A 288358-nucleotide genomic window follows, 5' to 3' on the forward strand; every position below is an offset into this window, starting at 1 on the left:
CGCGAAAGGGGCATGGCCAGCGGCCACGACAAATTTGTCTTCATTTACGCCCGTAGCTGTGAGCTGTCGTAGATTTCTGATTAGGCGCATGGACTGCAGAAAGATGCGCCTAATTTATGAAGAAGCCTTTACTTTGTCACAAATTAGATGCATCCTCTGGCAGCACAGGGAATAACTGGCTCAGAAAGCGCCATTCTTCATAAATCTTCCCTATACTGCTTACAGTAGGTGGAGACAATGAGCACAAACTGAATCAACTCCCACAATTTAAAGAGTGCTAAACCTAACCTCTATCCTAAGCCACGATGGGAATGATATGAAAAAAGTGATATGAAACCTATTTTCTAAACATTGGGGGTCTAAGACACTGATCTTACATAACTTCCGTGCATCCAGCACCAGTTCTAAATGTTAGACCAAAAACAGGCATAGAACATGATGAATGAGACAGAACCTCTGGCTTATCCCCTTCCCCTCCCACTTTTTTAGACCGGGGCGTAAGCGGGGAGTCGCAGTCTAGGCGTATTTCTGGATAGTAAATGACCCCCATTGTATCTATCCTGAATGTTCACTGTATCAGCTTTTTCTGCCATTGTGCTTTCACAGATCAGCTTTTCCGTGAGGCTCACTGGGGCTTTCATTGAGGATGTTGTAGGAGCCACACAGTCCCAGTAGAAATTTTTATAGAGATCCAGATGGAGTCACAGTTTAGATAATGAGAAGCGGCAAGTCAGATTTCCTAATTCCAGGATGACTTATACAATATTTTGGAGTGTAAATTACATCACCTCAAGGAAGAAGCAGCAGCCTTCCCAGCCCTCAGCAGCTGTGCTGTGAATCCGATGAGTCCTGTTGGCCCGGTACGACATCTAATTTATGGGCACTTACATAAGTCAGCTGATTTGGACATATAAAAAGTAAACTCTCGAGGATCTGGAGCCTTTACTTTCTACATAAACAGCCGCCCCTGGTTTCATCCTGGGACATATGAGCAGAATCGTGAAAATATTCTGTATAAACATGGTCGACGGAAAATAAAATGTATTTCAACTAAACAGTTTTAAAATGCACAGAACTTCTAAAGAGGTTGTAATCTGTGCATTAACCTGGCAGTAAGTGATCAAATCCTATGCATTGCCATCACAGGAAAAATTAAGTATGACACAGCTACTATTAAAGTGTACCTCCGTTTTCAAAAAAGTTTGCATAATGGCTGTGCTTTTTATACAATCATAACTGTGAAGGAACAGATGTTTTTGGGATTCCCTAATGTTTTTTTCAGTCATATTATTCCCTGTTTCAGCTGCACAGCACAGCTAGATGCATTTCTCTCACAAGCAGGCAGCTTATCCCTTCTGTGTAATCTTCCAGCACTGTAACTGCTGTGATGTCCTTTCCCTTACTTCTCAGTATATTTGTTTTTAGCTATGGAGCTCAAATAACAGATAAGGAGGGGGAATCACACTTAAAGACACAAAGGAGGCTCCTGTGATGTCCATAAGCTGTGTAGAAGCAGTTCTTTTATCAGGTTCAGGATCTCAGCTAGCTCTGACACGCCCCCACTTCCTGTAAGCCATCTTCAGTGTCTCTGTTACAAGGGACATATCTGGCCTGACAACAGGCAGCGGACTGCAAATTAGGTGGAAGTGAGACCCCTTAGTGGCCGTGACTTTACAACTTTTTTCAGGTGGAGGCAGGCAGATTTTTTTAATGAAGTTATTTAGAAATTTGCTAATTACACCATACTTTATTAGACTAGTTTCACACTACTACTTTTAGATCCGGTAGGAACAGCCGGAAGCTACCGCATCACCATCTAGCCCCATGCACTATAATGGGGACTGACGGAGTTTTGGCTGAAACCCAGCAAATATGCTGCGAAACAGCCTGCCAGAGATGTCTAATGCTAGCGTTAAATAAGCCTAAAATGAAATTATGTGAAACTACGGTGACTCTTTAACATTGAAAATTTTGCAATCATTGCACTTGTCTACTGTATCACAGGTGGAGACTGGTTGCATGTTCTGCTCCCCATTACATATGAGTAGGGATGAGCGAACTCGAACTGTATAGTTCGGGTTCGTACCGAATTTTGGGGTGTCCGTGACACGGACCCGAACCCGGACATTTTCGTAAAAGTCCGGGTTCGGGTTCGGTGTTCGTCGCTTTCTTGGCGCTTTTGTGACGCTTTCTTGGCGCTTTTTGAAAGGCTGCAAAGCAGCCAATCAACAAGCGTCATACTACTTGCCCCAAGAGGCCATCACAGCCATGCCTACTATTGGCATGGCTGTGATTGGCCAGAGCACCATGTGACCCAGCCTCTATTTAAGCTGGAGTCACATAGCGCCGCCCGTCACTCTGCTCTGATTAGCGTAGGGAGAGGTTGCGGCTGCGACAGTAGGGCGAGATTAGGCAGATTAACTCCTCCAAAGGACTTGATTAACTGATCGATCTGCAGCTGTGGATCATTGAGCTGCTGATCCTCAATTGCTCACTGTTTTTAGGCTGCCCAGACCGTTTGTCAGTCACATTTTTCTGGGGTGATCGGCGGCCATTTTGTGTCTTGTGGTGCGCCAGCACAAGCTGCGACCAAGTGCATTTAACCCTCAATGGTGTGGTTGTTTTTTGGCTAAAGCCTACATCAGGGTGAAGCTGTCACACCAAGTGCATTTAACCAGCAATAGTCTGTTCATTTTTTGGCCATATACAAAATCAGGGGCAAGCTGCGCCTGTCACCAAGTGCATTTAACCCTCAATGGTGTGGTTGTTTTTTGGCTAAAGCCTACATCAGGGTGAAGCTGTCACACCAAGTGCATTTAACCAGCAATAGTCTGTTCATTTTTTGGCCATATACAAAATCAGGGGCAAGCTGCGCCTGTCACCAAGTGCATTTAACCCTCAATGGTGTGGTTGTTTTTTGGCTAAAGCCTACATCAGGGTGAAGCTGTCACACCAAGTGCATTTAACCAGCAATAGTCTGTTCATTTTTTGGCCATATACAAAATCAGGGGCAAGCTGCGCCTGTCACCAAGTGCATTTAACCCTCAATGGTGTGGTTGTTTTTTGGCTAAAGCCTACATCAGGGTGAAGCTGTCACACCAAGTGCATTTAACCAGCAATAGTCTGTTCATTTTTTGGCCATATACAAAATCAGGGGCAAGCTGCGCCTGTCACCAAGTGCATTTAACCCTCAATGGTGTGGTTGTTTTCTGGCTAAAGCCTACATCAGGGTGAAGCTGTCACACCAAGTGCATTTAACCAGCAATAGTCTGTTTATTTTTTGGCCATATACTACATCAGGGGCAAGCTGCGCCCGTCACCAAGTGCATTTAACCCTCAGTAGTGTGGTTGGTCAAGCTGTGACACCAAGTGCATTTAACCAGCAATAGTCTGTTCATTTTTTGGCCATATACTACATCAGGGGCAAGCTGCGCCCGTCACCAAGTGCATTTAACCAGCAATAGTGTGGTTATTTTTTGGCCATATCCCAGTCTAATTCTGTCACTAAATCCATACCGGTCACCCAGCGCCTAAATACTAGGCCTCAAATTTATATCCCGCTAAATCTCTCGTTACCGCTGTCCTGTTGTAGCTGGGAAAGTTATTTAGTGTCCGTCAAAGCACATTTTTTGTTCTGGGTTGAAGTACAATTCCCAATTTAGCAATTTCATAATTTAGTGGTTTCTGCTATATCAGAGCTATTTGAAATCTATCCCTAAAAGGGTATATAATATTCAAGGTGCACATTGGGTCATTCAGAATAACTTCACACACACCCGCTACTGTGTATTTTCAAGTCTAATTCTGTCACTAAACCCATACCTGTCACCCAGCGCCTAAATACTAGGCCTCAAATTTATATCCTGCTAAATCTCTCGTTACCGCTGTCCTGTTGTAGCTGGGAAAGTTATTTAGTGTCCGTCAAAGCACATTTTTTGTTCTGGGTTGAAATACAATTCCCAATTTAGCAATTTCATAATTTAGTGGTTTCTGCTATATCAGAGCTATTTGAAATCTATCCCTAAAAGGGTATATAATATTCAAGGTGCACATTGGGTCATTCAGAATAACTTCACACACACCCGCTACTGTGTATTTCCAAGTCTAATTCTGTCACTAAACCCATACCTGTCACCCAGCGCCTAAATACTAGGCCTCAAATTTATATCCTGCTAAATCTCTCGTTACCGCTGTCCTGTTGTAGCTGGGAAAGTTATTTAGTGTCCGTCAAAGCACATTTTTTGTTCTGGGTTGAAATACAATTCCCAATTTAGCAATTTCATAATTTAGTGGTTTCTGCTATATCAGAGCTATTTGAAATCTATCCCTAAAAGGGTAGATCATATTGAAGGTGCACATAGGGTCATTCAGAATAACTTCACACACACCCGCTACTGTGTATTTCCAAGTCTAATTCTGTCACTAAACCCATACCTGTCACCCAGCGCCTAAATACTAGGCCTCAAATTTATATCCCGCTAAATCTCTCGTTACCGCTGTCCTGTTGTAGCTGGGAAAGTTATTTAGTGTCCGTCAAAGCACATTTTTTGTTCTGGGTTGAAGTACAATTCCCAATTTAGCAATTTCATAATTTAGTGGTTTCTGCTATATCAGAGCTATTTGAAATCTATCCCTAAAAGGGTATATAATATTCAAGGTGCACATTGGGTCATTCAGAATAACTTCACACACACCCGCTACTGTGTATTTCCAAGTCTAATTCTGTCACTAAACCCATACCTGTCACCCAGCGCCTAAATACTAGGCCTCAAATTTATATCCTGCTAAATCTCTCGTTACCGCTGTCCTGTTGTAGCTGGGAAAGTTATTTAGTGTCCGTCAAAGCACATTTTTTGTTCTGGGTTGAAGTACAATTCCCAATTTAGCAATTTCATAATTTAGTGGTTTCTGCTATATCAGAGCTATTTGAAATCTATCCCTAAAAGGGTATATAATATTCAAGGTGCACATTGGGTCATTCAGAATAACTTCACACACACCCGCTACTGTGTATTTCCAAGTCTAATTCTGTCACTAAACCCATACCTGTCACCCAGCGCCTAAATACTAGGCCTCAAATTTATATCCTGCTAAATCTCTCGTTACCGCTGTCCTGTTGTAGCTGGGAAAGTTATTTAGTGTCCGTCAAAGCACATTTTTTGTTCTGGGTTGAAATACAATTCCCAATTTAGCAATTTCATAATTTAGTGGTTTCTGCTATATCAGAGCTATTTGAAATCTATCCCTAAAAGGGTATATAATATTCAAGGTGCACATTGGGTCATTCAGAATAACTTCACACACACCCGCTACTGTGTATTTCCAAGTCTAATTCTGTCACTAAACCCATACCTGTCACCCAGCGCCTAAATACTAGGCCTCAAATTTATATCCTGCTAAATCTCTCGTTACCGCTGTACTGTTGTTGCTTGGAAAGATATTTAGTGTCCGTCAAAGCACATTTTTTGTTCTGGGTTGAAGTACAATTCCCAATTTAGCAATTTCATAATTTAGTGGTTCCTGCTATATCAGAGCTATTTGAAATCTATCCCAAAAAGGGTATATAATATTCAAGGTGCACATAGGGTCATTCAGAATAACTTCACACACACCCTCTACTGTGTATTTCCAAGTCTAATTCTGTCACTAAACCCATACCTGTCACCCAGCGCCTAAATACTAGGCCTCAAATTTATATCCTGCTAAATCTCTCGTTACCGCTGTACTGTTGTTGCTGGGCAAGATATTTAGTGTCCGTCAAAGCACATTTTTTGTTCTGGGTTGAAATACAATTCCCAATTTAGCAATTTCATAATTTAGTGGTTCCTGCTATATCAGAGCTATTTGAAATCTATCCCAAAAAGGGTATATAATATTCAAGGTGCACATAGGGTCATTCAGAATAACTTCACACACACGCTTCTGTGCATTTCCAAGTCTAATTCTGTCACTAAATCCATACCGGTCACCCAGCGCCTAAATACTAGGCCTCAAATTTATATCCCGCTGAATTTGAATACAATACATTGGGCCAAATAATATATTTGTTGTTGTGGTGAACCATAACAATGAGAAAAACATCTAGTAAGGGACGCGGACGTGGACATGGTCGTGGTGGTGTTAGTGGACCCTCTGGTGCTGGGAGAGGACGTGGCCGTTCTGCCACATCCACACGTCCTAGTGTACCAACTACCTCAGGTCCCAGTAGCCGCCAGAATTTACAGCGATATATGGTGGGGCCCAATGCCGTTCTAAGGATGGTAAGGCCTGAGCAGGTACAGGCATTAGTCAATTGGGTGGCCGACAGTGGATCCAGCACGTTCACATTATCTCCCACCCAGTCTTCTGCAGAAAGCGCACAGATGGCGCCTGAAAACCAACCCCATCAGTCTGTCACATCACCCCCATGCATACCAGGGAAACTGTCTCAGCCTCAAGTTATGCAGCAGTCTCTTATGCTGTTTGAAGACTCCGCTGGCAGGGTTTCCCAAGGGCATCCACCTAGCCCTTCCCCAGCGGTGAAAGACATAGAATGCACTGACGCACAACCACTTATGTTTCCTGATGATGAGGACATGGGAATACCACCTCAGCATGTCTCTGATGATGACGAAACACAGGTGCCAACTGCTGCGTCTTTCTGCAGTGTGCAGACTGAACAGGAGGTCAGGGATCAAGACTGGGTGGAAGACGATGCAGGGGACGATGAGGTCCTAGACCCCACATGGAATGAAGGTCGTGCCACTGACTTTCACAGTTCGGAGGAAGAGGCAGTGGTGAGACCGAGCCAACAGCGTAGCAAAAGAGGGAGCAGTGGGCAAAAGCAGAACACCCGCCGCCAAGAGACTCCGCCTGCTACTGACCGCCGCCATCTGGGACCGAGCACCCCAAAGGCAGCTTCAAGGAGTTCCCTGGCATGGCACTTCTTCAAACAATGTGCTGACGACAAGACCCGAGTGGTTTGCACGCTGTGCCATCAGAGCCTGAAGCGAGGCATTAACGTTCTGAACCTGAGCACAACCTGCATGACCAGGCACCTGCATGCAAAGCATGAACTGCAGTGGAGTAAACACCTTAAAACCAAGGAAGTCACTCAGGCTCCCCCTGCTACCTCTTCTGCTGCTGCCGCCTCGGCCTATTCTGCTGCTGCCGCCTCGGCCTCTTCCTCCGCCTCTGGAGGAACGTTGGCACCTGCCGCCCAGCAAACAGGGGATGTACCACCAACACCACCACCACCACCTCCGTCACCAAGCGTCTCAACCATGTCACACGCCAGCGTTCAGCTCTCCATCTCACAAACATTTGATAGAAAGCGTAAATTCCCACCTAGCCACCCTCGATCCCTGGCCCTGAATGCCAGCATTTCTAAACTACTGGCCTATGAAATGCTGTCATTTAGGCTGGTGGACACAGACAGCTTCAAACAGCTCATGTCGCTTGCTGTCCCACAGTATGTTGTTCCCAGCCGGCACTACTTCTCCAAGAGAGCCGTGCCTTCCCTGCACAACCAAGTATCCGATAAAATCAAGTGTGCACTGCGCAACGCCATCTGTAGCAAGGTCCACCTAACCACAGATACGTGGACCAGTAAGCACGGCCAGGGACGCTATATCTCCCTAACTGCACACTGGGTAAATGTAGTGGCAGCTGGGCCCCAGGCGGAGAGCTGTTTGGCGCACGTCCTTCCGCCGCCAAGGATCGCAGGGCAACATTCTTTGCCTCCTGTTGCCACCTCCTCCTTCTCGGCTTCCTCCTCCTCTTCTTCCACCTGCTCATCCAGTCAGCCACACACCTTCACCACCAACTTCAGCACAGCCCGGGGTAAACGTCAGCAGGCCATTCTGAAACTCATATGTTTGGGGGACAGGCCCCACACCGCACAGGAGTTGTGGCGGGGTATTGAACAACAGACCGACGAGTGGTTGCTGCCGGTGAGCCTCAAGCCCGGCCTGGTGGTGTGTGATAATGGGCGAAATCTCGTTGCAGCTCTGGGACTAGCCAATTTGACGCACATCCCTTGCTTGGCGCATGTGCTGAATTTGGTGGTGCAGAAGTTCATTCACAACTACCCCGACATGTCAGAGCTGCTGCATAAAGTGCGGGCCGTCTGTTCGCGCTTCCGGCGTTCACATCCTGCCGCTGCTCGCCTGTCTGCGCTACAGCGTAACTTCGGCCTTCCCGCTCACCGCCTCATATGCGACGTGCCCACCAGGTGGAACTCCACCTTGCACATGCTGGACAGACTGTGCGAGCAGCAGCAGGCCATAGTGGAGTTTCAGCTGCAGCACGCACGGGTCAGTCGCACTACAGAACAGCACCACTTCACCACCAATGACTGGGCCTCCATGCGAGACCTGTGTGCCCTGTTGCGCTGTTTCGAGTACTCCACCAACATGGCCAGTGGCGATGACACCGTTATCAGCGTTACAATACCACTTCTATGTCTCCTTGAGAAAACACTTAGGGCGATGATGGAAGAGGAGGTGGCCCAGGAGGAGGAGGAGGAGGAAGAGGGGTCATTTTTAGCACTTTCAGGCCAGTCTCTTCGAAGTGACTCAGAGGGAGGTTTTTGGCAACAGCAGAGGCCAGGTACAAATGTGGCCAGCCAGGGCCCACTACTGGAGGACGAGGAGGACGAGGATGAGGAGGAGGTGGAGGAGGATGAGGATGAAGCATGGTCACAGCGGGGTGGCACCCAACGCAGCTCGGGTCCATCACTGGTGCGTGGCTGGGGGGAAAGGCAGGACGATGACGATACGCCTCCCACAGAGGACAGCTTGTCCTTACCCCTGGGCAGCCTGGCACACATGAGCGACTACATGCTGCAGTGCCTGCGCAACGACAGCAGAGTTGCCCACATTTTAACCTGTGCGGACTACTGGGTTGCCACCCTGCTGGATCCACGCTACAAAGACAATGTGCCCACCTTACTTCCTGCACTGGAGCGTGATAGGAAGATGCGCGAGTACAAGCGCACGTTGGTAGACGCGCTACTGAGAGCATTCCCAAATGTCACAGGGGAACAAGTGGAAGCCCAAGGCCAAGGCAGAGGAGGAGCAAGAGGTCGCCAAGGCAGCTGTGTCACGGCCAGCTCCTCTGAGGGCAGGGTTAGCATGGCAGAGATGTGGAAAACTTTTGTCAACACGCCACAGCTAACTGCACCACCACCTGATACGCAACGTGTTAGCAGGAGGCAACATTTCACTAACATGGTGGAACAGTACGTGTGCACACCCCTCCACGTACTGACTGATGGTTCGGCCCCATTCAACTTCTGGGTCTCTAAATTGTCCACGTGGCCAGAGCTAGCCTTTTATGCCTTGGAGGTGCTGGCCTGCCCGGCAGCCAGCGTTTTGTCTGAACGTGTATTCAGCACGGCAGGGGGCGTCATTACAGACAAACGCAGCCGCCTGTCTACAGCCAATGTGGACAAGCTGACGTTCATAAAAATGAACCAGGCATGGATCCCACAGGACCTGTCCGTCCCTTGTCCAGATTAGACATTAACTACCTCCCCATAACCATATATTATTGGACTCCAGGGCACTTCCTCATTCAATCCTATTTTTATTTTCATTTTACCATTATATTGCAAGGCTACCCAAAGTTGAATGAACCTCTCCTCTGCCTGTGTGCTAGGCCTAAATATATGCCAATGGATTGTTGCAGTGGTGGCTGACGTGAAGCCTCATTCTCTGCTATGACATGCAGACTGATTCTCTGGTGACATGAAGCCAGATTGTCTGTTACGGGACCTCTCTCCTCTGCCTGGGTGCTGGGCCTGAATTTATGACAATGGACTGTTGCAGTGGTGGCTGACGTGAAGCCTGATTCTCTGCTATGACATGCAGACTGATTCTCTGCTGACATGAAGCCAGATCCTCTGTTACGGGACCTCTCTCCTCTGCCTGGGTGCTGGGCCTAAATTTATGAAAATGGACTGTTGCAGTGGTGGGTGACGTGAAGCCTCATTCTCTGCTATGACATGCAGACTGATTCTCTGCTGACATGAAGCCAGATTGTCTGTTACGGGACCTCTCTCCTCTGCCTGGGTGCTGGGCCTAAATATCTGACAATGGACTGTTGCATTGGTGGCTGACGTGAAGCCTGATTCTCTGCTATGATATGAAGACTGATTCTCTGCTGACATGAAGCCAGATTGTCTGTTACGGGACCTCTCTCCTCTGCCTGTGTGCTAGGCCTAAATATATGCCAATGGATTGTTGCAGTGGTGGCTGACGTGAAGCCTGATTCTCTGCTATGACATGCAGACTGATTCTCTGGTGACATGAAGCCAGATCCTCTGTTACGGGACCTCTCTCCTCTGCCTGGGTGCTGGGCCTAAATTTATGAAAATGGACTGTTGCAGTGGTGGGTGACGTGAAGCCTGATTCTCTGCTATGACATGCAGACTGATTCTCTGGTGACATGAAGCCAGATCCTCTGTTACGGGACCTCTCTCCTCTGCCTGGGTGCTGGGCCTAAATTTATGAAAATGGACTGTTGCAGTGGTGGGTGACGTGAAGCCTCATTCTCTGCTATGACATGCAGACTGATTCTCTGCTGACATGAAGCCAGATCGTCTGTTACGGGACCTCTCTCCTCTGCCTGGGTGCTGGGCCTAAATTTATGAAAATGGACTCTTACAGTGGTGGGTGACGTGAAGCCTGATTCTCTGCTATGACATGAAGACTGATTCTCTGCTGACATGAAGCCAGATCCTCTGTTACGGGACCTCTCTCCTCTGCCTGGGTGCTGGGCCTAAATATCTGACAATGGACTGTTGCATTGGTGGCTGACGTGAAGCCTGATTCTCTGCTATGATATGAAGACTGATTCTCTGCTGACATGAAGCCAGATTGTCTGTTACGGGACCTCTCTCCTCTGCCTGTGTGCTAGGCCTAAATATATGCCAATGGATTGTTGCAGTGGTGGGTGACGTGAAGCCTGATTCTCTGCTATGACATGCAGACTGATTCTCTGGTGACATGAAGCCAGATCCTCTGTTACGGGACCTCTCTCCTCTGCCTGGGTGCTGGGCCTAAATTTATGAAAATGGACTGTTGCAGTGGTGGGTGACGTGAAGCCTGATTCTCTGCTATGACATGCAGACTGATTCTCTGGTGACATGAAGCCAGATCCTCTGTTACGGGACCTCTCTCCTCTGCCTGGGTGCTGGGCCTAAATTTATGAAAATGGACTGTTGCAGTGGTGGGTGACGTGAAGCCTCATTCTCTGCTATGACATGCAGACTGATTCTCTGCTGACATGAAGCCAGATTGTCTGTTACGGGACCTCTCTCCTCTGCCTGGGTGCTGGGCCTGAATTTATGACAATGGACTGTTGCAGTGGTGGCTGACGTGAAGCCTGATTCTCTGCTATGATATGAAGACTGATTCTCTGCTGACATGAAGCCAGATTGTCTGTTACGGGACCTCTCTCCTCTGCCTGGGTGCCGGGGCCTAAATATCTGAGAATGGACTGTTCCAGTGGTGGGTAACGGGAAGCCAGATTCTCTGCTATGATATGAAGACTGATTCTCTGCTGACATGAAGCCAGATTGTCTGTTACGGGACCTCTCTCCTCTGCCTGGGTGCTGGGCCTAAATTTATGAAAATGGACTCTTACAGTGGTGGGTGACGTGAAGCCTGATTCTCTGCTATGACATGAAGACTGATTCTCTGCTGACATGAAGCCAGATTGTCTGTTACGGGACCTCTCTCCTCTGCCTGGGTGCCGGGGCCTAAATATCTGAGAATGGACTGTTCCAGTGGTGGGTGACGGGAAGCCAGATTCTCTGCTATGGAACCTCTCTCCAATTGATTTTGGTTAATTTTTATTTATTTAATTTTTATTTTAATTAATTTCCCTATCCACATTTGTTTGCAGGGGATTTACCTACATGTTGCTGCCTTTTGCAGCCCTCTAGCCCTTTCCTGGGCTGTTTTACAGCCGTTTTAGTGCCGAAAAGTTCGGGTCCCCATTGACTTCAATGGGGTTCGGGTTCGGGACGAAGTTCGGATCGGGTTCGGATCCCGAACCCGAACATTTCCGGGATGTTCGGCCGAACTTCTCGAACCCGAACATCCAGGTGTTCGCTCAACTCTACATATGAGGCAAAAAATGGCAAAGAGGGAGAAAAGGTGCCCATAGGGTGAGTATATCAGTGCTCTCATATAGGGGAATTGTGTTGCACCAACTTGGGCACAACCACAATGAAAGCCAAATGGAGATAGTTACTGGTTGGTGCAGCCAAGCTTGTCCGATAACCTTGTGCGGGAGCCAAGCCGCCAGTCAGGTGAATATGAATATTAACAAAATGCTAGACCATAGGAGTCAAATCAGTTTGAGGACAACACAGGGTGCAGAACCACAACCACGAGTCAAGTAAGTTCTGATTTATTCAAGGACAACGCATTTCGGAGTAGACAAACACTTCTTTTTCAAGTCTCAGGCTGTATGTCAATGTGCATATAGCGCGTTTTTCTCTGTGGAAAAAACGTGCTATATGCACATGGACATACAGCCTCAGAGTAGAAAAAAGAGTGTTTGTCTACTCCGAAGAGCGTTGTCCTTGAATAAATCAGAACTTACTTGACTCGTGGTTGTGGTTCTGCACCCTATGTTGTCCTCAAACTGATTTGACTCCTATGGTCTAGCATTTTGTTAATATTCCATTACATATGAGAACATGAACAGCGCTCCAGACTTTCTTTTGTTTCAAGAATAACTATTGTTTTATTTCATAGTGAGATCAGAAGATTTGGATCTTTGGGAGTCTAAGTGCTGAGACCTCCACCGATTGCTAAAATCAAGAAGAAGCACCCACCTAAACAATGTGCCACCTCAGCTTTAATCAGCCTTGCCCACCACTCTTCGGAGAGATAAGTATGTGGTGTGCAGACTTATACTTTCTATGGATCCATATGCCACAAGTTCCACCAAGGAGAGCCAATGAAACCCAAAGGGCACAGCGCACAACTGTTTTTCATCAACTGGGCTACAAGAATAGAGACCCCCATTGATTGCTAAATAGAAGGTGCAGAAACTCTCAGCTGTGTACTTCACACCTTTAGCTTTGATCATCTCTGCTCGGCTATCCTTGGACTTCCGAGTACATGGTGTACAGACTCATATACTTCTTTCTATGGATCAGTATGGAGCAATATGCTAGTCTGCTTGAGGACAATGAATCAACGTTGATGGAACACACTAGGTTTCTACTCCTTGTAGCAACTGTGGGGGTCTTATCACCCAGACCCCACTAATCAAAACTTGTGACATGTTAAAACTTTTATAAAGCGATAGTTTAAGGATTATTTACTAACATCTATCCACCATTAGTAATAATGTTTCAGACCTGGGAGCCCTTCTCTAAGCTTATAGCAGTCCACGTCCAATCCTTTGGGAGGTTTCTCCTTGCACATGGGTCTTCTATTGTCTGTACCAGCCCTTATAACTATAATTCAAACCTAGATTACAAGCTCTGTGGGATGCTTGGGCGGCAAGCTTGGCAGATGCCATAGCAAAGACAGATTTTCCTAAGTTTTGGCGAGGGGAGGTCAACGTTCCCTCTCTCTCTCTCTCTCTCTCTTCAGAAGCCTTCTGGCTATGGGGAATAGGATGGGGCCTCATCTCCTTTTGAATAGACTGCATTCTAGTGCACATCATTTTGACTCGTCACTTTTTTGCACTTTGGGGAGAGAAAACACCTACACCTGATTCATCCCGATCAGTATAGCAGCATGCTTTTGTCAAGTTAATAGCGTATATGTCCTATTTAATTAACGAAAGAGACTCTAGCATGCAGATAAGGAAACTGGAGGGAGCTAGAGGAAAGGAATAGGGTCAGATGTTGGGAGCACTCTAGTACCCTCTACAGGCTGACATTCAATGACAGTGAGTCACCCTTATGATATAATGTAGGCAAAATAACTTTGTTCCATTATGTAGCACAGGGTTAAATCATTGAGCTGCATTTATCAAATGAGACTGTCTTACTGAAACTCATTGACTCTGAATCCTTACATTCCATTCAAAGCCCCTTAGCAACTGCAGTGGATGCAAAACAAAGGCTGACCTCCACATCCCTGGGTCACTTACATCTCATCTTATTTGCTATGGATTTCATTAGGGATTTTTTATTTTTTTCCTGAGGATATGTAATGCTGACAGATTTCGTTCCCAGTGAACATTGCAGACTGGTTTCTATCTCCGGCTGAATTCTGACCATTTTTTTTCTGTAACAGAGCAAGAAAACAAAAAAAATATATATATATAGAAAGAGAGAGAGACGCTTATTAAAATGTGCCTCTCGCCGGTGTAATCCTCGTGGTATGGATTTGCTTGGAATGTGAACTCTTTTACAAAACGCATTTATTCTTTATTGCAGCTAGAAATTATATCACATGGGCCTCGGCCGCGCTCTAATGGCCCCGAAAACCTCCTGTTTAATAAACAAAGTTAAATACTGTATGAGTAGCGCAGTAACGCGTCGTCCCCACTGACACCAAAACCCAATCTTCTCAGATTTCTATTGTGTCGAATATGGTATTGTTCAGAAGCAGAAGACAAAGCAATGAAATCCAAGACTGCGCATGGTCATATAGTCAGTCAGGCAGACACATGGTATTGGATTGATCCCTTCTTAATTGTCTTGACAGGGTTAAAGTAGGTTTCACGACCAAGGTCAAAGTCAGCAAAATGTCAAATATAAAGTCTCATATCACGGATTTGTGTTTTTGTCCCCATAGTCTGAGCTTTAAAGATATGCATTAGAATAGAGCAGGGATGCTCAACTTGCGGCCCTCCAGCTGTTGTAAAACTATAACTCCCATCATTCCCTCCTGTAGGCTGATAGCTATAGCCTCCGCGGACATAATAGGAGTTGTAGTTTTGCAACAGCTGAAGGGCTAAAGGTTGGGCATCCCTGGAATATAGAATCTCTCCAGGTTTTATAAAATGGCATCCAAACAGGTAAACAAATCTGTGCCGATTCTTTTTTATGTATCTTTATAGAAGTTGAAGTTGCATTAGTGTTTTTTTTTTTAACATAGATTTATATAATTCAATTTCTGGCTACCTGCAGCCACCACTAGAGGGAGCTCAGAAGCTTACTGCCTATTGTTTATCAATTAAACTCAATAAGAAGACATTTTGCAGTTAGCTCCTAATCTCCCCCTAGTGGTGGTTGCAGGCAGCTACAATTTTAATCTATGATTCTATGAGGAACTATGTATTATAGTCACTATTGGAGTACCTCAGGTGTCAGTACTGGGCTCTATCCTTTTCAATATATTTATTAATGATCTTGTAGAAGGCTTGCACAGTAAAATATGAATTTTTGAAGATGACAATAAACTGTATAAAGTAATTGACACGGAACAGGAAAGTATACTGCTACAGATGGATCTGGATAGATTGGAGGCTTGGGGAGAGAGGTGGCAGATGAGGTTTAACACTGACAAATGTAAGGTTATGCACATGGGAAGGAATAATGCAAGTCACCCGCACATACTAAATGGTAAAACACTCAGTAACACTGACATGGAAAAGGATCTAGGAATTTTAGTGAACAGCAAATTAAGCTGTAGAAACCAGGGTCAGGCAGCTGCTGCCAAGGCCAATAAGATAATGGGTTGCATGAAAAGGGGCATAGATGCCCGTGATGAGAACATAGTCCTACCACGTTACAAATCACTAGTCAGACCACACATGGAGTACTGTGTACAGTTCTGGGCTTCTGTGAACAAGGCAGACATAGCAGAGCTGGAGAAGGTCCAGAGTAGGGTAACTAAAGTAATAACTGGAATGGGGCAACTACAGTACCCTGAAAGATTATCAGAATTAGGGTTATTCATTTTAGAAAAAAGACGACTGAGCGGAGATCTAATAACTATGTATAAATATATGAGGGGTCAGTACAGAGATCTCTCCCATCATCTATTTATCCCCAGGACTGTGACTGTGACGAGGGGACATCCTCTGCGTCTGGAGGAAAGAAGGTTTGTACACAAACATAGAAGAGGATTCTTTATGGTAAGAGCAGTGAGACTATGGAACTCTCTGTCTGAGGAGGTGGTGATGGTGAGTTCACTAAAAGAGTCCAAGAAGGGCCTGGATGTAGTTCTATAGCTACTGGAGAGGGGTCGTTGATCCAGGGAGGTATTCTGATTGCCTGATTGGAGTCAGGAAGGAATTTATTTCTTGGCTTCTACCTCACAGTTTCTTTTTGCCTTCCTCTGGATCAACTTGCAGGATAACAGGCCGAACTGGATGGACAGATGTCTTTTTTCGGCCTTATGTACTATGTTACTATAGTCACATCATGTTGTAGGGAAAAAAATCATTCTGCACCAGTTTCATGAATATAAAAACCCTGCAGATATTACTGCAGTCTGCAGAGAACCCTGACAAGGACAAATTATTCTATATCATTTCAGAATCAAATGGTAGAGGACAGAGCACCAAGTGGGTGCCGACCCACAGCACAATCTGGCACAATGGTGAACTGGCCTACGAGAGGCTGTGCATCAATAATGGGCCTCAAAAGAGAAACCCATTTAAAGGCGTCTTTGAAGCCGAAAACTTGCCTCTAGGGTTTGTATGTTTCTTATGGGTTGAAATGGATTGACATGTCAGGAGAGGTGACATGTTCTCTTTAAGGTGGTTGTCCACAGTTAGAAAATCTATCCTCTTGTAACAATGCATGCTGTGCACAAGACCGTGCAACAGAACTTCAATACAATCCAGCAAGTCAGCCAGGACAACAAGACAGCGCATACATATCCAAAACACAGCAAGAAAGAACATGGAACTACAAGTGTTAGAATACACAGAAAACACACTAGACTAGAATAAGATACAATTGTGGAACAACAGATCCCAGAATACAGAACAAGATGCAAAATATCTTTAAGGGAATGCACCTAGCAAATACTATACTAAGCAACCAGAATGGAGTAAGACCTTGATGTATAAAGGCTCAAGAATCAGCAACTCCACCTCAATTAACCAGGTAAAGCTGGGCAATAACCAAACCCAGATTTTGATGCAAGGCAGTTGCATAGTAACTGCCCCAAATTAGTAACTAGGCGAACATAAAGTAAGAGGCTTCTAAAAAGAGTACCACAACTGTCCGCAGGTTGTATGTGGTATTGCAACTCCGCTCCATCCACTGCAATAAAACCAAGCTGCGATACCAGACACAAGCCATGACTAGGTAAAGGTAATAATAATAATACTTTATTTTTATACGGCACCAGTGCTTTGAGGTGCCATGCTGTTTCTTCAAGAAAGTAGCCATGTTTTCTAATTCCTGAAAAGGCCCTTTAAATCACCTCAAATGCTCCATAGTTAATGTTTTTTAATACATTTTTTTTTCTCTGAAGCTTCTAGCCTAGAACTTTCCAGATAAACTATCTACTTCTGCAAATCAATGACAACGGGAGCCTAGCAGTACAAATTTACGATCACATATATATCCGTTTGGAACAAGGCCCAAGATCTCTTGCCCTTTGCATGCCAGATGAGGTGCGAGGTGCTAATCAAAATGGTTGAAGGTTCCCTTTTTTTTGTTGAATTTTTCATAAGAACATGATATGCAATGTATATAAATTATCTTTAATATACAGTCATTGCAGGCCTTGAATCTGTAGAATATCTATTTCATGAAACGGCCCATTTAAAGACTCCCTCAGCATGATGTGGAAGCGCTAGAAGTCACATATTGAGCCTCCAAACTGCACAACAGCAGGTACGTTGCCGGAACATTGTGCAAAATAATCCTAATTAATTAAGACATGACAGACAGATGACACAAGCGCTGGCAGGCGCTCCCAGTCTGACAATTAGATGCAGTAACGCAGCGATCGCATTATACTACCAGCCCCAGCAGATTGTGTTGCTGGTGACAAATCTGTTTCAGCAATAGCCTACTTGTTATCTGAAAGAATGAAAATAGTCAGGTTTAAGGTGAAGCTTCAGGATCTATTTCCGCAAGTGTTTTCCTCTTCGTCGTCTCCTTTTTCTTATTATATAGCGTTTCGTTGGCTAATGTTTCGTTCCTTCGGCTCAATTTCAAGCTAAATAATTCTGTTTATGGATTTTTCAGAGGGTGAAAACAGATGGTTCTCAACCAACGCGGATCAAAATTCCTATTCTTAATCATCTCACACTTTTCTCACCATTCAATTAAACATAATGCTCTTCTCCATTGAGTCATACGGCTCTTTTTAGGCATTCCCGAAGCTATAGTAAGGCTGGGTGTGATAGTCATAGAGCAAAAATAACCTCTCAGAAGTTCAATGACATGTTTTGGGGCCATACCCGTTTCATAGAGGCTGATATATGGTGACGATGGGTCCCAGCCTTAGTTGGTCACATACCCTTTGCTAACAACCTATGAAGGAGTCCCCTCCCCTGAGGAACTACATTCTTAGCAAATGAGGGTAGAGAGCTGGCTTAAAGGTCATGGGAATTGTCTGACGGGGTAAACAATGTAAAGCCCTACTGAAATGAAAAGACATGGCACCCTAATGGGAGCACCCTTTTGATCATCGAGAAGGGAGTGGGGACCACTCTCTTCTAGTATAGTTGGGTGGTAGCCTAAAGGTTTGGGTGAACCAAATGGCAGCATATGGCACCCCAACTTTATAACATAGGTTGTGTTAAAATATAACCCCCCATGTGCAGATCTTGGTGACTTTGGTGGCAGTGGACTGTGGTGGACTGCTAGTTGACATACCCACTTTTCTACACAATACTAATAGTAAAAGATCATAAATCGTGACCTAAATAAATGTCCGCCCATGAAAACATTAGTATTTTTATGAGTTTTGCGCAGTTAAAAAAAACAAAACACTTTCATGCTCCCTTTTGGGAAATTCTCAATTAATCGAGGAGAAGGGGAGGGGAATCTGTCTCTTAGGTAGACCTGTCCTGTCCTGCATTACAGACACAACTCATTAGTTTGAATGGGGTCTGTGTAATGCTGAGTATGTCCTGTGGTGGTGCTGCAGGGAAACTCAATACTAGCTTCCAGTTATCTGTATTCCGTCATGGTACACTTCTAACAAGATGGATTGCCTAAAGTGGAAAACTTCTTTAAATACTATAATTTAAACATTTTTGCGCTGATTTATCAAGACATGCGTGTGCACGTAGGACCTGTGCTGCTGGAGGAGGCATGTAATTTATCACGAGGCGCAGCCCTTATCATAAATTACATGCTTTCTCCGGCAGGTTATGCTCCAGAATGAATTCTACAGCAGCTCCATTGATTTCAGTCCTTATTTATAGTTTGAGCGAATCAAAGTTAACGAAGTGGACTTCGATCTGAATTTCAGGAAAAATTAGATTTGTCACCAAGGCGAATTTCACTCTGGCCAAGGTTTGGTAAGTTTTCTTCAATCAAGGTGGCCGTGACGGCCTCTCCATGATCAAAAAGATAAGGTATGTACTTTCTTTTTTTTATCCCTGATACAATACCCGCAAAAAAAACAATGAAATGTGATTTGTGACAATGTACTTGATAACGAATCAAATTTCTTGTCGAAGTTCGGCAAAGCAGCCAAATCGAATTTTTAAAAACTTTGCTTATCGCTAATTATTTACGTCAGTTTCTGGTATAAATAATGATGAATGTTCCGGAGCCTATGGGCCAGCACACAATTCGCCCTCACCATGCGCCCCTTTTGGAAACTGGAGAGTGTGAATAAAAAAAATGCTTTCTACTTAAAAAGTTTCTACTTAAAAAGTCAGGGTTTGCAACCTTTTAACACCAAAAAGAGGTTAGGGGGAATTATACATTTCCCTTTGTATTTATTTATTTATTTATTTTCCCTTTCATAGACATAGATAGAAAATCTGGCTGCCTGTAGTTACCACTAGGGGGTGCCGAGGATGCAGTAATCTCTGAGCCCCACCTTGTGGCAGCTGCAAACAGTCAGCATGTTATCTTTTACACCTATGACTATGAGCAGTATTTTGAGATCTGAAACAGAAAAATGGAGGTCCAGCTGATGTAAAAATATAGTAAGATAGTAATCAACACATTTTGGACCTAAAACCATCATGTAATGCTTCCCTTAGACTAATCTGGTCCAGGAATTGTTATTGAAAAAAAGGGTCACTGAAAATAGTGCGTAGGGCATGATCCCACCCAAGTCACGCCAATTCTGAATTTAAGGGAACAATCCAACAAACTGCACCATCAAGGGACAAGATTTATGAAAATGTACCCCAAAAGTAGGCATATTAAAGTGTGTCACCAATTATTCCTAGAGGTGGAGCTTAAATGTTTTGAATTAAAATGACCTATCAATAATTTTTAAGGGATATCTGAATAACCAATGCCTCCCCTTTAGCTCTATGAGATCTTCAAGTTCTTGCCTCTTCTGATTGTAGACATTTACTGAAAGGCCTTTGTTTTCACTTTTCATCTGACCTGAACATGGAGATATCTCGTACTTTACCTTAATTTACCTTAATCAGCCTCAGATCAATGTAAATATCACGAATGTTCGTAAACATCTGCTCAGTGGGATTGTGAGTTTGTTTAATCTATCACAGATAACGTCTTAGTGTCAAACTCAATCAAACCAGTACATGGACACTCTCTCCTCAGAGCTATTATTCTAGGTGTATCCCGTATCCAAATGCTCAAAAATAATGACTCAAATCAAGGCGACCCTTGTGAAAAGTGAAACCTATGGAAGGAAACTTTCTCCAAGAATATTTCTATAACATAACTGAGACTACAGAAAAAAATGTTAACGATTGCCAGCCACAGCCCAAGGCTGCAAAGACTGTCCAAGTTCAACATGTGTAGGAGAAGCAAAGGCCATCGACCTATGACCAGCATACCATGCACAAATTCTGGAACCTGACCTGACGCCTACGTTAACAAAAGCCAAATTCATGTAGTTTTCAGGCTTTCGGATATGTCTACCAAATTATGAAGCCTTCCAGGAGCAAAAAAGAGATATAAAAAATGTGTATCACTAGAAATATGACAACCCAAATCCTCACTTTTCTTATTGTCCTTGATGTCGGTGGCTGTCCTCTTCGCTTCTCCAATGGTCATGGGTCAGTCCTCTCATATAGCTAATCTGAGTGAAAATGGGTTGTATTTGTCTGGAGTTACAGATTGTATTACACCCCAGAGCTATATTTTCTATTTCTGCAGGTTTCAGAGCAGAAATGATTCCTTGGTGAGTCAATGTCCATAACAGACATGCAGCCAAATTAATTCTATGACTTATATCAGATGCTGTACAGATAACAAGCTTAAAAAACATTAAAGGGGGCCATGGAACATAGACTAACTATATGTGGCCCCCTCAAACACATGCATACTAGGCTCAGCAGATCACGCATGTGTTCCCGATAGGACGATAAATTCTGCAAAACACTGGAAGGTGACTTAGCTCACTTGGGAATAAAGATTTAGGCATGACGAAATCCAACAAGTCCGACCCCCCATCCTTTCCTGTAATGGCAGATGTTGGCATGTAGGCCTGAAGGTTTTGGCCAAACTTCAGCTAATAGCACACCTTAAAATTGTAAAATAAGTATTTGGTAGCAGCGCTGGAGTGAAGAAAGAAGATGATTATATATGCTTCCGTTATATTAATAGACAGTACCTGTTCCAGTGAAACAATGGTTTGGTGTTAGATGATTTGTATGGCAGATATCCAGTCCGGCGATGTTACGGAATAACTCGCAGTGCTTCTTGCTCAACCTCAAAGCGGGTTCGCCGCCCCGGACGGTGGCTGGCGTGCGCGCAAAGGAGCCGTGTTGGTGTAGGGTTCCAGAGCGTGTAGTGTGACATCACAACGGTCCTACGGAAAGATCCAGAGACCAAAAAGTGATCCTACGCGTTTCGAAGTCTACAGGTTTCTTCGTCAGGGATAATTGTTATGTTTGTTCCCTGGATTAAATAGGTGCCCAATTCCCATGGCAACTGCTATAGTTTACATTGTCAGTATTCCCGCATATGATCCTAAATAGGTTGGTGATACGATGTGATTATTTATAAGTTGAGCAAAGAGTTGTTTGAGTTCGGTAAATTTTCAAGTGTTCGATCTTTAGAATGCGAATAATTCCATTTCTCGATTTAGGCCATTTGGTGCTAGGCTATTCAGTCTAAATATCCATTTGCTTTCGCACCGTGACATCTGTTTGATGAGGTCTCCACCTCTCGCATTTAATTTGACTTTTTCAATACCCCCAAAAATAAAAATGAGTTTTACTTACAGTTCACACCCAATTGCAGTAAACAGCAGGTGAATTTCCTGGATCTTACAATATTCATTGAGAAAGGGCAGATTCATACAAAGACATACTGTAAGCCCACTGACGGTAATAGCTTTATCCCCCTTGGAAGTTGCCATCTACCCACATGGCTTATAAATATCCCTCGCAGCCAATATATCAGGGTACGCAGGAACTGCACAGATATTACTCACTTCGAGGAAGAAATTATAGATCTAAACAATAAATTCATTGAAAAGGGGTATAAAATGGAGAACTTAGAAGCAACTATTAAACATATTAGAGAGGTAGATCGTAATTTATTACTTCAGGACCAACTGCAGGACCCCTTAAGAACTCATGAAAGCGACTGTATTAGTGCCCCTATTAAAATTCCGATAATCACTACATACAGTGAAGCGGTACCAACCTTTAAAAGAATTGTCAAAAAACACTGGGAAATGCTACGACAAGATAAAATGATAGGAGATAGGATTTCCATGAATCCTACCTTCATATTTAGGAAGGCTTCAAACTTGGCCACAATGATAGCACCCACCCTGAAACCAGTTCAAAGAAATACCTCTACCCACATAGTACAAAAAGGCTTTTTTCCATGCAAATTGTGCATAAATTGCAAGAAAATTAAATATGGCACAATAAAACTCCCTATCACAGAAATAGGAGATAACCATCACCTATATAAAATTAATGATTACATCTCATGTAATACTCGTGGAGTAATATACTTTATTAAATGTCCCTGTCTTAAAATATATGTGGGCCGAACCAAACAGGAATTGAGGATTAGGATGGGGGAACATTTAAACAACATAAAGGTCATCCCCTGTCCCGCCATTATGCCCAACACCATGCAGGCAATTTCTCTGGTTCTTTTTTGGGGGGTATTGAAAAAGTCAAATTAAATGTGAGCGGTGGAGACCTCATCAAACAGATGTCACGGTGCGAAAGCAAATGGATATTTAGACTGAATAGCCTAGCACCAAATGGCCTAAATCGAGAAATGGAATTATTCGCATTCTAAAGATCGAACACTTGAAAATTTACCGAACTCAAACAACTCTTTGCTCAACTTATAAATAATCACATCGTATCACCAACCTATTTAGGATCATATGCGGGAATGCTAACAATGTAAACTATAGCAGTTGCCATGGGAACCAGGCACCTATTTAATCCAGGGAACAAACATAGCAATTATCCTTGACGAAGAAGCCCGTATGCTTCGAAACGCGTAGGATCACTTTTTGGTCTCTGGATCTTTCCGTAGGACCGTTGTGACATCACACTACACGCTCCGGAACCCTACACCAACACGGCTCCTTCACGTGCGCGCCAGCCATCGGCCGGGGCGGCGCACGCGCTTTGAGGCTGAGCAAGAAGCACTGCGAGTTATTCCGTAACATCGCCGGACTGGATATCTGCCGTACAAATCACCTAACACCAAACCATTGTTTCACTGGAACAGGTACTGTCTATTAATATAACGGAAGCATATATAATCATCTTCTTTCTTCACTCCAGCGCTGGTACCAAATACTTATTTTACAATTTTATGCTTGTCTTATTGGATTGGGGCAGGCGATATCCATCCAGGTACCTAGCAGTGGCTCTATTTGCCCAGTGCTTATAGAGTTAATCATTGAGCGACAGCGCAGGCACAACCACATTTTTTTACAATAGCACACCTTAATTCTCCTCCTACATTACAGAAGGTAAGCTGTCAGGGATGTTGCCTTTTTCATTAAAAGCCCAAAAAATTGTGAATGCAGCTCAGGAGATGACACATAGTGTAAAGACCAGCACGTGGCGCTTGCATAGAGAACGGTCTCCTCGTCAAACCGCTGATATTGATGACCTATCCTGAGAATAGGTCATCAATATATATGGCCGGACAACCCCTTTAAGTCCAATCTTGGTTTGACATCTGGAGTCCCCAAGATCAGCTGCATCAGGCAGATGCTGGTACCAGAAACTATATTGTGAATAGAAGGCTCCATCCACTGTGTAGATTCCAGCACCGGCATATTGCAGCTCAGCTGCCAGAAAAGGAGCTAAGCTACAGTTCCCCAGCATGGTCACCACACAGTGGACTTAGCCTTCTGCTGCCTGAGGCGAAAACTAAAATGCCCCTTCCCGCAAAATGCCAATTTCTTAACCTAACCCCTTTGCCACAATGAAATTGCCCATGGCCCTTCCACTGCCCCTCTCTTGCCCTTACCTAGTGGTGTCTAAAGCGATTGCCTCACCTTGCCTCATTGGTGGTGCATGCCTCGCTCTATCTACTGTATAACTTTTGTGGTCAGCACCTCCCAAAAACTGTTGATTGGTGAAAGTGCAGGATGTTGGTCCCCCACCGATGTGATACTGACGACTTATCTTGAGGATAGGTCATCAATATCTTAGTCTTGGAAAAACCCTTAAACAATAACAATAAATTAAGAATGTGTCTTTACCTATCTCTGCTTCTACAGGTGAAAAATGTTATATCGTTAAGGGATCAACCAGTCTCTTCTCTTTCACCACCAACTCATTCATAGTAAGAGAAAGTCTATGGAGCCATGGGTGAACTTGTGTAAATGGGGTTCCATATAGGAGACACTGCCACAATTTTTTTTAGAGGCCATCCTATCCTTGATTTAAACCTAAAATTTTTAACCCTAATTTAGGCTGATCTAATTCCAGTAGGCCCATAATCCAGCACATTGCTACACCCCTAGGGTCAGAGGAGTAACCCACAGCTCTTTGGCCCCAATGCAAACTTGTTACAGGCTCCTGGATCCACAAGCATTCACAACCTCTGTACCTTCTATAACTATGCCCCTGCTCGACACAAAACCAGACACAGCACCATAGCCACACACCTACAGTCCCTCAATACTGACAAGTTCCATCCTTTACTAATCAACAGAGCAGTGTTCAATGAGCTTTCAACCACTCTATTAAAAATACCAATAAAATATATCAATACAGTAAACACCACAAAACTATAGAACGACCGCATCGAGCAGAAATGCTAACTTTGCCCTCGCCCCCGATATTAATGCACATCAATGACGAGCTGCAGCTTTTGAGATTTTATCACCCCTCCCCCACGCCTTAAGCATCAACATCCTCCATTTGTTCTGCAGTTTTTTTTGCTTCTTTTGTGCAGGCGACGATCATCACATGAGCTGTAATTAGTGCGAGGAAAAATTTGGGAAGCAAAGCTTTGCAACTATTAAACAGAAAGACAACATTAGAAACAAAGACCGATGCTGATCGCTCTTCCTTCCATTCTAATTAAGACTCCAGTTTACAGGGAGTGAGCATGGTGCAATACTAAAGTTAAACTGCATGAAATTAAGAAACCATTTGTGCTGCAAATGTACCCATTTGACCATGTCATTACATTTGAGAGCTTCCATTTTTTCTTTTAAATCCCATTGCCCTAAAATTCTAATTCATAATATTTGATCAAGCATGATCCTTCCAATTATATACAGTCACACGTTTCTTCCTCGCTCCAAAACGCAAACATCGAGCAAAATAAAACAACAAACACGTTCAGAGCTTCTTCTTTTTTTCTCTTAAAAGAGAGAGATGATTGTTGCTGGAGTCACACAAAAGGCATTGTGTATTATTAACATCACTTAATCTCTTGTCTATTGATTTAATATTTCAATTGCTCTGCAAATCCCTCCCGGGAAACGGCATTCTTAAATTTATGAAATGTTTGCTTTTGACTTGAATAAGATGGGTTTTGATCTTAATTCCCTTTGGGTAAAAGATTATTGAAAGGAGTTTTGTGAGTGACCCTCTTGTCTTGTGCTCGCTTTATTGTTTTATTTAAAGAGGTATGTCATGGTAGAGAGCGAAGCGCAGAAGTCATATAAATAACATGGAAATATAAGGAATGGTTGAGATTTATACTAGGGAAGAGCACATGGAGAACATAAAGACTGAAAGAACAAGACCCATACATACAAGACACCAACATAGACCCATGTTGACGAGGAACCTTGCTCAGGTTATCCATGTCCACCAAAAGTTGGGTTAAACTAGGGCTACTTTCACACTCGCGTTTGGTGCGGATCCGTCATGGATCTGCAAAGATGGATCTGTTCAGATAATACAAACGTCTGCATCCATTCAGAACAGATCAGTTTGTATTATATTTAACATAGCCAAGACGGATCCGTTTTGAACACTACTGAAAATCAATGGAGGACGGATCTGTCCCCATTGACTTACATTGTGTGTTTGGCACAGTTTCATCGGACGGACAGCGAAACGCTGCAAGCAGCATTTTGGTGTCTGCCTCCAAAGCGGATTGGAGACGGAAAGGAGTCAAACTGATGCATTCTGAGCGGATCCATTTCCATTCACAATGCAATAAGGACAAAACTGATCCGTTTTGGACCGCTTGTGAGAGCCCTGAACGGATCTCCCAATCGGAAAGCCAAAACGTCAGTGTGAAAGTAGCCTTAAGGGGTTTTTATGCTTTGGATAATTAAATAAGTTAATCTCAAAATGTGTGATTGCTAGAACCTCCAAACATCAGCTGTAGTTTGTAGAGGAACCTAGCAACACCAGGCAGGTTGGTTATCTAGACCCATGGAGACAAGGACCCTTGATCATGTTGGTCCTGTGTCTACCTATCCACATAATTAGGGTAAATTTAACAGGGTTGGCCACATTTTGGGGGGGGGGGTCATGTCAAATGGTCATGTGACACAAAGGGGGCAGGTCACCACTGTGGCTAGCGATTGACTGCAGCGACATCAAAGTGGATGTTGACGGTGTGGGACCCGAGCAAGGCAGCCAAGGCTAAGGAGCAAAAGAGCTGGCACCCAGAAGTGAGGAGAAGGTAAGAATGTCTGCCCTGGAGAGGGGTTTGCCCAAAAAAAAAAAAAGTGGCCAAGGCGTTGTCTACTTTGGACAATAAAATAAACTAATCTCAAGATTTAATTGCTGGGACCTCCGACCATCGGATGCAGCTTGTAGACGAACCTGGTGACACCTGTTCAATTCTGCTACAATGCCATCACTGGAAACTGAAGCAATACATCATGTCTATTGATGTCAATAGGCTCTCCATGTAATGCCCAGGTACTCCACAGGGAGGGACACTCTTTATAGCCACAATCCACATTTGGAAATTGATTAAAGTCCTGAAGCAGGAGTCCCTTATATTTACTCAGAATGCGTAAGTCTCTGATCACATGAGCATCAGAGATTCTGTTTGGAGCCTCTATTGCAGAATCGCTGTTGTTTTCCAGAATATCAAAAATAGCAAAGCCTACAGCACAAACTTTTCCAGTAAAATGACAAACAATACCCAATGGACCCCAAAATAAATAAATGGGATCCATTGGAGTCCATTGATGTCTCTATGATTCCTATGAAAACAAAAACAGAAAGACTGAATTCCTAACATAGAGCCTTAAAATAGAATTAAATATTTGAGCACCAACATATTCCACGGTGCTGTATTCACTCACTACTAAGACTCACAGTCTATGTTACTAGTATAGACATTGAATGTTTTGATAATGATGATGCCATAAGCCTACCAGTAATTGACTTTTGAGAGGATAATGGAATATCTGGAGAAAGTGAGAACAAACTAAGGGCTAATTCATACCTATTGGGGTTGCAGAAGTAATAATCATACCCAACTGATCACTTGGTGGACGCTTGGGGTCCAAACCTGAGTTGAGATTAGATGCACTTACTCAAGAGTGTTAAATCCAACTATCTCCACTCCTATACCCACTTCTCTATGACGGACCTTAGTCTACTAGTTGTTCAGATTTCCTAAACAGTAAGTCTTTCCCAGTGAATTTCTATACCTCAAACCACAATTATTCACACAAATGGTGGTCACACAAATTAGAAGACACGTTAGGCACCTATACTCGTCCCTGAGAATACAAAAGAAGGAGCTAGTGAGATTTACCATTCAGAGCTCTACACGTAGGTGACAACCAGAATTGATATTGTAAGGTAGGATTATTAGTTGTCACCAGCACAATGACTGATATATGACCAAATACAATTTTCTATCCTTTCATACAAGAATTAAAACTGGCCACTGACCTAAGGCTATTGACACTTTTAACATGGAAAAAAAAAATATTTCTACATATGTTTGTGGTTCTCTGTCCGTGAACTACTGTATGTTACACTAAGTTTCAGCCTGCAATCTTCATTCCTTCATTCATTTTCGGACCCCCTGATATTCAGTTTGTAATCGGATCCTAGTTTCAAACTTTTCCCATGTGGACATGTCTACTGGACGAGTTTCTAGTATGCTGTTATTTTTTCACTACAAAGTGTCTATTCTACTGTACAACCTGTGTGAGCAGCCCTCCATGGATACTCTCACCTCTCTACATCCCCTGTTATCTCTAACACTGAGCGAGTGGAGGGAGAGAGCATCAGAAACAGGAGCGGAGCTCTGACAGATTTATATCAGATTCAGCAGCACCAGCAGCTAGGTGAAGGACTTACACATTCTCTGCAGAAGAAAAACAATAGGACATTTGGAATAATGACCATTTAGAAAGTTGAATAAGTTTGCATATAGGAAACAGCTAAAAAAGAAAAATATATAGGGAAAGTGTAAAAAAAAAATATTTGTCAGATTTTACTATCAGTGTCAGAGGTGATCAAGAAATCCCCATTTTACAATCCAGGAGGAAACATGATTCCTGACTTGATTCATGAAGTTAAACCATTTGTAAATGAAATGTTATACTGTTCAAATACGAACTTTTCTGCTAAGCTCCAAATCAAGCTAATTATGAGCAGTCAAGAGTTTTTGTGCAGTTTAGTAATGAGCGGCTGCTTTTGTGTATACATTTCTTTTTATAGTCATAATTAAATATGTTTAAGAGCTAATTCCACCAAGAAACCTGAAAAATCTGGGATGAATTCTATGATTTATAACATTATTTATTTTGAATATTCAGATCTTTCTGGACTTCTGCAGACCTCATGTTTAGTGGCAGAATTGTCGAGGTACATGTGTGATGGTGACAACTATCCTCATTTTGTCGCCATGGCTAAAGCATTTCCATCCAATGTGCATTAGGGTGAGGTTCTAGCCTGGTTGATTGGTTGAGTAGTCTGACAGGGCTCAGAGTACTTGGTCCAACAATCTGCTACATGGGGAACAGAAACCAGCAGTCAATGGTTTTCACTTTTCCAGGCCTTAAGCCTCACATTAAACAAGTGGGAGCCCAAGTGGACTTTATAAAAGTACAGTTCATTTTATTCAAACCTTCACAATATCATGCTGGCATTTTCCACCCAAGACAGAAGGACCTGGGAATTGTTTAAACCACTGTGCTCATTACATGGCCCAACCTTGTGTTGGCAATAATGCATTTCCTCTCATGCATAGGTTCTTGCCACCCAATAGCAAAGAGCATGGGATCAACTAGGTCTGTAACTCTTATACCCAAGTGCCCCATAGCAGCATGTTATGCCTCTATTAAAAGTGCGTCTGTGAACTAAGTTCTTAAAGAAAAGTACATTTTCAGTGCTTTTTCAAGATTGTTATTAAAAATGTATTTTGTTTTGGGCTGTCTGCTCATAGCTCCGTGGCCACACACACACACATTGGGGCTCAAGTCATGTGTTATCCAACTTGAGGTCAAGTCCAGCAGCCAGGTGATGTAGCCATAGGACCATGTTATTGCATGACATGATATCACATTGGACAGATAGGCCTACATCAGTATTATTGACATTGTGACCATTGGCAAGACGAACAGGAAATGTGAATTACTACTACTGTCCCAATTGAAAGCTGTGGTGCCATAAGTGGCCATGTGATTGGAGTCAATAAGATTTTCTGGGTCTACCATACTTTTAAAAATGTTAACTATTGGAGGGATGAACAGATTGACATCAATGTACTTCACCTTCACACCTTCTTGCTTTAATTAGAACTTAAAAAGTGAACCAAGTGCAGAAGGAAATAAACATGTGCCAGAGTTCCCCAAACCTAGCACCATATGGGCTGCTAAATGTTGGTTATAGCACTGTATCTCAAATTGCTCAAGTTATCTGTCCCCGACATCTCTTGTCCTGGATTTGTTTTAGACTGACATCTAAGTACTCTACCTTCACAATTGGATGAGAACTTCACAAAAGTGAACCAAGCAAGGAAAGAGGTAAACATGTGCTAGAGTTCCCCCATCCTAGCAGCATATGGGTTTGCTAGTGTTGTCTATGGCACTGTACTACAGAATGCTCAACCCATCAATCCCCAATATTTCTTGTCCTGGTGATTTGTTCCATCTCACTTTCAAGCTCTTGCTCAGTTTTCCTTACTGCATATCTGCTGCTTGGTTGCTCATAAAAGATTCTCATTACATCTCCAAGATTGCATATTTTGTAGAATCTATTCATTTAGTGCTTCTTAAAATAAATGGTTGAGACTTGAGACATATGTTCTATGCTCCTCCGTTATTATAGCACAAGGCCAATTGTTAGAGGTGCATGCAACGACTGCCATCATGTCTCATTTGTACGTCCTGAATATAATACGAACAAAGCCGACAACACATTAAGTTTATGCCAACTGGCCTATTAACTTTAAGAAGATTACACATCTCAATAAGAGCAACAATCCATGCCCGGTAAGAACTTCCTTGAAAATTGAATGCTTTAAATATTAATACACTGAGATACTGTCCTTCATTGCAATTTGTGCGCTATGCTCCTCAACTCTTTATTAAATTAAATGTTTAATAGAAAAGGCTTATTGCTGTGAATAAGTAGTTAGCAGCCATTTGTCATTTAATTACCCATGAAAACCTTAGACAAGTTACATGGGGAAAGTTATTGTACCCCTGGTGTGAGACATATGCCGCATAAAAGATGCAGTCACCTTGAAACTTTATGGGCAAATGTGGAATACTAATAATCCCTGGATTTTTCACCAGTTCTAGTAAAAATTTGAGAATTAAGTAGTTGTCACCTATTATCTGTCCATCATAGGAAGCCAGAATATTCTTATGTGTTGTCCACACAATGTATTTGGTCCCTCCATGGCAGGGCATTTGGACTAAGCCCTCACTCTAATGATAAAATCTGAGACTGAGCCAATACATTTTCATCAAAACACATCTGTGCCCACCTACCCAGCGCCAAGGCGGTCTCAGTTCAGGCAGGTCCTATGCTAAACCTACCTATGCCGTTATGCATTTATGTTCAGGAGTGAAGACCCTGCACATATAGTGTGTTGCTCCTAGTTACCTCTATGTGCAGCAGCAACTGGTGGGAGGAGGAGCACACACACCTATATGTAACGGCATAGGTAGGTTTAGCGCTGGTAGGCGGGCACAGATGTGTTTTGATCAAAATGTATTGGCTAAGAGTCTCAGATTTTATCATTAGAGTTAGGGCTTAGTCCAAATGTTATACTTGCATCTATTACTATAGTGCATTATTTCTGTGACTTTATAGATGTAGCCATGCACATCCGCATATTAACTATCATATCCTGCAGGATGTTTTGCATTTATTTTCTGTTATTCACTTGGCGGCGGGGATCATAATCTAATTTGGGAACTAAATGAATTGTATATTATGCAAATGTAAGAATACGGGAAAAAATATAGGGCTAAACAGAGAAAAAAATATCTTAATCACAAAACCAAGATTTGATTAATTCAAAGCAGTAAGAAGAGCACAAGGAGGACCCATAGCGGCTGATACCAGTTATAGTCCAAGGAGTTGAATCTCAATTCTCTTTTATGGACTTCACACAACTTACTGACATATGTCAAAGATAAGTCTTATGCTCTTGTTTACAACCTTGCATTTCCAAAGGCAAAAACCCCAAATTTACCCCAATCTAACAAGGTAGGTGTGGCTAAGGATGGAATGAGGAGGAGCTGTAGCAGCCTTGAATAATAGAGTGTATTAACTTTGAAACAGCTGTACAATCTGTACCAATTGCATTAGAGGGAATGGCCCATTTAATCATGCTGTGGGTACGCTAGGTGTCTCCTGCATTTTGATCAACTCCTCTACAGACATATGTTACCAGTTAGCTTTGCTTTTGCTTATCACACCAAATAGCCATTTCCCCAGAGACTGCTCTGGCTCTACTCTGACTGATTTGGGGTGATGCAACCCATATGCGGGCTCCAATGCTTTGGAGTGCTCTTTGCACAATACAAAAGGCTTCTGTTGTTCTCTCACCATCTTACACTATGTCTGCTATCTCTAGCAATGAGTCAAAGGGGGTTAATAGCTAGTGCATACCAGAAAAGCCTGGGCAGATGAAAGACCAAATGTTGTTTGGTGAAGTCCAATGGAGATTTGGGTGACCATCATCTCTACTAGTACCACTTAATGTGGGCTAGGCATGAGGTCCACTGTGATTGTCGTTCAAGGATTTACATATACCTGGAGATGGCAGAGAACAAAATTTTTAAAATTCATCCCTTTCATATTCTCTGGATGGTCACTGAATGATGCTTGTCACTCTAAAGGAGAAGTATGGCAACAGTACACAGCAACCAGTAACCTTGTTTGTACTCTAGTAATTGAGATCATGGATATACAGTACAGACCAAAAGTTTGGACACACCTTCTCATTCAAAGAGTTTTCTTTATTTTCATCACTATGAAAATTGTAGATTCACACTGAAGGCATCAAAACTATGAATTAACACATGTGGAATTATATACTGTATGTTCCTAGATGTAGGCCAGAGACAATGGGGCTCTTGGAGAGAGGTGATCCCTTACACATTTTCTCATCTTTATTTGAATGGGTGGTAAGAACCTGCCCATATATCTGATCTCCTCAGTTGCCATAATGCTAGCAAACAGAAAAATGTTCTTGAGTCATGAAAATGGGTTGGGGAACCAGGACCTCCTCCCCCCGAGAGTTTAGAAGTGTGGTGGTCTCAAGCAGGACTCTGATCCTAGCTTTTATCCTTTCTGTGGTGACCCTCATCCTTGTGTACACTATTGGTTGAGAAGAAATGAAATCCACAATAACATGTTGGGGGACTGGGGACCTACACAATGACGATGAGTTATTGTTTTAAAATTCAAGAGCTCTACAAATATATTTTTTTCCAAAAACTGGTGGAAAAAATAAAAAAAGAAGAATCCCATCGACCGAAGTCTAGAAATTAGCCCAGCAAGATCCCATGTGATGTCCCAGCAGTCTACAAGTGAAGGTTTATTTTAAAAAAAATAATAATAATTTGCCAGATTCCAGTAAATGAATATTTTCCAACATATCTCAAAGTTCATGTTTTTCTACTTGAAAGTTCTTCAAGCGAAATTGAGGAGTAAATACCTGGCCTCCCTATCACTGGAGACCTGCTTAGTTTATTTGTGCCCCCACTGTAGTGATTATTACTAATCATATTGCACGTGTTGTTGTCAGGGTAGAGACTTCAAGCTGAGTTCTGCCATGCAGCGCTTTTCTGATAAGGTTTGCAAGCACAGAGTTGTGTGCCTGGAAGCAGCAGGGAGCGAGTAACGTTCCTTGAACTCACTTCAGTGTTTGACAGCTGTCTACCTCAATGAACTGGCTAAAGAGAGATGATATATGTGTAATCTCATTTACTATAGAGGCTTCACCCTCCCTCTAGTTCCTGCTCTCCCAGTAAATCACTCGTAGTCAATATCCTCGCATTGTATACGCTTCTAAACTGTCCGCATTCCTAAGACATAAAAAATTCATTCGCAACCGGGATTCTGTATTTGTCATACGAGACAATGATGAAATAAATTGCAGTTTCTTACATATACAACGACTCAATATTTTATGGGCCCGGCGTTTATTTAAAGGGGAAAATGTAACATATCTCAATAAGCGATTCCCATGGGTAAGACTTTCTCAGTATCCATAAAATTAGGGGATTCTCTTACATGTCTGAGGCAATACAAAGAGGATAGATAAATTCCCAAGGATTTATTTTTTCTAAGTGGCTTTAGATGACACATTGCTTTAGGGAAAAAAAAGTAAATCTGATAATTAAAGGGTTTACCCGACGTGTTATATTATAGATCTAACCTGCTGGGATGCAGTTAAACGAAAAAAAAAAACTTACTTTATCTTCCAGACAGTGGCTGAACTAGAAATGACGGGGCCTTACAACAAATATTTGAACCCCCCTCCCCACCACCACCAGCAACTTCTTTGCAACCCCCTACTGCCGTGCAACTCCCACTCCTTTGGCTGGTCAAGACCAGGCAGCAGCTCTATCCGTTTCCTACAAGTACTTACTATAAGACATGTCACAGTATATACTGCCCTGACAAAGAAATGTTTTGTCTTCCTCCTTGGCGGGCCCCATAGCAGCCGCTTCGCCTGCTTTCACTATAGCTATGCCCCTGTTTCCAGAGCTTCCTCCGATCCAGCACCATTCCTCTGAGTTGGGCTGAAGCCTCAATATCTTGTTCTGGCTGCAGCAGCGAAGTCCCCTATATTGCTGCAGCCAATCATTGGTCTCATTAGTATACAGTACAAGACCACTGAGGATGGTGGCCCATCCTGTTTTTTTTCCCCTTATTTTTAGTGATTCCGTCGATTTAGCCTTTCATATTACTAGTAGTTTGCTTTTGTTGTGGGAGTTTATTGTAGCCTAAGTTACCGTGAAAAGCTCCCTTGTAGACGCAATTACATGTAAGTTTGAAAATGGTGGGTGAGGAAGCGATGGGGCTGCTGTTCATTGGAACCTAGATATCATGAGACCTCCATGTTATCTTCCATTATTCATTGACCCCATTAAAGGGAATCTGTTGCCCCGATTTTGGACAGTAGTACTGCAGATAAGGAGTCCAGATCACTGTTTTTTGTTTTCCTCCTGTTCCCTTCCTCCCCTCTGCCAGTGCCAGGACTGCTGCTCATGCGTACCTGAGTCAGCTCGGCAGTCCTGGCTCTATTTCAGTGCAGCTTTGAGTGCTGACAGTGGGGGAAATGAGGGCAGGAGGGAAATAAAAAAAAGTGATCTGGACTCCTTATCTGAAGTACTGCTTATGTATTACTGTAGATAATAGTCCAAACTTGGGTGAGAGATTCCCTTTAAAGCCAATCTCTACCTTTCAATATCATTTTACAATTACATATAGATTAATCTATATAAAAAGTGGAGACATGTGGAGATACATGATATTCATTATCTCATACTGATCCTATATTCCAGAGCTGCACTCACTATTCTGCTAGTGGAGTCATTGTACATATATTACATTACTTATCCTGTACTGACCCTGAGTTACATCCTGTATTATACTTCAGAGCTGCACTCACTATTCTGCTGGTGGAGTCAGTGTTTACATACATTACTTATCCTGTATTGATCCTAAGTTACATCCTGTATTATACTCCAGAGCTGCACTCACTATTCTGCTGGTGGAGTCATTGTGTACATACATTACATTACTTATCCTGTACTGATCCTGAGTTACATCCTGCATTATACTCCAGAGCTGCACTCACTATTCTGCTGGTGCAGTCACTGTGTACACACGTTACTTATCCTGTACTGATCCTGAGTTACATCCTGTATTATACTCCAGAGCTGCACTCACTATTCTGCTGGTGCAGTCATTGTGTACACACTTTACTTATCCTGTACTGATCCTGAGTTACATCCTGTGTTATACTCCAGAGCTGTACTCACTATTCTGCTGGTGCAGTCATTGTGTACACACTTTACTTATCCTGTACTGATCCAGAGTTACATCCTGTATTATACTCCAGAGCTGTACTCACCATTCTGCTGGTGGAGTCATTGTGTACATACATTACATTACTTATCCTGTACTGATCCTAAGTTACATCCTGTATTATACTCCAGAGCTGCACTCACTATTCTGCTGGTGGAGTCACTGTGTACATACATTACATTACTTATCCTGTACTGATCCTGAGTTACATCCTGTATTATACTCCAGAGCTGCACTCACTAGTCTGCTGGTGCAGTCATTGTGTACACACGTTACTTATCCTGTACCTGATCCTGAGTTACATCCTGTATTATACTCCAGAGCTGCACTCACTATTCTGCTGGTGCAGTCACTGTGCACATATATTACATTACTTATCCTGTACTGATCCTGAGTTGCATCCTGTATTATACTCCAGAGCTGCACTCGCTATTCTGCTGGTGCAGTCACTGTGTACATACATTACTTATCCTGTACTGATCCTGAGTTACATCCTGTATTATACTCCAGAGCTGCACTCACTATTCTGCTGGTGCAGTCACTGTGTACATACATTACTTATCCTGTACTGATCCTGAGTTGCATCCTGTATTATACTCCAGAGCTGCACTCACTATTCTGCTGGTGGAGTCATTGTACATACATTACTTATCCTGCACTGATCCTGAGTTACATCCTGTATTATACTCCAGAGCTGCACTCACTATTCTGCTGGTGCAGTCACTGTGTACATACATTACATTACTTATCCTGTACTGATCCTGAGTTACATCCTGTATTATACTCCAGAGCTGCACTCACTATTCTGCTGGTGGAGTCATTGTACATACATTACTTATCCTGCACTGATCCTGAGTTGCATCCTGTATAATACTCCAGAGCCGCATGTTACTGGCTTGGATGTTCTGTTTTATGTTGTTACTGTGTTGAGTGTTACTGAGTGTGGACGATTCATACCAACTGTTTGAGAACATATAAAAAGCTGTGAGAAGCTTCAGGCCAATGCATTCAAATTGTATCCATGGTCAAATGATGGGTGAGGGAGAAGTGGCGCTATCCCCATCATCTATTTTGAAACCTAAATCCTGTCATCTGTCCCCACTCCCCACTTTTATAACAGAGCTGTTACATTTGATTGCAGTCCTGACTGTGATGATAATGAGCTGACTGCTGACTCTGGGCGCAGTGTACACAGCACAAGCTTAAAAATGGCAGGAAGTATCAGCTTATTGTGAGGACTCAGTAGCCAGTGAGAAACTTACAATAATTCAGTATTTTATGTAGATATCAACATGGAAAATTAAAAGGGTAAAAAACAACAAAAAAGATAAATAATAAAACACTTGAATTAAACACTAGGACATTTCCTTATACTAGATTCCCTATAATAGGCCATCTCCAAAGGACAAAGTATTATGTGTTCCATTGAATGATCAGGCCTGAATAGCCCATAAAAAATGGACCCAAACACCGGGCGCCAGCCAGTGCTAATGGGAATTTTAATACACTCTGGACTTTGCATTATTGGTGAGCGCAGGAAGAAAATTTACTGTATCCCACAGCAAACAGTCTGACATTCATTTGTTTTCTTCAGCTGCGTGCACATTTAGTCCTAACCAGCAGTGCATGTTTTATGGATTTCCTCAGAGGAGCGCAGATATATAAATCAGATTGTTGAGATGGTCATTAATCCACTGGTGCTCCGGAGAAGAGATCCACAAAACATGCACCACTGGAACGGCCCGAGGGCAGGTGTGGGAATTAGTGCTCGAGCGCGCAGAAGACTGGTCCTGATTGGCCACTGTTATATTACATTTGCATTCTATTGGGAGATATGTGCAAGAAACTACTTATTAAAGGGGTCTCTCATGATTGGAAGTGATGACATGATTGCTGGGATATGTCGTTACTTGCTGATCGGTGGAGGTACCACTGCCTGGAGTAAAGAGGCTTAAAGGGCATCTGTCAGCAGTTTTGCATCTATGCAACTGGCTGACCTGTTGGATGTGCGCTTGACAGATGAAGGCATCTGTGTTGGTCCCATGTTCATATGTGGCCGCATTGCTGAGAAAAATTACGTTTTAATATATGCAAATGGAGCAACAGGGGCGTTGCCATTACTCCTAGAGGTTTAGGTCTCTCTCTGTAACTGCCATGCCCTCTGCACTTTATTAACAACACCCTTGTTGGTCCTAGCAGCTCATTTGTATATAATAAAACATAATTTTTTTCAGCAATGTGCCGGGCACATATGAACATGGGACCAACACAGATGCCCTCAACTGCCAAGGGCATATGTAACAGGTCAGCCGGTGTCATAGGAACAAAACTGCTGACAGATGCCCTTTAAAGGGGTTATAAAAACATGGGTGCTTTCTTTCAGAATCCCTTACCTGTTTGTCCACAGGTTGTTTGTGGTATTGTTGGTCATCCTCATTCACTATAACACCAAACACAACTAAATGGGACGGTGTTTTCTAATCTAGTACAATCCCTTTAAAGAGACCTGTCACGTCTTCTGCCATGTCTGTTTTAGTAACTGTTTGCATTCCCCCTGAATTAACAAGTCTGGAGCAGCTATGACTCTCGGTTGTATGATTTCTCGGTATTTCCTACTAGAAGCTTATGAATGAATAAAAAAAGTCTGATTCAAATGGGTGTTACCAATTGGGGAGTGTCACTTCACACAGTCAGACACTATCCAATCAGTGCTGCCAGTGTCAGACTGTGCGAGGACCTAACCCCAACTACTCGGGTGGATCAGAGGCCACCGGTAAAGTATATACAACCATTGCAGCCAGACCATTCTTATTTGACCAGGGCAAGTCCTACATTTTTGAAGTGCGATCATTCATACAGTAGTAATACTGAACTATTTATAGAGGATGGGTAGTGACAACATTTTAAGCTCCTCGGCCCCAATGCATAGTATGTGCTATATATACACTGGTGTTTTCTTTTGAGGTAAAGGGGCGTTTGGGCCACCTAAGATATCAGGGACATATTTTCTGCTTACAGCCATTTTCTTAAGCCAAGAAAATCTAGTTTGCCGTAGCTCCACCGATGTTACTAGGGTCACTGACTGGTAAAACGGTGTCAAGATCATTATAGGGATCTGGTTACTAAGTTTGAGGCCAATAAACCACCAGCATCTTGTTATATAGCTCAGGTTTGGCTTTCTAAACATGACCCTGTCAAGAAGGTCCGTTTGAGAAGAAGAGTCCAGAGAGATCCCTGCTCATGCACAGAGGAAACCAAGGGCAGTACACTAACAGGCATATTTAGCTTATGGGGTAATAGCTCTCCTTAATGAGACCCCCTGTGTATGGAGGCTTAGGCTAGTTTCACACCTGTAGAGTTCTCCAGATCTCGCATTGTTGGATACTGCCACCTGCCCACCGGAGCCCATTGACTATAATGGGATTCGGCAGAGATCCAGCCACTATCCGGCAAATATGCCATAAAAACGGCCAGGCAGAAACTGTTGCAGCAGTATTTTTTGTCCTGCCGATTCCCGTTATTTTCTGCAGGAACAGACAGATGTGGGCGTAAAACTAGCCCTATTGGCAATCCTCCATTGGAAAATAACATGCAAAGAGTTACCTCTCAGGAAAAGAGAACCATCTTGTTATCGCCGCCTTTTTGGAAGTGGCTCCCTTAGAGTCAAAGTCCAACCAGGGATATATTTAGAAAAAGCTAAACTCCAGCTATATAATAGTGGATTAGTGGCCCCAAACCTAATGACAGGTTTCCTTTAAATATAATATGGCTTAAAACATTATTCTCTCTGTTGTTTGGTTCTCAAGGTCCACTGTCAATGGATCTGTCCGAGCAGAAGAAAGAAGAGTAAATAATATATTGTTATTCTATTATACGTTGTGAATTTCATTCATGATCAGAGTCATCCGGAGTGGGTATAGCACTCATCTCTGTATGTGTATTATAAGGTATTGTACCTGATTTGCCGGTTTGCCGAATTTTTTTCTAACAATTTGGTTCCATCCGAATAAATTTGCGGCAAATTACATTAAAAACAGCTATTTCCTGGCTGCAGAGAGGCTTTATAGTGGTGTAGAACACTGTGCCTTGCAGTAACACGCATAGGGAGTCTGCTTTGGTAGTGAAATAATACTGTGAGTCCGTATGACATGCAGATGACAGGCGTTGCTCTTAGAATCACTGCACACTTCACTTATTTGGGCAGTTACGGGGCCAAAACTGACCAAATAACTCAAGTGTGAACTCAGCCTTACAGGACAATGTTACAGAACCTGTTATATTAAACGCTTATTCAAGTGAAGCCCCCCTTACAGAGTAGAGAGGGTGTCATCAGTAAGTTTGTGTTGACGTCACTGATGTCACTGATTAATTTGCCCTTCCTCTCATCCGTCAGAACAATAACCCACATAAAACGAATCCTGTTTGTGGAGCATACACCTTCACTTGGTCAGCATTTGCTCAATAATCCATCAGTATTGCTGATGCCAAAAAAAACAGGAGTGGATCTAAAACAAAGATGATATGTGAATGGAATATTTGCATGTCTTCTGTGTTTTGTACCTACTCTTGCTTTTGGCTACCAAATCATAAGCCAAATCTGATTTGACCATACAGGCCTTACAGCTGTTACACGGACAGGATCCGTTGTACGTCTAATTTTTCCTTCCTTCTGACAGATCAGAAGAAAGGTCAAATAAATGATGTCAGCCAGGCCGAAAGCAAAAATAGTGGACCAGTCATGAAGTGGGGAGGGTGGGAACAGCATGAGAAGTCCACAGAGTGGACCTATGACATAGTGGTGAGGTGGAAGCAGCATGAGGAGACCACAGAGTGGCCAAATGATAGGGTCTGGAGGGGTCAGCAATATGAGGAGGTCACCGAGTGGCACAATGACAGAGTCTGGAGTTGGCAAGAGTATGAGGAGGCCACCGAGTGGAACAATGACAGAATCTGGAGGTGGCAGCATCATGAGAAGGCCACAGAGTGGCCCAATGACAGATTCTGGAAATGGTGGCAGCAGCATCAGGAGGATACCACAAAGTGGAAAGGTGACATAATGTGGATATGGCAGCAGCAGCAGGATACCACAGAGTGTGAAGGTGACATAGTGTGAAGATGGCAGCGGCAGCATCAGGAGACCACAAAGTGACCCGGTGACAGAGTGGGGCGGTGGGTGGAAATACCAATACCCGCTGATGAAGGTGGGTGAAAGGAGGAACACTTGGCATCAGATGTGTGGCATTAGACGGGTGGCAGCATCAGAATAGTAGCTGAGGCAGGTAGCCAGAAAAGTGCCAAAGTGTTGGTGTGGCACCATGGATGATCTTGTCCGATGCATCAGGAATTGGGTGGAAATCCTGGCTGATCCACACCTGATTCATCTTGACAAAGGTCAGTCTCTCCACATTTTGGGTGGACAGTTCTCCTTAGGGTAACTATGACTCCCATTGCACTAAATACCTGCTCTGATGCCACACTACTGGCTGGGCAGGACAGCTTTTCCAGGGCAAACTCTGCTAGTTGCGGCCACAAATCCAATTTGGCTGCCCAGTAGTCCATCAGATCTTCAATGTGGGTTGGCAGGGTGCTATCCAAGTATGCCACCACCTGCTGGTTCAAGTCCTGCTCCAGGTCTACCTGCTGCTGCTGGTGAGTAGTTTCTTCACTATGTGGGTGAAGAAAGCTAATCATCAGCGACTGTAGACTCAGGCTGCTCCTGTTTGAGCTGGTACTGCTCCTGCCACCCCACCCCTCCCCAGCAGCCATTGCAGTGGAACATGATCACAGAGGGCCCCCCGGTCAAACCTGCTAGAGGATAGACGATGGCGCAGATAGGCAGCCGCCAACTGACTACAAAGGATGTCTCTGTAGTAGTTCAGTTTGTCCTTCCTCTCAGTGGGTGTAAAAAAGTCCCCAATTCTGGACCGGTAGTGAGGGTCCAACAAGGTGGAGAGCCAGAAGTCATCCCTCTGCCGAATGGTAACAATTCGGTTGTCACTATGCAAGCAAGGGAGCATTCATCAAGCCATTTCTGCAAGTGACTCGGAGGGACTCCATCTCCACTCCCTCTGTCTCATCTTCCTCATCGCCCTGTTGCTCCTCTGGCTGCTCCTGCTCCTCCTCTCCTGTCACCTGAGTAGAAAAAACATTTTGCTACACATTGCTCGTGCTCCAATGTCCTCCTCCCCCTCTTCCAGTTCAGCCCCCACAGGGATCATGTGGCCGTGAGATCTAGGCGTCACATCTCCAGTCCCCTGACCAGCCATTGCTACCACCATCTGTTTCAGGAAATTAAGCAGTGGAATGACGTTGTTCATTCCCACAGTCCTGGCGACTGACAAATAACGTGGCGTCCTCAAAGGGCCTGAGCAAACGGCAGGTGTCACGCATGAGCTGCCACTGGCTGACATCAAATTTACACAGGGGAGTTCTCCTATCCGCTTGCATCACAAGAAATCGTTGAAGGCTTTTCTCTGTTCGTATAGTCGGTCCAACATATGGAGGGTGGAATTTCAATGGGTGGAAACATTGCATCTCAGCCTATGTTGGGGGATGCCGTTCTGCCGCTGCAGCTCAAGGGGGGTGTGCTTTGCAGTGTACGAGTGGCTGGAGTGCATGCAAAGTTTCCTGGCCATTTTTAGGATGTCTTGCAGATGGGTGGAAGACTTCAGGAACCGCTTGACAACCAGATTGAACACGTGTGCCATGCAGGGCGCGTGGCTCAGCGCCGACACAATGTTCTTCCCATTGTCGGTTACCATGGTTCAGCCACTCTCCTCATCACTACTTGCCTGCCTAGCGTAGGAAGTGGCGGATGTCTCCTCCAGAAGTTGGCAGTAGCTGCTGCCTGTCCTCGAGTAGCTCTTCCTTGCTGAAAAGTGAAGCTGAGCCAAAAGCACATAATACTTCTCGCGGTTAGGGAACAGAAAAGGACAGAGGCAGGTTGAGGACAGGTGAGGGCACAGGGTCTGCTCCTGGGCCTTGCCAACTAAGGCTGGGGGTGTCTGATGTCACTTGAGATGAAGTGGATGACCGAGTTAACCAATCAAGAACCGCTGGGTTACTGGTGAAGACACGACCGCTAGATGACACCGGGAGCTCAGGCCTCTGTCTGCAACTCCTGCTGCCATGCCCCCTTACTCTGCTGCAACCTCTGCCTGCGCCAGAAACATTTATGCCTCTGCAACTCCTCTGTGCATGGCCTGGCACTTCTCTGTCTGACATATTTTTAGCTGAACTAAATAAATTAAAAGCAAATAAAAACACCCATAAGGGTCCATTCACACGTCCGTAGTGTATTGCGGATCCGCAATACACCCGGCCGGCACCCCCCATACAACTGCCTATTCTTGTCCGCAATTGCGGACAAGAATAGGACATGTTCTATTTTTTTGCGGAGCCGCGGCCCTGAAGTTCGGGGCCGTGCTCCGGGAATGCGGATGAGGAGAGTACATAGTGTGCTCTCCACATCTCTTCTGGCCCTATAGAGAATGAATGGGTCTGCCCCCATTCCCGATATTGCAGAACGGATGCGGACCCATTTGCAGACATGTGAATGGACCCTAAAAGCGACAAAAATATTTTTATTTTTGTACTGAAATAGGCCACTAAACGCTTTGACCATAAATAACTGCAACAGTGAAGTGTGTATATATTTTATTTCTGTACTACTCTTGCCCATCTTCTTTGCAAAAACACTCCAAATCTGTCAGATTGCAAAGGCATCTCCTGTGCACAGCCCTCTTCAGATCAATCGGATTCAGGTCTGGGCTCTGGCTGGGCCATTCCAAAACTTTAATCTTCTTTTGGTGAAGCCATTCCTTTGTTGATTTGGATGTATGCTTTGGGTCGTTGTCATGCTAAAAGATGAAGTTCCTCTTCATGTTCAGCTTTCTAGCAATAGCCTGAAGGTTTTGTGCCAATATTGACAGGTATTTGGAACTGTTCATAATTCCCTCTAGCTTAACTAAGGCCCCAGTTCCAGCTGAAAAAAGACAGCCCCAAAGCATGATGCTGCCACCACCATGCTTCACTGTGGGTATGGTGTTTTTTTAGTGATGTGCAGTGTTGTTTTTGCGCCAAACATATCTTTTGGAATTATAGCCAAAAAGTTCAACCTTGGTTTCATCAGACCATAACACCTTTTCCCACATGCTTTTGGGAGACTTCAGATGTGTTTTTGCAAAATGTAGCCTGGCTTGGATGTTTTTCTTCATAAGAAAAGGCTATCGTCTTGCCAATGTACCCCATAGCCCAGACATATGAAGAATACGGGAGATTGTTGCCACATGTACCACACAGCCAGTACTTGCCAGATATTCCTGCAGCTCCTTTAATGTTGCTGTAGGTCTCTTGGTAGCCTCCCAGACCAATTTTCTTCGTCTTTTGATCAATTTTGGAGGGACATCCAGTTTTTGGTAATGTCACTGTTGTGCCATATCTTCTCCACTTGATGAGGACTGTCTTCACTGTGTTCCGTGGTATATCTAATGCCTTGGAAATTCTTTTGTACCCTTCTCCTGACTGATACCTTTTAACAATGAGATCCCTCTGATGCTTTGGAAGTGCTCTGTGAACCATGGCTTTTGCTGTGGGATGTGACTAAGACAATTTCAGGAAAGACCAACTAGAGCAGCTGAACTTTATTTGGGGTTAATCAGAGGCACTTTAAATGATGGCAGGTGTATGCTGACTCCTATTTAACAGGATTCTGAATGTGATTGCTTAATTCTGAACACAGCTACATCCCCAGTTATAAGAGGGTGTGCACATTTATGCAACCACATTATTTTATTTATTTATTTTCTTCCCTCCACCTAAATTGTTTTTCAATTGAGTGGAACAGTTTATAGGTTAAATTAAAGGTGCTAAAAGTTCTGAAATTATTTATTTTTGTCTAAATTTTTTTTACAGCACAAAAACCTGACATTTTAACAGGGGTGTGTAGACTTTTTATTTCCACTGTATATATTTTTCTTTCTGTACTGAAATAGGCCGCTAAACGCTTTTAACACATAACTGCAGAAGTGAACTGAGAATATATTTTTATTTTTGTACTGAAATAGGCCACTAAACGCTTTGACCACAAATAACTGCAACAGTGAAGTCCGTATATATTTTTCTTTCTGTGCTGAAATAGGCTGCTAAACGCTTTCAACATATATAACTGCACCAGTGAAGTGTGCATATATTTTTCTTTCTGTACTGAAATAGGCCACTAAATTCTTTTACCACAAATCACTGCAGAAGTCAACTGAGAATTTATTTTTCATTCTGTACTGAAATAGGCCACTAAATGTTTCTACCAAAAATAAATGCAGTGAACTGCGTATATATTTTTCTTATTGTACTGAAATACGCCACTAGACACTTTTACTACACATAACTGCAGAAGTGAACTGCGTATAAATTTTATTTTTCCACAGATATAAGCCACTAAAGGCTATTCAACGTCGTATTTGCACCCCGAGAACAAATTGCTGGAATGACAGAGCTGTATAATGGCTATTTGGATCCCCAAATAATCGTTCCCTGCACTTGTAAATCACTTTCCTATCAATGTCCCTAGCGCCTTCTGACGTCTCTTCCTGCACTAAGATGCTGTGAAATTATTCCTTCCTATCCTTTCCCTGCACTTATAAATAGTTTTTGCAGTTTCTTTGTTCACAATGAGGTTTTTCCTATTGCTGTCCCTAGCGCCTTCTCACATCTGTCCCTGCACTCAGAACGCTGTAAAATGGCAGAATCTAAAATGGCTGCCGTATTTATAGGGCTGTGAAATCACCGGGCTGGCTGGCTGCATGCATGCATGCATGCCTGTCAATCTGGGTGATCCCGCCGTCCCAGAGTTCCTTGCCCTATGTCCTCAGTCCTCATGTAGCCTCCATTTTAGGAAAAATTGCTATTCGTTACCAAGAAGTGCGAGGAAATTTGCATTAGTTGAGAATCAAATTTTTCCTGAAATTCGGATCAAATTACACTTCGTCTGATTTGATTCGCTCATCTCTACTCCCAATGAACTGAATAAATTCTGAACGACAGTTCAAGAAAAAAAATTAAGGACATTTTTTGTGGTGCTTTTCCATTCCAGAAGTAGCCAACAAGTAATGAGAAGAAATAAAGACACAGTAGGAGGACAGGAGAGAGAATCCTGCCTACAAGAGCTTACAATCTAAATGGAAAGGGAGGAATGACACAATATGTTGTTTGGTCCAGGGGACCGGATGCTCGTATTGGCAAGGTGACTATAAATAAAGCTGCATGAACCCATCACCTGTGAAGATCTGGCGATATCCGAGACCAGTACAGGTTGAGTATGGACTGTCGCTGTAGCTGATATAAAGACCAAGAGGTGACTGCCACAGAAAAGGATCGGAATGAGAGGATGTATCATAGGAGATGGATAAGACATCTGAATTTGTTACCATGCAGCATTGGGGTAAAAAAAAAAAAAAAAGAGGAGGCGGAATGGCAGGGCATGACTACAGGTAATCCATTTTTACTATTGTTTGCGGTCATATCCAGCTTTCATTTACTGAAGAAGCTAATTGAGACAGTCTATTTGCTAATGGCTACATCCTTTTACATAAGGTTGTCAGACACAATGCTACCAACCAGTCTGTCTCAGGTTTTGTAGGTCTTTATCCTGTTTTCAATAGAAAATGTCACACATGTTAGTAACCAATCCCATTGCCCACATTTGCTCATGTGAGTGCACCTAGAACTTGTTGTAAATCATGCCATAATTTGACACGTTTTTGTTGCTATTTGGTTCCACTACTTACAAAAATGCATGGTGCCCAGCTCACCAGGTGGGTAGGGTCCAACAGAAAAGGGGATGTGACCTAAAATGCAATATTTTGTGCCAAATTTGTGCCATAATTCTAACCAATAGTTTGCCTAGATTGGCATAGACATGCTTTTCTGGCCCCACACAACATTTATCATCCATCGCGAGACCCTGTGATAATCTGGCACAGGTCCAGAAAGCCTAAGTTTACTCCACCTATAGGATTAGTAAATCTGTCCCACTAACCAAAGTTAATGGGAGGCTACATGACTGGCCGATCAGCCGTCAGTTTGTGAAGGAAGCTGCTACATTTTGTATCCTAGAAGGACAGTCCCCACAGAACAGAATATCAAAAAGAGACTCCCCATAGGGTGTCAGGACAGGACAGAAGAGCTTGGTGCCATTTACCTAGCCTCGTGTTTGCTAACAGGGGGTGAGACCAACCTGGGTCATGCCACCTATAATCAAGAGTCCTATAGCCTTTATAGTATTTAGTATGCCTCTAGGGTATGTAGGTTCTTGGACCCCTAAGAAATAGCAAAAGCAACTATTTAAAGAGGACCTCTCACCGATTATTACACTGTGAACTAAGAATACAGACATGGAGAGCGGCGCCCGGGGATCTCACTCCACTTACTATTATCCCTGGGCGCCTCTCCGTTCTCCTGCTATGCCCTCCGGTATCTCCGCTCACTAAGTTATAGTAGGCGGAGTCTGCCATTGTTCTTCTGTAGCGCTGGCCAATCGGATTGCAGAGCTCACAGCCTGGGAGAAAATAACCTCCCAGGAGGTGAGCTCTGCGATTGGCCAGCGCTAGAGCAGAACAAGGGCAGACTCCGCCTACCATAACTTAGTGACTGAAATCTCCGCCTACTATAACTACTATAGCAGGATAACGGAGCGGCGCCCAGGGATAATAGTAAGTGCAGTAAGATCCCCGGGCGCCGCTCTACATGTCTGTATACTTAGTTCACATTGCAATAATCGGTGAAAAGTCCTCTTTAATTAGTTTCATCTTAATGTAATTTTTGCAATAGCCACCATCTTGGAACAGATTTTTTACTGGGATCGGGTACTAACTAACAGCGGTTGCTGTATGCCGCTGTTCCCCCGCTTATCGCCGTGGTCCAGAGCGCCATGGTCAGCGGTGACCTGTGGCCGGTGCTTCCCATTTCACTGCTGCGGTCCTGGGCTCTGCTTCTGTAGGTGTTATTGCTTCTGAGGAATCCGCTCCACAGCTTTCACTCAGCCCTGGACACAGCATGAGTTTGGCTGGGTTTGTGTTACACTGCTCTATGGGCGAAGCGCATCAGTCCCTGGGCTGTGTGGGTTAGGTCAGATGACCTCGCTGACCAACTCTGGCTCTCCTGCATGTATTTAAGTGGCTCAGCCCCCTTCCCAGATGCCTCAGTTTCAAGGTCCTTGAGTTTGCTGGTTCCTGATACTCTTGTGTGCTCCTGATCTATACTTCGTTCCTGGACTCTGCTTATCGTCTGATCCCTGCCTGTTTGCTTAGTCTCTCCTGTTGCTGATCCGGATTGCCTGTGCCACCTGCCCTGACCTATTGCCTGTCTGACCACATCTCTGCATTATCCTTCAGTCCTGCACCGTTACTCCTGGCAACATCTCTGCCTGCCTGACTACACTTGTACTTCTAGTACCTACTCAGGCACCTCCTGGTCCACCCGGACCTGCTGCCACTGACTCGGGTATTGCTCTGGAGTAGACCCTGCCAACTACCCTAACGGCTCAAGTCTATCCTCACCATCTGAGGTCTAGTAAAAAAAAAAAAAAAAAAAAAAAGGTAGTTGCTTAGACACACCCCTCCAGAGTATAGCCAATCAGTGGCACAGTGGGTTCACACCCGCTGATCCGTGACACTAACAAGGGATTTTAAAGTCCAACATTACATTGCTCTAGTGTTATAAGTGTTATCCTTAATAACCAGCTGTCCTGACATTCGCACATTCCTAAACAGAAGGGGTCATCCTCTTCACTGCATATTAAGCACCATTTTTTACTAGACACATACGTTTTTATTATTATTTAACATTTATTCTCTCTCTTTATGTACAAGGAAGACATGAAAACAACCCCTGTGCTTCAGTAAAATCTCAGAGCATGCTCACCACTGAGCAGGATTTGGCTCAAAACACAAAACAAGATTCCAATTCCTCATAAAAATAAATAAAGAAACAGAATAGTAAAATAATTACCCAGAAAATAATCAGCAGCGAGCGTATGAAGGGGAGGCCCCACACGGCACCAACAAGCAGCATTTGTACTAATGTGAACAAGTTGCAAGTGCTAATTAAAACTAGAGGCTACCGGGAACATATATTAAAATGGGGAATTACACGCTGTGAGCAAATTCATAGCCAATACACGCTTTTAAAGCAAAGTCCCAAAATGAAGATTTTACTTGGTTAAATGGTTTATTTCAAACACCTGATGGAACGGGCGCTTAATGCAGCAGAAGCAATGAAAACAAAAGTGTTAAAGCCACAAGGACATAAAAAAAAAGCTCTTTTCTCTAGTCACCACGCCTGACATGCCTGTTTTACTAGCTTCATGCAGCCCCCATGTAATAACAATTCCGGAGCATCTATTCTTATGGCTCTATGTTGTGCCATTTCTTTATTATTTCTACTAGAAGTTATGAATAATTGCTAGCAGTCTGCAGTAAGGGTACAGAGGGGTGTTAACAAGTTGGGGGTGTGTACCTGCACAATCTGAAAATGGCAGCACTGATTGGATAGTCAGTCTGTGCAGGTACACGCCCCCAACTTGTTACCTCCCCTCTGTACCCTCACTGAAAGCTAATAGCAATTCATTCATAAATTCTAGTAGAAATAATAAAGTAATGACACAACATAGAGACATAAGAATAGATGCTCCAGAATTGTTATTACATGGGAAATGCATGTAGTTACTAAAACAGACATTTCAGGAGCAGTGAAGGTCCTCTTTAAGGTCACATCTCAATCATGCGTTTGCAATTTTTGTATCTTCACACGGTTGGAATTTTATTATTTTTGGGACTTTTTCAATTTAATTAGACCAGCATATAGGTTATTAGTACAACAAAATACTGGGTAGTGCAACAAATTACCTGTGAGTGATAATGTGATATTAAGCGTCATGCCTCAATCATCCATTTCCGTTTACTGTATCCCCACATGGTCGTAATTTATATTTTTGGGGGACTTGTTCAATTAAATTAAACCACTAAATAGGTGATCAGTACACCAATACACACGGTAGTGCACCACATTATCTGTGAGTGATAACGTGATATTAAAGGGTCCATTAAAGGGTCCATATAATCGGCAAGGGTTCCACACCCGGGACCCCCACCGATCAGCTGTTTGAGAAGGCAGCGGCGCTCCAGTAGCACAGTGGCCTTCCCAATGTTTACCGCAGGCCCAGTGACGTCTAGTATCAACTGGCCTGGGCAGGGCTAAACTCTGTTCACTTGAATGGAGCCTAGCCCCGCCCAAGCCAGTTGATACTAGTCGTGATGTCACTGGGCCTGCGGTAAACAGTGAGAAGGCTGCGGCTCTCCTGGAGCACCACTGTCTTCTCAAACAGCGGATAGATGATCAGTTTAAACAAACTGCAGAACCTCCTTTAAGTATCAGGCCTCAATTATCTGTTTCAGCTTATTGCATCTCTACACGGCGGGTGGAATATATATATTTTTTGGGGGGGGGGGGGGGGGGGAGATGTTCAATTGAATTAAACCAACATATAGGTGATGCCTACAGCAATACACAGGGTAATGCACCAAATGATCTTTGAGTGATAATAAATTTAGGCCAGTGTCAATTTTTTTTTTTTGGGGTGTGTGTGGTCCGCCTGAGTCAGTGTGATAAATCTGATGCATTCAGAGACTGTCTAGTCTAAGTTCACATGTATAAATATTATGATTGTATACACTGGGGAAAATGTATCAATTATTAAATGGGCTGTAGTCTTTGGACAATCTTTTTTCGTTAGATGGACCCCACAACAATAAGCTAACAAAATATTTTCCCAACAATTAAATGGGGAGACAACCCAATAGGAAGAGATCAATGTCCTTACAGCATCAACCCAGGAAAAATGAAACATTATACTGTTCCCATTTAAAGTAGCAGCATATCTGCCAAATGTATAGAGCTACTGGGCCCTCCAGAGTTGGAAGTACTCCTGTTAATGGATGGGGGAAACTCAGTTAAAGGGAATCTGTCACCGTAAATATCATTTTTAAGGTAAGCATACCACCATGTAGGGTAGGTGCCTGGAAACATAGCTGTAACTTTCTGGTGAAAATTCTGTTCTTTGACCCTGGAAAATGCTACGTGCACCATGGGTGAGGCATATCCATTTGGTGCACCATTGCTCCACCAGTAATTCCTCGCAGTGACTCTACTCTTGTATAATTGACAGATAGTGAGGACATAGGGAATGACATAAATGCCAAATGGAGTGGCCCATCCAGGGTGCATAAAAATTAAAAGAAGAATTTATCAGGAGTAGAGGACCAAATTTTCACAAGAAAGGTATGGTTATGTTCCCAGACTATGCTTGCTTTGAAACTGATGTTCAAGGTGACAGACCACCTTTAACTCAAAATTCCATAATAAGGAGGAAAGGCCCCCATTCTCGTGATCCGCAGAAGCCCCAGATCCCTGCTGAACAGTGGACAAGTGATAAGTTATCTTTATTGGACAACCATGATCTGTATATCATGAGGAATAATTCACGGTATATAGAGTATATTTAAATGTAGAATTGAGTATGGGTATAGTGTCATGGTCTGGGCAATTGGGGCTCAGTGATGGGCCTCCCAGAAACCCAAGTGGACCATTAAATTGTGACCCGCTGATTTGAGTATGAAGCAGACATACAGTGCAGGTACCCAAGTAACAGAGCATCGGTGTGCCTATTGGGAGGTCAACACCCCTTGTTCTATTTAATACAGAATTAGCATTTTTCAATTTTCTCTGGCTTATTACTGTGCATTCAGATGAATATGACTACTGGACTCTCGCCATCTTCCCTGTGATAAAACAGCCGCACAGGTCATAGGAAAGTCAACAGTGTACATTACGGCAGATAAATGGCATGGAGACAGGAAATGTTAGGTAGCAAGCGAAAAATCATCATTCCTCACCGCAATATAGTTCCAGATGCCTCGGTAAACAGCACTAAGATTTATGCTTCAAGCCCACAACGAGAAGGTCACCCCCTGTCATTTTCTGGGGTCCACCATTACAAGTGAGTCAACAAATAAAACGCATTGAAAACAATCTCTACCAGAGACATTCGACATGTTATCTTCTCACATAATCGAGTGATACACAAGCAAGTTTGTGGGAATGCAAAGTAAAAAAAAAAGATATGACGGGAGCAAACGGAGTTGATTTGTTGGCAGGCTGTGAAAAGAAATTCCTTCCAGCTGATCGGAGGTGAACCTTCATGGAGGTGACCGGCTATGGGATGCGCTGATGTCTGACTGTACTTTTATACACGTCGGGAAGGAATCGACGAGCCGCGTAAATTTCACCTCCTTTTAAGGAAAATCTTTACAACAACCAAGAAAGCCATTCTATAAACACAAGGCCATGCTCGGCTCAAGATGGAAACATGTCGGGATTGAAACACTCACACAGAATAATCGCTGGCACTTTTAATAGATGCTTTCATATTTTAAGAGGTTTTAAATTGCTTTGAAAAGTCTGAAGATTAAATATTTGGATTGGAGAATGTTCAAGAAATGTATCCATCTTTCAGCACGAAGATTGGAAGGAGAATTTACATCCAGAATGCTGCCTTCTAAAGCTTTGGTGGGAGGGAAAGTCATGGTTCGCCTGTGCCACAAAGGGAGCCTTAAAAGAGTTGAAGATCTGTTCCACTCACATGGTCTTTATGTGTGTAGGCCAGAGCCCTGTATTAGGGGTAAGTAGAAAAATTACCTTGAAAAGCTTTACAATTCATGATGCTTTTGCAGCATGGTACAAGGTTTGGACATCTTCTAAACCAGGCAGGGTCTCTACTTAGTTTAGCTACATTGCTATCATTTCTAGAGGAAGCACCAATAGTACAAAGTTGGCGTTATAACTTTTTTCATTTTTGCAGATTTTTTTTTTTTTTCATTGGTTGAGCAATTTTGAGCCCCTCCGAGATACATTGATGATATTACACAAGCAAGGGGCATTGGGGAAATATGAGTGGTATTATACCCTCTCCTTTTTATATCACAGGGTGCTACACACTACAAAATGTGTCAGCCACAGGGACAAGGGAATGGGGGTGTAACGTGATCTCTAGAACCCGCTATGTTATTTCCATTTTCCAAAACCTTCCTGCAGAGTATGACGTGCGAAACGTAACTATGAGGCCTGTTCATTTTGGGGCCCAAATATTTCAACTGGTGTCGCTGTTGACAAGTGCTCGCCCCAAGTGGGGTGCCACTCAAACATCTACCCTAGAAGGTTCTGGTTTACTAAATTTCCCATCTTTGGATTAAGATGGTGATAGGGGTGAGATACTCCATCAGTTTTTGCTATAGCATTACCCAAGGGAATGAAATGCTGCTGCTATCTGCACTAAAATGCTTGGATGACGTGACCCTTAGTATTTTTGGATTTTTTTTTTCCAGTATGCCAACTTATGTTGAGGATTCCTATCAAGGATTTAAAGGGGTTGTCCAAGTTAAACTAATACGTGCCCCATGATATATATATATATATATATATATATATATACACACACACACAAACCGGATTCCAAAAAAGTTGGGACACTAAACAAATTGTGAATAAAAACTGAATGCAATGATGTGGAGATGGCAAATGTCAATATTTTATTTGTAACAGAACGTAGATGACAGATCAAATGTTTAATCCGAGTAAATGTATCATTTTAAAGGAAAAATACGTTGATTCAAATTTTCACGGTGTCAACAAATCCCAAAAAAGTTGGGACAAGTAGCAATAAGAGGCTGGAAAAAGTAAATTTGAGCATAACGAAGAGCTGGAAGACCAATTAACACTAATCAGGTCAATTGGCAACATGATTGGGTATAAAAAGAGCTTCTCAGAGCGGCAGTGTCTCTCAGAAGCCAAGATGGGTGGAGGATCACCAATTCCCACAATGTTGCGCAGAAAGATAGTGGAACAATATCAGAAAGGTGTTACCCAGCGGAAAATTGCAAAGACTTTGCATCTATCATCATCAACTGTGCATAACATCATCCGAAGATTCAGAGAATCTGGAACAATCTCTGTGCGTAAGGGTCAAGGCCGTAAAACCATACTGGATGCCCGTGATCTCCGGGCCCTTAAACGACACTGCACCACAAACAGGAATGCTACTGTAAAGGAAATCACAGAATGGGTTCAGGAATACTTCCAGAAACCATTGTCAGTGAACACAATCCACCGTGCCATCCGCCGCTGCCAGCTGAAACTCTACAGTGCAAAGAAGAAGCCATTTCTAAGCAAGATCCACAAGCTCAGGCGTTTTCACTGGGCCAGGGATCATTTACAATGGAGTGTGGCAAAATGGAAGACTGTTCTGTGGTCAGACGAGTCACGATTCAAAGTTCTTTTTGGAAATCTGTGACGCCATGTCATCCGGACCAAAGAGGACAAGGACAACCCAAGTTGTTATCAACGCTCAGTTCAGAAGCCTGCATCTCTGATGGTATGGGGTTGCATGAGTGCGTGTGGCATGGGCAGCTTGCATGTCTGGAAAGGCACCATCAATGCAGAAAAATATATTCAGGTTCTAGAACAACATCTGCTCCCATCCAGACTTCATCTCTTTCAGGGAAGACCCTGCATTTTTCAACAAGATAATGCCAGACCACATTCTGCATCAATCACAACATCATGGCTGCGTAGGAGAACGATCCGGGTACTGGAATGGCCAGTCTGCAGTCCAGATCTTTCACCTATAGAGAACATTTGGCGCATCATAAAGAGGAAGGTGCAACAAAGAAGGCCCAAGACGATTGAACAGTTAGAGGCCTGTATTAGATAAGAATGGGAGAGCATTCCTATTTCTAAACTTGAGAAACTGGTCTCCTCGGTCCCCAGACGTCTTTTGAGTGTTGTAAGAAGAGGGGGAGATGCCACACAGTGGTGAAAATGGGCAGCACTCCATAAAATAAAAAATAGAAAAATCTTTATTCACCCAGACAGGACATGCATGTCTGGGGCATTTTGGACAAAGCTTAGGACAACCACCCGACACTTACATACAAGGCTACAACAGTGACATGCAGGTATATGGCATGTAACCATTGTAGTCAATCACTGTTCTCAGCAGTCTTGTGCTGGATACCACTGATTAGAGAGGTTAGTTGTGGCACAGAGATGGACAGGCAGAAACAGATGAATATATAATGCCTTTTTTTTAAAGGCATTTAGTAGCATGGGGCACATTTTAGGTTAACCCAAACAACCTTCAACATTTTGCAAAGCATAGGGTGAAATCTCCAGGAATTCCTCAACAAAATAATATTCTTGCTGGTATTTCTATAGAATCATGGAAATATCCATGTTTGTAAAATCCCACCCGCCATGTGGCTGTAGCCTAAAGGCTGGAATAATACAAGCAGTTTTCGGTACATTTTTAATTTTTTTTTATCTAAAGCCAGAGGTGGCTTCAAAAACCAAAAAGTATAGAGAAAAGAGTGAGACATCTCCTCTCTTTTATATCCACTTGGCTAAAAAAAAAAAAAAAAAAACAGCATCTGTAACTCTAGCCTAAGGCAAGTATATTACAAATAAGCATTCCAGGAATCAAAAAGAAAAAGGTTATTACTATTCACATGGTGTGTCCCATCACCACAGACCCTGTTTACTCATTCTCTTTATGACTTGGTCTCAAGGTGGTAGGTGGAGGAGACCTGTAGGTGATTGCTGCTGCGTAGGGCAGCTCCACTGTTGTTTCTTAAGAGTTCTGTACTTTCAGCCTTCAGCAATTCTTCAGTGGAAGTAGGTTATTCACTGGAAAACGCTCTGTTTCATAAGGAAACATCAACTGTCTGCTTTTGTCATCTCCATCACTGAACTGAACGTCAGGACCACAGATACAGCCAAGAGATCAATGTCAAGTAAAAAAAAAGATCTTCTTACAGTTTCCAACTACCTTCCTATTAATAAGGCGCTCATAGAAGTCTACTGGCCCAAACTGTACCTACGCAGGACTTCGAAAGAAGAAAATCATGGCATGTTCTATCATATGCCATACAGCAGTTTGTCTATAGGGAAAATAGAATATTATGGAGGGACCATGCCGCAAGCAAGGATGCCTTGTGGATCCATAATGTGCACTATTCAGACAACTTTACCATACACTTGAGACCCAACTATGGAAACAGTAATTTTCCTTCTCATACTGAGTATAGAAGTTGTCACTTCCCTTTTCCTTCTTGACAGATCATATAAAGTGCATTTCTCAGCGGGCGATGGAAGGATGGACAACAGACAATTCCTTCCAGGTTAAGATAAATATTTTATCTGTTGAAACTTTACCGCATCATATCATCATCCAAAGTGAAATGAGTTTGTCCATCTCATCATCCGCATTTAAATTGATATTCCCATCTGGAACATTGATGACACATCTCTAGGATATGACAATGTCAGATAAGTGTGGGTCTCACCTCTGGGACCTGCAACTAGCTGACATTAATACCATTATTCAGTTTTCACTCTGGTCACTAAGCCTCATAATAGGCCGGCATGTCCTGACCTGTAGAAATTACTTTTAAGCAGTTATCTCATTATCACAGGCAAGTTTGCAATGAAAGGTAACATTCTATCTATACATAACTTAAGATCTACCATTCACAATAGGGGAGAATCACAGCTCACATCCTCTCCTTCCCTGAACAATGAACCTCGCACAGGTCATGGAGCATGCTTGCAAGTCACCTCCAGAGTACAATTCCCTAAGATCCATGCGGCTGCTCGTAAAGCATATCTTTAAATGCTGTTGATGTCTGCTCAAGAAAAGACGGTCACCCTCATAATTCATGTATGGCGAATATGAAAAACTGCAATCAGAAAATAAACAGGGAGTATCTGGTTTTAATCAGTAAAATTCCAAGCGTTGGAGCTTTTTGACAGTAAGTTTGCTCCCGGTCCTTAGTGTTGAGGAGCAGAATTCTGGGTGCAGCTCTGGAGCAACTCAGGATCAATACAACATACCGTAAGTAATGTAATTGACAAAGTGGCCATTTCTAAAATTTAAATACTCTCTCTGAAGAAACTGTAATCAATGGTAAAGATGTCCTGCTAAAGCCGTTTTTGGAACTCCCATAGAAATTAATGGAAATGTCCACTTCTCCATTCACAGTGCGGCCAGAAGTGGAACCAGCATCTATCAGACATTTATGGTAAATCCCGTGCATAAACCCATATAACAATGCAGCCACCTCTTTGATTACAAGCTATCGGCGGAGGAAAGGTTGCTGGAATAAGAACATCCATCATAATTCTTTTTTCTTACATGCATTTTTGAAGGCCAAAGGATGACTGGATGTTTTGTAAGGGAACTTGAAGTTTCCCTGAGGTCGGCTTTTTTTTTTTTATTCTTTTTTTTTCTCCATTTCTTCATATCATGCAGGAAGTATAACTATTTTTGTTATTACAAGAGTTTTCTATTGTACCCCAGGACAGGAAATATCACAGCTGATGCAGATCTTCAAGAGAAAGAAGCCAAAATTATACAAGTCTTGTACAATATCTTAAGGAAACCTGAGAACACACACAAGTCTATAGCCCCAATAAGGTGAAAATACTTTTCAGTAAATGTCCATAGCAAAAATATAGTGCAATTACGCCAACTTGAAAGTTTAATGAGCTGAGGGGCACTCGTGTACTCTGAATGTTTGTCGAGCTTCAGAGTAGGGTAACCACTCCGGGTGACATTTTGTAAGGTTTAGGACGAGTACCGTTCAAAGAAGACTGAACTGGTAAAGAGGTCTTCTAGCTTGATTGAAAGGTCTGTATAGGTTTGAAGGGGTTGAAGTTGGGCGTTTTGACATAAAGGAGGGAATTCATCATGAAGGTAATATTCAAAGTCAGTTTTGCTTGAGTCTATGCTTCGCACCAAATTTATCAAATGTTACATGTTGTTTATTAAATTTGGTGCATCACTGTTTTACTACCCCCTTACTAGAGTGACTTTTTGAATTTTTTGTGCCATGTTTCAAGAAAAAAAAGGTTCAGTAACACATTTAGAGTGAAACTCATTAACAGATAACCACTCCCACTTTTCAAAACTGGAGTCCGTTACATTTTTGCACAAATTGCAAAGACCTATTATTTGCAACTTTTTGAAAACAGAATTTCTGGAGTGCAGGGCTGGATACATTATCCCCAAAGTATTTTGCAATGTTGATTTCGTATAATGAAGAAAGTGTGCAGGAACATTTAACTGAAATAAAGGAATCTGCAGCACTCTTCCATTTTGCAAAAAAATCCAAGCTTGATAAAATTGTCGCAATTGTATGCTGCTTAGCTAAATAAATACATCAGATTTTTTTGCAAAATGGAAGAGTGCTGCAGATTCCCTTAATTTGTGCTATACCAACGGACTCTTAATCTGGATCTCGACCTGGGAGCACCACGTCTGGACTACAATTATCGGTACCGGATGCGATTGGACTTTCCCTATGGTGGGGTATGCAGTGCTGCTTACTATGATGTTTAAGGAACATTTAACTGAGCAATGAGGGCACTGGTGGTCAAACAAAAGAGCAGAGGGTAAGGGGAGTCTCTTTGACTGCTAATAAAATTAAAGGGGGTTTGCAGGGAAATATATATTTATTTTTTTAAAGTGCCACATAGGGTAAAAAACAAAACAAAAAAACATCCAACTTAACACTGGTTAACGACCCATGCAAACAATAATATAACAGCATCATAAAAGCTCCAGATTATATTGACCCTTAAAGGGGTTTTCCAAGAACTTATTATTGATGGCCTGTGCTTAAAATAGGTCATGAATATCTGATCGATGGGACTGACTCCTGGCACCCCTGCCGATCAGCTATCTGAAGAGGCCGTGGCACTTCGGCCTCTTCCTAGGCCAGCGAGATCACATTCATTGTTCACATGGTCTAGGCGCAGCTCAGTCACATTCAAGTAAACGGGCCAGGACTACTGTCCACTATACAATGTGGCTCTGCTTGATATGCCATGAGGAAGTGCATTGCAGTTGATCAGCAGGGTGAAGAGAATAAGACACTCATCAATCAGGTATTGATCACTTATCCTGAGGATAGCCCATCAAAATGAAACTCCTGGAAAAGTCCTTTAAAGGGAACCTGTCACCGGGATTTTGTGTATAGAGCTGAGGACATGGGTTGCTAGATGGCCGCTAGCACAACCGCAATACCCAGTCGCCATAGCGCTGTGTGCTTTTATTGGGTAAAAAAAACTATTTGATACATATGCAAATTACCCTGAGATGTGTCCTGTACATGAGATGAGTCAGGGACAGGACTCATCTCAGGTTAATTTGCATATGTATCAAATAGTTTTTTTTACACAATAAAAGCACACAGAGCTATGGGGACTGGGTATCGTGGATGTGCTAGCGGCCATCTAGCAACCCATGTCCTCAGCTCTATACACAAAATCCCGGTGACAGGTCCCCTTTAAACAATCCTTTTATTCATAAATACATGAATGCATGAATACTCTTGATGGAATTGTTCTTGATGGAAATTAGATCTGCTGACGATAGCAAATAACAGAACACAGAGGCAGGCGTTCATACGGTAAGTATGTTCAGGTAAGGTATTATTGGAAGGATAAAAAGATTCTCACTTCAGTTGTTGTGTAAAGATAGGCACAACACTACTGTAGGTCACTAAAGCCCGATGATGCCGATGTCATCAGACTCGTCACAGAAATGGAGGCCAACCCTCAGGAGGTTGAAGTAGAGTGGGGTTCAGCAGTTGAAGACTTTCAATCTACTGTAAAATGGAGATTTTCCGGCGCAAACATGAATGAGATGCTTGTGTCAGGATAATTTCTTTATTATTAAGATGTCCTATGACAACGCATTTTGGAGTGTAAATACTCCTTTTTCAAGTCTGTGTGTATTAGCTTAAAAATGCGTCCAGATGCTCCAGCTTCCCAGCTACCGGAGATGGTCAGTGACAGCTGGGAAGCCATAGCTTTGGAGCATCTGGACGCATTCTCAAGCTGATACCAATAGACTTGAAAAAGGAGTATTTACAGTCTGAAACATGTTGTCATAGGACATTTTTAATAATAAAGAAGTTACCCTGAAACAAAGGTCTCTTGTCCATTTAACAGTGGATTGTAAGTCCTTTCAACTGTGGAACCCCACTTAAAATAAGATATGATCTTGGTTTCAATATTTAAAAAAAAAATGATGAATGTTGACAGAACCCCAAACCTTTCCAGCAAAATTAAGACAAGTAATGGATAGAAGACTTTTATTACAAAAGTAAAGAGGTTTTATTGTCAAATTTGCTAATTTCTCACTATCCCTACAGTGAGTCAACATAGGACTCTCGGAATAGCCTGTTTCAACCCTACAAACCATAAAAACAGCAGTAGCATTTTTGAAAAAAAAATTCACATTTATTTACTGTCAAACAGGTGTTAATCTTTACATTGGATATTAGTGATGGGCTCTTATTAACAGCTGAAGTTTAAAAGAAAACAAATAAAAGATAAGAAATTTTCACTGAAAATGTACACATTTCTTTAATTATAAAATAAATTAATGGCTAAACATAAGCAGAAAAATCATAGAGTAATATTCCAGACTGTTATTTAAAAAATATATATATATTTATGTAGGTCAGGCACGGCTTATTTCAGAATTTATAGAAGTAACTTGTGCCAGGAATCCCTGTTCAATGATTTGCCAGATTTACCAAATTTGTGCAATTAACGGCAACGTTGGCTCATGAATATAATAAAGGCTCTTTAAAAAAAAAAAAAATGCATTTGGCATCAAATTAAAAACAGAAAAAAAATTCAAATATTGACGTGGACCAAAACCGTCATGAAAAGGAATCTTAATAATGAATTGCCTCATTTAATACCACATTAAACAAGCATGTATAAAAAGAAGAAAAAAAAGCTTTGTGCAATCGAGATTTTTCACAATATTTTGTCAATTTCAAAATTATTTAATTGACATTTTATATTTCAAGTTGGACACAAATGTATTTCACCCTAGCAATAGAACAAAATATAATTTATTTGCCATTTGTTTTTCCATGGTAACAGTTCATTGTACAGTTGAGAAAACATATGAAATAAGGCCAGTGGCTTGATTGCTAGTGGTTAGACATGTTTTTAATCTTTTGCCTCAATGGGAAGGATCTGCAGTGACCTGCAAAGCAGGAGGAAAAAAATAAAATAAAACAAAAACATCCTGCAGACTACTCAGAAACAGTATGGTACAGTAAATCGATCCCACAGGATTTCGGAGCCCACATCTTGTATATAATACAACGCAGGCCTCACAAAATGGCAACCATATTTACAAATTCGGTTCTGGAGCTGCTGCAGCAAAAGGCGGATTTGCCGATGTATTTATTTTCCTCCAAAAAGTCTTTTTTTTCAGCAGCAGATAGTTTAAATACCGTGTTGGTACCTCTTTGCTTTGTAACAAATAATCTTAGTATACTCTGTGTATATACAAAGTTTTTTTTTGTTTTTTATTTTTAATTTATTTAAAAAAAATTCACAGAACTGAAAATGTCCATCACTTTCCTACACAATGGAGAGCTGCGAGTCCTTACTAGGCTGCCAATCACAAATAAGGTGGCCTCAGTCGAAGAAATTTGAGTCTTTTAATACCTGCAAGAGCCATTTGCACCCCTATAATCTCTTTTTATTAAAGACTTGTGACTAACTGCATTTGTCCTTCTCTGACATCTCCTTCAGGGACACAGCCTTCTTTGTTTATGGGGATAATATAACCATCGCTGTTGCCCCTGCTTATCTGGTAGTACATCTGAAGATGGTGCCCAGATCCAAGATTTGGCATGCTTTTATAATAAACGTCCTCATTTTCACTCTTCCTAGAGGGCGATAAATCCTCTTCAACGTCAGGGCTACTCTCTGGGTATGGAGAGTCCCGTAGGTTGGGCATACTAGTGTAAAGGGAGTCTCTATTTGGGGATTGAAGATTGTCGTCGGCTTCGGCGGTTAACTGTGACACATAGCTGTCCGTTCCTTCGGTCTTCACTTTTTTCTGTGGGTGATACAGAAGAGAGTGAGTCCGTTGGGGAATAAGTGGTGCTTCTAGCTCTTTGTGGTGAAGTTCCAGCCCTGGGGTATCACCGTGCATTAAAGAGGAAGCATCAGCTACTATGGCGTCGTCTTCGCTGCTGCTTCCCCCTATAACAGTTTTGACAGGCAAGGTTCTCTCCAAATTGTGGTTCTTGCTGCTACATCGCAGGTTATTGTGCACTAGTTCTGAAATGATCATTTTTTCAAATGCTGTATCATTCAGACTTAGTCCACAGTCCACAACTTGTACTCCGTCACCGTAGTTCCCGTTCCGCAGAGAGTAGCTGTTGTTAAAGTTACCATTTAGCGGTAGAGTATCCATGGCACTTGAATCCCTGACATGGTTCAGTGAATGTCCTGAAAGAACAAAACAAAAAAATATATACACAGTTTAGGGGACCTTTTGTTAAGATGGGCAAGCATTTTAGATACAAAAAGAAAATAAATTTAATGTCATCTAGGACAAAGTTTTGGGATACAGCAATTTCTCTACTCATTTTGTTCTCTATTGATAGAAAATTGAGCGCCACATTCGGTAAATGTAGCACTTATATAGTGAAGATTAGATTACTTGAATCCTTTGGAACGGATCATTCCATAATCTTGCACACGGAATGTAAAAAAAAATTATCAAAAAATAAAAACTAACTATAGATTCCATTTCTCGGAAAATACAACAATATAATTTGTCCTAAACAACACTAAATGAATATATATATAAACTAAAGAGATACAGAAAATCAAAGGCAAATGTACAACATAAACCAACAAACCGGCAAGCAACTAATTTAACAATGTCTCTAATGTTTCCCTTTTTCTGGGGTGCAAAAAAAAAAAAAAGAAAAAGAAAAGAACAAAAACAAAAGAAAAAAGTAAAGAAAAAGAATGAAAAAATGGACAAATACACGGACGTTATGAGAAACAAGGACAGCCACCTTTCACACAAGAGACAACAAGGTCCCACAAGCATCATCCACGACATGATGGAGAAGGTGGAAATGACTCACTGTGCACACTCACATTATGTCTGTCTGCTCAGGCTATCTGGGCTAAGTGTAGCTGATGTATAAAAGAAAGTAAAACGATTTATTGCAACAAGATGGATTACTAGGTTTCTCAGCAACTTATTCAGAGCAAGGGTTCAGCAAATAAGTTTACTAGCAATAAACAGCTTTTTTTTTTGTTTGTTTCTGGTTAACGTTCTAGAATTTGCTAATATTCTATCCGCCAGCAAAGGCCCCGGGCTTTTAGAAGTCAAGAGTTTGCCAGCAGCTCTGTTCTGTCTGCATCGGTCACAGTGATACTGCGGAATGAACCCACACAGGCTAATTAAAGTGTTAAAAGCCCAGGGTGAGCATTGGGCAACAAGGTCAAAATGCAGAAATGCCAGGAATTTCTGTAAGCATGGGTCACAGAAATTAACCAAACAAATACCGAATGTAGTAATGAGAAGACATCTCTGCCATGCTCTCATGGATGAAACTGGCAAAAAGTCTACTGGGCATGTGGACGGAATGGTTTCCTTATGGAAAGAAACATGCTCTGGGTTGTAGACAAAAAATGATTTATGGTACACATTAATTTTGTGAATACAACAAAGGAAAAACAAAATGAAGAAATGGAAAAAAAAAGTGACCATTTTATTTTTATTTATTTTTTTATGTTGCAAGCAGCCTGCCCACTTTGAAGCTACTGTGTCTTATGCAAGGCTAAAAGGAGAATGGAACAATGAGAGACGCGGCTGCCACAATGATCATGCTTAAGGCTGCAGCCCGTTGACAAGGCCCTGAATCTAAAATGCAAATTGGTTGGAGTGAGAAAGGCTTGTAGCATTCCGAAATACAAAAACAAAGACAACAAATCTGTTATAATGTACATATATTTTTTTATTACGTGTTACTTTTTGGGTCCTACAAATTGTTTAGGTACTTTCAAGACAACACAAGAGCAGAAGCTCTTATGACAATAGATGTGTAAGGCATAGAACAACCTGGACACTACTTCTAACGCTGTACGATCTAATGAAATTTAAAATAAAAAAATAAAAATATTTTAAGCTTTTTAATGAAATACTACCAAACGCTGTCTCTATGAACTAATGTACAATTTCTTAAGTTTACTGATGTATTGGACTCATTCCACTAAGCTAAAACTTTTTACCAAAATTTTTGCCTAGCTACATTTTTTCATAGACATTTAAGAATGCTACAGACGTCTTTTCACACTTTGGACCGACTTGCATTATTTTATTTTTTTGGCCTATTGATGCATGTCTATATATTTTTGCTCAAATGCCTTTAACTGTGATATGAGAAACTTGATCATTCAGCATATAATTGATCACAACCAAAGTAAATCAGTAACAAAAAAATAATAATATTCTGCACCGTGCAGATTTCTAGGTGTGCAAAATCAATGGCTGAAATTAATGACTGTTGCTAAACAGGCTTTGAATTACAAAAAAATATATAAATTAAATACCTATGCTAGAATTTTTGTAAATTTAACAATTGGTAATTTCTCCTAAAAAGACCAAAAGCTGTACAAGATAGTTTTTTTTTTTTACATTTAGAAAATTAAATTTGTACCCCAATACCTCCTAAGGTACTGGGGGTTCAATGACACTGATGTGCTGCAACAAGCACATAATAAAAGTTTCTCTCATTGGAAGAGTTTTTTAATTTTTTTTGTTCTGCTTGTCACCATGTAATTCACTTGAAGTCTTTCCTTAGCCTGTAGCAAGATTACTGTGGGAATGTAGTAATGATAAGCAAATAAAACATTTCTGCTTGACAGCAATCCTTCAAAAACAGCAAATTATTTCAGCATTGCAAATATATTACCAACTGAGATTGCAGTATATCCATTGCTGTTATCCAAATGTAGACAAAAAAAGTCCAGATTCAATTTGAAATTAATAGTACTTTGACTTTGACTACAGATTGTGAACCACTTGCCCGCTGAGTCTATGTCATGATTGAGAATTATGTTTTAAATGTGCCTGTTTAAAAACCATGCTGAAAAAATTTACATTTGATAGGCAAAGTTAAGTTTTACTCCCATACTTGTCTCTCTGTAGTTCGCTAGAGGAAAGCATAAAGTAAGGAAAAAAGGAAAAAAAAAAAAAAAGAAAAAACGAGAGAACAGAAAGGACAGACTAACGTTAAAAAATTGAATTAAGTGTTACACACTTTACAATCAGCAGAACAACGGATGAAAAAAAAATTCCATCTAGATATAAAATATATAACACACACTTAACACTAACACAACTACAAAGGTGCACTAGCACTACTGAAAAACAAAAATGATACAAGATATTGGTGTAGACATTATGGTTTATAGACCGGCATGAAGCTGCACTATACTATAGTCTGCGCCGGTTAACACGTCAATTTGGCACAATACGTTACGCCCTTGTGCAATGAGAAATCTATTCCAGATGCTAAAATTCCTCAAAGCTAATACTGCGCCTAGTATGATAGAGAGCTGTACCTCTACGGGAAAAATATCTTGATGGTGGGCTCTTGGACCTTCAGTGTCAGTCCTGAAATAGTATATTAAGATTTATGCCACCTGTGTCAAAAACATGGATAATTACAGGTAAATACCGGTAACAACACTATAATATAGTGCAGTTTTAAAAAAGGCCGGCATAGACAGTGCTGCACGTCTGTTAATACTTAGGATAGAGAGAGATCTGCAGGTCTATAAGTTTATCTTAAGGAATGTGCTGAGCGACAGAATGAATAAATTAAGTAGAAGCACACCTGGTGGGTTAAACACAGGAGCAGTAGGGGTATTACATACAACAGTTTCGGCGAGCAGTGTGTTATAGGGGTTGTTAGTGCCGTGGGGTCGAAGAAGAGGGTTTGTTAGTAGATAATTGCCAGTCATTCCTAAGGTAAAGAAAAAATATATAAGACATCAGTTTTAATGTGACGTCGAGAAGCACAAACAGCCCTCTTTCCCAATTAAAAAAAAAAGAAAGAAAATGAAAACGAAAATGAAAATAAAATTGGAAAAAAAAAATAGCTTTGGGTGTTGATGAGCAGCTCTGCAGTTGTCAACTATAACTCAGCTCAAAAGACGGGATTATATTTGAACAGCTAATTTGTATGAGAAAATGGAGCATTGTGGCAAAGTTTGACTAATTCACAGGTGCTTTCAAAAATCCCTAAAGTAAACACCATCCAAGAGTGACATTTAATAATTTACACAGAATTACTGTCAGACAAGAAGGGTAATTAAAGGCATGGAAATTGACGTAATGTTTCAAGATGCAGCAGCTAGAAAAAAATCCTTAAACCTTTTTTTTTTTTGCGAGTGATGAGGGAATTCTATGTTTAATGAATATTTTAGCATTGGGGCAATCCCTAATGAAAACATCTGTGTTAATAAAAAAGGATGGCAAAAGAAAAAAAAAAAAAAAAAAAAAAAAAAATGAAAAGAAAAGAAAAACAAATATGAGAGAAAGCAAGATAAAATTTGCAAAAAAGGGCAATGTTTATGCAAAAGAGACATGCTGCGAAAGGAGGACATTTTCAAAGCACGTTTAAACACAAAAAAAACCCCAAAAACATACAGACAAAACAAATTCCAACACATCCCTTGCAATTACAAATACTCGGTTACAGGGCATAAAGAACAATTTTTAGCACTTTAGTAGTGAAAAGAAATTGACATGTGGCAAATACTTACATAAAAAAGTACAACAAGGCAGGACAATAAAATAACAGAAAAAAAAATGTAAATAAATAAATAAATAAAATAAAAAAGTGTGGGCAGGATATTTCATTTGCTTGAGTTGTACTTTTTGGGAACTGTGTTCTCATAAGTAAACTCAAATTATATAAACATAGATACTAAAAATAAATAAATAAATATATATATATATATATATATATATATATACATACATACACACACACACACACACACACATACACATATATACACACACACACACACACACACACACATACACAGGCTGATTTATTAAAGACCCCCATTTTAGACGCCAGTCTTAACCCCAATACCTGGCGGTGGATCCGCCAGAATTATGTAGGAGCGACGGCCTCTACATAACTTCGGCGGACCCACCACCACTTCTAAATGTAGGACAGCTTCACGCCCACTTTTTTAAACCTGCTGCGAGCAGGGAAAAGTCTCAGATTGCAGTGCAAAGGACCTTTGCGCCAACATCTGCGCCAGAAATACACCTAATATAGTTGTATGTCTGGTGAGTATATGACCCTCATAGTTTTAAAAGATATGGGTCAAATTTGATTAGCAAAGTATATAAATGGTTTAAAGGGGTTGTCTGACATTTTAATACTGATGGTCTATTCTCAGGATAGGTTATCAATATCAGATTGGAGGGAATCCGAGACCTGCCACCCTTGCAGATAAGCTGTTTGAGGAAACCGAGGTGCTCCAGTGAGCGCTGCAGCCTCTTAGGCCTGTGACGTCATGTTTATTGGTCACTTGGCCTAGGAGCAGCCCAACTCTTATTCACATGAATGGGTCTGAGCTGAAATATGAAGCACAGTCGCTGTACAATGTACGGCGCTGTGCTTGGCAAGCTGTGGGGAGGCAACAACGCTCCGCCTCCTCAAACAGCTGATCAGTGGGTGTGCCTGGTGTCGGACAACTGCCGTTGAGGATAGGTTACCGATATTAAACACTCGGAAAACCCCTTCAAAACATATTTTAAATGCAATCAATAAATTAGTAAATTGAGTGAATTAAAGGGGTATTTCATCAAAATCAAATTATTGTGCTGTCCCATGGCTTGCAAATGGCTAAAAAACAACAAAATTATACAACCTGTGCGCTAATTCTTACTACTGTTAATGACACGGCAGGAAATGGCTGGGCATGCTGGCTAAGACGAATCATCGATGCAACCAGTGATTGGCAGCCATTTCCTGCCTTGCTGAGAACAGGAGCAGGAAGTGGAGCACAGCGGGGGCAGAGGCTACATCAGAACAGCGGTATTGGGGGATCAGCAATGTGCATATAAGATTTTTTATTAGTTTAATCCATTTGCAGGCCGTGGTTGTTTTGATTGTGCTTGAATACCTCTTTAAGGGCCGATGAAAGATGAGAAAAAATAAATAAATAAAACGAAATCTTTCCCAAAACAATAGCACTTAATTGTTCGTCATGCACAGATCAAAACTATCCTGGCAGTCAACTAGTTTTACGTGTTAGGGCTGGGGGTGCATAATAGCATTTTCAGCCCCCTCGTATTTTACTGAGCATACTTATAGCTACATATAAATGGTGCCAATGCTGCAGATGAGCCCAGACTCTGGAACCCAAGGAGGCCTAAAGGTCAATACCACATTCTAGTAGAAAATTATTCATTCATTTCTTTTTGCAAACCCTATTGGTCACAATTTTGGCCCAGGAGCGGGGGTAATTTACCTTGGTTAAGCGTTGATGTGCTGTTTATGTCACCTGAGATGAAGGAAGATTCGGATTGTTTTCTCACTGTGTCATTCCACATTCTTCTGATCCGACTCTGCGGGCAAAAACAAAATAATTAATTTTTGAAGTTTTCATTTTTGCTAAGTGCATAGGGCACACTTAGGCAGCTGAAAATATCCATGGAATGGCAGTGACATTTGCTGCAGTTAAAGTCCTGCCGTATGCCAATTGATTATTATGGGACAGAGTTACGAAGGTGGGTGTGCGGAATATTACATAAATCGAAAAAACACCCACAGCAAGTATTTAAAAGACGGGGAAAAAAAGGGGGGGGGGGGCTGTATTTGCCGTCTAGATCACTGTAATGAGGAGACAATTAGTATATCTGAACTGTGAGTCTCTAAAGGGTTGCTATAAATAAGGTTAATTAAAAACGCTGTCAACTTCTTTGTTACCTGGGTGCCAGAGGAATATCGAGCGCTGGTTCTTGCAGTTGAAGCTTTCACCACGCTGTGAGGGCTTTCGGTTGGAAGACCACCACAGCAGTAAGTGTGCCTGAAACACTTGCTGTACTCCTTGCGTACCTGTGAAAGGAATACAATTTTAAGCAAGGGAGAAATAGAAAAGCTTGAACGTAGGCCCTTTCATCTGGCGATTTTAATGGGTTTGTTTATTCGCCCATTGATTTACTGCAGCGGAGTCAACAAAAGTAGCAGCTGACATTCTTAGAGAACTTAATTAGCATCTGTCTTGTGTAGCGGCTCTCTAGGGTCATAACGAAATACAAAAGTTTCTTTCATTAGCTAAACTTTTGACTGAATTGGAATTCAAAGGACCACAGCAAAGCTACTTTAGACTGGAATTGGCAAAGGTCTGAAATTATTATGGTTATCTCCACCATCAAAAAGACACCCGGATCATAAAATCATGACATGTAAATGAATACAGATCATCAAACTTTAGATAAAGGGCAACTAACATGAAGGAAGACCTAGGAAATAGGTAATAGTATTCAATAAACATTCAAAAACACATGACTGCAAACATACCCATTCCCCGTAGTCATGGGTAAGTTGTTCAGAGGGTCCTTGGTTTAACATTATAGGACATTACATGCAAGTCCTTTAAAGGAGTTGTCCAGGCATACTCTCCCATATGATCTGACTAGGCATGAAGAGATGCAATTACATACTGGGATCATAGTTGCAGAGGTAAGTGTTGGATGGCTATCAAGTACTGTACATCGGTGGTATTTGAATCAACAGGACACTTACACCTTACCTGATGGATGTGGACAGTTGCATCTCTCCATGCCGGACGTCAAATCTTGTGGGACTGTAGGCCTGGACAAGACTTTTAAAAGACTTTGTCCCAAAATGTAAACTTATCTCCTATTTTGTGTCTGATCATTGCAGGTTCTACACCTGGGACCCCCCCAAGGACCATGAGAACAGGGGTTCTGTGTTCCCCACATATTACTGGAGCTGCAGTTGACATTCCACTCTTCTCTATAGGACTGCTGGAGATTGCAGAGTCCTGTGCTCTGTTTCTCTTCGGCAGTCCAATAAAGCGGAATGAAGCAGGAATATGAACGTTCCGTCTCTACTAAGTTTAGTTCTTGGGACAAATATTTTAACAGAAAGTGACATTCATACAAGTTTATTTTTCAGAGGAGCAACTTTTTTAGACTAAGGAACCCAACAGGTGTCCCCCGAATCACAGCTAGAAGGTGGTAGGAAGGAATAGCTACCAATGAACTATGCCTCGCATAGACTTGGAGGAGATACATAAAAGGTCAAACTCAGGTCCTCACCATTCTTTGGAATACCCATACTACTACCCCTACAAATCTACTAAAGAACATTGCCCTCATTGCTGAGTCCAATAACGTCCAACAGCAGCTGCATCCAAAGGTATAACTAAATACAGAGAGCAGCAGCAGTCTGTCTCTTGCCCTGAAATATTAGCTTGTAGGGACAATATGGGTCAAACAGATTAGAACAATTCAATCAGTCTGTAGTGTCTAAGATGAAGGTTTGTGCGGTTCAGCACTATAGTAAAACAACTATTGTCATGACTTTTACTCAGTTGAACCCTTTCAGCTCCAGAGAATTTTCCATTTTTGCCTTCATACTTTTTACTCCCTGCCTTTCCCAGATCCATAACTTTTTTTTATAACTTTTTCCATACACATAGCTGCTCTCCCTCTTATTCTCCAAGTCAGTAGGATTACAACAATACCACATTTATATATATATATTTTTTTAAGTATTTTTTCTATTCATTGCCATATTCTGAGCCCTATAACTTTTTTTTTTCATAGTTAGGTCAAAGGAGCTGTATGAGGGCTCACTTTTTGAGGGGAGATCTGTAGATTTTATTGATACCATTTAAGAGTGTACACAACTTTTTGATCACTTTTTAATACATTTTTTGGTGGAGGTGAAGCAGAAAAAATGGCCAATAGGCAGTTTTTATTTGTTCGTGGCATTCACTGTGCTGGATAAATAGGTTTATATATCAATAGTATGGTCATTATAGGACATGGCGATGCCTATGATCTTTATTTAAATTCAAATTATCAGGATGAGGGGGAGGCGATCTGAATTTATATATATTTTTTATAAACTTTTTTTTTTTTAAGTCACCTTAGGTGACTATAAGAAGCAGTCATTAGATAGTTTCTACAACACATTGCGCATTGAATTGCTAATGTAATTAATTGTAGATTTGCTATATTCTTATAGAGTCCTGCCACCTGCAGGGCTCAATAGGAACTACAGCTCTAAGAGCCCTGGTTTCTTCATAGAGACAAAGGTTTTCCGAGACAACCAATGGTTCCACCAATCAACACATGTGGGAGCTGTTAAGGACCCAGGAGCGCACCACTTCTGGGTTTTCCACTCTCAGTTGCTGTAGTCACATTTGACCATGCCATCTGAGGGGTTATATGTCTGTAATTGGCATTATTGCCGATCCCAGACATCAGCCCCGGGTGACTGCTGTGTTAAACATTAGGCAACCGGCGGCTATAGCACTCGCTCCGGAACAGGCATCATCTTTAAAGGGAACCTGTCAACGGGATTTTGTGTATAGAGCTGAGGACATGGGTTGCTAGATGGTCGCTATCACATCTGCAATACCCAGTCCCCTTAGCTCTGTGTGCTTTTATTGTGTAAAAAAACAATTTAATACATATGCAAATTAACCTGAGATTAGTCCTGTCCCTGAGATGTGTCCAGCGTGAAGGAGCCCAGCACCGCCCGCATCCTCCGAATCTCCTCCTTGCTCCCTGACGTCAGAAAACTAGAGCGCTGTAATCTCGCAATGCGGGAGCTAGCACATGTGCAGTGTCGTCATAGTGTTCCTTCCCTGTGCTGGCATCAGCCTCAGGGAACGAACTGCGCATGCGCTAGCTCACGCATCGCGAGATTACGGCGCTCTAGCTTTCTGAAGTCGGGGAGCAAGGAGGAGATTCTGAGGATGCGGGGCGGTGCTAGGCTCCTTCACACTGGACTCATCTCGGGGACAGGACTCATTTCAGGTTAATTTGCATATGTATCAAATAGTTTTTTTTACACAATAAAAGCACACAGAGCTATGGGGACTGGGTATTGCGGATGTGCTAGCGGCCATCTAGCAACCCATGTCCTCAGCTCTATACACAAAATCCCGGTGACAGGTTCCCTTTAAAAAGACTAGTTTGGCATACTTGTATGACAGTGGTTATCAAGGGGTTAAGATAAATGTAAGACTCTAGTTTTATACTTAGTTTTCGCTCTGTCTTGGTGCAAATTATTTCCTTGCACAATCCGAAAAGAATCCAACAAGAGCCTTGCACAGAGAAAGGCTGTTATGCACAAGAAAATGTCTATCCTCCAAGTCCATGACCTTATCTTACTGTCAGTGTTCAAAAGAATTGTGAAAGCGCTATATGTTTGTGAATGCCGGCAGTGTCTGTTCAAGCCTGGAGTATTTTTATACTGCCATATCCTTAAGCAATTTAAAAGTTGGGAAAAGAAAGCTTTCTTTACGGAATAAAATTATCACATATCCGCAGCTACAGACAGCACCTATGACTCACTGTACAGTATACCTTTCTTTAAAAATAGCTTAAGAAATTGCAATACGTTGACCCAGGATAGGAATCAAGACTACCTTATTTTCTGAATTATGATGCACAGCTAGACCCTTCTTACAGAAAAGCATGATGGAACTTGTAGTTTAAAATTACCTTGAGAGACACGGTCTCAGAATTTGAGAAGGAACAGTAATGGATATTAACTGCCTTAAAACATCTCAGAGCTAGGACAATACCAATCAAAATTGCATTTTGCCCAAATAACCCCAGTCGCCAGGACCAGCTCTCTTCATACCTATATTGCTAGAAATGCACATTATCTGTCTGTATTGCACATCCCCCTGTCATTACTGGCAAAATTACAGCTTGCTCAGAGCAGATAGGAACGCAACGTTATCATCTTGTCAAGTCAGAAACATAATAGTTTTCATTTTCACAATTCTCTCTCAATTCGGTGACCAACTAGTAATAATGGAATACAAAAAAAAAAAAAAGGGGGAGGACAGCATAATATGTAGAAACGTTGCACCTTAGAACACCATCTATAAGATTTGAGAAAAGGCATACAGTATAAAAAAACAAGCGCAAGAACAAAAACACTACACTTTTCTTTGTGCCAAACCCTAAAATGTCAACGTTATCCACATTCTACTGTAAGTACTGTAGGTTATAGGTGCTGTCTCATGAAAAACACAATATTATACAGTGGCTATTTAAAAGAATGGCCAACCATATCATCCATGGACATAGATCTCATATACAGTAGTTAATCTCCTTTCTGGCTCGAAGAGGGGTGACCAAAGCATGGCAACCCTCCTAAAAACTTGCTTCCTCTAAAAATTCTGGACAGTTGTGAAGTTGAAGTTGATATTATTCATTTCAAAAGAACCTTTGGTCCATCAGCTGTGGGACTAACCAAAATTTACAGGTAAAGGGAACATCATTCTCTGACAATGTATGTATCCATCAAGAGAATACTGTGCTCAATAAAGTATACTTGTTACACATACACACACTTCGATATGTTTAATGTCATTCTTCACACACTTACTTTCTTCTGAAGGGCACAGTGGAATATAAAAATAAACATTCCTTGGAAGGCGTTGAACACTGTGAAGAGGTATGTCATTACAACAGTCTCCTCATTGATGAGGAACAGACCAAAAGACCACGTAACTCCAAGCAGACACATGAGGGCGAAAGCACCAAGAACCCAGGACCTGAGAAGAGACAATAGTGAAGATGAAGATTAACATCTGGGCTAGTTGGATGAATGCTCTTGCAAAAAGAAAACTTTGGGGAATTTACAAAGTTATACATCCTTCATTGAAGTATCTAGAAATGTACCAAGCTAGAAAAAATTGCCCTGTTACAGCTTATTAATATGAAACTATCAGGAATGAGAGTGACCAACTTCTGTAGCTAGAAAGATGAAGCTTTGCTCTGCATTGGGACAAGGCGTCTTTACTTAAAATTTAGAGACTGATTTACATACAAAGTGCTATTAGTAACACTCAAAAATACAATTCTTGATTTATTTCCCCCTGTTCTTCACAAGTAAGCCGGCTTAATTAATTGTCATACCCAAGTTGGTCATCTAAATGGGGATGTGGTTCTGATAAGCTTTTCACTAATTGATAAAAACCTAAAAGGAGGTTGCCAACCTGTCTGCAGTTCAACTGCTCCCATGTGACTGCCCCGTTCCTAGGCGTTTCCAGTTTGGCTTGGTCCCTGGACCACTAAAGCCAATAACTGGAATCAGCAGTCACATATGCTAGAACACCACATCACCAGCATGTCACTTCAAGTGGGAACTGGAAGCGTCTGGGAATGGGAAGGCAGCATGGTAACGGATGGACTGTGGTCAGATGAATGCATTTTTTATATTTTTTTGTTTATTGGGAACAGGTTCTGACCACTAAAGTTGTCGGCTTTTAGACACACAATGCTAAATATTTTGCATCCTTATGTTTTTACAAAATGCAAGATGAGATTTTAGCAAAGCAAGAAATAACCCTGTGGACTTGTTTCTTCATAACAATAATGGTCAAAAATAACCTTGGAAGAGGTTTTAAAAAGTTTGTGCAGCAAAGATGATAAAATGCTCACTAGTTCAATGCTCCACATATTCAGTGGTTTTGGTTGGTCTCCATTTACTTGTCCTGCAGTGATGACATCACATACATACATTTTTTCGAAATCCCAGACACCTTTAATATTTCTTAGAGAGTCCAATACATTTGTTGAGGAACAGTACGAAATAAAATCAAAGCAAAAACCATGTTACACATATCAATCAGCCACTAATACTTTAGATATATATTCCTGAAGGTTATTGATAGCACTTATGTAAATCAACAGCGTTTGAATGTGATCCGCGTATATTTTGCAGTCCTTCACAAAGAAGCTTTCAACTTCTTTTCAACTTTAATGGAAAACCTATTGATCCCAATTACAATTTTACTATTCACAAACCCAATTTGCTTTTATGCTTATGATGTCTCATCACAAAAAGCTGAAATGAATATTAAAAAATACACTGCAAAAAATAATGAAGCACAATCTGACAACCACAATGAGAGGAACACAAAATATAGGACCATGGAAGGTAGAGACGAGGAGACAAGAGAGGGACGTTTCCATGAATAACCCGACAAAAAAAAAAAAAAAAAAAAAGACTGAAATTTTTTTAAATGGAATGGAGGACAAGGAAGGTTTCAGTTAGGGCATTCCACATCTAGCTAATGGTCTCTTACTTGATAAAAGGCTTATTATCTTCATATCTAGAGAGCATTACAAGCAGAGGAGAGAAATCAAATTGTTAGAGACAGAAGTGGAGCAGAGAAAAAGGCGCATTTTTATTTTTATTTAAGGCAAAAAAAAAAAGGGGGAGTTAAAACTTTTCAAATTACGAAGAAAAAAATATATAGGGGGTTTGATATAGGGATTAAAATGGTTCTACTAATATCATGCTAGAATTGTTAATGTAAGGATTCACCTTACCCAGGTAAGTCCGTATTATAGTAGCCATCACATACACGATAATTACTGGAGTGGATGAGACAAAGGGAGGAAAAGGAAAGAAAGAGAGAGATGCTAAAACAGAAACCTCTCTACCATCATGCAACATGCAATGTGGAGTAATATTAATATAACACTTTTACAGAAAGACAAGCCTGTGCCCTGGAAAAAACACCTTTATATCATGGTGGGATTATGCTGTAATGTCCACATGAACAAATATACTAGCCACTTGAACAGAAATAATAAAGTCTGACCTTGACATACCGGGCCAACCCAGTAAATACACACGTTTAACCTTTCTCCATTTTTCACTATGTCTACTTCCTACTGTCACAGCCAACTGCTAGAGTCCTTTGGTTCCCGACCAATAATCTAGCAAGGATACCAAATCCTGGGATATGGTGGGCACAATCTAAACCTGGGGTAAGATAGGTACATTTTTACCATTAGAGTGTGGCTGGCAACGGCCAAATGTTCGGGATGGGAAACAAAGTCTAAGGGCTTTTTACATGAGCCAAGGATCGGGAATGAACAACGCTTGTTCTTAATCGCCCCATGCTGCGGACGACCCGACAAACAAGCAAACACTCATTTGTCAGGTGATTACAACTATTATGCCACATGACAAATGATTGGTTGTCAGCAAAACATCCTTTTGTATACACAGGGATGTGCTGCCAATAATAAGTGTATCTGCAGAATGATCACGACAATGATCGGTCAGGCACATACAGACCCAACAATTGCTCCATGTAAATGGAGCCAAATGAGTATCCATCGATGCTTGTTTTGACTAAGGTTTGGCCCATGTTAAAGAACCTTAACTGTAATGTAAGGTCAGAAAAGCCTCGTCCCTCAAACATGGACACAATAGTCAACCACTTGAACATTAATGAAAACTCTCAACCTCCAAAGAAAAAAAACCTAACAACTTTCCAAACCTCACAAAGTTAAAGATCATTGAGACTGTCCAACTGTTAAGTTGGCAATGAACGTCTCGACAAACGTTTCTAGCCAATAATCTGCATGTGTAAAAGTGCGGCAGATTACTCAATGAACGACCAAAACACTAATTCATTGGGTGAATCAATTCTTCATGCAGAGGAGGTGATCACTGCATGTAAATGCAGCTCTTCACCTCTTTTAACTAGTAGGCAACTGTTGGGAAGGAATGCTACCTTCAGAATAAATTGTCTGCTCATTGGTGCAGTGTAAATGCATCTTTAGGCTACCGATTTGGTCAGTGACTGCTAACCTTACCCTTTTGACTCATAGGTTACAAACCATAACCCAGTAACTAAGCTTTAACATTCTCAGTTTAAGCTGCTTTCAAACATTTATAGAAGGTTTTTAACCAGAAATATTTATTCATAGACTATTAACCCTTCCTCTGCTCTTTACACATAAAGGATGGAAAGATTATACAAAGCGTCATATTATAATATCTCGTGCTGACTAACACATCCAACACCTACCAAGCTTTAGCAACGCAATAACCATAACTTTTAAAGGTCACACAAGAACTATGAGGATGTCAACTGAAAGACTTCTGAACTCACTATTCCTTCAGAAGAATTCAAGTGCCATCGGTCTTAAAACAAACATTTGCTTAATTAGTTGAATATATCAGATAATCTGCAAGTTAACATTAGTATTAAAGAGTCAATTCTCAGAGGAGAGCTGGATTACGAGTGGAAAGCACTTACAATCCCTACATCACAAAGCCATTTAGCAAAACAAACCTCACATAATCATATCAGCCTTGTGGACGAGAACATCATTTTAAACTGCATTTTAAATGCAAATGAAATTACCCTATTGCTATGGAGTACTTTAATTCATTTATGCAATTTTGTAGCATCATTTCAGGGAACAAATTATCTATCTTTGACCAGTGCATACAACAACTGTGGAAGGCGCGTGACGGTAGCCGACTTAATGGACTACTGACATCTCCATTGCTGACTGATAAACTGCCGAATAGTGAATGCAGAATTCCCGTTCAGAAAAGAGCACGCAGGTCACTTACTTAATGTTTTCCAGGCGGCTGGAGTCTGGTTTTAAAGTGTTGGAGTGTTTCACCATTTTGCACAGCGTGATCACCAGGAAAACAAGATTGAGCTATGAAGGAAAAACAATTGAACATGTTAAAATATGCAAACATAGGTTCACAGCGTAAATGAGCACCTTAGAAAGAGCAGATTAACTCCAGTATTAATCTCATAAGTAACACATCAAAACAAATTACAGACTTGGAGAATTCATGAAGAGTCAAAAAAGATGGTTGTCGATGTATTTGGCTTCCATAATTTTGTAGTACATTTTGAGTCAATTACTTGAACCCTACTATTCTAAAATTAAAAGGACAATGTGTGGTTGTGTCGTCAATATATATTCAGAGAACTCTGGATACCCTTAACTGCTGCCCATCCCCAACCTGAATCAGATACCTCCAGGCTCCTCCAAAGTGTCTCTTAATGCCTTTGCTAGTTTATCAATACCGGCCAGCACACCATAATAGGAGCATCATTGCCAGACCTCAACCAGAGAAGGCATACACTGCTAACCAAAAAACTGAACAAAAATATTTGGTAAACTGATTAGAAGACAGAGTGGCCCAAATCCCACTATTTGTGAAGCTACAAGAATATATTAGAATATAGTAAATCACAATAGAAACAGGCGTGAAGGAGGCCATCTACGTAAAAATGGAGAAGCCAAGATTGAATAGAGGTGGGGGGGGGGGGGGGGTTTAGACATCTATTGTCTGCCACATACAATGCTGTCTTGACACCTTTTTCTGGGAAGTCTTTATCACCTACTGACTAGGGCTGCAGCTAACGATTATTTGAATAATCGATTAGTTGCCGATTAATTACTACGATTAATCGATTAATCGGAAAAAACGACAAAATTACAAAAAAGAGGTTTATATGATCTTACTTGAAAAATTATGTTCAAAGGCCATATTAAAACAAATTGTGGACGACACTATTATGGGGGATCTGTGGACGACACTATTATGGGGGATCTGTGGACGACACTTATGGGGGATCTGTGGACGACACTTATGGGGGATCTGTGGACGACACTTATGGGGGATCTGTGGACGACACTTATGGGGGATCTGTGGACGACACTTATGGGGGATCTGTGGACGACACTTATGGGGGATCTGTGGACGACACTTATGGGGGATCTGTGGACGACACTTATGGGGGATCTGTGGACGACACTTATGGGGGATCTGTGGACGACACTTATGGGGGATCTGTGGACGACACTTATGGGGGATCTGTGGACGACACTTATGGGGGATCTGTGGACGACACTTATGGGGGATCTGTGGACGACACTTATGGGGGATCTGTGGACGACACTTATGGGGGATCTGTGGACGACACTTATGGGGGATCTGTGGACGACACTTATGGGGGATCTGTGGACGACACTTATGGGGGATCTGTGGACGACACTTATGGGGGATCTGTGGACGACACTTATGGGGGATCTGTGGACGACACTTATGGGGGATCTGTGGACGGCGTAGTTATGGAGAGGGGGGTCTGTGGACGGCGTAGTTATGGAGAGGGGGGTCTGTGTGTACGGCGTAGTTATGGAGAGGGGGGTCTGTGGACGGCGTAGTTATGGAGAGGGGGGTCTGTGGACGGTGTAGTTATGGAGAGGGGGATATGTGCACTGTTATGGGCATAACAGTGCACAGATCCCTTTCCTCATAACAGTGCACAGACCCCCCTCCCCATAGCAGTGCCATAGACAGATCCTCCCCCCTCCCCATAGCAGTGCTATACACAGACCCCCCCTTCCCATAGCAGTGCCATAGACAGATCCCCCCTCCCCCTTCCCCCTAACAGCCCCGGCCCCGATGCTTGCATCTTTATTTTACCTTTTTACAATGACGCTCCCGCTCCTGTAACAGCCAGGCAGAGCGGACGGCGGCGTAACGTCACTCAATCACGTGACGCGCCTGCTCCGCCCACTTCATGAATGAAGGAGGCGGAGCAGGCGTGTCACGTGAGTGAGTGACGTTACGCCGCCGTCCGCTCTGCCTGGCTGTTACAGGAGCGGGAGCGTCATTGTAAAAAGGTAAAATAAAGATGCAGCGACCGCCCGCCCGCCCGAATAGCAACGAATCGGCGATTATTCGATAACTGGATTCGTCGACAACGAATCCAGTTATCGAATATAATCGATTACATCGATTAATCGTTGCAGCCCTACTACTGACTCCAATTAGAACAATGGAATCAACACCTTTGACCCAATGCTGGGTATAATTACCAGATGTGGAGTGAGTTACATATTTATTCCGAATTTTTTTTTACAGTCACTCAGAATTGAGAAAGCTCATTGGAAGAACGAGGGAAAGTTTTCAAGAAATCTACAGTACGTCCAGTTGCCTTGATTTATTCTTTACAGATACAATAGAAACAGGGTAGTTTCACATTATCTGTAAATGTTATCTGAACCCAAATCTGTTGGTGGACTTCAGACCACAGATTTCTTGGGCAGCTGTTTACTGTAAGCATGTATTGAATGTGCCTTATCAAGAACACTTGAGACTATGATAAAAAAACTAAAACAAACAACAAAAAACACTACATTAGAGAATTGATATTGAAGTCATTACTTCATATAGTCTTGCAGGGCCATCAAAGGTTAAGAACACATTTTTTCTTAACTACAATATACTATATCCCAAAGGCTAATCTACAAGAACCATAAGTCAATGCGACTCCCTGGTAACACAGACTATTAAACGGACGTTCTTCTTTAAGGCTCGAGGAAAAGAGGGTTATTATGATCTATAACAAAACATGTCTAAAGAGGCCCAGTGACCGCTGTTCAAACTACTGGATAATATGAGAGACGGTTTGAGAAAAGAAGGGCAGTCGACCAAACACTATAAAATGCAGCATACAAAAAATTCATTTGGGAAATCTAACAATGCACATTAGACTGACATCAGGACCATCACTTTGAATTATGTCTCTCACCAGTTACGTTCATTATTAATAAGGTTCAAACATAGTTTGCCAACAGAATGGAAAGAATGAGCAAAATAAGAGTGAACATTTAGCCATCTTACAAAGGATTTTTTAAGTGGGGACTTAGGGACACAGGAGAAATGAACCTAAATGGAACACTGAGGACTTGTAAGGGAGAAAGTAAACATGGTAACCGAATGCTGTAGTCACCTACGCCTGCTAGGTAGATCTCCACCGACAACAGCTCCACTTGTAGGATAGATTTTATCTTTTATACAATTTGTCGAATTATTATGCACAAAATGTAAAACTAAGATAAAAATCTAAAATAAGAATAAATAATTTTATTGAAGTAAAAGCAAACATTTATATTGTGTTAGGCACATTCTTTTCACACTTTTTTGTTTGTTTGGATGTAGTTGCATTTTTTATTTGCTTTTACTAGAGTCTATCACAAATATATAACCAACTGTACATAATTGTGAGCTGAAATGATTTTGGACAGCTATTTCTATCTTTTTGATTATGTGTTGACTGTTAAAAATGGAAGAAAAAAAATCTACCTATTTTTCTTCTTCCGCATTGCTGATGGATCTCTTATTAAGGGACAGCAATGGTTTAAGGTAGGAAATACACAAGCAATTTTTGATGCAGTTTAAAGGGATTTGCCCAACTCAGACTTTAAAGTCATATCACTTGGATCAAAGTCAAATAGGTGAGGGTCCCACCTCTACGGCCCGCACCTATCTCTAGAACGGGGCCCCCTGAAATGAAGGAGAACACACGTACATGTGTGGGTGCTCTTCACTGACTGGTATGGAAGGTCAAAAAATAACAAAGTACACTAGGCTAGATTTGTAAGGTGCTAATGCACGGCCACCATCTTTTCACCTCTATGAAATTGGCAGAAATAGCAGGGCCAGTGCTGAGCTATTTTAGTACTCCCATAGCAGTGAATGGGGGGTGGCCACAATAGCGCTGTGTGCTCGACAATCACTTCGGGGGAAGGGGCGTTCTGAAGATAGGTACGAGTCCCATAGTTAGGAACCACCTATCCGACACAGATTGCAAATCCTAGCGATATGACATTAATGTCTGAGATGAGACAACCCCTTTAAGGGTACAGTTTTTAACGCAGTTTTTCAAGCCAAGCAGAAGTGGATCCAGCAAAAGGTGACGTAGAAGTCCTTATATACCCAAATATGTTTATAGCACCAAGTTTTCTCCATCATTTCAGTATTATATTCTTGTGTCGATCAGGTTTAAGAAAAGTCCTGAAATTTAGGACAGAGACATCTCAAGTATTTAGGGTTGCCTTCACAATAAAAATGTTTAAGCATAAAGACATTTGCGATCATGAGCTCCTTTTCATGCATCTATGGGCTAGTTTCTTACTCCAGCACCAAGAAGGAATAGAGGGCCACCCATATCAAATCCCCCCCCCCCCCCCCCCGGAGCTCTGCAATAGGCATAATGGTAACAGTTTTGGATGCAGTGTAAGTCCACTACAGTTCTTATTGTATAAATATTGCTGTTTCGTCATATATTCTTGTAGTACGCCCGATGAAGGGACTGGTGATGTCTCGAAAGCTCGCTATGTAACATAATTACTTCTATTTTTGTTAGCCATTAAAAGGTATCAAACCTGCAATACTCTTAATACTCAATACTCTTGTTTCTCTTAATGAGAGCACTAAACTAGTCAACTACAGGACACCGAATGATAAAATCCTCAAATGCATCACTGTTATATAGCAATCACGTGATTGTGTAGGGGTATGAGTAAAAACACAGTAGAATGGGTAAGATTTGGCATGCATTACTTGAGTAAATCAAACCCTAGTCCTATTCTCAGGGCAAATTACATATGCTTTAAAGAAATTACAAAGTCTTTTAAGAGCAGTCGGAAAAAAGATTGATGTCCATGTGTTCAATAGGTGATCAGTCTTTTACTCACTAAAATAACTATCAGCACAAAACCTGAAGAGGCTTCTTAATTCATAGTAAAACCCCTGGGAGATCCTCAGCATTATAAATTGGCATTTAAACTTTCACCAGTTTTCCGACCTACCAGGCAGAACCTCCAGATGTGAAGCATTTATGAGAAACGTTAAAAGTCAGACTAAAGGAAGCCTCAAATTCGGCTCACCACACCCTGCATAATTAGAACAATGTGTGTGCTTGTTGGAATTGCTATGAGGGTGTATGCTCCGGCTTGGCAATCCGCCATCTCTGTCATGTAAGGTCTCAGAAGAAAATAACAAGAGACAAAGAGCTTGCGTATGTTTGTGCTATTCTTTTGAAAGTACATCACTATTGTCCCCCATAGACAATGGCTAACATTTTTCCAAGCTCGTACAGGTCATATCCCCATACACAATGGGCAGAAGTTGCTCATGAAGGGGGAATTTTGTAAAAGACACAACTGAAGGAAGTCACCTCGTGCAATGCCGTTTCTGCTTTGTGAACCTTGTGAAGATGAGTTCAGTAGCCACCAAGGTTAAAGAAATGGACTTGTTCAAAATTACTATGTCAGTCTAAATGGTTCCAAACAAATTTCACTCATGCTGTGATGTCCATAGAGAGCCCATGGTATGAAATGGTAATCAAAAGGTAACCACAGGGTCCAACTGTTTAGGATCACGTGTTTGTAACATAAAAGTCTACTGAGCATGCCATTTTATTGTACCTCGCTATGACTGTCTGAAATGCGTCAGCAGTTTCTAGGGGTGGTGTTTCCTCAATCTTCTATTGCTATTTTTTTTAATTTTCAGCCTCAATAAAGTGCAAATTGGATTTTTTTTTTCAGTGCTGCACTCGTTCTGTTGAATTTCTTTGTTTACTTGGACCTGGCTCACTGGAGGGGGTCTGCAGGTGAGCTGGAGTTTATTCATTTTATGCTAACCCTTATCACTGATTGTCATTCAACGCATGCTCATATTATATTTATATTTAACTATTGAACCCTGAATCTGATGACGACAGGGGCCTTCTGAAAAATCACGAGGGTGAATTCACAGATGAACTCAGGCCACGGAGCTGTCCTCAGCATGGTACTTCTATACTAGGCAAGACATTACAGCTTCTGCCCAAACACAGTACAAGTTTTGCTGTGTGTTTTATAACCTGCTCAATTGAATCATGTCTGCCTGCGCCTTGCATTTAAAAATTCATTCCACACAGCCTGCAGTGCTGACATGGATATGATAAGACAGTGGAAAAAAAAACACCATTCTAAAGTAACCCAGCTGAACTGCACATGTTCTGACCCAAATTGTCCTCCCTGGAGCTTTTGTTACTGGGTGAGTGTATGGTCCTAAAACTGCACTTGTGTCTCGATATCTTTACAGCTAGCCATGCAGAAGACAATTTCTCCCTGGGACTGGCAGGCAAAGAGGTGTTTCTCTAAAGAAGGTTTCTAAATGAGTGCGCGAGACTGAACTCTTTGTGAACTGGATTAATTATTAAAGACGCAGATGGAGCTGTCCGAATGATAAGAACAGATCCTGACGTGTCATGATCTAAGATTTCATTAAACCATTTCAGGCATACTAATGGTATCCCAACGCTCATTACTTACATGCTCCCTCTTCATAGATATAATAACCCTACCACCATAGGAATGGCAGTCAGCACTATGACAGCAAGGCGAAGAGTGCTTTACATCCTATACGTGCAAACTCTTGCAGCAGAAAAATAAAAAAATCAACTTGTGTGCACAGCAAATCTCTAAACTGTCGAAATGTGCAAAATTCCTGCAATCGAAGCAGTGGTGACTAAGTCATGGCTGCAACTGATGCAAGATCAGGTTTGAGGCTTAGGACAACTAGAGGGCAAAGCAATTGCAGAAGAAGAATTACTCTCCGGCATGCCGATGTGATTGCTACCTGCTGTTTCATTTTTGAGGTTGGTAATACAGCATTTCTTTTCTTGGGGAGAATAATGGAAAATATTCAAAGGAAATCTTCAATAGGTTGCTCCCATCTTTTACAGATCAGTTGATAATCATTGGGCAACTTTAAGTAACCTCCAGAAGGAGACTATAGATGCATTCTGGATCAGAAGCCTGATCAGGGCTTATCCTGCAATGACTGAAATCATTTGCTATGAGATAAATGATTTTCTAGTAGAAATGTCCAACTTTTGTGACAATGAAAATAAAATTTACGCAGATTCGATACATTTTCATTTAGCCACAGGCAAGCTGAATATCATCAGTTCCACTGGCCTAATCATCATTATATACTATACTCATTATAAGAGTGTGTCCAAATTCTTCCCTAATGCAATGAAAGCAAAAGGAGAGAACAGTCCCAATTACTAGAGCGCTAATGCATGATCATCTATCTATAATTCCAAGTCTACCCAAAATGTTTCTATTAGATTTTGCTAACACCATGCAGTTCTGGCGCATTTTTTTTTGTAGGCATCCCAGAGTTGCATTATTGTATGAATAAAGTCTACACCTCTAAGGCTTTGTTCACATCAGCGCTTATTTCAGTTGTTTTGCCCCACGATGAGAGAAGAACAATGGAAACATCAGAAGCACCAGATATGATGCATGAGGGACATGAATGGCATCTGACAGACCAATCTGACTACAACTGCGATCTATCAGATTTCCATCATGGGAATCAGTATTTTACCTGACTAAATAGCATAGCATATTGTTCTACTCAATCTCGCATTTTTAACTATCTTACAGAGACTCCAAACAGAGCCTTTAACTCGGATGTGAACGAAGCCCAATCCTCAATGCAACTGATAGTATCTCGAATCTGCATCAAACTAATCCATAATATCAAGCCAATAAACTGCATACTAGACCTTCATGGCCAAAATATGGCAGCAGCCAGAGTGCCCGTCTGTCTGTAATATGGCACGATATTTGCCACCATGCGTGGTCTGTACACAAGTCTTAACACTAACCGCGGAGAATGAATTTTAGGAGCAGATCACCATTGTAGTAGACATGACTAATTTTGCATTACACTACTTATTTCAGGTGGAGTTGACTTGAACTACACGTTTCCCGTCTAGGACAGCTGGATTAAGTGATTTGGGAACCAAAGTCCTAATACAGTATAACAATGATATTAATATGACACGGCATATATACATACACATACAGTATGTATCAAGTGTATAGGTTAATCCCAAAAACAATACAATTAAACCTGAAAAATGTTAGCCCAAATTGCAAAAATTCAGATAATGTTACATAAGAAGAATTATTCTTAAATGACTGCGATGAGCAATGGATAATATTTGTTCCTCCCTTTAGTAACTGAGACCTCTTGAAAAGCTAGTAAGACAGGCAGTTAATAGTTCAGGAAAGTGTCTCCACCCAAACGCTGTCATTTTTCTAAACAGTTACAAAGATGGAGTGAGCATTTGTTATCAGCTTTATAATAGGTTCCAGGTGGTGAGCAACCTGTACCAGGAAGACCGATAAATCTCCCTGCAACCTCCATAAAGCCGAAAGGAAGACTATTCACAGATGTTTCCTTCTGATACACGAGGCCGTGTACATTTTATTATGACATCAACAGATCGTAAGAAATGGGTTAGACACATTTTTACTAGTCAACGGGGAAACCTAATAGGGCTTGGTCTCACTTGAGATTTCCTTAAAAGGAGCAATTACAACCACTGACATCAGTTTGTCATGTTTGACACCATTTTGGCCCTTCAAATAGAGAGGGTGAAACTCACATTACGATGACCAATAATCAATATAAGCAAATGCTTTTGAAGAGGAGATCCAACAGAAGAGTTGTCCTTCTGTGGTCTCAGCTTCCTTTCTATGATTAAACTGCTGATGAGTGGTCAAAAGGGTAGAAGATGGGGCTTTACATCCTATTAAAAAACTAAAGGCTTAGATTTTATCATATATAATATGTACGGTAGAGACCTATGCGAATGAGAGGAGAGAAGTCACTCAATAGTCCCAATATCTTGCGTATTGGATGTCCATTGGTCATAATAAACCATGAATAAAAGTTGCATGGAAAACAGCGATTGTGGTTGTTGCATGCAGCATCCAAAGAAAAACAATGAAGGCAGCAAATTTATGCATTTTTTTTTTCCTTTTGGGTTTTTAGATCTAAAGCTGGTGTCTCTATGGCCAAATGGGAGCTTAAAGGGGTTGTCCTACCAAACACACAGTGTCTCATCAGCTACTGCTGGACTCCAAAGATCACAAAAAAACGGGGTTCCATTCCCCAATATGAATGGAGTGCCAGGTAAAGCTTGTGTGCATCTGCTGCTCTACACAGTGTGCTGTCCACATTTTTTTGCAGAACAATTGAAATGAATGGGTCCGCATCGTATCCGCAAATAAAACGGATCGAACACGGAAACTAAATACGTTCGTGTGCATGAGGCCTTAGCATGATTGTTGGGGGTCCCCAGCTGTTTCAAATCACTTATTACCTGCTTTCCCCATGTGATAACAATTCTGGACAATCTAAATGCCCAATAATTATTACTCCAAGGGGGATGCAAGCAGACATGTCAGGAGAGGTGACAGGTCCTCCTTAAATTCTGTCTGGAGGAAAGATCGTTCAACCAACAAATGGTCTAGGACAGGCATGTCCAAACTGCGGCCCTCCAGCTGTTGCAAAACTACAACTCCCAGCATGCCATAATAGCTGTAAGCTATCCAGGCATGCTGGGAGTTGTAGTTTTGCAACAGCTGGAGGGCAGCAGTTTGGACATGCCTGGTCTAGGGCCTGCTTTAGAATTTAGTTAAGCAATTAACAAAATGAATCCATATTTAAAGGTGTAAGTAACTCCTCTCGGGACAGGCTCATGGGAAAAGCAGGACTTTTTGAACAGGCTAGCATCTACTACAGCAGTGGTCAGCAACCTTAGGCACTTCAGCTGCTGGGAAACTATAACTCCCAGCATGCACACTTGCTTGGCTGTTTTTTTAACTCCCATAGAAGTGAAAGGAGGATTCTGTGAGTAGTAGTTTTCAGAACAGCTGGCGTGCCGGAGGTAGCCGATCCCCGTACTAAATAAATAGGCTCATCTCAAATAATCCATATACAAAGATAGAGCACACACTTGACATCTAATTTGGTCCATTAATAAAATGCACACATAGAAAAAGCAAGTTAAATTATTGCAACAATTTATAAATGGGTAAGGAGAACAACATCTTACCAGAATAATGAAAGCCACTGGACCAATAAAACTCCAGATGAAATTGTTGTCTACTTTCAGCCAGCACCTTTCAAATGGAAAAGCATAAAATTAATACAAATGAGTTTGGAAATCACACTTCATAACAAAAAGTTCCGCGCACCAATCATCTCAGCACTGCAAAGTGCCAACATGATGTGGGTATTGGGGAATCTTTGCAGAACAGACAGAGGGGCCGTCAGTGAACCACAGCGCAGCCATCTGACTATATTACAAGGGTATAATTTATTTACTTTACACATTATTTGATTTATAGATTAGGATTTCAGCAGGAGATCTGTAATTTACTAAAAAGAAAAAAAAAAAAAAGAAAACCCTTTATTTCATTTTTGCCACGATCATTCTTTTGAGATCCTCAAGTTTGGCCTTTTATCTTTATGGCATATGCAAAGTAGGCGTCTCGCTGGAATGTAACAGACATAAAATGTTCAGCTGTCATGTTCTGCTGAAAACCAGTAGGACATTAAAAAATAACCCAAGTGGGACTTAAGCATAAAAAAAAGAAAAAAAATATGAAACATTTGATATCAGGCTAAATGATGCATAAACTTATCAGTCCAGGCGTCACGCCGTGGATCACCATTTCCATGCTTGGACGTAACGGACTGAATAATATTATCTGTTAATATGAGTACATTTTAGCTGTCACTATGTTGTCTGATAAGTAATCTCATAAGGTCACATTATTCTCTTTGAAATATAAAGGTGTTTAAAATGAAGCCATTTTAAGGTCATAGTAGCATTAAATATCTTTGGTTAAAATAATGATTGTTTTTACTGCTCTAAAATAAAATAAATAAATAAGGATTCTTTACAGCAATGAATGGACATTATGGAAATCTCAACACGAAGACCCCAACTGATACATCAGAAATCATTTATGGGATAAAACCTAAAAGACTATTTTGAAGGGGTTTTCCATTAGAAAAAAGTATATGTTTGATGTGTGGTCCCATAAAAAAACGGTGCTGGTCACAGACCGTCGATGCCTGGTCCCTCGTTGCTCTCTGCCTCCTTTTGACACGAGGACATGTGATTGCTGCAGCCAATCAACGGTTGCCAGGGTCATCTACGACATCCAATAATTGGCTGCAGCAGTGACATGTCCTTGTCTCAGAACATTATCACTGGACCCAGAAGAGAGTGGCGGGAAACCGGGCAAAGTTAGGGGATAAGTGAGGTAAGTATGTTTACAGAGCATCCTCTGCACTATAACAGAAAACCCCTTTAAAAAGATTCTCACTTTAGACCTGATGTATCCATGCCAGTTCTCTGTGATGAGCCAACTCCTTTAAAGGGATTTCCGGGTTGACTATGGTTTTTAACAGATATGCTCAAGTACATACCTCAAGTGCTTACCTCAAGTACATTTTCCCCATAATCTCTCTTTTTCGATTTGGACTCTCCTGACCTGTTTTTACCGTGTAACCCAATGCCTCTGTCCAACCAAACCCATGATGCACTTCTCTTTTCTCTGCCACAGCTAGAGCACAACCCTAAAAAAGCCTAGCCAGAGGATAGCCTCTCCAACCCAGCTACTTACACAGACACTGCCCTATCACTGCCCTATCACTGCCCTTGCTGCTGATTTGAAATGCCCATAACATCACAGGAAATAGGAAAGAGCTGCATGGACATGGTCATGTGACCACAGCTCAAAACGGAAGGTAGGAGCAATAAATGCGTGTTAGTGAAAACCGGAAAACCCCTTTAATGCATAAAGCTGGAGGGCCGCAGGTTGAGCATGCCTGCTCTAAAGCATCAAAGGCTTGCACAATTATGGATTTCTTTAAGAGTTATTGTTTTCTTCTACCTCAGGTAGGTACAATGTCATAGAATACTAGAAATGGAGACACTGGGAAAACCCGTTTACAAGGTGAAGAAGACACAGAAAAACAAACCTCGATTTACATCATCAACTAGTCAACTGGTTCTAGTTGTTATTGACTTACGCTTTCTCTGTTCCATAACCTTTATGGTCAATAGCTGCCGAGACACCAACCACCACAGCAGGGAAGAGGTAACCGACAACGTAGTAATACTTTTTCCTTGAATATTCGCTTTCAAATACTTCCACAAGCATGAGGTAAAGTTGGACACCTTCCAGGCACATCCAGGCGAAGGCCGCCAGGAAGAAGTAGTGAAGGAGCCCAGCGAGGATAGCACAGGCAATCTAAGGAGAAAATAACAGATCCAAGCACGTTGAGACAATTTTACTTGTGATCATCTAGCCAAAGTATTACTGCAAAGCAGGAGCATATGTGTGCGTGCTGGGGATTCCATGCATGAACTGGACTTAATTGTAAGCATTACATGGGGATATGGTAAATTATTTCATTTCTGCTGGACAAAATGTACTAACAAACAAAAAAAAAAACAGGTGCTTTAAACTGAAATTTTAATTTAGAGAAATAAAATACATTATTTAATCAGTAAGTTTCTTATAAGGAAATCACTACATTCAATGACGTAGAAGTCTAAAGTGAGCATAGAATTCAGCCAGTATACCTCGTTAACCACTTAAAGGTAAAAAGTCCCTGTCCACATGGTCTTTTAGGGTATATGGGCCTGATTGGGAGGTCCCAGTTAGGGACTGTTCTCCATCAGCCAGAGCACAGAGCCGCTGTAAAAAAAAGAATAGTGACTCCGGAAGACTAAGCGCACATATTACATGTATGTGACACTATATTTCAATTTCTGGACCTTCTGGCACCGATCAATGATAATTGCCATGGATTCTGGCATTTGTAGACCAAGCAGTCAACTCATTGTTAGGGAAGCGGCTCTACATAAAGGGGCTGTTCACTGAAAATGTAGGCAGTAAGGGAAATGTTATTTTAGGCTAAACAAAGGATCCTCACCATATTGCTTGTTTTATCAATGCTGATCAAGAACAAAGACTCTGCAATGAACAGGTTGATGCAAAGATTCTTGTGTATTGTATTTCGATCACTCTGAAGACCACGGAAGAAGCAGAAGGTAAAAATACAAATGGCAAGACAGACCAGGGAGATGACTATTCCCATCCGTGTTATGACATCCAGGAACTGTCCGTGTCTACTGTCTTTGTACTGGAAAATATAAAAATTCAACCATTTAGTATGGAACTTTTCTGGGCAAGAGAAAAAAAACGAAATAATAAGTTGAACGCTTACAAAAAGAGAAAGTACACTTTGAAAGATATCTGTTGATGATCTCTATCATGCAAGAAATTTCCTAGATGCCTTAAATTAAATCTATTGTTCTTGCAATCACCATACTTCCTTTTTCCAACCTGCTCCTCTCCCTTTTCCCAAACGTAAAAATGAAGCTCACTCATCCAAAAACAATTCAGATGGTATTCTTATATAAACACTATATAGACACAGACCATCCCGGTGCAAAACAGTACAAGATAAAAATGTTCATAAAATAAATCTATATATAAAGCAATTTTTTTAGTTGCTAGATGCAATAGGAATTATTTTTCAGATGCCAAGAAGATACGTACCACGATCTCTCGATGGGCCATGAGTATAGCAAAATTGGTTAAGTGACTACAAGCGCAGGTTGTGTGAGTGAGATTGGTTTCTATCAAACGGCAACCCTGTGTGGACCAATATCCCATCATCGTTCTCTCAGAGTAGTTCCAGAAAGAGCAATTGGCATTAAAATAATTGTGAGGCTGAGAAAAAAAATTGAAAAATAAATGATACATTAAAAACCAAGAAAGCATCAAGTAGTAGGATCAAAAATTCTATGATCTAAAACCCCACGGTGGACAATATATCATGAAGTGTGGAGACTACAAGAAGCGTTATACAACACATTTAAAATTTTTACGATGTGGCCCAAACCTCGGCTACTACTCAGGGCTTACGCACACGAACATATTTTTTGTCTGTGTCCGTTCTGTTTGTGTTATTTTTTGCGGCACGTATGCGGAACCATTCACTTCAATGGGGCCGAAAAAAAAACCAGAAATGGCTCAGTGTGCATTCCGTGTCCGTATGTCCGTTCTGCAAAAAAAAATACATGTTCTATTATTGTCCATATTACGGACAAGTATAGGACTGTTCTATTATGAGCCGATATCTGTGTTTTGTGGATTCACAGTTTGCGGACTGAAAAACAACCACGGTCGTGTGCATGAGCCCTTAGGTACAGGTCCAGGGTTTGGGCTTGGTTTATGCAGTTCATTAAGATATGCAGGTGGTACTTAATGAATTGGTCAATGAGAAATGACAATTAAGAGTCACATTTTTGAAGACCATTGCAAGAAGAACAAGTTACGGCAAATTACAGTAGTAAAATAAGGACCACTAGCTTCAAATGGCTAAAGGCTATCATCTGGACGGTTGGAAAAGGGCTCAATGCACAGAAACCCTGATCGATTTATCGGTATAGAACCCATGTAACGGAGGCAACCATTGTGTGGGCTGTACTAATTCCAGAGAGCGGCCCATCAATTCGCTGGCAACCAGACACAATGAACAAGCCTTGTCTAAACTTTCGAACAGAACATGCTTTAGATCTTATTCCCTGTTATCAGGATCATTCCAAGTCTCCAAGGTTCTTTTTTTAACAGCTCTTAGCTGCAGCACTTTTCTTTCAAGGACAGAAAATCCATTATTTAGCGCTGAATGAGATAAAGCACTACAGAAATCTACTCAGTGTTACACAGTAAGGGAGCTGACTAAGGAGAGCAACAAACTCTACAATAATCACTGCATCTACTTCCAGCTCAGGAAAGAAAAAAAATATATATATACAAAAAAATTATAATCAAAAAGCAACATTTTTGCTACAGTGAGATTTATATGAAATGGTGAACAGATATATTTATTTTAATCATAAATATATTCTAATGTAGATTTTTAAGGTTCTAATATAGACCGGTTTTCATAATAATAAAATCGTAATATAATATATCAATTTTTTAGCTTCCAAAAATGTTTTGCATGTAAGCATATAATAAGATTAAAAAGGTTGACCCTCACGATCAGCTCTTGGTATGGCACCGGTGCTGTACATTGCATAGCAGCTGTTCTTGGTATCACAGCTCAGCCCCATTCACTTCAATGGGGCTGAGCTGTGCCTAGGCCATGAGACTGATGAATGTGTCGTCACATGGCCTAGGAAAAGCTGGAAAAGGCTGTGGCACTACTGAAAAGGCTGCTGTCTTCTCAAAACGGCTGATCAGTGAAGGTCCCGGTTGTCGGACCCCCACCGATCTGATACTGATTACCTAAACAGAGAATAGGTCATCAGTATTATAGACTCGGAAAACCCCTATAGGAGGTTAAATTTCCTGCGAGAATGGGAAATTGTATTTAGAAAAGAGTGTTATGTAAACGGTATTTTTGAACATTTTTTGCATTTTACACGTAATGAATACATATAGAACATTAAAATGGTAATGGTTCATCTCGTTAAAAATAATTTGCACATGCTAATCCGTGTCTTCACAAGGAACGAACTCCATCGCTCATGTTTAACAGCTAAAAAGATAAAATGGGACGTGGTAGTCATTTAATCCGGCCAAGTGCAAATCCAGCAAAACAGAAATAGTAACGCAGGATGTCATGAAATACAGCCCCTTTTAAAGCACAGTCATTAATGTGAAATGGAAGCAACCTTTTGGCATGAAGACCAGAACATTCTATCAATTTACGTGCACACTGAAGGCATCTAAGGCCAATCACCTTGCCAAACACTGTTGGACATTTTGGGCCTCGTTTTGGTTGATATGATTTCATCTCATTATGTTAATAAAGAACACCAAAGAAACTGGACGATAGTTCGCTGGACCATGGGTATAAGCTACTATAGAGTTTTGGGATTGTAAGCCTGATGCTTAGGAACAGTAGTGCACACTTCTTTGGATTAATTACAGGCCCAAAATTTCTATAAATGAGTAACTTAATGGAAGATTAATTTGATTTCTGGTGGACTACTACAGTCTGAATGTTTAGTATCTCCACAAGAACGTGATGGACATCAGAACAAACCATAGGAAAAAGTACATACAGAGATAGGCTATTTAACTGGTTCTAGATCAAGAAATTTGACCAGGCTGATGCACTGTTATTTTAGACTTAAGTGTTGTTCATACAATGCATTTTGAGTATTTATAGCCAAGAGGAGGAGAAAAAAAGAGCCAAATGTTCTTCCTTTAGCGTTAGACTATTATTTTGGATCTATTCTTGCTTTTGGTCAACCTAGCCTCATTGGTAATTTCCTTGCAAACCGCTCCCATAAAACAGAAACACTAACTCTCCCAATTAGGCTAGGTGCCATCAGGAGCCTCCATTGCAGAATCGGGCAAAAAAGCAGGACCAAATACTGCTGCATGTGGTAGTTTTTGTCCAGTAGAATTGAAGAACCCATAATTAAAACCTAACAGATCTCATTATAGTCAAAGAGATCTATTGGGTGCCATTGATGTCCAACATATGGCAGAATTCGTTTTTTTCCCTGTTCCTATAATGGAACAGAAAAATGGAAAATCAATGGTGATGAGAACACAGTCTATGGAAGAAATACCTATTCAAGTAAGACATGAAGAGATGTCTGGGTAATGGATGATTAAGAGAGGGAGTTTCCGACATTTCTTTGTTTTGTTGGATTTGTTCTCCAATCATGCGCCGGTTGCTACTGGTCAGCCAAAATCTTGCATGCATTTTCATTAGGAAGAAGGTCTGGAAGCACCTCATCTCCCATGAGAACAAAGGATCCCAAATAAATAAGATTTTCGGCTAGAACTCTAAAAATCAGCAGGCTCGCCAAGCGTTAATCTAATGTATATGGTCAACTTGACACTCAAAGAACTAAAAAGTACCTAAAAGAATTTTTGCAACTGCTGTTATTTACATAGCTTTTCCTAACATTGGCATCCAAAACTGATTTTACACTTGGAGGCATCTAAACCTGCTAATTTAGACAGAGTAATCAGAGTTTAGATTAAGCTGCCCTGCTGCTAAGGTAAGAGTTAATTTTTACTCACAAATGAATTAGACTCATTTACATTTTCATGTTGCTACTGAATTAGCTTTCATTAAGAATACACTTAAGTTCTAATAATCACTGATCCGAGTTTCATTTAATTTTATGTTCGATGGCTGAAAGAAATTCTCCTTGTGACCTGGAGGCATGTTTCAACTCCTGATGGAAACTTTTTTTTACTAGTCAGATAACCCAACAGACCATATCCTATCCTATATCGACTCCTGATTTTATAACAACTCAATATGGCAACTCACGTCAATGTGCTTCAGTGTGAAGTACACGGGATCCGTTAAGAAAACGCGACTAGATTCCTTGTTAATGGAGGCTGCGATCACGTCAGAGTTCACGGCAATCCGTGTGCTGTTCCGACCGGCTAGATCACTGCCGAGTTTTATGGTGGCATTTTCGGTGCTGAGGAACTGGCCCAGGCTTTTATACTTGATGAAGACCAGCTTGGCTAAGCCTGGCAGACAACGGAAAAATAAATTAGTGAATAGCGTTCGGCCATAAGTACTGTTGTTACTCTAACAAGGCAAACCCGCAGACCCTCATTAAAGTAAAGCAGAAAGGAGAGCTGCTCTACAGATGTTTTTGCAGCTCTTAAAAGGAATTACCATTTGCTAATAAACAATTCCAATGCTAAAGTTACAGATCTGAGAGTTGGAACAATAGCAGTCGGAACATGTGCCCAGCGACTTACCATTCCTGCTGTTCTGTTTGACGGTGTTTGCAGAGAGCTGGATCAGGTTCTCTTCGTTGTTGCCCTGAGGAAATCTCAACTCTTGCACCTGGCCCTCTGTATTGAGCACAGCCACTTCGAGAACTGGTTACGGTGAACAAGAGTCGAGAAAGACGACAGCAGTGTTACAATGCGCCTATTATGAGTTCCCTCAACATGTGTGCAGGGGAAACAGTGGAACAGCTCTGTTAGTCTCTTGTTAATAGAAAACTGTGCTTAACTTATATAAAAGGCACATTGAAATTTAAATCTGCAGCCCCACAGCAGAACACTGTTTAATAGCGTTATAATGTTACGTTACAAGATACTCTGTTTTTTTTTTTTAGCTCCTTTGGCATTAGATAGGCTTAGAACAACTCAATATACCTGCAAACCTAGGAATTTTTTTAAGCCTCCATTTCACGCTCCCCAAGCAAAAATTTACTTCGCTTAGGGAACCTATTTACATAGATTGCCCTCCCTGTACAATCAACTCTAAAACAAAATTCAATTAATATCACAAGAATCACAGTGAACCTCCCTCGTTAATTAGCAATTAAAGAACTTAATAACTGCGAAGATGAAGTGCAACACCCTGCTATGAAACGCCATTCCACTATAACAGAGGGATATATACACTGTGTGCCTAGCCTTCAAATTTCCTTACCTATATTATTTGTGGGCATAGTGACTCTTGTCGGGTCGGCCAGGTTGTCCGCCAATACAAATGCACCTTCCTCAAGGGTATCCAGTAACATTGTGGCAGCGTGTGCTTGCTCCGAGGAATTCATGTCTCTCCAAGACTCCAAAGCATCAAACCTCAGCAGATTGTCCACGGTGTCTACAATAGCCTGAGAGAATCGAGATGTCACCATTAGGTCTTACCATGCCATTTAAGGACAACAAGCATAAAAGATTTAAAAGTCAACAAATGTTGGATCGGCTTGCAACAAAACAATAATCTATTTAGAAGGAAGTGACCATAAAATGCATGTATACCTGGAATGAATGAAACACGTATACAAAAAGTCACGAGCAGGAACTTAAGTAAATGAATTGTAAGCTTGTCAATAACTATAAAGCAGACATCAAGGCGAATAAAGGAACATTAAAAGAAAACATAGCCAAAAGATAAATACTTTGGTAATTAATGGTCATGCTATATTTAAGGCATATATTAACTTGCCAGGGAATGTCTAAACAAGCATTTCATGTGTGTTTTAACTGTATTTAAACTAGGCAACTTGCCATCATGAAAAATACATAGGGCTGAACCTTCTCTTAAATAATGCCATCCACACACATTATTTCACTTAGAGATCATGCCCAAAGATCCTAGCCAAAGGGAGGCAACAAAGAAAAGTAGCCAAAAAAATCCTGGCAAGAAAAAATATAGAGGCAAGGTACTGTCTGTGATATCAAGGGCAAAAGCCTACACTACAGGTCCCATGAAGAAGAGAATGATCTATGTATCTATAATTAGTTGCATGTAGTCATCATCAGATTCCTTCCTAAAGATATCCTTAAAAAAAAAAAAAAAAATTCAGCATCTTCTAAGTGCTTCAATTCATAAATCAGTTCAGACGTATGAGAAGTATATTTGGATATCCATTTGGGACAAATCCAAGGATTCCAAACTAATCACTCCCTGAAGTGTAGCTTCATACTTATGAGACACTGAGATGATGATTGCATCCACTGGACTCTTATAGGACAATTAAACAGCAATTTTGCGTACCATCAAAGAACAAATCGCTGGTTTGAGAAAAGAACAGGAATAGTTCGGCTTGAGCATCGCGATGTAATGCTGTAGCCAACTTGGCTGCTGGCATTACAGTGATTGGCTGGCCAGAACGCGTCACTAGGTGCTATATAGCACCTGATGACACGTGTTCGGATCAATATTAGTCAGGGAGAGCTGGAGAGCAGAAGGGAGAGATAGTGTAGGGATTAAAATAGCAATATTTTAGTTTTTATACTTGTTATAGACCCAAAAGTCCTTTTAAGGACTATTGCGTGTGGCAGCAATATATAATTTTAGCGCAACCTGCGCTAAATAGCTTGCAATTGTTTGGCTGCTGGTGACCGCAACATTATCTGTGCTACATCTCCTGTGCAACGTGTGAGCAGCCTAAATATATCTGTGACATCCAGTGTTCTTTTTATGTAGACTGTGTCCGCTGCAGACAGTTACATTACCTGCGCTACATCTCCTGTATAACGTTTGCCCATCCTAAATATCAGTGACATTAATTCAGTGTAATTTTTTATTAGCCGCTGGTGACATCGACATTACTTGCTCATGTTTAACGTGTGTGCATCCTAAAAATATCTGACTCTGTGTACTTTATTTACGCATACACTTACAAAACCTGCGCTACTGTACGTGTGACATACTTGCACGCATACATACCATTTAATATGCACAAGGCGAGCAGTAAGGGACGGGGAAGTGGCCGTGCTGCTGATTGTGCACGCAGAGGCTGTGGCCCTGGGCGCGGTGAAACTGTGCCTGCTGCCAGAGCACAAAAAAACAAACAAACACACTTATCCACGATAAGGACACCACTCTTCAAGTCAGACCAGTGCAACCAGGTGGTCGGTTGGATTGCAGCAGATAATGCTTCCAGTCGGTGAAGCACCACCCTGTCTTCCACCAAGTCCAGTCTCAGTAGCCAAGAGTCTGGTCAACACAATCCCTCACCCTGATTCTCCTTCCACCCACCATGGAGAGTCTTGGCCATCTCTAATCCTTAATTTGGGCATCTCGCCAAGCCCGCTTGAAGAGGGACATGAGGAGATCTTGTGCCTTGATTCCCAAACTCTGGAGCATCCACAGTCAGAAGATGATGATGGGGGGAACGGCAATTAGTGTTTCACAAGGTGGATAATGATGAGACACAGTTGCCAATAAGTCAACCGCAATTAGTGTCTCAAGAGGTTCATGATGAGGATGAGACAGTTGTCAATAACTGAGGTTGTTGTTAGGTCAACAAGTCAGGAGGATGGCCAGAGTGAGGAAGTAGAAGAGGAGGTGCTGAGTGATGAAGTTACTGACCCAACCTGGTAAGGTGGCAAGCTGAGCAAGGACAGCAGTACAGAGCGAGAGGGATCTGCAGCACCGCAACAGGCTGGAAGAGGCAGTGGGGTGGCAAAAGGGAGAAGGTGGGCCACACCAAACAGGCCCACAACTGTTCCCCAGAGCACCCCCTTGTGGCAATCTCCCTTGCCAAGGGCTAGGTGTTCCACAGTCTGGCGCTTTTTGAGGAAAGTGCGGCCGATAAAAGAATTGTCATCTGCCACCATCAGCTAGCACATCCACTTCTGTGTCCCAGCACAGCGTACAGATGTCTATACCCCAGGCCTTTGAACTAAAGCGCAAATACCCAGCCACCCACCCACAGACCATAGCACTAAATGCGCACCTTTCCAAATTGCTGGCCCTGGTGGCGGTGGCTGTCTCACAGTACTCTGTCCCCAGCCGCCAATATTTTTCACGGTGTGCAGTCCCAGCCTTACACCAGCATGTGCCCTGACCAACACAGTTATAGGGAAGGTCCACTTAACCACTGACACATGGAAAAGTGCTTTTGGCCAGGGACGCTACATTTCCCTGACAGCACACTTGGTGAACGTTGTGGAGGCTGGGAGCGAGTCATACCCTGGGATGGCACAGGTGCTACCGACACTAAGGATTGTGGGCCCTATTTCCATCAGGGTTTCCGACGCCACCTACGTTAGTGGCTGCAACCTACCCTTTTCCTCCTCCACTTCCACCTGTGAATTACCATATTGCAGAACCAGTCAGCCATCAATCAGTAGCTGGAAGCAGTGTAGAACTGCAGTGGGGAAGCGGCAACAGGCCGTGCTGAAGCGGATATGCTTAGGGGACAAACAGCACACTGCCGCAGAGCTGTGGCAGGGCAGAAGGGACCAGACTGAGCTGTGGCTCTCGCCACTTAACCTACAACCAGACATGGTTGTGTCTGATAATGGCCGTAACTTGGCAAGCTCACACACATACCATGCCTAGCCCTCGAGTTCAACCTAGTGGTTCAGCGGTTTCTCAGAACCTACCCCAAATTGCCTGAGCTACTGGTGAAGGTGAGCCGCGTGTGTACCCATTTCCGCAAGTCATTGACAGCTTCCGCCGGTCTGGCAAAGCTGCAGCAGCGCTTGCAATTGCCAGCTCACCGACTGTTGTGCGACGTGAGCCCGCGCTGGAACTCCACGTTCCACATGTTGGCCAGGCTTTGTGAGCAGCAGAGGCATCAGAGTAGTGGAATACCAGCTGCAACATGGTCGTCACCTTTCCAGTAAGCTTCCGGTCTTCACAAGCAACGAGTGGGCATTGATGTGAGGTTTTACGCAAATTTAAGGAATCAACACAGATGGTGAGCGTCGATAACGCTATTATAAGCGTATCCATCCCACTTCTGTGTCTACTTAAATGCTTGCTGCTCACAATTAAGGTGGACGCTTTGCATGTGGAAGAGGTGGAAATGGGGGAAGAAAGTAGCAAGACCACCCTCAATTCCTCTTCTCAGCGCAAATCGGATGATGATGAGGAACAGGAGACGGTTGTCTCCGCTACAGAGAGTAGTACCCATGGAAGTTTTATTCCATTTGTCCAGCATGGATGGGTAGAAGAGGAGGGAGAGGATGAAGAGATTGAGAGTCATCCTCCTGATGAGGACAGCGAAGTCTTGTCTGTTGGAACTCTGGCACACATGGCTGACTTTATGGTAGGCTGCCTTTCCCGTGACCCTCGCGTTGTTTGCATTTTGGCCACCACCGATTAGTGGTTGTTCACCCTTCTCGACCCCCGCTACAAAGAGAACTTCTCATCTCTCATTCCTGTTGTGGAGAAGACGAGCAAAATGGTGCAATACCAGAAGGTCCTTGTGGAAAAATTGCTCCAAAAATTTCCAGCTGACAACGCTGGCTGCAGAGTACATAGTTCCCTGGCCAACAGAGGAGGGGAGATTAGGGGAACACACAGCAGTTCCAACAGTGGCAGAACAACACTCTCCAAGGCCTGGGACAGTTTTATGACACCCCGGCAGCACACTTAACCTGATGCGCGGCCTAGTGTCACAAGGAAGGAAAAATTTGAGAAGATGGTGAAGGAATACGTAGCAGACCGTGTCAGCCTCCTTAGTGATCCCTGTGTGCCTTACAACTATTGGGTGTCTAAGCTGGACATGTGACACGAACTGGCGCTCTACGCCTTGAAGGTGCTGGCCTGCCCCGCCACAAGGGTTTTGTCAGAGCGTGTATTTAGTGCTGCTGGGAGCATAACAACTGATAAGCACATCGGCCTGTCAACTGAAAATGCTGACAAGGCCTGGATTGCCCTGACTTCTCTACTCCACCAGAGAAAAGCAGCTGAACCTAAAGGCACTCTAAATGTGGCTTTTATGGTGTATTGAATACACTGTATTGCCATGCACCCCTTCCACCACTAAAAAGGGCAAATGGTTCAATCTCCCTTTTCTCATCCTCCACCTCCATCATGTACACATGCTTATTGTTCCTTATGTTTTAGAGGGTCAGCTTAGCAGCGGGCCCTCACCTATAATATTTTATAGGGTCACCAGCAGGCCCTCACCCATAATGTTTTTGAGGGTCACCAGCAGGCCCTCAACCAACATTTTTTAGATAGTCAGCTCGGCAGCAGGCCCTCGCCCCTAATGTTTTAGAGGGTCACCAGCAGGCCATCAATCATAATTTTTCAAGGGTGTGTATGATGCCCTCCTTTTTGTGTAATAAAGGGTGTATTGGAGTGCCGGTTCCTTGAAATTTTTGGCAGCCCTTTCCCATAGTGCATAGGCTTTATGAGCATCGGAGTCCCACTACCTAAACAATTGTACCACAATGTGAATGAGGCCTTTCTTTATGTGATATACAGGTTGTATCGGAGTGCCTCTTCCTTGTAATTTTTGGCAGCACTTGCACTTTATATACAAGTAAATATACAGTAAATATACAGCTAAAGTCCAAAAAGGGGGTACTGAGCTGTTTAAGACCAAAACGACTTGTAAAAACCACCAATGGGCTATTAGCTATCTACCAAATAAATATTTCATCCATTGCCTATCAACTATTCAATATACTATCCACTAACTATAAAATGGAAATATCAAAGGCTGGCAACAGCCAGTGGTTAATAGCCTCTCATGGTCAAATATTATAATGTCACTGTAGCTGTAAATGAGAGGAAGAAGCATATAAGATTGATAAGTACAGGTCAAATTAAAGCCTTGAATCCACGAAAACTCCACCTGAGAAATCGGTGAAACAAAATTGAATTTTAATTCCCGGTGCATTATCCTATTGAATACACTTTGAACAGTTGGGAGTCTGAACAGTATTCTACTATTCAGACTCTACTTTCTACAGTTTAGAGAGATGAGTGAGAAAGTTAAAGGTGGTCCCAAAGCATCTGTGAGAGGAAGATTAATTATTCTAATCCATCTTAATATCCTTTATTCCTGCATAGCCAGTCAAAGCAATGTGCCTAGCAGGTACTGCCGTAGACGCATCCAAAAGCCACTGACTGATTTCTCCTGCTCCAACAGAATTCCAGAAAAGCTCCGGTTGATACGGCTTTAGCCATTAACTGAAGTGGGACAGAAATTGCTCTGTCGAGGCCAGCTTCATTAGTCACAAAGAAACACAGATTGAGGCTTCTAATCTCAAGTTCAAATGAGTCCTCTGTCACCAGGAAGGGAATTGTTTCATTTGCATAGTGGAAGACAGCGTTTGATTCGTAATTTAAAAAGAGGTTTATTTTTCTTATCTGGACCAAGGAACTCATCTGAGAGCAGCACAAATGACACCGGTCAGAAATTAAGGTCAGGACACAGTATAATACACAGCAGCTGGTTACAGGGGTGATACATAATAAGGAAAATTAGAAATGCCAGTGCAGTAAAAACAGTTTTTTTCCCTTAAATGACAAATAATGATTCTATTCAAAGCGTAGAAGTAAAAGAGAGAAAGCGAGACGTGGTCTGTCCCTGTTAAAACGTAGGCCAATAAGACAGTGATTACTTTTATTGACGCTGTTTATCACGGTGCTTCATCGCATGCATATATACCACGGCTAACGGATTTTGATGCATGCAGCGCTGTCGTTCAGGTAACTGCAAAGTATTCATGAAGTTCCTCCAGCTCTGGGCTGAGGATACGCAGGCTGGCTGCTAAGCATCAAAGACAGACGCGCAGTGTGAAGGAAGGGAGCCACAAGACGTAGGGAGTTAATTGAAAATAATACCTTTAAGTAGACTCTGCAAGTCTTCTCTCGCTTTTGCAGCTTTTTGCAGAAAGAGAACCAGAATATTAGATTGAATAGACACTTTTCAGTAGCGTAAAACCATCAATTAAACAGATATGGTACTTGTAGAAGACAGCCATATTGAGCATATATACTCAAATCAAAATGTCTTCAGTAGTAGTCCATGACAATATGGAACCAAACTTTCTCAGTAATTGCACAGACCCAGCATGTTGCATTGAAATGAATACCGAACTGGGAACAACCTACAGGCCAAGATCTGGGTTTGACTCCGACAAGCAATGTGTACAGAGCACGTACTATAAGTTACACAAGTACTCAGAAAGAAAAGGTCCTTGAAGCTCAACAGGAACCATTTAAGTTGACATTGAGAACCAAGATCCAAAATTACCACAATAAGACCTTTCACTGATAGAAAAAGGAGATCACAAAAGTGCTGCCTTACCTTGTTATAACTTCGCCCAACGGAGTCCTTCTCACTAGGTTTCAGCTCCTGTAATTGAGCATCCAAGATGTCCACCAGCTGTTCCATGAGTCTAATCGTTGAGCTGATGTCACCGGCAAACACTGGTTCTTTGGTGTACTTTGCCAGATCGTTAGCAAGGTTAGCAGCGTTCTCTCCACTCCTAATCTGTAACATGAAACCACCAAAAATATGTAAATACATAAAAGAAGTCAAATACGTAAGGAGCACTTATACAGTCCAAACGAGGTTAAGTAATATGTTGGAAGCTTATTTAACCAACCTTTTGAGCCAGCTGGTTGACCCAATGTGAGGTGCAATTGCTAAGATCTGGTCCCCTGTCGTTCCAGGTTCCAGTTGTGATCAAACAGAGGTACGAAGCCGTTCCTTTAGAAGGAAAATTTAAACTCATGATTAAGGTACAAATGATCAGTCACAACAGTTCTTTTGCAATGAATGTTAGGAAGTTATAATAGCATGCTACATTTTATAGACAGCTTCCAGCAATAATGAGATCCTGTGACGGTGGACTATTAGAACTTCAGGATGTCTAGTATTGACACTCATTTAAGTAAAGGGATACCAGACAGCCTATGAACAAAAGTGGTGCTGTTTTTGAATAAAGGAGCCTTTTTTTTTTTTATAAAAAAAAAATCCAACACTTTGAGTACCTTCAAGACACTAATAGGACATTCTAACACTCTTCACCCTCTTATACGAGTTCTGTATGAAACATGATATGTAATTGAATAGTATATTTTTTTTTAGATCCCAATTGTATACTGCACTGCAAAAGTGAGAATATTAAATACAACAAAAATATTAATGTACCTCGGGTTCCTTTGGGGCAGGGTCGTTCCACAAGCATCCCTCTTTGTGTCTGTGGCCAACTGATCCCCTTCAATTCCTTGGCTAGACAGAACTTCTCCGGCAGAGGGAAGGCGCTGGTTGGCGGAGGATTCTTTGTGGTAGAAAGGACCGCTGGAGGCTTGAGTCCTTTACTTCCTTCCTTTGTACCTGCAGCTGATGTAGTGCTAATTAGAGCTTTCTGTGAAGTCGTGGTAGTGGTTGATACGGTTGTCTCGAGTAGCTGAACTGGTGGTGTTTCTGCCACTATGGTTGTAGGCACTGTTAAGAGAAAATTGGAAAATGCAATTAAAGATAGACACAAAATCTTGTTTAAAAATAGCCTTGAGCTTTATGGGGATTTTTTTTTTTATATTGTATGTAGCTTGGAAAATATGTCAGACAAAGCACGATGAGTTGTAGAGAGCACAAAAAAGGCACCCGAGAAATCAAACAGTGTGATCGGAAGAGATTTACACAAACACAATAGACAGACCACTACATGTTCTTCATACATTCAATGTGCCAAAACATTCCTATACAAATATAAAGTGGGAACAGGGGGCAATATCCATATACTCCGCTTTAAAAAAAAATAAAAATAAAAATATGATTCCTATTCATATATGGATCATGTTCAACACTTTCGAACATATAATTCAGTACCAGCATTTACTGCCCTAAGAGAGGCATAATGAATGTTCTCAACATTGCCCTCTGCTGGTGAGAAACTGTAATGCAGCTGCAACAGAAATCTCAGGTCGCCTAATTCTCCAAAGCAAAGAGACAGCACAGTTTGCGTGAATCAAAACAGTTATTGGTAAGCAACCATATGAAGCTAACTGTAGATTTCTGGATAGATGTTGACAGGGAGTACATAAGAACTTGTAGAACATCCCATCAGCCTATATTTTCTTCTACGATATATAAAAAATGTGATCAAAACCATCTTTTTTGATGTACTGATAATCCAGAAGAGTACATCAAGTACCATTAAAAAAGGAAAAATAACGAACATGAAACACATATAATGAGGGAAAAAACATTGGTAATGTGAATAGTTCCCATGTTAGAACAGGAGCTATGTGAAAGTTCTATCTTATTTAATAGCTCTGACTGTTACAAATTACAATTGGGGTGCTGCTGCCCCCGAGTCCTTGTTACAGATTTTGCCGAGCCAGAGCTTTACGTTATACCTAGGATTGGGGTTTCTTCGATCGTGATGTCAGCTGCCATGTAATTGCTTCTTGGAATATTTTTTTATGAAGGAACATGTCATTCTTCTCAACCCCTTTGATTACCTCTCAAAGGCTTTTTTGTAGAGCGTTTCACATTCCGATCTGATGAAAACCCTACCGCGCTCTGATGAGCTCTCATAAAGGTTGAACAACCCTGTCTGTAGGTTCTGTCTCGAGAGTGATTGTCTATCTCACAGAGGGCATTGTTTAGGACAGGCGTCACTCTGCAAGTTAAGATTGCCACAATTTAGCAACTTGCAAGAATTTTTTTTCCCTATTTTGGACCATATCTAAAAATTGGCATTTTACATGGACAGTATAGCTACATCTGACCAACCTTATTTCCATCAGCTGTGTAGTGGAATACAATGTATTTTCCCAGTGAACCGTCATTTCAGACTGATGAGCGGCAATAGGATTATGGACATGAAGTCAAGAAAAATCCCCACTCTGTGATCACTAGGTTATCGCACATATCTCCGGTTCTCATATATGTGTGAATGATATTAGCAGGTCCTTTCATAAGCCGCATTTTTATAAGCTTTCTACTTTAGGATTAGTGCTCCTTTAAGCTTCTTTACCAGGAACCAGGCCGGGACTATAGGTCAGCATTAAGAGAACTATGATTTAGGCAACAGTTGATGACAAGACTATATATACCTGATTATAGGGTCCGCTAAGTACAAGTGACAGTTAAAACAGCTTGACATCTGCATTGTGCGCACAATAAGACACATGCACATATCCTGAAAGGCGATTTACAAAAATGAGATGTTTGAGACAATGCCGTGCATGAAAAATAATTCCTGGCCCATCTTCCCACCCAGCACTGATTTTTGCTTGAGAGATTTTGGCATGCCTGATTAGAGCTGAACAGAGGCGAGCGTTACATGCATGTCTTCCTTTAGAGATAGAACGTTTCATGAAACTGACATGGTTGCTTTAGATAAAACCAATAGAAAAGAGTGAAGTCGAAGGACAGTACACGCCACAGAATGAGAAGTGACAATATTGAAGGATGAAAATTCTAGAACGCTGCAATTCCGAGTTCTCTGTGCGGCTCCGCCGCGATGAGGTCAGGACGCAGAAAGAAAATTAATTGATAGAAGCTCTGTGTATAGGACTTTCTCCTTGATTTAGCTTGTGGAATTTCAAAGCTCGCCTTCTACCATTCCCAAGGCTTTTTTTCCCCCCCGCTTTGAGGGGCAGCCTACAATGTGAAGCTTGGTTCACACTGATGGCTATGACAGGAGAATGATTAAATGGGGTCACGTTGTCATTGCATCACTTAGGCCTACTGTCTTTTTCCTGTTGCTTTGAGAAGCACCGACATATTAATGACTTTTTTTTTCTAATCTATATTATTTTCACCAAGTATATAAATGAGTGATTTATTTTAAATTTTTTTAAAGCAGCATAAAAATAGTTCATAAAGGTGTTTTTAACATAAAAGTAAAAAAAAATATAGTTTTTTGCATATGGGACCTTTTAAAATAAAAGCTCAAAAACTTACAATCTTGATTTGAATTAAAAAAAATATATATATTCTAACAACCTAACTAAAAAAAGAAAAAAAAGAAAAACACAACCACCATCATTTCCAGATTGTTATTCAAGCATAAAACCACTGTGGTATATTTTAGACCAATATAGTAATTAAGTTACACCAAACACATAGATTATACCCAAGCTCTGACCTAACAGATAAATCACTTTTAGAAGGAAAAAAAAAAAGACTATTTTTCAAGGCCTCAGTAAGTGACTCGTAAAATCTTTAAAAAAGATACAGTTCAAAAACTTCTGTAACCTTTAGGGCAGAGAACGATTATTTTCACCCTCCACGTTTATCGCGGTTCATCAAAATTTGTCAAATTATCAGTAATCATGATTTCATTTCGCTGTAATTTTTTTTTATTATTCGCTTTTTTATTCAAAGCATGGGAGAGTAACGATCAAATATGGCAAACTGCTATTAGTGCCATCATTAGGTATATATCCCTCAGCACGCTGAACTGATTAGCGCATATTTAATCACTCAGATGAGTATTAAAATTAGCACCGTTACATTAGCCTGGATTCCAGGTAATTCTTTGAAACATGTAGGTTATTTTTATCCCTCGAGATCGGCATTGATAACAGGACTTTTGACAGCTTCCTCTGGTCGTATAATTAGGTAGCAAACTAGCAATCAAACTAATATGGCACGTTCTGGCCTGCACCTTTCTACGTGATTGAAGAAAAAATAAAAAATAAAAAAAGATATTTATCAGATTATAGTGCATCATGATATTGGCTAGTCTGTGAGAGATGTCAACAAATTATTGCACACCGGGAGACATTCATATACGCTAATAAGTAATTATCACAATGGGGGAGATTAATACCGGTGCACCGTACGAGCGGTACATCTACCACTGCTGATGTCATTGGCTAAAAATGCCAGGATGAGGTTGGTACTATTTTTTTTAAGTTGAGGAAAATGTTGATAAATGAGTAATGATCGAGGCAGCGATTGAGGCAACTCTGAAGCCCAGCCCACTTTTCCCATCATATTTGCTTGCCAGAAAAAAAGCGGCAGAGAAGTTTTAGGAGTGCATTAATTAAACTGTCAAATTTTTTAATATATTTACGCCAAACTGTCATTAATATGAGTAAAAAAAATGTACTGTACGGCCATATTTGTAGCACAGCATTAAAAGGGTTTTCAAGGACTTTCATACTGATGACTTTACCTCTGCATAGCTCTTCAGTATCTGATAGGTGGGGGTCCGACACCTGGGACCCCCTGCTGATCAGCTATTTGAGAAGGTTCCTGTGAGCAGAGTGGCCTTCTCTGTGCTCACCAAGCACAGCGCCGTACATAGCAGGTGTGCATGGGGCCGAGCTGTGCCTGGGCCGCGTGACCGATGAACTTGATGTCACTAGTCTAGGTAAAGCGGAGAGAAGGCTGAGGCGCTAGTGCAAGCGCCGCTGCTTTCTCAAACAGATCGGCGGGGGTCCTGGGTGGTGGACCCCACTGATCAGATACTGATAACCTATCCTTAGTCTTTCAGCACTGGAATCCTGGTTTAGAAGGTGACGAAGGGAAAAATATACATAGAGTTTGTATATTCTTCCTGAGTTTGTCTGGGCTGCCTCTGGAAATTCTGCCCTCTTACCACACTCTAAAAACCTACCGATACGCAAACTGGTACTCAAATTTGAGTGCATGTGAGGGTACGTTCACACTTGCGGCAGAGGATTCCAGCAATCTGGACGCAAACTGATGGCATTTATCAGACGGATCTGGATGCGGATCTGTCTGAAAAATGCATTGAAATACCGGATCCATCTCTTCTGTGTAATCCGGAAAAAAGGATCCGGTATTAATTTCTTTTGCACTTTTAAAGGTGTGCGCATGCACAGATCGGAAAGTCGGATCCGGCACGTGTTTAGGATTTTTGGCTGGAGAGAAAACTGCAGCATGCTGCAGTATTTTCTCCGGCCAAAAAACATAAGAGGGACTGAACTGATGCATAATCAACGGATTGTTCTCCATTCAGAATGCATTAGGAAAAAACTGATCAGTTTTTTTCCGGTATTGAGCTCCTGTGATGAAACTCAACACCGGAAAACAAAAACGCTGGTGTGAAAGTAGCCTGAGACAGGCAAATTGGATTATAGCCCTCATTCAGGATATGGAAGTAATTTACAATCTCTGTACAGTGCTGAGGAATATGTTGATGCCATAAAAGCAAAGGAATACATTTGCGCATAAAACTAACTTTTTGTAGCAGGAACCAATCATTTACATAGGATTACAAATAAAAAAAACTCAAATGGATGTGAAGATGAGAAAATACTTGGAGGAAAAAGTAGGTAATGAATCTGAGAAGTGTAACAAATGAAAATGTTCAGGGAAAAAAAGCCATGTTTTTTTAAAGAGCTTGTTAATATTGGTACATAAAAGACATTTAAATGGCGCCAGCTCTTGTTAATGCATGCTTGGGAATTCACAGACCACTAAACTTCCAAAAGTAACAAAAAAATAAAAATAAGTAGATGGAATACAAGGGAATTTGAGGACAAAGCCGAGGTACAGAAAAAAAAACAATGTTCCTAAGGACAGAACTGAAGAACACACAGAAGGAAGCTCATATCACTCATGCAGCCCACATCCGCTCTATCGTAGCCACCAGAACTGGCAAAACTCGCATCCTGATCTATCTTCCATATGTTGCTTGGATGATTCCCGAGCACTTTGGCTCAAGTTTGTGATGTCATTTTCTAGAACTGAACATCCAAATTTCTTCTCCGGCTGAAAACATCATCACTTGTGTGTGACCCCGGCTTTCGAAAGGTGCAATGGGAAAACTCAACTCAAAATTGCTTTAAAATAAATATTAAATGTGCACAAATGACTAGACTTAAGTGACACCCTTTAGAACATTGGAGTGGATGGTGGAGTGGACATCCCTGTGAGGTTACACATAACTACATTATTCAGATGGGCCACACTAAGGAAGGATAGTGATTTTTGTTAAAGTGAATCAATTTCCTTCAAAGAAAAAAGCTAAGTGAAATAATAAAACAGTAAAGACCTCAACAAATCAAGGGATGCTGAGAAAATTCAGGTGAGGGCAGAGTTTACAAAGTCATGGTCAACAAAAAGTAGAAGGTTCAGAAGGATGATACTTAGAGATGAAAAGAATCTGCAGCAGAAGGGAGCCCCGCCAAGTCAAAGGGCAAAAGAATAAATGCCATAATAACTAGAACTCTCTAGCTGGAATGGATCATTGTCGAATGAGGGTTTATTCCAAGTTCTATAACACCACCCACAGTTGTATGTTATGTCTATGACCAGTGTTGACGTGTCAAAGCTTTAGAACCACCATCCCAGAGAGTAGGCACAATCTTACCACTGACCATCACCAGTTAGAATTTAGCATCCTAATGTTCTGGAGACCAACATGTTGAACGCTCTCCCTGAGGCACCTATCTTTTCTCATCCTGAAGAACCAGAGAGGGCCAACTAATCAACAGAGAATGGGGAAACTACAGGACCAAAGCGTTCAAATCCATTATTATCAAACCAAACCTAGCTATCGAGATTAACAAAATATTTAAAAAATAAAGTCAATTACTAAGCATACCAATAAAGCTAAAAGGTTCTATAAATGCACCACAGAATATTACTTCAATGGAAGAGACCTCTTACAGACATTGCAAATTTTGGGCTTTCTTTTGGTAAAACAGCGTCTCACCTGTAAGGCTCGACTCTTAAAGACCATTTCCAATTATAGGAATTCATTTTTCTTGATGCCAAACGTCACGACAAATCGGACCAAGTCCACAATGAAATTTACAAGGGCAGATAAGAAAATTGGATTTTCTACCCTGAACAACGTACACACTAATCTATGACTTTTTCCACACGCAAAAAAGAGACATGACAAGACATCATGGCAACAAAAAAATTCCACCATGGATATGCTGTACAAACCCAATCAATGAATGAAAACGGGTATTACTAAATAATTAACAATGCAACATTTTCCAAAACAGAAAAGCCTAGCAGCAGAATTCAGCTACCTGGATTAAAAAAAATAAAAAAAATAATTAAAAATATATAAAAAAAACTTTTAATTAAGCTGCAGAATTTTCTTGGTTACACAGTATACAGACTGCGTTGTGAATACAGAGACTGAGCAAAGGAACGTAAATTATAGTGAGATTACAGCTCAGTGCATCCACTGTATAATTGGTGAGTGGGGAGTGAGACTCTACATAGATAGCAGAATAGGGCAGAGGTGATGGCAAATCATTGACACTTCAACAGCTTTTGGTTGAAACATTTTCAGACTGGAAATCTATGAGTAAAAACATCTGGTTCTACTGTAAAAAAAGCAAAAAAAAAATAGGAGAAATATAATTAGGCAGTATGGTGCTCATTTTAGACATGCGATGAATGCCCTATATCTTCTATACACCTCATTAAAGGGACAAATAATACAACGTGTAAATTATTCCAATAACAGATAGGATGTAACCACTGTACCATGTGGTATAAAGAATATACACCTTGGAGAAGACAATATACGGTTCTAACAATAGTCACAGGCTGTCAAATAAAATCATTACAGTTATTACACGTCGTCTGTCAGAAGGTGTAACCTAAGATCAAGGGCATATTTCTTTTCTTCAGATACAAGGAGTGACTTGCACACATTGTCAAGTCTTCACATCTTTTACACAGCATCAAGCCAAGCATCTCTTGTGTTGAGCTCACACGTGAAAGTGTCATGAGTCACGCATGATTTCATGATCCTGAAAGCCTCATCGGTTCACTTGCAAAACAAAAATGTAACACATGAAAATGCTTAAGTCTGTAACCCTATAATACCTTATGGAATTTTTTGTCCATATTTTTTTAAACCCTGTCTAAACGAATTCACGCCTTTTATTTTCAGGTTCCGAAAAAAAAAATCAAAAAAAAAAAATCACAGCAATAAAAGAAGGTCAATACTAGAAAGGAACTAGTTTTGAAGTAAATTCTAAAGACTGAATAAAATGAAAATAAGGATCACCTAATTTATTAATTTTCATATTTTTTTTTACTTTATCCTATATACCTTTTAAAGCATAGATTAGTTAAATGATTCCCTTCTTAAAGGTTAACTGAGCATGAACATTTTTTCCTCGATTAACACATTTACCTAGCTCTACATCAGTAGCTAGAAAGTAAAATTAAAATAAAACTAAAATAAATATTGAATTTAGGTTATTGTTAATGTGTACCTTTAAAATGAGTTGGACCAGGCATCCTCAAACTCCAGCGCTCCAGCTGTTGCAAAATTACAACTCCCAGCATGCCCGAACAGCCTACAGGTATCAGCCTACAGCAGGGCATTGTGGGAGTTGTAGTTTTACGACAGCTCGAGGGCCGCAGTTTGAGGATGCCCGAGTTGGACGATCTGTAAAAATCTTTTGCAATAGTCCCTAATCTATTGCTAATATGATATACATCTCTATGGTACATCATAACTTACCTCTATTGCACAGCAGAAGGTCTCCATCTCTTCACTTACAATCCTCTAGCGCTGTGTCCATCGGAAAATAGCAGCAGTGGCGTGAGTCACCAAAGTCACCACAAAGAGGTGACCAACTGTAGGTGCATCACATTGTTACCATCACCTATGGACACAGCGCCGGAGGATCATAGCCGTTTATACAGGCCACAAATAGGCCACAAATAGGGACCACTATGTGGCAGGAGTAAGTTGTGATGTGAAAGATGCATGCATCATCAACAATAGATAATGGGTTAATGCAGCATTTTAGTGATATTTTTCTGAACCTTTGCAATTTTTGCAGCGTTTTTCTGTTAAAAAATAGTGTTGGGCGCCAATTTTAATCGCAAGTATCACCACTTCGAAAATGTAGAATATAGTGCTATATATTCGTATTCGTGAATATTCAAGATTTTTTTTTTCAGCAGTAACCTCCCTTCTTGCTTTTGGGCCAATGAGAAGGCTGCAATATCTTTGGCTGAGCTTAGCAACATCCCTAGCAACCAATAAGAAAGCTGCCTACCCCTTACTATATAGGAACCTCCCCAGCAGCCATTTTCTGCTGTTTTATGAAGTTCTGAGAGAGCAGTGACATTGCTGTGCTCTGTGCTTTACTGTTTAATTACATTAGTTAGTTAGATTATATAATACAGATAGTTAGTGGGAGATAGTCAGTGTAGGTTATATCCTGATATAGTGTAGCTGATAGGTTCTGCTGTCCATACATACATGCTACAGACACAGTGCTGTGATGTCACAACAATACTTAGTGCACCAATCAGTAATATGTAGTCAGACTGCTAAAATGTTGCACGTATTGCGCAAAAATATGCGCATCATTAATTGCCGATTTGCGCAATTGCAAATATATTGGAGCACGCTATCTGCATATAAAGCTATTGTGATGTCCTGCCGTGCCAACCATTTTATCCAGTCTCGCTTCTAGCAGCTTGAAAAATGTAGCAACAGTGACCCACACCTGTACTGCGAGCGCAATATGCGCATATTACATTGCTGATTTTCGCAATCAAGAAAATATTTGTGAATTCTCCAATATATGATGAATATTCGCGAAATATTGTGAATTCAAATATTGCCCCTGCCGCTCATCACTATTAAAAACATCTCCTCTAGATATTAGCAGGAGGCCGATGGGAAAACAAAATGCGGGACACAAGTTTTTGCCACTGGTGGTTTTGTTTATTAGGTGGTGTTTTTTTAATCTTTCTTGCTTCTTTTCAAAAATATAGCATGCTAGAGCTTTTGACTTTTTTAGACATTTTGACAACACCTTCTCTATAGGGGAAAAAAATGCACGAAAAATACACTAGTGTTAAGACAAAGACTCAAAAGAATTAAGGAAAAACAAAGCAAAACAAAATAAAAAGACTTGCACTTATTCTGGTGTTTTTGTTTTTTACTGGTAATTCATGGTGTTTAGGGCCTCAAGTACTTGAATATTTTCCATGATTATACATACCTTCACTGTAATTAAAACAGACCATGGCTAAAGAGGAGTGGCTTAGCATTTCAATTATAAAAACTTTCATAGAGCTGTCTATATACATATATTCAGTATATACACGCAAACTACAAAATGAAGCTGTGAACAAACTGAAGACACAGATCTTACCTTGGGCTAAGTCCTGAAGGATAAACTCTAGAGAGTATCGTAGAATAAAGTTGTTATTCCACACGTACAGCTGGTTATCCCTAGGGTTGTAATCCACAGCGGCAATGTATTGATACTGATTGGGGAATGGAATATCAACAGACTCTCCTCGGTTCAGCTTGGTGTTGAAGATGTAGTCAATTGCATTCTTCCCAGTTTCACTCTCGTTGTCTTGGTAGACTGACCTCACCACATACAGGACGCCACATATCATAAATGCATTTGAGGCAGCCCGTTTATCGTAAGAGGTTTCAAACGTTGCCTCAAACCGAAGGGTGTAAGGATTTAATTGGCTGATCACGATCATCCCATTGTTTTGCTCTGTCGCATAGATTACCCATAAGCCATTTTCATCGACCGCCAAATCGATATCAGTTTTTCCGCCCCATCTATATGGAGATGTGTCGTGGTAATTGGCATAATTTATAATTGCCTCCCCGCTCTTGATTCTAGTCCTCAAGTCAAACTTAACAATATTTCTCGTTCGTTCCTTGTTGAAAAACACAGCCCCATCATAAACCACAAATCCAGTGCCGTCCACTCGGTTCGGAAGTTTATATGTTGTAGTCTGTCTCCCATTTTGAAAATCTTGCAATGAAGCATATTCTATTAATGTATCCGTACGATACGGTGTCCAGGGCATAAAATAAATTTTATCTGCAGCTTGAAGGGGGTCTTTGCACCAGGCACCTGCCTTCTGTTCAGCTTCAAAAATATATGGTGAGTCCACAACTCCTTTCAACACCCCAGGGCAAACAAAAACTAGTAAAAAGTAGAAAGAGGATTATTTCACAAAAGAGATATCAAACATTGTTTTTATTAAGTGGCAATATGTTCATTTAAAGAAAATAATAAAAAAGAGACAAAAACAAAAGGTGATTTTTTTTCTACAAAATTTAGATGAAGAATGTGACATTCATAGTGCCAAAATAAGAAACTACTAATTTTAATACATTACATTATAGTAAAGTAAATCAGATTACCTTAAAAGTATGAATTTTCTAAGCTGAAACCGGTCAGACAATAAAAAACCACACACACTTTTTTGTTAAAAAAAAAAGATAAAAAGAGAAAAGCACGTGAATGGTTTTCCATTGGTGCTTTAAAGACATATGAACTGAGGGAAGAAACCAAAGCTAAAACACCTCAAAATAACACAACATTGATATATCAATCTGGAGAATAAAAAATATACAAAAAAAAAAAAAGTTAAAACTAAAAGACAAATTGGAGCAATGGATGAAACAAAGCCTGTAAATGTGGCATGCTTGGGGAAGGAGTATAGGAAGCCAGGCAAAAAGTACATGAGTAACTAACATAATGTAAAAAAAAATATGAAATCACTTAGGGTTCAAGAAGGAGAGCAAGAAAACATTTCCCACAAGAAATGCAGAGACTGTGTCCCACCTATGTGACATATCCAGAACACTGTTTTATTAGCAGTCAACTTGTGTATGAAGTGTAGAAATGCAATCCTGCTGAATACAGAACGTCAGTGTTTAGGGATAAGGGGGATCGAGAAGGTTAACATCCATATGGCACATAACAGGGAGCTGGGGGGGGGGGGGTTCGGGCTGTATTATTTTATTTACCTTTTTGCTCCACTTCTATTTTAAGCATTGGAAGAGAAAGTGAAAAAGGGGTGCAAGGAGAAAAAAGAGAGATTAACATGAATGGACCATGTACTCGGCAGCTCAATCAGTACACACACTAAAGTAGGGACACAGCAAGAAATCCGCTAATTTGGATAAATGAAGAGACTGGAACACCTAGTGAAAGAAAGAGCTGTTATACGATCAGTGGTGATGGGGTTGGATGTAAATTCTGACCATCTTTCAAAGAGGTGGGGGGTATGTAGAAGGAAACACATGCATCTCTAAACCACCGGGCCTTGCATGGGCAGAGGACAAAATGGCTTACTCAATGAACTTGTGAAAATAGTTTAGGTGACCTACAACCCACATCATGTAGACATATATAGTATATTACACCTTTGACTATGCCAACGAGACCAGTTGTCGATTGGTGACCATACTGGGGCAGGAAGTGCCTCAGTAATGTCACTGGTTCACAAGCCCACTGGCACCGGATACACAAAAAGGAGGAGGCAGGTTCTGTACCATAAAAGAAAATGAGTTTTTACAATAACCAAATTTTTTCTTTTGAGAATATATATATATATTATACAGTTATGGCTTACCAAAATGTAATAATTCCCAACCAGATAACAGAAATATCATGAGTGTATTTGCTCCCTTTTTTTAATCTTATTTTAATCTCAGGATGATTGGCAACCAATAAGCCAAAAACTTGACTAAATATTTGAAACCCGACTGTAAAATGTCATAAATTTATTTTCTATGAGTCCCACTTCAGAATATCATTATGTGAGTTCTCAAATTGGCATTTCCCTTATTTTCTAACAAAATTACTGTGACTCACGGATGAGTATTTACATCTCATACTGGTTAGGAACTACTACTAGAGAAAATGATAATGTTTTGAATGTACCGTATAATGCACCATAAAAATAAATATTTTATTAATTTTCACTAAAGGAAACCATTTCATTGTTTGGTCCATTTCTAATGGACATCCAGTAAATTGATTTGTAGTTCACTTGCACACTACTGGTCTTCTTAAATTCTAAGCTCTACTTTGTTCCTCGGGTTCTATCACATAACTTACACTTGGACTCTCGGAACCTTATATGCACTCTGACTTTCCTATTTATGTGTGTCCTTGGTGCGGACCAGATTCATAGGCTTCCCTAGAGAGCCCGACGTCCACTCCACACTGAAGACCATGCATGATTCATAGATTCAGGGTGCAAGTTATGTATCATAACCCAAGTAAGGGAGCCTGATAATTCAAGGAGATAATCACAGGTAATAAAGCCATTTTTATATCTATTTTCCGGATGTACATTACAAATGGACCAAATGCAAAAAAATATTGCTCCTTTATTACCTGCGTGTATTTTCTGCAAACACCACCAATTTCCATTTGAAATTGCAAAAATCAGATGTTTACATGAAACATATTTCTATCTTGTGTGTATGACACACGACTATTGTAAGGGTGAATAAGATGTAAAATAAGTTATACTACGTGAACACCATTTTTCTTTTCAGTTACAGTTTTGTCCATGTGTAAAAAAATAAAATTAAAAAAATGAAAAAAGGTTAAAAAATGATTTGTTAAAATCTGCAAGCTGCAGATTGCCGAGAATGTGCCATCTGCATTAAACTACCATGCTGGTTTGTGAACAAAAATAAGCTGTGCTGTTAATTAGCAATACTACTAGATTCCGACTAAGAAAAGAAAAACAACGCATAACTTAACGTTTCAATTGTTTTAAGTGTACTTTGTACCTATACATGCCTTTCCATTTTTCAAAATTATATTTTAAAAAATGAATAAAAATAAAATCAATAAATGGCTTCTGGCGGCTAAGACGGCCTCTTTCATATGTCCATGATGACATTTGTGACAAGATGGTCAGTGGTTTGTCTGTGAAGAATCCATGTTTGGCCTATGTGTCACCCGTATTCCATGGACACTGCTAGGCTGAAAACTAATTTGCCGAGCATCTCCTAGCAAAGAGCCAAGAAAACTACGGAACACAGATGGCATCTGTCTTGTGTCTGTGGCTTTCACAGACCCATAGACTACAGTATAATGTGCATGAGGGATCTGTAATCATGAATAAAAATGGGGGATGATTCTGTGGTGCCTCCAAGGACCCATGGAAAACTACTGCTGTGTGGATACATATATTAAAGTCAATGGGTACATCTGCTGTCTATGGAGACCATAGACCGCACACGTCCACAATTCACTGATGTGTGAAAGAGGCCTAAATCTGTACTTAAGGTGCTGCACATACATATGTCCCCTTACCTTTCCTAGGATAAGTGTCATTAGTGACAAACTTAAAAAAATACAACTAAACTTGTGTGTCCCTTTGTCATGTTTCTTTTTTCCCAAAGCTGGTCATCTCATGCCTCTCAACTAAGGATATCTCAAGTCAATAGGAAAGATAAAGAAGGGAACATCAGTATGTACAGAGTTGTTAGCAACTTTTCTTTTAAATATCGTAATTATTAAAATTTTGCCAACTAGTTTTAGGAAAAATGGAAACTATTGCTGGTCTTCCTAAAGAAATTTAAAAAATGTGCCTCATAACCCTGAACTGCTCACACAGTTGATGGAGGCTATAGTATTATACGAAGGACTTCCCTCGCTATAATTATATGCACGTGCAAAGCACCTGCACACAGTTTATGATGAGATACATGGGAAAGCGTGTTAACAGGCCATAGCATTATTTTTAATATGGTTGGAACATTTTAGCCAAAATGCACAGGGGGCAATAAAAATAAAAGGAAATGCAAAAAATGCACGTACAACTATGTAATGTGCATATGAAATGCTCTGAAAACATAAAAATAAAAAAGCTCAATGCGAAAAAGGTGAATATATTTTCCTGCCACAGTGATGTCACCATTTCCTTAATTAATAACCTACATTGTCACGAACAATAGTTCAGACTACAGCAGCGCTGTCCCCTCCACAGGTGGGCATCAAGCACGGTAGAAGCTCCAGAGATGATGCATTGCTACCATTACCTAGCATTCCAATGAACTTTTCAAAATACAGCAAAAATATTAGTCTAATATTCAACTCTGAGTAATTCAGGCTGATCAAATCTCACTTAAAAAAAAAATCTATTCTGGGTTATCTCCCACTGATTTGACTTGAGATGGGAAAAAGGAAGGAAAAGCTCGCTACCTGTCACAATATTATTTCCATGCAATAAATCCTAGATTTAGCAGGTTAAAATATTATGCTAAGGTTCTGCGCTTCGGAGCTGATTGAATGATCTTGCCCCTACACGATTTGCAGCTACAGAACTAAAGAAAAAAGACTTCTCAGCTTTCTACAGAAGAAAAGAGACGGCTTCATTCTAAAGAGGCAGCAAGGAGTTGGACAATAGCCAACAGGAGCATCTTGATTTGGGCACAATCATGGGATGTTTTCAACCCTCTTGCAATATTTAAAGTGGTTAAGCAGAATCTGTAGCTGGACAGTGGGTATAAATAGTGTCGAAGCCAAACTAACTGACTTCGGAAACATTTTGAAAGATTTGTCACAAAACCAAAATTTCCTCATGTTTCGTGGTAACAAATAAAAAAGTTTTCCTGAAAAAATACTCGCCTCATCCATTTGCTCGCGGAGAGGCCATTGCAGGCATCTTGATTTAAGAGAGCGCTGCAAAATTTGAACAATGTGATGGCGTGATGACATCATCCCATCACCGCGTAAGACTTCACACAGTGTCTTCAATCAAGATGGTTGCGACGGCCTCTCCACGAGCAAATGAATGAGGTGAGTATGTACATATTTTCGGGGGCGGCACGATAGCTGTTTCCCTTTCGTTGCGCCCGCTACATATAAAGGAATATAATTAGTGACAAAGTAATTCATCACAAATGGAATTTGTATACATTTTTTTTTTTTTTTACATACTTCCCTTAAGCTTGGCTTCTACATTTGGGAACAATGGGATGTTTTTCAACCCTCCTGCAACTTTTATCAAATATTCAGCTTTATTATAAAGTGAACAGTTTGAGTTTCAATATACTGCACATTAAAAATTTTTTTTTTTTACATACTCCTCTTACCTAGATTCAGCATATACTGAGACCTCCATGTGTCCCATCTATATGGGTGATATTAAAGTATACCCAATATACCAGATCCTTGCTTGCCGATAGATTGGGTTGCTTCTATACATAAGCCTGTCGGTGGGACCTACTAACTCCGCTTCAGAGATGCACTAATATTCCTCAACTAAAATACCCATTAGAACCCCCCAAAACTGACCCCCCCACCTCCATAGGGCCAATCAGTGGACCTGAATGTGGCTCATCACATATGCTACACCTCTCTATGACCAAATCCATACAGGTCATGTCTGGTCAAGCAGATTATTTCTAAATATTCAAAAATTCAAGTTACAAATGGCATTTTTCTTTTTTTTTTCTTTTTTAGGAAAGGGCTGTGATCAAAGGACTGCGGTACGTCACAATGTCCATATATGCCGTATACGGCCACCTCTGACATGACATTAGATAGGGTTGTGTGCAGGACACTGCATTTGATGCTAATCTTACTGCCCACAGAGATGGAGGACTCTAGGCTTTTGCAGATAAAGATCTGCTGTTTAATTAAAAACAAAAGTGTGCCATTTGCTAATCAGCCTCCCATATGACGGTTTCACTGGGGATTTAAAAGGACAGCTGGACATTGAGGCTAAAGAGATATTCATCTCGGTTCAGTATGGTAAATACCGGATCTATGCATTAATGTATGAATTAATCCCAATGGTAAATGAAGGGAGCAGTACAAAATTTTGCTAGACCGATATCTTGCACTAAATGCATATAAAATCCCTCTCCCCCTCATATCTATCCATCTGCCAAACCATCACATATCTACAGTGCCAAGGGACAAATGGGATTCGTCGTTCTGCTCCTCACAGAGAGAAGATAGCTCAGACTGACACACTGCAACACTCCTTCCGCTGTGTGAGGAGGACTGGAGATAGATCGGTGAGAAAGTCAACACCAATCTTTCTCAATATCAACTGGCCAGCCAGGAAGCCACCGATCCAGCTAAACGCCTACCTGACCAAAAAACTAATGGGAATTGTTCAAAATTACCTTTAATAAAAGTTTAAATGTCTGCAAAATAACAGGATCCTATTAAAAGCATAAAAAAATTATATCTCTTTAGTTCATTCATTTAACTTTGAGAATGAAAACTATTCCTGTGATTATTGTAATGAGCTCTTTCCATGACAGTTTGATTAATGTTCCACGATATTAACAAACCCATGTATTCAATGCGTATTAACGCGTGTATGTAGGCACGCACATCCATAATTATAAAGCGCCAGGTAAGAAAAAATATCCTGTGTTTGATCTATAAAAATGCAATCAAAGACACTTAAAGGTCGGTCTACTTGGAGAAACATTTATATCTTCCCATTGACTAGAATATCAGGGTAAACAAATGATACGAACTGTTAATCAATACAGAGAATATGCGCAACACAGAGGTGAGGAGCATCTGGTGAAAAGGCTATGACTGCACAATCGGAGAAGAAGACGCTCACATGTATCGGTAAGAAGAGAGGGATGGAGATTTTAGGAAAAATGTGTGTGTATTGAAATATATTTATACATATCTCTATGGTAACAGACTACAAAAATACCCTGTGCAGTCAGACCGTACAAATATTCTCCCTTCCAGCCTTTCTTTACTGCTCTTGGCAAGTTCACAAAAAGTAGGAGACAGATGAAAGTATGGCCGCAGCAGAATCAGACTACACAGTGTTTAGTAGCAGTCTGTTTCCATGGTGACTCAATGGTTTGAACTGGAGCTAGAACTTCCGAAAGATACGAGATTTATAATCTGCCTTTTTCTAGATTCATTGGGACAATAAAAAAAAGTGCTTGTACAGTGTAAACTTAAATCTATGGGCCTCATATACTGGAAATGTCTCATTGAAATGCGTCTCTCTTGCCAATCAGCGCCCATGATTCATTTCTTAAAGGCCATTTTTAAAATGCAAAAGCTGTTTGAGAAATGGTTTCTAGGGTCAACAAGGTCGCTTTTACTCTTTTCTTTGATAAATACATTTTGGCCTATTTGGTTAATCAAAAAGAGAGTCAGCCATTTTGTGTTGTAAAACGGTGTTTACAAAAATTCAGCTCATGAGTTGCTTTGGAACCAAAGACTCGGAGGAGATTATTTCTCTAAGTTCAAGGGACACTTAACCAGAAGTCTAGAACTTCTTTATTTGCTGTGTTTATTTGGCTGGGTAGAAGGGTGTCAGTAGTGTCCTTTAATGGGATGATTACTTCAAGTCTGACCAGCCAGGAAGCCACTGATTCTCTAGATCACCTAGTTCTAGTTCGATCCCCATTGACTGTAAGGAGGTCCGGTGGTGATCCGGCTGCTTTCTGGGATACATTCCACCCTCTGTCAGACAAAAAAACGTTGCGTGCAATGTTTTTTTGTCTGGCCGACAGCCAGCATTTGTGCTGGTTCAGACAGCCACATCTGCTTGAAGAAGATGTGATCGAGGCCTTACTCCATCTCACATATTTCCAATTCAGAGGACCTCAACAAATACACATTTTTAGCTGCTGACCTTAGGTTTAATGTTCCTTTAAGAAGCTGCCCCCTTTAACAGTATACTGTGGGTCATCAACTCCTAGAGCAGCCTACAAAAATAGTTTGCAGGCATCATGATGACTATGTCATGATGGCACACCCTTAAAACAAGTTTACTGTATGCACTTAATAGGGGATAACTGTTAGATCAGTGGGGTCCAGCCACTGGGACACCCCACAGATCTTGAAAATATGGGTGCCATGTTTTCTTTTTGAAAGCAGTGATGTGCACCATGCTCCAGTCAAAGTCTAAGTCTATGATGTGCACCATAGTCCAGTCAAAGTCTAAGTCTATGACTCCTATAAAGATAAATGGAACAGTGGGCATTCTTGACCTTCTGCCCCATTCATTTGGGGGCATAGAATTAACCCGTTCTCCTGGGTAATGGGGGTCTCAGAGGTCAGACCTGCACTAATCTAACAGTTAACCCCCATACAGTAGATATAAGATAACTTGTTCTAACAGGGATATCCCTTCAAATAAGGCCAACACAAAGACAGGTGGATAAATGCTCACCCTACACAGCTATCAGAATTACAGTTTTGGTGATGTACTGCGTCTGGCATTCAGCTGAAAAGGACATTAGAGAAGAACATTGTGAACTGCTGTTAGCCAATCAGCATCTCTGGGACTGTTTTTAGCTATGCTGATTGGCTGAGACCAGCTGATTAACAGATTTTCTTGCAATGCTCCTCCCAAATGTCCTTTTCAGCTGTGAAACCTGCACAAAAACGTACAAACCTTCAAACTCTGGTCCTGGGAGCTGGGGAGGAGAAGCTTGTTGTACTTACTAGTTTCACCATTTGAGGGTATTATACAGATGAGACTCTTAAAAAGAGATGACCAGATACAGCATTTCTTTGGTCTAAATAAAAGTGTGATAAACCAATATCCAGTAGAGATTTACCTTTCACATACAATTTCAGACTTGTGACAACTCCAGCTGTGTGAGGTTGTCAGGGTTGTAAAACCCACACTTGAGTTGTCAACACATGCCTCAGGCAACTTCTTACATGGATACCTGATATTGGTTTCTATGAGACACCTGCTAGCAGAACATATACTGTAGGTGGACATGTCTTTAATGAGAACATACGATAGGAACATTTATAGACGAGGTGGGGGGTTTGGACAGCGCACATACATACTTCATATCATTAAATTAACACAAGGATGAAATCCACGCATATGGGATCCTTTGTACAGCCACTAGGAAAAAAACATCCTGATTGCGAAAATAAAATTAGACGTGAAAGTTAATAGAACATGGATGTAATAATCCCTACAATATTGCAAATATCAGATGGCAACAGAACACTGCCCCTGGTGGTAATAATGGTAAGTCAGATTTGGAATTATTCCAAGAAGCAGTGATCATTTCTGATCATTTCATTACTCATCTCCGTATTTAATATTTTTTATATCAAAACACATTGGAGGCATTGATTACGCGGGCTCAGTTCGTTTTCGGCCTATCCATTAACTCCAAACTAGTGACATCGCAGTAGCACTGAGGGACATCTTGTCAGGAGGTACTGGCTCAAAATAAAAAAAGTAAACTGTAGAACCTCTCTTCACATTTGCCATTGATTAAGGCTCCGTTCAGATTGCGTCAGGGTCCTACATTTGCTGTATATGCTGGGAAAAGCTCGCCATGTATGAGTCAAATGTATTTATAGGGCTTCATTTAACTAAAGGAGGCCTGAAATCTTACCTAAGTGCTGGTGAGATTTTAATCAGTGCATGCGCAATGCAGCACTCAAAGCGGGAACAGCCTCATGAGCAGCACTGCGCATGCGCCAACTGAAATCTCTCTGGCGCATGAGCAAGATTTCAGGACCAGGCATTCAAACAGTGAGGATGCGAGCATTGTCAATCAGAACATGAAGGGAAATGGTGATGGGGAAGAGGAGGAGATGAAGTAGTGCTCCAGCCCCTCTGTGCTCTGAGCACCTAAACTACCTATATAACAATAAAAGTAAATATTTAGGATCTGATTGCAGGCTTTAATTCACTATGACAAACCCTACCTGGCAGTACGCCTGGTTGGTTTGTAGGTTGCTCATGGTGACAAATGTTCTTTAAGTATTGGATCATTTTAAGTGATCTCCTATAGGCATATGGCCATCAACTCTAATTCATAAAGAGCCAGTTCCACCTAAAACCTCACTACATGGACACTTGAAAATGAGTTGCTGTGTTCTACCTGGCGCCTGAGTTGGCGGCGCATGACACCAAGAATCAGATTTACATGGTCATACCCTCTCCTCCCTAGACAGAACACAGTATATCAGTTTCCCTTGCAGTGCTTCTTTAAGTGACATCTCAGTGGTGCCAATCATTTCCAGCAAACGGTTAGGTCGTAAACCAATTCCGCCCCCCAAACTGGATATCATCTACCTCCAATATGTTTAAGTGCTATAAGCTTGGCGTTATTAGACGCTCGCTTTGTATACATCTTCCCAGTTTATGCTGATGTGTAACACTGCTTGGCAGAGCATTTAATACTGGATAGAACATTTCCTTAAAGCAACTTAAATTAGTTTCCTGTGATGGAAAAAAAACATGAAATGTAATCATAAGCTACAAGTACACATAGGCTAAGTTACCAGGATGCAGGCTGGATATCTCCAAACACATTCTCAAATACTGGCTAAAAGGAAATAAGATGACATTTCTACGTGAAGGAGAATGAATAGAGTCTTACAGCTTAGGAAGCGAGAGTAAGGAAATAATTGCAGGTTTGCAGGGCTGATTCTGAGATACATCACCTTCTCGTTATGTGGGCAGAAGCTCTAGGGTTCACCAGATTAAGCTCTGCAACAAATCTTTGCAAATTTATGTGTAAAAATGTTGTAAGAAGTACATTAAAGAGGCTACCTGTCACTTATTTTTTTCCCAGGAACCTTGATGTAATAGTACAAAATACAAAAAAAAAAAAAAAGACTCTGTATCTCTCCGTTTCATTCAGAAGCAATTCCACCTTGAGCCAAAGACAGACCGGCTGATAGGGAAAGGTAATCCATGGCAACCAAGCTGTCAGATGTGAGAAGGGGAGAGTCGCGTCTGTGTTATTAATCAGATTTTTCTAAATCGAGAGCCACCAGATCAAGTGTTTTTTTTTTCCCCTTTACGTTCACATCTGTGTTGGAAGCTTCATTAGAAGTCTCTGTCACAGACTTTCGTTTGTGATGAAAAATATACGGTAGCTCCGAAAGCAGAACAATTTTTTTCCCCTTCCCAAAGCTGAAAACCCATAAAATATTATTATTTTCAAAAGATGCGGACAGCACACAGTGTGCGGCCCGCATCCATATGTCCATTCTGCTCCACCCACAAAAATAAAATAGAACAGGTCCTATTCTTGTCTGTTTTATGGACAAGGATAGGACTGTTCTATAGAGGGCAGTAAATATGTAATAGAAAGAAAGTTGAGGGTTAATCGGATCTTGTGGAAAGGTAATCCAGAAGACCAGAAAAAACTTGAGGCGCCAGTGGATTAGGAGAACATATTAGGAGAGAAGGAAAAAGGCAAGTAGAGTGCACTAGTGAAGAGGCTGCTTAAGGGTTGACCATGCGGACAAACTATCAGCATGTAGGATAATATTAATGGAAGGGAGACAAAAAGGTTGGGTGCAGTAGGCTCGTGGTGACCTCTTACTGAATACAACCTGCTCCGAACAACAGTGAATTGGCGCTGTACTTTGGGTTGTCCGGAGCAGGTTGTATTCAGTGGGAGGTCACCACGAGCCTACTGCACCCAACCTTTTTGTCTCCCTTCCATTAATACTATTTAGGGCAGGACGTTCAGTTCCGCAAAATGTGGAACGCACGCGGACAGTATTTGTGTTTTGCAGATCTGCATTTTGCGGATAGCAAAAGCGGCTACGGGCATGTGCATGAGCCCTAAGTCAGTGGTGTCTGTTGTAAGACAGATAAGGAATTGCTTCTTGGTTTCCATTTGAAACCGAAACCACAACATATATGTGAACCGACTGTGGGAAACTAAAAGGGATGGTGTGGGTGTCCCATAGAAGTAAAATTTGTATGAATTAAAAGTTGTATTAACACATGATTCTTGGGTTTGTAGGCTCAATTTTGCAAAGTCCGCCCTTTCTTTTTCCTAGAACCAGCATTGAATGAAATTCAGTCCAAGGGATTCAAGTTTCTACGTTTGTCACAATTATGTGGTTTTCTGCCAAACTCCAAAAACATTTAAAAGGGTTTCCGGTACTTCGATATTGATGACCTATTCTCTGGATAGGTCACTGATATCAGATTAGTGGGAGTCCAACATCAGCACCCCCCATGATCAGCTGTTTCGGGCAACCAATGGAGACAGAATCTATACAGTGGATGGAAGGTTCTGTCCACTATGTAGTTTCCATCACCAGCATACTGTAAGCTCAGCTCCCACCTGCTGCAGTACTCTATCACAGCCACCAGATACCTGAGAGAATATCGTGTTTCAGACTCTGTGCATTGTACAGTTTCCAGGACCTGCCCAAAATAGCTGATTGGTGGCTGTGCAGGATGTTGGACCCTACTAATCTGATATTGAGGACCTATCCCGATGATCAGTCATCGATATCCAAGTAGCGGAAAACCGCTTTTATTGGTACACTTGTGTCTGACGTAGATTGTGATGCGAGTGAACATATTCAACGTACAGAACAGTGGTTTATATTCAGAATATATAAGAAACAGGAAAGAAATTAGAAGAAAATTGGAGGTGGGGGAGACAAGTTCTTGGTAAAGTTACACACCCCCATGTCTTACTCACCCGCCCCTTTACTAGGTCCATGGTGAATCACTTCTATATAGAAGGAGATTAGCTTTTCTTTAGTCATGGAGTCTTTAATTTTTTATGGACTATGATTGCTTTGGAAATATAAAAAAAATACAAAAAAAAATCTAAAAAAAACTAAAATATCTATTGCTTCAGTAACTTCTTGGAACATAGACATAGAAGTCTATAAATTCTATAGATTATTATTTCTATGAAAATACTTTGACTTCATTTCGTTTTTTAGTTTTATTAAAGAGGTACTCCTGGTAAGGCAGTATTCGATCGGTGGGGTTCTGACTGCTGGAACCCCCACAAATCATGAGATTGAGGGGGCCATTCCTGGTCTAAAAGGAGCAGCAGGTCGAGCATGCGTACTTGCCACTCCATTAATCTCTATCAGACTGTGAGATAGCCGAGTACAAGTCATATACTTTTTACAGAGCACCGGTGAGAGCATGTCTGACCATAACTCCTTTCAAATGGGAACCCCTGTTCTCGTGATTAGCTGGGGTCTCCAGCAGTCTGATGCCCACCTATCTGATAGTATTGAATACCTTGTTCGACCCAGAATACCTATTTAATATTTTTTAGCAGGTCCCTCTATAAAGAGATCCTACCAGAGCCTTGAAAGAAAGTTGCCCTTTTTCTAGTGACTGCATGGATAATTTAATTTTTTTATCACAATCCAATGCAACGTGATTTTATTATCTCCTTTGGAAATTTTTTTTTTTTTTTTTTTTAAATCCATCGTCATATAATACTTTTATTGGACCTTTTTGTAAGTTTTGGGATAACTCAAAATCCTTTTTTTTTTTTTTCGCCATGCCCAGCAGACCACACATGCCACTTCATTTTATACTTTACTGACAGTGATTCTCCTCCTAAAACAAATATAACGGAGGGGATTTGTCTCAGCAAAAGCTAATAAAATGCACAAAAGGAACTACGGCAGCAGGTAGCCGTGCGAGCAACTAGTGATTGAAATCAAAGTCAATACTTTCTTTAGGAAAGTGTGAGCCAAATCAATTTGTCAGGCCCCAGTATTGGGCAGATACACACATTCTGTCTGGCACCCGCAACGGCTAAATCTGGTTTGTTTTCTAGAAAAACACTAGTCCTGAAAGCAAACACTTAAGGCTGCAGGAGGAGGATTTGGCCAGACTAGCAGCATGGCTCTCTTCCATGGGGTAGGTCTTGCCTGTACTGCATGCAGATAGGTTCGGAGTGTCTGAAGACTATACACAGCAAGCGTCTGGTGTTGGAAAGAACAAGTTTAGTGTTTACAGAGCAAGGGACAATTGGGTTTACTTACTGTAAGGTACACATTCATATTGGACTTCCAAGTACTTGTAGGTCCCCGGACACGGGTCAGGGAACACGTCTGATCCTGTGATCACCACACACTGCGTCCTATTGTTACACCTGTAATTAGAAAATAAACCCAGGTCATTATTTAGGCAGAAAACAAACCAAAGGCTTAAACAGAACCCTGGGTGCCACGCAACCAAAAGGAAGCAACTGCTACGGGTACAATGAGAGTATAGACACAAGCCAAACATATTAGTTATTCATGTTTATATTGTGGGTGCAAGTTGAACACCATGCATTGCCTGCAATCTGCATACGCACATATATATTTCAGTAAAGACAAGCTATCATAATTTAAAAAAATTGCAGCAAAATTAGTAAAATAAGCAAAAAAAAAAATACTCTTCTAGGCAAATTATACTGTTGTGAAATGCAGCAGAATGGTTTCAAGTCATAATTACTGAATTCATCCTAGGAAGGGTATATGGTCCGGTTAGGAAAACATTGCCTATACTCCTTTAGCCAAAGGCAGCATAAGGCATTGGCATCTGACTCTCCAGGCTATGAGGCCAAGCTCTGTAAAATCCATTAGATAAAAGCTATAGTGCAATTAATGTACTGATATTACTTAAAAAGGTTGTCCCATCTTAACATTTATAACATATTCCTAGGATATATCACAAATGACAGATGTGTTCTGTCTCCAAAACAGGAACCCTGAACTTAAAGGGGTTGTCCGGGCTTTTTCTATTGATGACCTCAGGAGTCAGAGCAGGGACTCCTAAGCCAGGAAGAGTCCGGACTCTTCGGGATTCCCCACTGTCTAGCGATCTGAGAATAGACCTGAGGGGGCCCCTTCCCAAGAGCCGTGGGCCCCGGAACTTGCCCTGCTTTGCCGGGTGCTGATGCCGGCCCTGGCACCAGTATTATAACTGGCGCATGATACAATGGCCAAAAATTTGCATTAGGGCCCAGGAGCTCTCCCTCTACTACAATAACCCAGTCGCCAAGCCTTGACTTGTCAGTTATCATTCTTTCAATGTATTAATCTCATACCATTTGTCATCTGAAGGAGCCAGGTTTTTTCCCAAGTCTTATCTACCTCCTGCCTACACAAAATCATCCAGGTAGCCAGGTCATTACAGACAATGCAATGGGAAAAATGTGTTTCCTACATGTGTACAGACTGCGATAACGACTCTAAACTAGTGAGAACCAACAGATCCCTTAAAAAGAGACAGAGAGCGGCCTCCTTTTTGTGCTCCCTGCAATTATCTGCCATGAAAACACGCTTCCCAGAATGTCAGCAATGTTCCATTCTTGCATACAAAACTATATATAAAATATTAATAAGCGCATAAATCTGCTTTTCATCTCGCGCCGAACGCTGTTCAAAATAACGTTGTTGAGAGCAATGTCATGGAGCTCAACGTATTTGCAGAGCTTTATGATACAATTAATTTGTCACTTTCAGGAGCGGTGGAAAAAAAAAAGATCGAATTCATTAATGATTTAATAAACATGGATAACGTAAGAAAGGAAAAATACTTTAGAAGTCTGAATTAAAAGGCACGTTCCATAAACAGCAGAATTTAAACAGTATTGCCGGCTTACGTGGCGAATGAGCAATTACTTAGTTAAAAGAAAAATAAAAAGAAAAAAAATCATGCCTTTCCAATGGTACAGTTGAGAAAATAAAAAAAATGTACAAAAAAATTTAAAAATCCCAAGGGGGAGTAAATGCCATGTCCATAAGGTGAGAGAAGACCTAATACAAATCAGGTGGAAATCAAGCATGCCAGACCATTAGTCCTGTGAGTAGAAATAGGAGAGTAAAGGCTTATTTATTTTATGAAATTTTTTATTTTATTTATTTATTTATTTATTTATTTGGGGGGGGGGGGGGGACTGTAATTATATGTAATTATATATATTTCACCCAAACCCTAAAAGGAGAAAATGGATCATCAAATTAGTCAAGGATCTTTTAAGAATAGAAGCCACTATGGTAGAATCAGAGCCTAAAATGTCTTATTCTTCAAACAGGTGATCAAAAAGCTCTTTGATGAACATCTGTCAAGAACACATAGGAACAAAATGTTTTGACAAAAAAACTTAAAATTAAAATGGTTCTCTGGGACTTTCGTATGGAGTGCCTATCCTCGGGATAGGTCATCGATATGAGATTGGCAGGGGTGCAACATCGGACACCCTGGCTGACCAACTGTTTAAAAGGCAGCTCAGGTGGGCTCCATGGCCTCCTCACAACTTACCAAGCACAGTGCCATCCACCGGGTAGTGCCGCTCAGGCTCATTCATTTGAATGGGACTAAGCTGTTCCTAGGCCATGTGACCAATGTACGTGACGTCACATTGCCTAAGAAGAGGCCTAAGCACCCCTGGAGCATTGCTGTCTCTTCATACAGCCGATTGGCGGGTCTGTAGGGAGTCAGACCCCCGCCAATCTTATGTTGATGAAATACCCTAAGGACCTCAATATCAAAATCCTAGAGAACCCCTTGAAATACAATAAAAAATAAATAAAAAAAAAGAAGTCTTGTTATGTATGTCACACCATTCAAGCAGCACAACTTCTGTCCATGGCGGACAGGAAACATTGATGTGCTGTTCCCATTCAATGGCGTCAGCAGTTAATGTATGCAAGAGTGGAACGTCATTGCAAAGGCTCAATAGTCACAGGCCGACCATGCACACAAGAGCGCCGAGTCCAGTGATTGGCTGCCAAGGTCACATGAAAGGGAACAGCTTGTCATCATTTCCATTCAGCGGGTAGTGGAGACAAAGTCATGAAATGATAGGACTTCAAGTCCTTCTGGTTGAACAACCCCTTTACCATTTACCAAATGGATCGTGCCAATTTTGTTGCTTTAATATTTTGCGTTACTTAGAAAATAAGAGTTACACTGGATCTCTTTCACAGAAAAAATAAAATAAAAATACCTGGATGACAATTTATTATTCTAGAGAGGCATTCACTACTTCAGTTATTATTCATGGCGACTTCATTGTTTTGCGAAGTCCAATAACAATGTGGAACTTTAATAAAAAATACGGCTATATTTTGACGGCGAAGGAAGGTTGCACAATGCAAAACAAATTACATTAAGACTCTATTCTCCGGTGTTTGTTATTACACGTTACCAAGCGTGGAGCGATGGAGAAGAGATTCTGTGTGCAATCTATTGTGCAAAGTGTTTTAATCAATATTCTTGTTCTACTGATTAATCCGGGGCTTCTGTTTTGGCAAGATAACATTCGTGTCTCTTGTCATGCTCCAAAAAACTATTGGGAATCTTCAGCCGATCATTAGATATGCTACAATAAAGCAATAGTGCGCTCTCTTTCTTCCTTAAATTACTTCTCCGCCGTGCTATCGTTCTTCATCTGCGCCAGCACTGGATCATTATTAGAGGTCCCCTGAAACCGCCACTACTGCTCTTGTCTCTAGGCCATTGGATGCCATTTTCAATCGAGGTTTCAGCATGAAAATATGAATTAAGAAAATTTCATTACCTCCTGCCAGGGGCCATTATTCAGCGCTATTCTCCGAGATTAAAAATGCAAAGTGAAATTGAAAGGCACGTGACATCAACACAAACCAAAGACAAGGCTCTGAAACAGGACATCGTGTCATTAAAGACAACGCTTACCTGAGACAATTAAAATGGGATAAGTTTATATGGCACAATAGAGAGAGAATATCGTAATTGGGAATGAAACCGAGTAGAGGTATAGTTTGAAGGAAGGGCAGTCAGTACACATTTATAATCAAGTCTATGAACCGGCTCCAGGCTCAAATCATCTCGATGGAAAATAATCCAACTAGTCACAGCAAAAGCCTCATACCTTGAGGTTGGAGCCATGAGAAGGCTGGACACAACATTTCTTGTCAGAGTACCGAGACTAGTTGTGCTGCATGCAGTATCATCATGATTCTGACTCTTCAGGTACTAAAGTAGTAATTATGGTGGACTATTAGTTGTCAGTGCAGTAACAACTAAAATGGGACAAATTATGGGCCATAAGGTACCACACAAATAGGACTAAAGCTGGACATACACTTTAGATGAATGAAGGTCAAACTCATTAATTTCAGAAGAACTGGCCAACCACCTAATGTACAGTGGGGTAGGGTGCTCTGACTTCCCCTGACAACACATCTCGAGGGCAAAAATTATCAGGCTGCTGGATTTCAACAAGCCCAATCCTTTTGTTCTCGGTGGAAGAGTGTCAATGGTAGAAGTACCAAGCAGAAGATTATTCCCCTCTCCCCACCTTGAACACAAGTACGCTCGGTGGGGTCACAAGCGTTTCGCTAACAGCTATCAACAACATATGGCTTAATTCTACCATAAGGAATCACAAGAGAACTATAGCTTCAATGATCCCACTGGGCAGCCATTTTTTTTATAATTATATATATATATATACACACACACACAAGGAGGAGTGTGAATGTAATAATGATATATGGAAGAGCAAAATGATAAGTTTATTGGTGAAAACTATACAATTAAAAGAAGGATTTAGGACCCTGATGGGCCGCTACTAGCCTGGATACAAGATGAGATACAGTTGGGCATGGAGGCATACAGATTCCGTATGGTATCCTGTGGCACATTGGCTCACAGATGTTACAGCTGGATCGGTAAATCCTGCACACTCATAGGGTGGTGAAGCTGGTGTCCCAGCTGATCTCATAAATGGTCAACTGGCAAAAATATGGTGACGGGGCAGGCCAAGGTACTGTTGCAATCTGGCGTAGACATTCCTGTGAAACTCTCAGTGTGTGTGGGCGAGTATTACCCTGCTACAGATGCCAGTTGGAAGGCCTGCCATGACATTGGCATTTCTATCTGGACAATTTTTTTTTTTTTAATCTATTTTTTTGTTAATGAGTGTATGAGAATATTTTCTTACCAATCATACAAATGACAATTAGTACAAAATAGTGTGTGGGAGGTAGGGGGGAAGTTCAGGATCGGTATGGGCAGCCTCATTCTCTAAAACCACCATTGTATAAGGAATAATGCACAAGAAACTGGGTGAAATGAAGTAAGAACGTGCAGCTCCATTAAAGTGATTGAAAACTAATGAATTCTTCATGAAAAACCTTGAATGCAAAGTAACCATGAAATTAAGAAACTAAATGTAGTGTAATTAATATAAAAACTGCACGTATCCCAAGATAATCCTCTTATTTGTCACAGAAGTGTTATTAAACAACAGCACTCTTATTATAGTCACCATCAGTATCTTAATCAACGTTGGTTTCTGGTCTTCGTGAAAACCAGATCCATGGCTGTGAACGACGGGTTGTGATAAGATTGGGAACAGAGAAGAAATGATGTGGGAAGCGGTGAAGTTAGTAAGGCAGTGTTAGAAGCTGAAACGGCTCATACAGGGAAAAAGAAAAGTGTAGTTTGCTGCAGTAAATCAATGGCCATATTTTGGTGGTAGTCTTCTCTAGAAGCTTTGCTTTTGAAGTTATCTTCAAAAAAATGGTGCCCTACTGAAGCATGAAGTGCCATAAGGACTCTGTGTGCTATATGGAGGTTTGGTTGAAGGCTGAAGATCTTTGCTTACCAGTGATTATAACACAAGTATCTGTAGAAACATGGCACATAACCCTCTTCTGCAGCTTCTACGACAATTCATAAGTATCAAGGCTCCTAATATTGATGACCAATACTCAGGATAGGTCATTAACATCTTATCTGTAAGGGTCTAAACACCATGCACTGCTACCGATCTGTTGTTCCCTACAGCCTCCTATGGTGGAACTAGCATTGTGAATGGAACAGGAAGCACAGCGCCGTTCAAAGTGTAGTGGTTGTGCTGGGTTACTGCACCTTAGCGTCCCCTGAAGTGAATGGGAGCTGAGCTGCAGTAACCCGACACAACCACCAGATGCTGCATGGAGCTGTGCTTTCAGTTCCATTCAGAGAGCAGTTTCAGCAGCGGAGGCCATATGGAACAGCTGATTGATGCCAGTTGCAGGGTGTCGGAGCCTCACCAATTGGATATAAATTACCTATCCTGAGGATAGATTAACAATATCAAGAGCCTGGAAAACCCCTTTAATTTTGAAAACATTCTAGCAAGTAACTAGGATTTCTTACACAGTATTAAAATAAAAAAAATAAGCAATTAGTCCCAGAAGATGGACAGCAGTGCCAAGGCCAATAAGTACCGGTTATGGGTTCCATCCCCAATCAACAAGATATTTGAAGACTAAAACAGTGCCAGATTCTATCCAGCTACTCAAATTTTGGATATTCAATTTGCTAGGAAGCAGAGAAGACCTTGATGAATATTTATGATGCCAATTTTCTACTCATTACCCCAATTATTATTTTTTATAAACCAACACATGAACATGCTCACCATAGAACATGGCCGCCATCCTGTTTACATGACAGGGCCACCATAAATGTCCCATTACTTATTTAATGCACCATTTGCTTGTTTCTCTTCCTAATCCCCGTTCAGGGAAATCACTTAGAGAGATTTTTCTCAACTATCGCTGTGTGAGAGTCTGCAAACACATCGACATTTACAGCAAAGCAAATTGGAACTCGCAATGGGCATCCCCAGTAAGTTCAAATTAGCTAAGAACTTGATACCAAGAGCACACGAAAGATACTGCGTAATAAGACATAACCTTGCAGGACCTTCGAAGCAAATCTCTGACTTTTCCTCAATAACCCTAGCTAATTATCTGCAAAGTTAGAGGCCTTCTGTGGCAGGTAATTCTTCTTGGAACTGGAGATTTTGGGGCTTTTCAATATTTAATTAGACTTGTTATGATATGAAAATTCTTGCGCATACATGCTCGTCAATTTCCAGAACATTTCTCCTAATTACGTTCACATTTAGATTGGTCATCTTAAAACCACATCTGTTATTATTTACTCCTTAAAGAACACTCTAAGGGAAAAAATATTTTTCACCTTTACGGCTTTAGAGCTCCACAAATTGCTTTTCTGGACCGTTAATTACCCACTTAGAGGATTACAGGCTGCAATAATGCAAAGGAACCTGCATCCAGGACACATTTTACAGATAAAAAAATATATACATAAAACAGTTTTAAGTAAAGCTGCCCAGGAGAACAAGAGGTTTGGTTTTCTCCTTTTTTGTGATTATTTTTTTTTAATCTACAAAAATGTGTGTTGATCCAGAGGGTGATTGTGGTGATTAATTAGTACAAGTCTACAAACTGCTAGAGATGTGAAAAGCTGAAGTAAATTAACAGTATCTCTGTTTAAAGAAAGTTACGTTAAAATGTCACCTTATGACAAAAAATTATTAAAATGGCCCAAATACAAAAAGTTGAATTTATTTTAAAGTTTTAACCATGTTTGAATGTTACAAATGTTACCTTTTCCTTTAATTTACTCACTATCCCTACCCCCAAAAAAAATAAAAATAAAAAGGTTGTATTTGTATAGTAAATACTAGCATAACAAGTATAGTGCCTATAAATGCCTTACATTTTTAACGCAAAACATATCGGGAAATGTCCATTTTATTCACTTTACGAGAAAAGTCAACTTTTGTTGTAATCTTTGGTTGAAACACAACGGTATTAGGTTGTTGCCATATACAGATTTCTTTCGTGTTTCTTTCATCTGTGGGAGAATGTCAGAAGAGAAAAAAAAAAAAAAAACACACCATGCACCAATCCCATAGCATCCTGTGAGTAAAAAATGCACGTCAAGGTTGAAAAAACGCCACTGTCTGTCTTGCATTTAAAGTGGTTGCCCTATCTGAACATTTATGGCATATCACTAGGATATGCAACAAATGTAGGACAGGTGCAGGTCTCGCCTTTGCGACCTGCTCATATCTACAGAAAGGGGTCCATGAAGTCGAGGGGAGCACACCGCACATATGCATCCAGCTATCTATTCACAGCTATGGAAGCTTGGCAAATTGCCAAGCCCCAGAGGTGGGGCCCACATCTATCTGACATTTTCTGGCATATCTTTGCAATGGGACAACCTTTTTAATATTTCCCATAGACTGCTGGTGCAAAAAAAAAAAAAAAAAAAGCCAGCTACCAAAAACTACAGGTCGTAATTTTATTCCGCCTGCCTCTTGGCATGTTTGCTGTGCTGCCACTGGAACTCCGGCCCGCCCCCATTATAGTCAATGGGGCCGGAGCGGTAGTCCGGGGGCACGTGTAGACTAGCGGCAGCACGGATCCGACAGGCTGTTTACTCGCCTGCCGGAGATCCTTGCTGCTAGTGTGAAAGTAGCCTTAATAATAAGGAGAATTACAAATAAAAATACAAATAAAATATATAAACAGAATAAAAAAATTAATAAATGAAAAGATCTAAAACTATAAAAAAAACAGTGTGTGATATTATGTCCAAGGACAACTTTGACATAGAGATCACTTTTGGAAGACACATCGCACTAGGCCTATCTGGAGATAATGGGGCCGGGATGACATGAGGATTAACCTGCAGATACCTTGCGCAGCAACAACAATAGCCCCAGCAGAACATATCAATTATTTCAGTTGTTTTTATGGCAAAGTGTTTGAAAACTCAACCTCTTCACTCGTCTGCTTTCTAGACACGGTGACACCTGTTGTCACAAACTTGTTTATTTCTACTAGAAATTTAAGAATTTACAGATTGTGTCAAAACACCTGAAGATCTGTGAATTTCAACACACATGGAGAGCACAATTAGAGGGTAGGATAAGAAGTGTAAACTACACAAGAGATAAGATGATAAAGAATGAGGTGTAGGAGATTCACAATGCGGTGTGACAAACTTCTACTCATCAATAACCAAAAAGCACTGTTGTCCCTTTTGCTTATCTGTAAGGGCAGATAAGCAAAAGGGACAACTTCACATTTTTTTAGACTATGCTGCCATAATTTACACCAAATGCCATACACTGTTTGATAAATTTGGTGCAACTTAAATATATTCAATTCCGGTTGTGATGTCACCTTTGCTGGAGTAAAATTGCAGCTCTTTTTGGAGACTTTTTTTTGAGTTGCATTCCTTCTGGGGTACACCTACTATCAAACCACAATTCACTGTTCCATCCATTTTTCTAAAATGGCAAGAGCAGCATAAAATCACAAGAAGTAAATTTTTGGAAAAATAATGGTGTATACCAAAGTATAGTAACGAGGAAGGGCTAAAATAGCTACATTTTTTTCAAATTTTTGTCGCCAAAAATGCACAGTTCACAGAGGCATCTGAGCATACCGATCGGTCTTTTTTTGGTCAGATGGATTTTGTCCTTGGGAATATAGCAATTAGGGTCCACAAATCCACAGGAGAAAAATTATGGCAATGAGAGAAGAATATAGTGTAAATTCTCTCTTGAGAACCACTGCCATAGTTTTTGTTCTCAAGGATTCCCACAAAGGTACAGTTTGGGGCTGTAGAACTCCTTCTGTAATGTTGCCAAGTTTATAAGTCCGGGTTTATAACGCTTGGAACCAGTTATGATGATAACTTCCAGTTCAAATGTTCACCAAAAGTTACAAGACCTATAGGAACTTTTTGTGTTTCTAGGTATGCTATAACCTTTAAAAAAAACTGAAGAGGTAACAAGCCACAGTACAAACTATTAGGCACGACTTTCAAAGTTAGAATTTCTCCTTAAGACTTGACACATGGAAACTGATGTCTAAATAATGACCCTGCTCGCTACGTGATGTCTCCTTCACAACGGTGATGGTACGAGATGATCTTAGTTCATCATCATGGAAGAAAATAATCTTACCTTAACTATCCAAAGCCCGAAACGTAAATCAAACTAGATATATTTTTTTCCTATTATTCAGAAACTTTTTTGGCAAGAGTTTTCATCCCTTTTCTTTCTCTCCCTCTAAAAAATAACCTGATCCTGCCTTTATTTGTTAAGGAGCGGAGGAAATTCCACTGTCAAGAGGTAAACAAAATCCCCTGTCAGATACATTTCTATGTTAATCCTTTTATCAGGATGCTTAACACTGCAGGAATCTGGCGAGTTTACACAATTAGTGCCTCCAACAACCCCCCCAGTACTGAGCCGAGCAAGGAGGAAAATAGGATTCTATGGAGGAGAATGGCAGGGCAGTCAGCAGGGAGTGGCGGATATCACAGTACCATAGAATTGCTGAAAGTGTTCATGGTAACTCTTCTGCATTCAGCCAACATTTCATTACCCGAAATGCTATCTTGTTTAATTTCCCCTCCACAAGGGATCCAGTGCGCTTTACCTCCCTCACTTACATTTCCCAGAAATGATAAATGCACAAAGAAAATGATGGCTTTCTTATCTTGCCGGTTTAGCATGAGAATGAGCACAGAACATATTTTTGCAAATATAAAGAGCCGGGCAAATTTAACTGGCGTTAAATGTTACCATCTTTTACAAAAAAAAAAAAGTGTAAATCCAGGTTCAGAAAAGAAACATTACAAATCCCCTTCTAGTATTAAACACAGATAACATCTCAGACATCAGTTATGGAAAGATTGCTTTTTTTGCTGATATGCAAATACCTACAAAGGCAACAATAAGGAGGTTGTGTGCGGCTTAGCGACAAAGTCACAATGGCTGACAAACCGGAGGGCAAGAGAGGTTTACACGAGTGGACGGAACTAGAGCGAGTTCTCCAAGGTAAGATGGAAAAAGTTTAACACTACTAAAACTTCCAAAAAGAAATCTAAATTTCAACAATTCCTTACTGTGGAGTACGCTTTTCACAAGGCATCTTTACGATGTCTCCATGTGACAGTAAAGAAGACCTTTAGAAGAAAACGGGGAAAAAAGGCTCCTAAAGGGTATGTTCACGTAATTTGTATCCACATGAGTTTTTTATGACAACACCAAACCTTGGCAGACAGAAGAAGAAATGTCATCAAATCTCTCATCAGTCTTTAGGTCTGTAATTTCAGGTGAATGATCATACCTTAGCATTTGAACATACATGTGCTCTTTCTTGTAAATCAACATTAAAATGGATTTTAATACTGGTGGCCTATACTCAGGATAGGTTATCCATTGGGGGTTGCGGGTCGGTGGAAGTCCGACCTGCTTGCACCTCCACCGATCTGCTGTACCCTCCATGAGCACTTAGGTCTCTTCCTAGCACATGTAAGGTCACATCGATCACATGGCCTAGGTGCAGCTCAGTCCCATTCAAGTGAATAGTGCCACCCACTATCCAGAGGATGGCACTGTGCTGAATAAGTTGCAAGGAAACTGCAGCGCTCACCAGAATTCCAGTAAGCACCATGGCTTTACTTAAACAGCTGATTGCTGGGAGCCGGATCCCTGGACATTTCAAATCGATGGCCTATCCCGAGGATAGACTATCAATATGAAATTCCTGCAAACCCCCCTTAAATTAACAATTTACAAGGCCAGTTTCACAGAGCTGCAACACCCTGATAGTACTCGGTGGCACTGTATGGGATTAACGCCATCTTGCTCTGTGTACATTGCTTTTTCTACAGGTGCTATGCTGTGTGGTACTGATTATCTCTGCTTTATATGTTTGGCTGTGTGCCCCACCTCTTGCCTGTGCAATAATAGATCTACCAGGTCACGGTGCCTGGTGGAGCATGTACCAGAGCTATAATCAGTTTGTCTGTCTCTGTATCCAGTCTCTGTCTGACCTAACTTGTGCCTGTGATCCTGATCTGTTAGTAGGCCTGTATTCTTAGTTCCATCTGCCCTGCCTGGATTGTCCTTCGACTTTGCATGTACTGTCTGTTTGAACCTCTGGTTTGTCCTGTCTTTGTGCTTTGCCTGTTCATCTGGTGCTTGCACTGGTGTCTCTGAGCTCCGTGCGTCAGCTGCCAACTATACATGGACTATTCTAAGAGGTAGCGGCTTGGTGGTTTCCCTGCAGCAAAGACCAGATTCCTGTATAGGACTATAGCGTTTAAAGGGTGAAAACCAGGGCACCACAAGGACAACATCCTAAGGAATAGCCCAAAGTGAAACTGGTTAGTTGGCTCAGTGGTTTCACAACAATTCTAACACCTGGGGTGAAATCAGAAAGAGGGAACCTCCAATTTCTCTGCAGCACAAGAAGTCAGAGTAAGGAAGACACTGAAGAAAAGGAAGGCACTACAATGACAGGCAAAGTGTAAATTTGTGTTTCTGTCTGTATTTGCAGTGTCTCCAGGTTCACAGGTCTCACACCAATGCTTGTAACTAAGTATACAATTTGCAGCTGACCCATAAATTTACCTAATGTCTGCTGAATAATCTGTACATAAAATGACATCTTGTATGCATATATCAGAAATTCCATAAGCTAGAGACTTACAATTTCCTCAACTAGTATACGTAATTGCAACAACAAGGTAGATGTGATGGAATGTTTTTATTTATTTATAATTTTTCTCATTTATTTTACATTTTATTTTATTAACTTTCACCCACATGAACAATTTACATTTTAAGGTGACCTAATCACTAGAGTAGCTCTTTTCATATTACAGCATCTTACTATTTGTTCCATGGTGCTCCCCAACCAGTCTTTAGAAGAGTCTTTTAGGGGGTTGTAATATAAGGGGTCACTTATACCCCCACCCCCCTAATCTGAGAGTGGGTAGGTAAAGTATTTCTTAGAGTCCTAACATCTCTAGACTTGGTTTCGAAAGAGCCAAGAGTCGCGCTACTTTCAGTTGACCATCTTGCAGGTACCTAATGGTTCAGTTTTAACATTCAATAATCAATATGGAACCTTTGCCTTAGTAAGAAAGTCCCTTCAAGTTTATTTCCTGGGGAGTTTAAAAAATTCAGTACTTAAAGGGGTTTTTCAGAACCTAGTGGGTTCTACCAATCCATCTTAATTATACATAACACACTTATAAGAGAAAGCTTGTAAAATACTCCAAAGTTGTGATCAGCCTTCTCAGGATCCTGGTCACACAAGGTTCCTCATTAAAGAAATCCAGCTGCAGACGTTACGTCCTTTACCAGGTTTCCATGATCCTGAACTATGGACTCGGATGGGGACAAAACTATATCTCTCAAAGGTGCATGCACAGACGAGGTGGATTCAGGAGCTTGTGCATGCGCCAAAGAAAGGGAAGATTTATTTCCCCGAACTCAGCAAGTATTCGACCTACTAAAGGATGTGACATCAGAGGAAGCTGGATTTTCAAAAGAGGAGCGTGTAATGTGGACAGGCATGTTGAGTGTAATTGAGATGGGTTCCGGTAAACCCGTTTTTCAAGTGAAGGTGGAGCATGTAAAAGTCATATTGCATGCTTATTCTGGACATTCAGCCAGATGCTAGATTTTAGAGCCAAAACCAACAACGTGATTAGAAGTTTTAACTTGTTGTCTGTTACATATGTCGTCGGCAAACGCCCAAGGTCAACACATCAACGTATGCGTCTGGCAGAAATCATTTATTGCAAAATCATTTGAAGGAAATGCTATTTGCACATTAAACAGCACCCCTGGTGGCCAACAAAAAAAAAAAAACTTCTGCAAAAAGCATCTCTCTCAGGAGAGGTGAACTTGACAAGATGTGAATTGCTTGCTTTTCCATTGCGTGCAATTGTCTACGTTATTACCTTAACAGATGAACTGGATTTGTTTCAACTAGGAGAGAAAAATCCCTCTGTATTACCAGTAAGAAATAACGCTTTTCAGCTGACAAAACAGAATAAAAATATCTGCGCTGCCCTGTTTTGGTATCATAAAGAGAGATGATAGGTGCAGCAGAGCATTAAATGGTGCCCGCCTGGCACCATCCGTTTTCTGCAGATCTCGGCGTTATATCAGCATAAGAAATCAAAACACATTGAGTCCTCCGCGTTCCTGACAGACGCTGAAACAAACAAATCAGAACGCTTGCTGCTTTTCACCGGTGACAAAGCATTCCGGAGACAACACAAATGTTTGTGCTCGGGTTTGCAGCATATAAAGGGTTAAAACTGGGTGACGTGTTCATTTGCCAGAGCTGTCTGGCATTCAGGACTCGAGTTCATCATGACCTATAAAATGTTAAGATTGAAGCGCATTAAAGATGTGCTAACACCATGTGCAGGCCTGGGAGTACAAGCTATTGTGCCGTGAAGCGGCAAAGACACCGCTCTTTGGAAAAACTAGCACGCACTATTATGTCACTGATATAAACAGAGGAGAGGATGCTAAATTATAGATGAGGAAGGAAGGCGTTCGGCATATGTGAGATGATGCAGCCGATGCACAAGACAGTCACGTTAAATTTGCCGGATACTGGAAAAAGGGAGATCCGGAACGGGAATCTAGGAATCAAACGGGGGGGCTGGAGATCGGAGGGATAAAACGTAGCCTGTGCTGTGACCACTGCAGCGACGGGAACGGTCTGAAGCCGTATAGTGAATGAATTCTTCATCACAGGAGATGAGGGAGTCGATCCGCTCGATTCGTCAGCCAGTAGAATACAATGGGTGAATTGATTTGCCGAGTTCTCCTCTTTGATTCTCCGAAAGTGAATCGCAAACGCGGTCGTACGACCTGAGTAGACTCATGGCGGACAGACAGGTTTATTCATCTCAATTAGACTATGGTCACATAGATGAAGAGGAAAGGGTTAAAGGAGAACTCCAGTAACGGTGAAAATTAACAAGCAAATCTTTCAAAAGTCCACAATTTTATTTTTGCAACAAAGGTCATGGCAAGTGGGTAACATAGTACATAAGGCCGAAAAAAGACATTTGTCCATCCAGTTCTGCCTGTCATCCTGCAAGTTGATCCAGAGGAAGGGGGAAAAAAAATGTGAGGTAGAAGCCAATTTTCCTCACTTTAGGGGAATAAATAAATTCCTTCCCGACTCCAATCAGGCAATCAGAATAACTCCCTGGATCAGCGACCCCTCTCTAGTAGCTATAGCCTGTAATATTATTACACTCCAGAAATACATCCAGGGTGATCACCTTAGATCTCTAGACACTTAAAGGAAATGCGTCACCAAAAATTTTATCTGCCAGTTAAAACTAGATAGTAACACACATCCTTTATTTTTCTAATCTGTTTTTATTTTCTGTGTAGATTTATTTTATTTTATTTCCTGAACATTATTATGGGGACGGCCATCTTGCCTGAGCGGTTCTTTACAGCAGCATTTACACAGAACTAAAAAAAACTGCTTTATACCCGTGGGCCATAGACACAATGGTCGGGAGGAGACCTAAAGGACTTCTATGGGAGAGTCTTCTGGGCATGCTCTGTGACCTGTGCAGAGGTCATTGTACAAGGAAGGAATAGATAAGCTCTGACACCTATTGGGAATGGTGGATCCTGTCTTATCTCTACACAGAGGTGATATCATTACAGGCAGGATCAGAATGAGTTAACTGCAGTAAAGCGATGTGTATAGACCAGAGGTCAGCAACTAGGGATGAGCGAATTTCATATTTTGAAATTAATGTTTCTCCTCTTGTTGTGGTATTTACTGAATTGCGTTATGGATTCTGTTACCACGGACCATAACGCAATTCCATGACAGAATGCTTTTAGATGCATTCCGTTATTCATTCTGTCATAATAGAAGTCTATGGGCTGCGTAACGGATCCGTCCCGTTTCCATTTTTCTGGAGTCCTCTCCTGCATAACGGAAACGGGACGGGTCCGTTTTGCAGCCCATAGACTTATATTATGACGGAATGAATAACAGAATGCCTCTAAAAGCATTCTGTCATGGAATTGCGTTATGGTCCGTGGTAACAGAATCCATAACGCAATTCAGTAAATACCACAACAAGAAGCGAAAGCGAATTTCAAAATATAAAATTCGCTCATCCCTATCAGCAACCTCTGGTACTCCAGCTGTTGTGAAGCTACAACTCCCAGCATGCTTCTGAGAACAGACAAGCAAGTGTGCATGCTGGGAGTCGTAGTTGCACCACACCTGGAGTGCCGAAGGTTGCAGACACCAGGTAAAGACCAAGCTGTGGCGCTAATTAGATATAGTGGCCAGTGGCTTTAGTTTAAATATAAAAATTTACAAAATTATAAAAAAAATATGGTAAACATAAAAAAGTGATTTAAACAATAGGTCATTTTCTGATGACACATTCCCTTTAATATCATAATAAAAAAAATTAAAAAAATGCAAGTTTAGAAAATAGAGAATACTATCTATTTTGTCCCCCACACCCATCAACAGGGCGGCCCACAACATCACCATTTTCTATTTCCATCAACTGCCAGGTATGGATGAAATCTAGAGGCCTTCAACAGAACTCTGCAGTTCTGCAAGCTCGTCAGTTTACGGATTCCCCTTGTTCCTTCTATAAACTTCATAAATCTGAGTCACTTAAAAACAAAATGCCCATCTATTGCAGCCCACGGAAAATAGGAAATTAGCAATTATCTTAGTAACTGGTAGTCCATGAGGAGATCATGGTGCTGTCGCAATGATGGGTCTTCTCATTTCTTGCTAGATATAGCACTATGCCTACAGCTTTAAGATGGCACAAAACAAAAAACACCATCATTCAGCCGGTTACTTTGCATCTCCTGAGCTGTGATAGAATTCCCTGTCTTACCTGCCGCAGCTCACCGCCAGATGACCTGCATGACTATAAAGCATTTAAGAGTGCTGGAAAAAAGGGCTTGGTAAACATGGCATTCAGCCCAAGGCCTCATGCACACCTCCGTCAGTGTTTTGAGGTCCACAAATCACGGATCTATGAAACACAATGCATGCTGCCATTTTATTTTTATTTTTTCACTTCAATAAAAATGACCTATCCGTGACCACAAAATGGACAAGAATAAGACAATGTTCTATCTTTGGTGCCGCGGAACGATCATACAGCTGCGGACAGCACACGTCGTGCTGCTCCCATTTTTTCCGGCGCCATTGAAATGAATTTTTGGAGGATTCGATGTGGACTACACATACAATCGTATGTGTGAGCCCTAAACGGCATTCTTTTCAGTGCATCTGAATCTTTTGCATTGGTACAGTACGCATCAATATTTTATAGCAGATGCTTTTCTATATAATTTGGTCTGTATCAAGGGCAAAACTTTGCATTGTTCACTTGAATAATCTCTACGTATTACCATAGAAAGAATCATTTATAACAAGGACATTTGAAGGCGTTCTCTATACTTAGCTTTACAAAAATCTGATTAATACCGCAGAATGAGAAAGGGAAAAATAATATGAGCCCTGCCGAGCCTCCCTGACCCTTGTATGCCTTTGGTTCTCTGCCAGATGAGACTGATCACTACGAATGCGTTTCCCACCAACCACTCTGTCTCCGCTCAAGTGTCGTGTTTAAAGGGGACAAAATGTGCACTATTATTCTGATTTGCATCTATAAGTTCAACCTTGAAGCCTACATTTCTGTAGAAAACACCTCCAAGCCTTGGCTAGGGGACAGAAAAGTCTTTAAAATATACACGTGAGGAAAACATTTGCTGAAATGCAAAACACAGAGCAGACTGGGGCCAGTCATCCATTTTATGGAGATGTTATTCAAAATGGCTGTCAGATTAAGGCATAGCGAGCGGTGAGGTGTCGTGTCAGTACTGCTAGAGCTTTGTAGAAATAAATGGTATTAGCCTTGAAAATTGGAGCAGAAAATGCAGCGGTTAAACTTTCAAAGACGCCCAGACCGAATAATGCGACGATGAAAGTGTCTGCGAGCTACGAACTAGTCCTACCATCAAAACGCGTGACTGACATGTCAATAATGGAATGCTTATAATAAAGCAGTGCGCCATTACTAAATCAGGCAAATGCACAATGTTTTCACGGCACAAAAAAAAAGTTCAAAATAATCCATATGAATACATATAAAAATAAAAAAATCTGTAAGAGTTTTCCGCAACTATTCTACAATATTTAGCTGTTATATCTGCAAGACATCAGTTTTCCCCAGACTTCTGAATGGTATATCTAATTATTCAGTGTAATATCTTCCTCCCTTTGTCTCTGGAATGAGAGGTGCGAACCGGAATGTCTGTTACATCTGCCATGGTGGATGCCAACCACCCCCCCTCCACCAAGAACGTAAAAGTAAGCGTGCACTAATGAAGTGTTTGCAGTGTATACATCCATCGTATGACTCTGTATAGGCACACACTGGCATATGTTGGCCATAGTGTCTGACGTTTAAAAAAAATATATATATATATACAGCAAGGCATACATTTTTTACTGCTTGTAGAGAAAACATTATGGGACACATTTATTAAGGCCGGCATTTTAGACGCCATATTAATAAGCCCCTGTGCTGGATTGCCGAGGCAGAACTTTGGTGTATTTACCGCCAATTCTAAATGTAAGGCAACTTCCTTGCTTCTTACATTTAGACCATTTTCTAAACCAGGCCGGCCAGTCCCCTTCCCCATTTTTAGACCTGGTTTGAGTGGGGAAGTAGTAGCAGATTATGCCACAACATGGTGTGTGACAGAAAGAATCTGCGCCAGATATACGCCACAATAGTGGCAGTCTCTAATATATATATATATATATATATATATACACACATTATACACACCAGGGGACCTTGAATACATTTGACAAACGTATACACTGACATTTTTCCCAGTTCATATACCAAAAGTATGTTGCTGTGTGATCCATAATGTATGCCTCCAATTTTTTTCCCACTCGTGCACATTGCCATCTACCGAATAATGCATTGACTCGGGGACTAAAACCATGTAATATGGTGGCGTGCCCCACTGCCGCACCATAGAGCAATACGTGGAATCCCTATGGCTCCATAGTATAGAACATTCTTTAATTATGCATTAGAAAGTCCATCAGACTCCAGTATAAGACTTGCAAGGCTGTTAAACATGGGTGGGTGGGTGCCTAACAAGAGGCGTTGCAACCACCTATGTAAAAGCCATGTTCACATTTGTGTTGGGGCTACAAATTGTCAGAATTGAAGGGGAGCCTGATGGAAATCCCAACGGACCCTATTAAAAGTCAATCATTCTATTGGGATCTATGGTAGGAACTAAAAATCCAGGTCAACATAAGGGGATTACTAAAAACAATTCTATTAACAGGCAATATTCTGATTTTAAAGTGGTTCTCCAGGAGATATTGAAGACCTATCCATGGATTAGTGGGAGCCTGATACCCCGTACTCCTACCAATCAGCTATTTCTGACCGCCGATGCACACCGTGTTGGTGTACTGCAAATCAGATCCCATTGAAGCGAGTGGGAGCTACACAGTGGAGCCTTCCAACTACTATACGGCTTCCGTCACTGGTGTCTGCTCGAAACAACTGATTGGTGGCAATGTTGGGTTTTGGATCCTCATCAATCTGATATTGATCACCTCTCCTGAAGATAGGCCATTAATAGCCAAAACCCCTTTAATTAAGAAAATTCCATTTGTTTATTAGTGTACGCCAAAATTACCATCTTTTTAATAAATTAAAAGCGCTACACTGAAATGCTGAGGGCGTCGGAGAGTTTCCATCTCCCGCGGTATGTGCTGAACGCAGAGCCTCAGTAGATGTAAATGTATGTCAATTTCAGCATTTGATTGGCTAAACATGTCACCGCGCTGACAATTAGTGATGAGGCCTTGATCTGAGGCCGGCGATAAGCAGCTTGCTGAATATATATGAATCCGATGGAACAATACAGAAGGCAAATCCCCACTTACTGACTGACAATTGATCTCATTAAACACTCTTAGCATTCTGCCCATCTAATTGGGCATTGCACGTCTCTTACCAAGTTTTGTCTCCTGAGCCCCCTTGACGTTCAGGTCAGACATGTTTGCGTGTGTAGAACACGGACGATGCTGATGGAAACATCCGTTAAATTGGCACCCCATTAAAAGCGCCAAACATTGTGAGTGACATCGAGCCGTCTGCGAGGACCGTTCTCCGTCATGTATCCCTCGCCCTCTGTAGCTTTTGAGGGGGGGGGGGGGGGGGATAATTTGCAAGGAAAATAGGTGCAAGTTTATAAATAAAACAGTCACTTCATCAGAATGTTATGTAAAAATTAAAAGCCTTCCCTCTCAATCATCATAAAAACAGAACGGTCTGAGGGGATTTTATGCGAGCGGATTACTAGGGAAGCTCGACATCGCTCAGACACGCGAAACACATTTATGGCTATGGAGCTGTGTATTTCTTTTTCCACTGGACAGACCACAAACCACCTGTGTTTGCTTTGGTTTTCTGAGCCGCAATTTTATACTTAAGGGTTATTCTAGCAATTTTTTTTTTTTTTTAAAGCTTCATCTTTTGCAAACATCTAGAAATCCACAGAAACTTTCAAAGTGCAGCTTTGTCCTTGGAACGACGTAACTTGATGTTATAGCGTCGGCAAAAGTCCTTGATTCGCTTTCCTTTTACTCCACCGACTTTACATGCTAGTCTGGTTTACAAAGTTATATTCAATGAATTTTCTATAGAAGCCATGAACCTTAACAACTAGTTTTAATTGCCCCACATAGGAAACCACATCACTATTAATTCCTCAGCTACAGAGCGAAATCAAACTATTGCCTCTCAATCTTTGGCGCTATTAGACCTCTCAGCTATTTGGCTAACTTTGCTATGCGATACCCAATGCAATTAATTATATTTTTTGATGTTAATAGTCTCTGTCAGTTTGGAGCTTAACTGTTCTTTGATGAATATTTAAATTCTATTTGAATAAAAATAATCTTGGTTACATTTCATCTTGAAGAAATCAGCGCGGCTTAATAAAGGACTGGGCGGCAAAGGAGACGGTAAATGACTACATGAACGCAGGTATAAAAAGTCTGAATCACCTTGGCAGAAGTTAAATCAACCCAAGACTCAACTCTAATGGTAAAGTAAATGGTCCCTATTCTAACACTTGCGCACAATACTTATGGAAAGATCTACATTCGCACAATAAAATGTCTTTCTATACTAGATTCCCTTTAGAAATCACTATGTGACAACGGGACTTACTAGTCAATCTGAGCATTACTAAAATGTTTCTAATTAACAGCGCTCTCGTTAAGTTTACTGCCTCACTCGATACAAATGGTAATTAATCATCCGCAAAAAAAGATTGAATATTCAAACTACGCATATGTCGATACCAGTGACAGAGCTCGGGGCGAATATTGACAACCAGGGTTAAAGTAATGACTGTCCGCATCCAATATTTCTTCAGTTATTTAAGTAGAGTAGACGGTGGGTTGGGGATTAAAATATGGTAAAACATTACAAAAATTCTCACAATAGATATTAAATATTAATTGTTTAATTTTGCTAATTTTTCACCATCATCTATATTAATGCTTCAACGCTAATTAATGAGGTAGGACTCAAGGAATTGTTGCTTACGTACACTGCAATATAATTGATTAAAAAATGGCCGGCCAATTACAGTCAACCGAAAGGTCAATACACACAGACGTCGTGGGTTCTATACCCTTCTGAGACTTCTCATGGGGTTCCTGGATGCGGAGATCAGATACATACATTAGCAATTAAAGAGAACGTCATCAGAAAAGGACCTATTGTTTAAATCATATTTTTATGTTAAACATAGTTTCAAAAAGACTTGTAATTTTTTTATTTTACATGCTAATATCTATAGTTAAACAAAAAAACATATCTAACAGTTTTTGCACTGTCCACTAAGTCTAATAATAGGCACTACTTCTTTGTACAGATCACTTTACTGCAGTTATCTGCCATCATTGCAGGCAGGCTTAGCACCTCTATATACAGATATCACAGGACCCACCATTCACAATAGGCCATTGTCACAGCTTAGGCTACTTTCCCACTGGCGTTTTGGTCGGATCTGTTACAATAATACAACTGCATGCACCCGTCATGAACGGATCGGTTTGTATTATCTGTAACATAGACAAGACGGATCAGTCATGAACTCCACTGAAAGTCAATGGGAGACGGATCCGTATTCTATTGTGCCAGATTGTGTCAGAGAAAACGGGTCCGTCCCCATTGACTTACATTGTGTGTCAGGACACTGCAGGCAGCGTTTTGGTGTCCGCCTCCAGAGCAGAATGGAGACTGATTGGAGGCAAACTGATCCATTTTGGACCGCTTGTGAGAGCCCATGACGGATCTCACAAACAAAGCCAAAACGCGAGTGTGAAAGTAGCCTTATCTACTCCCTCCTGACCTCTGTACAGGTCACAGAGCATGCCCGGAAAACTCTGAGGTCCCCTCTTGTTCATTGTGTCTATAGCCCATGTGGCAACTGTAATGCAATTCTCTAAATGCAGTTAAGAATGGCCTAGGCAAGATGGTCGTCCCATAATTATGTTCAGGAAATAGAATAAACTTTTTTTAGAAAAAAATAAATAAAAATGATTAGAAAAAAAGGAGATGATTTGCCATCTGGTTTTAACTGGCAGAAAAAAAAATTGGTGGCACCTTCCCCTTAAGTAATTAGTACTAAATAATGTGTTATTTGAGTCAAATTTAGTAGGATCCATTACAGGGGGCATTCTCACTATAGGCATTGATTGTACATGCTCTAAAAACTGACTTATGGGTCTCATCCCCAAAAAGTGGGTGTTGGGTCTTTTTAAAGTGAGCGGGTGGCTGCAAAGGTGTTAAATCCCCTTTAAAATGGCCTTGTTCCATCCATGTAAGCAATATCACCAAGTACGAGGCAATTAAGGCATTTAAAGGCTTCACTTTTAGCATAAAAAAAAAAAAAACCACACACAAGCATTCTAGTGATCATTGGAGTAAGGGACACTTTTTGGTTCAAGTCATGACATTCTGTTATTTTGCCAATATTTTTGCAGATGCAATAGGAAGGGCATTGCTATTTAACTCAGCACAACTTACTCTAAAAAGATGGAATAAACTGAATTTAAAAACTTGACACAATTGGATAACCAAATAAAAATAAAAATTGCAAAAAGTTTTTAAGAAAGTTCTTTAAATGTAAAAAAAGGAAAAAAGAAAAATGGGAAAATAGTCTTAGCAAATCACATATGGCTAAGTGCAATATAGTCAACCGGCAGTGCAAGTTAGAAACGAGTCCGTCCTGACATAACAGCATGTGTGTTCAATTCCATGTGCAAACTGTAGATATAGCATCACAGGCTTCCATTCACACCTCTATAGCTCTCATTAGGTTTCCCTGCAGCTTAACAGAACGGGTGATAGATGGAACCACTCTGGAGCTGATGTGATAACAAACAGAGCAGTAAAGAGGGGGACAAACACTAGATTTCAAACTTTTAATAAAATCAGCGTCGTAGAATTGTTGGGTGATCTATATTTTGCAAAAAATAAAAATATTCCCCGTTGAGAAGCCCAAACTCCTGTGAAGTGTGTTCATTGTTTTGCATCATATTGTAAATTTTTGGATGAAAAATTAAAAAAAAATTATAGAACAGTTACAACATCTAATGAAGTTTTGTAAATTAATTGCAGCTTATATTTATATCCATGGCCGACCTAGTCTATGGCTAAAAAGGGCATTTTGATATTTCTTCTCGGGTTCTGACCAGCGTTCAACAATAGGACTAATTTTACATTCGAGAAAAATTATCCTTTGCTTACCTTACTAGAAATACCGTTCAATGGAAGGCCTCCTTTAGGCTTTTTGTATAAACGCTGTGATACGATAGTAGTGGAGTAGTTCTTCAGAAGCAGGGACACCCCTTTGCAGCTGAAGAACTCTTTGTTGATACAAATCAATTTACTCATCACTACATAGTAGCCAATAGCCATTTACTGAAAAAATCTTTGAAGATAAATGTTCCACCTAGAATACTATCTTAAGGTGCCCGTACACCTTCAATAGCTGTCGGCTAGGCACTTCAGACTGTGGCTCATCTCCTGTGGGAACATTGGATTGGGCATACTGAGATGCAACATGTCCAATGCCCATTTTCAGCTGGCATTGGCTAGCACAGGAGAGTTAGAACCCATCCCCACAACACCACCAACGCACTGCCAAATACATGAAACTGGCAGGTACAACCAACTTATTTCCAATGTTAGTAGCCATCTTTAGATTTCCAATACTCAACACTCTCCACCAAAATGAATGGTACACAAGCATGGTCAGCTTCTGTATGAACAGTAAGGATTAGGATCCTCTTATTCTTTAACTCTGTCGAGGCCTATTGTCAACAATAAGACCGACTAGTCTAAAAAGTTTTGCCTCTAAAATACTTTAAAGAAATATCCTCTAAATATGGCTTCGGATGAGCCTGAATGGTCCTCACAAAAAGAGGGCAATCGTAAGTCAAACACGTCTCGAAAATATAAAGACATCTTTTGCATTGGTCAGACACTTGTGTAACTTCAAAACCTTCCAGTGTCTGAATAATACCACTGGGTTGAGGGATCCAGAATCATTGTTAATATTAAATTTTTATAAAATTACATTGAAACTCCCCTTGACGTTGTCTTGGTCATTCCATTTTTGGTGCATTCTTTAAGAGGAACATCAATCTGCCTAGTTTTAATCGTATTTGGTATTTTATTTTGTTGAGGAACATCTATTTTCAGACTCTGGCTAATATTAGAAGGGGAATTTCAATCTGTCCTGTAAATGTGATGGTAATGTAATGAGTGGCATCTTGGAACTAGACGTTCAGTGTCGGTGTTAAGTGGGAATAACTCTTCTGACCGTGAGGGACAGATGCTCCTCTGACAAAAGTAACAAACAGATCTAACCCGTCACCTCAAGGCTAATCAGAAACAAATGTATACGATGATTACAAGAAAGAGCTGTATAATTTTTATATTTTTGATTTTTTCCCCCATACTGAATTTTACCTTTTTTTTTATAAAGCACTATAATATAAAAAAATATCTCTTATACCTGTGCTCTTGACAAGTATATATTGTATTTTATTCCATTATTTTGACAAAGCAATCAAAACTAGTCTTCCTCCGGAGTCATTTCTAAAGAGAATTCTGAGTAGGAAAGTGGCCCACGAGAACAAGACAGGGAAAAAAATAAAAATAGGATGTGCAGCCCTGCTGTCTCCCATAGCACTGAACCATTAGATCAAGCAGAGAGTTACAACATTCATAATCCCCTAGTCTAAGACGACTGAAGTTGACATGACAGGTAACTGGAGAAGGCAATTTCCCAAAGGAGCTCTGATGTGCAGACTGGAGGCAAAAACGATGGGAGAAGTGCACCGAGATCAGATGAACAGTAATTGGTGCTGGGGTATAGAAGGAAATACCAAGAGATCATTGAGGCAACAACATTACGACAAATCACATCAAATCCAAAGCAGGCACAAGGAATAAAAAAAATAAATGTAACCATCTTTATGGAGTGTGAAATCAGCTGTTTGCCAGTTAGTCGAGAAGCAGAAATGAGTAAATACCTGGTTTAAAAAAAAAAAAAGCGAGCAGCTGTCTCAACAATTGGTGGAAAACCTGTTCTAGACCTGACAAGAGTCCGATAGATCTCAAAGATCAAGGCAACCTATTCAGAAGCCAAGGACAAAGACACTTTCCTTGGACATGTACATGTCCCAGTTGGCAAGTCACTTTTGACCCCTTATAGTTAAGTCATTCCATGTCTCATGGACGCCATATAACTTGTAGGTCAGGACATGGATTAATATTTCATATTGATTAGCGTAAAACAAGGATGAAGTGCAATTTAAAATAAAAACAAAACAAAAAACAATATCCTAACAATGGTAAAAATGTAAAGAACTCAAATGGTGTATATGTCAAGCACTAGGCTTGATATTATACCAACATAGGTGGACATCTGCAGTTAAGGGCATCCATATGATATCTTAAGATAATGGACGCAAATGTATGCACTGAGGGTTCATTCACACGTCTGTATGTGTTTTGCGGATTCACAAATTGCAGATCCGCTAAACACGGACACCGGCAATGTGCGTTACGCATCTTGCGGACCGCATATCGCCGGCACTCTCATAGAAAATGCCTTTTCTTGTCCGCAATTGCGGACAAGAATAAGACGTTCTATTTTTTTGCAGAACGGAAGTGCGGATCCGCAAATGCGGATGCAGACAGCAGATTCCGGCCCCATTGAAAATGAATAGGCCTGCACCTGTTCCGCAAAGTTGCGGAACGGATGCGGACCCATTTTTCAGACGTGTAAATGAACCCTAAATAGGGCAAAAAAACTAAACTGTACAGCCACTTACTCAACTCTACCGAATGCCATTGTGTTTCTAAGGTGTCAGAGGGTAGGAATCACTTGATTCGGCCTCCTAATACATAGTTTGGAGGTCAAATTGGTGGACACTAGCTTGAGTCATGGGACATTTGAACATTTTTACTGTAAATGACAAGTCTCCATAGTTCTACCTTTGTGACATGATTTTGTAAGCATCTGGAAGATGGCAGTCTACGTTCTCCATCTGAAATGGATCGGCATCACAGATCTTGTCGTCTGTACGACCGTAGTTGGCACTTTCAATCATAATGACATCACTTCCCGGACATCGAAGATCGATGGGATATCCTTCACAGGCGAGTTCCCGTCTTACTAGGCCAAAAGGCAGTGCCGCTCGACTGAAACCTGAAAAAACAAATGAAAATGCGTTGAAATGACACAGAAGGCACCTGAGTTTTTAGTCAACTTGGACAAAAGTCTAAGTCTTGATCATTGGTCGATATTGCTGCTATTGTACAACAACTGGCCATGAAGAGTCAAAGCAAATATGCGATGAAAACATTTTAGCAAGAATGTGGACAAAAACTTCAAAGGGCCATTATCTAGGTTGTACTAAAAGAATCTGTGCATACATATTCATGTCCTGATGATGGACCAAGGCCAATTCAAGCTGCAGCAGCGGGTTAACATCTGGGCAACTACAATACCTCTGCATCTTATATTAACCCCTTCCCACCAGCGCCGTAATAGTACGGTGCTGCGGAAGTGACTTCCCGACCAGCGCCGTAGTACCATGGCATGCTGATCGGGCAGGTGCAGGAGCTGCGCCCGCCAGATCAGCTGTAGGGGACGGGCTGTTCCCATTAGCTGGACCCCTGCTGTATGCGCCGGCATCTGTGAAAACACCGATGCCGGAGCATTAACCCTCACTATGCCGCGGTCAGCATTGACCGCGGCATGTGAGGGGTGTGTGGAGGGAGGGAGTTCCTTCTCTTTCCCCATCGGGTCCCCGCGCTGCTGTGACAGGGACCAGATTGCAGGGAAGACAGCCCAATGCCTACCACAGGCATCGGGGCTGCTTTCCATGTAAGCCTGTGAGATCGAGCCCCCTGGATCTCACAGGCAGGAAGGCTGTAAGTGTATTACAGTCTGTAATACACTTACAGCCAATGCATTACAATACAGAAGTCCAGGGGATCAGACCCCCAATAGTTGCGGAAAAAAAAAGTTTAATAAAAAAGTTAAAATAAAGTTTTGCATAATAAAAAATAAAAAAAGTTTCAAGTAAAAAAATATAAAAAAGTGTTCTTTTCCGATAATTAAGTACGGTAATAAAAAAAATTCGAAAAAAATAGGGAAAAAAAAGAAAAAAGTGTACATATTAGGTATTGCTGCATCCATATCGATTGGCTTTATAAAAACATCACATGATCCACCCAGTCAGGTGAAAATAAATAAATGAACTGTGCGAAAACAGCCATTTTTGGTCACCTTCCCTCACAAAAAAATGTAATACCAAGCAATCAAAAAGGCGTATTTATCCCAAAATGGTACCAATCAAACAGTCATCTCATCCCTCAGGCTGGGTTCAGACCTGAGCGTTTTACAGCGCGTTCCTACGCGCTGTAAAACGCTCAACAGGCAAGAACCAATGATTCCCTATGGGAATGGCTCTCACCTGAGCGTTTTACAGCGCCTACGATCGCGCTGTAAAACGCCCGACGCCCCAAGAAGTACAGGAGCTTCTTTGGGGCGTTTTGTCGCGCGTTCCCGTACATAGACTTCCGGGAACGCACGACAATAGGCGTTCACTTGTTCCGGAGCCGCGATTGTAAACGCGCATACAATCGCGCACTCCATCCCGAACGCTCAGGTCTGAACCCAGAGTCAAAAAATGAAAGCCTACCTAAGACAATCTATTAAAAAAAAAAAAAAAAAAATATGGCTCTCAGAAAATGACAACACAAAAACAAGATTTCATTCTGCTCAAACATGCATTTACTGTGGAAAACTTAGCTAAAATAAAAATAGACATATTGGGTATCGCTGCGTATGTAACAACCTGCTCTATAAAATATCACATTATATTTTTTTAAACACCTTTTTTTCACCTTGCCTCACAAAAAGTGTAAAATGGAAAAAGAAAAATTTGGGGATAAAGCAACATTTTATTGGAAGAAATGTAACTTTTCATTTTCACAGCCAAGTGTTTTCAAATTCCATAAAACGCTTAGGGAGTCAAAATGCTCAGTACCCTCCCCCCCTTAATATATTCTTTGAAGGGTGTAGTTTCCAAAATAGGCTCACTTTTTGAGGGTTTCCACTGTAGGGGTATGTCAGGGTCTCTTCAAATACAAAATGGTGCCCATAAACCATTCTAGCAAAATCTGCCTCCAAAATCCACATGGCACTCCTTTCCTTCTGATCACTGCCATGTGCCCATAGAGCAGTTTACCACCACATATGGGATATTTCTGTATACTGCAGAATCTGAGTAATGCACATTGAGGTTTAGTTTGCTGTTGACCCTTGCTGTGTTGCAAGAAAAAAATTGATTACAAAATGAAATTTTAAAATTTCACCTCCATTTTCCTTTAATTCTAGTGGAACACCTAAAGGGTTAACATAGTTTGTAATGTCAGTTTTGAATAATTTGAGGGGTGTAATTTCTAAAATGGGGTCATTTATGGGTGGTTTTCATTATGTAAGCCCCACAAAATCACTTTAAAACTGAATTGGTGCTTAAAAAGAAATGATTTTGGAAATTTTGTTGAAAATTTGAAAAATGTCTTCTAAACTTCTAAGCCTTCTAACGTCCTAAAGAAATAAAATGACATTTACAAAAGGATGCCAACATAAAGCAGACATGGGGAATGATGACTGATAACTATTTTATGAGGCATTACTATTTGTCTTAAAAGATTTAAAAATTCAGAATTTTTCCAAATTTTGGATTTTTTTTACAAATAAAAGGAAAAATATATTGTCTCAAATTTACCACTGTGGTGAAGTACAATGTGTCACGAGAAAACAGTCTCAGAATGGCCTGGATAAGATAAAAAAAAGTGTTCCAAAGTTGTTACCACATAAAGGGACATGTTGGATTTGCCAAAAAATTGCCTGGGCAGGAAGGTGAAAACGGGCCCGGAGTAGAAAGGGTTAATACCGCAGAGCTATAATATTTTTATATCATATTAACTACAGGACAAAATGCAGAACGAGCTGCTGCAGCAGGAGGTGCAGATGCACAAACACATAGCAAGTGTGACAAACAAGATCTACTGTCTATATTTTAGGCCAGTTCCCATCACAACTTTGCCTGCTCGATAATTCCCTGGGCGGTCTTCTCCTGTTTTCCTTGGCTCATCTGCACTGTTTCAGGTTGGATTATACCTGAGGGAGCACATCACTGAAACTCGCTGCTAAACACACACGATTCATAATATTCCCTCCCTCACTGCACTGCCGTAGCACAAGGCTCTATCACCGCCGTCCGGTAGTTATAAAATAAAAGGGGTTTCCAAAAAAAAAAAAAAAAAAAACAGCACCATTCTTGGTTATGGGCCATGCATACATTTTCTGTATATAAAAATAAATAAATAAAAATAAATAAAAAATAAATAAATCTTTCAGCCTTAGCTATCCTGAAAATACATCACCGAAATCTGATAGGTGGGGGCCCGACGCCCCCACGCGATGAGCTGTTTGAAGAGGGAGTGCTGCAACGTTTGCCATGCAAAGCGCCTTGCGTTGTATATCGGCTGTGCTTGGTATTGCAGCCTATGTTCATTCCTTTGAATGGGACTGAGCGCAACATAGGCCATGTGACTGATGAACATGACATCACTTGCCGCAGTCCCACCAAACAGCTGATCGGCAGGAGGTCGGACCCCGACCGCTCAGGTACTGATGACCTATCCCTCAGGATAATAGCATGAACAAATGGTTAATGAAAAAACTGCAATGTCACATTAGGAGTTAATCCGTCCATCAGTGCAACGGAAACTGTGTGAAAATCAATTTTACCTGTAAAGTGGCAGGACCCCATTTTACGACCACAAACCTGCCGGCCAACAGGCTCGCTGGGAATAACCTTTATATCTTAATCAATAAAACTTTTTAAGGACGAATAAAGATATTTAATGTTGGATACTGCCGGATTAAATTCAGAAAAAAAAATTACTAAAATAATATTCACTGAAAAAATATAGCAAAAATCTAGGTTTCTATAATCCACATAGAGCTGCTCTTTGCATGGTATACACACACGCACACATATATCGCTATAGATATAATGTCCAGGGCAGTCCATACATTTCAGACTGTCAGAAACACAGCAATCAGCTTATTTTGTCCTCGATAGTGTTCTTCTACGGTTCTTTTGTCTTCCAAATGCAGCAAGAATCACCTTTATTAACCGCTCCTTCTTACCCGAAGTTAAAAGCCAATAACACTTATTATGTAAAGTTAATACAAGACACTTACTAATGTATTGTGATTGTCCATATTGCTTCCTTTGCTGGCTGGATTCATTTTTCCAACACATTATACATATTCCGTTTTCATGGTTACGACCACCCTGCAATCCAGCAGCGGTCAACCTACTCATACACTATAGAAAAAAGCACTGGCCTATGTGAGCTCCCACAGGGTCCTGGTCACCAGAGAGGCTGAAGCTTTTTCCTATGGTGTGCAAGCACGGTGACTGCTGATGGATTGCAGGGTGGTCGTAACTATGGAGCAGTGTATAATACGATGGCAAAATGAATCCGGCCAGCAAAGGAAGCAATATGGACAATCACAATACATTAGTAAGTGCCTTGTATTAACTTTCTCTACATAAAAAAATGCCACTTTGTGAAGTGAGACGACCCCTTTAAGGGTTGGCATGCCCAAACCCTGCACCTTCTCTGCTGATTGACATTTCACAGCAAAGGCAAGGAGAGGCTGGTGATGACACGGACTGTGCAAGCAGCGGAGAAGAGGTGGGATTAGGCGCGGCAACCTTGATTTCAGGCAAGAAGGTGCCACCCTTATTGACCACAAACCGCTGATTAGCTCACAGTGGGTGCAGTAAATAAAGATGATTTTGGCTGCATTCGGAAGACAAATGAACCATATGAACACCATCGAGGACAACACAAGGCGACTCAAGATACTCCAGGCAGTTTGAAGGCCAATTTTGTGCTGACTGGCTCCTTTTAAGTGACGTCTCTGTTGGCTGACAAAATATTAAAGGTGTATACAAGACCGTCTGAGCACAAGACATACTCCGCTACTTTAGCTGCTCTTTTACAAGATACTGAATATATAATAAATTTAAAGGGGTTGTCCAGGATCAGGAAAAAACATGCTTTCTTTTAAAAACAGAACCACAAAAGGTCCATTGGTTATGCCTGGTATTGTAGCTCCATGGCAGTAAAGTGGAGAGAGTGGCCATAACGCACACGGCCTGTGGACAGGAGGGCGCCATGTTTGAAGGAAGCAGCCGTGTTTTGCTTTTTTTTTTTCCAGTCCTGGACAATTGCTTTACTTCCATTATACATCGGTAACTATAGCAAGGTAAGGCAGGCCTACTAGAGAATCTCCCCCAGTGGCTGCAAGTTCTGACAATAATGGGCCCCAAGGGTCCTACACAAGACAGTCCCCAAATGTGAAGTCCAAAATGTGCTGCTATTGGTTAGGTTGAAACCCACAGTATCTTCATGAAGATGCTTTCCCGTCTGACGTTTTGGTGCAGTTTGTGAAGCCAGGAGTGGGCGGCAAATGCGGGAAGGATTCTACCTCTCTTTTAGTGGCTTCAAAAAACCGCATAAAACGGCACGTGTAAGAGTATCAGCGTGCTCCAAGTCCCCTTATTTATACCTTAGTGACATTAGACTACATGGGAGTCATTTTTTATTTGTAGGGTTAAAAACGCTCATAATAAAATTTTACGTGATGTGTAAGCAGGAAAGCGGCATACATTACATCAACGGATAAACACTGCAAGCTCACGGCACACCTCGCCGGCTCTTTACTGAACGGATTATACCTTTAACAGGCCAATTAGGATGGAAAATGGTGGTGCCCAATGCAAAGACTCTGGGCAATCCTCGTGGTACAACAAGGTGACACGAACACAGCGTTCCCCGGCTTCCTCCATTAGCTCATGGCTACAATATAGGACTTAATTTACCTTCACCTCCTTGTCTTTTTTTTACAAGCAAATGAAAAACCATAATGAGTAGAACTTGTTTTATAGGTTTAATTGCCTCAAAATATACCCCCGGCATGCACAGCCGTCCGGGGTGTAAGCAGGAATAATCCCGGCTGATTACTTCATTGCTATTGGAGCTGTGACAAGAGATACGAGTGATGCATTAGATCTGGCCAGAGCGGTGAACTCTGATTTTGGCTCTAATTTGTACATGTTAATCACTCTTAGGCCTCATGCACACAGACGTGTTTTCTTTCCGTGTCCGTTATGCGGAACCATTCATTTCAATAGAGCTGCACAGAGGAAAAAAAAAAAAAAAAACGGAAGGTACTTCCCCCTACTTAATCGCTCAAAATAATTCTAGAACGTCATTTTTTAGAACTGTACATGGTGCTGTTCCTCTGTTGGGGTACGTCCATGCAGGACATGAAATACAATGGAACGGTTGCATGAATTATATGGATTATAATTATACTTATGGATTTCAGCCTCTCCGTTGTAAAGGGTGATCTTCATGATGGAGATCCACACAATAGATTGAAATACGGCAGATTTTAGATGAGCACCACTTTTTTAAGCAATTTGCGCTGCGTGTGGATGCAATTTTTCTTTCCTTTTTTTTTAGATCTCACCCACTTTGCCGGTACTGTACAAGGAAAATCTGCCACGTGCAGGTGTTACCACGCGTGTCCCTATACTCACTGATCAGCTGCTTGGCCTTGGTGCTCTGAGTGCCTGTGGCCTCTATCTAGACCAGTGACCTCAGGGTCATTGGTCGCATGGCGTGAAAACGGATCGGTCCCTATTGACTTACATTGTGTGTCAGGACGAATCCATTTGGCTCAGTTTCGTCAGACGGACACCAAGCAGCGTTTTGGCGTCTGCCTCCAAAGTGGAATGGAGACGGAAAGGAGCCAAACTGATGCATTCTGAGCGGATCCTTATCCATTCAGAATGCATTACGTAAACCGTTTTGGACCGCTTGCGAGAGCCCTGAACGGATCTCACAAACGGAAACCAAAACGCCAGTGTGAAAGTAGCCTTAGGTGAAGCTCAGTCCCATTCAAGTGAATGGGACCGAGCTGTAATACCAATCACAACCGCTACACAGTGGACGGTGCGATGCTTGGACAGCCTCTTCAGCAGATTGCCGGGAGTCAGATCCCCAATGATCAGATACTGATGACCTATACTGAGAATCCATCATCAATATTGTACTCCTAGAAAACACCTTTAAATGTTTTCAATAATTGCTACAATAATCATTAAAATTTTTCAAAATATTACTACTATATTCAATATTTTCTGCGTGCCGATGTCAGTACTTGCCTGTGCTATGGAAAGCATTTCTATTTCTTTCATAACATATTTGATCAGTTCATTCTGTTATTATTACAGCATTTTTTCTTTTTTATCTTTCAAAAAAAGATTTGAATGAGTAAAAAATAAATAAAATAAAAATTATTCGATGTAAGCAGGAAAATAAAAATAAAAATCCTCCACTCAATGACAAATGAATCAAATTCCATTCTATCCTTCAAACCAGCATTTGTTTCACCTACAGAGTAACGCGATGTAACCCTAAAGTGACCTTGAAGGATCGTGTTATTGTTAGCGGGCGGCAATTAATCAGGGGAGAATTTGGTTATTTTTATTACTCGGTTGTCCAAAGTCCCGGCGCAACATTCCAACAAGGTTAAAAAATAAAAAAAATAAAAAGGGGGGGGGGGGGGTCATCAGGGGCCCAGGTTACGATTAAATACCGCTTTCAGAGAGTCTCTTGGTAGTCATAACAATGGTATTCAGATTTGGAAGTGACAGACCTTATGGTAATCCCTTCCTCTAATTAAATCAGTAGAATGAGAGTCTGAAGTGGTAAATAATAAATCACAAAGAATCCACAGTCTTGTTGTCATGGAAACCGCTGTGCCGGCTGCCATAATTGCTGTGATAGGCACCTTGGCCTTTTTGACACCGAGCCTGATCTTGAATTCTGGTCATAGACTGAGAAAGTAGCTTTTCCAGACCTCTCAGGCAATCATGTAACATGCATTGAGCTCGACTGAACAGGCTCGACGGAACACACAAACGCCTCATTCAAGGCCATCCCGCCGGTATCTGTAGACTGTAATTAACCAGTATGCCGCACTAGATTCACATCAAGGCCTCTATTGGAATCAGAGCGGAGCTATTTAAAGTCGCCCCCGGTGGGGTCTCGGCAGATGCGATATTTGCTGAAAGGTTGGACTTGTACGACATGGGGAATATCCAACGCCGCTCACCTCTCTCTCAATGGCAATGACCTCTAAACAAAAATCTTTGCCATTTCTTTATTCATCGCCAAATACAAAGTCACCCAACGTTAGAGGCTGTGAGCGCAAAGCACACTGTCCGCTGACAGAGGGGCATAACTTTGATTTCCCAATAAAAAAATTATATATATATTTTGTTTCTGCAAATAATTCAATATAGGATTTTTTTTTTTTTTTTAAGTATTTCTATTTTTTATTGTTCTGCGTTTTTTTTAAATCTTTATCTGAAAATTCTTTTTGAGGCTCCAGTTTTTTTACCCATAAAGTGCTGGCTTCACACTTTTTTTTTTGTTACAAAGTTTTTGCCCAAAAAAATTAAAATAAAAGGTGTTACGGGAATTACAAAAAAGTAGAAGGCACATTATTTTTTTTTCCACAATGACGCATTTTCAATTGCGATGCGTTTGCTTGTCTCTTGTTGTGACAATGTTGTCCTTCCATACCTTTTTCTATAAGGCCTCTGGCACACTAGCGTATTTTATTTCCGCGTCCGTTACGTTTTTTTTTTTTGCAGACCATTCACTTCAATGGTTCCGCAAAAAAATAAAAAAAATAGAAAAAATAAAAGTTACTCAGTGTGCATTCCCGTATTTCCGTTCCGCCAAAAAATAAAACATGTCCTATTATTGTCCGCATTACGAACAAGGATAGTACGGTTCTATAAAGGGCCGGGTTTTTCGTTCCGCAAAATACGGAATGCACGCGGATGTCATCCGTATTTTTTGAGGATCCGTTTTTAGCGGACCGCAAAATGCCTAAGGGGAAGAAAATCGCTGGAAAAAAATTGGGGAATAAAACATGTCCTATAATTGTCCGCATTACGAACAAGGATAGTACGGTTCTATGAAGGGCCAGTTATTTTGTTCCGCAAAATACAGAATGCACGCGGATGTCATCCGTATTTTTTGAGGATCCGTTTTTAGCGGACCGCAAAATGCCTAAGGGGAAGAAAATCGCGGGGGAAAAAATTAAAATAAACTAGGAAAAAAGCACCTGAAAGGGGAAAAAAAACTGGAAAAAAAATAAAAATACGGCAAGCAATTCACACATCTGAATAAAACAAAACTTCTAGAAATAAATTGTCATTTTTTTAGCGGCAAAAAATGCCAGAACACATTTGTATGGAGGAGCGCTAAGTGGTGTGCGGCCTGTGATTGATTAGGCGGTATTTAAAGAGGTCTGGTGCGAGTGTATTCTCAGACTGCGCAACTCATTTATTGACTTAATTACTTGTTAATTGCTTTTGTCATTTTGTTATTTTTGCCATTGGGTGTGATCAGTGCCTAGTCTGATGTCAATCACATCTGGCCTGGCACGCCTCTCCTCTCATCTGGGCTATACAAGTATAGAAAGCTAGGGAAGCGCAGGGACAACACTACTGCCAAGAGGGCGGCTGCAGTGGTAATGCGGCTTCTGATGGAAATAAAGTGCAAGGGGTAAAACAAATGAAGCTTTAGTAGGGCCGCACAATACTACGTAGGCATTCTAAGTGCTGCGGTATGGAGCTCTGTATGATGCAGTACTACAGGGAGAATGGCTCCTTGCTAAAGAATAGCTTTGCATGCCTCTCCAGAAGAGTTTATGGGAGCTGTATTACCCTTTTAGGCTAGGGCTACATGGCAACACTGGAAGCGTGACAGGTGTCGCAGTCCGTTGGATTCCTTGCGACTGTTGCGGTGATCCCATTCATTTCTATGGGATCACAGCTACCCAGCAATCCTTGCTGCGACCGGTGTCGCCATGTAGCTCTAGGGCTGTGATGTCTGACCTCCAGCACTGCAGCTGTGGTGAAACTACAGCTCCCAAGTTGCACATTTGCCTGGCTGTCATCATAACTTAACAGAAATGAATGGTGCATGCTGGGAGTCGTAGTTTCGTCCCAGCTGAAATGCCGGACCAAATGCCAACTATCAGCCGGACCAATAACCGTTGCATATGTATATGGATGTACTGAGCCATCCCAATCCCCGACATTGAGAGAAAGAAGCAACGGGCTGTTGGACTTTCAACATGTCCGATCCTTTTATTCTCAGAAGAAACAAGCCGGTGCCAGGTCTCTGCCTCTCACCATTCAGAACACACGCACGCTCAGCTGAGTCAGGCTTGCATGTGTATAGAGGCCAGGGAGAGAGAGCGGCCAGCTTCAGAAGTAGAAAGCAGTCTACCTACCATAACAAGCTCTATGAGCCTCGGGTTCTGAACTGTAAACTATTGTCAAAATGAACAGCTAAAAATAGGTATATAACGGATAATAAAAATAAAAAATAAATATGAAACTGTAGGTATTTAAAGGATAACAAAAATAAATGCACCAAAATTTAGTAGTTCTACAATGGATATTAATCTTAAAATAAATAAAACAAATAACTGGCATATATTGAAAAACAAAATAGATAACTGCACATAATACAAACAAACAGATAGAAAGTAGATACAAAAATATAAAATAAATAAAAAAGTCAGCCAGGCATTTCATTGTGACACAGAGGCCTCACAGAAGTTCTCCTCCTTTTGGGAATGAATCACACCCGTCTACTGGGACCCCTGCATCAGCCAATTGTGTTTTATTTTTTTGGTTGAGCATTGTTTTGCAAAGAGGGGGCACAGTTGGTCTTTGAGCATGTCATACCCCATTAATGCAATGCAGGGCCTGTCTTTGTACTGACAGTAGCAAGCAGCTGCTTGTAAATGAACCACGGTCCCTGGGCTGCAGCCTATTATTCTATACTTCTGTCTGACAAGGTCACTTGCTGGGGGGAATTTTGGGGAGGGGTGGGGATTTAAAAAAAAAAAAAAAAAGTTTGCAGCAGGCAGTATCAGTAGAATCAAACTCCGAGGGTTCAACTTTTGTCAGACTAGCATTAGGACATAAACTAACACTATCTCCTCGGGTGACACAATAAAGGAAGCTTTGTAAAAACTGGAATTTGTCATATTAAATGCAACCTATAATAGATCTTTTTTTATTTTAATTGAGACACCTTTGTTATTCAAATTTTTTTAGAGACAGAATAAAGCGTGACTCTAATTGCAATACAGGATTAGTGGAAAAACAGATTATTTTGCACTGTGTGCAATAAAACATTCCCACAGAGAGTACTCTGGGTGTAATCTGATTCCATGTTACCTTTCTCATGGAGGGCATTCTCATATATAGCTGATGATTGTCTGAAGACTTTGACTAAAAGCTTTAACTAGAAGGGGGTTATTCTCCAACATTCTATAGAAAAATAGATTATAAAAAAATAAAAAAAGATTCCTAAAAAATAAAAAAAAAATAAAAAAAAATCTGTACCTCTTTATGAATACTGTATTTTACTATGCCAACATTCATATTGTTAAACATGCAAATAAATTATAAAAAAAAAAAAAATGTTGCTCACAAGTGTGGGTGTACATTAGATTTCTAATATCTCAGAAACCAAACCACAACAACTGTGGGAACACCAGTGCAAAACATGAAGAAAAAATAAATAAAATCTTTAGCACCGGCATCTACCAGACCGAAAGAAGAGGCCTACACAGATCTCATAGGGCCCCGTGGCAAAAGTTAGTATGGGCCCCCACCCAGTTTCCCATATTATGCTTGTGTTAGTCACTCCAAGACAACAAAAAGCACAACACCCCAGTTTTGCTTCTTTTAACTAGAAGAAATATATATGTAAAAAAAAAAAAAATCACCCTGGGCCTAACCCACTTTATAAATGGAACGGGTGCTTCATAAATATGGTGGCCATTTTGAACATCATATTTTTTCAATCTATTTACAATTGGCATAAAGACATTTATAAATCTCCTGTTCCCTTTCTATTACAAAGGTGGCGGTCTGCAGCCACCACTAGGGGGAGCTCAGAGCCTAGAAATGTATGTAATTACAATATACTGAATAAGAAGCGGTAATAATCTGTTTGCACTGAGTTTATCCCTAGTGGTGGTTTTACGTGAATGCAGGGGTGTTACATTGGAAAGAGATGCCGGGTTCTTTTATCAGTTGTGTGGTCTGCCTGCCTACCTAAAATAATATAAATTATCATAAGAAATAAGCCTTAAAAGTAGTGTATATATATATATATATATATATATATATATATATATATATATATATTTAGAATTTTTGGTGAAGTTTGTTTTCATTTTCAGTAGTTATTGCATTATCAACAAAGACAGGCTAACAATGACAGATATCTCCTTTGTATAGATAACATGGGATCACCATTCACAATAGGTCAATGTCACAGCTTATCTACTCCCTCTAGACTATAACTCTGCACAGGTCACGGACCGTGCCTCGAATATTCTACCATAGAAGTCAATGGGGTTCCCTCCTAGGTCTATGGCTCATGTGGCTCCTCTCAAAGGACAGGAAGTCTCTTAGAAAGAGGCATGGCAAACTTTAACAACAAATCACCAAAAATTCTAATATATAGGATTAGTGGATTGAGCAGGGTTCAAATCCTGAAAACCCAGTAAGACTGAGTTCATATGACCGTTGACCAGGGTGAGCGGGACTAGTAAGTATTACATGGCATCCAATGGGATGAATGTCTGTTAATATATGGAGGTGTCAAGGCCACCAAAACGGGAGCCACTTGTACACGTCAGCTCTTCCTTCTGGCCCCTAGGTGGGAGACATCCTTTATGATGTCCATATGTCCTAATGGGGAATATGGCCAGCGGTTGCCTTTAAGAGGCAACCAGTTTAACCTGCTGGCCTGCACAGCTTGGTTGCTTTGTGTTTTTTTGGCTTTACTATGCTGTGGTTTTACAGCATACAGTTTATCTTTTTTTTTTTCTTTTAACTTTCTATAGCAACAGCTCTGGTTTTAACAAGCTCCTCGGTTTATATGGCTTGCATTGGGTCTGTTGATAGAGACTAACTCCAGTTGGAAGAACAAAAGGGGTCTTAGCACTTGGCCCCTTCACGTGCACATTAAAGAACCAGTCAAGGCTACCACACTCTGCTTACATGGCTCTACTAATAATCACCACCTTAACCATGTACATTTACCCCCCCCCCCCCTTTTATTTTGCCATTCCTACAAAAATTTAATATCAAATATATGTAGCAATTGTTATCACTATGGAGGACTTCATTATGGTATATGGGCAACGGCCATCTTCTTCTCACAAGGATATTTTCTAAGACCAGCAGCGAGCCGCACCAATCTATTGCGCTACTCAGATGTAAGGTAGATAAAGAGGCGCTTGTTTTTATATTGCTTTATTAAGGCAACAAAGTAAAACCTTCGCTCGAGTAAACAACACGGAAATTTGTGGGCGGATGGATCAGCCAAGTTCCACGTAATTAACACATCAGCAAACACAATGCCATATTAAATCAGGTCTGCTGACAGAATTGCTGTAGTAATAACATATAATAAAAAAATAAATATCTGCTATGTCCGTGGTAATGTTTGCATAAAACAAAAATAAGGTCATAAAGTCCATAAGAATAAATGGATTTCTATTTTTTTCACAAATCACAACCAGATATTATTCTAATCAGTTTTTATTTTCTGCGTGTAGATATTTTATAGATTCTATAAAGGATTACGGGGACGCCCATCCTGCCTGACCTCCTAATGCAGCAGCCACATAGACACAGGATACCGATTATGTCTGGAGACATTGCATTCTATGGGAGTGTTGTAGGCATGCGCTGTGACCTGGGCAGGGACATAAGCTTGCACTGTCGTTTATTGAGAATGGCGAATCCTTTATCTCTCGCTCGCTCTCTCCATCCCTCCCTCCCCTGCTCTCTCTCCATCCCTCCCTCCCCTGCTCTCTCTCCATCCCTCCCTCCCCTGCTCTCTCTCCATCCCTCCCTCCCCTGCTCTCTCTCCATCCCTCCCTCCCCAGCTCTCTCTCCATCCCTCCCTCCCCTGCTCTCTCTCCATCCCTCCCTCCCCTGCTCTCTCTCCATCCCTCCCTCCCCTGCTCTCTCTCCATCCCTCCCTCCCCTGCTCTCTCTCCATCCCTCCCTCCCCTGCTCTCTCTCCATCCCTCCCCTGCTCTCTCTCCATCCCTCCCCTGCTCTCTCTCCATCCCTCCCTCCCCTGCTCTCTCTCCATCCCTCCCCTGCTCTCTCTCCATCCTCCCTCCCCTGCTCTCTCTCCATCCCTCCTCCCCTGCTCTCTCTCCCTCCCTCCCCTGCCTCTCTCCATCCCTCCCCTGCCCTCTCTCCATCCCTCCCCTGCCCTCTCTCCATCCCTCCCCTGCCCTCTCTCCATCCCTCCCCTGCCCTCTCTCCATCCCTCCCCTGCCCTCTCTCCATCCCTCCCCTGCCCTCTCTCCATCCCTCCCCTGCCCTCTCTCCATCCCTCCCCTGCCCTCTCTCCATCCCTCCCCTGCCCTCTCTCCATCCCTCCCCTGCCCTCTCTCCATCCCTCCCCTGCTCTCTCTCCATCCCTCCCCTGCTCTCTCTCCATCCCTCCCCTGCTCTCTCTCCTTCTCTCGCTTGCTCTCCCTCCATCTCTCGCTTGCTCTCTCTCCCTCCATCTCTCGCTTGCTCTCTCTCCCTCCATCTCTCGCTCTCCCTGTCAGGTTTCAATGTAAGCCTGCTGATAATGATAATGAGATGACTACTGAGAAGTAGTGGCTCAGTGGCGAGAATTAAAAATGCAGAATAGAATTTTGTTTTGTATTATTGGAAATTTTTCTTTTTTTAACAAAAGTCAATTTTTGGATGTCATTCCCTTTAAGTTCTTGTGCATTGCCTTTTCCTATACGTCATAAATATGAAAGGTCTTTTTTTTTTTTTTTTTGTGTGACCATAGCTGGACCGTGTGCTTGCTGCCTACCATGGTGTTGACTTTTTTATTTTTTTCTGTGCAATGCTTGGCGGGCATGGTCATCTGATGTGTTACCAATATGAAGGATCTTCGATTTAACTTGAGCTGCGGTGGTGTAACTGAACTGAAGTGGTCTGGGCGGAAAGCAAGTAGCCGTGTGTTTGCGGCCTACATCTTCCAGTGTCACGGTTCTTCATATCCAGGGTTTATCTAATGGGCAACTCCTCTGGATAAACATTTGCAGATTTTCTTCTTGCATTGTAATAATAATACTCGGTCCTTCAACCTCTATCTCATTGTGAAGCCTTACAAAGAGTACAGTGTTCAGCCAGACGTTTCTTATTGTGGGAATCGTTTTATCCGGCCCCTAACAAGCATGCACTCATAAAGGGAGGCTAATGGTAATGTTTTATGACAAGCCTTAGTTTCCTTTGGTGTACGGTGAACACACACTAGTATTTCACTGTGGGAGCGCAGGATGGAGGCCGATCCATCATTTCTAATCAAAGGCAAGTAAATTACTTAAAAACTCATTTACATCTTTCCATCTTATACATTGCAAGCCAACAGCGGGTGGTCCATCAATACCGTTTTACGGAAGTTGGCTTAACAAGAAAAGGACATTTTTGAAGGAAAATGCCTTTTTAGAAAAGTGCTGGACTTGGAACATTAATTGCTTCTATCTTGCTTCGGGGGGGGGGGGGGGGGATACTACATCTCCTTATGGAGAGCGCCTAAACGATGTGAGAAGTCTTACAGGCTAGGTAACGCTCCTTTGGAATTCTGGGAACAGAATATGCAAATTAGCTCTTAGAAAGCCCTGCCTCTAATGCTTCTCACCCTCTGTCACTTAGAGAACGTAGACTCTGTATCTACGACGCCAGTTACAGTCACAAAATATAACCTTATTGATTCCACACAGTGTCGTCATCGTCGTCATCGTCATCGCCCCCCCCAAATAAAAAAAACGCTCTCTGCTGCCTGGTCCTCCTAGATGTGCAGGATATGACCAGTCACTGGTCAAGATGTGTCACCACTGCAGCCAGAATGGGACCGGGGGAGAAGGAGCATAATTTTTTTTAACTCGTTGACACCAAGTGGAGCCCTTTTTTTTTTTTCATTTTGTTAAAAAGGTCCCCTGATTAGAGAAGAGAAATTAGCCAATTACCGGTCGTCCCGCTGCTAGGACCCCAAGCGATCAGTTGTAATCGCTAACGGAACTCGGGCAGCAAAGGTTCAATGTCAAGTGGAGACTTTTTTTTTTTTTTCCAGAAAGGTCCCCCGATTAGAGCCGAGTAGCAAATGTTTAATTTCTCTGCGGCGCCACCACAGGGAATATGAAGTATTACGCTGTGCCTGCTAAGATCAAAGAGCTGTCTATGCATTGTATGGAGGTGGCAGGTCCTCTACTGACAGAAAGACCTCAAATGAGGGACCACTGTGAAAAACTAAAATTATGGGTGACCTCAATTAAGACTTAACTTTTGTAAAAGTTAGGTCTTAATTGAGGTCACCCATAATTTTTTGTTTTTCTTTGCTCAACTTTTGGGTACCCATCTGCTTGCGACCTGAGATTGACCATTGCTTTCCCATGGTTGTTTAAAGAGTTACCACCGACGTATCCCAGAACATCTTAAATGGATTTTCTACTAGAACAGTTTAACTGGCCATGAAATTCCATATGAGTACATGAGCGATTTACTTCCCACCCCCTTCCCTGCTCTATATTTCTACTCAGCACTGAAAATTAACCAGAAATCCATAGCAGCCCCTTTTATCTGTGTGAGCACTTTGATGCACATGCCCCCTACAAGAAGCCTGGAGAGCGGGTGCGAGGACGGGGGCTGCATTTACAAGAATGTCTGCGTTTCTCCACCCCCTCCTTATTAAATGCAGCATACATAATCCTTAATTGTACGGTGAGATAATTCTTCCTAAACATATGGTGCACGCAGCTGATGAAACGAAATAAATAAAGAACTGCCGACGTCTCAACCAATGTGACTCCAGTCATTAAGTGACAAGCAAAACATGTTAACCCTTTCAGGCCTCTCGAAAGCCTTGCAAAAAAGGGTATCTCGCCTGCGAAACCACAGTGACTGCTGCTCCAACCCGGGAGTTAACACAGCGAGTGATTCCGCTTACTCTCTGGCTAATAACTTTTTAGGGAAGTGGTAAATCAACGCAACATTTAGGATATTGCCAGGCAGCGACACAGAAGAGCCACTCAAGGACGCAGCACCTCGGCACCAAAGGGGTCGATCCCATGACATCCGTTTTACTGGATTCACAGTTTTCTTGCACGGTTTTTGGCTGTTGTTTTTAGGGCTGGGTTCACACATAGGTTTTCTCAGCGTTTTTGCACTTTTGCATTTTTAGTGTCATTTTTTACACATGGTTTTTGGTTTACTTCAGGCAGTAAAACTGCCAGCTCCAGATGTTACCTGAAAGGCCATAGGAAATCTGAAACGCAGGACACTAACTTGTTTTTTTCTATTACCGTTTTTGTTAAGCTACGCAAAAACGCTTCCGTTACCGATAATACAACCGTCTGCATTTGTTTAACATAACCAAGACGGATCAGTCATGAACTCCATTGAAAGTCAATGGGGGACGGATCAGTTTTCTACTGTGTCAGATTGCGACAGAGAAAACGGATCCGTCGTCATTGACTTGCATTGGGGGTCATGCCGTCCTGCAGCGCATCCCAGGATGGAAAGCAAACCGCAGCATGTTGCGGTTTTCGCTCCGGTCTGGGAACGAAACTAAACGGAACAGAATGCATTTTGGAGTATTCCGTTCTGTTCAGTTCTGTCCCCATTGACAATGATAACTGAAGCATTTTTTTTTCCGGTATTGAGCCCCTATGATGGAACTCAACACCGGAAAACTTAAACGCTAGTGTGAAAGTGTGAAAGTAGCCTTACTCAGGTGGCAATGTCTTATTTATTTATTTTTTAAACGCAGCATGCTTAAGCTTTTGGTGTTTTGGGGGTCTGTGGCATACATTTTTTCCCCCAAAATGCACCATGTTCTGGGAATGATGTTTTCACATAAACTTTTCCATAGACTTGATGTGAAATTGGTAATAGTTTTAAATGTTACAAAATAAAAACGCTACCAAAATTGCTTTAAAAAAATGCTAGGAAAAATGTTTAAAATTCATAGTTTACTTATTTAAATATTGTCACTATCTATAGTTTAAAAAAAATCTTAAAATTTCTACTGTATTCACCCTGGCTACTAAGGCTAATGATAGGCTGAGACTTCCTGTTCTGCTGAGATCACTTCTCAGCAGTCATCTCATTATCAACACCGGCAGGATGACAAAGAAAAATGATGCCTTCGCAGAGATAACAGTATCAACTTTTCAAAATAAGGCCTGTATTACACCGGCAGATTATCAGACAGATATTCTGACCAATCATTGGTCAGATCCCTGGTTATACACACCAACTATTGGTCTGATTGGACAAGTATTGGTCAGATAATTGGTTGGCGTAATACAGCCCTAGGTGATGTCAGATCTTATCTACTCAACCTCCCTGCACAATGGCCTGTGCACTGGCCACAGAGCAGGTCTAGAAAACTCTTCCATAGAAGTTAATGAGGCCTATAGTCCATGTGGCTGCTGAGGCAAGATGAACGCCCCTATAATCATGCATAGAAAATAAAATGCAAAAAAACATTTAAAAAAAATGTTTATAGATAGAGAAAGAGCGAGATATACACAAACAAAACATAAAAATGTGTCTCACTATCTGGTTCTAATAAGTAAAAATAAAACATATATTTTAAATAATGTATATAGTATATAATTGCTGGGTAAATATATAGTAGATATATATACACAAACACAGACATATATTACACCCATTCCCTTTAAGCTACATGCACACGACCGTGGTGTGTTTTACGGTCCGCAAATCGCAGATCCGCAAAACACGGATGGCGTCCATGCGCGTTCCGCAATTTACGGAACGCGCATGGACGCCATCCGTGTTTTGCCTATCCTTGTCCACAAAGTGCGGACAAGAATAGGACATGTTATATTTTTTTTTACGGAACGGTGCAATGGATGCGGACAGCACACAGAGTGCTGTCCGCATCTTTTGCGTCCCTATTGAAGTGAATGTGTCCGCATCCGAGCCGCCAAAACTGCGGCTCGGATGCGGACCAAAAAAATGGCCATGTGCATGAGGCCTTAAACAACCTTCCTCAATTATCAGAAATGATGGGCTTTAGGGGACTGTAGAGACAGTAACTTCTGTGCATAAGCCAAATATTTACTTCCGTTTTTTTTTGCCCAGAGTTTCACTTCATGGCGTCAGTTTGGGCCGCATAGCAATGACAATATTGCAGCCACTGGCGACATGTGATTATTGCAGTAACACTTTTTTATACATATTTTTTGCAGATTTCATAATTCATTGGGATTGTGTTGGCACCACATATGATGCTATTATAGGACCTGTGCCAGCCCTCTCTCAAATTGAAGTGTGAATGGATAGGACTATCGCCCAGCAATGGCAGTCAGGCCGTCACTGGCGACAATTCGGTTCGTGCATTATTACAATACCTATTAGATAACGCTTGTGTGTTCCCGAGAACTTCAGGTGACAATGTGCGGACCTCACACTGACCGTGTAGCGATGAAGACACCTGGACGTCTACTCATTATATAGTCTATGATTAGTGGGGGTGATGTAGGATTCCCAGTCATCATTTATCGACATTTTATACATCTGGCATTGGATAGTCTCTGACCCCAGAGGTGCCCTACCCTTACAACTGCATATGACTTGCCTTCCTTTCAGCCTTGGATGATCTGGCACTTATGACTAGCCCCGACATTGCACACAGTGGGAGACCACCATTTTGGGGGGATAAATGGAGGCATTATATAAACACAGCATCCAATCAGGTTGCAAAAATTATTTTCCAACCATCCCTAGAAAAATTTAAGCAGCACTGCGATTGGTGGCTGTGGTGGTCAACAAGCTTATGTCATAGTAGAAGAGTTGCTGGGTAGTCCTATCCGAAAAGAAGCCTCGGGATCCATACAATTCACCTTAAATAATTATAGATCCATGAATTTTTTAAAAAATAATAGTAGTAGTAACCCCAACAGCTGTTTAGGCATGTTGGGAGATCTAAATCCAAAACCACTGGACAGCATTACTGGTGAGGAGCACCTCACAGATACCAATGAGTCCAGAGAATGACCAACTATTGATGATGAACATCTGCAGAAATATAGTAAAGGTGGTGACCATTATGTGGTCGGAGTAAAGGAGCTATGGGCTATGGTTGCTTCACCTACTTCCTCCTGACCGATGCAAAATTGTACTAAAACATATGCAAACAAGTGGCAGGGGAACTAGCCTGAGGATTTTCTCAGCTTCAAGGGATGAGAAAAAGGGCAGCTGTCCTAAAAATAGACCCACAGGTTTTTATCCCTCGAAGACCCCTAGAAATAAACCTTTTATTATCTTTTTTGCACAATGAAATTCAAGTCTGGTCTCACCGCTACATAGAACTAATATTTCGGGAAGAAAAGGCAATCCTCTTGAGGCACAGCACATTGGCTTTAAACTAAATGGAAACCGCAACCTTCATTCATAAAAGCAGACATTTCCTACACGGGAGGAGGAGGCATAAAAACAAGGTTGTATTCTCCAGATACTACACAGCCTGATATTACAGCATAGGCAGCACCGCACTCTATAGAACAAACATAGATAGGTTTGTGAAGCCACCAGGGTGCGAGGAGGTCCGCTGTGGCCCCAGCGTGACATCACATGCGTTCCCCAGTCATCATGGATACATGTGTATTCTCACTAATAGCCCAATTAATGCCTGAGATGTGTTTGTTCACAATGGCGACAACTTGTCTGCACAATCACTTCACATATTGTTGAATCACTTGAAGAAAACTCAATAAAACATGATTTTGGCAGATTGGGAAGCGCTAATGCATTATAACATGCCATTAACAACAAATGGAGAAGTATAGAAACATGGACGCAAAAGTTTTCAACTCAAATACTAGAAAATACTGGAATATTTATGAAAACAGGAATGACTGGCAAGAGTATACTGGGGACAACCAGCAAGAAGTAGAACAGGATGGAAAAATGAGAGGTAGATAGATATGAGAGAGAGAGAGAGAGAGAGAGAGAGAGAGATAGGAGATAGACAGATGAGATAGGAGATAGACAGATAAGAGATAGGAGATAGATCGATAAGATACAGATAGAGAAGAGATAGATAGATACTGAAACTTCTTGAAAGCGGAATAGGAGGAAAAACATATGATGTCATCAGAAGCTCCTACACTGAGAACAGATGCAGCGTGAAGGTAAATGGGAGGAGAACGGCTTATTTCCGGCAGAGCCGAGGAGTCAGACAGGGCTGCAGCCTCAGTCCAACCCTGTTTAACATCTACATCAATGAGCTGGCGGCGGCTCTGGAGTCCTCCACAGCACCTGGTATCACCCTCCATAACACTGAGGTGAAATTTCTCCTTTATGCAGATAGACAGCTACACCTACCTGGGCCTAGAGATCAGCCAATCTGGGAGTTTTAAGAAAGCCATGGAAATAATGAAAGACAAGGCGAGCAAAACCTTCTATGCCATCAGAAGGCGTCTGTATCACCTTAAAGCACCAGTGACCATCTGGCTTAAAATCCTTGACACCATCATCGCCCCAATCCTCCTGTATGGCAGCAAAGTCTGGGGCCCAGACACATACCCAGACTGGGCAAAGTGGGACTCTGGGCCAACAGAACTATTCCACCTAGAACTCTGCAAACACTTTCTCCAGGTCCACAAGGGCACCTCAAACAGCGCCTGTCGAGCAGAACTGGGCAGATTCCCACTCTACTTTGCTGTACAGAAGAGGGCGCTATCATTCAGATCAAATCTTCATAGCAGCAGTCCCAGCTCCTACCATCACAAAGCCTTGCTACACCAAGAAGCCCCAGAAAAACAAAGCACCCTGCAACAAGTCACCCAAACCCAGCCTGCCCAAGCCACCAACCAATATAGCCTGACAAAGGGCGAAATCCAGAGGACGATACACAAGTACAAAGAGGAGTATATTAGTGTCTGGAAAAACGACATAAGAACATCCCAGAAGCTGACAGTATACCAGCGCCTGCAGAGGGAGTACAAACTGGCCCCATATCTGGAGAAACTCCCTAATCCAAAAGACCGACAGATCCCGAGCCGGTACAGACTGAGCACCCACAGCCTGCTCATTGAATCCGGGCGTCATCGACAGAGGTACATGCCCAGGGAGAGCAGATTGTGCCAGCAGTGCGACCAGGAGGCCGTGGAGGATGAGGCTCATTTCCTGCTGTGGTGCCCCAAATACTCAGCAGTGAGGGAGACTGACTTCAGGAGACTGTCTGATCTCTGCCCAGACTTCACCTCCATGGAGAAGGAAGAGAGACTCTCCATACTGCTGGGGCAAGAGGAGAACACAACGGCCGAAACAGCACAATATATTACTGCCTGCCATAGACTGAGAGGAGCCTGATATACCATGGACTCCTATACCCCCACCCTGGACGTGTCCCCACCCCCAACCCTACCCAATTATTTCCCACTTGCTTTGGCAATGCTAACATTTATTTAGTCCTGCCAATAAAGCGGATTTGATTTGACAGATAAGATATAGATAGATAGATAAGAGAGAGATAGATAGATAGTAGATAGATAGATAGATAGATAGGATAGATAGATAGATAAAAGACAGGTAGATAGATAGATATGAGATTGATTGATATATTAATTGATAGGAGATAGATTGATAGATATATTAATTGATAGGAGATAGATTGATAGATATGAGACCGACGAATAGGAGACAGATAGATACCAGTTAGTCAATCAGCACTTTTATCAGATGATATTAAAGTAACGGCCAACATGAGACTATTGCAGCAACCCTTGATATAGATATTATCATTATTTAGTAATCCGCTGGAAATACAGAATGTTGCAAGATATAACATTTTGTCACCACCACATGCCACTATGATGACTGCCAGACTTTCCTCAACTGAGGTTAAAAAAAGTTAAAGCCAATAAAGTAGTTTTACTCACCTCCACTGTTCACCCACTGCTCTGCACTTCCTGTCCCTGCTCAACACGATGGAAGTGATAAGAAAGGCCCACTGCTCAGCCAATCACTGGCTATGATGGGTCATCACTAAGGCCAATGACTGACTGACAGCAGGTCATCCTAGCATTTCTGAAGTGTGAAACCAGGACAGGAAGTGTAGAGCAGTGGAGGGTCCGTGGAGGTGAGTAAAGCTTCTTTGCTATTTTATACAACTTCTAGTCTTTTTTTTTTTTTTAACATTCCCAGAAACCCATTTAATAGACAAGACATTTATGAGAGCAGTAGGTAGAGCCATTTCAATCAGGGAGAAAATGACTGATGGGAACTGATCCTTCAGAAACATGTTCACACGTACGGTGTGGTCAATACCAGTAGATTTTTCTCCTCAACAGCTGCACTTTTAGAGGATTTGCACTTTGAGGTAGGCAAAGCACAAGTTTCTTAGGTGTGAAAGCTGAACGCTGCCCCTTGTTATTGCTGGCATTCTTGGCAAGGACATCTGGTTAACTGGAGATCAGGGGCATGGACCTCTGTACCGAGGGCCAGCTATTACCGGAGTAATGTTTGCCCGCCGCGCACTTTCCACCTCGCCATGTCAAACTCATGAATATATTTACAGGACACACTGGATCCAGAAGGGAGACTGTCTAATTACTTCTTGAAAGTGAATCCTTAAGACTGGCCAAGACATGTAAAAGGAATAAAGGCCCTTGGCCAGCGGCTGTCCCCTTTTACTGTAATAACGCACTGTCCTAAGTCATCCAATAATGGCGTATTGTGCACGGGTCACTGCTGGCAGTTCAGGCAAACAAAAGGTGCCTTTATGCTTCATCTAGACGACGCAAGGTGCTTATTCAATTTCTTCTGCATCGAGGGCAGCGTTCCTTACCTAATATGTATACATTTGCCGAGTGTTATTCAGTCTTTGTTGCATCTGACCCTCACTTGGCATTTAATTCCCACTCCACCAGGGTATTCATGCTTCAAGGCTCTGATGCACACACTGAAAGCTTTATTTATGCCATGGTACGGAGCGAGAGAGGAGCTGAATATCCTGGTGAGGGTGCCTGGCAGCGCCATGTCTGCCGTGCTGACCGTGCCAAGGACGGTGTCCACTGACCGCTCTCCGGGATTAAGCAGAGTACAGCCGGATGTCGGGCTCCGACGCGATAATGTCTTGCACAGGCCAAAGGCTGGTGGATAAGGGGGTGGGGGGATTTGCAAGGCATATGAACTGGCAGCTATGTGAGTGTTAACCCAGTGCAAGCCGAAATGTTGAGGGCTATCAGGCTTTCAAAGATCTCAATGTAAGCTACAGATGGAGCAAAGTTGAATTTCCCATGTTTATAGCCATCAATATAATATGTGCAAGTTATTGGAAATATGCTTAAAGGGGTTGTCCACTTTCTGGTTACTGGTGTGAGTGTGTAAGATAACTATATGACACTTACTAATATAGCCTTTGTTGTCATTTTCTGCTACATTTTCTATATTTCATAAGTCATGCTTGTGCTGTCCGCATGGACATCAAGTCCATAAAATGGCTGCTGATGGAATGTCATGTGACCAGACACATCACGCAGCCTCCTCCTCCTCCTCCTCCTCAGTGAATGGAGGAAGCTGAGCGATGTGTCAGGTCCATCGGCATCCAAGTAACGGACGGGAACTCTATGTGGGCAGCATAGATTGGGCCCAACAAGGGGACATGGCTTATGAAATCGGCAAATGGCACAGAATATAAACAAAAGCTATATTAGTAACTACCATGTTGTCATCTGAAATTTTTATTTTATTTTTTTGGAGGAGGAAGGCAGTAATTCTCTACTGCAGATATGGCAGAGCTGTGTTTGTAGAAAACCTTCAGGGCGGCATTGTTTTTGCAGTAGAGTTACCGTTCTATATAACACCACAGGTAAAGTACTGGGGGCCACAAAGTGTATCACATCACTAAAACCCAGCTCGGCTGCTTCTATACCGCTTATGGGGCAAAAATCTGAAGTAAAAGGGCTCATTCTATTATTAAATGTAAAAAAAAGGAGGAGTCCTAAATCATGTAGCGTGTAAACAATTTCTAAGGGTACTTTCACACTTGCGTTAAAGTTTTGCGGTGTCGAGTTCCGTCCTCTGGGCTCACTACCAGAAAAAAAAGCATCAGTTTTATCCCAATGCATTCTGAATGGAGAGCAATCCGTTCCATATGATTCAGGATGTTTTTAGTCCAGTCCCTTTTACGGTATTTGGCCAGAGAAAATACTGCAGCATGCTACGGTATTTTCTCCGGCCAAAATTCCGGAACACTTGCCCGATTGCCAGATGCGGCATTAATTTCCATTGAAATGTATTAATGCCGGATCCGGTACCAATTGTTCCGGAAAAACGGATCTGGTTTCCCAGTCTGCGTATACGCAGACCATCAAATCTGTTCAAAAGATAAATACCGGATCCATTTTTCTGGATGACACGGATCCAGTATTGCAACGCATTTGTCAGGCGGATCCGCATCCTGCAAACAAATGATATCTGTTTGCATACGGATTTCCGGCAACAGAACTGCCTGCTGGATTCTTCTAACGCTAGTGTACCCCAAGAAAGCTAGAACCAGCCCCGTACCTCACATGGATCCAGAGATCCATTCAGTGCTCCTATTGCTCTGCTACTATTATGCCAAACCTGTCTGCTGCAGCTGGTGACCGTTAAAGGATGGAACTGAGCATGTGCGTCCACCTCAGTGAGATGGACAGAGAAATCAGAAAGACAGCTTACAGCAGGTGGCGCTCTACAGATAGATTTCAGTGAATGACTCAGTGAATAAACTTTTTCAATTACATGCAATTACAAATGTGTTCAGAAAAAAAATAAAAAAATATATATATATTTTTTTTTTTCTTCGTGGGACAAACCCCTTTAACCATTCTTCTTTTTAAATATTGTAATCAGTCATTTCTAAGAAAGTTAGTGACGACCATCATCAGTCCCCTTGCGTTGGCCACCCAGCTTTGTCCGAATCCTGAAACCATGATCACTCCAATGATCCCATACTACTAATAAAGGGGCATAACTATGTAGACTTGCTGAGGAACTAAACCACACGGTATCTACCTTCGGGTCGTACTTCACCCAATTTTCCCAGATACTGATAACTAGAGCGTCGCATGACTTAATATTACCAATCTACACAAAAGGGAGAAAAATACAGGTTTTTTTATAGAATTATGAACCATGTCGCTGACCCTTCACCTCACCCAAACTGCTCCTAATTCTTCTTGCTGGTAATTTAATGTAAAGGAGATTTCACCACATATGGATCTAACGATGGTTACTAGAGAAATGAATTAAAATGAGAGAGCAGCGTTGTGGGGTCACTCAGAAGGGCGTGAATTTGTTGCGACTAGTTTACACTCGCCCGCAATTTAAGACAGTCTAATCATTGCTCTGACAGCTTGGGCAGAGGCCTGTAATTAGCTACTTATCACACAGGCTCAAAATAAGCAACCGCCAAGGCCCTCGAAACGCGTGGTACTCCCCCCACCCTGATTTCACTTACAATAGGAAACTGATAAGAAGACCTCACCACCAGGGGCCACCTCCGAACCCTGCTATACCCCGGCTAGTTGGCCTGCTGACAGTACTAATAATGAGAGTTAAGGGGCCCCGTAACAGATTTTGCATTGGGGCCCCATGAACGTCAAGGTACATCTTCTGGTGTTGACTTGCATGGCTTTGAGTCACCGAGGTGCTGAATAAAAGGAGAGAATGAATAGTCTATAACTCAGGAGACACTGAAGTTTCAGCTGTCAACACGAGAACTTTCCAGGGAGATTTCCTCCTGGGTAGCTATAAACACACAACGCGATTTGAGCCAACGCTGCGCAGTAAACTATACTGCGCACAGCACCAGCTACATACACACTGCACAGACACATATTCTCAATGTAAAGCATCGCTCCCCAACCTGCCATTCAGGACTGCGGCAAAGATGGGGACAACCCTGTCCGGGCCATATTTGCTAACCTATTGGTTGATCCAGCTTTCCCAGAGACAGACCTCTACGGTTTGGTGAATACCATCTTTAAAAGAGGGCCTGCCTTTTCCTCTGGCATGTCCATTTTAGTAAGTACTTGAATCCCCCGTGAAGTAATAGTTCTGGATAGTTATTTCCTATGACTCTGCATTGCGCAGTTCCGCCGTTATTCCGCCTGGATATTTATAAATAGACTGACAACCGGGCATTATTATTCCCCTTATCAAAGTGGCGTCCCTATACAAGGAGATGCTGTCAGCTATGATTTGACAGTGTATGGAGACACACTCCCAACTGGTAACACCCAGGTGTCAAGAAGGATTAACAGAAGGAAGCACACACATAGTTTTAGGAAAGAATGCTCCTTAATTGTTATTTCGCACAGAATCCAATTTTGACTTGGGTCAGGACAGAGACCAGATCCTCAGGGACTTTTTTATATATATATTTTTTTTTTTTAGGGGGAATGAGCAGTACAACAACCCCCATACTGATATTTAGGCTACATGCACACGACCGTATGCGTTTTGCGGTCCGCAAATTGCAGATCCGCAAAAAAATGCCATGTTTTTTTTTTTTGGGCTGATCGATTGTATCAATGCCTAAAACGGACAAGAATAGGACATGTTCTATTTTTTTAACGTGGCTACGGAACGGACATACTGATGTGGACAGCACACGGTGCGCTGTCCGTATTTTTTGCGGACCCATTGAAATGAATGGGTCCGCATCTTATCCGCAAAAAAACTAACAAAAACGGAAAAGACACGGAAACAAACAACGTTCCTGTGCATGCAGCCTTAGGCTACTTTCACACAGCGTTCGGGGCTCCTCTTGTGAGTTGCGTTTGAAGGCTCTCACAAGCGGCCCCGAACGCTCAGAATGCGTCAGTATGGCTCCGTTTGGCCTCCGTTACGCTCAGCAGGCGGACACCCGAACGCTGCTTGCAGCGTTTTCGTGTCCGCCTGGCCGTGCGGAGCCAAACGGATCCGTCCAGACTTACAATGTAAGTCAATGGGGACGAATCCGTTTGACATCGACACAATATGGTGCAATTTCAAACGGCTCCGTCCCCCCATTGACTTTTAATGTAAAGTCTGGACGGATCCGTCTGAGTACAAATTGGACTTAGGCTTTTTTCTGAAATATAATGCAGACGGATCCGTTCTGAACGGATACCATTGTTTGCATTATAGGAGCGGATCCGTCTGTGCAGACACCAGACGGATCCGCTCCGAACGCAAGTGTGAAAGTAGCCCTATTCAGCTTTTCTAGCATCCTGAACGGCAAGTCTGTTGAGTTATGTATCAACAGTAAAGTCTCAATCCTCTTATGTAGGCCGATTTTCATGATTTGTAAGCTGTTCTGGTTCGGGACATGGCAGGTTCATTTTAAAATTCTGCGTGTCAGACGATACAATATTGATGTCCTTTTGTACGGTTAACCCTGGTGTCGAGGGACATCTGTCAGCAGGTTTGTACCTATGACACTGGCTGACCTGTTACATATGCACTTGGCAGCTGAAGGCATCTGTGTTGGTCCCATGTTCCTATGTGCCCGCAGTGCTGAGAAAAATGATGTTTTAATATATGAAAATGAGCCTCTAGGAGCAACGGGGGCGTTACCTTTGCACCTAGAGGCTCTGCGCTCTCTGCAACTGCCGCCCCATCTGCACTTTTATTGACAGGACCAGACAGTGAAAAAGTGATGACGAATGACCCTGACTTCTCCTGCGTTGTGCCATGTGCTTCAGTATCTGGCACAGGCGCAGTACAGAAAACAGCCGGTGAGCCTCTTACTGTACTGCGCCTGTGACGGGTCCCTAAGGGCACGGTGCAGCATGAGACTTCAGGAGAAGTCAGGACCAGCTGTGATCACGTTTACACTGCAGAGGGCGCAGCAGTTGCAGAGAGAGCAGAGCCTCTAGGTGTAATGGTAACGCCCCCGTTGCTCCTAGAGGCTCATTTGCATATATTAAAACATCATTTTTCTCAGCAATGTGGACACACATGAACATGGGACCAACACAGATGCCTTCAGCTGCCAAGTGCACATGTAACAGGTCAGCCGGTGTCATAGGGACAAAACTGCTGACAGATGCCCTTTAACAGTCACTTTACTGTGACTCCTGATAGTATCTGGCTGGTAAGCACAATGTATCAATAAAATATATCGCATAAAGCATATATGCAGAGCTGGGCTTAAAAAAAAAGAAAAAGTGTTGCAGATGCTAAATGGGTTCCTGTCACCGATAAATACTTGGGTCGGTTCCCATACAAACGCCGTCGCTTTATATTGCCTTCATACATCACAACCATTCTGCGGGTACAAAAATAAAAATTAAAAGGTAACAAGAAGAGAACGTATTAATGTAAGTAAACTGTAAAATGAAGAATATTCTAATAAATCTACGAGGCTGGGTTCAGGAGAATAGGGCCCTAGAGACGTTTAAATCATCATGGCAGCCGGGGACTTCAGCTCCATAACAGTCTTTTGCATCTTCCGTTGATTTTAATTATGTCTTTTTTAAAAGCCCCCTGCTGTGTTTTTGAAATACTAAATGGTCTCCACTGTTATGTGACTTAACTCATTATTCCAATTCGCCATCATAAAAGGCCATTTTATAATCGCAGGCAGCCGCTGCTGCCACACAATACTCATATACATTTTGTTTGATCAAAAGCATTGTGACAAAACAGCGGAAGGGGGGGCATCACCACTGGTAACATTGGTTTTTACATGGACATTTCAATGTAAATTAGGAGGGGGACAGATGCGTTGCTGATGTGGATGGCAGTTCTCTCCAGGACGCGACCAGACAAAGATACAGCAGAGCGAATGCACACTGGGATGTTACAAGTGACTGGTGTTACACAGGACTGCAGGCTAAAACATGGCATTATTTGGAAAGGGTGGTGCGATCATCTGATCACCGTGCGTCCGGCCTAACAAACCTCCGGCGATCAGTGGTTAGTGGCTGGGAAAATGTAGCCTTACAAACCCCCTCCGATAAATAGCCGACTATGCCATGCATGAGCGGACTTTGCAAGTGTGAGAGCAGCTCTTCTCTATGGCTTATAGAAAGGTGTCCCGAGAGGAGGCATCCCCCCACCAGTGGTGCCCATGTCATAATAAGGCAAAAAGTTGGACAATGATTATCTATGTGCCCGAAGTGGTTAGAATGACAACTTTTTTAAGGCTCTTTTCACATCCCTTAGGCACAATTGTCGCAGATTCCGGCAGTGTTGATGGGAAGCAGCACTACGTTTCATGTCAAAACTACAGACACTGCAGCAGAACCCAACAAACCCAATTACAAATCAACAGGTTCTGTCGGTCATCACTGGTGACACGTGATGGATCTGGCACTGCATCGTGGTATTCATTAACGAGAACACCACCGAATATTCACCTTGACTATCAGGAGATGGTAACCGAGTCATAACTATAAGGGCAGCAGTAGTAACTGTCGCGACCAGGCCCTGGTGTTCGAGAAGGTCCAATGGCTTCAATGGAAGATGAGGGGCCCTATGACAGACATTGGGATCTAGAAGCCTTATGGTCAAGGTTGGCCATACACATTAAATATGCATAACGTTATGGGTTGGGTTTTAAACTCTCCGATCCTTCATTTGGAAGTGGAGACGGTCTTGCAACCACTTTCTCCTAGTCCTATTGGATTTATAGGAGAATCAAGGAAGATGACTCTCAGCAGAACTATATGACAGGTGCACAGAGGAGGAACCAGAACTGGTTGTACATAAAGTCTCACCCGCTCCTGATTTCCTCTTATATTGGTGTAGAGTCCTTGGGGGTTAAATTACAGATTTAGCTCTGCTATGACACATTGCTCTCCGTCCAGGTATACGGTCAACGTTAAAAAAAAGGAAGCAATAAGCATATTTCAAGAATGATATGGACCATAGGTCAAAGACAGAATACAACCGGGCACCATGGGCACAGAGAACGAGACAGGGACATCCAGCTACATATACAGTATATCTTTATGGATCGTCTCGACAATTACACACAGGGGAAACATTAGCAATATGGAAGTAAATTAATGCATAAATACAGAACCGGACACATTATCCGGATGCGACCAATCGTCGTGTTAATTTACACCTTGAATGCTGCACAGTGCCCAGTTAACGGCTGTTTACAGATGTCTCATAATTAAGCCTTAATTGTCCAGACCACAAAGTCATTAAGGAAGACCGGATTTATATATTTAAGGGATAGATTCTCCTAATGTTATGCTGCACTGTCTGAGGCTATGTCCACGTCTGCGATAAGGTATTCCCATAGTCTGTACTGGCAGAGGAGCAGACTACCGGAATTACCATATCCAGCATAGCCGCACACCATCAGGGCCCTGCAGATCTCCATTCACTATAATGGGATCCACTGAGTTTCCAGCTTGAATGGCGGCTTTCTGATGGAAAAATGCCGCTGCAGGCAAAGGTATTTTAAAAATCGCCAGAAAGCCGACGGATTCCATTATAGTGAATGGGGAGCTAGCGGGTCCCCTGGCGGTATGTGGCTATGCTCCTTTGGATAGAGCATAATCAGTATGTGATTTGTGGGGGTCTGACATTGGGGACCCCCGCCGATCAGATGACTGAAAAGGCAGTGGCGCCCACAGTTGTGCCGTGGCTTTCTCCATCTTTCCTGTGTGAATGGTGAACGTGACGTCACGTGGCCTAGGCGCAGCTCAACCCCACTGAAGTGAATGCGGCTGAGCTGCAATACCAAGAACATCCGCTATACAATGTACAGCGCTGTGATTGGTAAGCAAAAAGAAGGTCGTGGAGCTACTGAGTGTGCTCGTGCCTTCTCAAACAGATGATTGGCAAGGGTGCCGGGCGTTGGACCCCCACTGATTAGATAATCATGACCTATCCAGCAGTAAAAGAACATTAGAAAAACAGTACTTCTGGTAGTCCGTTCCTCTGCTGGAGAAGACTATGGGAATACAGTCACACAGATGTGGACCTAGCTGTATATAGTAAAAAGGTATGACATTGCATCGCACTCCTGGTGGAGGTCAAAAGGAGACTTGTTTGGTCTACATCGGGTCAACAGAGTCCGATGGCTACGTTTGGCACATGTGCGGCGAGCTTTTCAAGAGCATATAATGAATGCATTCACATAGCATGATGTCAACATGGCCAAATATAGACATTTAGACAATTTTGCGAGAATGACATCACCGCACAAATAACTATGACAGCAGCGGCCACAGAACTCAGGCTTGATCTATGATCTCGGCGCAGGGAACCTCGTAAAACAAAATAAAAGTTCCGATGAGAGGAGGGTTAAATCCCCAGATTGTGCCTCTCTTTCTCTGACTGATGGACGTGCTCGGTGTTTGGCCTTTTCTCCGAGCTGTCCTTCCGTAAAGATGTGCGCTGACAACTTATATAGCACTTGTAAGTGTCTATTTTTATATTGTCTAAAGAGAAGAGCGCCTGACAGAATCAATACGAGTTAAGATGCTCTCGTAATCTGGCTTTAGCGCTATATCATCGCCTTTAATCAAAAGATGCGGGCCTGCTGGTGACATATTGACATGTACATGCAGAGTGAGCCGCCTGCCATTTACCACGCCTCTAATAATTAAGCATTCTGCACTAGACATTTCAATAGTGATTTGTTTCATTGTTCCCCCCCCCCCCCCCCCCAGCAGAAGCATGACCTGCCGATTTCTGACTCCCCTGAACCAAAGCGTCTCGGCTATCCCCCCTTTCCCTACACAGAGTCACCCACAAGCCGCGCAGGAGAGACGGTCAGGCGGCAGGGGATCAGGCCAAGTAGGTTCCTGCCATAACACGGTCACTTATTTAAAACAACATTTCTAGTGCCTAAATAATGAAGCTTAAAGTATCCAAATAAATCAGCGAGAAACATCGCCCGGCGTCATACAACAACCTCTTATTAGTAAGTGGATGGTTCATATTCTCATTTGTACCTAATCAAAATCCAGTACTCTAAGAGCAAAAAATCAATAGCTTTTATTTAGACACGTAGAAGAATGCATTGCTTTACCCACAAGGCCCTGCACTAATGTGGCAAGATGCCGGCTCGGAGCCATAGTGCAAAAATGTTTTGGTTGAATCAAAATAACAATTAGAGCAGAATACGGTAATTACAGCAATGGACGGGCCAAAGGAAGAGCAAAATGGGGATAAAGTGTAGCCCAGATTCTTGCATAGCAATTTACAGACTGAAACTATTCTTCGTTTTAGGGATCTTGTAATCTACAGTTATATCATCTCTTATGCTCTACTTACATCTAGAGCTGCATCCAACAGTCTGCTAATTCTTGGGTTGTGTGACCAGACATGATCCATCTGACTACCCACTGTTTTAGAGTCTTTATGGAGCATGCTCTGTCATTGAGGACAGAGAACGAATTGGTGTTTAAATCAGTAATTATAAAGTACTCCATTCATATCCAAATCTGAATTCAAAATTCATTAGGCTTTCGAGGCTACATGACCCTATGGTGCCCCTCTTTCATTTGGAAAGGGAGCCACCCTCGCCTCTCCACAAACTGAGCCACCCTCGCCTCTCCACAAACTGAGCCACCCTCGCCTCTCCACAAACTGAGCCACCCTCGCCTCTCCACAAACTGAGCCACCCTCGCCTCTCCACAAACTGAGCCACCCTCGCCTCTCCACAAACTGAGCCACCCTCGCCTCTCCACAAACTGAGCCACCCTCGCCTCTCCACAAACTGAGCCACCCTCGCCTCTCCACAAACTGAGCCACCCTCGCCTCTCCACAAACTGAGCCACCCTCGCCTCTCCACAAACCGAGCCACCCTCACCTCTCCACAAACCGAGCCACCCTCTCCTCTCCACAAACTGAGCCACCCTCGCCTCTCCACAATTCCAGAAAACCAAGCTACCCATAGCTCTCTATAAATGGGACCACTCTTATCTGTCCAGAAATAACTTCAACATTGCAAATGTGCTACCCTTCCCTCTACAGTAACAGAAACAGTACAACCCTTTTCTACGAGCAGTGTTTCATACTCCAGCATCAGCTTGGCTGCAATACCAGACCCCTCCATGAACAAGGGTGGAGATGTTTTTTTCCCCCATCCCTTTGGAGGGAGGCGGACATGGCTCTTACAAGTCTTCCATCAAATAAAAGCTTATATTTTCCATATCACTTTCTACAAGAGCCAGCAGGCAAGATTTACTTTTACATGAGGAAGGATTTATTGGTTAACAAACATATAACCTCTAATGTAGGTAATTACACAATGACTGCTTTAATCTACAAGAATCCTTCAGATCGGGCTCAGGGTGGACCCTGAGAATCTGCCTTTTTTCTATGAACTGTCTTAGAAGATCACAGACTCCGTATTAACTGCTGGTGTGGTCCCCTACCGTATATATTACTAACACCAGAAATTGGGATATAATTGGAAGAAAAAGCATGGGATTATCAAGAATAATCAGATAATGTTGGGGAAAAAAACACACTAAAGAAAGATTTCCATTAGACTCCATAACCGCGGCCTGAGATTCAGGAGCTCCCCAGGGGCTCCATATAGGTTATAAAAACCTATTAGCAAACATTAAATGATTTCATCCACTGTATTTCACTGGTGAAGATGAGGAGATGCTGATACAAATGAAGAAATCTAAAAATTTTGAAATTTGTCAAGATAAAGCAAAAAGTATTTTTTTAAAAACATTTAAAAAAATTCCAAAAGGAGCTAAAATAATAAAATTCTTCAAGGGGTTATCGAGGATTAGGAAAACATGGCTGCTTTGCTGCAAAAACAGCACCACCCCAGGCCACACATTGCATCTGGTATTGCAGTGCAGCCTCACTGGCTTCAACAGAGTAAGGCCTAGTTCACACGAACGTATGGCTTTTATAGTTTTTTGCGGTCCGTTTTTCACGGATCCGTTGTTCCGTTTTTGAGTTCCGTTGTGTTTCCGTTTCCTTTCAGTTTTCCCATATGCCATGTACAGTATACAGTAATTACATAGAAAAAATTGGGCTGGCCATAACATTTTCAATAGATGGTTCAGAAAAAACGGAATGGAAACGGAAGACATACGGATGCATTTCCATATGTGCTCCGTTTTTTTGGCGGATCCATTGACTTGAATGGAGCCACCACCCGTGATTTACGGCCAAATATAGGACAAGCTCTATCTTTCAACGGAACGGAAAAACGGAAATACGGAAACGGAATGCATACGGAACACATTCCGTTTTTTTTGCGGAACCATTGAAATGAATGGTTCCGTATACGGAACACAAAAAAAACGTCCCGGACACCCAAACGGCCTAAGGCTACTTTCACACTGGCGTTCGGTGCGGATCCGTCTTGTATCTGCACAGACGGATCCGCACTGATAATGCAAACAGTTGTATCCGTTCAGAACGGTCAAAGTCAAAACGAAACTGTCTTGACTTACATTGAAAATCAATGGGGGACGGATCCGTTTTCAATTGCACCATATTGTGTCAGTGAAAACAGATCCGTCCCCATTGACTTACATTGTAAGTCAGGACAGATCCGTTTGGCTCCGCATCGTCAGGCGGACACCAAAACGCTGCAAGCTGCGTTTTAGTGACCGCCTAAAAAAAAGCAACGGAGACCAAACGCAGCCAAATTCATGCATTCTGAACGGATCCTTATCCATTCAGAATGCATTGGGGCTGAACTGATCCGTTTTGGGCCGCTTGTAATAGCCTTGAAACGGATCTCACAAGCGGACCCAGAAACGCCAGTGTGTAAGTAGCATAAGCTGCAATACCAGACAACCCATGGACAGTGGTGGCGTTCTTTCTCGAAGAAATCTACAGTGTTTTTAAATCACAGGCAACCTCTTTAAATATATTCCATTTAGAATTCTTAATCGTTCCCGCGCAGTTCTTTGGATAACCGACTGCATCGTCAGGTGAGTGGACTGGTGAGCCTGCCGCAAAGGCATTAGAATGGCCAACACATCCTGTCGTGGGCTCTGATTGGCCAGTCTGCTAACATGACACTTATCACACAGGAGTATAGGATGAGGCCCAGGTGAGGGAACGATGAAGAATATAAGAATCCGGGGGCATTTTTTATTTCATTATTTGTCCATAGAAAACTATTTAAAGGGGTTGTCCATAATACTATGGGTTTTAACAGATCTGTTGATGCAGTTGCGAACCTCATATTCATCTTCCCTTACCTTTTTTTTTCCTCAATTTGGACTCTCCTGACCCATTTTTACAGTGTAAATCAATCCCTCTGGTTTGTTTCCATCCTGTATGTAGCACTTCCTGCTTCTGTATCCAACCAAACCCATGATGCACTTCCCCTTGTGCCACAGCTACAGCACCGCCCCTAACCACACCCAACTAGTTTATAGCTCCTCCCACTAAGCTAGTTACATAGACACTCCCCCGACCATGGACATCAGAATAAAGAAAGAGCTGCATGGATAAGGTCATGTGACCACAGCCCAGCACAGAAGACAGGAGCAATAAAAAGGTAAAAGTAATACATTACAAATTTACGGCGACCATCAAAAATGGATGTAAAATTTAGCTCAAGTAGAGAGATCAACAGGGCAATAGTTTGCAGAAAAAAATCTGCATAATTAACACTTTTTACACAAATCTGAGCAGGAGTGTCACAGTGAACTGGTCAGTGACCTCTTTAAAAAAAAAAAAATTATAATAAATCTACACAAAAGAATTGCCTAAAGCCCTAATGTGTATAAATCCCAGGATGTGAAAAAAAACACTAGAAACTTCTAGGTAAGCACAAAAGTACAAAACGGGAGTTCACACAGGATAAGCACTTCTGCATTTAAAAAAAGAGAAAGAAACACAGAAGGACAAAAACCTGATCTGGCTGACAAAACTGACAAGTTCAGCGGAAAGGACAGGATTTAACACAGAAGCAAAATGTAAAAAATAAATAAACTAAAAAAGGTATAAAAATCTAGACGTTCCTATAGTGCTCAAACCGATAACTGCACTTCTGAAAAACCACCAGCTGCTACCAAGATAGATTAGATTACTTAGCAATCACTCGGTAACAACTTCATTTGTGCTGCATAAAAAAATAAAAAACAAAATCATTATGCATGGTATTTCTTCCCAACCTCTGGATTCAAGCATATCAGCTACTTATGTTAATGATATTTTATCCGAGGGGGCTTGAGAACAAACTATTTTTAGCACAAAAACCCATTAGAGAAAGAGTGAAAAAAATTTCACACGTTCCTGTCCTATTTGGTGGTTAAAATTATTTCATACATTCAAAATGAAATGCAATCCGGAGCGGTTACATGATACTTAAGATATTGCTTATTTCGTAGCCTGTTTTATGCAGCATAACATGTACAGACTTTCACGCACATCAAATAAATGTTCACTTAAAGGGACCTCACTAGACAGTAGTAGTCAATCCAGCACATGAGATATTATTCTTAGTTTGTTAAAAATGGCTCCCCCTGGTGTTCAATCTGTATAGCACCTTCTGAGGTAGTCGCACATGCTCAGTTCCATCCTTCAACGGCCACCAACCATATCTACTGTTAGCAGTTACATGGAGAGAGAACTGCATCAGAAAGGACATGCTTCATGAGAAAGGATACACCCCCTGAGATACCAGCTTGATATAAATCTAGCAGAGCAATTGGAGCCAATTATGGGGAGATCGCTGGATCAGGGCTGGTTCTAGCTTTCTTTGAAAGAGGTGGTCATGTACTGGATTATGTATGATTTTCCTTTTTTACATCAATCATGGCATAACCCTGAAGATGGTAATCTTAAGACCATGTTGGCCAGATACTCATGTCAGTTATTTCTCTCGACTCGTCCGAGAATGTATTTGCTCTCAATGCGGTTGTGTTTTTATGAAAAAACAAAAGATTGGGCATGATGAACTTACACAGGCTCGATACTTCTGACAGCTGCCGTTAGTGGCGAGTTGGGACAACTCAATGCCCATCAGAGGCTCGGAAAATGGTATCAAAATCAGTAGTTTTGGACAACATTCATCTAATGTGTAGAGCTTGTGGTGATCAGAAATGTATCACCTTGTCTCATGTGCTGGGACTTAATGTAGTATAAGACAAGCAAAGAAATAGCTTGTAGAAAAAGAAAAAAAAACATGCAATGATGGTCATACTTGGCAAAGTTCTTGTGAACTGAGGTCTACTCTTTACAGTGGCCTGCAGACGTAAAAGGTCAAATTCTTTTATCAGAGAGGAAAAAAACAAAAAAACTAAGCACAGAAAATGTGTGAGATATCTAAGATTTCCATGTCTAATACCAAACATCTAGAAAAATCATTTTCTGGATTATACAATTTCCTGTAAGATACTTCCATACTGTGTCGAGGCTTGTGGTCACTGGCAAACCAACAAGGGGTGGAGAATAATAGCAAGTAACTTTTCTTCCCGCCGTTTTTGCATAAATTTTGATTGGTCATTTTCAAGGCTGGTTAGTCTAGAATTCTGTTGGTGGTTTTAACCAATTTTGAAAGGATCTGTTAAGTGTCTAATAACTTTGGAGGAACCATCCCAAAGGCTAGCATGGGAGGGTTCCTCAGAATGGGCTTCTCCAATGAATATGTTGGGTAAGGGGTGTCTATCAGGTACTCTTTCTCCATTAAAAAACATGAAAACTAGTTCAAGCCAAAAGGGATGATAACAGTTGACCAAAAAAGAATCATATGTCTAGGGCCAGCATTAGAAGTACAAAACTTGTATAGTCAACCTTTTTATAACGCTAAGCAAAGCTAAAGCCAAGCCATTTAGGAAGAAATCTGTGACGCCACCAGGACAGTCAAGACATGAAGTAAGCGACTGTTTTTGAGAAACCAGCTCATCAGATCTCCTAAGGAATTAAGTGAGGAAGCCATTTTAAGATCCAATGTTCACAAGAACATAGACCATTAATTCACAAAAGGACCGGTGACCTCATCAAAGCATGACACACATGTAGGTAATAGGTGCACATTAAAGCTTTGTCCAAAGCCTGCGTGTACTTGTTTTACAGTAATTCAGCAATGGCGTGTATAGCCAAGAGTAGGACGCCAAGAATATAAAAGGAAAACATTTAAGATATTGGAAGATGCATAAGGATCTAAAGGCTCTGCCAAACTAAACAGTGACAGTAAGGCTTAAAAGTGAACAATTATACGACTCATTTCCCGCTCTCCTCCTGGACATGTTCTAGTGAAGGTGCAGAGTAGAAACAGCAGGGAACTCTTGAAAGAAAAACTTTACAAATCACAGAAAACTAACATTAACGCATTACTTATTCTGTCTTATGAAAACCACCCTGACAAGAGAGACGTGCAGTGGAACATCGCTGTATTAAAAGACAGGAGATCCCTGAGGCTGCAGACATTGCCAGTCGCGGTTTTCACCCAAAAAAAAAATCATTTCTGTTTTCTATCAATGGAAAATATTCTGCTTTCATAGAAAACAGCTTCAATACAGCAAGATGACAGGGTTGAAGAGGGACACCTATTTTTTTTCCTTCTTTTCACCACAAAATCCTGAGCGGCATTTTTGATAGCAAGTGACATACATAATCATGATATACTACTCTCAGTCATGAAATGCAAAAAAAAATAAAACTGATGCAACGTGGCCTCAGTGCAAAATATGTAACAGTGAATTATGTGAAAGAGAGGCACCAAGCCGGGTGCAGCTGCTCCTTCTGCACCCCCCATAGCTACAGCTCTAGTAAAATTGGAGACGCTTTTTAACTCCTAACATATGCTCGTTACTTCTTGCATAGATATACCTCTGACTGCACCATTACTAGACCCTCATATCTAAAAACTGCAGGTTTTCTATTAAAATGAATAGAAAAATACTAAGGTGACATTTGTATTTGTTCAGCTAGTTCCCAGGGTCAATGTTAGTGGCCATGCAGGGGCTTCTATGGTTGTTTTCTCAATACAGGAGATTGTTTTCACAGCCGAACCCATTGAGAACGTCGGATTCGGCCAACTAATGTATATGGGGAGCTCCTAATTCTCTCCATATTAGATGATGTCGCGGAAGAGAGGATTGGGCTAACTGAATATTATCTCCTCATCCTTTTGTTCTCCCAAGATATAAGCCACTGCCAGTAGTGTTCTCTCTCCCCGAAGACAACACATACATGCTTGGACAATACTAACGTGTATGGGGAGAGATAGCTGAGAGATTGAATGTGTATTGCCAGTTTAGGCACGGAAGCTACTTGGTTTGCCACTATGGAATGGGGTGACATACAAGGCCAAGAGAGATCTGGAGGTGTTACGCAGTGGAAATTCAATGAGGCGACCACCAGAAAGTGCAGTAAAAAGTGATCTTTTGGGGAGGGGGGGTGGAACTCTTAAAGGGTAACTGTCATGTTTCAGTCTTTAGTTTCTTCACATACCACTGTTTTCCTTGAGTTTTTCCCTTAGTTATGGCTGTTTAAACATTTACAATATGAGGACCTTCTCAAGATGGCTCCTTTGCCAGTTCTGAGGCCAAAACTGCTTTCTCTCGCTTCTCATAAACACAAACACTTGCTGTAGCCAGCAGCTCCCTGCCAGCCAATCAGATTACTGAGAGACACACCTCCTCACTCTGAAGCCTAATGCAGCCATGCAGTGTGAAGAACCTCCCCTCCATCTTCCTGTCTTCTTAGCCAGAGACAGACAAGCCATAGAAACTGTCTTAAGGGAGCAGTGGAAAGAGACAGAGGACATTAATGAAAGCCGTTATTGTAAGGTAATTAGAGATCTTTTGACAATCATTGACAAACTAACTCAGGTATACATGCCTAGCTCTAATCAACTAGCAAATAAAAAAACATATGAGAGTTACACTTTAAAGAAGATACCTAAATGCACAATCAATAAGGGGAATTGATAATCCATCACATAAAAATCTGGTCTAGATAGGTGATGATCTTCTCAAAGAGAAGATCCTTTGGAGAGGTTTCACTGTATTTATGTGCATGTGTGACCAAAAATAATTGTCTAAGCACCAAAATGGACGTCAACAGTTGTACATTTTTCGCTCTCACTTTAAAAAGATCAGCATTGGAGCATTAATTTTCCTACTGAATATCTCAAATGCATTTTTGAAACGCTTAGTACTAAACAGCAAAAAAAAGTAAAATGATGTTACTCATTACCATGATTCTTAAGAGGCATCAATAGCAGCTCCCATATTACAAAAAGCTGGCTGTGCCTACACTATATTGGCAAAACCAACCAAGGTAAGCAGAACAATGTGTTCAAAGTATCAAAAGCACCTTAAGAATATTTTTTTTTCCTTTTGGTCTTTCTAAACTGGATAAACTTCCGAGTGGATAAAAATTTGCTCTTCTATGGCAGTAAGAAAAAAATAAAAATAAAATGTTATTTAAATAATTAAAAAAAACGAACTATTTCAATAAAGAGTGCCCTTTTGCCGATATGGAGGAATAGTGTACCTAACTCTAGTCCTTATCTGACAAGAGTCTCAATAGTCTGACATTCCATTTTAACCTAATCACTAGAACAAAACTACTTTATGTAAAATGATCTTCCAGTTGCCTTAGTTACAAATCCCCACAGTCTGGTGTAATCGAAATCTACTCACGTAAGTTAGGAATGATTAGGACCCCAAATTAAACCAAACATAAATTCGAACAGTTAACTACCGTCATAAAAATGGAAAAAAGAACAGTTGGTTAACACTTTCAAATGCCTTACATACACAGAGGCTCGAACCATAGAGGACGGGGATCTCCATTTGGTGATAAGGCTGGTTACGAGATGTCCCTACAGCTTAGACTAAAGTGAACAAGCACGATAACGGCATTTGTATGGGGCTAGCCCAACTGTTCACCACCGGCAGATCCTTTTCTATATATTTTTTTTTCTCCAGACGGAGATGAACTGCTATTCACCAAAAGATAAATCTTCATGGCCCAATAATGACTATGGTGACGTTGGAAATACAGTTGTGTACAGAGTTTTAAAGGGGGCTCTTCTCATGGGTAGAACCCCTTTCCCTTTGACTTATTAGCTCATATGCATTTTCAGTAGGGTTCTCGGTAAATGTGGTCCAACCATGTGTTACACAGCCATTCATTTGATCGTCAATGATAGGAGCTGGTATTGCTGGTGGTTTCTGAAGGGATCGCACGTACTGAATTTCAATTCCCAATCCGTTTTCTGGCTGACAGGATACCACACTATTTTGGTTATCCCAGGAGATAATGATTCGTTTAGACTGCCCAATCGTCAGGCAGATTATTGGGAATAAACCTTCCTATGAACGTTCGTTCCCGATAATCTGCCCATATAAAAGGTTCTGTAGATCACCCAATGAACGAATAAAACACTTGCTCATCTAGTGAAATGATCTTGGCTGTGAGACACCTCAATCATCATTTCTGGGCAGTGGATCGTACCGCGTAAACAGCACTCTGCTACCCAGAAACAATGAGGGTCATTTACAAAGACTGGTGTTTTACGCTTCTCTTTGATTCTCTATGTGCTACCATAGGATTTACATAATTTTTGAATAGCCGTGTATCAGGTCATAAATTAGGTACATCTATCGAAGTCTGTATGCCTGAAAAGAAAATGTACTTCATTCCCTGAGTGGAGTGGATTTTTTGTTTATTTTTAAGCCTAAAACTTGGATAAATGTGGGCGAATATGCCCCGCCATCGTCACTCATTCAGGGTCTTCCAACTTTTAACAAGACTTTTGAGTTAGTAATTGACACCCAATGAATCTATAAAAGACATAAAACAGGTAACAGTGCATCACATTTAACAAAAATATGGTCAAGCCTATTGGGCATTCATGTGGATAAATGATAGTGACTAGAAATTGTATTAAAGCGTAAATAATTAAAATATTAAAAATTCTATGGAAGACCATCATACAGCCGTAGACTTACTGCACAATTCAATCTATAGAGCCTGGAATTGTATGGTAGACTGTACGATAAGGCACACACATTATACTGAAGGCTAAATGTAACTAAACAAACTAAACAATACTGTGTACTATACTTGGGACTATTGGGGACACATCAAACAAAAAAAGTTACATTTTATTTTATTTATTTTTCCCTTAAAAGGTTAAAAAAGCTAATTAGTGAGCTAAAAGGTACGTTAAGGCTGGCAAGAGGATTAAGGAACCGAAACTATAAAGTGACATTTTAATCCTTGTCAACTACAACAATCAACTCTTCAGAGATTTGCCTGAAGATTTCTCACTAAGACCTGGAAATGAACACTCACTTCAATGGGTGAGCGGGAAGGGAGGGGGAGCTAGATATTTGGTTTGAGGCTGTACCCCAAGGAGAGGTGTACCTGGACTAACTCATGGCATGGAGATTAGCATCAGAAGATAAATTTGTAGGAAAAGAAAAAGGAAGCAATAAACTAGAAACCTAATACAAAAACTTCAGCTGGGAAAATTGGGCACAATAACAAAAATTGTAACAAAAAACACATGAAACGTGATGGATGAAAACACTCATTTTGATCATTTGCTATTAAATTCTACAAGGATCTGATGAAAAATCCACCACCTCATGCATCATTGCGTACAATTGAGATGTGTACAACCTCCCTCCCACTTTTACACAATTACTTTGGGTTTGACCACAAAAGTTGCATGTCTGAATACAGTGTCACACACAACTCAATGCATTCCGATGGAAAGCAACAATTACTTGGCAAAAAGTCATAGCTTTGCTCTAGTTCCTCTAAGTGCTTTGATATGTTAGACTGTTTGCGCCCCCCTGCAATTTTAACATGGAGTGATATAAGCTGAGGATCATCTCCTGAGATATTCATATTAAAAATCAGCCATAATGTAAGTTTCTCCCATAGATGAGCATAATGTCCGGTGAACACCTAATTAGAAGTGTGATAATTGGAGCAACCTAAGACTCTGTCATCATATTTAATGCATGAAAACCAAATGAGTCAACGCTCACAGCTCTATGCGAAATGCACAGTAACTGGAGAAGGGCCTGAAGGTTCTCACCCATCAGCTACACTTTTAATCCAGCCCTGGCTAGGGTAAAAAGGGGAAGTCAAAATAATTTTAAGATGTACATGTCAAAGGAGAAGATTAATGGAGAACCATTACAGAGTTCGCTCTTTCTGCCAAAGAGTTAATCCCTTGACCAAGTCACTTCCCAGACACCAATGCGAAAACACAGACCTATAAAGATGTGAGGATCACTTTAAACTTACAGGAAAGTTCATGAGACAAAAGGGGAGAAAATATGGTTTTAGCAGACAAAGCATTTTAATGCGTGTCATTTTGCCTTAAGGTAGCTTTACCCTTTGCTTGTAGAAACACGAATGGTTCTCATTTCTAAAAGTAACCAGTGACAATATTCACCACTTCTCGTTTCAACAGAATATATGCCATAAGTCACAGGAGCTTTATAAACGGATGATTATGCGCTTCAATCCTTTGCAGAATATGAAAAGGGACATTTCAGTAGCCAGAAACAATAGGAAGGACACAGTAGTGTACAATTTCATCTGTCTTCCTTCGCACTTACATCCCCCCTCGACAAAGAGGCAGGCAGCAGTATGCGGCTTAGAAATGGATAAATGTCAGCTAAATATTCATGCTGAGAGACGGGTTACAATGGAAGCAATAGTGTAAGGGCATAAATCGCTCAGAATACTCCCATTACTGGTCCATAATTATTATTTTTTTTCATAATTTTTTATTTTTTTTTATACCTGTACATGCAATACTACTACCCTACCAGTAATAATAAAGAAAAGCTATATATTTATTTAATTTTTCCACTTTTTGCTCCTTCGCATCTACAGTACATTCAGAATTTCCCAATTTAAAATGAGCGCAGACCTAATTGTCCTAACGTGCCATAGGCAATACAGTGTATTAGAAAGATATTGAAGATATAAAATGTTAAAGAATCAGTACATTACATCAATTTTCAAAAGACAGCTTTGATAAAATGTTAAAGCCATGCATCTCCATATTCCTTGACCCTGCGTTTGCTCATAGAAATGCTTTGCTAATAACATTTAACAAGGGTTTCCAGGAGACCTTGACATCCAAACATTCTCCATCATATTAAATAATTTACTCCTTAAGCTCGCATCTGATCTATTGATCAGTAAACAGAGGCTGATGTGCGCAATAAGAAAAAAAAAAAACAGTAACGATCAACATAAGGACGTAACGCTACGACACATGCGAGGAGCACAGACCGCTAAAGTAATACACACAGTAAAGAAAGACAGAGCAAACATCAGGAAAACTAAAACAGTGAAATTTGAAATAATTTATCATCTTTAAACTAAGCAATGGACTTTTATGCGCAAAGTTTAAAAAAAAATATAAAAAGAATGAAAAATACCCAAAAGCATTTTTTTCTTACAAAAACATAATGTTTAACGTTCTACAGGGCCTTCATTTAGGCTGGAGGTTAAAATTTATGTTATGCCTAGCCTGAACAGAACCTTCATCGACTAAAGGTAGACAAATGTACCTAATTTGGGAAAGCAAAACAAACATAAAGCCCATATTTAAAAATCACCGCACTCAATCTTTTACCTGCGCTAAATATGAAAGACATTTAACAAACGACCAGTATACGTGAAAGAAATGTATATTTGGCTAAATTTGGGAGGGGGCCCTTTTCAAGAAAAAAATTATAAATAAATAAAAGTAATTGTACTGGTAGTTTCTATAGGGAACTTTATATATATATATATATATATATATATATATATATATGTATATACACACACATACATAAATGGTATATACACACTAATTTACCGTATTTTACTCATTTGATATTTTTTTTATTAAAACACTACCAATGATTTTTTTATAATTTTTTTTTAAGATACAGGGACAGATGTGCTTTGAGAGAAAGGATTTACTTTAAAAGTGACTTGAATAAAAATGGAAAGTTTGAGTAAAATGAATGTCGAGCCATAAAAATACTCTGGTGTTTGGCAACCATATGGGCTACGTATTCTGGGAGAGAAAGAAATGTGGCAACATCACGGGCCGAATGCCTCATGTATAAAAAGACAAGGGCATATTAAACTAAATTCTCCATTTAATACGTTTCCGTTTCTGATAAAAGTTATAGCAGATGTGCAATTTCAGAGCAATTTTATAATTGGGAGCTTGTCTCTTGACTATTTAGATTTGGTCAGAATGTGGTATCTTAATTCCCTCGAATTCAGCCTCGATTTCCGACTTCATTTTACCATACCACCCCCGGGAACTCGAACAATTCCCCCCCCCCCCCCTTCTTCCCCGTTGCTATTCGAATATTACTTATTCTGATTTTTGGGTCTTTTTTTTATTAGCTTGTAAAAATTAGGTTTACTGTCTCTCTGTGCATTTCCTTCGAGTTGCATGAAAGCGCCGGTTCTTTCTCCTTGCAGTTTGTAGCCAAGAGATTACTTAAGTAATAAGAAATAAAAGGGAGGGAATTTCCTGAAACTTAATGACTGTGGAGTACTCATGATAAAAAGGCCAAAAAAGACCCTTGTAAGCAGCCGAGCCCGGAACGAGATCGTTTATGTCACAAACAAGAAGCCCCCGCAGCAGTGATCATTACGACTGGCTCCTGCAAAAGCCCTATTCAAAAATACAGTCAAGCAGCTTTCATATTTTACTTCTAAGAAAACAGGAATATAGTACAGATGGAATTATAGTGGAATTAGTTCTTGGCAAGGACAGAGTTTTTCTTTTTTTTTTCCCTCTTCCCCACTGCTGGTTACAAAGTCAACATTCAATGCAATGGTTTTTTTCGCCCACAGCAAGTGACACACTAACCACTGGAACTAACGCAGTGACGGCCCTTTAAGCAACAGAAACTGGCTGATGTTTATCAAGCAACCAACTGCGTGATCTGTCGGAGAAAATCCTTCCATGTGCCACTCAAATCCAAATAAAGTTAACCTTTTTTATGCTTTCGAGGAGAACACAAAAATCCAAAAAAAGGAGCTAGTATCTGTCTGGCAAGGAGGAAATGAGGTGAGAGGGGGGGGGGGGGGGGGGGGACGGAATCACTATGGAATAATTTGCCTACACCTGCAATCCCTCAAAATTATACAGAAACATACAAGATTAACAGCAGGGAATTAATTTCATTTTCTGAAACAGCTGCAAGATCTTGAAAAAAAAAAAAAAAAGTGTGCAGCATTTCCATTCCGGCGATTTAAAGGGGATGGCTCCGGCAGTCCTCCGAGTTCACATCTCTAACATAACATTTATTTCCACTTTTACACTTTTTCATTCATATTAGGTGCTACTAATTTTTACTGTGTTGCCCTTGGCCCACTTTCCATTCCACCAGCGAGCTGTAAGAAATGTGTATGGGCTCTCACGTGAATACTGTGGCTCAAAGCCATGTTAATATTCACATTATGAAACTTGTACTGTTTCCCTCCCTTTCTCCCAGCGTCCAAAAAAGATTCATGCTTAACCTAGATATTTAATACGGTCTCAAAGACGCTGTGTCTCGAGCCTGATTTACAGCACGAGAATAACACGGATAACTTATAGGTTCTACTTCAGCCAACTAAATGGTGAACTAATCACTGGGACCGGACCTGGTACACGTTAAAATACAATCCCCGATAGGTCCTCTGCTTGAATCTGAAAATTGAATTGTTCTAGCAGATATGGGACATCTACTAATGTAATATGATCATTATTAAGACAGAGAACAAAACATTTAAAATTTTTGGAAAGGATCTGTATAATATGTGGGCGTTTTTTTTGTTTTTTATGCAATTCTTTTTGAAAGGGGCAGTATGACATTCCTTAAAACAGTTATTACCTCTGTATATTATATCTTGGAAAATCCATATACTAATATTAAAACCTCACCTTGTCCACACCATAAAGAGTTTAAAAAAATCTCCCAACGATTTAGGAAACATTGACTTCTGTTGAATGCAGTGGATTTTTTTTTTTGCGTTAATGTGAATTTCAGCCGGTGTGGAGGACAACTGTAGTGCTTAGGCAAAAGATAATTGACAGGAAGTCAGCAATGTTATCTTCCCCCTTGATCTCCATCTAATCTGCAATTCTGAGAACCTGAAAAACATTGACCTGAAGCTTCATGCACACTACCGTATTACATCTCTTTACAATCTTTGAGTTTCATTGACCTGTACTATAGTAGCCACAGAAGTTTACAAGGCCCTACTATAATCCATTATGCCTCTGACATCAAACAGAGGGCATCTAGAGGTTTTCTTTTCCAGTAGATTTCACAGAAGACCAAGAAAAAAGGTAACTTGTGTCACATTCCATGGGAACCAATATTGCTTCTAGAGGAGACTTTTTTCCTTAAGAAGGTTCCTGGAGGCACCATATATCTATCCAAGGTGCCCCTCTACACAAGTTTGATCACAAGGCTCTCTCTACTCTGTCCACGACACCTAAATTGGTGTTCCCTACATCCAACATTTATCATCGATCCTCTTGATGGGTGACAAATATCTGATTGCTTGGGCCCCACTAAAACAGTGGAGCAGTGAGGAGGAATTTGAATGGAGCAACAGTCTAACATCAATTGTGGAGAGATCCATTTAAAGTGGATAGCCACATTTCTTTTCTTAGCAAATTCCCCCTCTTGGGCATGCCTGCAAAGGGATGCATACTTACCTGCTCCCCTTCACTGGGTCCCAGTTCCTTCACTCCCTAGCATAGACTGTCTCACTTAGGTCCCCTGCTGTGAACATCAGCTTTTACACCGCAGTGGTGACTTGCCCATCTTGAGTCATGTGACCAATTGACATGCCACCAGAGGACCAGGTCACTGCTGTGGCAAGGATAGGCTGCAGCTGTGTAAAAAAGGATTTTGACAGTAAGGGATCTGTATGAAGCAACCAAGGTTGGGAAGCCAAGACCAGATGGCAGGGAGCAGGTTAGTATGCTTCCCTTTGCAGATCTATCGAACTAAAGAAGGTGGCCAACCCCTTTAAAAGCTTTTTTACACTATTATACATGCAATACCTCAGGTTTGGTCCTCCTTTAAATGTTATATCCACAAGTAAATTCTACAAATGACAAAACAAGCATATCCAAGTCTTTCCGGTTGAACTCGATGCCCTATTGGATGACAATAGGGGCTACTTACTAAGAAAACCTATAATGCAGTAACCCATAATAATTAGCTTTGATCTGCCGGGCACAAATGAAAGAGACAACAGAAGTCAATGTCTGTTATTTATGGGTTATTGAGCATGGACGGTAATTAACCTCTGCGTCTCATACACTGATTAAAATAAGCCCCCTAACAAAAACACTGCAGGAGTAAATCATCCTTGCAGCTTCCAGGACTTTTATGAGATTTAACCCGGTCTTCATTTTCCACTCATTTCAAAGAGCTTTTGTGTTCTTAGAGGAGAAATGGAGTTTTCACGTAAATTATCAAAGTCATGTAGGCGCACCATTTATTTATTGAAGGTTAATTGGCTCTCACATACCCTCTACGGTCAAGGTGCCTGAACTGCACTTCACTCAATCTGTGGCAGCGCCGGAAAGATTTCCAGAAATAAAAACAAACATTTTCTTTTTTTTTACTTAACCAGCAAAATTCTGATACTTTAAGTGGTGGAGCTTTGCCACTCATTTAGCTTTTTAATAAAATAAGGTCACACAAATGTGTTTTTTGTTCACATGTTCTCCTGCCTCTTATTAAAAAGGTTTCAAAGAGCCTATCGGCATGATCAACCCTATTAAAACAGGCATATTGTCTGGTAGGGTTGATCATGCTGAGTAAAGTGATATATTTATTTTGTATCTAAGGTTAAAAGGGGGTTTCCAAACTTTTATAACTGATGACCTAGCCTATTTTTATTTTTTATTTTTTAAAGGCAAAGCCCCAATTTTGCCGGACCTGCAAAGGGAAGATGACTTACCAGCTCCCCACTCCGTCTCCTACAGGCCTGTGATCCTCCGCTGGGCTAAAGTGACAAATCCGGTTGTTGACATCGGCTGGAGCCCAGCGGAGCATTGCAGGCCTGCAGGAGAAGGAGCAGGGAGCTGGCGCCAGGATGCAGGCAAGACATCTTCCCTTTACAGGTCCGGCAGAATGAGGGCAGTCTTGCACAACCTCCTTAAGTTACCCCCCAAAAAAAGCCTTTTTGCAGGATCCAAAATGCTTGGGACCAACAAGAAGGGACCAAAGATGGAAACATATGTGTAATGATCACAACAATCAATTCAAATCTCACTCCAAACCTTACAGCTACCGAACACCATAGTAATGCATTATTGCCACAGTTGCTGAACTCTCCTAAGTCTGCATTGTCGTTATCACACCCGTCCAAAGAGCAGCACCCTGGCGATCAGCTGTTTGCAGGAGCTGCTGTGCTAGAACTACACAACTCCATGCACTATGTGGTGGTCATCATGCCGACTTACTGCAGCACTGCTCCCAAATGCACACTCTATAAGGAGCTGTGGTAGAACTCCATGTAGTGGTCATCGAGCCCACTTACTGCAGCACTGCTCCCAAATGCACACTCTATAAGGAGCTGTGGTAGAACTCCATGTAGTGGTCATCGTGCCCACTTACTGCAGCACTGCTCTCAAATGCACACTCTATAAGGAGCTGTGGTAGAACTCCATGTAGTGGTCATCGTGCCCACTTACTGCAGCACTGCTCCCAAATGCACACTCTATAAGGAGCTGTGGTAGAACTCCATGTAGTGGTCATCGTGCCCACTTACTGCAGCACTGCTCCCAAATGCACACTCTATAAGGAGCTGTGGTAGAACTCCATGTAGTGGTCATCGTGCCCACTTACTGCAGCACTGCTCTCAAATGCACACTCTATAAGGAGCTGTGGTAGAACTCCATGTAGTGGTCATCGTGCCCACTTACTGCAGCACTGCTCTCAAATGCACACTCTATAAGGAGCTGTGGTAGAACTCCATGTAGTGGTCATCGTGCCCACTTACTGCAGCACTGCTCCCAAATGCACACTCTATAAGGAGCTGTGGTAGAACTCCATGTAGCGGTCATCGTGCTCACTTACTGCAGCACTGCTCCCAAATGCACACTCTAAGGAGCTGTGGTAGAACTCCATGTAGTGGTCATCATGCCCACTTACTGCAGCACTGCTCCCAAATGCACACTCTATAAGGAGCTGTGGTAGAACTCCATGTAGTGGTCATCATGCCCACTTACTGCAGCACTGCTCCTAAATGCACACTCTATAAGGAGCTGTGGTAGAACTCCATGTAGTGGTCATCATGCCCACTTACTGCAGCACTGCTCCTAAATGCACACTCTACAAGGAGCTGTGCGATTCCGGCGTGTGATCGCGGCATAGCAGCGCCTGCAAACAGCCAGCAGCCTGACTCTCCTGATCTGATATGGATGACAAATCCTAAAGGAAAGGTTAACAATATTACACCTAAAAAAAAAAAACAACTTTAAAATACAGAGGGCTTGGTGTCTACGGGATGATTGACAGGGAATAAAAATTCCTAGACCTGTGATTCACAACTTTATTTCACATATCTTCGGCTCTAAGAAATATCTCCATTCATATGTGTGAACGATATTAGCAGCTCTATTAATAGGCTTTGAACGGTAGGGTTTGCATCACAATAATGGCAAAAATATGATAACCAAATGACAATTTGAGAAAAAAACGTTAAAAAGTCAAAATCACAAAGGAACCCTAAGGCTACCTGGACACAGTGCGGATTTGTATGCAGAAAAACAGCATCAAGAAAAACAGTAAGTAACTCTACACTATTTACCACTGTTTTAGTGTGGTTTTATGCAGTTTTTGTTGCTGATTTTCTGTTTATGTTAATAAACTTATTGAAGTCAATGGGGGGGGGGGGGAGGGCACTATATGCATAAGGTGTAGAATCACACAAATGTCATGCTGTAGATTTTAAAATCTGCACGGATTACTTAGCAACACAGAAAAAGTGCACGTAATCTGCATCGTGTGCAGTTACCTTAAAAAAATTAAATAAAAATGGCTGCAGTCTTGTTCTGCATTGGCTGGTTTAATAGGCTCTACAATCCCGATTCTTCGGAGCCGGCATGCAGCGTTCACAATTCACTGGGTGCATTGATGCGGAACATTTGCATTAACAGAGTCTACCTTATGCCGTGGCAAAAACGTTGCAAACAGGAGAAGGAAGAGTGAAGATATTTCAAAGACACCAACTAACACCTCATTTACCTTTTTAGGAAATCTCAATGCGTTAACTCGGGCTGATGCAAAATAAACAAAGGGAGGCATTATCCATGAAGTAACACATTGTGCTAAGAGAGGGCAGGTCTGTGCCTCATATCACTTCCAGAAGGGAAAGAAAGGGCAAGCAGTGAAATGAACACGGACCACTGAGATGTTAAAAATACAGCCGGGATGTAAGAGTAATCCTCTGATCTTACAAATAAACACATAAAGCCATTAATCAGTGCGAAAGATCCCTTAACAAACGGAATGCCAGGCTAGAGACAAAACAGGTATTTCCATGCATAGCCCCTCATCCACAAACTGATCGTGTTTCACTGCCGCCAACATCTTCAATTCTATACATTTGAGGGGTAGTCTTATCTCATTTATGGTATATACACGAGATGTCAAATGCCCGACAGGTGCAGGACCAAGAGGTGGAACCCAGTCCTACTATAAATGTCAAGATGGACAGCCCCTTTAAAAACTAAAAAGTCTTGGCGTAAAACCTCGGGGCATGAACAAGTCCTGTATACAGCGTTGTCACACTGTTGTGATATAGAGAAGATAGTGGGAGGATAACTTGGATCTCAATTATCACAAACACGGGGATCCGCCCTGTGTAGTTACCAGTAATTTAGGTCATTGACATCAGTCTCAATGTCTTGGAAGGTCTGTCAATCCAGATGTCACCTGGCAGCTCCTAAATGAAGCCATCTATACTAACTGTATCATTGCTCAACCCTTTCATATTTTAAATTAACTGAATTGTCATCAGGGTTTTCACAATCATCACTACAAAAACATTGAAGGAGAATGGAAAAAGTTAACCGGGCAAATCCGAAAACTGGGTTCACCTGGTTAAAAAAAAAAAGTTTGGAATTAGGACTCGTATGTTAAATGCAATACCTAGGGGAGTCCTGGAAATTATATACTTGGCATCCATGGAAGATGTAAGTAATTAAATCAAGGAGGATTATTGGATTTACTTCCTAGAAATCCTTTTAGATTCACAGAGAGGTTCTACAGAAACCTTACCCTTAGGGCTCATGCACACGACCGTATGCCCTCCGAGACATACGGTCTGTGACCGGGCCATATGTCCCAGAGCAGCATCATAGGTTACTATTATACTATGCACATTGGGCCGCCGACGGGACCAACTGTACTGCTTATATAAGTGCAGGACAATAGTCCCACAGGCGGCCCGATGCGTACAGTATCATAGTAACCTATGATGCTGTGCGCTCCCGTTCGTACGTTGTATGCCGCTCTGGGACATATGTCCCGCTCATGGACCGTATGTCTTGGAGGGCATACGGTTGTGTGCATGAGCCCTTAGGTGAACATTTCACTTCAATGGCCGAGGCAGCCACACCGATATTATTGTAAGAAGAGTCATTGTGACCGGGTGAATATGGTGCTTGCTGAAGTAGCTGCACATCACTGATTACATAAATCAGGGGCCAAAACAACTAGAACCATTAACAGCCCTCATGTCATGACAAATAAAAAAGCTTACCTTCTGTACACTGCAAGATGGCGATAAGAAGGAATAACCAATGGGTTTGCATTCTGCTGCCAGGAGCCACCATTATTGATCCCTTGTAATGATTTCTTTGTATTCCTTAATGAATCCAGTTAAATTAGAGCAACTTCATTGAGGAGAGGGATAGACATCACTCCTCTTCATGCCTGGAAATAAATTAACAGATGTCAGTAATGCAATGACAGGATTCCAAAAATGCTGCAGAAATTACATCGACTCATCTATTCTACGGAAAAGTCCATAGTAATTCAAAATTCAAATATTTTACAAACCAATAGAATTAAAAAATTAAAAAAAACATTGGAGAGAGGTTGGAGAATTTTCACCCATGAACACAACCTATTACGTTTATTAGAAAAACAGAAAAGATGATGCTCATTGGATGAATAGCTACAGTAGAGAAAATATCTCCTAGTCATATAATGTTCATGGATAGTGGAACGCAGACAAGCAGTTGTCTCGTCAACCACTGATGTCCATAAGACATCTGCTGGTCCATGGCCACAAGCAGAAAAATCACAAAGTCCACATTAATTTAAAATATTTAATAAATCTATGGCATTAATAAAAAAGGCAAATAAAATCATAATTTGAGCTAATTATTGTTTGGAGGAGTTGACCTCTCTAGAATCTGGTTCTTCATGCATTTCCATCATCGGAGAGAGGTTGGACAACCTTTACCCAATGAACACAGTCCTTTCCACATGGAAAAGATGATGTTCATTGGATGAAGAGCCAAGGTAGAGCAGATGTCTTGTAGTCATATAACGTTCCTGGATTGAGGAACGAGGACGAGCAGATGTCTCCTCACCCACTGATGTCCATAAGACATCTGCTCGTCCACAGCCACCCTTAAACACAACATTTAAAGTATTAATTTTATTTTTTGACCTGCTCAAGTCACGGTAGAAAAATGCCAGCATTAAGCTAAACAGGATATTCCAGCCACAGTGTAACGCTTCATTCGCACATTATGCTCGATTCTCAGACAATAGGGAGAATGATGCTTAAATAACTTTTAAAATTCTGCACATTCCAAAAAAACATCAAACATGTCAAAGCAAAGTAACTTCCTAAAGTTCAGACAACACCAAAACAATACCGGCTTAGGTGAGTCACTACACAAAGTGGAAGCCATGACTGATTGCCCCGTAAGCTAGCCCGAACACCTTGCCTGGAAACAAAGTATCACTTAAAGGGGAAGTCTAGTCAAATGGCTTGAGTTTAAACTAGAGAAGCAAACTAAGGCTACTTTCACACTAGCGTTTTTTGGCGGATCCGTCATGGATCTGCAAAAACGCTTCCGCTACAATAATACCACCACATGCATCCGTAATGAACGGATCCGGTTGTATTATGTCTTATATAGCCATGACGGATCAGTCATGAACACCGCTGAAAGTCAACGGGGGACGGATCCTTTTTCTATTGTGTCAGAGAAAACGGATCAGTCTCCATTGACTTGCATTGTGTGTCAGGACGGATCAGTCTTGCTCCGCACCACATTGCGGACAGAAAAACGCTGCTTGCAGAGTTATTCTGTCCGCGATGGGGACGTAGCCAAACGCATTCCGTTTAGTTTAGTTCAGTTTTGTCCCCATTGACAATGAATGGGGACAAAACGGAAGCGTTTTCATCCGCTATTGAGATCCTATGACGAATCTCAATAGCGGAAATGGAAAGCGCAGGTGTGAAAGTAGCCAAACTAACTAGAAACTACAGAATTTGATCAAATGCTAATTACAATAAGATTTCTACTGTTTATCGATATAGTTTCCACTAAGCCGGAAAAAAAAAATTTCCATGGAAAATTAAATGCGTTGCAAAAAAAAAATTCAATAAAGAAAGCCACACACATGAGATTGTCCACAGGCCACTCTGGGGTGCATCATCACCTGCAGGAGCTAAATAATCTATCCTTCAGCCAACATCTGTTAGTGAGGAACGGTGCGGCGGTCTCCCACTGAAATTGGCAGCTTCGACCACCTGTAAATCTTATTATCTTTCCTGCATGACCAGCTTTAGACACCAGTCCAACAGGCTTCAATACTTTTATAGCACTATAAAGGGGAGTAAAGTAACAGAGCAGATGTAGTCCTCCAATCCATGCTACCCCCCCCCCCTGCAGGATAGATTAGCCATGCCTGCTCTCGATGGGTTGGGGAACTACTAGACTGTCTATGGAACTGCCTTATCTGTAGGGTGGACATAACAATATATCCTACAGGTTAGGGCTTGTTCACACAAACGTCCTCAATGCACGGGCACCGTCTGTGGGGCAGCTGCATGGGAATCGTGGACCCATTTACTTGAATGGGTCCGCGATCCCTCCGTTCCGCAAAAAGATATGTTCTATCTTTTTGCGGTGCAGAGGCACGGAACCCCATGAAGTGTTCCGTTTCGTGCTTCCGTTCTGCATCTCCGGATCTGCGGACCCGTTGAAGTGAATGTGTCCGCGTCCGTGATGCGGAATGCACACGGAACGGTGCCTGTGTATTGCGGATCCGCAAACGCGGTCCGCAATACAGGAACGGGCAGCACACGTTCGTTTGAACGATCCCCTAGCGTAAACAGATAAGGCTATTATTCAAGTTTTGGAGATCCAGCAGAGGATCTCCAAACCTGAATAAAACGCATCAGTTTAATTTACAACAACACTATGCATCTGTTCCGTCCATATGCGGTTGTATTAAAACAAAATGGAACAAACCGGGTCAATGGGTGACGGATCTTTTTTATTTTTTTCTATAACGAATACAGCATGAAAATCAATCTAAGTCAATAGTGCCGGATCTGTTTTTTTTCGTTACTGAATAAAACGGATCCGTCACCTATTGACTTACAATGATTTTAATGCCGGATACGGTTTGTTCCGTTTCGCAGACTAGACACAAAACCGCAGGTTCTTGCCTTAAGATAAATTAAAGAATAAAATATTATATATATATATATATATATAAGCAATAATCTAATATGTATTAACATGTATGTACAGAACACCTCTGATTATCGGCAGTTTTTTATTTAAAATATGTCAAAATAATAAATGCTGATTCTATGCAATGCCACCTCCCAAAAAAAGCTGTAAATATCCACGAGCTCTGGCATCCAGATAAAATACAGACATCGTGATATGCTTCCGTAGTCAGGCCTTTTCAACCAAAAGATCTTATCATGAACATCCTTTGTTGAGTTAAAGGCCTATCAAAGATCCTATAATGCTGACATATAAAAAGCCTGTTAATGCATCACTGGCTTACCCTCGCATCTCTCGGGCCGACCACGGAGTTACGGGAACACGTCTCTTAGTACCTGACAGGCTTCTCTTTTAACGGCTCTGCTTGTAATGTAGGAAAGCCTTTTCGGCCTTACTGAAAACTGACTGTTTACATGTGCTGTAAAGTAACATGTAACGTTCCAGGCATGCCAGTCAGACAGACGAAGCATGGATCATAAAGCCGGCTCGAAACCAACATTTCAAAGTTTCCTCATAAGTTATTCATGTAGTAGAGGAAACAATCCCGGGATATAAAGCTGGATTTATGGCCGTGCATCTGATCAATGCACATGGAGCGTCGCTGAGGCACGAGCAGATGCTAAGGTTCCTGGAGACCCATTAGGTTACCAAACCATAAATGTTGCTCATGCCTCAGAAACACCGCTGGATTCCTATGGAATACATAGGCCATAGCCTCCAGAATATTAGTCTGGTCTACAAAAGGTCTCCCCGAATAATAATCACTCATATATTAACAGGCACCTCCGTATAATACATACATGGTACATACAGGCATTCTCTTTACAGGTTCAGAAAAATCACTTTAAAATACTACTAAGCCTCATGCAGATGTTCGTGGAACACGGTCCGTGAGATACCGGACTGGCATTGCAGGAGCGATCGGCGTCATTGGTTGCTATGAAGCCATGCGCTCCTGCAATGCCAGTTTGGTATCTCACGGACCGTGTTCCACGGACGTCTGCATGAGGCTTTAAAGGGATATTTGAGGATGTTAATACTAATTGCTGATACTTAGGATAGGCCATCAATATCTGATTGACCTGAAACCCTATACTTCTCCCAATCAGCTGCTCTACAGTGGCTCTGGGGTCCAATGAAGTGAATCGTTGCAGTAACCAGCTGTGTAGTTCCAATGCCAACATCCTGTGCCACAGCTACTTGCGAACATCTGACTGGTGGGGGGGTCTATCAAAAATTGATAAGCTTATTCTGAGGACTGGCAGGGACCCGTCTGATGGTCATATGTTTTGTAGCAGCTCTGGTTTTGCAGTAACCAGCTCTGTCCACTACACAATGGATGGAATTTGTAGTTCCGGAGCCACAGCTATTCGAGAACAACTAATTGGTGGGGGTGCTTGATATACACCTATCAAATATTGATAAGTCTATCCCAAGGACTGGCAGGGGACCTCTGGTGGTCATATGTTTTGTAGTAGCTCTGGTGACCAATAAATAATGAATGGAGCTGTGTAGTTCCGGCACCAACTTCCAGGGCTGAAGCTACTTGGGACTGGTGGTAGTGTAGGGGTGTTGGACCTCCACCTGATACCGATAGCCTATCCTGAGGATAAGGGTCCATTCACACGTCCGTTGTTTGTTTCCTGATCTGTTCCGTTTTTTGCTGAACAGATCTGGACCAGATCTGGACCCATTCATTTTCAATGGGTCCTGAAAAAAAACGGACAGCACAATGTCAGATTTTTTTTTTCAGGACCCATTGAAAATGAATGGGTCCAGATCTGGTCCAGATCTGTTCAGCAAAAAACGGAACAGATCAGGAAACAAACAACGGACGTGTGAATGGACCCTAAGTCAATGTTAAATTCTTGAACTACCCCTTTAAGGAATTCTAAATTAATAGAGGAGGGTTGCCCAAATCTGTGCATTAAACTGACCACTCATTGATTTCAGAACCACCGTGTGATATTTATTTTGCCCTGTAGGGGCACTATAGGGAAACTTCATGCTCCCTGGGGATTCTAGCAACATGACAGCAGGTCATCAGTGGACCTTTTTAACAAAAATGAGTAAGAAGACTGAAAAAAAGAAAAGAAAAAAAAATAGCAAAAAAGGCAAGAACTGTGGGTGCTTGGATCCAAGAGAATGGTGCACTAGTAGGCCACATGGCCAATTTTAAACCATCCATGACTACCATTAAAATTGCTCTATAAAAAATATTAGGTGGGGGGTGGATAAAAATATACATTTAACACTTCACACTCAGGAAGGGGAAGAATAGCATAAAAAGAAAAGGAGAGGGGCTCAAAAAAAAATTCAAGGATGTGTAGACAAGTCTTACATAGACTGACTCAGACAATTTAATTAAATGCAGATTTACAAAGGAAGAAAAAGAAAAATCGGAGTCTATAATCTTAGGAGGAACCTCAACAGAAAACGTAACCGAAAGAGAAAAAAGACATATGGTCCATGTTAGCAGTCTGGGAGGAGACAGTTATACATGTCTTCACTCCGCTATACACATTAACACCTTCTATCCACATCAGTCACATGGGTGCAATCTAAATTCACTTTGGTGTCCCATGTATTGATTCAGCTGCTGCCGTCCTCCGCATGTCAACAAAGGAACCAAACAATACTATGTCTACTTTCACACTCATGTTTTGGCTTTCCGTTTGCGATATCCGTTTAGGGCTCTCACAAGCGGTCCAAAACGGATCAGTTCTAATGCATTCTGAATGGAAAAGGATCCGCTCAGAATGCCTCAGTATGCCTCCATTCCGTCTCCATTCCACGGACATGAAATTAACCCAAACGGATCAGTTTTCACTGACACAATAGAAAACAGATCCATCCTCCGTTGACTTTTAATGGTGTTCAAGACGGATCCGTCTTGCCTATGTTAAAGATAATACAAATGAATCAGTTCTAAATGGAGGCAGACGGTTTGATTATCTGAACGGAACCGTCCATCACGGATGCGCACAAAACGCGAGTGTGAAAGTAGCTTAGCGCAAAAAAAGTGTCTAAAATATCACTCAATGATTCATCTACAGGTGGAAGCCATATAAACACCACCATAAACATCACGTACGCACAATTACATCCCCATAACAAGTCATTCATGAGACGTGTACAAAACCTGCAACTTCGGACCAGCTAAATACGATCGATAACTCAGCTTCAAGAAATTGAAGTATTAGTAGTTTGAAAAAAGTAATACAAATAATAAAATTAGGAAAAAAATAAAAAAAAATATCAAATTTGAAAAATTCATCTAATTTAGATTTTTTTAAATTGAAAAAAGTGCAAAAATGATATGATCTAATAATATATATTTTTTAAACCTACCATTATTAAGAACTCATTAGCCAGCGAACGCCATTAATTAAAAAACAACACAGTAACACAAACGTCTACCAATCAAACTCTTGACTCTCGGCCTCTTTGTTCCGGCCGATTAAATATTTCCTCCGACACATAACCGAGTCGTATAACTCATTCTGCTCTTTATTTTATTATCACATAATAAATCATGCCTAATAATGGAAAGTTCCCATAAAAGCAGTGAAGATGCCGCTTGGCTGGAAGCTATGAATCTCAGGATTTGTCTGAAATACCAGTTATTAATTAACATGGAAGTCACAGAATCGAACTCCCTTGACGGAAGAATAGGAACCGATGGCCGCTCTCACATGAACTCGCATAACTTAGAAGCGGTGGCTCCTGTGTTAGCCGCCTTTGCCTTTAAACCGTCTTCGGTGAGTGCTGAATGTATTAATGATTCATACCGTCTCCGGATCACGTATTGGTGATCGGGCACTAATAAGACATCTCCCGTACACAGAGGCTAAGGGAGAAGGAAATGGGAGAGATTCAGAAAGTCAATTACAACTGTTATATCTTAGTGTCCTGCTGAGAAGCATGTTAAATATGCTAATATCTTTGGACACCACAGGCAGACTCGGAGGCATTTTGCAGCTGCATCTATTAGAAGACAGGGGCTTATCTGGTGTAGCAAACAGATTTCATTCCAAAACATCCAAATATCCCAACACTTTACTAACGGTGAAGACATCTGGAGCAAAAAAAAAAAAAAAAATTTAAAACAAAACCAATAATGTGAATTTTAGATGAAGACAAGGCCTATGGTGCCACTTTCCGTCTGGCGAACACAGGGGCAGAGGTAAACAGGGGAATAGAGATCTCAGCTGTGTTAATGCAGCTGGATGCAAACTTCTATTTCTATGGACGGTTATTTGCCATTTTCTATCCTCCCTAACTTCGAAAGTGACTGGCCCATAGGTGTATCTCCAAGGGGACAAAGAATTGGGCATGATAAAAATCGACCATACCTGATATTTACCCAGAAATCAAAGAACAGCCCCTGCCAGCTTTGATGTTGATGGGTTACCTTATGGCTATAATACATAAAAAATAAAAAAAGCTCAAGTTCAATTACCCCAATGGCATATGGGCATCATAAAGGACCCCCCCCCCCCCTCCCAACTTTCTCTCTATTAGAAGTGAGCCATTAAGGCGCACTCCATAAGGGGATGTAGTAGCGCACAAATCCTGACCTAGGCCTCTCACCCAGTACTCTCTGCTCTGCACTGATGAGGGGCAATCACCCGAAAACAGTTGTCTGCAGATGAGGCGCTGGCTTAATTATCATCCAAGTCATGTCTCAAGGCTTCTTAAAAGGTAGTACATTGGTGGCATAAGAGGCAGAGCTTGTTCAGAGCTCATTTGCATCCCTTTCCTCCCAGAATTCCATAGGAACATTGCCTGACTTATAAGACTCATCATGCCAATTAAGATGCTATCCATAAGGAGCTATAGTACCCCCAAAAAACTAAGGACACCTTTGACCCTGGTAGAGATGTCCCATCCAAGTCCCATTTGGCAATTATGAATAATATCACTGTTAGTTTATCCAGTTACATAGTGCCAACATATTCTTCAGCACTGTACAAAGATCACTCACATTGGTACTTATCCCTATTTGGGGTCACAGTTTAATTTTCCAATAACCTTTACATATGTTTTTGGAGTTTCTGAGGAAACCCATGCAACCATGAGGAGAACATACAAACTCCATGCAGATCTTGCCTTTGGTCAGATTCCAACCCAGGATCCCTGCACTGCAAGATAACAGTTAACCACTGAGCCATCGTGCTGTTTTATAGTATATTTACCCGGCAGAGGCTGGCAGGACTTAACTACTTCTGTTAATCTCTGATTGCCAGGAGGCATGCTCTTCAGGGGATGGAGAATCTGGAGGCATCTCAGCAACCTTAAGAATTGGTATACCATCTTACTACGTGTAGTCAGCTTTATTGGGATTAAAAGTACAGTCTACGCTTTATACCCAGTTTATGTTGCCTGACAATGCTGGACGAATCCCAAGAGCCCGAGAGCGATTGGGCTTAGAAATGTTCTAACTTTTTGAGTCTGCTAGAAAAGTGAACTCGGCAACCAAAGGGGACCGGACTGTCTTCCAAAGTATACACATTTTGATTACTCATTTCAGGAAGGATAAGTTATTTCAAGCTTTTAATTTTAAACATATATCTTAAAGTTAAAAAGAGCAAAATGTTGTGATTGAGGGTAGGTTCACACAACGTTTTTTCTGCGCTGAAAAAAAATCTGATTGGGGATGTGTTTCAGGATGCAATGTTTCATACTTTAACGCAGTTTTGACATGGTTTTTCACCCTGTCCATTTCAGTGGGAGCTCTGGACATATATTCTGCATCAAAATGGACTGCACGTCACTTTTTTCTGCATGTGTTTTGGGCACATAATCCATACCAAAAATCTGGCGTGTAAAATACCCTGAAGAATCTGAAATAACGAAAAAAAACTCCACAGAGCAACTTTGTAATGGGCTTTGTAACATGTGCCCCGCCAGCACATTCAGATTACTTTTCCCAATATTTACGCTCGCCCCACCCACGTCTAATCATCCAACATAATAGGAGATAACATGTGACCTTTGCACAATGCTTATTCACTATGAGCGGATCACCGGGAGGGCTTCACTGTTCCTGATCTTCAGAATCCTGCAGAACATTTTTAAGTAATTTACAAGATTGTTTTACAGAAGGGGCAAAAAAATAAAAATACAAAATTGAAATGGTACCATCCGTGAGATCATAGTCTAATTACTGCGAGGCAAAATCCGAAAACAAAAATCAATGGGCACATAAGGTGCAATCTCAACTGTGTTCGGCTCGGCACACAAAATCCTTGACTCATAAATCAATGTTACAAGCCATTCAACGACTTGATAGTCAGAATCCCACTTGACTATACGTACAGCCATTAAATGAAATAATAATGACTTTAAATGTGTCATACTGGGTCATCAATATCACCAAGGAGTTGGCCACATTAAGGAATGGATGGAAAACAATGTGCAAGGCCTTTGGTTGTTTGGCTTGGAAAAGAACGGACTATTTGTTAATAATTGTAATCATTGCCTTGTTGTTAATTACTACAAACAGAAGGAAACGCCACAAGGAGAGCACAAAATAATTTTCCCATTCATATAGGGAGAAAAAAAAAAAAAAGTTATGAGACACAAAGGTCGGAGCTCTCTGGGAAGCCACCAGCTGTTTTCAATAGATCTATTCTTTCAGCTTCTTGCTATACCCGTACAATGCTCAATAGTTAGGTCTGATTAATATTGATTATAGATTGGCAGATCTAAATCAATAAAAATAAATAAAAAAAAGAGCGTGGTACACTATCGAAAACTTTATCTGTTCCCTATCGTGGATCACACAGGAATATAAGATCTCATGCAGGATGGATTACACTACATCTAGAGTCCTCGTGTTTCATGTCACTCACACCTAAGGAAGGCCAGGCTGTTTCAAGGCCAAAGCATAATGTCTGTCAGCTGAAGGTGGCCTGGATGAAACCTAAGACGTCCTAGGGCACGTCTATGGTGACAGTCATGAATGGAGGTTAGAAGACTTTAATTGGAGACATAAAGGCAGCAAATTAGTTATTTAAGAAAACAAGCAGTCGATGACACTTCTGGAAAAAAAAAAAAGAAAAAGCGTTCAGACGGTATAAATAAAGGTTATTATGACTGTTAAAAAAAAAATAGAGAATAAAAAAAAATAAGAAAAAAACTGGTGCAATATATAAAAAGCAAAAAAAAAAAAAAAAAAATATTTTGTTTTAGATTATTTTGTATATTGTTATTGTCAAAATAATCATATAGTTAGAGGGGGTTGAGTAGTGGATAAAAATGGATTATCTATCCTCAGGAAAAGTCATCAATATTCACTTGGGGCGAGCAAAGACGACAATGCGCAGGTAGTTTTGAAGAAGTATCATTCACACACGCGCCGCAACCCCTTCAAATAGCTGATTGGTGGTGGTGCTGGAAGTTGGACCCCTGACTATATAATATTGATGACCAATCGTGAGGATAGGTCATCAGTTTTAACCCACTACATAACTCCTTTAATTACCCCATTCCAGTAAATGTATCAAACATAAAAGTGTAAACCCTCACTGGGTCACTTCCACAATAGGCTTGGGGTTGTTGGGATAAAACAAGGAGCATGTTACAATACTTCCACAATGCCGCTATAACTCCCATCCAGACATTGGTCAACAAAAAGATCTAGAGTTGTGCCAGTGACTCTCCACCACGAAGGGCAAGATCTGCACCAAAGAAAATACACAAAACAACACATGGTTTTCGGTGTGGGTTTGGGGTAGAAATGCAAAGAAAGAAATTTCTGCCATGTGTAGGTAGCCTTAGAGAGGTCACAACTCACAAGTCCCTAAAGAATTGAGAGATTAAGTTCTCTTATTATATCCACCTACAATTTGGGCGGCAATGACAAGTGCACATGAACTACACCATGTTTATTCTTCCTAGTCTTTTATAGATCAGGAATGAGTAATGCTCTTCCCTACCAGATTCCATGGGCCAACCATCCATGGGCCAACCATAGGTAAAATATTAAAGGAGTTATCACATGAAATGTAAAACTATGCAATGAGTTGGACATTTCAAAGTATTATTGCAATATAAATGCAATAAAAATATTGTTAGGCTTTTATGTACATTACATTTTTCTCTCTGGTAGCGCCCCCTGACATGTATCCTTCTGATCCACCATCTCCTGCATTCACAGGTGGACTAACAAGCTCAGCGTCATCCCTGCTCCCTCCCCCCAGTGCTGGCAAAGTGATCCCATAGTGAAGCAGGTGGAGCAGCCCAGACCCTTCTCAGTCATTCCTACTTGTAAATAAATACACGGCTGCATCTCTCTCTAGACAGCAGAGAGAAGGGCATTGCATACCGCAACAATATTTATTACTGCTGAATGAGGGACAATTTTCTATGAAGGAAAAGAAGGGGTTAACAAAGGTCGACTACAATGCACTACTACATGATGCAGTAGCTTGACTATCACTTGGGATGAGCTGCTGCCCACCTACACAAAGGGATGAGATAAGTACTCCTAATATGAGAGTAAAAATAAGAGAGAAAGGTGAAAAATTACATGGCAGAGTAGTGTTTTTTGTATTGATATAATTAAAATAATGGTGTGCAAAACACCAGATTATATATATATTTTTATTTATTTATTATTTGTGGGGTAATCCCTTTAATAGAAGTTAAACTAATATTCCACAGAAAGATCCAAGTGGAACCTGCAAATATGGTGTAAACATTTAAAAATATGTCTGAAAAGGAAAAGCACACATAGATAGATGGATTGATATTGAAAATCGCATTAAAAACTGTAGCACAAACAGTATATATATATATATATATATATATACATACACACACACACACACACACACACACACAACTCAACCTTGAGGCTACATCTAACCCCATCTTTAAAAAATGTATATATACAAATGTATTATTTCCTATTTAATGTATTTCCAGGTACACAGCACAGATCCACTTTAAGACTGGAAATCAGAAGAAAGTGTTGTTGTTTGGGAAAATTAGAACAGTTGGAGATCTCCATTTCTGCAATTACCTATGGCTTGCAAAAACATCAAATAAAGGATAACCACACTATAAAAAAAATACACAAAAACATGAAAAAATGTAATAAAACAAGAAATGCCAACGGGTGGCAGCAGCCATTATTTCTGACTGATGAACCTCAGTCATATTGCTTGGTTTCCGGCTGTTAAATGCACAGGACACGAAGAGTATTTGTGTGTTGTGCCGTTTTTCTCTCATCCATGTACAGCTGGTAATGGCACCAAATTGCCGTCAGTACAAAATAAATAAATACATTCTTCCCCACAAGATTCATTTCAGGTCTCCTATCCTACAGCTGATGGAACTCTACAGTCATACAGACTCTCAGAGTTCAACCGTCCTTCCATTTTAATGCAATTAGAGACGACTCTAATGTGTGATGTCAGAAATAGATTTAAGGATTACTGGAAACAAAAAATTGTGGTAAATCAAGTCTAAAAAATAAAATCTCTGAGAATTCACTGGCGTCGACCGAGAAGAGGACACGAGGTTACATCTGTCTATACCCTCTAGTCCATTTACTGGTGTAACTTTCCAGTTTGCAATTTAACATAGAGGCTTAGCACATACAGTTTCACTGAATTTGGGCTTAATAAATCCACCTCTGCCAGAAAACAATCACTCGATGGAATTAAAGTGCAAAATCTAGGATCATTTAGGGGAATTTTTTTGCATTTTTGTCATTTCCTGTCTGAGCATCGTTACTTGGAGAGGACCCACGGTGTGATCTGTGGCTATGTTTCCATATGACATGCTCAACAATAAGCATTCCGTTCTCCCCCATTTATTATCAGACTAGCAGAAATATTAACAATGCAATCAAACTCCTGCCACCGTCCTTGTAGTTAGGGGCTGTAAATATCTTAAGGACATTTATCCTGCATAGAAAATACATTTAAAATGACATTACATGCAAGACACCCTTCAATCAAAAGCTATTGTTCTGAAAAAGCGAGAGGTCATGATATATTTTACACTGTAATCCGTCACTGGGGACAGCTAAACGCATCCATAATCTACTCTCCTGGTAGAAGTGTTTTGTTGACTGGGCAAAAATTCATGCTAATTCGACATAAAAATTTTGAGATGGTTATTATAGGTGTCATTAAGGCATGGTGTTTCAGTGCAGTGACTAAATCATATAGTAAATTCCTTTAAGATGGTATCTAAAAGGATTAACACAGAAAATAATCAAGAACAACATAAAAGATTATATTCTGCATTACTAAATGATGTACACATGTACAAATGTGATTGAGTTTAGCATGGGCGGAAGCAGGAAAAAGTAAGCACTCCCTTTAAGAGTACTTTGAAGCCAAGAAAAACTTGTCTGCAACCCAAAATCAAGTCTTTACAGTAGATCTGGTCTTGTGAGAATAGAAGTCATTGACCATTCAACTATGGAATCTGTATTGTTGCCGGATTAAAAAATAAATAAAAATTACAAAAATTTCACTCATTTAAAAACTAGCAATGACTGTAGCCAATACAAACATCCAAGTATTGAAAGAAAAATCTGCTGTTCTAACTGAAAGAAAACAAAAATACTATCCAAAATCACAAGGGAAAACATCTGCCAATGAACTCAATTATCATAGAAAATCATAATACAGCCAATTTTTTGCCAAACTTCATACTTGGCCAGTGCCGACACAGATAAGAAGGCATCATCAACTTTTGGTCACATCAAGCATGTTCCATCAGGTCTTCAGTATAAAGACATGATGGAACCGAACATGCTTGATGTGACCAAATACTGATTATCGGGCACGGCTGGGGGGGCAATTCAGGGTATGATGAAAGGGTGAAATAGTACAAAATAAGTCAACTCTTTAATCCATTACCCCTTGTTTTTTCATATTTTATTGTTAAATTAAATATTTTAATATCCAATGCTTTTCCCCCCCTCAACCACAAATGGAATTTGCAGTAATAATAAAACCATGTAACACTACTTGGCACAGATACCGCAGAGGATCTCCAAAAACAAAAACAGTCTGCGAGACAAAGGAAATAAAAAATATTTGTATTAATAAGCATATAGTTGGTTACTATACTATGGTTCGGAGAAAGCTGGGATGAGAGCCACAAGTTTACATCCACTGTAATAAAGAACTGATTAAACTTGCATCCATTTTTTGACATTCAGGACTACTTGTAGATTTGTGTTACTGTAACAGTACAAGAATCCACATTAATCTAGTAGCAGGGGAATTGTCTTCATTCTTAATAGAAACCAGAAGGACTTCTAAGCAACCTCGACCTTTCTCTTGTTACACACCTGCATCTTGAAATTCAAACCAAAACCAAGTAGCTTCATCCTTCCCTACACCGAACCAAAGGCACCTTCTTCAATCATTTTGTCAGTGGTTACATCCATTAAATAGTGTAAAACGTCCAGACTATGATCCACTGCACTCCAAACAAATCTGCCCCACACGAAGAGGACAAATGACATAGAACCAGATTTTAACCAAGGACCAAGACATTAATAATCTACAGTTATTGAGCACATTATTCAACACGTGTTGGGAACTGAAACACTACAGAAAGATTTTTTTGACGAATATAAAAATGTTAACATGAATAATTGATGGAAATAGGATCACCTTAGCTTAATGGATTAAGATCTGACTACCAAATGGCTACTGACCTAAGTGTCTTCACAGTGCACGCTTCTCCTAAAAAAAATGATTTAAGGCTGAAATGGACAATCCCCATACAAAAGACTAAAATATGGCTCAGTTGGCGGTGTTCTTGCTGTAATCTTAATTGTAGGACAAGAAGTAGCCAGGTGATCTATGGTACTGTACACTAGCTGCTGTAACTAAGTACTTGCAAGACCTATTACAAGCAAACGGATTCTAGCTATGACAAGTGATGGGCATGTCCTACGTGATGGAGAAGACATAAGCGTTGTCTACGAGACATAATGTGACAGTAAATTTTAAGGAACTACATTGACGTGTTTAACACATAAATTACGCAAGTGTTGTCCAAAAAAAGGAAGTCAGATCTTACTCAAACTTATTCGAGCAAGACTTAATGAACTGAACAACATGTTCGACTAGAGAAGACACAAGGGTTGCCTATAAAATTACAGAGTTGGTCAATCTTATGGAGAGTTTGAATGTTTGCTCCTACAATACATCATACTTAGATTTTATTATCTCCTTCCAAAACCAATCTTTCTCGCTCTAGACAGATGCCATAAGACCTTTTCGTCACCATGACCAAAACCAATAACCAAGCCTCTGTTCCCTCTTATCAAGCCACTCGATCGATATTAAAATGTTTCACTTTAATATACAATCTTAAAGTAAAATAGACCAGAACATCAAGCTAAAGAATATCATGAAATAAACTAAAATCCATGTAAAATAAATCACATCCTAAGTATTCGGAAGTAGAGAGTATAAGTACAAAAAGTTGTAGTCGAGTCAAATGGCGCATAGACAAACTGGTAACAAATGACAGTGTAAAAAAAAAAAAAAATATTCACCTATAGTAATGTGTTCAAACTATAGACTTGGGTCACAAAAATAAAGTACAAACAAGTAAACCATTAGGGACTCTATAATTACATGCAAATTACCTCTATCTGCAAGCACTAATTATTAACTACTAAAGCAGATAGTTTATTGAACATGGCCACAACGGTTTTCCAATCAAAGCCATTGTAAATTCTATGTGGACAGGAGAAGAGATAGATGGAAGAGAAAACTCCACAACAAACATAATACTTACAGTTGATTGTGGGGAGGACCACTACTGAACTCAAATCTTGAGTTATAAGGAGATGAGAAATTAAAGGAGGAGGTTCCTAACCATAAGAAGCTGCAAAGTTTTTAATTAGGACACACTACGTCATGCCCACAAACAGAGAGGGTTGACCCCATCAACAATAAGGATAAGCCCTACTTAAAAAAAAAAAAAAAAAAAAAGGGGGGGGGGGGCAGTATTACTATGTACACATATTAGTTCAGGAGGCAACATTGCGCTTTAAGATCTGGAAAATTATAATTAAGGAAACAAAAATCCTAACTTTTGAAGGGTCTAAACTTCCTATGATGGAAGTTTTTGGCATTGACTAGGTAGCAGCTTCTATGCACCATAAGCTCACCATGTTGTACAGCCATCTTTGCCAATAAACACAAGATATCAAGCTATATCAAATCTTTTTTTCTCAAAAGAGTTTTAATATTAAAGTTGGAAGGCCGATATTTACATGGCATTAGGTCACACGTCTCCTTTATTCTCCAGAAAGTACCCATTGTGCTGTAACACAATAACTTGATAACCAAGAAGTGGAAGTAAGAGTTGAGCCAAGACTTTCTGACGACTTGTGTTGATGTTTACCCAATATATTCAATGAGACAGATCCCAGTTATCTGCTGCTGTTGCTGTGTCTAAGCATAGCTTGGCACCATTTAGAAATAGACCAGACGCAAATATGAACATAAAAAAGAACAGACCCACAATCTGCACTCTGTCGGCACGACTGGAAGCGTGACTTGCACTATTCATGACATATCTTAATTAGCACAATTCAGAAGATTCCCATAAAAGAAGAACCAAATCAACTACTGACAGCACCATGTTAGCTAGGGTAGCATGGAATCCATTGCCAATGGTCTGCAAGAAACTGTGTGATACTTCAAGTAACATAGCGCTATTATGAGCATATCTGAAAAGTGATAGGATCGATGTCTAGCTGGCTTCTTAGGTTTCAGCCATATAAATGCACAGAAATTTGAGTGGACCAACAGAATATAGTAAAAATATACATCAGGCATATGAACACCGAAATGAGTAAGGAAATCTCAGCCGGCCATCTTTTACTCTCTTAGCAGAGCTGTGTCGTAGAGTATTAGAAACACTGCACATTAGCCATTTTATTACCATCATTCCTAGGTAACTAGCTTTAAAATATAGTCCGAATTATAGACACTACATAAAAAGCAACACAAGATCTAAAAAGCATAATAAAATTTAGGGAACATAAGCACAAAAGTACTAGTGAACACCATCAATGCTGAAGACCTGATTACACTACACAATTTCAATGTAAAAGGTCACAGGAACAGGAAATGACATATCAAAATTCCCCAGATGAAGGACTATTCACCAACGTTACTACCTGGAAACCTAATAGACAGTCAGCAAACAACCTGTAATAGCACAATAAATAGTCACTACATGGTGTGTTTTATGGAGAGTTTATAGAGTTGCTAGGCAAGGGGTATTGGAACTACTTGGAACATGAAAAACAAAAAATGCATTAAAAAAGGACCATATATATCTACATGCCATACATAATCAGATGAGCCAGAGTGTCTGCTTTTCTCCTCAAAACAATGAAACCAACTGTTGCCCAATGACAGAGAAGATTATGAAATATAAACTACATGCCAACATTCATAAATGTAATAACTGTGCCCTTATGTTACGTGCGCTCAATCCATAACACACAAAAAAAGCCATTGTTATGGGGTGCCAGACAAATAACCCATTGAGAACTTTAAGGCCATTGATCAAACTAATAAATTATGAACAAGGCGGTAATTTTTAACATTCTGTTGAAACCTACGGATCTACAAACAGGGCATTCCTTGTCGAAGGGTGAACAAACAAAAATGTAGAGACCAAGGGATGATAATTTTAGGCATTTGTATTTTTTTTTAGCTAACATTGCTACACGAAGGGACTGATCACCTTCTATCATCATTAAATATTCATTTCTGTTCTAGAGAAGGGTCGTTGATCCAGGGAGTTGTTTTGATTGCAAGATTTGGAGTCAGGGAGGAATTTTTTTCCCTTGAGGTGAGGAAAATTGTCTACTAGATCAGGAGGGTTTTTTGCCTTCCACAGGATCAATTTTGCAGGATAATGGGCTGAACCGGATGGCCATAGGTCGGTTTTTAGCCTTTCGAACCATGTTACTATTACATAAACAGGAATAGGAGGGTTTAGGTCTGTGCTTACGACATGCAAGCCTGGGAAAAGACCCAACTCCATTTCTACAAAACACACATGCTCTCACCGACCTTGGCCAATGGAGTTCAACGCCCTCTGGAATCGTGACACATTTTTCTTTCACAGACTAGGGAGATCAGACAGAGTTTGGACACCTTTCTAACTACAATGTATAATTAACTCCCAGATAAGCGGAGGCAAAATATTTGACAGCCTCACTTCGAAACTGATATCGCAAAAATACCAGCGACGTCTGGGGAAGGTCACCAACAGCACAGACAGATATTCAGGCAGAAGGGAAAGGACTAAGAGGAGTTAGGTTCTATGCACAAGTAAAGTTGTTTCTCGACAATTAGCATTTGCATATACATGCAAGATTATGTAAGCATATGGGAAACGACAAAGACGCTATAGAGTTCTACAGAATAGGTCAATATAAACAAGACCTATTAAAGTATGAATCATGCATATATTAGAAGGTGCATTTCCTGTTCCAAGAGGTCTTATCAAGCAAAGTCAACTTGGATGAAAAAGAATTTATCTCATTTAATGTGGCCGAAAATCAAAATACAACAGGATCCAATAAGGAACGGCAATTTTAAACGCGCTCAATTGCGCAGCATAAAAAACATTAAATTGAGACACATCCAGATGAAATGAGCCATTTTAGGCCTCCTGATGTGTTGGTCACTACACCAGAAGTCTCCGGTATACATAGGAGAAGGATATATATTTTTTTTCTTGGGTGAACTATTTTTGGTGATGAAACTTTGACACATTTTTCACCTTACGATTTAGCAGAAGGCAAATTTTTGGCGCCTAAGGATTATCAGAGCGGTAACTGCCAAAATCCCTAGAGATCTCAAAGTCATTCACCGAGACCAATATCTGTGCAAGCAGAATGTCTTTTCAACGCACTCCCACTGTGCACGTTTTCACTACACGGAGTAATCATGCTCCAACACAGAAATCCTAATTCGGCGCCCCACTCACTGTTCAGACCTCGCTTACTTTTTTTTTTTTTTCATGTTACAATAATCCTATTGGAGAGCAATTGTTGCATTTAATATTCAAGCCCTCGTATGAAAATGTTTCCTATGAAATGTGGCAGAGTTGTTAAGATAATACGTGTGCATGCTGTGAGAGGGTAATGCCTACACAATAGCCCTTTGCCAGTGCCGTAAATCTCTTCATTAGACAACTACATATAACAACGGATCTACTTAACCGTTTCTTTACTTAAAGGGCCATTTGGTTTAACAATAACAAACTCGCTGAAGGATTAGCCAGAATAAATAATGTATTGGTCCCACGATGGGGACCTGCTACGCTCCTCTACACCGTGACAGAATGTACAATGCACTAAAGCACCAGTGTGAGAGTGGGCAATCAGCTGGCAAAGCGGCCTTTTAATCCAAACACCTCCAAGTGCTTGAGTAAACAAGGTCCGCGCTGCCCTTCAAGGTGAGGTAAGAGAAGTTCCCACGCTCCACAAAATAAAAAAAAGTTGGCACAAACACACAACTAGCCAAACGATTCTTATTTTGCCCTCATTCTCCATCATGAAAAGTTCCTTTGCTTAACATTTTTTGATTTTTTTTTATCCAAGTAAAGTGCATTTTAATACAACTTGCAAATACAGAGCTCTCTCTCTCTCTCTCTCTTAGTAAGACCAAATGAAATGGAAAAAGCCCACACTTAATGTCATGGATTTATACTTTCAGGAGATGAGAAAACATAAGCCTTACAGAAGCTTTTAGATCCTAAAATGCCCATTATGGTTATAGTTTATTTTCTCTTGCAAAACGCTAAATAAATTGTATTTTACGGGAAGGATTCTACTGGGTAGATACAAGCATGCAAACAACTTTGGGCTTAAGTGTAATCCATAGATTAAAAATAAATCAGACAGCGATAAAAGTGGAAAAGTAGAGAAAAATTCCCTTGAAGACAGAGAAAAAAAGAAAAACGAACATGATAGACACAAGACACAAAAATGCATTTTACCTTTTTTCTCCTGAGTTATCAGTAGAGCAGCCTCGAGTTATACAGTTACGTGCATGAAAGTAAGATACAGATTTTCCAGGTTACAAAAGGTCTGAAGACCTGACTAGAGCACTGCCAAGTACTTTCTTATCATGGCTGCTTGCTGTTGGGAATGTCCTTTATATTTGCCGATCTGGTTTGGCAGCTTGAAGCAGCGAGGGCATATTTTGAAGGGATAAATGGTCATTGACTATCAAGTAACAGCAAAACTAAAGCAAAAGAGGCCTTGTCAGTCCTAAGAGATGCTGCACACATACTGTGATCAAGAATCCTCCAAGCAGTGAAGGCTTTTGAATGAGGTTTTGACATCGGTGGCTGTTGCTAGCGAGCGTTCGTCTTGAGGAAATGAACAGAACCTACATCATTCCATCTTGATGAGTCCTTATATGTCTATCACTCAAAAACCTCCAAAAATAAAACCTTTGCACTACCTGCTCTCTGGTCTGATGACAGTTATGGAATAGTCGATGGAAAATAAACCTCCAAAAAAGGAGTTCTTTTACTATGTCCCCACTCAGCAACCAGGTAAAACCTAACACTTCGTGACAGTAGCCCAACCAAAAAAGATCAGCTCCTACCGTCTAAACCAACACATTAAGTAATGTGTCTCTGTTTACTGCCATAATACAAACAAATCTGAGCCTGCACACATTAGCAAGACCATCAACAATCCACCCCAAACGTTACCAGACCATCAACACAAACAAACTGGTGCCTGCCTAAAACCCCACTGGGCATCCTGGTCATTGTTCCCTCCAGCTACAAATATTCTTCTCGCCTGCTTTGTCCTCCTTTGTCAAGTATGCACTTGGACCTTCTCCATGTTTAAATACTTTCCCCCCCTTCAAGTACATTGGCAAAGCTCAAAAAAGAACATGCTCTGAATATTAAACAGTCTAAAAATAAAGGGTTGACTTCTCAAAACTCTGCAGATCCTTTGTCCTCCAGTGAGGAATGCTTAAGTGTTTTACAATAATGACGATTCTTCTATCAAGCAAAGTAATATATAAAATATAAAAAAAAAAGGAAAAAAACAACTCAACACATCTGACATAGAAAGATAAAATACTAGGAGCAAACATAAAATGCCAGTATTGTTTGCAATCTACAGAGTTATTTCGTAAAATGCTATATAGTGGGTGCCTTCTAAAACCCTTCCTGTCTTGTATAGAGCATAAATCTGTTCTGGCAGCCTGACCTTTAGACAAAAATTATACCACAAGGGAGAAACATTCTAAGAAATGCTGTTTAAAGTCAACAGTGATATCCCTCCACCACCATTGCCCCCCTCCACTACCCCCCCAACCCCTCCCCCAAGAGTGCACTTTTCATGAAAAGTACCTGTTGGTGAAACTCGAGTGAATAAGGAGACTTCCAGATAAAGCTGCAGGGATGGCTAAAAGAGCTAAAGAGCTGGTAACCACTTGTACAACAGGAAGCACAGTAATTAAATGGATGTGAATCCCAGACACAAGACTGAGACAAGCCCTCCACCTCCCTTCCCCAATCCGAATGCTCCCAAACAGCCCAAAATAAAAAAATAAATAAAAAGCACTAATTTTCTACCATCACACACCAATCAGCTACACACATACATACAGATATATACTTATTTGCATACACTTCCAAAATGTTAGGAAGAAACATTTCTGAGGTCAACACCAGCTCAGGACACATTGAAATCTATAGAGGTGTAGGCACAACCTCTGGCTGCTGCAGGGCACCAAGTAAGCAAAGTGTTAATTTGTAGCAGTGCATACAGAGCACGAGATAGATGATATGTAAGCAGTGAGGCATACACATGCAAATAAGTCAGGCTCTCGAACAATGTCTCAAATTCAAATTAGTGGCTGCGAAATCTGTATCATTGTCCCGTGTTGTCCTCCGTCCTCCAAACAAGCACACACCGAAAAGATGAGGTTGACCATAATAAAGCTGCTACTTAAACACAGAGAAGAACCTTTCAACAGAGCAAAGTAGTGGGGAATTACCAAAAGGTCATTCCACCCCACAGCTGCCAAGAATCGTTCTCGACAGCAATGGGCGATAGAATGTTCTGTCATCTGTATCCACAGCAATAATCGGACCGAGGCGTTGATTGATAAGAACATACCGAGACTGAACAAGACGTGCCACTGAAAACCGACGTGAGAACTTATCAGGAGCTCCGTTTGTCCTCTCACTGTTCACGATGGTGATTCTCCTGTGTCAACCTTTACATGGCTACAATGTGAACCGTGCAAGGGAACAGAGGAAAATAAGCTCCTGAAGACCTCAGAAGAGCTGAAAGATGTTCTAGCAATCCACACTGGTCAAAACGTTACAGACAAGAGAACATAATCATGAGATTGAACCATGTAAGAACTAAAAATAATGATTCTGAAGACCACAGCCCTTAGAATAAAAATTTATCCTGTATATGTACCAGAGCTAAGTAGGTCATCTATGTGCCATCTGTGGTCTTCCATGGGACTACAGTATTAGCTTAACTCGAGTATATCAATGCCAGTCAACTCTGCATTTCTACATGTTTAAAAGTGCCAAGACTTGCATATTACTACATTGAAATTTGCATCTCCAGCCATTTTTCCACACTTAATAAACTGGAATATGGGTGAAGGAACAGCTGGGTACGAAAAGAAGGGGAGGAGTCATGATGCATGATGGATGGTGCACAGTTGCTTCAGACCATCATCCTAACAACAAACGATGGGTCAAGGTTTCGAAAACAGGACAATAACGCTTCAAATTAAGGGGGCACGACCCATATGATTGCACATTACAACTTATGAGAGGACCAGCTCACATCACAGACACGTATACCGTAAAAGGTCCTCAAAACTGGAGACGTGTGAGATAAAGTTGTCACCTTGAGGGCAGACCTTTTCTAAACCTCCCCTTTAAAGAAAACACTATGGTAAGCCATTGTTCCCTTGACGCTCTGGAATCCTGTATTTGAATCTGACCAAAGACTACCTCTGCATGGAATTTGTATGTTCTCCACGCGTTTGCATGGGCTTCCTCTGCATGTTCTAGTTTCCTTCCACACTTTAAAATTGGAATTTAGATTGCGAGCCCAATGGGGACCGGGACCGATGTGAGTGATTGATGTGGAATATGTTGGTGCTATATAAAATGAGCATCACCTTGGTCTGAAACTTCTAACAGAACAACACAATGAAAATTAGCATTTATTGCCCCTTTAAACAAATAATGGCAATAATTTTGCCCCCCCCCCCCAAACACCCTTTCGTAAAATGACTTAAGAGCAACATTCAACTATTCTCACGCTGCAAACATTATGCCGCAGTCGACACTTCATACAAAGGGAAGGTTGAGTTGTCCTGTTTGCTTAACAAACCGTGAGTAATTCTCCATCAAGCTGTGACCGACATACCTTTGCACAGCTGTATGAGAAGATAGAGCGTCTTCATCGACAAACCCTTCTCCATTAAAAAGCCTCAAGCACATGTCCAGAGAAGGAGTCATCCATAATGGACAACCGAGACCCTCTTCCCCATTTCTGGCCCTACATATATAGTTAACAAAAACTAAAAAAATTACTGTACTATGAGAAAGCCTTCTCCCAAAAAAAAAGAAAACACCAAAATCTAATACACATAATACAAGGTTCATGCCCTTACATCCAGTAAAAATCAATGACCGGACAGGCCAACAGGGGCCTATTTTATTTAAGAACGCGAGAGAGGGAGCGTTCATGATTAATGTGTTTGTCTTGAGGAAAAGGCAGCATTACATCCGGGAGAGGAGACCAATTTTTTTTTTTTTATACCCCTATGGCAAAAAGGCAAAGACATTACGATTCCAAATAAGATTTTTTTCTTTCTTTTTTGTAAAAGGACTTTGTCCTTTGTACTTGACCAGTTTCCCCGGAAATTCTTGCAAATTGGCTTACTGACCCTGGGAGTGACTGAATGGATTTCAAAATGTCACAGAGCCTGCCCTCTTCTCGGAGCCCTGTTAGTTATGGCAACAAAGTGAACCAAGATGCTATGCGTTTGGAAGGAAGAGAAGGGGGGGGGGGGGGGCAGCGACACCGAGCAGGTGCCTAAACACTTTAAACTTTTAGGGCTGATTTCAAAAGCAGGTGCAGTAAAAGATTAAAAAAAGTTCATCCCCAATTTTAAAGAAAAAAAATAATAAAATTCTATCAGACTCAATGATGAAGAACACTCACCATCACGATACAAGACAGCAGAGCAAATAAACTTACTGGAAACAAGTGCTTAAGACACAGTGTGACAGCCAGAAGAAAAAAAAAGAAAAAAATCTAAGAATTACCGAGCAGAATTCAGCGACGGACAGGCTCCTCCAAGCAGTAATTACATTTTACCTCAAGTCTGTATCAAGAACATCTCTTAAAAGACTTGCATTTGTTTTTTTTAACCATAAGGTAGCGAAGGGGGGGGGGGGTGAGTAAAGCCCACACGGTGCAACACAGAACATCATCTGTAATGACGTCGAAGTGTTATTCTACAGTCAACATAAGGTAGAGAAAGCTGAAGAGCTAATAGTTCTCTCCCAGATACATGCTACATCCGAATCTGGGGGTATGATGGGTAGAGAGGCCGGAGGGGGTTGGTATATAGAGAGGGAAAGGGACCATAGAAGGAGTATGTAGGTCAACGGGGGAGACTGCGCAGAGAGAATTGGGGGGGGGGGGGTTGAGGACAGAGAGAAACAAAAAATAAGTATGAAATAACTAAGGAGAGGTGGGGGTTGTGAAAGGGATCCCATGGGAGACACTGATCCAGAAAATGGGGGACATGTTAAGAATGAGGGGGTGACTATTGGCAGAGGTAGAAAATGGTGTACGATCCAAAAAGTAACTATAATGTCTTAGATCTGTATAATCAGGAAAACAATATATATATATATATATATATATATATATAAAAAAAATTACAATTATGGAAATAGGTCTTTACTTCACCCACTCCAGGAAAACACATGCAAAGGGTTCCTACTGGCAAAAAAATTCCATATACTCCAAGACGTGAAATTACAGATAAATCTACTGCTGTATTGCTGCAACACAAGCAGATTCATACAAAAAAAAAAAAAAACTACCTGCCTACTTCTCAGGGAATAAATCATACAATGGTACATTGTTGGGAAGGACCCCGACTCCTCAAGTTACATCAATGTTTGCAAGCCTTCCCAATGGCGAATGCTGCACTACAAGAAGTGCGTTCATTGTCTATGGAATGTCATTATTTCGTTTTTCCTGTAATTATCCAGGCAGCTTCGCGTAAAACAAAACAAACCTTCAGTTCTGATTTTAATAGCCACCGTTAAACATCAAAACCTGGAAAACATGAAAGCACAATATATCACATTGAACCTAACCCAACACACACACTGCGAAAGCTGTACGCTTGTGTTAAGCCCTTTGACGATAAACAGCAAAAAAGAATTAAAACAAATAAAAAAAAAAGTAAAAAAAAAAAATGGATCAAGACTGACATACGTACAACAGCAACAATCAGCCCTGACGTGCTAGGATGAATAAAATGTCAATGATGTGGCATAAAGAGAGTCTCAATATAAAACGTGCTCGCTGCGATTTACAAACCGTCTTGTTAAACGAGAAAAAATGTCACCCACTCAACACAGCGATGCATCGAGCAGCGACCGGGGCTTAATAAGAAGTCAATAGACACATTATATATGACTTTTAAAGGGCATTATAGACAGTAGCATGAAAATAAAGATTGGTAACAAAAACAAAAACAAAAAAAAAAAAAAAACACAAAAAGGTCACAAATTCAACCAATGTCAAAAAGTAATGCATCGTGGGGGATCCAACTTTGGTCTGCAGAGGGTTAATGCGAAGTAGGTCAAGAGGAAATCCCAGACTATAAACCACGGGGGTTCCCAACTGTATTGGTACCTCTGGCTATTGGTCAAAGCAAATGAGGGCCCCCTCGCCTATTTTTATTTTTTAAAGGGAAACACCCAGAAAGTGTCTGCTAATGGCTGTGAAAATGACGGCAATAAAAGTCGACTTGCGGGGCTGGATGGGAGATTGGGATCGCAGAACCTGTCCCTGCGCTGGGTGGGAAAGATAATTAGGAGCCAAACCCTTTAGAAAAAAAAAAAAAAGGCAATTTTAATGAACGTTCAAGTTAAAACCTGAAGAGCAATCGGTTTCTTTCCACTAACGTCTTGATTTGATCAACCCAAGATGGAAGCCTGTCGAATAAAACCTCCTATCCTAGCTCACATGAAGCCATGAAAATGTGCCCAAGCTAAATGTAGGTCAATGATCTGCACACCTGTGCCTCCAGAGGGCACTGCATCGGGTAAAAGGTATCGCCTTCTGGTATCCATTACACAGCTGCAAAGCCAACCCAAGAGCTGAAATCTTTTTATAGTAACCCAAACTATTACCGACAGAAATGGCAGCAACGTGGGCACCTAGACGGAGTAAATATGGGCGCCCGTGAAAGCCACGATTCACGCAAAATATCGAAAGAAATGGAACATGCCCAAAGTGAAAGACGTTGCTGTCTGCCTAATGACAAAGTTTAACCCTGTAATTAACTGCCTTCTTTATTGAATACATCCAAGGAATTCTTGTAAACTGCTAGGCCAGGCCGCGTACAATAAAAGAACTATCAATTTCATGCACAAAAAAAAAGAAAAACACAAAAGAAAACCTGCTATCCATCCATAATTCATTTCAACTTCTAAAACAAACTATGGACCCGAGTTTAATACCTTTCAAATTCTCAACTTACAGTAATAAAACAGATAGCACGTTAGACAGACTATAGATCGCCTAGCAGGAAATATCACTTTTGGCACAGACAGTAAGAACCAAATGCTCTGAGGCCTGGAGTGCACATAGAAGAAGGGGGGAAAAAGCCTAACGCACTGAGGTCTGAGTTATTTTACATGTTGTCTCCAAGCTGCACTAATTGGACCCATTGATTTTCAATGCACTGTTATGAAAAGCAAAAGGATGGAAATTAGTCGAGAGAATCTACAGAATTACAAACAAAAACAAAAAAAAGATCTTTTTTTTGTTCATGTAAGTTATGTATTTATTTATATTTATTTAAGGTATTTACTTTTATGTAGTCTTAAGTTTTAATTTTTTTTTTTTTTTTTTTAAGTTGCACACAATAAAAATAAACATAAATAATAATAATAAACGTCATTGCACAATGCATAGGACACAATGCTTGCATTTCAGCATGAATGCCACGACACAGCGGGGCAGACTTTCATGCCACCCTAGCAATACTATACTGAAGACAGAATATAGGATATCCTCCCACACTCCAAAGACAGACTGATAGGGACCTTAGATTGTGAGCCCCACTGGGGACAGCGTGATGCTAGTGTCTGTAAAGCGCTGCGGAATATAGTAGTGCTATATAAGTGCATAAAATAAAAAAATTAAAAAAAGCTGCTCATGGAAGCTATACAGGGTCACAATGGCGCAGGGCTTGTAGGTCAGCAGTGGCATCTCACACGCCATAGAATGCATGGGGCACAAGGTGAAGGGGGGGGGGGGCTTTGCAGGTCATATGGTTTAAGATACGGAATGGGTAGAGATGGCAGATTTTGAGGCCAAACTCAATCCAATGCCCAATAAAGGCCTCTCTTTTTCTCCTCCCTGTAAGGACCAGCACACAGCACCATTCTTAGAGGTCACTTTTCATGAGCTCTAAACAGATTAGCTCCTTTCAAGAGCTCTGTCCAAAAATGTTTTTTGGTCAATGTGACTACAAAACAGCAGACGCTTCCATTCAAGCCCCATTTCAACCATCCTGCACGCTCACCCCCCCTCCTCCCCTTGCTCGCTGCCCCTTTGGGCCTCTATTCTGTAGAGAAATGCAAGCCAGGCTAAAGTTTTCTCCAATGAGCCAGAAGCTGGATGAGCTTTGATATGGTAATAGACCCCTTGGAACCGTAAGAATTCACACTTGCATTAATTCAAACAATTTGTGCAGAATGATGTGAAATGGCACCTCTCTTAGTGGCAGCAACAAAGAGGAAGGGGGGGGGGGGGAGGCTTGAGAAAGAAGCTGGAAAATACAAAAAAAAAACAACAACAGGGCATTTGTTCTGCAGGATGCTTTTGTGCACCAGGATATTTATGTGCAAATAAAACCGGCGCGCACACCTGAGCGTGGAGCTGAGCTCCTGGGATGTTGGCACAGGGCGATGGATTCACAGCTACACCCGGCAGGCTGCAGATAACGCCTCTACAATGCCCGCTGCAGCTGTCCAAAGCATGCCATGGATGTCCCTGTCCTTCTCATTCAGGAGCGAGAGGGTCAGGTAACGTTATTCCTTGCATATATGCTGAATGAGACTACGGCCAGCAATGCTCAACCCCCCCCCCCTCCCTTGCCAACCTAAGGGATGTGGGTGCAGTAAGAAGGATGCATTTGCCTGGCACCATCTGCTCTTATATTCTTACCTTATCCCAGGCCTGGCATCAACTGACCCTCATATATTACATCAAACCAGGTTTGCCAAGCAAGAAGGGAGGTATTTAATCGGTGCCACTATGCCCCCCCCCCCCCCTCCTCCTTCTTTACCACAAATAGAGCCTTAAAATAGGAAACCCAACTAAAGGACATTTTACTGGGCATAAACCATCCAATGTCCTAGGCACTACCTATTCCCCCCCAAGTCAAAGTTTGGGAAGTCAGCCCCCAGATTGTGTCTGGCTCCCTCAGAACAAAGGATCCTGCATCTAATTGTTGCCATTCCCAGCAGCACCGCCGGAGCCAGTTCACATCTGGCTGCATTTTCATGTAACCTCTCTCTATGTCCCAAGATACAACTCCCCCAACCCCAGTCTCCAGACCCCACAACCCCTTCTGTCTCCCCTGCTTGCCCGTGAGGTGGGTGCCAAGGAGACAAGGGACCCACATGTATCGCACAAAGGAGATAATGGGGTTCTGCCTCTTATTTACAGCACAGGGATCAGACAGGATCCTCAGCCCTTCCATCAATATCTGGGGGTCTCTCATTGTGTGGGATGGAGGCTGCTGCCCCGCACTGCACTCCGCGGCGCCACATGTTAGTGCTATAGCCTATAGAGTAGGTGATGATGACTATCACCAGGACCCCCCCACCCCCTTCTTGGGATCCACAGAGGAGATCAGACTACAGTCTACAGAGACACAAGGACACAGCAGCCTCGCCACTGATCACCCCCAGAGAGCCGGGGGTCCTATAGGGTGACACGCACAGGACCGCGGCTGGGTGATGAGGACACTGCAGCAGCCCCCCAAAGACGGATATGAGCCCCCAGCATAACAAGCACATTATTACACCAGTTGAACCTCAGCTACAGGGAAAGGATAGAAGTTTACAGAGAGGGCTATATACACAGTATAGGTGTATATAGAGGGAGAGGGCTATATACACAGTATAGGTGTATATAGAGGGAGAGGGCTATATACCCCCAGTATAGGTGTATACTGGGAGAGGGCTATATACACAGTATAGGTGTATATAGAGGGAGAGGGCTATATACATAGTATAGGTATATAGAGAGAGGTGGCTATATACATAGTATAGGTATATAGAGAGAGATGGCTATATACATAGTATAGGTATATAGAGAGGGCTATATACATAGTATAGGTATATAGAGAGAGGTGGCTATATACATAGTATAGGTATATAGAGGGAGATGGCTATATACATAGTATAGGTATATAGAGGGAGAGGGCTATATACATAGTATAGGTATATAGAGGGAGAGGGCTATATACACCCAGTATAGGTATATAGAGGGAGAGGGCTATATACACCCAGTATAGGTATATAGAGGGAGAGGGCTATATACACCCAGTATAGGTATATAGAGGGAGAGGGCTATATACACCCAGGATAGGTATATAGAGGGAGAGGGCTATATACACCCAGTATAGGTATATAGAGGGAGAGGGCTATATACACCCAGTATAGGTGTATACTGGGAGAGGGCTATATACACCCAGTATAGGTGTATACTGGGAGAGGGCTATATACACCCAGTATAGGTGTATACTGGGAGAGGGCTATATACACCCAGTATAGGTGTATACTGGGAGAGGGCTATACACCCAGTATAGGTGTATACTGGGAGAGGGCTATATACACCCAGTATAGGTGTATACTGGGAGAGGGCTATATACACCCAGTATAGGTGTATACTGGGAGAGGGCTATATACACCCAGTATAGGTGTATACTGGGAGAGGGCTATATACACCCAGTATAGGTGTATACTGGGAGAGGGCTATATACACCCAGTATAGGTGTAAACTGGGAGAGGGCTATATACACCCAGTATAGGTGTAAACTGGGAGAGGGCTATATACACCCAGTATAGGTGTATACTGGGAGATGGCTATATACACACAGTATAGTTATATACAGGGAGAGGGCTATATACACCCAGTATAGTTATATACAGGGAGAGGGCTATATACACCCAGTATAGTTATATACAGGGAGAGGGCTATATACACCCAGTATAGTTATATACAGGGAGAGGGCTATATACACCCAGTATAGTTATATACAGGGAGAGGGCTATATACACCCAGTATAGTTATATACAGGGAGAGGGCTATATACACCCAGTATAGTTATATACAGGGAGAGGGCTATATACACCCAGTATAGGTGTATACAGGGAGAGGGCTATATACACCCAGTATAGGTGTATACAGGGAGAGGGCTATATACACCCAGTTTAGGTGTATACAGGGGGGTGGCTATATACACAGTATAGGTATATACAGAAAGAGGGCTTCATATATATATATATATATATATATATATATATATAGTGCTGTATACACCGCTTCTATATACAGGCACAGGGTTGCACAGTATATACAGGGAGGGCTGCACACACAGTATACACACACATGCACAGTATATACAGGGAGGGCTGCACACACATGCACAGTATATACAGGGAGGGCTGCACACATAGTATACACACACATGCACAGTATATACAGGGAGGGCTGCACACACAGTATATACAGGGAGGGCTGCACACATAGTATACACACACATGCACAGTATATACAGGGAGGGCTGCACACACAGTATATACAGGGAGGGCTGCACACACAGTATATACAGGGAGGGCTGCACACACAGTATATACAGGGAGGGCTGCACACACAGTATATACAGGGAGGGCTGCACACACAGTATACACACACATGCACAGTATACACAGGGAGACCCCCTCCTACCTGCTGACTGCTCCCAGCTTCCAGGTAACAATGTACAAGGTCCCAATAGTTTCCTCCAGAAAGTAACAAAGTAACAAGACGAGGCGATCGGGCGGGATCCGGGTGGTCGGGGGTCTGCAGGTGATCGCAGCCCGGCACCCAGCACCAGGGGCTTCTGAGGACCCAGCAAGGGGTGGACTCCAGGAATGGCACCAGGGGATCCAATGGACCGGAGGGATCAAGTAGGTTCAGGGATCTTGGATGTGCAGGGAAAGAGGGGGTCCAGTGGATTGTGGGGGCCCGGATCCAGTGAGGGGTCCAGGGAGTTTGGGGACCCCCGTAGCTTCAGTGCTCCTGGCCGGGCTCCAGTGATGGAGGCACGGTGGATCCGGGGCTGAGAGATCCCGGGATCCGGTGCTCAGCTCTCTCTTCTCTCTCTCTCTCAGGTCTCCAACATTAAGTCAACATTTCCCCGCAGCTGCAGTTCCCAGCAAAGTGCGAGCAGCTCCGGAGCCTGAGCCCCTCGGGTCCTGGGCAGAGTTGTGGCAGGCGGGGCCCCTCTACTCCTGGCAGCCGCTCCCGGGCTGCTCTCCGGTGCACGGGGGACTGTCGGGGCGGGAGGCAGGTATCAGAAGCGGGGTAGCCTGCTGGCCGCTCCCGGGGACATGGTGGCCTGTGCTCGGCTTCTCACTGTCACATCTCCCCGCACACACTGCGGGCACAGAGCGCTGCACGGAGCGGGGGGAGGGAGGAGGCGGGGCCGACTGTGAGAGCGGCCCCGCCCCTCCTCCGCCCCTCCCCGCCGCCAGCGAGGGCTGCAACCGGCACAGAGCCTGCGGGCTGGAGCCTGGAACATGGGGGGCCCTCCGTGTACGGTACCGAGTGCAGCACATGTACCGCAGCTCCCTCCATGTACAGCACAGCGTACCCCACAGGTACCGCACCTCCCTCCATGTACAGCACCGAGTACCCTATAGGTAAATCATGATACCAGCTGCCTCCATGTACAGCGCTGAGCACACTGCATGCACCTCATGATACCAGCTGCCTCCATGTACAGCGCTGAGCACACTGCATGCACCTCATGATACCAGCTGCCTCCATGTACAGTGCTGAGCACACTGCATGTACCCTATGATACCAGCCCCCTCCTCCATGTACAGCGCTGAGCACACTGCATGCACCTCATGATACCAGCTTGCTCTATGTACAGCGCTGAGCACACTGCATGCACCTCATGATACCAGCTTGCTCTATGTACAGCGCTGAGCACACTGCATGCACCTCATGATACCAGCCCCCTCCATGTACAGCACTGACACACTGCATGCACCTCATGATACCAGCTTCCTCTATATTCAGCGCTTAGCACACTGCAAAGGAGCAGAACCTTTCTGGAATTGGTGGTAACCCTACTGCTATCACTGCCTACCATGTACAGTGCCTCCCTGCTGCTTACACAGTACATTAAATAACTCTGTGTACGGTGCCGTGTACACTGCAGGTCACTTACTGACATCAGCGACAGTGACCGTCTGCTGACAGTACACTCCGAAAGTGAAAGCCCTCACAGCCAATCAGATTCCAGCTTTCATTCTTCCTGAGCAGGTTGGAAAATCCAAGTTGTGATCTGATTGGTTGCTAGGGGGAATACTGGCCATGCACTCCTCACACTGCATGGCAACCCACAGGCTAATGTTGTGAGGGGCAGAAGATAATGGGCCCGAGCGTCTGGGGACAACACACACAACGTCACATCACGTCACAGATACCAAGATTTGTATCCCAAATCATGGGACATTTTGTAATCCACACAACCCCAAAACAGCCAGAAAGGCCCATTCTAATTCACATAAACCTTGCCCCTTCTGGATCCTCCTTTCAAGACAGTCGCTCAAAAAGCAGGACTACATTGTGGAGGACATTGTGCCAGTCCTAATCTACCCTCCTCTGATGCCAGGTGCGCGTGCCCGTTTCCTGGCATAGATTATAATAAATGTTCTGCTCCGCCCACTCCTTGTCCTGCCCCACCTACTTTTTCAGGCTCTAAACCTTTAAAAAGTTGCAAATTTTGTCCACCCGTGTCATGAGCCCAACTTTACGACTTTTTGATGCCAGTTTTATGGCATACAGGGGGTGATAAACGTCCCAGTCTATTTTGGACTTGTGCTACTGTATGGCTGTTCACTCAATTGCCAACAATTCCTAAATTTTCCAGGGCTGTACCTCATTTTCAGAGAAAATCCTTGCAAATTCGGCTTGTTCCCAACACAAAATGGGTGGGGCTTCTTTAACCCCCCCCCCCCCCCCCCCATAGGAATTTGTCAGGCGGGTTTGGGGCCTGTCTGGAGATGGGGCGTGAATGCCTTGAACTTACCAACAGAAGTGGTAAGCGCTCTATTCAGTAGTATCCGCCAAAGGTGTACTTTGGGGAATACTCCCAACATGTACTTCCCACATACTGTATAGTCTATTAGAGACAATGGGAGCGCACGCACTCATGTTTCCGTTTTTCCAATAGACTATAATGGAACCTGACAGCACATGCATGGTCCTTAAAGGGGTACTCCGTTTCGATTGTTATCACTTATCCACAGAATAAGGGGCTAACTATTAGGTTGGTGGGGGTCCTACTGCTGGGAACCCCACTAATCACAATAACGGGGTCCCCTGTACCGCCTACAGCCCCCCTGATATGAACTGAGTGGCCAGTAGGGCATGAGTGCGGTCGCTCTATTCATTTCAGGGGGGCTGTAAAGAGTATGGGGTCTTGTGATCAGTGAGGTCCTCTGTCGTAGGACCCCCACCGATCTAATAGTTATCCCCTGTCCTGTGGATAGGGGGTAACTTAATCTAACCAGAATAACCCTTTAATGGAGACCAGGGAGCCCCATTCTCAAGATCATTAGGGACCTCAGCAGCGCCCCCCTAAGGTCCCTATAAAATGACACGGAGAGGTTGTCTCCTTCAGTCAAGGAGGACCAGGCTGCCCATGCAATGGTTAATGCCCGCTCAATGTTGCCATCCCATTTAAAAGGAGTTACCAGATTAAGTCCGATAGTCCAGCATGCGTGGGATCGCATAATGCAGACTACAAGGTATCACGAAGCAAGGACTTAAAAGTTAGCAGAAATCGTAGATAATCCAGGATTTTAAGCATCCAAATCCGATGTTCTAGTAATTTTCCACTATCAGCAGAAGTTCCAGACCATCAGATTCCGGACGGTTGGAATATCCACATGTATACAGTATATGTTAGTTTTCTATGGTTTATTCTAGTGGTTTATTCTAGTCTAGGCTGGTGATGTCACTGTAATACATGGGGTTACCAGTAGGGGGAGCAGAAAGCTGATGACAAAATTGATAACAAGTCCCTTTAAGCAGCAGACAGCAAGTCCTCTTACCGCGGATTTCAGCAGTGAACGAAAATGTAGGAAAGATTCCCAGACTTCATGAACGTCTCTGATGCCAGCACAGTAACCTAATAGTAATTCATTGTATTCCCTGGCTTTGTTATATTAATATTGTCTCTGACTGCCAGCCCTGGGCTGTCTCTCCCCATGACTGTGCCGCAATCACACAGGTTTTTGTAAGAGCAGTAGTAAAGAATACCGACGTCTGTCCCAGTTCTGGTTTTGATTCTGACCTTGATTTTTATATCAAATTTCAGCGCTGACGAGCTGCAGAGAGCGAGTTTTCTTTTTTATTTCACTGTTATTCTATTATCCTGTTATTTTTTTAATATTTCATAAAAATAATCACCGGTTGGGAGGCAAGATTCACTTATATGAGGCGAGGGGGCATGATGGGGATTGTAGTGCTTCACAGTGTATGGATGTGAGTTAATGTGCTGAGCTGGCTGTCAACTGAGATATTACTGTATTTTGTTTTTTCTTTTTCTGAATTTTGTGTTTAAAAAAATAACGGAAATGGCCCACGTGATATTGTTGAAGCTGAAAGTCGTCGATAAAGATAATTATTGTGCATCAATATATTCTTTTCCACATGGCTCATCAGGGAGACTTCATAATTGTCCTGTAAGAGAACCCTGTCCTCCTACTATCTGGCTGTAGTCCTCTTCAGTGAAGCATTCCCCTCTCGTTAAGCCCTGCCCTCACTATTATAATCACTCTTGAATAGGTCACTGGCCCCACACGTTCAGCACACTCCTCCTGTGCTGTTATCACCATTCTTGCCTATAGGATGATGTCCTGTCCACCTTATGGCTCTGCCATTGTCACACACAACCCTGTCCTAAACTGATATAATAACATTGATGGGCAGGTCACTGCCTCTCACAAGATCAGCACACTCCTCCTCTGCTGCTCTCATCTTTCTCGTGTATAGGATGATGCCCTGTCCGCTTTACGATGATGCTGTTGTTGTGACTCACAAAATCCTGTCATAACTGATATAATAACATGGATGGACAGGTCACTGCCCCCAAAAGATCAGCATACTCGTCCTCTGCTGCTTCCATAGAGAAGAATGATGTCCTGTCCACTTTATGACACTGCTATTGCCACACACAAATCTGTCATAGCTGATATAATAATATGAATGGACAGGTCACTGCCTCTCACAAGATCATCATACTCCTCTTCTGCTGCCATCATCAGTCTATAGGATGATATCCTGTCCACTCTATGGCACTGCCATTGTCACACACATAATCCTATCATAACTGATATAATAACATTGATGGACAGGTCACTGCCTCTCACAAGATCAGTACACTCCTCTCCTGCTGCTGTTGTCATTCTTGTCATCTCATTGACGCCACTGACCTCATGGCCTTGTCCTTGTCACTCACATCCCTTCCCTTTACTATGCATTAGACAGGTCTACGTTTCATGCAAGGCTAGCTCTCTCTCTTTTCCTGAAATACACTGTGCTGCTTTGGATTCATGAACAAGTCACAGATCCTCTGATGCTGCTGCTGGCTGTCATCATCACCTAACAGGCTGAAGGGTGTATCCTTGCCCACGTCATGACACTGCCCCTTTCTTATATACAGTAATCACATGAGAAGGAAGGTCACTGCTTCCTGTAACATCAGCACACTCCTCTGCTGCTGCTATTGTCAAGGTCCATTTTAAGACATTGTCCTTCCACAGGCAGATCTGTCCTCACTAACATAATACAGGTCACTGCCCCCCCCACAAGAACAAACTCTTATCTCCTGAACTGCTCTGTGCTGCCATGAATACCAGCACAAGATAATCTGTTTGCGACCCTAGCCTGTCTTTAGAAAATGTTACAATGTAGTGTATTTCCTGCAGAGATATTGTTGTACTTTGTTACATTGTTTTCCTCTTGTTGCCAGGTGGAGCAGGCAGCAGCAGAAGCACAAACTTTACAGCATTCACAGCAAATATACATTTGTGCCGCCCATCGCCGGCCTGCTTTTTATTTAAGGTTATTTTTTAATTTGTTTGCATTACTATTTTCATTTACATTGTAAAACCTTTAGCAGTAACATATGCATATTAGGACAATGCTGCCAGTGGCATAGCCATAGGGATTGCACAGATAGCAATCCCAACCGAGCTCCATGCCTGAGGGGACCAGAGGCTACCTGGCATATAACAGTGGCATCTTATGTAGACGGAAGAGTCAGGATGTATTAGGCTACTTTCATACTCGCTTTTTGTGCGGATCCGTCATGGACGGATCCGTTCAGATTGTATTATCTTTGACATACCTAAGGCCTCTTTCACACTTGCGTTGTCCGGATCCGGCGTGTACTCCACTTGCCGGAATTACACGCCGGATCCGTAACACCACAAGTGAACTGAAAGCATTTGAAGACGGATCCGTCTTCAAAATGCGTTCAGTGTTACTATGGCAGCCAGGACGCTATTAAAGTCCTGGTTGCCATAGTAGGAGCAGGGGAGCAGTATACTTACAGTCCGTGCGGCTCCCGGGGCGCTCCAGAATGACGTCAGAGAGCGCCCCACGCGATCACATCATCCATGCGCGTGGGGCGTCCTGACGTCACTCTGGAGCGCCCCGGGAGCCGCACGGACGGTAAGTATACCGCTCCCCCGCTCCCCACTACACTTTACCATGTCAAACAGGACTTTAGCGTCTTGGCAGCCATGGTAACCATTCAGAAAAAGCTAAACGTCGGATCCGGTAATGCGCCGAAACGACGTTTAGCTTAAGGCCGGATCCGGATTAATGCCTTTCAATGGGCATTAATTCCAGATCCGGCCTTGCGGCAAGTGTTCAGGATTTTTGGCCGGAGCAAAATGCGCAGCATGCTGCAGTATTTTCTCCGACCAAAAAACTTTCCGGTCCTGAACTGAAGACATCCTGATGCATCCTGAACGAATTTCTCTCCATTCAGAATGCATTAGGATAAAACTGATCAGGATTCTTCCAGCATAGAGCCCCGACGACGGAAAAGAACAACGCAAGTGTGAAAGAGCCCTAAGACAGATCCGTCTTGAACACAAATAAAAGTCAATGGAGGACGGATCCGTTTTCTATTGTGCCAGAGAAAACGGATCCGTCCCCATTGACTTACATTGTATGCCAGGATGGATCCGTTTGGCTTAGTTTCATCAGACGGATGCAAGCAGCGTTTTGGTGTCCACCTCTAAAGCGGAATGCAGACTGAACGGAGGCAAACTGATGCATTCTGAGCGGATTCTTTTCCATTCAGAATGTATTAGAATGCAAACTGTTTTGGACCGCTTGTGAGAGCCCTGAAAGGATCTTACAAACGGAAAGCCAAAACGCAAGTGTGAAAGTAGACTAAGGCTACTTTTACACCTGCGTTAGGTGCGGATCCGTCTGGTATCTGCACAGACGGATCCGCACCTATAATGCAAACGCTTTTATCTGTTCAGAACGGATCAGTTTGCATTACCATGAACAACAAAAAAAAAATTTGTATTATTTTTTGTTCATGATAATGCAAACGGATCCGTTTTGACTTACACTGAAAGTCAATAGAAGGCAGGTCCGTTTTCAATTGCACCATATTGTGTCAGTGAAAACGGAGCCGTCCCCCTTGACTTACATTGTAAGTCAGGACCGATCCGTTTGACTCCGCATCATCAAGCGGACATCAAATGCTGCAAGCAGCGTTTTGGTGTCCGCCGCCAGAGCGAAATGGTCTGATGCAGGGCATGGTGGGAATGAACTGATGCATTCTGAACGGATCCTTATCCATTCAGAATGCATTGGGGCTAAACATCCGTTTTGGGCCGCTTGTGAGAGCCCTGAAACGGATCTCACAAGCGGACCCAGAAACGCCAGTGTGAAAGTAGCCTAACTGTACATCATGATGAAGGTGTCTCACTATGCAGATGAATAGGTGGTTAGGTGAAGCGATTGGCCTAGTCTCGTCTAGTGTTTCTAAAGTGATGGCTACCATAGTCGACAGGTGTAGAATGGGCATGGAAGGAGAAGAGATTAGTGTCATGTTTCTGGTAAGAAAGCCCCTTGAAGTTAGGCCTCTTTCACACTGTTTTCCACGCGAGTGCAAAACATTGTAATGCGCTTTGCACGCGCGTGAGAAAAATCGGCATGTTTGGTACCCAAACCCGAACTTCTTCACAGAAGTTTAGGTTTGGGATCGGTGTTCTGTAGATTGTATTATTTTACCTTATAACATGGTTATAAGGGAAAATAATAGCATTATGAATACAGAATGCATAGTACAATAGCGCTGGAGGGGTTAAAAAAATAAATAAATTTTAACTCACCTTAATCCACTTGATCTCTTCTGTCTTCTTATTTGCTGGGTGGAGGAACAGGACCTGTGGTGACCGCACTCCGGTCATCACATGATCCATCACCATGGTAAAAGATCATGTGACAGACCATGTGATAACCGGATTGACATCACCACAGGGCCTTTTCTTGCACACAGCAAAGAAGAAGACGGAAGAGATGCCGGCTGCGCGATCAAGTGGATTAAGGTGAGTTAATTATTATTATTTTTTTAACCCCTCCAGCGCTATTGTACTATGCATTCTGTATTCAGAATGCTATTATTTTCCCTTATAACCATGTTATAAGGGCAAACAATAATGATCGGGTCTCCATCCCGATCGTCTCCTAGCAACCGTGCGTGAAAATCGCACCGCATCCGCACTTGCTTGCGATTTTCACACAGCCCCATTTACTTCTATGGGGCCTGCGTTGCGTGGAAAACGCACAAAATAGAACATGCTGCGATTTTCACGCAACGCACAAGTGATGCGTGAAAATCACCGCTCATGTGAACAGCCCCATAGAAATGAATGGGTCCTGAGTCAGTGCGGGTGCAATGCGTTCAACTCACGCATTGCACCCGCGCGGAATACTTGTCCGTGTGAAAGGGGCCTTACACTTTTGTGTCTAGCACATAGGGGTAAAAGCAGTGTAAGCTGTTGGTCTGGAATTTTCAAAAATATTTCAGCAAATGTGTCACTAGGCATGGAGTGGATGTAAGGGTTTCTCAGATTGGAAAAAAAAACATCTCCGCACACATGAGTCTGTAAGATATCAGAATAATTAAATAAGTAAGTGATGGTAGGCTCCTCAGTCATAGGCCCTATAGCTCTATCTCCCGACTGCCTCCGAGCTCCTCCATACACGTGTACAGTCTGCTCTTCCAAACTTGGATGTGTATTTAAAAGGTTTTTCCAAGATTTTTTTAACTGATGACTTAGGCTTCTTTCACATTAGCATTAGAATTGTCCGGCAGGCTGTTCTGGCAGGGGACCAGCCTGCCGGATCCGTGCTAACGCTAGCCCACGTGTGCTGCTGGAAGTCCGTTTCGGCTCCATTCACTGTAATGGGGACGGGTCGGAGAGGCGGCCGCAGCACGGCAAACATGCTGAGAGGCGGCCGGACAAAAACCACGGTGTGGAGCGGACTTCCGGCAGCACACTTGGGCTAGCGTTAGTACGGGTCCCCTGCCAGAACAGCCTGCCGGACAAACCTAACGCTAATGTGAAAGAAGCCTTATCCTCTGCATAGGTCATCAGCATCTGATCGGTGGGGGTCCGACACCCGGGCCCCCTGCCGATCAACTATTTTGAGAAGGAACTCAAGAAAGGAACTGATCTATCCAGAGGATAGGTCATCAGTTAAAAAATCTCAGGAAACCCTTTTAACGAGGAAAGTAGAGAAAGCCCCTACCGGACGCTTCTGGCGGCAGCTTATGTCCCAGGAGAACAAAAGGATCAAGCGAAAACGGAGCTTCCCATACACATTAAACTGTCGGCGAAAACCACTAGGTTCTCTGCTGGAACAGCCTGCCGGAATTTACGTTGCAGGTGTGAAAGTAGCCTTACTCAGCTATTTCCAGAATTTGCATAGAAATGTGTTGCGCAGCCACCTCTCCTTTCCCTGCGGCATGTCGCGGGACCCCATTCTCAAGATAGGTCAGGATCCCACCTCTGGAACTGACACCTATCGGACATTTATGGCATATGCTGTGGATATTAATACATTTGGCGCATCTTACTTCAGCACACTTCTAATTAATATTGGTGTATGAAATGCCGGTCTTATTAAATCGCCCCCCCCCCCTTATCTATTCTCATTCTTGAAGAGGAATAAGAAATCTTAATTCAGCCCCTTACGCCAAATTTTTTAACAAATTTGTGTCCTTTTCACCTTTTTTTTTTTTTTCAACCTCATATTCTTTTCATTTGTTCCATTTGCCTGGTTACATTAGAAAAGTCTGCGCGTTTCATTTACTGTAATTTCAAGGTGCCGGGCCGGTCACAGAGGAGACTATGTGAGGACTTTGGAACAGAGGAAGGAAGGATGGCTACGAGCTCCCAAATGTAATCAAAGTTTTCTAGGTCTGTTTCCCTCATTTCCTTAAATTGAAATGATCCCGTCAAGTTTGCTATTGTCCACTGAGCACGTTCACTGGCTGCTCCAGGAATGTCTGTGTTATCAAGAACGGGAATCAAAGCCCCGTAATCAAGCCTAAAGAAATGAACAAAGGGCCAAAGAAAAGCCAGGCAGGTTATGACTGACAGCCGCTAAAAGTGCCAAGGAGATAACTATTAATTAAAAAATGAAGCATGTCTTAATGTTGGAATTCTCCAATTGACCGCTCATAAAATGGACTGATAAGAAAGCGAAGGAACTTGAAGAGGGGAATGCAAAAGTTAAAGGGAATGTATTTTTATTTATTTATTATCAGATGTATCTGAAATCGAAAAAAAAAAAAAAAAGCCATGTTGCAAAGAGGTTTGATTTAAAAATCTCCTACTGTTTGTGTATGCAGCTTCTAGAAGACGTGTTTCTCCATGGTTACAGACTACAAATAAACCCCGTGTAGTCTGGTTCTGCAGTCATATACTTCCTTCCGTGGGTGAACAAAGAAAAAGCTTTTTTTTTTTTTTTTTTTTTATACTTTAGAATCAAAACATGTAAATGTGAAATGATACTTTATGTATCATTTCATAAATATTTATATAAGTGTAAACCTAATATTTCCATAAAACAAAACGTAGAGTGCGGCTCAATCTTGTAGCAAAGACGAGTGTTTTATTAGAGCGATAAAAACGTCCTGTCTCGTCTACGCGTTTCAGACCTTTGGTTTTCTGTCCTTACTCCTGACCAAAGAACTCGGCAAAATAGCAAAAGCCAGTTAAAACACCACGTGTGAACAGCCTAAGGGCTCATGCACACGACCGTATGCCCTCCGATACAGTCCGTGAGCAGGCCATATGTCCCGGAGCGGCATACATCGTGCGCACGGGAGCACACAGCATCATAGGTTACTATGATACTGTGCGCATCGGGCTGCCCGCGGGCCTATTGTCCCGCAGTCATATGATCTTATGAGTGCAGGACAATAGTCCTGCGGGCTGCCCGATGCGCACAGCATCATAGTAACCTATGATGCTGTGTGCTCCCGTTTGCTGCTCCGAGACATATGACCCGCTCACGGACCAGAGGGCATACAGTCGTGTGCATGAGCCCTAAAAGACACAGTTGACCTTCTAAATCAGGGATGCTCAATCTGCCGCTCTCCAGCTGTTGTAAAACTACAACTCCCACCATGCCCTGCTGTAGGCTGATAGCTGTAGGCAGTCCGGGCATGCTGGAAGTTGTAGTTTTGCAACAGCTGGAGGGCCACAGGTTAGGCATCCCTGTTCTAAAATAAATTCTGTCCTTTTGCTGGTTGGTAGGTGATTTTTTAGTTTTAATAAATGGTATTTTCATATTTGCATCAGTAATTGCTAATATATGATTCAAATTTAAACTCTAATTGGGTTATTTTACATAATAGCACCCCCCCACACACACACACACACACGCACACACAGACACACACACACACACACACAGGCCTCAAACAAAATGTGATTTAATTGATATCTGACAAACACCCATTCTAGGCTGTTTATGTTTGTGTGGCCCCTGGTGGCTTTTTAAAAGCAGGGCTTGTCACCAGGAGAGTTATTCCTCTCAGTAGGGGTCTTCCTATTGGTGTTTCCAAGGATTAAGTGTGAATTGCGGGTGGGCATTGAGAGTCAGCAGATGTAATTATTGACACCGTTTTTTTTCTTCCTCCTGTCTGTAAGTGTTGTATCACATAAAAGTACTAGTGATCTAATGAGCAGCAGGCAGACCTTACTGTAGATGACATATACATATACTGTTATCATCGTCCACATTCTCTTTGCATTGTGGCTTTTAGTTATCTTTATTACATCATTTCATAGTTATTAAAAGGGGACCCCAATAGTTTCCCTATGTAATTATCCCTCATCCAGCCTTTCAGACTTTCTGTTTTTGGGGTGTGTGTGGTTTGAAGGCGCTCCATGGATATGCTTACCAACAGAGGAGACCAGTGCTGTATAGAGAAGACATGGGCAGAATAGACAAACCTATTCTTCTGGCATTTGTTTCCCCTTTCATGAACCCTGGGACAGTTCCTCTGGCTTGATAGCCATGCAGTTCCTCTGTAGGGCTTAGTCCTGCACATGGGCGGTTTGGCCATAGACCTTCCAGGGAAATTCTCCGGTGGGCCAATATCCAGGGGGCCGCCTGAGCCCTCCTCACGGCCGGCCAGTGGAAGTTTCTGGGGTGTATTTTGTGCTGCTGGTAGTATTTTGTGATGGACTGTGGTATTTGGCACTGTTGGGGTTGTATAATGTGCCGCAATAAGGTATTGCTGGCCTTGACTTTCATCAATTTGGACCTGACTACAAAATTGGGCTACTTTTAGTATTTTTCCAGGCCACTTTAAGTTCCCAGTCCACCCCTGGGCCTGCATAGGTCCTCATAACCTCATAGCAAAGCGGTGAGTCCTGGAATGAGCCCCCTATCTCCAGTTACCCCGTGGCTGCCACAGTAATGCATATAGACAAATATATGGCGATACCCAGATTGGTTGCCTTCTTGTGTTGTGTTTTAGGGTGACTGGGCGAGGAGCTTTGATTCTTCGATCAAGGACGAAAATGGACACGGTTCCTCAGTGTGATGCTTATAGCTGTCAGGCTGTGCGGACTTTGGTGATGAACAGCTGCTAGACACTTCTGACATCTCTACCCTTGGAGAAAACAATAGAATCTTGCAAAATGCACCTTACCGACAAGGCCAGTGATTGGCATCTCCAACGAGTAGAGCTGGGACACAAAGTGGCTTGTAGCGGGGACCAGTGCAGCAGCAGGGCAATAGAGGAGTGAGTACTGCTTCCTTGCTATACCTTTGTGACCTGTTTTTACAAATGAAATTTCCGGAAGCCCCTTTAGGTCTATGGGTCGGCATGACCAGAAATGTAGACCTTTTGTTACTCATATTCAGTTCACTGAATTAGCCCTTTATCTAAATACCCTGGTCAAGGCAAAGTAGCTTGTTGGTGCCCCTTCTGGCACCCAGGGTCTGTCACCCCCGCCTGCTTTGCCCCTAAACCAGGTTGATGTCATCTGTCGGAGAAATAGTGTTATGCTAGCAGCCGTAGTCCGCCGCTCCGTCTGTCCAGTGTGTATGTGTGAACAGAAGCTTAGTTCAGTGTATCTCGCCTCAGGGTCAGCACTGCAAGGGTTGCGCCCCTTCTCTCCTTGCTCTGTGTGTTGCTATCCAGCTTCTGGCTAATTACTTCATCAGCTCCCCTATAAATACCTGATTGTCTCTCTCACTGTTTGCCTGATCAACAAAGGTCCTGCTAGGTTCCGCTAGTCAGCTTTAGGCCTCCTGCACACGAACATAAGGGCTCCGTGCCCATGCTGTGGACTGCAAATTGCGGTCCGCAATGCACGGACACCGACCCCGGGGAAGCCACATGCGGATCGCAGACTCATTCACTTGAATGGTTTCTGCGCTCCGTCTGTTCTGCAAAAAGATAGAACAAGTTCTATCTTTTTGCAGAACAGAACACCACAGAAGCACTCCATAGTGCTTCCGTTCCGCACCGCATCTCTGGATTTGCGGACCCATTCAAGCGAATGGGTTCGCATCCGTGATGCGGAATGCACACGGCTGGTAACCCGTGGTATTGCAGAACCGCCATATACTGTCCGCAGCACGGGCACGGAGCCCTTACGTTCATGTGAAAGAGGCTTTACCTTGCTATCTCAGCTATTATCCGTATACTGACATCTGCCTTCCTGGACTTTGACCTCAACCTGTTCCTGACTACAAGTTAGGGCTCATGCACTTGACCATTTTCAGCCGGTGCCCGTATTGCGGCCCGCAAACAGCGTGTCCGCACTATACGTGCTCCGAACGTTTGTGTACTGCATCACAGATGCAGACCCATTCACTTGAAGGTGCGATGCGGAATGGAGGCACAGAACCCCACGGAAGAGATACGGAGTGCTTCCTCGGATTTTCTGTCCATGCCTCCGTACCACAAAAAAGTAGAGCATGCACTACTTTTTTGCAGTTCAGATCGCAGACCCCATTCAAGTGAATAAGTCCTGCATCCACATGCGGCGGCCCTACGGTCAGCGTCCTTGCATTGCAGACGTTCGTGTGCATGAGCCCTCAGCCTGATTCCTCGGGTATCCCTGATCTCTGTGGGTCAGCACCCTGCCACTCTTGGGTGGTTGACGCAGTGGATCCACATCCACAGATCGTAACAAACAGTAAGAGCTCATTCACCATTATCGGCCTGGGAAACACGGTTTGTGTGTCGGCCGCATCTCCCGGGGCCGACCACTGCTCCCCTCACCCAAACTGACTGTACCTGATTGTGAGGCCATTGCAGTGTGCTCACATGATGATGTACATTGCAAAAGCCCTGCGATCAAATCGAGACTGTCCGATATCATACAGTCAGTTTGGGTCAAGGGACCCTTGGTTATGGTCTGTGGTAGCCGAATCCATAACAGAGTTCTTAGGTAACCCAAACTTTGCACGCCGAACTTGAAACACAGGTTCGCTTAAACACTACCCGTGGTCGGCCTTGGGAATGAGACAGACACACGGACCATGTGCATGAGCCCTAATCGGACAGGTTGAATTTTAGATGCTTTGCTGCTCCCTGAGATAAGCAGCGCAAAAATCTGGCAGCTTCTTATTCCCATTATACCAGTAATAGATGAGTTTATGGTGGAGTACAGGAAGATTGCGTCAATCTATTTTACACCTGTAGCCTGTTTTGAGCCGGCGCACCTTAAAAAATATCTGCTGTCAAATTGTGTATTTCCTAACGCTTCGTTTTTTTTTTTTTGCAAAGGAGGCAGGCGACGAAACCTTTGCGCGGTTCACGTCTGTACTTTCCTCCTGATCTGCACACATCTCCTGTCGTAAACAGTGATTTGCAGCCTGTCCTGTAAACGAAGCCGCTAATTATTTTCTGCTGAATTAACGCTGATTAATAATGACCAGTCCACCATTTACCAGGGATAAAGCTGCAGGTTATTAGGCAATCGTTACACTTTAGGGTTGGATTATTAAGAAGTCACTAAGCAGCAGTGTCTGTTATTGTCATGTATTCAGGGATAATGCAAGCAGCCGGGGCCTGATTCAATGTGATTCACTGGTCACACATTCATTAAATCTTTTTCAGCTCAACTGCCTCGCTCTGCATTGTGTTACCAGCGGCAAGTGTACATTCCAGAGGACAGAGGGGGAGGACACAGATCCTGCAAAATAGAGATGTCTTTGTTCACCACTCACCCCCCCCCCCCCACCCCAAAAAAAAAACTGCTGTTTGTTTTGTGAATTGCAAAAATAACACATGGTCGCTTATTATTTTCCTAAAACTACAAAGAAATCAAGCGTTGAAAAGAAAAAAAAAATACTTAAAATGTAAAAAAAAAGTTAAAATACAGTTTTGAGAGACAGAAAGTATGTCGGCTCAGGTGAGGTCACTCACTGGGAAGAGTTTGGAAAGGTTTTGATCACAGCAACAACCTACTAATAAAAGGGAAAATAACATACCGTATATTCCTATAATATCTGCAGTATTATCATTATTAGGTTAAATCCACTCAAAGAGGATTTTCTGTGGATTATTTCCTCTGAAAATCAACCAGGAAAATCCGTTCCGAAGAGTCGTGCGGATTTATGTGCACGAGATTTGCCGAAAAGAAACTTAAAAAGATCATTGGTTCAGCGAGAACACATTTGCTCCCAGGTTTTGTTGCGTACTTTGACTTATCTGTAAAAGTCGATGGGGAAAAAACTTCCAGCAACTTTGCAAACATTAAAGGGCGTCTGTCCTCTATTTTACTCTTGTAAGACGGCTTCAAATAACGCTGTTGGTTGCAAACGCAGTTCACAATCGGTGCCGTTTTTTGCCTTGTCTGCTGCTCTGATGGTCGAAAAACAAACTTTAAAGGGAACCTGTCACCAGGATTTTGTGTATAGAGCTGAGGACATGGTTTGCTAGATGGCCGCTAGCACATCCGCAATACCCAGTCCCCATAGCTCTGTGTGCTTTTATTGTGTAAAAAAAACCTATTTGATACATATGCAAATTAACCTGAGATGAGTCCTCTATGTGAGATTAGTCAGGGACAGGACTCATCTCAGGGTAATTTGCATATGTATCAAATCGGTTTTATCACACAATAAAAGCACACAGAGCTATGGGGACTGGGTATTGTGGATGTACTAGTGAACATCTAGCAACCCATGTCCTCAGCTCTATACACAAAATCCCGGTGACAGGTTCCCTTTAAAGACTTAGGCTGGGTTCACATGGGCGTTGCGTGAACATGCACGATTTTCCCCCGCGAGAGCAAAGCGTTTTAATGCGTTTTAACCGTGCGTGAGAAAAATCGGCATGTTTAGTACCCAGACCCGAACCCGGACTTCTTCACAGAAATTCGGGATTGGGTTAGGTGTTCCATAGATTTTATTATTTTCCCTTATAACATGGTTATAAGGGAAAATAATAGCATTCTGAATACAGAATGCTTAGTAAAACAGTGATGGAGGGGTTAAAACATTTTTTTTACTCACCTTAATCCACTTGTTCGCGCAGCCCGGCTTCCCTTCTGTCTTCTTCCTTGAGGAAAAGGACCTGTGGGGAAGTCACTGCGCTCATTACATGGTCCGTCACATAATCAATCACCATGGTGATGGATCATGTGATGAGCGCAGTGACGTCACCACAGGTCCTTTTCTTCCTGGACAGCAAAGAAGAAGACAGAAGGGAAGCCGGGCTGCGCGAACAAGTGGATTAAGATGAGTAAATCTCCATCACTATTTTACTAAGCATTCTGTATTCAGAATGCTATTATTTTCCCTTATAACCATGTTATAAGGGAAAATAATAATGATCGAGTCCCCATACCGATTGTCTCCTAGCAACCGTGCGTAAAAAATCGCACCGCATCCGCACTTACTTGGCATTGGATGGTGTGTGCCTGGCAGTGATGTGCGCAGGTGCAGAGGACAGAGGACACTAATGTCAGGAGGCAGGGGCGTAGCTAAAGGCTCATGGGCCCTGGTCCAAGGGTTCAGCTCGGGCCCCCCCTTCCCTCAGTGTTTTGTGGCTAGGGAAGCACATAGCCTTCATGCTGCCTGCGGCAAAAAATTGAAACAGTAGACCCCCCATGCCAAATTCCTGAGCTAACCTCTCCCCTCCAGCCAGAGCTATAACTTGACCAGCATGCACTTTCTATAATACTGGTGTCTTTCTATAATACCAGTGTCTTCTTATGAGGCACAAGGGTCTTTGGGCCCCTCAGGCTCCTGGGCCCGGTAGCGACTGCTACCTCTGCACCCCCTATAGCTATGCCCCTGTCAGGAGGACACTAGGCTGACGTACAGCCAGACAGGAGAGGAGTTATTGCCCAGCAACTTGCACCAATAGACAACGCCCCTGGGCACTTGCACACTAATTTGCCAATGGCTTCAAAGTTTGTTTTTGGACCATCAGAGCGGCAGACAGGGCAATAAAAGGTGCTGTTTGTAAACTGTGTTTGCAACCAACAGAGTCATGTGAGCCGTGTTACATCAGACTGACTCCCTTCAAGCAATTGAAGTCGACACACTGCAAACTCTAAAGTCTATACCAGGGATCAGCAACCTCCAGCACTCCACCTGCTCTGAAACTACAACTCCCACAATCCTCCTTTCACTTCTATGGGAGTTACAAGAACAGCCGAGGAAGTATGCATGTTGGGATGTATAGTTTCGCAGCAGCTAAAGTCCCAAAGGTTGCTGATCCCTGGTCTATACCACAGGGCAATTTCCGCCTAGGAAATGTCCACAATGTATAAATCTCATCTTTTGCAAAGAGTCTGCTATGCCACTAGCACTTTCTTCATGGTATTTTCTCCCTATACAGAAGGCTATGTGACAATTAGGGATGAGCGAATTGATTTCGGATGAAATCTGACAAAGTCGATTCGCATAAAAGTTTGTTCTAACCGGGGACCGGGTAATTACTACTATATTTGTGACGTCTGGCGGTGCCGCCTCTCTCTCTGTTTCTCATATCCCTGCAAGTTTGTTCTAATACTGTACGGAGCAGGAGTTCCATACAGAATTAGAATGTATTGGCTCCGATGAGCCGAAATGTTTTTTTTTTACAGTACAAATTAATTTATGAAGTTATTTGTGCGCAGTCTTGCAAGATTTCACGAAGCAATAACTTTGGCTCATCGGAGACAATACATTCTAATTCTGTATGGAGCTCCTGCTCCGTACAGTATTAGAACAAAGTTTTATGCGAATCGACTTCGGATGTTTTATCCAAAGTCGATTTGCACATCCCTGGTGACAATGCCCCAAAATTCGACAAGCGCTTCAGCATCATACATTTTTAAAAGACACTAGAAAAATTTAAAAAATCCAACTAATGAACAAAATGGAAAACCCCCAAAATGTTTTGTGTGTCCTATGTTTAATATTTTCCATAGACCAGGGATCAGCAACCTCTGGCCCTCTAGCTGTTCTGAAACTACAACTCCCACAATCCTCCTTTTACTTCTATAGGACTTAAAAGAGCAGCCAAGTACGCGTGCATGCTGGGAGTTGTAGTTTCACAGCAGCTAGAGTGCTGAAGGTTGCTGATCCCTGCCATAGACTCTCATCTGGAGCTGGTGTTTTACCTTTTTTACCTTACAAAAAGGCACGCAAACAATGCAAGTGCAGAAAAGGCCATTAAAGTCGTAAAAGTGCAGATTATTTTTTTTTTTTTTTTTTTTTTTTTTTTTATGGGTGCTGCTCCGAAAGGAAGCACTGAGGATCCTCAGCAGGCATGGTAATTCCTTATTTTTCTGTGACTGTGAGATTCTGCATTGACATGCCTGCTAATAGTATTTGTATGAACATCACATTCTGGTGCCTGAGCCTGACGATCAGGCAGAGATGAATGGCACTTCCTATTACAAATTTTTTCAGGTGCAAAAAATTGGGATCAAGGCCAATCCACCTCTTTTACATCAGAGTCCAGCATTATAAGTAGCACATGGAAGGTGGGGGCCCTGACACAGACTTTGGCATTGATTTTCAAGTGACCCCTATGACCACTAGGAGAACATATAAACTCAATGGACACATCCTGGTTGGATTCACACCTATGGTTCCTGTGCTGTAAGTTGCCAATGTCAACCATGGACCACCAAGCTGCTATATAACATTGCATAGGATATTTTTTCCATTTTCTTCCCATTTACCCATCAGCACGATGGACCTATTAAACCAGGCACACTTCCTGCTATTTATAAGGGATACATGGCTTGATTTTTAGCACTTTAACAAGCCTTAATATTTTTTTGTCCAAAGTTTTATGAACTTTTTTTAGAATTTGCAGGGAAAAACGAACAGGCGCTTTCTGCAGAATTCTTGGCCATCCCCAGTCCCCTTTCACAAAGCCTGGCATTCAACATTCGCCGCTCCAAGCCTTTTACATCAAAAAGGCAGAAAGACACGATGACATAAACAGAATAAATGCTTCTTGATACAAGACATAAACCAGTTTACAAAGAAACAAAACAATTTGTTTACGCTGCAACGTACCGCAGAATGGGCTTTGCGGATGAACACATCTTCATGGGAATTTGGTATGCAGACATGAAGCAATGGCAGAGCCTCCGTGGCCTGGTCTCCAGTAATTTTCCTTTAGTTCAATTCCTCCCGGAATGTAAACATTTGCTCTGAGTGCGGGTCAAGTGTCTGAACTGGGAACAAACGGGTGAATTCACGTCTCCTTATGCATGATTATGTGGATAAAAATATCCTGGGCTCCTGCCCCCACCTCATTCCGCAAGCAATGCTCATTTCCCTACAGTCATGCTGCATGCAAGTTTTCAGGGTCCTTCGTGATGAGCATCCACATCTATTCTACTATATTTAGGACCAGGGCAGGGCTGAGAACTGAAGGGCTTCAAGGGTTGGGTCACACGTGCTGTAGCTTTCTGATACACCAGTGCCATATGAAGGACCCTTTCACATACAATAATTAGTAGCATGTTTTCTGCAAAGTTGTCTGGATTAGGCTTTGTCCACATTACATTGATTTCAGTGGGCAACTTGTAATAGTTTATTTCCACTGTGGTGGCGCTGCTGGGGAACTGAGCACTTGTTGCTGGATTCCCCTGCCGATCGCGGGATGTCCCTGCAGCACGGTATCCTGTAATCAGATTATTTTTGTGTAACCTTTCTAACATAATGAACTAGACAGTTTCTGCAAAGTATAGTACATGAAGACCTAACTTAGGCAAGATGTTTCGGCTGCCTGATCCGGCACAAATGTCGGCTGTCATCTGGACCAAAAACTGCTGCATGCAATGGTTTTTGTCTGCCCCGAAATACGCCACTTATGCCGGAAAGTGTCCTAACCCAATGTAGACAATAGGGACCTGGAAGTGATCTGTTGAAGTTCACTGGAGATGTCAATGTGGCCATACTGGTCCATGGGTCTGGGACTCATCTCTGGTGCCATCAGGCATGTGTGCATGGTGCTGATGCAGATGAGGGAAGTGCACCTTGTTTCACCGCACATGTTCCCGATTTATAAGGTGTGCACAGCAAAGCAAGGTGTACCGAGTTTGCAGGGATGGACTTGCTATGGGCAAGTTTGGGACCCTAAACTCTAGCTGCATATCAACATGTTGATGGTTTAGTGACCCCAAACCAAGGGACAGTGGTTTAAAATCAAAATTCTGTTGTTTCTTGGAACATTGGGTATTCATACATTTTATGCACTTATTTAGCGCTACTATATTCCGCAGCGCTTTACAGACATTAGCCTCCAACTGTCCCCAATGGGGCTCACAATCTAAGGTCCCTATCAGTATGTCTTTGAAGTGTGGGAGGAAACCGGAGAACCCAGAGGAAGCCCACGCAAACATGGGGAGAACATACAAACTCCATGCAGATGTTGCCCTTGTTCGGATTCGAACCTAGGACCCCAGCGCTGACCACCAATAAGGCAACCCTGGTTAACCAGAGATCTAAAGAGTAGATCAGCCTCGATATGCAGTAATGCCTCTTGCACACAAACGTATTTTCTTTCCGTGTCCATTCAGTCTTTTTTGCGGACCGTGTACGGAACCATTCATTTCAATGGGTCGGCAAAAAATTTGAAGTTACTCCGTGTGCATTCGGTTTCCGTATGTCCGTATTTCCGTTCTGCAAAAAAATAATCATGTCCTATTATTGTCTGCAGTATGGACAAGGCTAGGACTGTTCAATTAGGGGCAGCTGTTCTGTTCCGCAAAATACGGAATGCACACAGACATCATCTGTATTTTTTGCTGATCCGTTTTTGCGGACCGCAAAATACATATGGTTGCATGCATGAACCCTGAGGGAGGAGTTTGTCTATATCCGGGATGCCCAACCTGCGGCCCTCCAGCTGTTGTAAAACTACAACTCTCACAATGCCCTGCGGTAGACCGATAGTTGTAGGCTGTCCAGGCATGGTTTGGCATCCCTGGTCTATGTCAGCCATGCTCAACCTGCGGCCCTCCAGCTGTTGTAAAACTACAACTCTCACAATGCCCTGCTGTAGACCGATAGTTGTAGGCTGTCCAGGCATGGTTTGGCATCCTTGGTCTATATCAGCCATGCTCAACCTGTGGCCCTCCAGCTTTTGCAAAACTACAACTCCCTTCATTCCCTGACAGCCTACAGCTATCATCCTACAGAAGGGCATCGTGGGAGTTGTAGTTTTACAACAGCTGGAGGGCCGCAGGTTTAGCATCCCTGGTCTATATAATAGGACAGAGTTGTCATTTAAGGTCCTAAAATGCTGGCAAATGACCCCCGTCGGAGCTCCCACATTGTTTCTCACCCAGTTTCCCCACTTGGTAAAGGTGGAAAATACTGTTTGCATTTTGTCAGTGATGATCTGTGAATGACCAAAGGTCACATGAATGTCTCGTTTTTAATCTCACATTTGTGGTAGCCCTTAAAAAAATATACGCTGCGCTCCAAAATCCTTTCTTTGATTTGTCAGTTTGATTTCACAAAGCTAAAAGAAATTATATTGAGATGGTATCAAATTGCAACGTGTTTTAAACTGAGCCCTTGACCATTTCTTATGTACTTTTTTTTTACCTTTAGCCAAATTTTCATAGTTTTTTTTTCCCCCTTCAACTCTAAATTCTAAAGGTGGCTGCGGAAAACACCCATTTCCATTTGTTTTATGTTAGATCAACATATAGCCACTCAAAGCGATTTCATTCAAAGAAAACACAAGGAACGCATTAGCTCTGTGGTCGGAGAGATTGATGGGCTTCAAACATTTTTAAGCCGGGATATTCCTTCTCAACTTCTACAGACTCATGCTTTCAATTTAAACAGGCCGAGCAAAGACTTGTAGGGTTCTGCTCGGCGAGACTCGCTTCTTATATCCGTTGTATCGAAAACGAAAAAATTCCTACAAATATTTTTGTAATTGCTGTTTATTTTTCTTTTGTGCTTAAAAAAAAAAAATCAAAATATTTGCTTGAGAAAAAAATAACATAATATTTGAAAACAAAATTTCTTTGAACGAGGCTGAAAAGGCCATAAATGAAATATATTCTCCGTCCCAATCTGACTCCTGACTTCAAAAGCTTTAAAATTGTTTAAAAATATTATCCCTGTCATTATAGGTATGGTTTATAAATTAGATTATGGCCCCAGTAGTGGAAGGTATGGCAAGTCCATATATCACCAGCGAGCTCGCGGTGGCTTAACCCTCACCGCTCTCTCTGCTCTTTTGTCTGTGTATACGGCTCTGTTAGTAATTATTGGTCCCCAACTGTACAGAGCAGCTGGATGGTTCATAAATAAATTATAAGTACATCTTGTAATATACAGAGATTTAGAGGACATGGAAGAGAAATATATGGTAGAAAGGCTCCGTTGTGAGTGGGAACATGGGAGAGGCTAAAGTAAAACTAATGTCATCATTGAGGATTGAGGCACTTTTGCACCTCGTGCCTCAGAGATATCCCTTGTTCCTTAAGATAGATCAATGCTATTTAAAGAACCTTTAAGGAAGTTCGTGTTCCATATATGTTCAAGTTTTGGCAATAAAGAAATGTCGAAAATAGGACCCTTCAGTGCCGGATCACCTTTGTTTTTACGTGACTATACAAGTTTGACTATACAGGTGAGCTGGACTTTTGAAACTATTAATCTATCTAAGGTAGAGTTCCTAAAATATTAAGCCTGTGATTGCCTGCTCGCTAGCGGAGGAGACCACTACTATCACATGCAGCGATCACCTTCACAGCATGGGGAGGAGCGATCGCTATACCGTCACTCATCCCCATGCTGTCTAGTGGGTTGCTGGCAGCAGATCGCTATTAGACAGCACAATCTGCCGCCGGCAAGCGCTAATTTTCAAGCATGCTTAAAAATCTGAATTGCCCGATGAACGAGCATTTGCTTGTTCCTCGGGCAATCGGTGGTAGCATTACACTGCAAGATGATCGCTAACGTTAGCGATGCCAGTGTAATACAGCCTTAGGACGCATTCACGCGAACGTAGTTTGGTTCCGCATCCAAGCCGCATGTTTTGCGCCTCAGATGTGGACCCATTCACTTCAATGGGGCCGCAAAAGATGCGGACCGCCCTCCGTGTGCTCTCCGCATCCGTTGCTCCGTTCCGTGACCTCGCAAAAATTATAGATCATGTCCTATTCTTGTCCGTTTTGCAAACAAGAATAGGCATTTCTATAATGGGCCGCCCGTTCCGGCATCTGTGTTTTGCGGACCGTTTGTGTGCTTGAGCCCTTAAGAAGGGTTTTGTGCAGTAAGAAAACAGTGGTAGCTCCCAATCAAATGAAAGGGCAACCGTATTTGACATGGTTTCTTTGGGCCCTCCAGAGTGGGAGCAGCGTCTGTCCACTTTGTCTTAGAGAGAGGAGTCTTGAATAGTGGACCCTCCTCAATTTCATGTTTATGGCCAGATGGGCCAGCCCTTTAATCGGGGCATATTGAAAAGTTATGCAATTTTCTAACACACTTTATGTAATATATGTTGTTAATAGTGTTGAGCGAACTTGTGTTTTAAGTTCGGCGTCTAAAGTTCGGGTTCGGGTTATCGAAGTATCCCGTTGTGGATTCCGCTACCACGGACCATAACGGAATTTAGAATCCATAACGGGATACTTCGATAACCTGAACTCAAACTTTAGACGCCGAACTTAAAACACAAGTTCGCTCAACACTAGTTGTTAACAATAGTCACAGGTGCACCCATTATATCAAAAAAAAAAAAGCTAAAAACAAATAAGGACTGTAAAAGCCTCCATACACATTAGATTATCGTCGGCAGAACCTGTTGATTTTGGTATAGAGTTACTAATGTGTTTCCGCCCCAATAATCTGTCTAGAAAATGGCACAATTTGGCGCATGTAGGGTTTCTATAAATTTTCTGACATGCTTGACAGGTGGTGGGGCTTAGCGGCAATGGTTTTGCAGAGATAAGGGCCTAAGATGCACAATTTTTCATCAGAATTGCAAAACAATTCTAATGTAAAAATCTCATAGTAAGGCCTCATGCACATGACAGTTTTTTTTTGTTCCGTGATCCGTGTCCATTTTTGTTTCCGTGTGTCTTCCTTTATTTTTGGAGGATCACCAGACATGAAGGAAAGTAAAAAAAAATCTAAGTCAAGTTTGCCATGCAAATGAAAAAAATGGACACGGACGTGGATGAGAATCTTGTGTGCCTCCGTGTTTGTTCACGGACCCATTGACTTGAATGGGTCCGCGAACCATTGTCCATGAAAAAAATAGGACAGATCCTATTTTTTTAACGGACTGGAAACACGGATCACGGACGCGGATGACAAACGGTGCATTAGCCGAGTTTTCCACGGACCCATTGAAAGTCAATGGGTTCCGCAGAAAATCACGGAAAACGGAACAACGGACACGGGACACAACAACGGTCGTGTGCATGAGGCCTAAGCCAGCCAATGTGGTATACAGTCTCAGATTACGCCATCTTTAAGATTAGTAAATCTAGGGCCTTGTGTCTAATGTGGGTGGCGTTTTCCCGACTCTCCGTTGACAGATGAAGAATCAGACAGTTTGAATGTCTGCGCCAGATCCTTCTGTTTTAGCAGGAGATAAACTGCCACCGGAGGTGTCTCCTCTCTTGCCATTGAAAACACATGCATGCTCAGCTGAGCCGAGCATGTATGCGTATGGGGGACGTCGGGAGGAATAGCTGTAGACTGAATGAGCAATTGGCCAACAGTTATTAGAGTCATAGGCGCACCACACATTATGCAAATTGCGGATCTGCAAAACACGGATACCGACCGAGAGCCTGCCGCCATTTTTTTTTTTTACACCTTCACAAATGTCCTATCCTTGTCCACAAAACGGACAAGAATAGGATGTTCTATTTTTTTGCAGGGCCGCAGAATGGACTTACAGATGCAGATGGTATAAATGGGTCTGCATCTGATCCTCAAAAAATTTGATCGGATGCAGACCGAAAACACGGTCATGTGAATGAGCCCTAAGAGCGGAGCTCAGCAAGACAAAGCCACAGTCGTCTGAGGGTGTCGTCCTTATTAAAACCAAGGTGAGGATGGTAGACACTAGAACAGATTCTGAGTCAGTCTTGCCTACAGTCCCAGAACACTGCTGTCTGAAGGGGGAGAGTGTAAACGAGGGCGGGCGTTTCCTCCATAATGTTGCTTCCACCCACTGATTTTCCTCCCGGCAGTCTGTGTTTTCATCAAAACACTTATTGTATTAAATAATATAAAGGGGCTTATAGAATAGCTAACATAGACCTATGCATTTGCTGATTGTTTCCTTTATCTGCTAAGTGTAACCAGTGTTTGTGTGGGGTGGCACGTTTGTCATCTGAAAAGTGTCAGAGTTCGACAAGTGTCAGGCAGTTAAACATAGCATAGATCTAACAGCCATCTCTCTTCTCTTCTCATACAGGTATATGCATCTTTAGTAACCCTGATTGCTGTACATCTCATCCTGCATAATAACTCTGCTTGCCGTACACCTCATCCTGCATTGTCATCACTTATGTTATATAAGACTAAGGTGTGTGACTTGATCTGGTCACATGACCTTACAGCTTAATAATTGTCAGCGTTCTGCATCCTGGTGAGGAGGAGGCTGTAGTGGGAGGAGTGAAGAGCTCCTCGGGGGCGGAGATACAGCAGGTGACAATCTTCCTTCAGACTCTGCTTTTAGTTTTAATCTGCACAGGAAGGAGAGGAAGTGAATTCCTGGGGAAGACATAAGTATAAGGACAGAATGGTTTTCCCTGTCTAAGTCACATGATGCTTAAAGTAAAGATGTGAATTTCTGTATAAACTAAGCATCTAAAATGTAACTTTATTGATAAAGGAGGTTTAATATTAGGGTTGAGCGAACCCAAACTGCAAAGTTCGGGTTTGTACCGAACTTTGTGAGTTTGTGTACCCGGACCCGAACCCTGACTTTTTTACTGAAGTTCGGGTGATTTTATTATTTTTCGTAATAACATGGGTATAATAAAGAATAATAGCATTCTTAAGACAGAATGCTAAATAAAATGGCCATTGAAGGGGTTAAAAATAATAAAAAAAAACTTGCCTCATCCACTTGATAGGGCAGCTGGTATCCTCTTCTTTCTGCAGGACCTGCAAAAGGACCTGCGATGACGTCACCGCACTCACCACTTTAACCTGAAGTTCGGCCGAACCCGGTGAACCCGAACTTCCACGGGTTCGCTTATCCCTATTTAATGTCTATTTGAAATGCAAGTCTGAACATGGGAGTGGTTCTTTAAAAAGCAGACATCATAAAGTGCGTGACAATTTCTTTCTAACAAAGATAGAACCAGCCCTGTACCTCACATGGATCCCGAGATCTCCCCATTCATTGCTCCAATTGCTTGTCTTGATGCTGGAACCTCAGGGGTGTGTTTTTTCTCAGAGAGCATGTCCTTTCTGCTGCAGTTCACTCCCTATCACAGATCAGAAGGTGTGTCCGTTCTGCTGCAGCTCTCTCCCTATCACAACACAGGTGGTGTGTCCTTTCTGCTGCATCTCTCTCCCTAATTACTGCTCAGGGGGTGTACCCTTTCTGTTGCAGCTATCTCCCTATCACAGTTTAGGGGCATGTCCTTTCTGCTGCGGCTCTTTTCCTATCACAGGACAGGAGGCATGTCCTTTCTCCTGCAGCTCTCTTCCTATCTCAGCTTAGGGGAAGTGTCCTTTCTGCTGCAGCTCCCTCCCTGTAACTGTCACAACTTCTATCAGTAGATATGGCTGGTGGCAGGTGAAGGATTGAATTGAGAATGTTTGACCATTCTCATCCAGCTCAGCAGGTGGACGTGCACATTACTATGCAAATTAAACACGAGGGGGCACCATTATAATGAAGTTAATTTCACAAATGGAGCATATTTGTAATAGAAAGTAAATTACAAAAGTATTCTATCTTTCATGGTGAATTATACAAAAACACAACCCCTTTAGGCTACTTTCACACTCGCATTTTGGCTTTCCATTTGTGAGATCCGTTCAGGGCGGTCCAAAACGGATCAGTTTTGCCCTAATGCGTTCTGAATGGATAAGGATCCGCTCAGAATGCCTCAGTTTGCCTCCGTTCCGTCTCCATTCCGCTCTGGAGGCAGACACCGAAACACTGCTTGCAGCGATTTGGTGTCCGTCTGACGAAACTGAGCCAAACGGATCCGTCCTGGCACACAATGTAAGTCAATGGGAACGGATCCGTTTTCACACTAGAAAACGGATCCGTCCTCCATTGACTTTCAATGGTGTTCAAGACGGATCCGTCTTGGCTATGTTAAACATAATACAAACGTATCCATTCTGAACGGATGCAGACGTTTGTATTATTTGAACGGATCCGTCTGTGCAGATCCATGACGGATCCGCACCAAACGCGAGTGTGAAAGTAGCCTTAAGTACGAATATTTATAAAAGAAAGTCAAGAACTAGATGTCAAACCTGGCATAAGAGGCACCGCTGTCCTGATGACCTCCGAGCCAAACTCGGCACATAAATTTTTATTTTTTTTCTAAAGACCATCAACAGCCATCAAATATTAAAACCTTCTCAGTCAATAACATCCAGTGTCTAATCTGAACCAACGACCTAGAGGTGAAATGTTTTACTAACCCTCAGGTAATGTTGGAAACCAGACCAGTATTAACTTCCAAATGGGTTTTTAATAAGTATAAATCATGGTGGGGTTGAAACCACATGTATGTATGAATAAATCAAGACGGCATTGTGGGGGTTTATGGCCATGAATCATACAGGGATCTCTTTCCCTTTTTTTTTACCACCTGAAAAAAATCTTATTATCCACATAAGAAAGTGCGGAGTAAACAGAAGCCCCTTTGTCTCTATCACACCTCCTCCTTATAACGTCAAGCTGGAGGTATAGACAGTTCTCATATCTCTGGCCGCTCTGCACAGCTAGGTATAATCTCAGGATGCAGATGACGCCAGTATTATAAGAATAAAATATCAAAAGATCGGAAGCATCACAATAATTGGATAAAAATTGGGATTTTTTAAAATAAAGGAGTGAAATGAAAAGCATTCCAATCCCAGTTTATTATGGCACTGACCATTCTGACAACCTCATATGGGTTAGGCTCCATTCACACGTCCGTATAATGAGTAGGCAATTTGCGGACCCGTTCATTCTCTATGGGGACAGAATGGATGCGGAGAGCACACTATGTGCTCTCCGCATCCGCATTTCCAGAGCGCCCTCCCGATCTTCCGGTCTGCGGCTCCAGGAAGAAAATAGAACATGTCCTATTCTTGTCCGTAATTGCGGACAATAATAGGCAGTTCTATGGGGGTGCCGGCCGGGTGTATTGCGGATCCGCAATGCACTACGGACGTCTGAATGGACCCTTATACCGAGTTTTAGTCAGAGCTAGTAGGAGATGGAAGGTCCTTCAAAATGATTTTAGGGAGCTAGGTGAGAAGCTCAAGTCCAGGACCTCCAAGGTAGTGTTTTCAGAAATACTACCAGTGCCACGAGCGTCACGAGAGAGACAACGGGAGCTTAGGGAGTTAAATAAGTGGCTCAGAAGCTGGTGCAGGAAGAAAGGGTTTGGGTTCATGGAGAACTGGGCCGACTTCGTGGTTGGTTACAGGCTCTACAGTAGGGACGGGCTGCACCTCAATAGGGAGCGTGCAACTGCCCTAGGGGAAAAAATGGTTAGACGGCTGGAGGAGCTTTTAAACTAGGATCTGGGGGGGAGGTATCCTACTAATAAGGGGGTAGATAGTGTAGATAACGAGTGGGTTATAGAAGGGGGCTGGGGTTAGCAAGGAAAATAGGGAGAAGACTGGGCATAACTATACATTTATAAAAAATAAAACTGCTGGTAACAAGAACCTGATACATATAAAAATTAACCAAGGTAAAAAAAAAAAACGGATAATCACTTTACAGGTAATAGTAATTTAAAATGTATTTTCACAAATGCCAGAAGTCTAGCTAGCAAAATGGGGGAGCTGGAGGCTATGGTACTAGAAGAACACATAGATGTCATTGGTGTGGCTGAGACATGGTTGGACTATTCGCATGACTGGGCTGTTAATATTGAGGGTTTTACACTATTTCGGAAAGACCGGGTCAATAGAAAAGGTGGTGGCGTGTGTCTGCATGTGAGGAGTGATGTGAAGACAAGTGTGAAAGAGGCAATTGTGGGTGAGGATGTGGAAACCTTATGGTTGGAAGTTCAAAGGGATATAAACACTGAAAAAATTGTACTTGGTGTAATCTATAGACCCCCTAACATCACAGAAGAGATAGAAACGCAACTGTATAACCAAATAGAGCGGGCGGCACAGGCTGGTACAGTGGTCATAATGGGAGATTTTAACTTCCAAGACATTGACTGGGGTCATGGTTCTGCCTCAACTGCAAAGAGGAGAAGATTCCTCAACTTGCTGCAGGACCACTTCATGGGTCAGTTTGTAGAAGCTCCCACTAGTTTGTAGAAGCTCCCACTCTGTTGGATCTGGTAATTTCTAATGATGCAGAGCTTTTTGGTAATCTTACTGTTCGAGAAACACTAGGTAATAGTGACCAGGTATAATTATATTCCTCCTAAACTATAAGAAGCAAACTCTGTCAGGCAGAGCAAAGACACTGAATTTCAAAAAGGCTAATTTCCCCAGGTTGAGGGCAGCATTTCAGGGCATAGACCAGGGAGCAGCTACTGTCACATAATAATACTGAGGATAAATGGGAGAGCTTCAAATCTACATTGAGTAATTGCACTAAAAAATATATTCCTTTAGGTAACAAGTATAAACGGCTAAAATTAAACCTCCCCATGGCTTACAGCTACTGTAAAAAGAGCAATAAAAGACAAAAAGAGGGCATTTAAAAAATACAAATCTGAGGCGACAGCTGTAGTGTTTGAAGATTACAAAGGGCTTAATAAAATCTGCAAAAAGGAGATAAAATTAGCAAAGATACAGAACAAACAGCAGGTAGCAAAAGAAAGCAAAACAAATCCCAAAAATGTTTAATATATAAATGCTAAAAAACCTAGGTTTGAGCAGGTAGGTCCCCTAAATAATGGTAATGGGGGGGGGGGGGTAGTCACTGAAGATAAGGAAAAGGCAGAGTTCCTAAATAGTTTTTTTAGCACTGCATATACAAAAGAAGAGAAAGGAGCTGATATCTGTGGCGTCGGGGCTGTTAGTACATCCAGTGATATACTCAATTGGCTAACTGTAGATATGGTCCAAGAGAAGTTAAATAGCTTAAATTTGAACAAAACTCTGGGTACAGATGGATTACACCCAAGAGTGCTTAAGAGCTCAGTTCAGGATCAAGGTCCTCTACAGGTAATTATAGACCAGTTAGTTTAACTTCGGTTGTGGGAAAAATATTTGAAGGACTCTTAAGGGACTATATACAGGAGTATGTGACTATAAATAATATTATAAGTGATAACCAGCATGTGTTTACCAAGGACAGAAGTTGTCAGCTTAACCTGATTTGTTTTTATGAGGTGAGCAGTAGCCTGGACAGAGGGGCGGCTGTGGATGTGGTGTTTCTGGATTTTGCAAAGTCTTTTGATACTGTCCCTCATAGAAGCTCAATAAGTAAAGTAAGGTCCATTGGCTTGGAAAGTATAGTTTGTAATTGGATAGAAAACTGGCTGAAGGACCGTGTCCAGAGAGTTGTGGTCAATGATTCGTATTCAGAATGGTCCCGGGTTATAACTGGTGACCCCAAGGTTTAGTGCTGGGCCCTTTATTGTATAATTTATTTATTAATGATATTGAGGACGGGATTAAAAGCACCATTTCTAGTTTTGCAGATGACACTAAGCTATGTAGTACTGTACAGTCTATAGGAAGATGTCCATAAACTACAAGCTGACTTGAACACTCTGAGTGATTGGGCATCAACTTGGCAAATGAGGTTCAATGTGGACAAATGTAAAGTTCTGCATCTTGGTAGTATAATCTCTGTGCATCATATGTCCTAGGGGATGTAGCACTGGGAGAGTCACTTATAGAGAAGGATTTGGGTCTCATACAATGCATACAATGTCAATCAGCTGCTTCTAAGGCCACCAGGATTTTATCATGCATTAAACGAGGCATGGATTCGCGGGGCAGGGATGTAATATTACGACTTTACAAAGCGCTGGTGTGGCCTCATCTGGAATATGCAGTTCAGTTCTGGGCACCAGTCCATAGAAAGGATGCCCTGCAGCTGGAAAAAGTACAGAGGAGAGCGACTATACTGATAAGGGGCATGGGGGGTCTTAGTTATGAAGAAAGATTAAAATAATTTAATTTATTTAGTCTTGAGAAGAGACGTTTAAGAGGGGACATGATTAACCTTTACAAGTATATAAATGGGCCATACAAAAAATATGTTGAAAAGCCGTTCTATGTAAAATGTGCTCAAAAGACAAGGGGGCACTGCGGCCGACTGAAGAAGAAAAAGTTCAGTCTCCAGAAGCGTCAAAGCTTCTTTACTGTGAGAACTGTGAATCTGTGGAATAGACTTCCTCAGGACGTGGTCACAGCAGGAACAGTGGACAGTTTCAAAGAGGGTTTAGACGAATTCTTAAAAGTAAAAAACATTAATGCTTATAAAAACGTGTAGAAATCTGAGTGTCATTTCCTTCTGGGATTCACGTCCCCACCTATCCCTTGGTTGAACTTGATGGACGTTTGTCTTTTTTCAACCGTATAAACTATGTAATTAGTAATAGTATCAGGCCAAAGGGAAGCGGAAGAGGGCAAATATGAATTATGCTTATGAAACCAAGAGTAGGATGGACAGAGGGGCTCGCTGTGATGCACACATTTGGAGCCATCTCTAATTATTCTCATTAAAGGGGTTTTCCCATGAATAATGTAAAAAAAAAAAAAATGATAATTATTTGTAATCTAGTACATGGCAACCTTTTCCTAACAAACCTAGAACCAGCCCTATACCTCACATGGATCCAGTAATCTCCTCTAGTACATGGCAACCCTTTCCTAACAAACCTAGAACCAACCCTGTACCTCACATGGATCCAGTAATCGCCTCATTTATTGCTCCTATTGTTCTGCTAGATTTATTTAACACGGTCAGATTAGGGGACGTGTCCTTTCTGTTGCAGCTGGTGACAGTTGAAGGATGGAATTGAGCATGTGCTTCCGTCTCAGTGGGCAGGACAGAGGAATTAGAAAAAAGCAAACAGCAGGTGGCGCTATACAAAGAAATTTCAAATACATTTTAAATTACCTGCAATTACAAAAGTATTCAAATCCAGGAGCTGGTTTCAAAACTGTAGGATTTTTTATCATGGGACAACCCCTTTAAGGCCTCATGCACACAACCCCAAAATGCAGATACTGGCCGTGTCCATCCTGCAATTTCTCCAGGCCCCATTGTGAGAATGCCTATTCTTGTCTGCAAGACATTTTATTTGGTGCAGACATACGGATGCTTAAAGCACATGTTGCGGCTCCATTGAAATGAATTGATCTGCATCCAATCCCTAAAAAATGCGAATCAGATGCTGAAAAAAATACGGTCGTGTGCGTGGGACCTAAAAGGGACCTGTCATGTTGAACATTATGTCCAAACTGCAGGTACCGTATTATTTTATAGAGTAGAAGGAGCCGAGCAGATTGATATATAGTTTCTTGGAAACGATTTCCTATAGCTATTATTTTAGTCAGTCTTCTATGTACGACTGTAGCTGTCAATCACTGAGTAGGACCGCCCACTGGACTCCTAGAAAGAACAGAGATTTACATGAACAAAATGCAAGTTATACTGAATCTTTTCCTGTAAAATGATATATCAATCTGCTCAGCTCGTCCTGCTCTATACAATGCTGCTCACAGATATGGCTGCAAGTACGGTGTGACAGGTTCCCTTTAAATACATGGGATGGTGGCATTGTGTATAGCCTTAAAGGGAAAAGTCATTGAGCATACTCTTTGTACAGACTCTGATGAACTGTGCACTGTCCAGAAGACAGATCATTATAGGAAAGCCAGGGGCCACTGGCAAAGTCCTCTAGGGCCCTAGGTAGTCACTGGGTAACAGTCACCTGCCAGTATATCCCCATTAGGATGTCATTGGTAAATTAAATTGCAAAAATGTGAATCTATGAGTAATAGCATATGTCGCCCATAGGCTTCCTCTTATAGGACCTTATGGATAGTTTTCGGGAGCTTTCACAGCGTAGACACTGACAAACACTATGAGATATCCAGTTCTTCAGGACCGTTCTTCTTCGTCCAAAGTATTTCTGTAAAATAGCATCACCCCATGCGATGCACCTACCACACAGCATTTACAAGTGGTTTGCATTCAAGAGAAAACTTGTCTACATTTCTTGGCGGGCCAACCTGGATCAATGCTGGTGCCTGGAGATGAGATGACTAACGTGTAACGCAGTTGAGTGCCCTTTAGATTCAGACAGCCCATGTAGTCATTCGTACTCCAGTTAAAGGATAATCACAATTAATATATCTCTTTATTGCGAAAAACTTTTAGGGAAGGACCACACAGAACGGTTGTGATGTAATTGCAACGTGCCGTTCTGCGGTCGGTTCTGCGTGTCCCGACAGGCCGCATCTGGCTCGTGTTAAACCAATGAGACTGCACTGTTTAGTTAATGCTGCATGGCCCCTTCAATGCCGCCAGCGCAGACCAACTAAACAGTGTGATCCTCACTAGTTAAAGCGTAACTCCACTTTTTTTTCCAACTTTCTTTAAAAAAAAATTTGAATAGCCCAAAAATGATTTTTGTAATATACTTTATCAATCAATTATACTGTTTTCCTACTGAAATAGGAACATAAAGTCCTGGGTGCTATTGCATCTTAAAATCAGCATTCTTGTACGGCGCCCGCTCCGCTAAATCCTGGCATAGCACACCTGTACAGGGCACAGGGTACCAATGTGCGGTGCCAAAATTTAAGCCAAGCTTGAGGGGAGCACAGGCAGGAGCAGCGATCCGTGCTTAGGCCTGTGCAGCATTCCCTGCGGCCCCCTGTGAAATCCGTCAGTGCTGCTCGAGAATGATGATGTTAAGATGCGATAGCACCCATGACTTTGGGTCCCTATTTGAGTAGGAGAACAGTATAATTAATTAATAAAGTATATTGCAAACATTATTTTTGGGCTATTAAGAACATTTTAAAGGGCATGTCAGCAGATTTGCACCTACGACACTGGCTGACCTCTTACATGTGCACTTGGCAGCTGAAGGCATCTGTGTTGGTCCCATGTTCATATGTGTCCGCATTGATGAGAAAAATGAAGCTTTAATATATGCAAATGAGCTTCTAGGAGCAACGGGGGCGTTGCCATTACTCCTAGAGGCTCTGCTCTCTCTGCAACTGTCACGCCCTCTACACTTTGATTGACAGGGCCAGGCATAATGACGTTTTCACTGTCTGACCTTGTCAATCAAAGTGCAGAGGGCACAGCAGTTGCAGAGAGAGCAGAGCCTCTAGGTGTAATAGGAAACGCCCCTGTTGCTCCTAGTGGCTAATTTGCATATATTAAAATATAATTTTTCTCAGTAATGCGGGCACATATGAACATGAGACCAACACAGATGCCTTCAGCTGCCAAGTGCACATGTAACAGGTCAGCCAGTGTCATAGGTACAGATCTGCTGACAGATGCCCTTTAAAAAAGTTGTAAAAAGGTTTAACAAGAGCCAGCTGCAGCCCATAGGGCTGTGCGGTACTCAATTGACTCAAGGCTGAATCGCAACCTCAACATGACCGCACTATGTGGTCATACCCTAAGGATGCACTATATGGAAAAAAGTACTGGGACACACCTCATAATCATTGAATTCAGGTGTTTCCTTCAGGCCCACTATCACAGGTGTATACATTCAGCCCCTGGCTACACAGTCTGACTTTACAAACATTTTTGCTGACGAGTCATCCTAAAGATCTCAAGGAATCCCATCATGGTCCTGTAATAGGATGTCACTGCTGCCACGTGTCATTTCCTGAAATTCCTTTCCTCCAAGATATTTCACCAACACCTGTAAGTGATATCATTGTAAAGTGGAAGCGTTTAGGAACCATTACAAGTGGAGACCATGTAACGTTACAGAGCGAGGTCACCGAGTACTGAGGTGCATAAAAGTCACCAACCCTCTGCTGACTCCTTAACTGCAGAGTCCAGACCTCATCTGGTATTGACATCTGCAAAAAAACTGCCGTGCTGGGAGCTTCATGACATGGGTTTCCATGGCCAGAACAGCTGCATGCAAACCTTACATCACCAAGTACAGTGCCAAGTGTCGGATGGAATGGTGTAAAGCACACACCTCTGGACTCTGGAATAGTGGAAACGTTCTGTGGAGTGAGCAATCACACTTCTCCATCTGGAGGTCTGATGGACTAGTCTACGTTTGGTGAATGCCAGTAGAACTTTACCTGCCTGACTGAATTGTGCCAGCTGTAAAAATTTGATTGGGTTGTTTTCTTTTTTTTCTTTTTTTCAGGTGGCAGTCTAGGTCTCCTAGTTCCAGTGAATGGAAATCTTAATGCTTCAGCAGACCAAGACATTTTGGAATATTGCGTGCTTCTTACTTTGTGGGAACAGTTTGGGGGAGGCTCTTTTCTCCTCCAGCATGACTGTGCCCCAGTGCATAAAGCAAGGTCCATAAGGTCCATAAAGGCATGGTTGGCTGAGTTTGGTGTGGAAGAACTTGATAAAACTCTGACCTCAACTCCATCCAACACTTTTGAGATGAACATGAGATTGTGAGCCAGACCCTCTCCTCCAATATTTTACAGTTCCTCTTTTGGAGAGCATCAAGACTTTTCACTACTTTCTAACATGGTACCAATTTCTTTCTTCTGCCTGGCCTCACAAATGCTCTTCTAGATGGCTGGTTAAAAATTCCCACAAGCACACTCTTAAATTTTGTACAAAGCGTTCCCAGAAAATTGCAAGCTGTTTTACCTTAAAAAAGGGGTACAACTTCATGCTATTCCCTATGGATATAGAATGCGAAAAGCTCCTGTAGATGTATTGTTTAGGTGCCCCAGTACTTTTGACCGTGTAGTGTTTTTGAGTCCACATTTACTTTCCCTTTCTTGCTATAATGAATGCCTGGTCTTTACCGAAGGCTCGCAAAACTGTCCTTCCTCTGAATTTGGTGTTTTCTTTTCCCTGCACTGGAAAAGTCGATCCTCCATTAAAAGTGACCCATTGCTCCCCTATAATGTTTTGACTATTCTTGACGTTATTTAAGATCAGCTGGAAACTGCTCGCTAAGATTCTATAAAACGTGAATAATGCCTAAAAGAAAATTAACAATGCCGGACCTCATCCCCGGGGACTGAAAACTGAATTGTATTTTGTGTTGTACACGTAGCTGCAAATCCTAAACCAGCCCAATTAAAAAGTCATGTTGCAGCTTATATGTGCAATGTCTGCAGTTTGTGTTCTGTTTATCTGTAGTAAACACCATCAGTTACCCCCAAAACACCCTGAGGGCAAAATCTGTACATATTGTGGATATGGTTGTTACAGACTCAGACAATATGTGCTTAGTAATATGACATCTTGGCAGGTGCCCTGCTGGGGCCGTGTGCCTTGATATACATCAGCCTGGCTGCCTCGATGTTTGACCTCCCGAGTTTAGTTCAGCTGTTCTTGTTGCTGAGAACCATAAGGCCGCATTCACACGCCAACCAGATGTGCAGTCTTAGTGGATGGGATTTTACGAATCCTATCACGCATTGCGTTACTGTGCAGATTCAGAATATGCTGGTTTTAAGATTTCGTACTGTTCCCTTCCCCCATCACCCATAATCTTCTTATGAAAACCATATTTTTGGCTTGTCCGTGTTGTACAGCATGGTGACTCAGTAGTTCGCACTGTCATGTTTGTGCAGGCTACGACCAGGTTCTCAATATCCTCTGCCATTTGGATAGTTTAATTGGCCCTAGTAGGTATCTCAAAGTAGATCTTGAGCCCCACTAGGGCAGGGCCCATGAATGATTACATTTTGTATACCACGAAGAATGTGTTGGTGTGGGAAATAAATTAGTGATATAAAAGATAGTTGTAGGACACCTAGATGGGATACTTTTGTTGGTGAATCCCAACAATCTTCCAAAATTTTTAATTTGGTAGAATCAGAAATTGGCTGGGTTGGATTTTAACATGTCCATGCAACATCCTGAGATTACCAACATGAAGGGTAACCTACATCAGGTCTCTGAATTAGGAAAGTCACACACTTTGTACAAGTCTGTTATTTTGCCTTTTTTTTCATGTTCTGCTCCTTACTTACCACTAGAGATGACCAAATCAGTGCTAAGTTAATCAAATTTGATGTCTAAAGTTACATCTGATTTAGGCGAGGGAGTGATAGAGAGAGAAGAAAAATTTATAAAATTTTAAAAAGTGAGAGACAAGGGAGAAAAATAAGAGATCTCAGATTGTTAAAGTATTCACAGGTTTTCAGGCCAATTGGAGCACTTTTGATTCTGGTACAATCAATTTGGACCTAAATCAAATCGGTTGACCAGTGTGGCCGAAGCAAAATCAAATCAAATTTAGAGGGGATCCTCTTGTGAGCCAGGCCCTCTCCTCTAGTATTTTATATTGTTCCTCTTTTGGAGAGCATCAAGATTTTTCACTACTTTCTAACACGGTACCAAACCTCTTTCTTCTGCCTGGCCTCACAAATGCTCTTCTGGGTGAATGGGTAAAATTTCCCACAAGCACACTCTAAAATAAGAGATCTCAGAGTGTTAAAGTATTCACAGGTTTTCAGGCCAATTGGAGCACTTTTGATTCTGGTCCAATCAATTTGGACCCAAATCAAATCGGTTGACCAATGTGGCCAAAGCAAAATCAAATTTTGAGGGATCCTCTTATCTCTACTACACTTTTCGGAAAAGTGAACTAGGCTTAGCAGAAGCCACTAGTTAGCTTAGATCTAAACTTCTGGCACTTGGAGTGCCAGAGATGTCTCTTATTTATTAAGAGGCATACCTCTTAATAAATTAGACACATCTAACTCAAGTGTACATGAGATTAATGAAACGTATGAAATGCCAGTCTTGATAATTTTCCCCCTTATATGTCCACTGCATCGCCCATATCTTCCTTGTCATAAAAAATAAAATGGGTATGAGAGGCAGCAATGAAAGATAGTTAGAAGATATCAGCAAAAACACATGGTAAAGATATTATCATACATTCAATAATACAGTTGGTGAATTAGCAGTGATTGGTGCTGTTTGACCTCGTGGACTCCACTGATAATGACAGAGAAGGGCTCAAGGTCCCATAGTCATTGGTGCTGTTTGACCTCATGGACTCCACTGATGATGACAGAGAAGGGCTCCAGGTCCCATTTAGGGCTTGACATACACTCATTATCCATAGGGATGAATGGGAGTGACAAAAAAGCCAGAGCAAGCCTAATGGTGGCCAGGTCACAAATGATCCAGTTATGGACAGCCAGTTTCTAAGAATGTATCGGACTGTATCATCCTACTCAAACAGTTATTGCCATCAATATTCATTTCCATCATTCCTCCACCTATATTCACTACTAGTAATTGATAAGTACTGATGAGCAAATATCTTTAAATCTGATTCCGATGAATCTGCCAGGTAATTTGATCCAAGTCTGAATTTTTACTTTGTGGCGGCAAACGCCTGTTGGTTTTTATACATTTTAAACACATGGGATCATATGAGTCTCCTGCATCCCTCAAGTCTTCTGATGCGAAAAGTGTCTGACACTATTTTTGCCAATTGAACTGGTAAAAATATTCAATTTTTACCAGAATTTTTGAAAAATTCTGGTCAAATTTGATTAGTTTAGGGATGATTCGCTCAACTCTAACCCAGAGTAAACACTCAAATATCCCACAAAATAATCCAGTTTTCTTTTTGACAGATGTCGAGAGCATCTATACAGATGTAGCTTCCATTTCTTTGGCTGGTTTAACGGTGTTGACGCAACAAAAGTGCATTACAGCAATGCAACCAATCTGCACGTACTCCACCATGGGTCATCATGTCCACCAATGTCCATGGACGATGTCATTGTGACGACTCTACATCAGACTGCGGAGCTGGCAAAGTTTTGTCTACTTTTTGAAAGTGTAATGTATTTAAATCATCTGTTTAGTAAATTATATGTTATCCAGAAGAAGCCGGGGTAAATTGTATAAGCAAAGAGTTACAATTAAATCCTAATTACAGCCTAAACAGTCTTGAATCATATCAATAGTAGAAATGTCTTTTATTAAACATCAGAACACCCCGGCTCCTGTTTTCTTGCTATTTTTTTTGTCAATACTTCAGGGCTGACAACCCTGGAAACGCTATTCGACAGATTAGTAATTTATTTTATTTGTGTTATGTTTTGTGACAATGAAAGAATGACTTTTTGTCAGAACCTTCATAACGGACAGCATTGACTCTGTGTTTAGTCTGAGGTTGACAAGAAGAATGGTACACCATGGAAGCCATGGGAAATACAAGCTTGGCAACATTTAAAGGAGTTGTCTATTTTAGTATTACTTTTAAAATAAATATGTAAATGAGTTTTTTTGTTACTTTTTAGCCGGGACTCAAAAACAATGTCAATCTTTGTTTTTCATTAGAAGTCCTCCCACAGGGGTCTTTTGTGAGTTAAAGACAGATACAGCCTTCAGTGGCTTTTTAACAAAGTGATCTCTCAGCTTTTGTTGTTGAGGGGGTGGGGAGATAGGTCAGTATTATTACCTGTCCTGAGTTAGCATTTTTGCATTTTAAACTTTTAGGTTATTTACTATACATAGATGGCACTAATGGTCTGATATTCAAGCGTCTGGATGTTCACATATGTGATTGTTGTAACACATCTCATTGAAGAGTCATAAAGTAAGTTGTTTGAAAACTTCTTGAATCTTTAGTACAGGTAAGTGCTCCTAGATTATGATCTTAGCTGTAAGTGTTTTGTTCTCAGGCTCAGTGGAATATCTGGCTTCTCTGGGACATGTGGACAGGGAGTGCCCTAATGACTCTGTTTCCGGTTCATTTTTTGAGCACAGCAGTGTTTACGGTAACAAATAGCTGATTTTAAACAGGGGGCCTTTAGGATTTCATTCTGTATGTTTTTTGGCGAGCATGAATCTCCTGACAGTTTCCTTTAAAGGGGTTTTCTGGGATGACTATGGGTTTTAACAGATATTCTCAGGTAGTTCCTTACCTCATGTACATCTTCCCCAATCGCCTTGGTTTATTTCTGTCCTGTATGTTGGACTTCCTGTTCTTGTGTCCAACCAAACCCATGATGCACTTCTCCTTCCTCTGCCACAGCTCCAGCCCCGCCCCTAACAAAATCCAGCTGATTTATAGCTCCTCCCACCCACCTAGTTACATAGACACTCCCCTATCACTGCACTAACAATATCCAGCTAGTTTATAGCGCCTCCCACCCAGCTAGTTACATAGACACTCCCCTAACGATGCCCAGCTGGTTTATAGCTCCTTCTCTAGCTAGTTACGTAGACACTTGCCTATCACAGCCCTGCCACGGACATAACTTCACAGGAAATGAGAAAACTCTGCATTGACAAGGTCATGTGACCACAGCCCAAAACAGAAGCTGGGTAAAAGAAATGCAAAATTACAGCTACCTTCATAAATGACTATTTTAAAGGATGTTTATGCAAACTGGAAACCCCATTTAATGGACAGATAAATAGTATAGTACTTTATATAGAATGGGTTGAGTGGTGCATGATTGACATCACTTTTAAAAGTCTTTATCCTCCTGGGTATCATCACAAAGAGTCTTCAGTGTCCTAGAGAAGCCTTGTACTTGGCTCTACTGGGATACAGAAGTGAGCACTGAGCTTCGAGCTGATCGATCCAGTCTTAGCCTGTGGCAGATGGCAGATGTATGATTGCTTGGAACTGCCAGGAGGTCAACAGCTTTATGCATGTTACACTGTGACCCGTCATGTGGTTCATTGTGTTTTCCCCATAGTGAGTCGAAATTCAGAACTATCAGATGGAGGATCCACAAGGTAACACTGATGTAATACCTGCATCAGCAAATGCATGATTAATAAAGATATCAGAACCAGCCGAGCCTCAACATATGACCCGTGATCATATTGTTGGTGCTGATATGGATCCATTGACAGCTATATGCATGTAGACATTCACAAAGAAATACAAATGGTTTTAAGTTTCAATCCAAATATTCCTGTAAGGATGATGGAAGAGGACCAAGAGTAATCCATTACATGCACCGATCTCCACCAGCTCCTCCAGAGTATTGGGAGGAGTGATCACTAATGCCATCGCTCGTCCCCATACTGTCTCGTTGTCTCCCGGCAGAAGATCGTCTTTACACAGCATGATCTGTCACTGGGAAACGATGATCTTTTGTACCGCACAAAATATGCAATTACCCGATGAAGGAGCATTTTGCCCGTTCATCTGGTAATCGTGGTGCATTTACACTGCCAGATCATCGCTAACGAGCGCTACTAGTAACGCTGGTCAGCAATAATCTGTTCAATTGTTGGCCCTTTATCTATATACAGGGTATATCTGTCGTTGTAATCCTGCCTGTTTTAATACTGAGACGACTGCTGAAAATTAATCTCTACAGAACAGGAAGTCTTAACATATTATTAGGCTTAGTGGCCAGTGCCTTAAAGGGGTATACCCATCACAGACAATGGAGACATATCACCGAGAACAGAGCAGGGAGAGTGGTGGCTGGAGGACCCCTTGGTCTGGCCACCACCAAGCTCTCTCCCCATACAAGTGAATGGTAGTGCGCCGTGATTGTGTGGCCACCCCTCCCATTCATTTCTATGCCAGCGCTCAGCTATTTTTGGCGGCCCCATAGAAATTAATGGAGGGTGGCAGTGCGCCCTCCAACACCTTTCCTCGCTCCATTCTCGGTGTAGGTGCAGGTCCCAGAGGTGGGACCAGCACCTATCAGACAATGGTGGAATATCCTAGCGATGGGAAAACCCCTTTAACTGCAAAATACAAACCGGATTCCCAAAAAGTTGGGACACTAAACAAATTGTGAATAAAAACTGAATGCAATGATGTGGAGATGGCAAATGTCAATATTTTATTTGTAATAGAACGTAGATGACAGATCAAATGTTTAATCCGAGTAAATGTATCATTTTAAAGGAAAAATACGTTGATTCAAATTTTCACGGTGTCAACAAATCCCCAAAAAGTTGGGACAAGTAGCAATAAGAGGCTGGAAAAAGTAAATTTGAGCATAACGAAGAGCTGGAAGACCAATTAACACTAATTAGGTCAATTGGCAACATGATTGGGTATAAAAAGAGCTTCTCAGAGTGGCAGTGTCTCTCAGAAGCCAAGATGGGTAGAGGATCACCAATTCCCACAATGTTGCGCAGAAAGATAGTGGAGCAATATCAGAAAGGTGTTACCCAGCGTATTGTTCAAAAAAAAAGAAAGGTGTTACCCAGCGAAAAATTGCAAAGACTTTGCATCTATCATCATCAACTGTGCATAACATCATCCGAAGGTTCATAGAATATGGAACAATCTCTGTGCGTAAGGGTCAAGGCCGTAAAACCATACTGGATGCCCGTGATCTCCGGGCCCTTAAACGACACTGCACCACAAACAGGAATGCTACTGTAAAGGAAATCACAGAATGGGCTCAGGAATACTTCCAGAAACCATTGTCAGTGAACACAATCCACCGTGCCATCCGCCGTTGCCAGCTGAAACTCTGCAGTGCAAAGAAGAAGCCATTTCTAAGCAAGATCCACAAGCTCAGGCGTTTTCACTGGGCCAGGGATCATTTAAAATGGAGTGTCGCAAAATGGAAGACTGTTCTGCGGTCAGACGAGTCACGATTCGAAGTTCTTTTTGGAAATCTGGGATGCCATGTCATCCGGACCAAAGAGGACAAGGACAACCCAAGTTGTTATCAACGCTCAGTTCAGAAGCCTGCATCTCTGATGGTATGGGGTTGCATGAGTGCGTGTGGCATGGGCAGCTTGCATGTCTGGAAAGGCACCATCAATGCAGAAAAATATATTTAGGTTCTAGAACAACATCTACTCCCATCCAGACGTCATCTCTTTCAGGGAAGACCCTGCATTTTTCAACAAGATAATGCCAGACCACAGTCTGCATCAATCACAACATCATGGCTGCGTAGAAGAAGGATCCGGGTACTGAAATGGCCAGTCTGCAGTCCAGATCTTTCACCTATAGAGAACATTTGGCGCATCATAAAGAGGAAGGTGCAACAAAGAAGGCCCAAGACGATGGAACAGTTAGAGGCCTGTATTAGACAAGAATGGGAGAGCATTCCTATTTCTAAACTTGAGAAACTGGTCTCCTCGGTCCCCAGACGTCTGTTGAGTGTTGTAAGAAGAAGGGGAGATGCCACACAGCGGGGAAAATGGCCTTGTCCCAACTTTTTGGGGATTTGTTGACACCATGAAATTCTGATTCAACATATTTTCCCCTTAAAATGGTACATTTTCTCAGTTTAAACTTTTGTTCCATGATTTATGTTCTATTCTGAATAAAATATTAGAAGTTGGCGCCTCCACATCATTGCATTCAGTTTTTATTCATGATTTGTATAGTGTCCCAACTTTTTTGGAATCCGGTTTGTAATAGGATTTAAAAAATTATATATATATATATATATATATATATGAAACTGGGTGGACAGATGTCATTTTTTAGCATTACAAACCAAAAATTCTACAAAAACATATTTAACATAAAAAACTTGATTTAAAGAAAAGGTCATTTCTAATGACACATTCCCTTTAATGACCAGGTCTAAAAGAGCCTTAAAAGGGTTGTCCAGGTTTTTCATATTGAACACGGCACAGCCAGAGACTTTAGGAGAAGTCAGGGTTAGGATCAATCAAAGTGCAGAGTTGCAGAGAGTGCAGAGCCTCTCGGTGTAACGGTAACACCCCCGTTGCTCCTAGGGCTCATTTGCATATTTTAAAACTTAATTTTTCTCAGCAATGCGGGCACATATGAACATGGGACCAACACAGATGCCTTCAGCTGCCAAGTGCACATGTAACAGGTCAGCCAGTGTCATAGGGACAGATCTACTGACAGATGCCCTTTAAATAATAAACTGCACGGTAGACCTCATGTTGCCATGTCTGGACCATGACCTGGCATATAACTTGCACATTTCATGATCGCGTTGATATATGACCGAACCTGTCATTTCCATCGGAATATAGACAAATTAGGGTGTATCTGACAATACTATTGCTCCGGGAAGTAACCGAAAGTCTTCCACAAACATGTTTGCATATGTTATGTGCACTTCACAGAGCAACAACAGTTACTGCAGACACTATTAGTCATAAGATTTCCAATCCCTGTAATATTCTGCCAAAAACCTATTGCCTGAGGTGGACCCATGACATTGTCTGATTAAACACTGCAAAGATAATGCCACCCAAGGTGCACGGTTAGCACATGAGCGTGTTACATTATGCATGGTTCTCCTGTGCAGCCATAGACCATTCTAGACACTCACAAGATCCAAATATTGTCTGAGCCCTCAGACGTATATGTCTAGACTAGTATTTCCCAAAGCAAATCTCAAGCCAAAGACTTTGATATATGCCATTGTGTAGGCATACCATGACATATGATGTCCACAGAGTCCCACTGTAATAAAATAATACCTCTGTATTAAGAAGCATAGTTGACTATACCATGCCATACGGTGGGTCAGTAGCACCCTATTGGTACCTACATGGACCTAACTGTACTTAGAATTTCATCTAGGCAGCCCCCCATGTTATGAGCATCGGAGCATTTCATGCTCCGATGCTCTCCCTTGCCCTGTGCTGGATCGCACAGGGCAAAGGCATTTTATGGAGTTCCGGTGACGCCCTGAGCTCTCCATAAGGACTACTAGACGGAGGCTTCCAGCCAGCAGTGTTCCTGGTGACATCTCCGGCTCTGATGGGCGAGCTTTAGTGCTGCCCTAGCCATTTTACAAGTTAGTGCAGCGCTAAGGCCTGCCCATCAGAGCCGGTGACGTCACCGGGCTCACTGCTGGGCAGAAGCCTCCACCTTGAAGTCCTTATGGGGTACTGCCTGGGTGAAATTGTGGCTCTGAACCCGAACAACCCTTTTAAAGATCCACCAAATGTACAGTCCTGATCAAAAGTTTAATACCACTTGAAAAATTGCAAAAAATCCTATTTAGCTTGACTGGATCTTAACAAGGTTCCAAGTAGAGCTTCAACATGCAACAAGAAGAAATGGGAGTGAGACAAAACATTTTTTGAGCATTCAATTTAATGAAAACAATGAATAAGCTGAAACAGTTTTTCAGCTGATCAAAAGTTCAGGACCACGCCTCCCCCAAAAAAACTAAACCCCCCAAAACAGAAATCCAACTTCTAAACATGAACTCAGTAATGAGTAGCTCAGCCGTTATTGTTTATCACTTCCAAAATTTGTTTCGGCATGCTTGATGCAAGCGTTTCCATGAGGTGAGTGGGAACATTTCTTCAAGTGGTGAAGACGGCCCCACAAGGGCCATCTGCTGTCTGGAACTGTTGTCCATTTCTGTAAAATTCCCTCGCCATCCCCAAAGGTTCTCAATTGGATTTAGATCAGGGGAACATGCAGGATGGGCCAAAAGAGTGATGTTATTCTCCTGGAAGAAGTCCCTTGACCTGCGGGCATTGTGTACTGTAGCGTTGTCCTGTTGAAAAACCCAGTCGTTACCACACAGATGAGGGCCCTCAGTCATGAGGAATGCTCTCTGCAACATCTGGACATAGCCAGCGGCCCCTGCACTTCCTGAAGCGCCATTGTTCCACTGAAGGAAAAAGCACCCCAGACCATTATGGCGCCCCCTCCACTGTGGCGTGTAGAAAACATCTCAGGTGGGATCTGCTCGTCATGCCAGTAACGTTGAAAACCATCAGGACCATCAAGGTTACATTTTTTCTCATCAGAGAATAAAACTTTCTTCCACCTTTGAATGCCCCTTGTTTGGTGCTCTCTTGCAAAGTCCAAACGAGCAGTTCTGTGGCGATCAAGGAGACGAGGTCTTTGAAGACGTTTTTTGTTTTTGAAACCCTTCAGTCTCAGATGCCGTCTGATGGTTATGGGGCTGCAGTCAGCACCAGTAAGGGCCTTAATTTGGGTCGAGGATCGTCCAGTGTCTTGACGGACAGCCAATTGGATTCTCCGGCTCAGTGCTGATGAAATTTTTTTGTGTCTTCCACTTGACTTTTTTATTCCATAACCCTCAGGATCATTTAAGAAATTCCAAATGACTGTCTTACTGCGTCCCACCTCAGCAGCGATGGCGCGCTGTGAGAGACCCTGCTTATGCAGTTCAACAACCCGACCACGTTCAAAAAGGGAGAGTTTTTTTGCCTTTGCCATCACAACGTGTGACTACCTGACAGAAAATGACAATGAATCCACATCTTTGCACAGATTTGGCCTTTTAAAGGCATGTGGTCCTAAACTGTGGATCAGCTGAAAAACAGCCTGTTTCAGTTTAATCATTATTTTCAATTAATTGAATGTTCAAAAAATTCCCATTTCTTCTTGTTGCGTGTTGAAGCTCTACTTGGAACCTTGTTAAGATCCAACAATGTAAAATAAGATTTTTTGCCATTTTTCAAGTGGTCTTAAACTTTTGATCAGGACTGTATTAGACAAATTGTGGTGTCATGAGTAAGGATCTTGATGTATTGATCCATAACACGTAGACACGAGTGTACTTGTCTATGGGATTTTTTACTGATTGAAAAATAAAGGTCACCACTTTTAAGGGAAGCTGGATTTCTTTTCTTCCATTTTTGAGTTGCTCAAGCATGACGTGTTCGAGGCATTTCCTTGCTTCCTAGGCGGAGAGCAGGTGAGTGCTGTTTAATTACTTTGGGCCATTAGACAAATTGTGTAACATTTTGATACATTTGGTGCAAATTACTTTAAGGCAGACTCCTGCGAAACTGACTTAGAAAATTCCCCTCATGATAAATCTCCCCCTATAGTTCTGCACAGGAGCTGTATACACAAGGCAGTTGTAGATTTTTATTGAAGACAGTTTAAAAAAAAAAAAAACATTTGATTTTAGAGGCACCGGGGACAGCAACAAACTGGTTACAATAGTATAGATAGCTATATTGTTTATTTTCTTATGCAGATACAATGTTTGGCTACACGCACACGGCCGTTGTGTGTTTTGCAGTCCGCAAATTGCAGATCCGCAAAACACGGATGGCGTCCGTGTGCGTTCTGCGGAACGGCGCGGACAGCCATTGATATAACTGCCTATTCTTGTCCACAAAATGGACAGGAATAGGACAGGTTATATTTTTTTTGCGGACCACAGAACAGAGAAATGGATGCGGATAGCACACGGAGTGCTATCCGCATCTTTTGCGGCCCCATTGAAGTGAATGGGTCTGCATCCAAGCCGCACAAACTGCGTCTCAGAGGCGGACCAAAACAGCAGTCGTGTGCATGAGGCCTTACTTTAATGGAGAAATGACACATTCCACAACTGCAGCTGGAGCTCTTCTGAATCACATCGCGGTCACGTCGTCTCTTACAAGTCCAAGAACACATCGCTTAAACACCAATATTCTCCACCGCTGCTTTTCTATTGTAAAGGCACATATGCTACATTAGATGTCTGGACCTTTCTGCTGGGTCATCTTTGTAACGTATTGTTACGGTGACAGCTTATGTTTACCGCTGTATCGTCGCCCCGCCATGTTATTGACAATGCTATAATACCGGTTACATCAGTCTTGCGATCCATTTTGAAAGCTTGCGGCCTCTTCTATACAATGGGAACATCTGAAGTACCCGAGGATTAAAATGATATAGTACTGCACATAGATCACGCATATTCCACCATCTTCTCGCTGGCTGTGAATGTGCTTCTGACAGACCACAATGGGTTTGACAGATATTCTATTGTCTGACTTGA

General features: G+C 41.7%; 1 protein-coding gene across 8 annotated transcripts; it reads right to left on the reverse strand.

Annotated features, from left to right (window-relative positions):
* Nucleotides 1–60219: 60219 nt before the first annotated feature.
* On the reverse strand, nucleotides 60220–240733 carry ADGRL2 (adhesion G protein-coupled receptor L2). Of its 8 annotated transcripts, none has more exons than XM_044301915.1 (22): nucleotides 240032–240733; nucleotides 208713–208885; nucleotides 154714–154927; nucleotides 128433–128542; nucleotides 114045–114845; nucleotides 104110–104406; nucleotides 103562–103665; nucleotides 103261–103446; nucleotides 102795–102833; nucleotides 96183–96366; nucleotides 95498–95620; nucleotides 95052–95260; nucleotides 91301–91474; nucleotides 90672–90881; nucleotides 89763–89983; nucleotides 87772–87838; nucleotides 77622–77713; nucleotides 73620–73788; nucleotides 68943–69071; nucleotides 68485–68581; nucleotides 65823–65951; nucleotides 60220–62409 (listed from the first exon to the last, which is right to left on the reverse strand). In XM_044301915.1, the coding sequence occupies exons 2-22, from the start codon at nucleotides 208783–208785 to the stop codon at nucleotides 61655–61657; spliced, it is 4383 nt and encodes a 1460-aa protein (XP_044157850.1). In that variant the 5' UTR covers nucleotides 208786–208885; nucleotides 240032–240733; the 3' UTR covers nucleotides 60220–61654. The 8 variants fall into 8 exon arrangements, with proteins under 8 accessions (XP_044157850.1, XP_044157843.1, XP_044157845.1 ...); XM_044301912.1 differs by lacking the exon at nucleotides 65823–65951 and adding an exon at nucleotides 65548–65599 and having other exon boundaries at nucleotides 62273–62409; XM_044301913.1 differs by lacking the exon at nucleotides 65823–65951 and adding an exon at nucleotides 65548–65628 and having other exon boundaries at nucleotides 62313–62409.
* Between the last annotated feature and the right edge of the window lie 47625 nt (nucleotides 240734–288358).

Source organism: Bufo gargarizans, chromosome 7 (assembly GCF_014858855.1).
Source record: "Bufo gargarizans isolate SCDJY-AF-19 chromosome 7, ASM1485885v1, whole genome shotgun sequence".
In the NCBI taxonomy this organism is placed as follows: Eukaryota; Metazoa; Chordata; class Amphibia; order Anura; family Bufonidae; genus Bufo; species Bufo gargarizans.

What these genes read in the sequence shown, in the direction of transcription:
- ADGRL2 (XM_044301915.1), bottom strand. Translation starts at nt 208,785, where the DNA reads ATGGTGGCTCCTGGCAGCAGAATGCAAACCCATTGGTTATTCCTTCTT. An exon ending in CTGCCCCAAAGGAACCCGAG is followed by an intron (nt 103,666 to 104,109) that starts GTACATTAATAT and finishes TTCCTTCTAAAG; the next exon opens with GAACGGCTTCGTACCTCTGT. An exon ending in CTTGCAGAGTCTACTTAAAG is followed by an intron (nt 96,367 to 102,794) that starts GTATTATTTTCA and finishes CGATTCTCTCAG; the next exon opens with GCTATTGTAGACACCGTGGA.